Here is a 228,427-nt window from a genome sequence, read left to right as displayed (position 1 = left end):
TTGTCTCATATATGGTACATCTGCAGCATTGCAAAATAGGGTAATGTAGGCTTACAAAGAATTGTCAGGACAATTTCACATTTTATTGTTATCATGAGTATTTATAAACTTCAACTTCAGTATCAATTAGCCTCCATATTAATAGTATTACTACCTCAACGAGCAGTATTATTTAATCAGACTTTACAGATATAGTATTCTCAAGTAAAAAATGTTTGATTGTTTTCACCTTTTTCTCTTTTTACACATAGCACATTCTAACAAGTTTGTTTTGATTTAGATATTCATTTATAAGTCAACTAAAACTGTAATGTGTTGTTGTTGTTGTTTTAATATTTCATTTGTATCTGGATAGTATCCAAATATTATTTGCTTTGAAAGTTTATAGTAAAACTATTTGTTGTTTTATATTATGGCTCAAACATTTTAAAGCTCAGGTACAGGCATGAATTTTAAATATAATATCTGGTTAATTGTACATAAATCAAATATTTGTAACAGAAATAAAGATGAAAGAACATGAATTTCCCTTAATATGGTCAAATACAAAATTTGGCAAAATTCTGCCATAAAAACCAGGAAGACTATTTTTCAGTAGTTAGGTAGTTTAACCTAATGTAATAACATGTCTGGTGACTCCCTAGAAGGTGAAAAAAGATGGTGGATATATGGTGGATAATTTTTGCTATAGCATGAAAATAAAAACCTGAAGTTGAATAAAAATACCAGAAATGTAAAATTCAAGTTATATTACCTATATTTAGTCATCTGATAACATTTTTTACCACACCGTTTATTTTTCATAGCTATTTAAAATGCCTCTCTATTTACAAAATTTGTGTACAAAAGAATATAGATTTTACTGTGTAATTTGAACTATCCCCCCACTGATAAGAAAGTGCTTATTTTCAACAAGCTTGTGTAACACAAATAAAATCCCAAAAATTATGAAACATAGAGGAAACTATAGATCGATAATTATTGGAATGTATGATCAATAGAAATTTTGTGCCCGCACCTGGCCTTTAACACATCTACCTACTGTTCCAAAGTAAACTTTTATTCAATTTATCTCTCTCTCCTCCATCTTTCAATGTTGAAGGCGGTAGACTATAAACGGCAGCGCTTAAGTTTTGGTTTGGATACAGGAGTTATAGGTGGCGCACTGTACAAATTGATGTCATTTATTGGCAAATAGTAATTTCTATTCACGTCCTAATTTACAACCAATGTAAAAAATAGTAAATCTACGTGTTATCACGTGATGCTCTTTCATCCAATCTCTAGATGGTAAATGTTTGAGCCATGACATAATACTGTATGTATGTGATGCATGTGTTATATTGTATATCAATAATTTCTCAAAACTACTAATAACTAAACCCATTTTTTTAATAGGATGGAAATACACCTGTCTCTGTTTTAAAAAGTAACAGGTGGATAAAGGTGCAAAAAAAAAAAAAAATTTTAAACTTCTTAAAAGGTAAGTGAAGTTTTAATTATTGAAATTTTAGGATCAACTAGTTTCATTGCAAACGATAAAAATTTGACTTCTCGTCCCAAGTGAAGAAGAATGTCCAGATAAAAAAAATTAACATTTATGATATATCATTCACAGGTTTATTATAGATTAAATAATTCAGTGGGATAGTAGTAAACATGGAAGTTGTGATATGTTGCAAGATGTAAAAACCTAATTTTTTATGATTTGAAAATTGCAAATAAATTAGAAAAATTATTTTGCCATTAATACGATAAAAATAACACAAAAACGCAAACTTTAAAATTCCTTTGAAATAAAAATATTAAATAAATCATTTTTCAAATCAAATCAATCTCTTTATTCAATACATCAAAACAGTACACATAACAAAAATAAAGAGATTTTAATGATGATGATTTTAAGATGATGGGACCTTCAATAAACCTCAAGGGGCTTTTGATAGGAGGCTTTACTTTAAACTAGTTACAATAATCGGACGGGGGACATGCATTGTTAAGGAATATTTGAACTTTATTAATTGCACATAAATGTAAATGTATATTTTTTTTTTTTTTAATGTAATCTATTTTATATATAATGCTATGTACAATTGGTATTCGCATTCAAGGCAAACAATTTATGATAGCAGGAGATAAATATTGAATATAAAAATCTATATTTCTTGTTAAATCCCAGTTTTTGTTTCCACAATGGATGAATTTCCTTCACACATTTTAAAGCCTGCTTAAGAATACTATTTCTCTGTATGTAAAATTAAACATCATGCATAATGTATTTTACCTTCACTCTTACAATTGTATTATCTTATACCAGGGGCGGATCTAGTCATTTTTATTTGAACTTTATTAATTGCATATAAATGTAAATGTACATTATTATTTTTTTTTTAGATTGTCGATATGGTACAAACAATTTTTTTTTTTCTAGACACCCGGAGATAGCATCTGAAGCATTTTGGCTGGTCAATTCTCGTCATATAATTATCTAAATATATGTTGATATAAAGTTTGCGGTACACCATGTATATAAGTTCTGAAAAGAACTGTTGAGTTTCTCGACGTTTCGATCAATATTCTTTGATCGTCCTCAGGATAGAGAATGCAGAAAGTCCAGGAAACTGGAAATATAAGTGGAATATGGTATCTAAATATATTTGGTTTTAAAGCCTGTTTTCTTGTCGATGTAACGTTACAGCGAGTTTCGTTGATTTGCGTTGAATTTTCAAATTATTAAAGTTGAAAATCCGGATCGGTAATATTTACACATTTTTTCATAATCGTTCTTAGTTTCTTGAATCTCTCAAGCGTTAAAGTGACACGCGGACTTGAAGTGTTGTAGAACCCACGGCAGCCATGGGCGCGTGAAAATTGAAAAAGTTATGGGTTTTGATGCTTCAATCCAGCCTAGGACATGTTTTTGCTGATTAATCTAGGCTTTACACTAAAGACACAATAAATTAAATTGTTTTTATATTATAATTTAGTTTGACTTACACTTGTTGTTTTGAAATATCAGAAAATTTTACAAAAAAAGTGAAAAACATTGTTTCGTTGTAAAAATTCAAGAATTGTCAGCGCGTACATATTTTTTCACAAACTGTGATGACGTAATTTGTGAACTATTTGATTGGTTAGTTGAAGTTGAACTTGGTTCAATGATTAAAGATTTGTAACAATTTTTAACGTTTTTACCTCATTTTCCTGTAAAATCGTTGTATGTAAATGGGTGGCGCGTTAAAAGAATATATGACCCGCCTCACCAGCAAATAGCACAATGCAAAGCAATACATAACATTTGAAAAATTGAGCCAGAAAACAATAATACTATTGAGTACACACAGAATAATAGAATATTATACAGATATTGCCTGCTTAGAGGTAAAATATAAGATTTGACATCCCAGAAGGAATGATATTTTGTTCGAGGGAATATATTTCCCAAAGCACGTAGTGCTGAGGGAAATATATTCCATCGAACAAAGTATCATTCCTTCTGGGATGTCAAATCTTATATTTTACCGATATAAAAGGCGATATATCTGTTATATTATATAGCCAACAACAAGTTTAATATCTACTGGGTTGGGTAGCTAGGCCTCCTTTATGTAATAAGCCTGCCTAGGCCTAGTTAGGCGTTGCATTCACCTTACCTTGCGAAGAATAATAATAATTACTAATTAATTACAGATAATTACTAATTAATGATTCCTTGGCAATAAAATATTCACTTAGGCCTAGGTTGTTTAAATTAACAGAAGAATTTCCATCAATAAGCCTAAATTAATAATAATAATATTATTATTATCAGGTAGGCCGAATAAATAATAATTTGTCTTCTTCCAGGAGCTGAATCACCGGATTTTCAGCGCGCCGTGCGTACCAGGTTACTACCGTAAATGAGGGCGCTTAATTAAAAATTCTTAGTAGATATAGCTCTATATCTATTAGCCTTAAAAGTTATCCCCTTAATAGATATACAGTCTACTAAAAAACTACTAAAAATAGAGCTATTTCTACTTAAGTCTACTTAAATCTACTAATTTTTTTACTATGGGTAAAACCAATAGACAAATTCAAACTCCTCCATCTTTAATTGACCGCTGTCATGGCAACGAAGGCTAAAAATTAAAATGAATGTTGTAGATATGCTTTTTATTGATTGAAGTGTCTATTCATGGTAAAAATTTGAGAGAAATCTTTTATCAGAAATTTTTTACATTTGCCACCAAATCTTTGATTTTTACAGACAATGGCTCTGAATAGGCCACACTTTACTTCTTTTTTTTAGAAGGTCTTTTTTCCAATCAAATCAATCTACTTATTCATCAATACATCAAAACATTACACATAACAAAAATAAAGTGTATTAAATCTAATGAAGATGAAAGGGACCTCCAAGAAACCCCAAGGGGCATGTGATAGGAGGCTCACTAAAATAGTCACAATAATAAATAAACAATAAATAAATAAGTAAAATCCTGAAAAATAGGCCATGATAGGATCAACAGGGCATGCGCATTGTTAAAAAATATTAACTTTATTAATTGCATATAATTTTTTTTTTTTAAATGTACTGTAACCTATTTTATATATAATGCTATAAATATTAAAATTTGTATTCGCATTCGAGGCAAACAATTTACAATAGGAGGAGATAAATATTGAATATAAAAATAAAACATTTTCTTGTTAATCCCATTTTTCGTTTCCACAATGAATGAATTTTCTTCACACATTTTTAAGCCAGCTTAAGAATACTATTTTTCTGTATGTAAAATTAAGCATCATATATGTGTTATTCTAAACACCAAGTCCCACAAAGCATAACCAAGCTCTACCAAGTGTATAAAGAACAGTGCCCTTATTGTAGGCCTTTAAAAATGCAATTCAAGGTCTATATTGGCAAAATTCAGCCCAAACCATGGTGGGCTCAAGTTCAAGTTATCGTTATTGTGTTTTCACACAGGTATAAAAACAAAATTGGTTAATGGTCATAAAACAGAATATATATAAAAACATTTAAAAAGTTCAAGGCATATTAAAAACTTACGATAGGTGGTCAATAATTCCTACTGCCAAATTCTGAATCATACCAGTTATTCATTTCAGGATTACTTTATTTTCACTTTACACAGTGAAACCATCCTAATCAACTGTATGTTGCTAAGAAACGATTTAGATTCAGGAGCATAACGTCTATATGTTTGGATGAGTTTGAATTCCACACATTTTTTAGGACATAATTAATAACTGTAGTTGTTAACTGTATACATTTTAGTTTAAAAAATACATTATTATTATAGTATATCCAGAATGAATGAGGTTTACCATTTTCATGTATAGTCGATTGCTTGTACACAGTCACCCACAAGCTTTAATATAACCTTATACCATTGAAAAAGTTTAAAGATACCATATGACAATTCAAGAGTTTTGCCAAGCTGTGACTTTTAATATAGTGTTTTTTTATGAAAATATATAATATGTAATATTTTTGTTTTGGGTATTTTTTTAGATTTACCAAGTACTGTTGATGAGCAATTTCAAACACAATTTCAGAAACAGACAATTGACGAACAGAAAACAAAACTTCTTAAGCCAGAGAGTGGTGAGTTTAAGAATCATAAGAGCTGCTGTATGTTTTATGATTGTATCTAATATACAGTATAATTTACCAGAATTGTGATTAAAATGGGATTTCAGTAAATAGAGAATTAGACGCTATAAATAAAAAAAACAGTATATCTGAGCGGTACTGTAAAAAGTCGAAAAGTGTGCAACTGATAACAAATGGAGAGATTTTTTTTATCATAATTGAAACAATCAGTTGATTGTTTCCATCCAAAATACTGTAATAATGGAATGGAACTATTTTGTAAATTTATGTGGCATGCTTGCTAAATTTTTGCTTGATTGTTGATTTTTGTTGTTGACTTTAATTACTCCAGATGTTTTACAAATCTTAATTAATTTTCAGATTTTTCAACTGATATTGCTGCTCGTGAATTAGAGTATCAGGAAGCGTACAATGAAGCTTTGAAAGGAGGATCTGTCAAAGTCAACCTTGGAATGCTTAAGGTGATTGGACAGGAAGGAGTGGGTAAAACATGCCTCATAAATGCCTGTCTTGGAAAGATGTAAGTACTAGATGGACAGTAAAATTGACATTACAAAATACATGCAGGTACTACCTAATTACAAATTGTCTATAGAATAAAGTAATAAATTTTAACTTTGTAGTTTAAAAAAAAGATAATTTTAATTGTTGACTAAATAACTGATTTAAAATGTTAAAATTAAAAAGAGAAAATGGCATTTTACAGCACTTAAAAATGACTGACATTTCAAATTATTATATATATCTCAGGTTTGAGAAAGAACACAACATTACAAATGGAATAGCAGTGATAAGAACAGCAAGCACAACATGGAAAGAGGCTAAATCTGATAGTGGTAAACATGAATAAAAATTAGCAATTACTCTTCCCATCATCATAGGCTATGTAACAATATTTATCTCATTATCATAGACACAAACAGGCCGAATGGAATTTAGTAAATGCATACAACTTCAGTAAGTGTGGTGTCATATTTTCACATACGTACTTTACAATCCTTGTTATGATCCTTTAACGCAAGCTATTGTTTGTTGATGTACTGTAATTGTAATTTTACTTTAATTAATCAATCAATTATTGTCACCTATCAATGTATCTGCTGTAATAATATGTGCAAATGTCTTTTTTCTCTAGGTAATCCTTTAAAACAGTATACAAAAATGGTCACTGACAAATTGAGAAAAAAGAAAACTGTAAACGTATGTCAATAATAGTGTAATAACAACATAAAATGAATAAAGTAGCACCTACAGGACTATTGCAAACCAGTCACTTAGGCTTTCTTTCTAAATGAATTAATGAGGCATTATGAGCAGCTTTTTCATTTTTTTTTCTTTTTTAATCCAATTTACTTAAAAAAATAATTTGGTTTTTTGTTTGAGAGTAAATAATATTAGTTTTCTCTTATATTAAATTGTAAACAATACTGTATTTAACTTGAATAAACATTTATTTCTTTTTTATATCCATTTATTGTTTTTATTTTATGTGTAGATTGACATGAAACCACCTACAGATGATGATGATAATGATGAAAACAATGATGATTACAAAACTGATGACAACAATGATTACAAAAATGATGGTATGTAACTTTCTCTTAAATTTTATTTATTCTTACATTTTTGTAGTAAAAGCACTAATAAATAAGTCTTGCAATTATCAGTTTGCAATATCTGTCATATTAAGTTCATAGTTATGTGAATTAGATTATTAATTCGATTTTCCAGTTTAATGTAACTAAAGAAGTATACAATACAATTATGTTATCAGATTTATAACTTAGAGGCAACCTATTTGTGTAACAATTAGAGAAAACTTGGCGGCGGCCGTCCCCCTCATAGACATCATCCACAGACTCTGTACATGCAGGCTTGGTGGGCATGTTTGATAAGTTTCTTAATTAGCAATGTTAAAAAAAGATGAACTAATTAAAACCGTAAAAAGGGCTTTCAAACTTGCTTATTTTTTTTTTATGAATCTAGAAGAATCAAAGTGAATTCACAGTCTACACCCACTATATAATATACATAAATATATACTGGGCATATACAAAAGTGCAGATTAATATTTTGTATGTATTACCGTATCCTTTCATATCTACCGTCCCCTTTCGCTCACCATCCCGGTAAGAAAGCTCACTATGATGATAATGAAGACAACTATACTCATAGTAACTTTTTAACTGACTGATTAACTATGATAAATTAAAATATTAAAATAATGATGCTTGTGACGCCATTTTTGGAATGACCAAAACACTTGTTTCCACTACAGGTGCTGATGCAGCTACTCAAGCTATTCCATTTGATACAGATCAACAATTAGATAAGGATGTAATCAAGGAAGTTGAGGAAAATAAGGAGGAGGTTTTGGAAGAAACATTCTACATCTGGGACCATGGGGGACAATTAATCTACCATGGTCTACATCGGGTAAGTAGGTTTCTGTATAGACTAACATGATTGTATGGCCAAGGTATAGTTGGTCGTCTCCCGGTGTGCTGATCTGGTAGGCGCTTCACTGCTGGCTGCCGTTGGTCAGTGTCAGTGGTCAAGCTCACTTTTCAGTTAAGCTTGAGGAAAACTACTAATACCTTTACCTTTTACCTTTATGAAAGTCTTTATTATATTAATATGTATTGTCCCCTGAAAAAATAATTCTTAAAAATTTTTTGAATATTCCATTTTAAAGATGTATTGTCCCTTGAAATACAAAAAAATGAAGGTCAAAATATTCTAAATTTAAATTGGCCATATCAAAGTAATATTAAAGTTATTCACTTTAAGTCAAAAATTCGAGCCAAAAACAACAAGTTTACGTAATTAACAGGTAAATTAGTTTGATTACATTTCGTCTGGAAAATCATCGCGAGCGAAAGTAAACAAAGGTTTCAAACCATGAGTACGCATAATATGCATATGCTAATTAGGATTGTTTACAACTTGTCATGGTTGAGAAGGTATTTTCACACAGATTGTGAGGAAGTTTTATGATTATGCATACAGAGTAGCCAAACAAGCTCGTTTCATTATGGGATATGTTTTGATCGAAAACTTTGACTGGAAGTCAAAGTTATTTTTTTAACAAAAAAACGCATGTATTTCAGTTAAATGATTTTTTTTCCGACAAATTTTTGGTGATAGTTAATAACTACTATGATACTTCAAAATGACCCACCTTTTTTCGAAATCTTTTATTTTTTATTTTTTTGGAATTAGTCAAAGGGACAATACATCTTTAATGTAACATAATAGTTATCCACTTTGACCAAAAATTGGATCGAAAAAAAAAATTTATATACCTGAAAAAATGTAATTTAAAGCAAAAAATGGTCAAATTGGCTACCAGCCAATGGATTTTTATATTTTGTCATTTTATAAGTGAAAACATTATTTTTTTTCGTTTTTTTTTTCAATGGAAGTGATTAACTTTATTAAAACTACAAAATAAATATTCAAATTCTGATTTAATTAATCTTCATTTTTCATGTTTTTGGGGGACAATACATCTTTATTTCATTTCATTTATTCCACATTTATTTAGTCATCAATTACAGTACATCATAATTACAGTACAACTGACAACAGGGATCCTGCATAAAAAAGCTGTAGCTTCGTTTTTTTGTAGGACCCTTTTACATAAGAACAAGTATATAGAACTTAAATAAAACATGTTGTTAATCAGCATATAGTGATAAAAAGTATTTTTTGACCTGTTTTTTTATACATTTATTTTGTTTCTTTAAAATAACTGGTTTATTACCACCATTACAAGTGAATTCTTTCCACAATTTTGGTCCAGATATGTGTATAAACTGTTGACTGCAAGTTAGTCTTGTGAAGGGAATTTCGAATTCAGTTTCTGTTCTGAGGTTATGAGTAGGCCTAATACTGTCACAGTAATTAAAAATATTTAAAATGTGATGTGGTAATTCATTGAATTTTACGTTTGCCATAAATCCTATGACGTTTTAAGGTCCACATACAATTAAAAATAATATTTGTTCATATGTTGTCAAAAGGCCTTCAAGAATATTAATCAGTCAATATTTAAATATTTTTGCAGATGTTCATGACACTTCAAGCACTATATATTGTTGTGTTTGATCTCAGTAAACCCTTGGATGATCTTGCTACTTTCATTGATTCATCTGGAGTAAGTATTTCTAGAGCATGGCAGCAGTAAGGTATTGTGATTGAACAAGTCTTCTAATTTATAAGAACAGTTTTTAAAAACTAAGCATTTCAAGTTTAACTGTGGTTAATTGTTCTGTAATTCTTTTTCAGGGGAAATTTCAACATCATTGGACCAATCTCCAGTTCATATTATCTTACATCCTGTCAGTTTATTCTCATAGTCGTATTGTGGAAGAGAAAAGAATGAAGTTGACAAACCAACTATCCTTATTGTGGGTACACACAAGGGTAAGCTTGGTGAGACTGAAAAACAGCAAAAGGATGAGGTTAATACTTCTTTTGTTTCTATAATATTATAAATAGCCACAACCAAAGATACATTGCAGTTGTAACTGTTTTTAAATATTACTTTAAATAAATTACCAAATTGACACATTATTATTATGCGTAAACTGTTATTAAAATGATTTACAAACAGGCAGAAAAGGTGTTTAAAATTATTCAAGATGTGCTTAAAACTAAACCATATGGAAATCATGTCTACCACAACTATTTTGCCATTGAAAACAGTCAACCAACTACAGATAAGAGCTTTAGTGATCTCAAACAAGTTATTGATACACTTATGAAAGCTTTAGAACAGCCTTTTCCTTTAAAGTGGATGCGTTTTCGATGTGATCTACATGATCTAAGAGGAAAAAAACAGCCCTCCTTTTCTGTGTGTCCTTTAGAAGAGGTAAATGTTATTTGTTTTGTTTACATTTTTCGAAATATTAAGTTGCAAGTATCTATCAAGTATCTAAAAAAAAAGTAGCCTTTAATTAAAAAATGTCCATAGCCTAGCCAATTAGATTACAATATCCAAAATCAAATTTTCATCTCAGATATTTGCTGCCATTGTTTTATTTATAAATTGTGTGTTTGAAAATACTGAGGTAATTAGCCATTGAAATTCAATATTTCAAACAATTTTTTCATGTAATACCCATATTTTTTATTTAATTCTGAATAATACTAATTATTATTTCTTTTAGATCAAAATTCTGACAAGTAAGAATGGTATTGTTGAAGAAAAAAACAAATCAGTCCTGCTTAACTTCTTGTACGATCTTGGTGAAATTGTTTACATGCCTGACAACAAATTATTAAGGCATAAAGTCGTGCTAGATCCGATGAGGCTGGTTGAAATTGTCACCAAATTTGTAACTGTGGTTCCCCCAAAATATCCAGTAAGTAGACTCATAAATGTCTTGCATTGTAAAAACGTGTTACCGTAGTATAATTACTCCTGTTCTGTGTAATTTGTTATTCCTTAGCAAAGAATTTGTCGTTGATAATATTTGATAGAGATGCTTAACATTTTCTGTAGATAAAATAAAAGTATGCCGTAAGGCATCATTTGTAATTTACTGTAATTTTTTTACAAGTTTTAATTATTTCACGTTTAATATTCTGCTTTCAATCTATTATAATTGAAGCACTATAAAAGTGAATAGCAAACTAACTTGGAGTAATTTCACAGTTTAACCCTTTACTGCGTGTACCCAGTATTACCGGGTATAAACATGTCGTCCAACTGCATATAACCATCATTACCGGGTATGCCGGTATTAAACTATTTTCCTGCACTACATGCGACCTCTATATTTTTTAATATCGTCTTCTGTAATGATGTCATTAGTATGCAAATTACCATTTTTTAACTCCAAACCGTAGACCAACCTTTTATCCACCACAAAAATATTTACAAAATTATCTCATTTAGTAGATTTTTGCAATTTATTAAAAATCACCTATCTCTCATTGTTACGCACAGTGAAAGGGTTAAACCACAATACTGTATTATACCAAATACCAACACATGGTTCATCTCTATTCTAAATGCTATTTCCGTCATCCTCACAAAATACGATGCATGGTTGATAGTTGGTTTTTTTTTAGTCCGCTAAATTTAGAGAATCTTTTGATAAGCTGGACAAAGGCATACTGGAAGAAGACTTGTTGCGAAAATTATGGAAAGATAGTAAAGTTGACAACGGAAATTATTTTGAGTTCCTTGTAGCACTGATGATTCAATTAGGTTTCATTTGTGAGAGGGAGACAACCAGCAGCCAAGATGTGGCAAGTACATCTACAGTAGGTTTTGTTTCTTTAATCTTAAATTTTATGCATGTAAGATTTGGGATAAAAAGTATTATTTTAATAGTTTGGATGTTTAATGTTCAGACAAAGTTTAAATAAACTTTCTAATGAAAATGTCTACATGACAGAGTATCTTTAGTTTGCTTAAAATAGTTTAAATGGCATTGTTACAAATTAACAATTTCAGAAATCAGTTGGAAAACGATCCTTTTTTGTGCCACTGCGACTTGCTATCAAGACAAGACAAGTGAGACAATTACCTGATGATTCACAATCTATCAGCAGGCCTATCTATTACGACTTTGAGGGATATCTGCCAGACGTGTTGTTTCCGTATTTAATTATTGAATTCCTTAACAAATTTCAAAAGGAAGGAGTTGACCCAATACTCGCATGTAATTATGCAGAACTTTACCTCAACGAAAATCATCATGTGATTTTGTCTCTTGACAAATTTATTACTAAGAATGATGAGCGAAAGTTCTTGTTAAAGGTAATATATAATCTCTAATGTTCAATAAATATCACTAAATTATGAAAGTTAAATATTGTTGCTTAGTCTTTCCCTAATCTGTCATATCAGAATTTACTTTAAATGCATATAAAACTAAATTTAATTCTGATAACTAAACATCACATCTATTTTTACTTTCTAGATGGCTATTAAAAGAACAGATTCTTTTGATGAAACGAGTAATGAAGAACCTTCAGCTGAAGCATGTAAATTGGTATGTTATGTTACCAGTTATATTATATATCTATTTGGAGGTAGTTTATGAAAATACACGTAAAAAGTTTTCTCCTCAATTTTTTGTCAGGTTTTGCTTGATGTCTGAAAGTGTCCAAGAGAGCCAAGTTGAAAATAGAGCAGTCAATGAATAATATATTCTCTCCATTCAACGAATACAAAACATTCATTATTTGTTTTATAACACACCTATTGTTTATTATATTTATCCATCGTAAATCATTGACGAATGTTAGGCCCGGGAAGCTAGGTCATTAAAAAAGGCGGTGATCCAACTTTGGACACGTAGTAAACAGCGTAAACAAATTACATCCATGTTTTCTTTTATTTTTGTAATTGAATTGTAAGTAATTTTAATATGTATACTGCCTATTAAAAGATTTATTCCCAATCAAGTTCTCAGATTTACACCATAAATCTGAAAACATTGCCTGCCTCACATTACATAAAATGTCTTGCATTGTGAGCTACTGCATCATTGATGCTTTCATATTTGTTAAATTTATCAACATTAAATTTATATCTTTAGGTTTTGTCAACAGTTGAGAAGTCATTCGAGCAATCTAAAGATGGTGGTAGAAGGGGGATTTCATTCAAGAGATGCATTCCTTGTCAGTGTAGTGATCAATTAGACAAAAAGCATTTTCAAATTCTTAAAGATTTCCAATGCAGGAAGTTAACGTGTACAGAAACTGGCAAGTCTGTTACAATGGATGTCGCATGTTACAAGCGGCTGTTTGGATGTAAGAGTCATTTAATAAATTTATTTTTATTAAGTACATTTTCATTAATACACTACTTTCTTCATGAAGGACTCCCACTCATCCCTACAGCACAGGAAACTGAAAAACAAAAGGCTATTTCTGTTCTATAAACAATTTGTGACTTATTTCTGCAAAAAAGTGACATGTTTAAATAATTATAGAATAGAGAAAGAGGATACTTTATCTTATTTGAAAATAGACATATTTGATAATACTCTTCCAGTAGTAGTACAACATAATCATTGCTGTGATATCTTCATTCCTCTTACCAATAGTAGTACTATCAGAATCATTATTGATAATCTATACATTGTTACAACATGCTGCTATTAGCTGTGATATCTTCATTCCTCTTACCAGTAGTAGTACTATCATAATCATTATTGATAATCTATACATTGTTACAACTTGCTGCTATTAGCTGTGATATCTTCATTCCTCTTATACCAGTAGTAGTACTATCAGAATCATTATTGATAATCTATACATTGTTACAACATGCTGCTATTAGCTGTGATATCTTCATTCCTCTTACCAGTAGTAGTACTATCAGAATCATTATTGATAATCTATACATTGTTACAACATGCTGCTATTAGCTGTGATATCTTCATTCCTCTTACCAGTAGTAGTACTATCATAATCATTATTGATAATCTATACATTGTTACAACATGCTGCTATTAGCTGTGTTATCTTCATTCCTCTTATACCAGTAGTAGTACTATCAGAATCATTATTGAGAATCTATACATTGTTACAACATGCTGCTATTAGCTGTGATATCTTCATTCCTCTTACCAGTAGTAGTACTATCATAATCATTATTGATAATCTATACATTGTTACAACTTGCTGCTATTAGCTGTGATATCTTCATTCCTCTTATACCAGTAGTAGTACTATCAGAATCATTATTGATAATCTATATATTGTTACAACATGCTGCTATTAGCTGTGATATCTTCATTCCTCTTACCAGTAGTAGTACTATCAGAATCATTATTGATAATCTATACATTGTTACAACATGCTGCTATTAGCTGTGATATCTTCATTCCTCTTACCAGTAGTAGTACTATCAGAATCGTTATTGATAATCTATACATTGTTACAACATGCTGCTATTAGCTGTGTTATCTTCATTCCTCTTACCAGTAGTAATTACGCGAAAATTACTCAGTCAATATCATCGTACTCGAGGATATATACGATTTACGATCCGCGCAGCGGTAGTCATGTGATGCAGTTTCAACCAATCACATTCACGTATTTACATAGGCTATGTAATATAAATAAATATTTAGCCTTGCCTTGGTGGAACTGTTACTAGGACTAACTAAAAAGGGAACCATACCTGAATGTGAAAGTGAAAGTTGACAAACTTTTATAGGCTAAAACCAATCATATAACACTTAAGTCCAATTATGCGCAATTGCAGTTGAGTGTTACAAGTAGTGTTAAATACAATTCAACTTTAGTGGAAATAAAATGTACTGCACTTAAGTCAAATGTATTGCAGTTAAGTCAAATGTATTATACTTAGTTGAATACAATTGTACTTCAATGCAATGTATTTGTCTTAAGTTTAACTTGGAGGTAACTGATAAAATTGCTTGCCATAGCAGTGATGCTTCATCTTCGGTTTGCAGGGTGTGATTGTTATACTGAATTTTATGTGTATATTATAATAGATGTTTTCTAATTTTCAATTATGTATACAGTTCAAATATGAGTGGGATATTCTTGTTTTTGTGTACTGGTCCCCCTCCCACAATTACTTAACCCCTCTCAAATTTAGCGCTAGATGCGCCCCTGCTTTAATAGGATAAAATCCCCCTTGTCGTCCCTCTCCCCAATGATCTGTGTCATGAATATATAAAAGTGTTGCCAAGTTGACGTGACTTTTTATATAAAATTATATGTAATTGTTTTGTTTTTGGTAAATTTTCAGATTTACCAAGTCCTGTTCAAAAACAGAATGGTGAGTTACAGTGTGTTATATGCATATATATGATTACAGATTTAGAAAATGCAATGAAATAATAGGAATAAAGATTTCAAGTTATTTCCAAAATATTATAACATAAAACTAGTTTGTTAATAAATATAATTGCATATAAATACATTGTAAAGTAGTTCAGTCATGTGGAGAGTCATACGTCCTATTTAAACAATTTATCAATCTTATGAAATTAATATTTTACGTTCATCATATCTAGAAAGTAAAAAGTCTAAACATAATTTAAAAACACAGTGTAAATATCTACAATAGAATGAGTATTGTATATACTGTTCATATAATTATGAATAAGCTAGTGTAGTGTTGATCCACAACAGAAACTGGCCAAAATAAAAAAAAAAAAACCATGAAAAACTTTTTTGTTATGTAACACGTGTATGATACAACAGGTTGAAAGAATTTGCATTGTGTAATGAAGACAATTGTGGCAATGGCTATTTATCAAATACCATTAAGTAATATCTTACAGCAGATTTTTATTTTGCAGATCAAATTATGGAAGTAATTGTGGGATCTGCTGGTGAAACGCTTCATCTTAAGGATGAAGACATCAAGTTGGAGATACATTCTGAAGCAATTAAAGGGGAGAAAGTTAAAGTATCGCTAGAAAATTGTTTTGAGGAAACAGGCATGCCTGTATTTCATCCTCATGAATCAATAATATCACCTATTGTTAAATGTGGACCAGAAGGCACCAGCTTCAAAAAGTCCATTTCATTGTCATTTCCACACGATGCTGTAAATGAAGAGAATTGGGAATTCACTCTACTGGTTAAAGATCGCATTGAAGATGAATGGAAACAAATAGCATTGAAAAATAAGGAAAACGATGTACATTTTACTTTAAACAATGGTCGATGTTATGTAACTTTAAAACATTTCTGTTTGTTTGCACTAATGGGTCATCTAAGAAATTTGTTTGGTAAGAAAAATATGTTGTTAGGAGTTTTTGGAAAGATGCTTGCAAATGATGAATATCAACTCCTAACAAGATTTTGTAAGCCATCAGATAAAAAGGTAATTACTATAATTTGTTTTTAAACTGTATTTGAATAATGTACTAATAAATTGGATTATATAGCACTTCAATAAATTCCTGCTATTTTATTGGATGATTGTGGGTCACATGGTGTGCAATAGTACATAAATAATGGATGTTTATAAGTAGAAACAATGAGATTGAAAATATTGAATTTCAGCGTTTCTTCAATATCTCCAATCCTGAATCAAGGGCCCATTACACACAAGGTCACTTATATTTACGAATTGACACAATTTTTTGATGCAAGAGTGATAAAACTCTGGAACAAACTTCCCTCGACATATGGTTTCATGCACTACGTTCCATATTTATAAGAACACCTCTGCAAAGAGTGAAGTTACTGTTACTTTTCAGTTGATTAACATTACTATACTTATAGTTAAAATTATTTTAAAAATTAAGGTATTGATAAATCATGTAATTGAATTGATTTCTAATAATTATAAAATATGCTGTGAAGAAGTGATGATTGCCATGTACACTTCCCTCAGATAATTAAGAAACAAAAAACACAAATATATCTGTATACTACTACTACTATAAGTATATACATATTTCAGATGATTGAAGAAGACCACATAAAAATTGGCGAGCAGCCTTTAATAGCACCTGAAAATATACTTGTCATGTATAAGGACATGAAAATTACTGTAGCAGTATCAAAACAGGAATGGGAAGTTCAGAAGGATGAAGAAGTAAGAATATATTTGTTTTATAATTATATGAATAATCACAATATTTTTAGTACTGGAAGTTGCCATGGTAAAGAATATGCATTAAATTTGCAGTAATACCACTTGATCAATAATAAACAAAAATTCATTGCTATCCAATTAAGCATACTGGTCCATGATACTAAGTTCTTGGAATACAAAATTGTGATTAATTCTTTGGAGGATACGCACATATTTTTTTAGATTTCTTATTGAGAGAAAAAATGAAAGCATTACCAGTATAAAAAAATATTTTTAAAAACATAGAAATAAATAGTATAATATTTATTCACCACAGCAATCAATTTTACTACAGTGCCTTAGAGATGTAACTTTTTATCTGAGTATGATTTCATTGTTTTCCTAGAATGTCAAGGCTAACGACCTATGGCGTACAGGACCATCCAAGAAATTTCTTTTAAGAAGAGGTAATTCATCAGCAAAAGTCCTAAAGGCAACAATATCACTGAAACAAAAGTCAAATAATATTGATCCAGTGGAAGTGAATTGTAAGTATTTAAAATGCAAAACCAAGTTTAAATTTAGAATGATGATTGTAATAAATAAAATGTAGTATTCAAATGGTAATCAGACAATAACCACCCATTGTTAGGAACTTTTAGATTGAGTGAACATGCACACGGCAGTCACGTCCACATGGGTTGTAGTCGACTGTTTTTTTGACAGATATAAGAACTTTTAGATTATTGGCCATTTATGTTAATGTGCTAGTGAACGTATGATCTTGGGATCTGACCTTTTAATCTCTATAGTAGCACTCATCCATTGTCCTATTCCAGTGGAAGTACACAGGTTAGGCCAGGCTTAGTGTGCAGCTTAGGCCTAGCCAAGATTCTTAATTTTCTGAACAAAGGCTGGCGTCCAGTGATAAGACCCAGGCCATGTACCTGTATTTTGCATTTAAACATTTATTTTCTTTCAATGACAGAGTAACAAAATAAAAGGAGATACATATTATGACCAGGGAGTTGTAATTAACAACTCCCTGATATGACAAAGTAACATTGATCCCTATGAAGGAGGACTTGTGTTGGGCAAGCCTGAAGCATAAAATAAAGTGACATAGTAACAATTTTATGAAAAAATAGATAAGGTTAAGATATGTTTTGATTACATTACGGTATATGCAATAATAATATTTCATAAAAAAGTAAACAAAAAAAGGGGGAAAAAATTGATAAAGTGTATATAAATTAAGCAGAAATCGAGCACAGAAAGCAGCAAATAACAAAACAGGAACAACATTTTGTTAAATCTAGTAACTTGAAATTAAAAATGTTGTAAGTTTTAAAGTAAAATAATTACGAGAAATAGAGTTTAAGAGGTTTTGTGGTAATTTATTGAAGAATGTAGGTCCTGAATATAAAATATTGTGTTGGAAGTGATTTGTATTATTATTAGGTATATTTATTTTACAACGTCGAGTAGAATAGTTATGTAGTGAATGGTTTAGGATAAATATTTGGTTAAATTGAAAGGGTAGTGCTGTGTTTAAGGCTGAATATACAAATGAGCCTTGTTGGCACAAGTTTATATCTTCAAATTCGAGTAAATTTAAATTACGGAACAGGGGGGATAAATGTGAGCGGGGTGGGGTGGAGAGCCAGATATAATCCTGATAGCATTTTTTTTAAAAATGTTAAGTTTATGTAGAGTGGATGTGTATGTGTTTGCCCAAAACAGAACATGAATTCTAAACCACCCGGTGATATACTAAAATTTGATTAATTAATTTGAACAATAAAGATGAGGAAATCTGGAAGAATGAGAAAAAAATTAATTCGACCAAAATTTGAACCCGGAACCTTCTGCTTGATATGCAGCCTAACCATTAGACCACTGGGGCTTTCAAGGTATTGTTCAAATTCGATTAGATAGCTACTCTCTAATACTCTCGGCGTGGTACAGCAGAACAGCATTAGTCCCTCACTTGTACGCCCACGCATCACAGATCAAATTGATACGCCCTCATCTTTTAGTATTTTATTCATGAAGTGGGATCTCCTAAGAGAATCTATTATATATATAAATACATCAGGCACAGAACATGAATTCTAAACTGCCCGGCGATGTACTGAAATTTAATCAATTAATTGGAAACAATAAAGATGAGGAAATCTGTGAGAATGAGAAAAAGTCGCCCAAACCGACAATCGAACCCGGAACCTTCTGCTTGATATATATAGGCCTAAACGTATCATTTTGAAGACCTATTTGTAAATTGATATAACACAAGATGAGGAGCATCAAGGACACTGTCCAATACTGTACCATACAATTTCCAGTAGTCTAAGGGTAGTAGGATGTCTGCCTATCAAGCAGAAGATTCTTATGTTGAGTATTGGTTGGATTGTTTTTTTTTCTTATTCTCACTGATTTCCTCATCTTAATTTTTTTTATTTATTTAATTTCCAGTATAATATCACTGGTCAAGTTTTTCTATATCAAATTTTAAATTTTTTTATTGAAATAATAATTATATATTTTATTTGTTATAGGTGATGTTGAGACATCAAGACCAAATCTAGGTATGTTTTATTAATTATGGTAATGATGTAGATTAAGTCTGTTTTCACCTTGACCAGAGGAAAGGCATGAGCCAATATGTCTAAAGCAGATACTAGATGCAGGGGCTGCCAGCAGTCTGATTTTAAATGCTTGATGGAACCTCCCAGACGGTCTCCCATCCAAGCTCCAACCAGGTCCAACATTGCTTAACTTGGTGATCAGACAAGAAAACCGGTGTTTCAACATGATAATGCCGTATCATATCATGTAGTGCATGAACAAACAATAAACTGAATACAATTTGTAGAATTTAATTCACCACCATTTCTATGGAAAATTATACAATAAAGGGCGCCCTTAAGTACCATTTTGTCTTGCACTACTACTCGACCTTGGTTATATTCCTGCCCAATGTGAATAGTTATATGGTAAGCGCTGGCAATGTTGCAGGCATCTATACCAGCATCTATACCGGCATTTTTCCAGCACGCCTATGAGAAAGGGACTTTTAAACCAAGATACATTATAGCAAATAATTTTTAGCTTTAAGTATTTAATGTTTAATTTGTTTTATCACATGCCGGTACAGGTCCTTCCAGTATAGGTGTGTCTTCTGGTACAGGTGTATCAAACCGAGGCATTCGGCAAGGTAATATTCACTCTTTAGTTACAGTACTACTTACATTTAGAAAAATATATAGAATAAATTTATGCTTATTTTTAAAATAGGCACTGGAAATGTCTTGAATATGGGACCTACTATTCCCATGAACATAGACTGGAATTGTGTAAATTATATTGATCAATGTATCTGACTGACTGTAAATTGAACCCGAGATATGACTTACTTTGAGTTTTAGTTGATAGAAGATTGGAATATTTTGTTAGGAAAAGTTTTTTTATATCAGTGCTGTCATAGTTTTGTAAGATGTTTTTATCTATAGAAATCACCTGGTTTAATAAGATATATATAATATATTATATATAATAACATTAAAATGGATACATTTAAATATGTTTTGAACATACTTGTTGATGGTATTAATTTCTTGACTCAATTCTTAGTGATATGTTGAGTTAAAGGTTATGGTTACTCAATAATAGTATAATTGTTTGTTGCAGAAACAAAGAATCCATTGGAAGACAAACTCAACAAGTTAAATTATGATCTCAGTAAAGTATTTATGAAGTATCAGAAAAGAAATAATTTTTTGAGATGTTGTCTCTTTGAGCACATTGCATTACAGGTCCTTGGCAATAGAGATTGCATAGCAAATGATTATTTCAATGAACTCTCTGAGAAAGGATATATCAAACCAACTGATGTTGGTCTTCTGCTAGAGATTGCTAGGCTATCAGAACTTAAAGATGCTAAAGAGTTTGTAGAACAATATATGAGGGACAACAATGTTCAAAATACTGATAGACATAGGTTGACCCCATATAGGAAAAGATTGTGCAAGGCATTGACACAGTTTAACCCAAATGAAATCAATAAGATTAATGCTTTTTATAAGTTGGAATTATCAACCATTTGGGATGTCGCATTTGAGTTAGAGAGCAAAAACAAATTAGTAGATGAATCACAGAGAAAGGAGTTTGCTAACATTCTTGGACCAATTCCCAAGAAGATACTTGGTATGTACAATATTTTTTGTATTATGTAAACATGCTCTAAAATAATTGTCTATAGAGTAGGTGTTGTTAGTAAAAATATTAGTTTTTATGAAAAGGTTTTTCTGGTGGTCTTTATTTTACACTGACATACTGTATTGATAAGAAATACTAAAAGTACAGTACATTTTCTCACATCAGATCAGACCATATGTTTTAGTATGTGGCTGCCTTGAATGAAAACTTCAAAACTATTGCAGAGAAATTCATTTTTAATGCTAATTTATTTTTAAAAAAATAAACAACAGACAAAATAGCTAATAGTATTATTAAAGACACCTTCCCTACAATTTGTGACGTTTGTAAAAATAATACATACATATTACTTTAAAAACATTAAACCAGGTCATTCCTTGTCGTAAATGTACGTTTTATGGTAAATTATGATAAAAAGTGAGAAACAATGCACTACCTAAGTAGCTCGCGGCGATGACCTCTCGTGGACGGTCTTTAGGCCTAGCCTAGCTAGGCTTAGTTTTGTAGGCCTAGCTGGTAAACATCGGTAACGTACAAACATCGTACGCTAGCTATATACCTAGCCTGATGTTGTATAGTTACTGCATTAATTGTCTTTCTATTTTTGCCACACTCCGTTGATACAAATTGGGGAAAACCCGGTATTTTCGCTGAAAAGTTAGGAGTCTTCCATTTGTTTTGGCCTCACGATCGATCGAAAAGTGGGTGAATTACATACGAAAAACAAAAATATCAATCCGCGCGCAATGCATTTTGGGATTTATAGCGGGCCGCTATAATTATTAGAATTGGCTTATTTTTCACATTTTTAACCATTTAAAGACGAAAAAAGTTATCGCAATAGGACCATATAGTATTATTTTAACATTAAATATAGTTTGTGATCTTAAATTAGATCTAAAAATTGTAGGGAAGGTGTCTTTAATGTCACCAAGTTGATTTAATGATAGATGATACCACACATACTGACATGAAATTATTACAATATTAAAAAAAAATCTTATCTCTTCACAGATGAGCAAGACGATACAGCGACTACTACACAAGCCAGTGAACAAGGTATGATCCATTGATGATACAGTCAAGTGTATAAATACTAATTTACATTTTGTCAAACCAAAATTGAACTGTTCACCCCTGTTAAAAAACCAAGCATTATTATTATTAAACTATCTGTTTTTTTTAGCTTAACTCTTTCACTGCGTGTACCCGGTATTACTAAGTATAAACAAATGTCGTTGAACTGCGGTATACTCGGTATTACCGGGTATGAGAAAAATTATTATTTATTTGCATTTGCCTATAATATAGCACCCTCTATAGATTTTTGATAAACTTGAATATTTGCAATTCATTAAAACTAATTTTTAGCACAACATGTGCCCTCTATAGTTGTTAATATCGTCTTGAAATTTCTATTTCAGCTTGCGCCCTCTATCACATGTTATTATTATTATAACCTTGTAATTAAAATTATTTTAACCATGGAAAGTTATATTATTAACTACAATGACACATAAACATTCTCCAGTTACCAATTTACCCACCCCAATAGAATAATATCATGTTCATTCTGCAAAAAGAATTCTGAATTAGTCGTTAGTTTTTCTGTAACAAAAAATTTTATTTTTCTATGATTTTGACCAACAATTTTATGCCAAATTTTTTATAAAACGATAAAAATAATTCAAATTTGTTTGATATTTTTATTCGTTACACATATCTTCATCAATATCCAGTGGGAAAACCATATTCCATAAAAATTATAGAAAAAATAGTTTTTATAATAAATTGATAAAAAAACAGAAAATCCAAAATAGATGTAATGATGTCATTAATATGCAAATTAGCTTTTTTTTTTACTTCCAACCATAGACCAACCTTTTAAAATAATTTAAAAATTATGTCATTTATTCTTTTTTGCACATTTCTTAAATGCATATATGCACATAGCTGGGACTAATGCTGCGCAGTGAAAGTGTTAAATCAACAAAAACAATTTCAATGAAGTAAATGTTTGTGTATATTAAATAATTAATAATTTATTGCCATCTGCCACAACTTCCCATCTTATTAAAATAATACTAATGACAATGGCAGTAAAATAAGAAATAATTGATTATACATACTTCCAATTCCAAAAAAAACTACTTTTTCACAGATGTACAAGATGGTTCAGTGACCTCTGCATTACCACAGTCTGACATCCAAGGCAGTCAACAAGGTAGGATCCATTGGTTGATTCCAGAGGTTAATCATCTATTAGTGGTTACATTTTAAAATAAAACTAAATAGAAATGTTATAATAATAACTGTAGCACATTTTGAGTTATTCAAACTGTATACATTTTATGTTTAACTCATAAAAAATCAAAAGCTTTGTCATTTAAATGTGTAATGTATAAATAACTGTCTTTTCTGTATTTTTTTTAAACAGAAGTAACAAAACAATTAGATTCAGATTCACCAGTTACTGTTAATGAGGAATTTCAAAAACAAATAAAGAAAGTGATTGAAGAACAGGAAAGAAAACTTGACGCAGAGAGTGGTGAGTTAAGGATCATAAATGAATTTACTTTGTATTTTATTTCACCACCACACAAGTCAAGTCAGTTACGAAGTTGAACAATAGAAAATGATCAATAGACATTTATTTAAACATATATAACTCAATCAAAAATGTTCTAAAGCTATTCTTTAATATACTGTTCAATACATAATGTATACATAACTATATTCTTTATATTTGTCTTTATAACAGAAGTGACAAAGGAATTACCATCAGATTCACCAGGGACTGTTAATGAGGAATCTCGTACACAATTGGAACAGGAAATTAAATCTAAACCAGAAACTGGTGAGTTAAGTCTCATAGAATAATTTGTATATTATTATATGGTTAATTTGGCCTGAAGCTGGCCTTTAATATGCTGTTCAACGTATACTAACAATGACTGTCTTTTCTGGATGTTTTTATTGACCAGAAGTGACAAAGCAACTACCATCAGTTTCATCAGATACTCTTAGTGATGAATTTCAAACACAAGTAGTGGAACAGGAAACTAAACCTGAACAAGAGAGTGGTGAGTCTCATAAAATATTAGTTGTATTATTATATGGTTAAAATAACTTCGTAAGGTGATTTTATAATATGGATTTCAACTAAATTCTTCTTCATATCCTGTTTTTGTTTTATTTCAACATTGATTAAAATAGGAAAGTCAGAAATAGAAAAAAAATGCTAAATTCATACATTTAAATGATATAATAAGACAAGACAACTTTTCTATTTAACTAATCTTTAAAAAAGAACATTTCTTTTTAATATTATTAGTCAAGTGAATGAGAATAAAATTGATACAATATTACAATATCTTCATAATCTAAAATATTTTTAACATGTTGACGGTTTCAAAATGAAACGCGAGGTAGCAATTTCGGAAGGAAATTATCTCAGCAACAACATATTAACGTGTAGAAGAAATTTGAATACGTGAAATATTGATGTGCGCTCTTTTAAATGTAATGAACTATGATGCAAAAGATGAAAATACGACTTTTTTTATTTAACTGGCCATATGATGACGTCACAACATCCGATTGGCAAAATGTTCACATTATTTCGTATATACAATCCAATAGCTTCCAGAAAATGTTTTAATCGTGATTATCACATTTTATTCTTACGATCTATAACAGATTAAAATTTACTGTAAAGATGAAATTAATGACCCACGTAATTTAAATTTTTAGGTATGATGACGTCATCAAAAATTAAAATATTTTAACTCATGCGAAAGATAGTTGATTGACCTAGACAATATTAAAATCTCGGAGAAAATGGAATATGGATAAGCGTGATGCGCTCCATTGAATGTGATGAGCAATAACGAAAGAGACAAAAATCCTATATTTTACATTCGTGTGGCCATACAATGACGTCACAAAATCCGTGATGAAAAAATTCTGCATGAATTCATATCTACAACATATCTGCTTACATATTAAGTAAAAAAAATTATGGGTAACCGTTGATCCTGAGGAGCTATAATAGATTCAAAATAGGCATAATTTTGACAATATTTTGTTACTTTTTAAACTAAAACGCCTAAAACGTGCGCAAATGGTCTAAATCAACGTGTTCGTATGACGTCATATTAATTTGAAATGGTGTCAATGTTTCGCGCGCGTGGTAATTTTTGACATGCACAAAATGTCATGAATTGCATAGAAAGTTGATTAGAAATTAATTTTGCGCATTTTGAAATGTTAAATGCATGTGCGCGCATAACTTCTTGTAAAACATGCCATTTTTAGTGCACAAAAAGTTGACCCTTGATAAGAATTAACCTTTCGCCAAGTGTCAATAAAAAATGACTTTTATTTTTTATCCTATGATCAATCATTGAAATTCATACCTAGCATACTTTTTACATAGCAATATCAGCTTAGATAATTAAACTTTCCAAAATGTTATCACAAATGTTCGTTAAAGTTTATATGAAAATTTCTATGTAATAGTCAGCAGTTATCGTATAGCATACTTAAAATAACATTTTGTAGTTTTTTAATAATGTCGCATTGTAAGGTAATAATTTCACAACATTTCAAAAACTTTACTTTTCTACAGATGGGGAAGATGAAGATGAATCGCTCATCAAGCAACCAGGTATGATCCATCTGTACCCTTTTTATGTGTACAGATACACAAGTGTATAGATACTTACTTTTTTTTTTATGAATTGATGAAAACTATTGTTTAATGTCATTACGACCCTCTTGTTGGAAGGTAACGTTTATAATAAAATTTAAAATAGAAACTAGAATTTAATTCGTCACTTTGACGAATTATAGGTGATCATTTTTATCATTTTAATGAAATTAAAACTTTTTAAACATGCACGTACGTTAACATACGATCGTAAAAAGTTGATGTATGCCATTCTATGACATGATGCATACGCTTATAGTACTGAGTTGTGCATGCCATATACAATATGTACAGTATATACTGTATATCTATATACAGTGTAGCATAGGTGAAATTACGGGACACACATCATGTTCTAATTTTTTGGTATGATGGAATTATCAAAATAAACTCAAAGATGACAATTTCGAAAGATAATGAATTGAGCAAATAAATATAAGAATTGCAAGAGAATCTGGCATGTAGAAGCGCTGTGCGCGCTGTTTGAAATTTGTATAACTTTGACGAAAAAGATGAAAAAACTACTTTTTAACTTCATCTGGCCATATGTTAACGTCACAACATCCGATAGGCTTAGTTTTTATATGAATTCATATCTACATTTCATCAGCTTTCATAATAAATTATAATCATCAAGGTAACCTTCAATTCTGAAGAGCTGTAAGATATTCAAATTTACGGCAAAGGTGAAATTACACGACCTACGTTATTCAAGTTTTTACGCGTGATGACGTCATCAAAATGAAAACACTGACAACTTATGATAAAGATAAATAATTAAGCAAGCACACACTGAAATTTGTGCGAAAATCGAGCTCAAATAGCGGAGATGCGCTCTATTGAATGTGATAACCTACACAAAACGGAAAAAAATCCTAATTTTTTAATTCAAGTGGCCATTTGATGACGTAATACCATTTTGTACGTCTAATGTGTATATACATTTATATCTACAACTCAATGGCTTCCCGAATAAGTTAAAAAACTTAGGGGTCATCGTGCATTCTGAAGAATTATTTTCATTTTAAAAATGCCTTATTTTTCATCATTTTCAGCACTTTAATGCAATTAATGTGCGCATTTGTCATTTTTAACATGCTCGTATAGCGTTATTTTAAGTCGGAACGGACTCAAATTTGGTGAATGTACTAAGGATGGTGAGTAGAATGCGATTTCTACAAAAAATTCGTATTTTTACGCTTTTTAAGAATTGCGCGCGCAAAAACGCATTTTTGCGCAGTAATTTTTTGAAACACGCAAATAGTCTAATTCATGCTCTAAATTGATCAAAACTTAATTTTGAGCTTTTTAAATTTTTTACGCGCGATTTCACGCGTATGACCCTACGTGCGCGTGCCTTTTATTGGTTAATATATTTACCTTTTACCTGAAGTTTACGTATTGTGAATTTTATTGATATGTGATAAAGAGTTATGGCGATATGATTGATAATGTGATTTAACAAAATGGCGTATAAATGACGTCACGGTTGAGTGATCACGCTGAAAAGCTTATTAGGATTAAGTTACAGTATTTGAAAGATATTGTGAAAATTTTGTCATCTTCAACATTCAACTTTTTGAGATAATTGTTACACAAAATCTGTACAGAGAGAAATAAAGAATAAAGATTTCATACAATAACAATAGGTGATCATTTTATTCTAAATGATCACCTAATAATAGTGTATTAATTGGCGATTTGAAATTAGTTTATATAGATCAATTAAATATTAATTTTAATTGTGAGATTCAATTCAAATAAACATTTATTTCTTTCATTTTCAAATTAAAATTAATACATTATAAATTCTGAGATTTTCATTTTGAGAATTTTAATAAATCATAATGTATAAAAAGATGTTTAAATTATAACGAAAATGAGAGGGGCAAAAAATCCCAAGAAGTATGAATCCATTAAAAAAAATATAATCCAATTGAAAACTTTTTGGGAAGCCATGTATAATATTATATATAAATATAAATATAAACAGATACTGTCTTTTATATCATTCCTTGTAAATTTTATATCATTATATCTTTTGTATGTACATTTGATAAGGCCAACAGAGTAACATATTTAATAAATTAAATGAAATCCGTGCCTTCTGATTAAATCAACAAACATTCAAACTATTTATTCTTTATTTATTCAAATTTATTTAATTTTAACATACTATTAAATGTTTTAGGTTTAACTGTGTTCATACTTTGTTAAGGGTTAGGGTGTTTAATTGTTTAATTATTTTTTAATGAGCTTGCTTTGTTGTTATTTCAGGTATGCATCATGGCGGGTAAGTATTTTCCACATATGTACTGTTATTTGATCAAATTAAAATATAATTTGGTAATAAATTGGCACTTTGTGTGTGTGATTTACAGAATACATTAAACTTTTATTTTCATTTCATTTATTTTGCCATATAGAATGTATAAAAAACAATTAAAAGAAAACTAAATCAAAAAGAAAAAGATTAATCTCTGCCTCCCCACAAAGGCCGACAGGATTACCAAAGCATAAGTAAACACTGTCTAGTGGCTCTCGTCAAAGCCAATACAGGGCTGGTGCTAATCAACTAAAGCCTGTTTTCTAGTCTACGTTATTCGATTCAACACGATTGTTTGAACACAATCAAGTTGAAAGAAACAACAATTTTAATGTTAATACTTTATTAGAATTTGAATTATCTAATTGTACCTTGTTATTTCTAGTCGAAAGAAAAAGAGACGTTGCAAGTTGTTATAAGGTATAGTATTTAACTTTAAATTTGAATTTGTTTCTAATGTCATGCACTGTTTTTCTATTAAAAGACTAATGTAGTTTCAAAATGTAAGAAATCATTTGTCTTTTTTCCTATTACAAAACCTATAAAATGCTTTTTGTTGTAGTCATTTGCAGTATTTTAAAACAACTTTAAATGAAAACAAAATAGAAAGCAATATTTTTAAAAAGATGAGGATTTATGAAATATTTTCTCTTTTAGATTACTGGTTGGTAGTTACTGTATATATGATGGATTAACTGCTGTTGGTGGCTGTAGTATCTGGTGTGTACATAAGAAAGTGACCAAGTCTCTTACTCAGTCAAAAAATGCAACAGATGACAGTAGATTTCATACATTTTAAAGGCATTGTATGGATAATATTGAAGATAGATGTGAAATTATAAAGATGTGAAAGCCTAAGGGAGTTTTGACACAATGACAAATCACTAAAGATCTAGGGAGTTATTGCCATCTAAGTCAAATTCACAATCCGCTTCCACCACCCCTTTTTTATAAAAAACCAAATAAACAAAAAAAATATTTTCCCCTCAAAAAATTCAGCCATGCTTGTCAGATGAAATGACAACATTGATTTAAGGATTTTTGTAAAATACAGCTTTCTTAAAACAGAACTTTACAAATTTCAGTTTATTACCATTCCAAATTCTTTTATTGATTTTATAAAAAGAATCAAAAATGAAAATTAGACTTTTTAGTTTGCCTCAAGGAAATTGTGTAATTGACCAAAAAAGGACCAAAGAAAAAAGAAATCATTAAATGAAATAAAGTAGGTAATGCAATTCCAGTAGACAGACAATGCTGTAGTAGACAGTTGTCAACATATTGAAGCTGTAACTCAGTTGTCAATTGTGTACTCAATGCCGTAGTAGACAGTTGTCAACATATTGAAGCTGTAACTCAGTTGTCAATTGTGTACTCAGTGCTGTAGTAGACAGTTGTCAACATATTGAAGCTGTAACTCAGTTGTCAATTGTGTACTCAATGCTGTAGTAGACAGTTGTCAACATATTGAAGCTGTAACTCAGTTGTCAATTGTGTACTCATTTATTTGTCATTTCATATTGAAAACCAATTGCTCTTACTATTTGAAAATGGACAGACAGACATGCTTACTATTTTTATATGATTACAGTTTAGATATCTAAAGTTACATAATTAGCATACACATTTTGATGGGTAGGATATGGGAACAAAAAGTGGGGTTTTTTCAAATATTGATACAGTATTTAGTTAGATGGACAGTTAGAGATGCCCCTACAATCTTATTGTTTCAAAGTGTATATTGCAGCTATAAACATGTTAAAGATGTATTGTCCCCAAAAACATGAAAAATGAAGATTAATTAAATGTGGCGCAGTGTGAAGGGCGTGTGGCGCAGTGTGTTGGACGTTCGACTACTGACTGGAGATCGAGGTTCGAATCCAACTCTCGCTGCATTGCTTGTATCCTTAGGCAAGATACTTTACTTACGTTTGCCTCTCTCCATCCAGGTGTATAAATGGGAACCCGGTTAGATCAAGACGCAACTTTGCGCTGATTACTAGCTGCATTATGGGAGTATGTTTCCATACGTGTTTGATCCAAAAAATGACTGGGGTAATAAGGTTTCACAACATTAGGCGCTATATAAATCCAGGATATTATTATTATTATTAAATCAGACTTTGGATAGGTTTTTTTTTTTGAAGTTTTAATCAAGTTAATCACTTTCGTAGAAAAAAATATTTTTTCACGTATAAAATGACAAAATAAATGGTTAAATTCAACCAAAAACCCATTGGCTGGCAGCCAATTTGACTATTTTTTGCTTTAAATTACAGTTTCTTCAGGTAAATACATTTTTTCTATCCAATTTTTGGTCAAAATGGATAACTATTATGTGACATTAAAGTTGCATATTAAAAGAAAATTGTTAAGAATTATTTTTTTCAGGGGACAGTACGTCTTTAAAGTAAAATAATAATTTGATAAATGAAAAACATTTTTTTTAATCAAATTTATAAGGGGATGGGGTATGACAGCAGCAAATAGGTGTTTGATGGGGATAAAATGATACTGATGATAATAATGTTGCTATTTATTTGTATTAATAACTACGGTAGTTATGATTAATGATGCTAAGTTGTATTTTAAATCAAGAAATCATGTAATAATTAGACCATGACAATCTAAGTGTATTGTGACCAAGACAATAATATTTTCCACTCAACAACACAATTTGTTGTGGATAAATCCAAAAGCTGTAGGAATCACTGTATTTATGGTACAGGGATTTTAACAACACAATTTGTTGTGGATAAATCTAAAAGCTGTAGGAATCACTATATTTATAGTACAGGAATTTTTACCAAAAATGACCAAATTGATAATGATGTTATTATATTAATGATGTGCAATTGTCAGTCTGTGTTTTCATCCTTCATGCTGCATTTTAGTTAAAGTGTGGCCTACTGTACTTAATAAGCCTACAATAAATATAATAATTCAATTCACATTAATATTTTGTTCTCTTTTAGTTAAAGTGTGGCCTACTGTACTTAATAGGCCTACAATAAATATAATAATTCAATTCACATTAATATTTTGTTCTCTTTTAGTTAAAGTGTGGCCTACTGTACTTAATAGGCCTAACAATAAATAGAATAAGTCAATTCACATTAATATTTTGTTCTCTCTTAGTTAAAGTGTGGCCTACTGTACTTAATAGGCCTAACAATAAATATAATAATTCAATTCACATTAATATTTTGTTCTCTCTTTGTTAAAGTGTGGCCTACTGTACTTAATAGGCCTAACAATAAATATAATAATTCAATTCACATTAATATTTTGTTCTCTCTTAGTTAAAGTGTGGCCTACTGTACTTAATAGGCCTACAATAAATATAATAAGTCAATTCACATTAATATTTTGTTCTCTCTTAGTTAAAGTGTGACCTACTGTACTTAATAGGCCTAACAATAAATATAATAATTCAATTCACATTAATATTTTGTTCTTTCTTTTCTAAGTTAATTATATGTTTTTTTGTGCAGAATTACAAAAACAAAACATGACAAACACATAATGTGTTCTGTTTTGTTTTTTTGTAATTATTGCATATTATGCAAATGAGACCAGGTAAAAGGAAGTAAATAATTAAATCCTTGCACCCTCTAATCCTTCCCCTTACCACACTAGACATAGACACAACTTTGTTGAATCTCACTGTGCTACTAAACGCCACTTCTCTAGCCCTGTTCCATATTTTGATCCGGTTGTTAAACAAACAATGCTTAAATCTAAATTATTGTTTGATGAATTGTTTATAGTGTTACATTTTTTTGTACTAAATTATATTTTTTATGAATACATTTTATGATATCTGTTTGTTGAAATGATTTGAAAAGTGTTTTCACTTTTAATTAAATTTTGTAAATTAAAGCTCAATTCAGTGTTTATGCTGCTTGTAATGCTTATATATTTGTTTTTTTTTGTTTTTTTTTCTCTTTTGTGAGGATTTTACCCACTTTTATTCCTTATAAAAATTCATATTTTTGTAAATAATATTTATCTTTATATAATATGCATAATTTTCATTAATATTTGTTTCTCTACTCTACTCAATTAATACAGATGTAAGTTTTTCTTATACATACATTAAGATATAATAATAATTATAATTATAAAACAAAATTATATTTTCATAACTATATACAAGTATTTCAACTCAAATATCCATAACAAAATAATTATAATTTTTAATTAATACCAATTACCAATATGTTATACTTTAAACATGTTCATAGCATTTCTTTAACACTTTCTTTTCACATGAACATAATTATAATTTTCTTATGGTATTATATTTTATACACATTAAATTTAAGTATAAATTGTTAATATACACATATAATTCCTTTATGAATGTATATTTCTACTTTAATCATGCTTTGATTCTTATGTAACATTATCTTCTACATAAATTCATATAATAATTCACAGTTTTATCTAGTATAGTTTGTTGTTTGCAACATTATTTTATCTCATATTTGTTAATAAATACTAATGAATGAAAAACTTATTTGTTTATTTGTAAGGATAGTGTGTTTGTTTGGAAGGTGTAGATTTTAACATCGAGGAGATCATTATATCAAAATGTACGTGCTTAGCTATTAAAAAAAATTCATTGTATTATTATAGGAATAGGAATAATAATATCCATTTCACCAATCCAGAGAGTAATATTAATAAAGTTCTTCGATATTACACAGCGATAATGTGTTACGTACACAAATGGTGATTGCGCCCTCTATAAAAAATAAAGTTTAATCAAAGATCTTATAATCTAAAGATGTGACACTACCCGCGTTTACGCGTAACACTTTAGAAGCGTCAAATTATAGTGCGCCCCCTCGCTTAAACAAGTAACGAACTTTTGCGTGACGATCGCAATATTCTTTATAAAATGGGATTGAGAAGTCGCGCCAAAGTTTGTATGGTTAAGAAACACTGAATGAAAAGAGAAAAAGTGGAGGGATGTACTGTGCTGCAATTAATTGTAAAAGCAATTGAAAGGCCAACCCAGAACTTAAGTTTTACAATTTTTCCAAAGACAAGATCAGGTAAATTTATGTAATTAAATAGGCCTAAGTAGCCTAGTACATCTTAACATATGCTATGACTATGTAGGCATAGGGACTAGCCTAATCTTACTTTACTTTTTTTTACTATTCAATTTATACATAGGCTAGGCCTAGGCCTAGGCTATATTAATAAACTAGGCTAGTTAGGCCTATTATTAATAATTAAACGTATGAAATGATTATTATTATCATTATTAGGCTACTAGGCCTAGGCTAGGCCTACTAGGCTAGTACATTAGTTATATAACAGTGAAATTACACTAATTTCACTGTTCCCTGGTTATATTACTTATCCTCTAACATTTAGGCTAGGCCTAGTACCCTTAACAAACAATTTTTAAAACTTTCAATTCAAGAAACATTTATTGACCAAATATATATCATTACAATTGTTGGCATATAAGTAAAAATTTGGTCGAAAGACTACAAGAAGCCCAATTGGCATGTCGCTGTAGGCCTAGTCCCTCTTTTTACATTATACAAAAAATAATAATAATAATACTTAATATAAACAAATTGTGATCTTGATTATTTCATGCTTTCCGTCTCATGGTTAATATTTGCTTTCTGTCTCATGGTTATTTTATTTCGTTTAATTTAACTAGCCGTTTACATTACAGTATATTAACGCATGAAATAATTCATTATTAGGCTAGGACATTATGATTAGTTATAATATCAGTGAAATTACACTATTTTTATTGTTCCCTGGTTATATTACTTATCCGTTGAGTAGCCCTAACAAACAATTTTTAATTGAATCTTATACTTAATATTTATGAAATTCAACCGTTAGTTAGTTAGTGGTTTTAGGTTAGGCTTAAGTATTTGATTTTAAGCCCTAACCAATTTGAAAATCAATTAGCATGCACGTAGACGTCCTATAATTACGTAAACGTTAATTATGATAAAGCAAAAACTCACTAGACAATTATTAATTTACAGGTGCGCAAAATGGGCCCAGAACACACGACGCGCGGATTTGAGAAGGAAACCAAGTTCCTATTTACACGTAATTGCCACTTGTGCAATATTCATTTCGAAGAATCTCAAATACTGATTAATCAACAATCACGCCTTTAAGTTTATACTCACAGGCAGACTAAATCAAGATTGCCTTGAGAACTTATTTTCTATTGTCAGAGGGAGAGGGGGGTCATCGCTATTACCCGATGGCAGATGAATTTAGAGCCTCCCTGAAGGAAGTTATGTGCAACAGGATGTTAATTCCGTCAGGGAATTCGAATTGCCTAGAAGACACTGATCGACAGCAAATGGAATTGATGCAATAATGATGGCCCAATCATCATCATCATCGCATCATGTTGACAACGATGCTCTGACGACGACTGCTGCTTAGAAGACTTTGAGATGACTCAGCTAAATACTTTAGTATATGTAGCCGGTTACGTCGTCAAGAAAGCAAGTGTAATGCACAATTGCGATATCTGTAAACAGTGCGATGCGAGAAACCAATCGAAAACTGGAAGACCCAAAGCAGCTAGTTCCTATATGAAGTTGAATGTTTGTTCACCAGCAATTGAAACATTGCTAATTGAAACGTACGTAAACCTACGCATATTCTATGCTGTTAAATTCTTCAACAGAGACATAATCAATGATAAGAAGAAGAGTGAAAAATTAATTAAAGTATCACATTTATGAGGTATGCCATAAAGTTGTAGGAGGTCTGTACGGGCCTCAGTCTGTGCATTATCGGCTAGAAATGATGATCATTACGACGGTCTGGTATGATGATTGAATAATTATAAATATGATGATTTTATTTCAATGTTTCTACATTTTTTATATTTCCTCTGGGTGGCCCGTGCATCATTTTGCAATAGCTTTTGAGTTAATTTTAAACTGAGACTACTATAACATAACTAATTGCTATCTCAGGTTTTAAATAAATTATAATAACAAATAAATGTCATGGCGAATGATGGGTACATAATACAGTAGTCCTAGTATGAATTGTCTCAGAATTGACTATCATAATCTGTTTCATGTCATGACTGTAGGCTTAAGCCTATGATTGTTTATAAATATATTCCTACAAATTACTGCAATAAAATAGTCGAAGTAGTGATTTTCAAAAAGTGACTTCTTGTTCTTTTTTAATTGTTTATAACACACTATTTGACTACTATATTTTCCTAATCTATACTGTTTTGCTGCTGGATGAAAAGGAAGAACATATCAAGAACAAAAACGGAATACGATGCGCTTAGTGTTGTTAATACCAGAGGGACCGACTCGCATAAATAAGTAGTAGTGATGTGAGTGATGATTACTCCTAAATGATGATTTTGAGGATGATGATAAACATTCAATAATAACAACAATATTCAGTAATTAAAACAAATAGAGATATACAAAGTACAGGAAATAATTTATTATAATTTAATCGCACATTACCGCAATTATTGTGATGAAAAAAATTGAGTATTCAGTTACAATACAGTAGACATATCTGATCCATAAATCTACTTGTTTGAGCGAGAGGGCGCCCTATAAAATGAGCTCCATGTGTGTTACATAAATTGCACGTAAAATTCCGAGAGTGTCCTATCTTTAGTATATAAGATCTTTGGTTTAATCACCCCAACAAACAACCACTCGCATGTTATCGTCCTCGAAGAATGTCAAACTCAAGAAGTAAGTTTTTGTTTCATAATATTATCATACCATATCATATACGGAATTCTTTATACTGTGTTGGTTTAATGTCAGGTCTTTCTTCTTTTAATTTTTTGAATCTTATATTTGTATCCTAGGCTAGGCCTAGGCCTAACACTCTATATAATTGCTAGGGATTCCCATTGCTAGGCCTAGGCTAGGCCTAGTCTAGTAGGGCCTAGGTAGGGAGACATTGCCTAGTAGTAGTAGTAGCCTAGTAGGCCTAGGCCTACTAGCTGGGGCAGGCCCTACCTCTAGCCATGCTCTAGCTAACAAAGGCCGGCGCTAATGCAGTTTCGTACCCACCCCTTAAAATTACTCAAAATCTGCAGCCAACCAACTCACGAGTTGTCTGCATCATCTTGCATGCAATCATAAAATTGTAAAAAATCGATATTTTTTTAAAAATAACTATTTTTAATCAATTAATACTGAGCACCCTTCAGAAATACATCGCCAGCTTAGCTTCGCGAAAATCATCGCTAGGCCTGCCGATAAAAGTACGGGGGCCTTATAGGGCATCGATCTATAGCGGACGCTGTAATTTTTTATTCACCTTTGAAAATGAAAGACCTCTTTATTAAATACTTGGAAATAAGAAATGCAACAAAAACAGAAAGATATAATTTATTGAAATGTAATGTACAGGTGGTCGTCCATCCAGCCGAAGCTGATCATTAGGGACCCTCACAAAAATATAATTTGACAAAACAATAACACACAACACTCAAAATAAAAAGAATTTCTAAAAATTAACAACATAATTAAACACAAAATATTTCTTTATGAAAAAACTTCAAATTCGTTTCATGAGGAACATATAAAACATATTTGTTATAGCTATACATATTATAATAAGACCATTACATCGTCCGCTATAGATCGATGCCCTATAAGGCCTCCGTACTTTTTTCTGCATGCCTAGCGACGATTTTCGCGAAGCTAAGCTGGCGATGGATTTTTGAAGGGTGCTCAATTATTAATTGATTAACAATATTTATAAATACAAAATTATCGATATTTTACCATTTTATGCTTGCAGAATATTGTAGACAACTCGTGAGTAGGTTAGATAAAGTATTGAAACAATTTTGAGTAATTTTAAGAGGTGGGTACGAAACTGCATTAGCGCCCAAAGGCCTACTAGCCTTTTAACCCTAGGCCTACTACTATAGTAGGCCTAGTAGAGTAGTACTAGTAGGCAGGGAGGGAGGGAGTCTCCACAACTTGCTGTTGTTATTAATATATTAGTTAGAGAACAGACGTCAACTGCATTGGATCGGTCCCAAGCCCGTAGCCAGGGGGGTTCGTAGGGTTCGAACTAACCCCCTTTTCCTGAAGTGCCCTTTCAAACCAGAGAGCCTACTCTAGGCATAGGCCTAGCCTATATGATGATTTGTTGCCTTTTCTGTAGTATAGCCAGCAGGGAAATGTTACCTTTATTACTAAATAGCAAGATCGTATCATAAAATAGCTAATAATCCCGCCGTTTCCAGTGTATTTTCAAATTTATTTTACAAAGAAAATTCGTGATTTTACATCATTTGCCGACTCTGACTATGAATTATCCGGCCCCGCAGAAAAAAGTTAGTTCATTTTAGTTACACTGCGCATGTATTGCTTTCGTAGGGCCGGCCAGGGACGTTCGCCACGCGTGGTGTGTAGAGTGAAAGGCCAATTTACACAGACGAGCGGTAACGGTAAGCAGTAATTGTAAGCGAAAAACCGCGTGGCTTTTCCCATTTACACAGCGTGCAGAGTTCGCGAACAGAGTGGTGGAAAGTAGGTGCGTGTAGGCCTCGAGGCTAATGCATGTTATTACAGTCACTGCTGGCCTGGATGTGACTGACTGTCAGTAGGCCTAGCACACACAGACCTAAGTTTTAGAGGGACTTGTTGCCTAATAACGTACTAAAATGTATATTTTCTTTTCACTATCCTTATACGAACAATTAGTCACGTCGTAGGTGTTTGTATTTCTGAATAAAAAGAAGTTGCAAAACTAGGCTAGGGCTACTACGGCACTCGTATTTATTGTCGTCTTTGACTACTCGACGGACACAAAAAAAAGTTGTTGATAGATGACGTCATTTCAATCATGTCGTTGATTGGCCAGAATCCATAATTACAGCGCGGTATTTTCACAAAATCGAATCTGTTTCGATCCTGAGCGGATTTCCGCTCAACCACGATCGCGCTCCTAAAACCAGCAATTAGCGTCGCCAAGGGGGATTCCCCATTCCTTTCAAGCGCCAATTTACTTTCAGGCGCCAATTTACTTTCATTACCTCACAGTGTATCCAATGCGGTGTTACAGAAACACCTCTAGAGCAGGCAGACAAGTACCAACCAAATGGTTTCTTTTATTTAACAAAGCAATTTTTATGTAAAAAATATAGTTAATAAAAACAATATTTAATAGTGGGCCTAAATAATGTGTAACAATTGGAGAGAGAGATTCACTTCTGTTTTTGATGATTCTTTTCTCCGAAAAATGTCAACCATTTTGGTTACTAAAATACAGTAGAAAAACATGTGCTGTCATCCTTCCAGCTGCTGCTCTATCTTCTAGTATCATCGCGTGTGACAGCCCTGTGTAAACACAGCCAATTGACAATCAAATAACCCTTTTTATGGCACAATATTAACTTTAAAATGATACTTTGTAACTTATTATCAATGTTTTGTTGACTATTGCTTGTTAGATTTGTATTAGTGAAATATAGGTAAACAACTCCACATTTTCTGTCCGATTTTTTTTTCCCTAGCTTTAGGCTAGGCTGGCCCCTCCTACTCTAGCTAAGCCTAGATAGCCTAAAATAGTAGACTAGCCCAGCCAGGTTAAGTAGAACTAGTTGGCCAATGACTCTCAGCCAAGTTGGGACATGGCCTTATTTCTTGTTTTGTACGACTGTCTGTAGTACGTTTTTTTTACCATATTTAAAGAGGGTGATCCATCCAGCAATTGCTGATCATTAGGGACCCTCAGAGGTTCACAAGACAAACATATACACAAGATGTTCTACATAAACAAAGTCTTATTACAAGTCTTTGGTAGTGGAGTTCTAATTTTGTCCTTAGAAAATCCTGACATGTGACGGGACTTGAACCCAGGACCCTTGGAGTGGTAGCCAAGCATCATAACCACCAAGCCACAACTCCACTCCAAAACGACTGTTGGACTGTATCCTTCAGGATATCAACCCCCAGTTTTGGGCATTATTTCCTCGAAAACACAAGGAGAGCAAATTAGTGCTTTTTTGCCTTTTCCTTACGTGAGGGACTGAAACATGCAAGCTTGTTGGCTTTGGTGCGATGTTGATTTTGGTGCGATGTATAAGAGTTGGTTTTGGTGCGATGTGTAATATACAATATTTTCTACCAAACATAGCCTGATATTTTCAAAGTATAACACTAATTTCCAAGCATCTAGTGCTCTATCTTTTTCAATTTTTCTTACCTCAGCCTCAACCATGGTGGGGCCCAGGTCCTGGGCCAGGAAACTCTTAGAGGATGCGGTTGCTCTTATGGCTGGTGACCAACAGCATTGGTGTTTTGATATACGTTTGATATTAAATCTTCAATGGGTGGGGGAGATTAAACCGGAGGGTAATTCCTATAAGGGGGAGAAGTGCCTTTTTTTTTGGAAAAAAAGAACCCCCCTGTAAAAATCCTGGCTACGGACTTGGGTCCTCAGACGAACGTAAACACATGGATGATGAAGATGTTTTAACGTTCATGCTCGACTCATTGAGGAGATCAGGCTTAACATTTTTTTTAAAACCCACAAAAAAAGTAGAACAAAAAATTGACAAGCGTCGACCCTGCAGCCACTGCCTCTGGGGCTATACCCTCATCAATACACCGAGCCATCCATCTCGTTGGTCGAATCAGGTTTTACTTTGTATGAATGGAGAAAAAATATAAGCTTTTTAACCAACCAATCAGAACTGAGTGACGTTTCTATACTTGTGTCACCACATAACAAACAGGCCTTCCATGGGGCTTCTCTGATCTCACAACAAGCATTCAAACACAGCTTTGTGGCCTTTCATTTTCAAAAACCACAGTGTTGTGGTCTTTTATTTTCAGAAAACACAGTGTGGTGGTCTTTCATTTTCAGAAAACACAGCGTTGTGGTCTTTCATTTTCATGATGCATCAAATAACTACAATGCACTGTAAAGTTTGACGTGATGCATAAAAAACTACTGAACTTTTCTATTTAATACTGAAATTTATTTTAACAATTTGAGAACTTGCAATGCACATAGAGTATGATGATGGACCTATCTTATTTATAGGTCCATGGTATGATAAAGAAATTGGTACACTATTTAAAAAGTGTAATAAGGGATCATCTCACAGTGTGTTGATTGACTTGGTACTGTACACCATGCACTGTGGCTGCTGTGTACAATCTCACAGTGGGTTGATTGACTTGGTACTGTAGACCATGCACTGTGGCTGCTGTGTACAATCTCACAGTGGGTTGATTGACTTGGTACTGTACACCATGCACTGTGGCTGCTGTATACAATCTCACAGTGTGTTGATTGACTTGGTACTGTAGACCATGCACTGTGGCTGCTGTGTACAATCTCACAGTGTGTTGATTGACTTGGTACTGTACATCATGCACTGTGGCTGCTGTATACAATCTCACAGTGTGTTGATTGACTTGGTACTGTAGACCATGCACTGTGGCTGCTGTGTACAATCTCACAGTGTGTTGATTGACTTGGTACTGTACATCATGCACTGTGGCTGCTGTGTACAATCTCACAGTGTGTTGATTGACTTGGTACTGTAGACCATGCACTGTGGCTGCTGTGTACAATCTCACATTGTGTTGATTGACTTGGTACTGTACACCATGCACTGTGGCTGCTGTGTACAATCTCACAGTGTGTTGATTGACTTGGTACTGTACACCATGCACTGGCTACTGTGTACAATCTCACAGTGTGTTGATTGACTTGGTACTGTAGACCATGCACTGTGGCTGCTGTGTACAATCTCACAGTGTGTTGATTGACTTGGTACTGTAGACCATGCACTGTGGCTGCTGTGTACAATCTCACAGTGTGTTGATTGACTTGGTACTGTAGACCATGCACTGTGGCTGCTGTGTACAATCTCACAGTGTGTTGATTGACTTGGTACTGTAGACCATGCACTGTGGCTGCTGTGTACAATCTCACAGTGTGTTGATTGACTTGGTACTGTAGACCATGCACTGTGGCTGCTGTGTACAATCTCACAGTGTGTTGATTGACTTGGTACTGTAGACCATGCACTGTGGCTGCTGTGTACAATCTCACAGTGTGTTGATTGACTTGGTACTGTACACCATGCACTGTGGCTGCTGTGTACAATCTCACAGTGTGTTGATTGACTTGGTACTGTACACCATGCACTGTGGCTGCTGTGTACAATCTCACAGTGTGTTGATTGACTTGGTACTGTAGACCATGCACTGTGGCTGCTGTGTACAATCTCACAGTGTGTTGATTGACTTGGTACTGTACACCATGCACTGTGGCTGCTGTGTACAATCTCACAGTGTGTAGATTAACTTGGTACTGTACACCATGCACTGTGGCTGCCGTGAGTACAGTACATGCCATATCTGAATTTCCTCACTATAAATTTATGATACAGTATTTGTCACAATTGTGTGCATCAACTATTTTGGGAAGATTTGGGAATTGTGATAATGCCTTATGTGTACTGACAAGTATACTGTCATCTATTATCAGATATCAATTGTGTGGTAAAATTGTCAACTAGATGTTGTCTTATGATTACCTCATCCTTTGGAAGGAACATAAAGTTGTGAACAACATAAATACACATTTTGTATGTCGAGTAGGATATATTGTTTGAAAGTTTGCATGGCGAAATCAAATGTTGATATAAAGTTTGCGGTACACCACATAGAACTGTTGAGTTTCTCGACGTTTCGATCAATATGCTTTGGTCGTCCTCGGGAGTTAATATACATGGTGTACCGCAAACTTTATATCAACAATCAAGTAGGATAATTGTAGGTGCTGTATTATGGCTACTGTAAATCTGAATTCAGTTTCCAGTTACACCGTCAAAAATACTTTTTCTTTTTTGTTTTTGTTGACATTAATTTATTGTGCCTTAACAGTTTAGTTTGTTTATTAAAAGAATATTAGTATTTCTAATCTACAGTATACTACAAAGGATTGTGTTGTTGTTTTGTGTGTTAGATTGTGCACAAAGGCATGTGCATTGTTACCTCACAAAATAAAACTGATAGGAAATTTAATTTCATTATGCAAATTTTATCTTAATTAGTCCGTAACACATTTTTTCATGGCTTAGACTTAGAGCACTCTTCATACTAATGGAGATTTGGATGTATAAGTTTCATCCGATTAAAAAATGGTAACATGCATTGATAGTTGACAAACATATTGTGATTTTAATAAATAAAATAATTTATTATATAATATAAGGTAAATTAAACAGAAAAAAGTAATGTGATGATGTTTGTTTGCCCAGCCTTTGTTTACTGTGCACTTTCACCTTGGCTGGAAAACCCCACTGCCAGGGCAATTTAGAGTCATTGTTGTCTTTCAGGTTTAAACTTGCAAGTGATTATTAATTTCCAATAGACCATATCATAAAAACCTATCAAAAACTACGTTTGTGAGTTTGTTCTCTGTTGATATAAAATCTTTTATTTTCCATTGAATAGGTTGACATGCAAGACTGATTAGGAAGTCATGAGACATACAGAACGCGGCAAAGAGGGTGTTGGCATTTTGCATAACAATAAACACCTTGTAGGCTGGTAGCGTCCATTGATGTACAGTAGGGCTGTACAATCCCATTGTTGGACCAGTGGATGGAGGATTCTTTTACAGACAAATTACAACATTTTATGGTTACCTACAATTATTTATGAATTCATTAGTGTGATGTGAGTTATATATATATTTTTTAATTTCATTATAGTAATTTGGCTTTTAAACTAGTAGAGCTTGTTGTATGAAGGTTTAAACATGGAGCTATAAATAATAGCTCCATGGTTTAAAACTAGTCAGTAATAATACAACACAATGGTTCATACAACAAACAGTAGCCAAAACATTGGTTTATAATCCAGCAAAAATATGTTGTTTGAGAATAAATGCTATTTTAAATGTCTTATTAATTCTTATTAATTGTGGTTTGCTGTCTTTAAATTAGCTTTTGATTGCCATGTTTATACTGAGACTATCTTACCTATTGAACAAACAATATTATTTATGTAATTATTAGAATCAGGGACGTTTTGGATCAGTCATAGAGGAAACATTTAAATAGTTTTTTCCTCCATAGACCAAGATCCCACAGTTAGGAAAAAAATGGTTGGTAGTTTGCAATAGTTATACAATTTTAAAAGAATGATTTTTAAACTTAATAATCAAAGTATTTTATTATATGGTTTACATTTTTACAATTTGATTTTCTCATTGTGAAAAAAATTGGTCATACTGTGTGGCAATACTTACTTACAGTAGACAGATTAATTTAGAAAAATAAAAACTGCAGAATGATTTTTTAAAGACCCCTTCCCTGCAATTTTGGACGTTTTTTGGAAAATAATACATATATATCACTTTAAAAACATTAAACCATGTCATTCCTTGTCTTAAATGTACGTTTTATGGTAAATTATGATAAAAAGTGAGAAACAATGCACTACCTAAGTAGCTCGCGGCGATCGACCTCTCGTGGACGGTCTTAGGCCTAGCTAGGCTTAGTTTTGTAGGCCTAGCTGGTAAACATCGGTAACGTACGAACATCGTACGCTAGCTATATACCTAGCCTGACGTTGTATAGTTGCTGCATTAATTGTCTTTCTATTTTTGCCAGACTCCGTTGATACAAATTGGGGAAAACCCGGTATTTTCGCTGAAAAGTTAGGAGTCTTCCATTTGTTTTGGCCTCACGATCGATCGAAAAGTGGGCGAATTACAGGTGAAAAACAAAAATATCAATCCGCGCGCAATGCATTTTGGGATTTATAGCGGGCCGCTATAATTATTAGAATCGACTTATTTTTCACATTTTTAACCGTTTAAAGACGAAAAAAGTTATCGCAATAGGACCATTATTATAGTAATAGTATTATTTATTTGTGTGTGTCTTAATGCTGTTTGTGATTTAGGCTAATTTCACTACAAGCATGTGTATGCGAGTTTGGTGTAATGGTTGTAACAAGCCTTTCAATTAACAATAGCTTCAGTTGACTAACAGCAACGCGAAAATCAAACGAGTGAATTTGAAAAGAAATAGGTTTTTTAAACTACTCGCATCAAAAATCAAATTATGTTTTAAAATTACAAATCACCAATTATAACTCTTGCCTCCTGTACAAAAATAAAGTTTTTTGGACAAGTAGTTCTCGAGAAAATGCAATTTCAGTTTACTTATTACTTTTAGACTGCTCGCCGGCTTTTGAAAAATTCTGTCCTATCTTTTAACACTAGCAGGTCTGAAAAGTATACTAAAAAGTGGTTCAGAATTGGGACCATGGTCCCAAATGGTCCCAAAATTTAATGGAATGGTCCTTGACCACATATCTATCTGTATTTTCATTTTGGTAAAGATCTTGTAATTTCACCATAAGTGTGTGTCTTATGCTGTGTGATTTAGGCTAATTTCACTACAATCATGTGTATACGAGTTTGGTGTACAGGTTATGTAACCAGCCTTTCAACGAACAATAGCTTCAGTCGGCTAACAATAGAACAGCAACGCGAAAAACACACGGGTGAAATTGAAAAAAAAATAGGTTTTGTAAACTACTCGCATCAAAAAACCTCTATATTAAATCTAATTCAGTTTTAAAATTACAAATCACAAATTATAACTCTTGCCTCTTGTACAAAAATGAAGTTTTTTGGACAAGTAGTTCCCGAGAAAATGCAATTTAAGTTTACTTGTTAATTTAAGACTGCTCACCGGCTTTTGATAATTCTGTCCTATCCTTTAACACTAGCAGGTCTGAAAATAATTTTTAAAAGTGGTCCAGAATTGGAACCGTGGTCCGGATTTTAACCAAAATTGGGCAGTGTCGTCCTTGCACCAGGTGACATGTGTGGTAGTAATTTGGAGTCATTCGAATCAAAACTGTGAGCAAACAAACAAACACACACACACAAACCGCACCAATCAACATACTTGGCCAATTTTCAATTTGGCCAAGTAACAAACAGACAAACAAACACACGCGATCAATTACATATACCTCATTGGCGGAGGTAAACTAGATTTGAACTTGTCATGGTAATGAGTTAGGCTATTGCACAATGCATTTTAACACACACATGCTATTATATTAAGCTTCATCTATAGTAGGCTGCACTACGACAATTATACGAACATCATAGCCATAGGCCTAATCAAGTCATAGGCATTTCAGGCGATCAAAGGGGCTATTTCTACCGTTCAACAAGCGTCAACATTTGACCGTATTAGCATTGTAAACAGTTTAGTTGATAGTTAGTTTTTGTTTTACGCAACTTGCGTTTATTCAAATATTTGAATATGATGACTTTTTCAAAATGAAAAATAAATTCTGAAAGACACTTGTTTGAGTAATAACATATGGAAAATTGGAAGAAAACTGATTATACTTATAGTAAGGCAATAAGATGATATAGCTGCTCACAATTAAAATAGTGAGATAGATAGTAGTTTTTGTTTCATTATGCAATGATAAATAAAAAAATAAAATTAATGTGATGTGAAGTAGGATTGGCCTCCCCATGGATATATTTTTTCCTTCTTGATAATGATATACCTTACCAATAATTAACCAGTATATAGGCCAATAAATAATATTATAAATAATATTATTACAACATAAAATGGCATAGTAGCCTCTACTAAACAACCAGAGCCCCAATTAGCCTTAATAGTGAAAATTGTTTTTTATACCTAAACAATTCCTTCAAAATACACATTATTATCCTAAAGCACAACAATATTATTAATTTGCACTTTTTTTTATAAAGCTAACATTATATTATTATTGATAATTTGTGAATCTTTATTTTACAGTTGTAATTCTACATGTTATCCTATTTCTTATAGAATTACTTTACATTTACCTACTCAACGTGCAAGGCGTCCTTTAAATTGAGTAAATGGCTCAGCCCAGAGATATATAAAGAGTTACAACATTGAATGATTACATTTACCTACTCAACGTGCAAGACGTCCTTTAAATTGAGTAAATGGCTCTGCTCAGAGATATATAAAGAGTTACAACATTGAATGATTAGAAGCCATTTTTGTGTAAAAGAATTCGCACGCTGAATTATGATTATGAATTAAAAAATATCACATAGTTAGTTATGGGATGTTTTATTCCAAAATCAATAAATCAAACTTTATAATGTACTAGCGCACGCGCATGCAATTATTCTTTGCTACAAGTTATACTTCTGTACACTTTGCACATCAATAATTCACCGTCAAATATGCAAATACATTTTTAAAAATATAAGAAAACATTTAAAGTATTTTGTTGCTCCTATACTTTTAATGCGTTAATGGAGATAATTATGACATAATTTCATCTGTATATGACATGACTTAACCCAATGTCGTAACTCTTTAATTTTGTGGCTCTGGCTCCGCCCATAATGTCTCACGTTCGTTTGCGTTGGTCGAATAGGATTTATGATATCTTCCTAAAGTTTGCAAACGATAGATAGGTAAGCAAGACTTATATTTTCCATTAAATAGGCTACCATACAAGACTGATTAGGAAGTCATGTGACGCACAGAAGCAGTGACAATTATAAACACCTTATAGTCAAGTAGCGTCTGTTGATGTAGAGCTGTTCAGTCGGACTGACGGACCAGTGGATGGAAGAACATTTCCAGAGATGCGTAATCCTGCAGAGTAACTTTATGGTTACCGACAATTCTGTTGTTCAATAGTATTGTGAGTTTTTATGTTATTATTTATTTTTTTAATATTTCATAATAGGTGTACAGTAATTTGAGTTATAAAAATGGTAATTTGTTATGAGAATTACACCAGTAGCCAGCTAGTAACAATGTAAAACTTTGGTTTAGTGGTTTATTTCCAAATGGGGAAGGTCGGATTTTTGTCGAAGGGAAAAGTTATTCATATTTTAAGTAAAGTCTAGTTATTTTGATTTCATATGCTCAGACTACATATGCTAGCTACTAAGTGTATCCTTACCATTTGATTGGCTGTATTTCATATAACATGTTCATGCATTATTTGATCCAATTCCAATGACTATTGCATGATCAACTTTTGTTAAGTTAAATTTTTGGTGGTGTGCTAGACTTGTAAATGTTTTTTTTAAATATTTTTTTTAACATTTTGAGAATGTTGGGTGTTGTGCTAGACTTTTTTTAAAGCCTTTCTTTAACTAGGCTCTGCCTCATTGAATAGAACAGTCAAATATTCTCCCCATTCAACTTATAAACATTCCTTGTAGAATCAATCAGTCTAGGAGAGAACCATGTGCAAGATAAAACGTTCCGCTGTGGGTATTTGGGTCCAGCAATAAAACAAGAAATATTTCTTACAGACTAGACTACCAGTCATAGACTCTTTTCTCCCAGATGTGCTTTGAGGTTTGAGCATGCCCAGTCCAAGTTTCCAAATACCCATTTTTGAGCCGTTTTTAAACAATAGAAATTTAAAAACCGAGCTTGTAAGGGCATGTGATGTAGTGTGTTGAACGTTGGACTAACGAATCCAATGCTCGTCGCATTGCTTGTATCCTTAGGCAAGTTTGCCACTCCCCACCCAGGTGTACCTTCTAAGGTCAAGTCTGATGACTAGCTGCATTATAAGAGTATGTTTCCAAAATTAACTGGGGTAATAATATGTACAGCGCTTAGAGGTTTTACAACATTAGAAGCTTTATAAATATAATATCAGTGTAAACAAGAGCAATCAGAGATCACAAACCCCCACACCAAGGGCTGGCCTCCAAAATTAATAATGGTATTAATATTGTCTGATAATCTTAGAGGCAAAATCATTATTATGAATTGTGGGTTGTACTAATGTAAGGTTGGTGTGAAATTAAATGTTGTTTTTTTAACTTTCTACATTGTGAACTATGTTTTGGTGTAACATTAACATTTAGTGAATCATGATGTTGCTTATTTATAGTAATAATTTGTTATAAAATAGTCTGCAAATGTGCCCACAATGAAAGTGGAAAACAATCTTTAGTGAATATTATAACACACCTGATTGTATTCTCGCAATTTGTTAATGGGCTGCTTCCTGGCCTAGCAATTGTCAATGATTAAATTGAATAAAAGTACTGTAGGTGTGTTATAAAACAAATAATGAATGTTTTGTATTTCGCGTTAATAATAAAAGCTAACTCCAGCGATATGATATACATTCTTTTAAATGATGTTGTGCCCTTAAAGGCCAATTTACACAGACGAGCGGTAACAGTTAGCGGTAGAGGTAAGCGGAATTTACGAGCAGTGTTTATGGAAAATAGGTGCTTGTAGGCCTCGAGGCTAGTGCATGTTGCAGACACCGATGGCCTAGACTAGACATGTTATGACTCACTGTCATTAGGCCTAGAGCAGTAGCCTACCACAGGCCTAGGCCTGGTTTTAGAGGAACTTGTTGCATAATAACGTCCCAAATGTATCTTTTCTTTATACTATGATACTATCCTTATACAAACAATCAGTCACGTCATAGTTATTTGTATTTCTGAATAATAAGAAGTTGCGAAACTAGACTATGCCTACTACGTCTCTCATATTTATTGTCATCTGACCAAATGGCAACCTAAACAGATGTGGATAAACCAAAGAATTTCTAGGTCTAATAATGAAAAAGAACAGATTGTACAAAGCAGATCTCTGGACATTTAGAGCGACTTAATCATATTTCTATCGGCAATTGCATTAATTATCTCTGTAAAATTTGTTACCATAAGTTATATGACTTAAATGTTTTTTAATATGTGTCCGTAATATTTTTGTTGCCTTTGACAGATTTGTTTCACAATTCTGTTTTTTTTTTCTGTTTCTACTGTTTCTATTGAAATAAATGGTATGATATATGATATATAAACTACTGTCCTATAATTTTATTTGCAGGAAACACAATGGCTGGTTCTGAATCTTTGAACAGTTTCCAAGACCTAAAAGCTGGTCTCAGTAGGTGCTTTGATGGTGAAAGATACCATTGGCTGAGGTTCCTACTATTTGATCAATTGGATGTCAGTGCAATTACAAATTGCAATGGATATAACTTACTCAATGCACTTGAAAACAAAGGTTTCATCTCACCAACCAATGTTAACTTGCTGTTAGAGATTACAAATACATCTGAAATCCAACAGGCCAAAGATCTTGTATCTAAGTATATGAGAGACAACAACATTCAGAATAGATATACTGATGATATAACCAAGTTGTCACCTTACAGAAAGCGACTGTTCAAGGCCCTGAATCAAGTTGACCCAGATGCATTACTAAATGTTACTGCTTACTATGGCTTGACAGAATATAACTTATCAAATGTATGGGATGCAGTCCTCAGGCTTGAAATTCGTGGAGAATTAGCAAATGTTCCAGGCAAAATACAGAGGTTTGCAGATCTTCTCGGCACAATAGCAAGTAACACACTACTTGGTAAAGTACTATCCTGAAGTTAATTGTTGATGTTATGTCTTTTAACATTTAAAAAATACCACAACTTTTTACCTATCCACAGCATAGAAACTGAAAACAAGGATGTTGTGGTATACTATGACCAACAAGACTTCACTTACACTTAGTATATGTTTGTTGTTGGCAATTTCATTATGCATGTACAAAAAAAGTCGACCATAATTAGGCACAATTTGTTAAACAGTATTTAAAAACAAGTACAGGCCTTGATTTTTTAGTCTAAAACAAGCAAGAAATGCTTGCTTAAAATTTAAGAATGAACAAAATCAAATTTTAGACTAATTTAAAGTAATTTAAACCATTTAAAGCATTTGTTTTTCATGAATTATCAACATGCGTAATGTTCATTTTTACTTTGCAACTCTCATTGTTAATTTTGAAAATTAATTTAAGTTTACTAAAATAACAGATAAAAGTTTGTTTGTGTATTGTATGTATAGATAATGAAATGGTTTATTTTCTACTTTAAAAAAATTAAACAGCACTCAATATTTATGAATAAAACTAAAATACTTTTACAGTATTTTCCCACTTGCTAATATTACCAATTTTTTTTTTCACAATTTAATTTAATTTTTATTGAATGTTTGAATTGGTCTTAAATTCGTAGTGTTCCTCTCTTTTTTGTCCAGTTTTTGTTATTAATGTTAAAATATTACTATTACAGTATTCATTACAATAGAATTTTAGTTAATACTTTTTTTATGTTGATTCTTTTTTAATCTCATAGTGTAGTTTTACTTAGGCAACTCTCATAACTTAATAATAATAATAATAATGGAGTATTTATATATATATATATATTTATGCATGGTTTTGTAGATTTTTTTATTGAACTTTATTTAATCAATTCTGTTTTAAAATCTTATTCAATTTTCAGATATTCCATCTGATATTTCTGCTTGTGAATCAGATTTTCAGGAAGCGTACAATGAAGCTTTGAAAGGAGGATCCGTCGCCATCAATCTTGGAATGCTTAAGGTGATTGGACAGGAAGGAGTAGGTAAAACATGCCTCATAAATGCATGTCTTGGAAAAGAGTAAGTAGTAGTAGGACAGTGAAATTGACATTACAAAATAGATAATAATAATAATAATAATAGAGTCAACTAAGAATTACAAACCAGCCAACTTTTATTAATTTGTTTTTGATAAACTACTACATTCTAAATATTTTAGCAATAGATCTAACAATAGTTGAATAAAAACTTTTATAAATATATAAATCGGTTACTACAATAATCATAACACCATCAAATTTTCTTTCTTTTCTAGATTATAAAATTTACTTTTAGCCTTGTATTCTACAAAAAAAGATCATACGAATTGTTGAATAACTTGACTTCCTAAATGTATAATTAATGAATAATTATATTAAAATGGTTTTGAATTAAACAGAGAAAAGTGCATGTTTTACAGTACCTGTACTTAAAATGACTGAAGTTCATAGTTGGTTTCAAATATTTTTGCCAGGTTTGAGGAAAAGCATGTAGTTACAGATGGGATAGCAGTGATAAGAACAGCAAGCACAACATGGAAAGAGGCTAAAGCTGATAGTGGTAAACATGAATACAAATTAGCATATTACTCTTCCCATCATCATTGGCTATGTAACATTATTATCAATAATCTCATTATTAGACTTATTAAACACAAACAGGCCCACACTGAAATGAGATGTAGAATGGAATTCAATAAATGTATACAACCGTTGTATGGTGTCAACAGTCATATTTTCACATACATTACACTTTACAATTGTTACTCTATCCCTTTATAACATGCAAGTTACTGTATGTTACATATTTTGATGAAGTACTAGTAATTGTAATTTTACATTGACAGTGGTAAAATATCCAAAGTATAGTCACATATGAAAGTATGTGCTGAAATAATATGTACACACTTTCTCTTTCTCTACAGGTAATCCTTCAAAACAGTATACAAAAATCAGCACTGACAAATTGAGAGAAAAGAAAAATGTAAACGTATGTCAATAATAGTGTAATGAATAAAGTAGCACCTACAGGACTATTGCAAACCAGTCACTTAGGCTTTCTTTCTAAATGAATCAATGAGGCATTATTAGCAGCTATTTCATTTTTTTTTTGCTTCAATCCTTTTAAATTTACTCTAAAAAATAATTTGGTTTTGCTTTTGAGAGTAAATAATATTAGTTTTCTCTTATATTAAATTTTAAACAATACTGTATTTAACTTTGAATAACATTTATTTCTTTTTTCTATCCATTTATTGCTTTTGTGTCAGATTAACATGAAACCACCTATAGATGATGAAGAGAATGGTATTGTTGTTGACTACAATAACGATGACAACAATGATCGTATGTAACTTTCCCTTAAATTCTAATTATTCTTACATTTTTGTAGTAAAAGCACTAATAAATAAGTTGTAATTATCAGTTTGCAATTTCTGTCATATTAACGATCTATTGTCCCCAAAAACATGAAAAATAAAGATTATTAAAATCAGACTTTGAATAGATTATTTTGTAGTCAATCACTTCTGTAGAAAGAAAAGGAAACAATTAATGTTTACACTTATAAAATAACAAAATAAATGGTTAAATTCAAATAAAAACCCATTAGCTGGCAGTCAATTTGACTATTTGTTGCTTAAAATTACATATATAAATAGTACATTTTTTTTCAATCCAATTCTTTGTCAAAGTGGATTACTATTAAGTGACATTAAAATGGCATATTAAAAAAAATTGTAAGAATTATTTTTTCAGGGGGACAATACATATTTAAGTTCATAGTTATTTAAAATAATAAGATTATTAATTAGATTTTCCTATTTAATGTAACTAAAGAAGTATCAAATTATGTTATCAGATTTATAACTTAGAGGCAACCTATTTGTGTAACAATTATGGTGACGGTAATTTGGAGAAAACACGGTGGCAGCCATGCCACTCCTAGACATAGTCCACAGACGCTGTACACGCAGGGTTGGTGGGCATGTTTCTTAGTTAGCAAAGTTAAAAAAAGATGGATTAAAACACGTAATTGATGCATACCATCCCTGTGCGAAAGCTCATTATGATGGTGAAGAATGAACTATACTCATAGTAACGTTTTAACTGACTGAATACTACGATGACTTAAAATTTTAAAATAATGATGCTTGTTACGCCGTTTGTGGAATGACCAAAACACTTGTTTTCGCTACAGATACTGATACAGCTACTCAAGCTGTTCCATTTGATACTGATCAACAATTAGATAAGGATGTAATCAAGAAACTTGAGGAAAATAAGGAGGAGACTTTGGAAGAAACATTCAACATCTGGGACCATGGAGGACAGTTAATTTACCATGGTCTACATCGGGTAAGTAGGTTTCTGTATAGACTAAAATGATTGTATGGCCAAGGTATAGTTTGCCTTTTTCCCATTATGTAGTCACAAACCTCTTTCCATGGTACTGCATAGTAATATATATATTTATTATATAGATTGTCATTTCAATGGAGGATTGTGGGTCACATGATATTCAATAGACATATACTATTAAACGTCAGATTGCATATTCTTATGTTACACAGTGAGCAACCGAAATAATGGGATGCAAGAATAGACTGCGTGTTAAAATATCAATCCTTATTGTCACGTCTATAATTGTTCTACTCCACGTCCATTGCTGCCTTCTCGAATAGTTTAGGTCTTGGCCTAGCCTCTTGTTGATGTTTATGTATAATACACCTACTTTTAACAAGAGGCTAGGCCATTGAAAAGGCAAAACTCTAATTTTAGAGAGGAAGTAAAACAATTAGCAACATACAGCACACATTACAGGTTAATGAAATGTGATCAGTCAACAACAGCCTCTTGAAGAGTGTGTGGTTGTTTACTGTGTAAAATATGCGCAAAACAAAATTGCAGTACTCACACACATATAATGACATTGCACTCTTGATGACATCATTAGGAGAGTAATAGAACATTTATTTATGTGACCCATAATCTTCCAATCAAATAAAAAGAATCTTCTTTGGGGTGTTATAATATACAAATAATGAATGTTTATAAGTGCAATGTATGGGAAAATAATTTCATGTGATAAAAGATTTCATCTTTCACTTATATAATGAATTTTGTTTTTCATGAAATATTCATTATTTGTGTATTATCCATGCCTAATGTTAATATTAAAACTTTTCGCCGCATTATTATCAAAGAATTTGTATATGAAAGTCTTTATTATATATTAAGGTCCGCATACAATTTAAAATAATATTTGTGCATATGTTGTCAGAAGGCCTTAAAAAATATTAATCAGTCAATATTTAAATATTTTTGCAGATGTTCATGACACTTCAAGCACTATATATTGTTGTGTTTGATCTCAGTAAACCCTTGGATGATCTTGCTACTTTCATTGATTCAACTGGAGTAAGTATTTCTAGAGAATGGCAGCAGTAAGGTATTGTGATTGAACAATTCTTCTAATTTATAAGAACAGTTTTTAAAAACTAAGCATTTCAAGTTTAACTGTGGTTAATTGTCCTGTAATTCTTTTTCAGAGGAAATTTCAACATCATTGGACCAATCTCCAGTTTATATTATCTTACATCCTGCCAGTTTATTCTCATAGTCGTATTGTGGAAGAAGATGAAGAGAATGAAGTTGACAAACCAACTATCCTTATTGTGGGTACACATAAGGGTAAGCTTGGTGAGACTGAAGAACAACAAAATGATGAGGTTAATACTTCTTTTGTTTCTATATTATTATGTATTACTTAAAATAAATTACAAAATTCTTATTATGATATAGGTGTAATCTGTTATTAAAATTATTTATAAACAGGCAGAAAAGGCGTTTAAAATTATTCAAGATGTGCTTAAAACAAAACCATATGGAAATCATGTCTACCACAAATATTTTGCCATTGAAAACAGTCAACCAACTACAGATAAGAGCTTTAGTGATCTCAAACAAGTTATTGATACACTTATGGAAGCTTTAGAAAAGCCTGTTCCTTTAAAGTGGATGCGTTTTCGATGTGATCTACAACATCTGAGAGGAAAAAAACAGCCCTCTTTTTTATTGTGTCCTTTAGAAGAGGTAAATGTTACTTGTTTTGTTTTTGTTCTTTTTTTCAGAAAAGAACATTTTTGGAAATATTAAGTCGCAAGTATCTATCAAATATCTAAAAAAAAAAATTAACGTTTCCAAATATAAGTACCCTTTAATTAAAAAATATCCATAGCCAATTAGATTACAATATCCAAAATCATATTTTCATCATTTATATTTGCTGCCATTATTTTATTTATAAATTGTGTGTTTGAAAATAATAAGGTAATTAGCCATTGAAATTCAATATGTAAAACTATTTTTTCATGTAATACCCAAATGTTACAAAAACTGAATATGATTTCATATTTTTTTATTTAATTCTGAATAATATTAATTATTATTTCTTTTAGATCAAAATTCTGACAAGTAAGAATGGTATTGTTGAAGAAAAAAACAAATCAGTCCTGCTTAACTTGTACGATCTTGGTGAAATTGTTTACATGCCTGACAACAAATTATTAAGGGATAAAATCATGCTAGATCCGATGAGGCTGGTTGAAATTGTCACCAAATTTGTAACTGTGGTTCCCCCAAAACATCCCGTAAGTAGACTCATGTAATGTCTTGCATTGTAAAAACGTGTTACAGTAGTATAATTACTGTTCTGTGTAATTTATTATTCCTTAGCAAAGAATTTGTCGTTGATATTATTTGATAGAGATGCTCAACATTTTCTATAGATAAAATAAAAAGTATACTGTTTGGCATCATTTGTAATTTACTGTAATTTTTTTATAAGTTTTAATTATTTCACTTTTAATATTCTGCTTTCAATCTATCATAATTGAAGCACTATAAAAGTGAATAGCACAGCAGCAAATTCGCTTGGAGAATTTTCCAGTTTAACCCTTTCACTGCGTGTATTACCGGGTATAAACATGTCGTTGAACTGCATATAACCATCATTACCGGGTACACTATATTTTTGATAAAATTAATTATATTTGCAATGTTTTAAAACCATTTTCCTGCACTACATGCAACCTCTATATTTTTTAATATCATATCGTACCATTTTCTTACTCCAAACCAACCAACCTTTTACCCACCACAAAAATATTTACAAAATTATATCATTTAGTAGGTTTTTGCAATTTATTAAAAATCACCTGTCTTTCAATGTTACGCACAGTGAAAGGGTTAAACCACAATACTGTATTATACCGACACATGGTTCATCTATATTCTAAATGCTTACTGTATCTATTTCCGTCATCCTCACAACTGTTATAAACACAAAATACGATACATGGTTGATAGTTGGTGTTTTTTTTAGCCCGCTAAATTTAGAAGATCTTTTGATAAACTTGACAAAGGAATACTGGAAGAAGACTTGTTGCGAAAATTATGGAAAGATAGTAAAGTTGACAACGGAGAGAATTTTGAGTTCCTTGTAGCACTGATGATTCAATTAGGTTTCATTTGTGAGAGGACGACAACCAGCAGCCAAGATATGGCAAGTACATCTACAGTAGGTTTTGTTTCTTTAATCTTTCATTTTATGCATGTAAGATTTGGGATAAAAAGTATTATTTTAATAGTTTGGATTTTTAATGTTCAAAGTTTAAATAAACTTTCTAATGAAAATGTCTACATGACAGAGTATCTTTAGATTGCTTAAAATAATTTAAATGGCATTGTTGCAAATTAACAATTTCAGAAATCAGTTGGAAAACGATCCTTTTTTGTGCCACTGCGACTTGCTATCAAGACAAGACAAGTGAGACAATTACCTGATGATTCACAATCTATCAGCAGGCCTATCTATTACGACTTTGAGGGATATCTGCCAGACGTGTTGTTTCCGTATTTAATTATTGAATTCCTTAACAAATTTCAAAAGGAAGGAGTTGACCCAATACTCGCATGTAATTATGCAGAACTTTACCTCAACGAATATCATCATGTGATTTTGTCTCTTGACAAATTTATTACTAAGAATGATGAGCGAAAGTTCTTGTTAAAGGTAATAAATAATCTCTATAATGAATGTTCAATAAATATCACTAAATTATGAAAGTTAAATATTGTTGTCTTTCCCAGAATTTACTTTAAATGTATCTAAATTCTGATAGCAAAACATCACATCTATTTTTACTTTCTAGATGGCTATTAAAAGAACAGATTCTTTTGACGAAACGAGTAAAGAGGAACCTTCAGCTGAAGCATGCAAATTGGTATGTTATGTTACCAGTTATATTATATATATGTTTGGACGTACTTTATGAAAATACACATAGAACAATTAAGGAGAAATTTACACATGTTTCTTTAAACTATGCTTTTAGATCAGTGAATATGTTAAAAATCTGTAGCAAATTCTCCAACTGTGTCTCTGTAGATATATAGGTAGCATTTTCCTTAAAAGTTTCACAATGTATAGTGAGTGGTACCAAAGGATATCAAATTCTACTAGGAAAAATGTAAAATCATTTGAATTTCATTTACTGGATAACTTTTAATTTATAAAAAATTACATCTATGTTTTCTTTTCTTTTTTTAATTGAATTGAAAAAAATATAATCCCAATAAAGTTTTCAGATTTACACCATAAATCTGAAAACATTGCCTGCCTCACATTGTATAAAATGTCTTACATTGTGAGCTACTGCATCATTGATGCTTTCATATTTGTTGATATGATATGTCTTAAATTGATCAAAATTAAATTTATATCTTTAGGTTTTGTCAACAGTTGAGAAGTCATTTGAACAATCTAAAGATGGTGGTAGAAGGGGGATTCCATTCAAGAGATGCATTCCTTGTCAGTGTAGTGATCAATTAGACAAGAAGCATTTTCAAATTCTTGAAGATTTCAAATGCGAAAAGTTGATGTGCACCGAAACTGGCAAGTGTGTTACGATGGATGTCACATGTTACCAGCAGCTGTTTGGATGTAAGAGTCATTAAATTTATTTATTTTTATTAAGTACATTTTCATTAATACACTACTTTCTTCATGAAGGACTCCCACTCATCCCTACAGCACAGGAAACTGAAAAACAAAAGGCTATTTATGTTCTATAAACAATTTGTGACCTATTTCTGCAAAAAAAGTGACATGTTTAAATAATTATAGAATAGAGAAAGAGGATATTGTACCTTATTTGAAAATAGAAATATTTGATAATACTCTTCCAGTAGTAGTACAACATAATCATTGTTGATAATCTATACATTGTTACAACATGCTGCTATTAGCTGTGATATCTTCATTCCTCTTACCAGTAGTAGTACTATCAGAATCATTATTGATAATCTATACATTGTTACAACATGCTGCTATTATCTATGATATCTTCATTCCTCTTACCAGTAGTAGTACTGTCAGAATCATTATTGATAATCTATACATTGTTACAACATGCTGCTATTAGCTGTGATATCTTCATTCATTACAACAAATATTAACAATTTATTTGTTAATGTCAAGATAGTTAAAATTTAAAAATGTTAATGTTGGAGGTTCAATATTGTAAACCTATTTATTTTTATATTAGAGTATATAGAGTTTAATATGTTGGCTATTAAGTTTGAATCTCATTGGGATACAACACAAGAATGTAGGCACAACAAGTAATTTGACCAATGACAAGTGAATAAGCTCAGATGAGCTGTGCATTGCATCTTTGTGTGCATCCATGAGATACTTTACTTTAACCCAATGGTGTCCACTTACAGGAGGTTCAACTAATATTTTTATTTTATTTGCAGATGAAACAGAAAGAAAAAGAAGAAATTCAGATCAAGGTAATTGATTGAAATAATTAGATAATTTTGCAAAATAGACTTTTATGGACTCAATGATATTTAATTATAATAAAGTATTTGCCTTAATATTACTGCTGTGCTGCCCTCAATTGCGAGTGTTTGGATCTCTAGGATGCAACACAAGAACGTAGGCACAACAATAGTAATTTGACCAATGACAAGTGAAGGATTAGATAAGCTCAGATGAGCTGTCGCTTGTTGTAGATTACTCGCATAGCAATTTTATCTTTGTGTCTCAAGTGATTGTAGTTAAACATCGTATGCAGTGCTCCTCCCCTCCCTTAGCAAACACTCAATAGATACTACCAGCTGAATCTGTCATAAGTAGGCACTTTTATAAGCAGATACTTTTCTGGACCCAAGGATGTCCACTTACAGAAGGTTCAACTAGTGTAATATTTTTCATTTTATTTGCAGATGAAATTGGGCAAACAGGAAGAAAAATAGACCAAGGTGATTGAAATATTATATACAGTATCAGATTTTTAAAATTTAAATTGTACCTATGTTTTACTTTTATGGACTCAATGATAATTAACTAGTATTATAACATGGGTTCAAGGATGTACAGTAGCCAATCAGATGCGCTGAAATGAGTTACGTGTGCGCTCTTATTTTTTCACTATCATGCACTGGAGTGCAAAAAGTGCCCAGCAAAAAAGCATAACACCACTGCGTGTAAATCGTATGGCAGAGTATTACCGATCGCTCTAGGCATTGTACGATTTGCTAGGCTAGGCAGTGATTTGGTCGGCAAACAAAGTGGTGATTGCTGCGGTAGGCCTCATTTAAGTTATCCCTCTCAACTGGTACCATTCCCAATGACTGGATGAAGGCCAACGTGATTCCTCTCCATAAATGAAATTGGTATAGACAATTTTAAGTAGCAAATTTATGTTAGTGGCGGTTTTCATCACTGTTGGTTTTGATCGAATAAAAAATAAAATGATGAAGGAAATAACAGAATGTGATGATGATCTAAAACACTTCAATAGTTTATAAAATACATTGCTGCTTTTATTATAACAATTGAACATGCGATAATGTGCTGTCGTGCTGGCAATATAGGATTTGTATAGCATCCATTGAATTCATTATTGTATATTTTATTTGTTACAGATGATGTGGGGACAAGTTCAAATCAAGGTATGTTATATTAGACCTATGTGTCACTAATGTTAATGTGATGTGCCCACATATGGACATGATGATGTCATATCACTACCATATTTGGGCATATCACTTATATTTGGGCACATCACACAAGTTTGATAGTGTAAACAGAGCTTTAGTAATGCACTACTTTCTTAATGATCAAATCTCGATCATCCAGTGTAAAAGTGCCATGTATATAAACAGATCCTAACATACTTTAAACATATACTTCTCATTTTTATCATTTTTAGGCAGTAGTGATGAGGATGAAAGAGAAGGAACATCACAGAGTCACCAACACCAACAAAGTGAAGGTAAGATACTAGTAGATAGAGATAGTGATATTGCGATAATAACGATGATGAACAAGATGATTATAATTTGAAATTGAAATTTAAGTTGGTGATGATGATGATGATATACTCTATAAAATCTATAAACAAACACAAAGAATATAAGGTGGATTATTACGATAAAAATACAACTAGACTTGAAAGTGATTCGCGCAAACCCAAAAAAAATGTTTGTGAAAGTATGTTATGTTTGTGGTTATTTTTATATGTTAGAGTTTTTGGCGACGACAGCTTTCCATATATGATTGCATCAAAAGACGATAGTACTGTACTTACACCAAATGTATAATTGTTTATGGTCATCATTCACCTAGATGGCAAAGAAGATTGAAGTCATGCAACAGACGATCAGGCTAGGCTAGTCTGTAGCTAGTAATAGGGGTACCCATTCAGTAATACTAGTTAATAGAGTAGGACAGCAAGGCCTAGTCTGCGAGGGACACACAGTACAGATGTCCATTTATCATCACAGCCGCATGCAATTTAAATAAATTAATTCAATTCGGACCTGAACTAAATAAACTAGCATTACCAAAAACATATTTGAGAAATAGTTTGACAGTAATGCAATGTCTTTGTGGGGAATACATTGGGAAAAGCAAAACCAAAAACAAGCCTCCACCCGCCCGTGGCCTAAGTCCTTAATTTTAATTGTTTAATAAACCAAAACTTGCCACATATAGCCAAGTCTAGAATGACACACATGTGACTGTCAAATTTTTCAGAATTTACAATATCAAGTATTCCAAAGTTGACAGTAGTTTCATATTTGTATTGAACTTGACCCGAACCTGACATGATTCCACAATATTTTTATTTTGAAATAGTAGAGTGGAGAGTGAAAATAAAACAAATTTATTATTGACCTCAATTACTGTTTTACATTTTGTTGATATTCTATCAGTGGCGTATCCAGGATTTTGAAGTGGGCGGGAATTGCCAATTTGCCAACAAAATTGGTGTCATTATCTGCACATACACTTGATCAATACATGTTCTAGGATTGCATAGTCATATTGTCTTATATGGGATAACGATGCAAAATTAAAACCAAACCAACATTATCTGTTAGTATGTTGTATTCATATTACAATAAAGAAAGAATTAGGAAAATCTGACTTGTAGTTTTCGAAATATAGGGTCTAAAACATCGCCGAAAATGATCGTTTTTAGCCACGAAAGAAGTAAAACAATTTACGGCCTCAGTCGACAATTCTATTAACTATGCCATTTTTGGTTAAAATAATTACATATAATTATGTTTTTTAGTAATTTATTTTATATATCACCATTGGAAATATCAATAAAACATGTTATTAAATGCTTATAAAATATATAAAGTTGTTTACTTAACGGAATTCGGGCAAATTCATTGCTCTAACTTTGTGTAGTAACAATCAGAGAGATTCATGGTACACGCGCGAGAGAAAACATTCCGCTGCGGGTGATTCGCATCCACCAATCAAATCAGCCAGAATCCAAAATCATCCAACCGTGAGCAATGCCAATCACGAGAAAGCTCAGCTTTGATTGGCTTACGATGACATCATATCACAAAATGGTGGTTTTGTAGTTGAGCCTCACGGAAAATTCTGTTCCAAAAATGAAATACATGGATATTTTTTATGGTATGTGTGCTTTTTCTTTAAAAATTTTGAATAATAAAGGCCTCATATCGAGAAAAAAACGGGTTTTTGGCACTTATAATAAATATATCTTAGACAAAAAAGCACATGGCATGTGGAACTATATAATCTTAGCGTAGGAAGACATACAAATCCCAGGTCATGAGAGGCTCAACTGCAAAAACAAGGTTGAAAATAGGGTAAGGTTAAAGACTTTTGAGTAAACAATCTACCGCGTACGGCCGTACGTACGTGCTAGGTAGTACGATATTTTGACCACATTTTCTACGTGTTTCGTTAGATGTAATGAAAATAAAAAATAGTTGATCTGAAGCGATCAATGATATGATATGTAAATAAACAAACACTCAAAAGAATTATGTTTACAGTTCAATTATTGTCAGAATAATACAGTAGTTTATTTTTTTTCCCCGGCACCTTTGTTTGCCGACGGACGCGATGATCTGCCAACGGACACGAAATCAGGGGGGCCTGCCCCCCCCCCCCCCCCCCACTGGATACGCCACTGTATTCTATACTGATGATTAAGTAAAAATTTATTTTGATTTTGGAGTGGGTACAATAATGATCAAATGTCAAATGAATGTCCTGTCATTTTATTTGCAGACAATTTCCGAGACCTAAAAGCTGGTCTCAGTGGTTGCTTTGATGGCGAAAGATATCATTGGCTAAGGTTCCTACTATTTGATAAGTTGGATGTCGGCGAAATTACAAATCAAGATTTCAATGGACATGACTTACTTAATGTACTTGAAGCTAAAGGTTTAATCTTATCAACCAATGTTAATTTGCTGTTGGAGATTACAAAGTTATCAGATATCAAATATGCCAAAGATCTTGTATCAAAGTATATGAGAGACAACAACATTCAGAATAAACATACTGGTAAAACCAAGTTGTCGTCTTACAGAAAGCAACTGTTTAAAGCCCTGAAACAAGTTCACCCAAATGCATTACGTAATGTTATTTCTTTCTACGAGTTAAGAAGATATAGCTTCTCCAATATATGGGATGCAGTTCTCTATCTGGAGATCGAGCAAAAATTAGCAGATGATCCAGACAAAATAAATCGGTTTGCAGATCGTCTCGGCACAATAGCAAGTAACATTCTACTTGGTATGCATTTCTACTTTATATTATATTAAGTTATTTGTATTATTACCTCCGCCAAGGAGGTTATGTTTTCACCCCTGTATGTTTGTGTGTGTGTCTGTGAACAGCCTAGAGGCCACAGTTTTTATCCGATTCTCACCAAATTTGGCCACAATGATCTATGCCCCAAAAGCTTGGACGAGTTCGAATTTGAGGGGAAAAGGTCATAGGTCAAGGTCACAACTAACAAAAAACTATTTTACTGCCTAGAGACCACAGTTTTTATCCGATTCTCACCAAACTTAGCCACAATGATCAATGACTCATCATATAATTGTGGTTAAATTTTGAAGGTTCAGGGTCAAAGATCAAGGTCCACAAAAAAAAAAATAAAAAAAAAAAAAATAATACTAATAATAATAAAAAAAAAAAAAACCTCAGTGGGACTTGAACCAGCGATCTCAACTGTGAGAGGCTGGATACATAACCATTACACCAAACTCTCATCCACAACTTTTTAGTGTGCAGTTAGCCTATTTACACTTAGAACTAATAAACAAAAATGTAAAAAATATATATATATTTTCCGGGGACATTTTATGTAGGGGAATTTTACAGTAGGCGGAGGTTTGTACTCTCGGAGTACCCTCTAGTTATTGAATCTTTCATTTTTAAACAGTTTAAGTAATTGTAATCTGATTACAATTTAATATTAAATATCTGGTTTTTTAAGTCATCAACCACGTACAAGCTTTTAGCTTTTTGTTGATGGACCTTTTCATCTTTTAATGTATTTTATTCTATATTTTTAATGATATTTTTTATTTTCTCTTTGGATGAATAAATGAAATGAAATAGTTTAATTTTATTCATTAAAGTTGATTATTTACATTAAATGATTATTTATAGGCGATAGTGAGAAGAAATGAGATGGTATCATCAAGTCACCAATGTGAACCAAGTGAAGGTAAATTATTCATAAATATTATGCAAGATTGGGAGATAAACATAAAAATTACATGATTTTAGTATGATTATTGACAAGATGATAATGACCAAGAAGTAATGAGGATTACTATGAAATTTATGATTTAAAACACAAAGAATCTATTATGTAGATTATTAATATAGGAATAAGATAATTAGAGTGAGTAGTTGTGTTGTACTGTAGTTATTTCTAAAAGCTGCTTATAGATATAGAAAATCATTGAATTATAATTATTACATTATAATCATATTCAAACAATGATTATGATTATTAAGCAATAATTATAACAATGCTGAATTTTTATTCATAATCTTAAAACAGTAATTATGAAAAAATGCTATCTACTGAATTTATTACATAAAATTGGAAAGAATTTTGTGGTGTTTTTATAAATTTTTGTGATCATAGATATTGAAAATTATTGAATTATAATTATATTATAATCATATTCAAACAATGATTATGATTATTAAACAATAATTATAACAATGCTGAATTATTACTTGAAATTGGAAAGAATTTTGTGGTGTTTCATAAATTTTTATTCAAAATCCTTAAAACAGTACCGTAATTATGATAAGAATGCTATCTACTGAATTTATTTCCTGAAATTGGAAATGATTTTGTGTCATTTCATGAATTATACTGTGATCATATTCAAATAATGATTATGATTTCAACAATGATTATGATGCTAATCTACTGAATTTATTACATTGGAAAATATTGTGGTGTTTTATGAATTTATATTTATTATTCATAATCTTAAAACAACAATTACAATTTCTACAATAATCATGATAACTGTTATACTAAATTTACTGATACTGTTTTTCATTCGTATAGATCTCTCAGAGGATGATGAAGACTTAAGTCACAGACTTAGCCCAATGATGCAATAAACATGGACATTCTATTCATACAAATGTTAGACGGTGTTAAGTGTTAAAAACTGGTACCAGTACAATCTACCTGTTAACTCTTTTATCTGCCAATTGAGTAGTGATTTGGTTGCAATGTAATGTTAGCGTGTCATACCTCAATGTACAAAAGCGTAGATACCTTGGTATCGCAGAATTAAAACACGCTAGCCTAGTTATTGTCTGTGGTGTTTTCTTTCCAAAAAAAAAATTGCTGTCCCCTTATAATAGGATTAAATCAACCATTTGGCACTCTCAAACGTGTCCCTGTCGATTTAATGGGGTTGTCCCTTGATTAGGAGTTGGCTGTAGTGTTAAAACATATATTTCCCCTCGTTTTATGAGAAAGTGTCCCCTGAATAGGGTGTCCTAAAGAAGGGGTTTACTCCAGTAGTAAAGAGGAGGGGTGTGTCCCCTTAATAGGGGTGTGTCCCCTGAATAGGGGTGTCCTAAAGAAGGGGTTTACTCCAGTAGTAAAGAAGAGGGGTGTGTCCCCTGAATAGGGGTGTCCTAAAGAAGGGGTTTACTCCAGTAGTAAAGAGGAGGGGTGTGTCCCCTGAATAGGGGTGTCCTAAAGAAGGGGTTTACTCCAGTAGTAAAGAGGAGGGGTGTGTCCCCTGAATAGGGGTGTCCTAAAGAAGGGGTTTACTCCAGTAGTAAAGAGGAGAGGTGTGTCCCCTGAATAGGGGTGTGTCCCCTGAATAGGGGTGTCCGAAAGAAGAGGTTTACTCCAGTAGTAAAGAGGAGGGGTGTGTCCCCTGAATAGGGGTGTCCTAAAGAAGGGGTTTACTCCAGTAGTAAAGAGGAGGGGTTCTACTGTTGAAAGATTTATTATTAGATTTCAGTGTACTAAATGGTACATGAATGTTAGTAACAAAAGAAAGACAGCAAAACAAAATAACAATACTGGAATATTACAAAAAATAACAGTAGGCCTACAAAGATTTTTTATAAGATTTCAGTGTACTAAATGGTACATGAATGTTAGTAACAAAAAAAAGATGACAAAACAAAATAACAATACTGGAATATTACAAAAAATAACAGTAGGCCTACAAAGATTTATTATAAGATTTCAGTGTACTAAACGGTACATGAATGTTAGTAACAAAAAAAAGACAACAAAACAAAATAACAATACTGGAATATTACAAAAAATAACAGTAGGCCTACAAAGATTTATTATAAGATTTCAGTGTACTAAATAACAGTAGGCCTACAAGCATGTGGGTATAAAACATTGCTAATGTTCCTGTTGCAGGCATTACATATTGCTATATTTAGAGATAAGACCATTTTAACCGGTTTTATATTTTGTTGTGCGTTTATATTAGAGTATCTAGGTTGAGATTACAAGAAAATTATTTTTAAATAAGAATTGATTTAAGTAAGAAGAATATGTGCTACCCCAGACCATAAACAAATAATGGATTAATAAATGAGTTGTAGATTATAATTAGGATGTCTTGAGGAACAAAATATCTCAACTTAAATATTATATGACTATTTATTTTCTTACATTTTGGACATAAACTATCAATAGTATATTTGCATGAAAAAAAATTATCAAACAAGCCTTTATCATTTATTACATTCTCTCCAATTAAGAGATACAATTTTGTTTTAAATGTTTCTTCTGTTTTGAAAAATAATCCAAAGGTCAAAGTCACATTCCACTCTTGATTCCCTCTTTTATAAAAAAAAAAATTATTTCCCTTCAAGGAATTCAGCCTTGCTTGTCAAATGAAACAACAACATTGATTTCAGGATTTTTGTAAAATAAAGTCTTTCACAAATTTCAGTTTTTTTACCGTTCCAAATTCTATTATTGATTTTATAAAAAGAAAATTAGACTGTTTAGTTTGCCTCAATGCTTAAATCTAATGAATTGTTTATACTGTTACATTTTTCTGTACAGTACTAAATACATTTTTAAATTTTGAACATGAATGAATTTTATTAAATGAAATGTTTTATATTTTGATTTGTTTTCACTTTTAATTCAATTTTGTAAATTAAAGCTCAATTCAGTATGTTGCTATGTTTTCATGTTTTTCATATTTTTTAATAAATACTAACGAATGAAAAACATATTTGTTTATTTGTAAGGATAGTGTTTTTTGAAGGTTGAGATTTTAACATCGAAGAGATCATTATATCAAAATGTACGTGCTTAGCTATTGTTAAAAATTCATTGTAAATTAGAGGAATAATAATATATCCATTTCACCAATCCAGAGAGTAATAAAGTTCTTCGATATTATTACACAGCGATGATAAATGTTACGCAGACAAAAATGGTGATTGCGCCCTCTATATAAAAAATAAAGTTTAATCACCTCAACAAACAAACCACTCACATGTTTAATATATCCTTGTCCTTGAAGAATGTCAAACACAAGAAGTAAGTTTTTGTTTGTTTCATTATTATCATACCATATCATATACGGAATTCTTTATACTGTATTGTTTTAATGGCAGGTCTTTCTTTTTTTAATTCTTTGGATCTTATATTCGTATCCTAGGCTAGGCCCCTAGGCCTAATATTCGAGTCTAGTCTATTGCTAGTAGTAGGCCTAGCTAGGCTAGTAGTACTACTACTAGTTCTTTAGTAGTAGTAGTAGTAGTAGGCCTAACTAGGCGCAGCCTACTAGCTGGAGCAGCCCTACCTCTAGCCATGCTCTAGCTAACAAAGGCCTACTACTAGTCTAGGCTTTTAACCCTAGCTAGGCCTACTACTTCTATAGTACTATATTAGGCGTAGGCAGGGAGGGAGTCTCCGCAACTTTTACTTGCTGTTACTAGAAATAGAATAGAACAGACATCAACTGCAAAATTGTGATTGGTCCTCAGACGAACGTAAACACATGATGAGGATGTTTTAACGTTCATGCTCGACTCATTGAGGAGATCAGGGTTAACATTTTTTTTAAAACCTATACAAAAAAGTAGATTGACAAGCAGAGAGTCAACACTGCAACCCCTGCCTCTGGGGCTATACCCTCATCAATACACCAAGCCATCCAGCTCGTTGATCGAATCGGGTTTTACTTTGTATATGAATGGAGAAAAAATATATTATATGTAAGCTTTTTGACAAACCTATCAGAACTGAGTTGACGTCGTTTCTATACTTGTGTCACCACATAACAAACAGGCCTTCCTGGGGTTTCCCTGATCTCACAACAAGCATTCAAACACGTTGTGGTCTTTTATTTCCAGAAAACACAGTCTTTTGTTTTCATGATGCATCAAATAACTACACTGCACTGTAAAGTTTAACGTAATGCGTAAAAAAACTACTGAACTTTTCTATTTAATACTGAAATTTGAGAACTTGCAATGCACATGAGTATGACAGTAGACCTATCTAATTTATAGGTCCATGGTATGATAATGCACTTGTCAATTGTATGACCCACTATATGACCCCCGGGAGAGGTGTGTCATTTGTCCGATGTGCGTCATACCATTGAATACCATGACGCACCCGTGCGTCAAAAATGTGACTTACCTTTAGGTGACCATGACGCACCCATTTTGATTCACTGTGACCATGTTGTTTATGATATGGTGGGTGGTAAAGTGACGGACATCGACACACCTTGTTCATTGATGTGACGTACCATCTAGGATTTTTGACGCACCCCTGCGTCAGTAATTATTTGAAAATGACGCACCCATGACGCACCTCTCCCGGGGGTCGTATAGTGGGTCATACAATTGACAAGTGCATAAAGAAATTGGTACACTATTTAAAAAGTGTAATAAGGGATCATCTTTCTTGATTGACTTGGTACTGTACACCATGCACTGTAGCTGCCATGAGTACAGTACATGCCATATCTGAATTTCCTCAACTCAGAGGATGAATGCCACTATACATTTATGATACAGTATTTGTCACAATTGTGTGCATTAACTAAATTATTACATTATCAGATTTGTGATAGTATGTGTACTGACAAGTATCTGTCATCTATTATCAGGATACCAATTGTCTGGTAAAATTGTCAACTAGATGTTGTCTTATGATTACCTCATCCTTTGGAAGGAACATAAAGTTGTGAACAACCTAAATACACATTTTATATGTCAAGTAGGATAATTGTAGGTGCTGTATTATGGCTACTGTAAATCTAATTTCAGTTTCCACTGTTACACCGTCAAAAATACTTTTTCTTTTTTTTTTTTTTTATTTATTGTGCCTTAACAGTTTAATTTGTTTATTAAAAGAATATTAGTATTTCTAATCTACAGTATACTACAAAGGATTGTGTTGTTTTTTTGTGTTAGATTGTGCACATAAGGCATGTGCATAGTTACCTCACAAAATAAAACTGGCAGGAAATTCAATTTCATTATGCAATTATTTTATCTTAATTAGTCAGTAAAACATTTTTTCGTGGCTTAGACTTAGAGCACTCTTCATACTAAATGGAGATTTTGATTTATAAGTTTCATATAACAAATGGTAACATGCAATGACAGTTGACAAACATTTTGTGGTTTTAATAAATAAAATAATTAATTATATAATATAGGGTAAATTACACAGAAAAAGTAATGTGATGAAGTGTGTTTGCCTTTGTTTAAGGTGCACTTTCACCTTGACTGGAAAACCCCAGGGCAATTTTCAGTCATTGTTGTCTTTCAGGTTTAGACACGCAAGTGATTATTAATTTCCAATAGACCATATCATAAAAACCTATCAAAAACTGCGTTTGTGAGTTTGTTCTCTGTTAAATATAAAATCTTTTATTTTCCATTGAATAGACTGACATGCAAGACTGATTTAGGAAGTCAGTTGATGCACAGAACGCGGCAAAGAGGGTGTTGGCACTTTGCATAACAATAAACACCTTGTAGGCTGGTAGCGTCCGTTGATGTAGAGCTGTACAATCCCATTGCTGGACCAGTGGATGGAGGATTCATTTCCAGACAAATGATGTAATCCAAAAGTATAACTTTATGTTTACCAACAATTATTTATGAAATCATTAGTGTGAGTTGTATATATTTTTTTTCATTTCATTATAGTAATTTGACTTTTGAGCTAGTAGAGCCCTTTGTATGAAGGTTTGAACATGGAGCTTTATAAGTAATAGCTCCATCAGTGGTCTAGAGCTAGTAGTAATAATACAACACAATGCTTCATACAACAAACAGTAGCCAAAACATATTTTGGTTTAGAATCCAGCAGAAATATGTTGTGTGAGAATATATGCTGTTTTAAATGTCTTATTAATTCTTTTTAATTGTGGTTTGCTGTCTTTAAATTAACTTTTAAATGCCATGTTTATACTGAGACTATCTTACCTATTTATTGCTATGTTTATACTGAGACTATCTTACCTATTGAACAAACAATATTATTTATGTAATTATTAGAATCAGGGACGTTTCGGATCAGTCATAGAGGAAACATTTAAATATTTTTTTCCTCCATAGACCAAGATGTTTAATCCCACAATTAGGAAAATAAATGGTTAGTAGTTTGCAATAATTATACAATTTTAAAAGAATGATTTTTTAAACTTAACAATCAAAGTATTTTAGTATATGGTTTACAATTTTTATAAAAAATTTGATTTTCTCTTTGTGAAAAAAATTGGTCATACTGTGTTTGTTGGAAATTGCAGTGTAAGGCAATAATTGTCCTTTTAAGTGCTTATAACATCATGTAATTGTGCATTTTTTTTTTATGCTTACTATGGAATGACATATAATGCCTGCGTGTTAATAATTTTCATATTCATTAAATCAGCCATCATAAATAGGCTAAGTGTAGTTTCATTTACAACATAATAATGATATTTAAACCTATTTTAATGAAATATCCACTTTCGTAATATTTATTATTTTTCAAAAAATCTTAGATATCAATTTAAATATTCTATAATTTGTTATATTACATATAGCCTATGTAAATACATGAACCGCTACTACCGCTGCGAGGATCGTAAATCGTATATATCCTCGAGTACGATGATATTGACTGAGTAATTTTCGCATAATTATCGTGTCCCTGTCATTAAACATATAAAACCCAGCAAATTCTCGAGTACGATGATATTGACTGTGTAATTTTCGTGTGGCAACACTCGCGTCGGGCGATAAATAAACAAAAGTCATCTACTGGGTCTTGAACTCGCGATGAAATTGTCATTCCATCACAAGACAACGCCTCATGTACTGCGCCACGGAACTTGAAGAAATTAATCAACTAAACTATTTAAACTATGCATACATAGCGCCCTCATTTGTTATTAGTCCTCCCTAGATGTGATGAAAGACCGTTTGTGATTGGTTAATACTCACAGTAGTAACTCAGTATGCGCGCGATGCGGTGAACATCTGGTGATTCGGCACGAAGAAGACGAATTATTATTTATTCGACCTACCTGATTATAATATTAATGTAGGCTTATTGGTGGAAATTCTTCTGTTATTATTTAAACGACCTAGGCTATAGTGATTATTTTATTGCCAAGGAATCATCAGTAATTAGTAATTACTGTATCTGTATATTATTCTTCGCAAGGTAAGGTGTCTAGACAGCTTGTTTACATACAATAAAAAAAGGAGGCCTAGCCTAGCTACCAGACCCAGCAGATATTCTACTTGTTGGCTATGTAATATAACAGATATCGCCTTTTATATCGGTAAAATATAAGATTTGACATCCATCGGGAATGATATTATGTTCATGGGGATTATATATTTCCCTCAGCTGGCACTTCGGGAAATATATATTCCCTCGAACATAATATCATTCCCTCTTATATGTTACCTCTAAGCAGGCAATATCTGTATAATAATGAGTTACAAATTATATTATTATTATTGCTTTTAACTTGGATGAAACTGAAAAAAAAATGAAAATATTATGAGGATAATTACAGCATGACTGACAAAGCTAATACGCACACACACTTTTATTAATCATACTTTGACTTTTGACAAGATCGCCTACATTTTTAGTATTACTTTACAATACTTGGTGTTGTATATTCTGGAACAGCCGCTCCATAATCTTTTCTTCCTTATATCTTTTACTCTTATTTTAAAAGTTAATACTAACAAATTTAATTAAATGAATGTATCTAATGATCAAATAACTGTTTTCTCATCGTAATTTATATACAAAATTTAAAAAAACGCCAACAATTTTTAATAAACATAATGTACATTATACATCGTACATTCCTATCATAACAAACTATTCAAAACTTTCTATTATTAAAAAATCGAAGAAAGTCTGGTCTCAGATCCATCCTATATGTGTTTCTCGGAGACTTGGTTATCGGAGGGAAAGTCGGATGAACGTTTTGAGATTTGTGGGTTCCAGTTATTTCGAGGAATTCCCTGCTACAATTGTAAATAATAGTGCAATGATTTTGCACAATAATAAAGTTAAACAGCCTGATTAAATTGCACAAGAGAAGCTGTTGCACAATTTGATACCACAACAACCTAATGAGGAACATACATAGCCAATCGCATCACTCACTGCACAGCCGACTACTTTTCTTTCCAAAATTCTCCTCCACAATATTAGTTTGTGTGTGATTTGTATTTACTTCTTCTAGGTTGCATTTGCTTTGTATTATTTGTATGGCATTTGATGGAATAAATGTTTATTGAATTGAAGTCCTGAGTGGGCTATTGCACCATTGGTGACCTCTTAAAATCTAAAACTTCGGCATTTTTACTATACTAGTGGTACAGTAACTCACTGACAGACTTTAGTAATCTACAGTTTAAGTTCTGCAGACACAAGTTTGGACTGAAATATTGGAATCTAATAATGAGTAATCTAACCAGGCAGTTTTCTTGGGTGTTTTAAGTTGTATTAAAGTCCAGTAATTGTTGTTACAAATAACTACACATCAATATCAATCAATGTGTTATTACAAAATAGAAAGAATGTTGTAAACATTTTAAAACAAAGATTATAGATCCAGTATGTGCTTCTACATGTTCACAAGTATTCCTTGCATTGAGTACTTCAGTACACTTTGGACATTGACAATTTAATAATTATCATTGACTTTCCACCTGCATTGAGATTAATATTTTTTTTTCCTTTTTTCCAAGCAATTTCAGTTGTTCTATTTATTTTCTTTGTTGAACATTAGCATAAAATGTTAATATTAATTACTGTATCTGATAACAAATTATATAACAGGAACTCAATAAACAAAACCAATTAATATTTTTCAAACAATTTTTTCTGTATAAATGTTATAATGAACTATGAACTATTAATTGAGAATACCTATACAACACGTCATGTAACACACAAATTCACCCCTTTTTATGACTCTGTGTTTTTAACACAAACTGCGCCGCCAACTTTATTAAATTTCAGAGACTCATTCATTATTTCATTTGTAATAATTTTCCTTTATTATTTTAATATTGTTCATACCCTTTTCAGTATATTACCAAATATATCCACAACACTTATTTAGTCAGCAAAGCATCCATTATGAATTAAAAAATATTACATAGTTATATGATGTTTTGTTCCAAAATCAATAAATCTTATAATGTACTAGCGCAATTATTCTTTGCCGCAAGTACTTCTGTACACCTTGCACATCAATAATTCACCATCAAATATGCAATTACATTTTTTTTTAAATATAAGAAAAAGTATTTTGTTGCTCCAATCTATACTTTACATGGGTTAATGGAGATAATTTTGAAAAAGTTTGATCTGTATATCACATGACTTTGAAGTTTAACCCAATGTCGTAACTCTTTATATATATGGCTCTGGCTCCGCCCATAATTCGTTCGTTTACATTGGTTGAATAGGAATTATGATATGTTCCTAATATACTATCTTTGTTTATATGAAGTTTGCAAACTGTAGATAGGTAAACATGATTTATATTTTCTATTTATTAGGCTAGCATGCAAGACTGATTAGGAAGTCATGTGATGCACAAGGCAGTGACATTATAAACACCTTATAGTCAAGTAGCGTCTGTTGATGTAGAGCTGTTCAGTCAGAATGATTTACCAGTGGATGGAGGATTGTTTCCAGGGTAGGGTACCAACAATTCTGTTGTTCAGATTCAGTTGTAGTGTGAGTTTTTATATTATTTTAAAGGAATATTTAATTTGACAAGTACAGACTAATTGTGCTTTGTTTTATGACAATTACATGAATAGCAATACTTTGTTTGGAAATGTTGGTTTATGGAAACCAGTTGCATCCATTGAAGTGTTTCTCAACTATTTTATTTTTACAGCAAAAATTGCAATTCAATAAAATTAAAGATTTTAATTCGAAATTCAGAGGCTTGAAAGCTAATCTCGGTGAACACTACAAGGGTGATCACTATCTTTTGCTCAAATGCTGCCTAGGTTATCACTTACCTTTCATGCCTTTCATTTAATAGAACATGAATTGTTCAATAAACTTGAGTTAAAATGTTAATATCAAACCTACTAATGTCTGTTGTTGGAGATTACAAAGCTCACAGAAGTTAAACTGCTGAATCTTGTACTAAGTATATATTGAACAATGTCTTATGTGAAAATAAACAAGAAATATTTCTTATAAAAACGCTTATTGATGTAACAGTTTTAAAGATATTTTTTATTTCAAATTTGTTTTTAAATGTGTCATTTTATTGTCACATAATAGTTATTTTACCTGAAAAAATGTAATTTAAAGCAAAAAATACTTTTTGGGTTATAATTAAACGTTCCTTTTCTTTTTTTATACGTGAATAAATATTATTTTTGATATGTAACACAGGCTCAATTTCTGTCACTTTAGTTTATTTTATTGCTAAGGTCAAGTCTGGGGGTCACTTCATCATGCCTAGATACTTCAAGTGTGAAGTATCCTATTACAAACAAAAACTTTAATGGACTGTTTTGATAATAATTCAATGATTATCTGACAGCGAATTACAGTATTATATATATCGGTCTAGATTGACAGTCAAATGGGACTCATAAATACCAGAAATGCTTTGGGATTTGTAATTTTAGCATGACTGTCCTAATAGACTCTCTTTTCCCATAGTTTTTTGGGTCCAGCAGCTGGGATCTATAAATTATAGTTGAGTTTACAAATTAGCAAAAACGTCAGCCTCTAGTACTATAACTGCTGCTTTCTTTCAGCTTATAAATTCAATTCAATTCATTTATTTTCCAGAAGACATATAAAACATATAATACAATAAAAAATACAAACACAAGAAAACTAACACCAGTCTGGCGGATTGTAGAAAAGTGACAAGTCACTATGCGAGTACTCTCCTTCTGGTGCAAACAAAAACAAGTTAACAGCAAAATACATTAAATAAGGCAGGGAAAAACTTAGAGGAACCAAAAATGCACAAATCAGTCACTTCAATAGGGAGGGTATCCCACAACCTCGGAAAGAAAATAAAAACCATAAAATCTACGTAGAAACACTTAATAACAAATTTAACTTGAAGAAATTGAAGTCTATGGTACAACCGGGGTAGTTTGAGGAAGGTAAGTCGGGCTTCGTAAGATGAACGGAGGAAATGAGTCATCTCTTGTGACGTAGTGGGCTAGAGCAGCAGCGTGAAAAGGTGTTAGTATACCTTTGGTAGACCTACACCATAAATGTATCTATAAATTATGTTAGTACTTAAATTGAAATATTTTTTTTGAGATAAATGAGTCCACAATTTAATTTCAATAATAATAATACACCTTATAAACTAAAGTATTTTGTTTTTGTAGCAAAATAAAAATGAAATGAAATGGCAGATTTGAATACGAATTTCAGGGCCTTAAAAGCTAATCTGGGTGAACACTACAAGGGTGATCAGTATCATTTGCTCAAATTCTGCCTCTATGATCACCTATATTTTGGAGACTTCGAGGGGCAGGGTTTAATAGCACATGGTTTGTTCAATGAACTTAAGCTGAAAGGTTACATCTTACCTACTAATGTCAACCTGTTGTTGGAGATTGGGAAACTGACACAAATTAAGGCTGCTGAAGATCTTGTACTCAAGTATATTAAGACAAACAAAGTTGAGAATGCTGATATACAACCATTGTCACCATATCGAAAACGGCTGTTTGATGCCTTACAACATGTTCAGAAAGAGGATATGGCAAAAGTTATTGCTTACTACGAACTGAGACAATTTGACTTCCACAATATTTGGGATGTGGTATTCAATTTAGAGATTACAGGAGAATTAGAAGATGAACCAAGTAAAATAGAGAACTTTGCACTTCGTCTTAATCAACGTGCAAAGAATATACTACTTGATAGAGGTACTTTAATTAATTTTTTTTAATATTACTTTATTAAAGAAATAAATACTAATTTGTAAATATAAAATAACATTAATTTGTAACAAGCATACCAGAAAAGGGTTATCCTCTGCTATGTCATGTTTTGTTTGGTGACTTTTTATTGAATTGTTTTTTTTAATAAATTTATTTAATTAAATTATGCTTTCTTCAACTATAAAATAATAGATCAAATAACATTTATATTTGTTTATGGTATTGGTAGGGATAAAAAACAATAAGCCTAAAAATTACGAAAACGTCATTATTGTGATGATGATTTATTTATTAATTATTTACTTTATTCATCATATTTCAAGAGTGTGAGCTGATTATGGGCCATCAACAAGACAAAACGACAAACAAAAACAAAGAATTATAAAAATTAAAATATTATGAACTAGTGGGTACTCCGAGAGTACAAACCTCCGCCTAATGTAAAATTCCCCTACATAAAATGTCCCCAGAAAATATATATATTTTTTTATTAGTTCTAAGTGTAAATAGGCTAACTGCACACTACAAAGTTGTGGATGAGAGTTTGGTGTAATGGTTATGTATCCAGCCTCTCACAGTTCAAGTCCCATTTTTTTGTTGTTCATTATTGCATTGCGTATCGTTCTCACGCAGATAGGCTCAACACAGGCGTAGTAGTGCGTACTGCGTAGGGCATATCTGCTTGGTCGATTGCAGCCGCCATCTTGTTGATTCCCTCTCCATGGAGAATCACTTCTTGAACTGCTATAACACTATAGATTGCCATCCAGCCTTCGGCTATTACAAATCACTGGCTAAAACAAACATACAAGAAATGCATTCTTAAAATTTTAAGAATGAACAAAATTTAAGTTTTGAGCATTTGGTTTTCAAGAATTATCAGTGTGTTAATGCCTTATTGCTCTTGTTAATTTTTTCTTCCTAACAAAATTAATTTAAGTGTACTAAATAACTGATACAGTATATGTCTATAAGTGTACTATGTATAGATAATGAAATGGTTTAATTTCTACTTTTAAAAATTAAACAGCACTCAATATTTATATATGAAACTGAATCTTGATTTAGATTTTCAGAAAGCATACAATGAAGCCTTGAAAGAGGGTAAAGTGAAAGTCAATCTTGGAATGCTTAAAGTTATTGGACAGGAAGGAGTGGGTAAAACATGCCTGATCAATGCATGTCTTGGAAAAGAGTAAGTACTAGATTGATGATAATGGTGTACTTGTTATCTTTGGGAAGTGGGGAGGGGAGAGGTGGGGAGTGAATGGGTTTTATTAAATGTTATGTAGATTAAGTAAGATTACTTATGTATTTGTCTATTTTGTGCATTCATTTATTATATACTTTTGTTGGACACACCTTCAAAATGTGAAGTGTGCCACTGTTACAAAAGTGAAGTTCCCAATAAATTATTATAGACAGTGAAATGAACATTACAAAATATTTGTGAGTCAACTAAGAATTACAAACCAGCCAACTTGTATTGATTTGTTTTTGATAACTACTACTTTCTAAATGTTGCAGTGATAAATCTAACAACAGTTGAATTATAAAAACTTTTAGAAATATATAAATCAGTTACTTCCTAATTATAACACCATCAAATTTTCTATAGATTATAGAATTTAATTTTAATCTTGTATTCTAAAAAAAAAAGATCATATGAATTGTTGAATAACTTACTTTCTAAATGTATAATGAATTAATATATTAAAATGGTTTTGAATTAAAAGGAAAAAAATTGCATTTTTTACAGTACTTAAAATGACTGAAGTTCATAGTTAGTTTCAAATTATTGTATTTTTGCCAGATTTGAGGAAAAGCATGTAGTTACAGATGGAATAGCGGTGATAAGAACAGCAAGCACAACATGGACAGAGGCTAATGCTGATAGTGGTAAACATGAATAAAAATTAGCATATTACTCTTCCAATCATCATTGGTTATGTAACATTATTTATCATTAATCTCATTATCATAGACAAAAACAGGCGCACAATGAAATGGAGATGTAGAATGGAATTCAATAAATGTATACAACCGTAGTATGGTGTCAACGGTCTTATTTTCACATACATTATGCTAATACAATTGTTACTCTATGATCTCTTAACACGCAAGCTATGTTACAGTGTTTGATGATGTAATGTAATTGTAATTTTACATTAATTAATCAATAAGTTTGACAATTGTCCAAAGTAGAGTTTCGTATTAATGTATCTGCTAAAATAATATGTACACACTGTCTTTTTTTTTCCACAGGTAATCCTTCAAATCAGTATACAAAAATGGTCACTGACAAACTGAGAGCAAAGAAAACTGTAAGCGTATGTCAGTAATAGTGTAATAAAAACATAAACTTAATAAAATAAAAGTACCTACAGCACATTTCTACTATTGCAAACCAGTCACTTACAGAATGCAATGAGACATTATGAGCAGCTATTTTAATGTTTTAAATTTCTAATTATTGTTTTGAGAGTAAATATTACTTTTTATTTCTATTAAAGGTAGACAGTATTCAAGTTTTGATGAATAACATTTATAGTTTTTTTGGTTATTTTTTTTTTGTATGTGTCAGGTTAACATGAAACCATCTACAGATGATGATGATGGTATTGCTGTTAACTACAATATTGATGACAAAAATGATGATTACAAAAATGATGGTAACTTTTCTTTAAATTCTATCTTGGATTTTGTAGTAAAAACACTAATAAATAAGTCTTATATTATGAGTTTGCAATTTTTTATAGTTATTTGAAATAATTAAGATATATTTAATTAGATTTTCTAATTTAAAGTAACTAAATAACTATTATTAAAAGTATGTGTTTAGATTTGGAGGCAACCTATCTGTATAACAATTATGGTTACTGGCATAATTTTCTACTATGATAATGACAACTATAATTAACTATAACTTGGAGGTGAAATATTATCTGTGTAACAATTATGATTGACAGTCATACATTTCTACCTCTATGACAGTGAAAATTAAAGTTATAATGATGACATTAAAAATGAAAAACAATGATGAAAATAATAATGATAATGATGACGTGCTAGATATTAATTATGCATCAATGTGGTAGTGGTGACTTTAGCAATGATGATGATGATAATGAAAATTACAACAAAGAGGACAACTAAAACAATACTCATAGTATATAGTAATATACTGGGACTTAAATTTGTCATTAAAAATGAAATCATTTACATATGTTTTGATAGTAACCAAACAAGCTTGTTTCCACTACAGGTATTGATACTACAGCTACTAAAGCTATTCCAGTTGATACAGATCAGCAGTTAGATAAAGATGTAATCAAGAAAGTTGAGGAAAATAAGGAGGAGACTTTGGAAGAAACATTCAACATCTGGGATCATGGGGGACAATTGATATACCATGGTATTCATCGGGTAAGTTAAAAAATATGTAATTGCCTTGTAAGTTGATATTTTATTGTTTAAATACTTTCTACACATTTCTTTAATAAACTCCACGTCAGCCAGTTAAAAAGATAACATAATTGGTTTCATTCTAAGAGTGCTATATCAAATTTGTAATGTAATAATAACATAATTGTATGGCAAAGGTATAGTTTGCCTTTTTCCCATTCAGTAATTCTAATCCAATGGTAGTGCTTATATAAAATGTTGATATTACAAATTTTTTATTTTTATTAATTAAATAATTATTTTCTTCTGTTTTCAATCATAACTGATTTTAGCCACATTGTTTATGAATTTGTACTAGAGAAATGCTTTGATAAAAAGAGTATCAATAGTAAATGTATTTAAATAGTTTATCAAAGAATTTGTATATAATAGTCTGTATTTATATTAGAGACCACTACAGAATAAATGATACTCGTGCATTAGGCCTTTAAGAATATTAATCAATATTTGAATAACAAGCACATTATTTTTTCCAGATCTTCGTAACATCAGAAGCACTTTACATCGTAGTGTTTGATCTCAGTGTGAACCTCGAAGATCGTGCTATTGTCATTGACTCTAATGGCGTAAGTATTGTAAGACTAATTACGGTAGTGTAGTTGAAAAAGCATTTACTTTTTTTTAAAGTAATTTTGTTTTGATTTTGTTTTTTTTGGTTTTTTTCAGAAAAAGCATCAACATCATTGGACCAATCTCCAGTTCATATTATCTTACATCCTGTCAGTTTATTCTCATAGTCGTATTGTGAAAGAAGATGCAAAGAATGAAGTTAACAAACCAACTATCCTTATTGTGGGTACACATAAGGGGAAGCTTGGTAAGACTAAAGAACAACAAAAGGTTGAGGTAATACTATATCTATTTCTAGCCACAATCAAGGTATTACTGCTCCATTAATTTAAAGAAACTGAACTAGAATACTTTATTAAACAACTTTATCAGGCATATAATATAAACGGTTTTTAAATGATAAAAATATTATTTTAAATATATGACAGTATTTGACTAATGTGCTCATTACATAATATATATTTTCTACATTTTTATAAACTGTTTATAACCAGGCAAATATCATTTTTGAGAAGGTTCAAGATGCTCTTAGAGGGAAACTGTATGAAGAACATATATATAAATATTTTGCTATCGAGAACAGTGAAGAAACAACAGATGAGAGCTTTAGTGATCTCAAAGAGGTTATTGAGAAGCTTATGAAAGCTTTAGAAAAAGATAAACCTTTAAAGTGGATGCGTTTTCGATGTGATCTTCATGACCTCAGAAGAAAAAAACATTTTTCTTTGTGTCCTTTAGAAGAGGTAAACTTTATTTTGTAACCACATTAATAATCTTACTTTGAGCATTAGAACTTAATTAATACTTTCATTAACCATGTTCTGACCACTGAAATGGACCGATCCATTATTATTCGGAGGGATTATAAAAATACTTTATACCTTTTTATAAATATTTCATTGCAGTATTACTGTTATAAGTTAGGTTTTGGAACATTTTAATAATTTAATCATTTTTATCTGATCATAAAGTAATAATATTTCAAATAACCTATCCTCTGATTAATAATGGATTGGTCCATTTTAGTAGTCTATACATTCATCTCAAAAGTACAACAATAAAATAGACATGAGAAACAAACATTGCCACATGGTAAGCTGTAATATTACTCTTTCATATTGATAAATGGTATATAGTACTGATTAGATTTCTGTAAAGAGAGTCTAATTTGAATGGATATAGAAACAATTTAGGAATGGAGACTTGCATGAGAAAATGGTTTAACATCTATTTAGTGCATACTTCTTCTATATTATCTACACTGAATACCAAAAAGTGTTGTCCATGTAACATTTCATGCTAAAAATACAAAATTAACGTTGGTAATAAATATATCTCTACCATGTTATAAAAACTGAATATGATTTCCTATTTAATTATGTTTTAAAAATCTAGTATTATAACCATTATTTCTAGCTCAAAATACTGGCAACTAAGAATGGTATTGAAAAAGAACAATCAATCCTTCTTAACTTCCTGTATGATCTTGGTGAAATTGTTTACATGCCTGACAACAAATTATTAAGAGATAAAGCGGTGTTAGATCCAATGCAGCTGGTTGAAATTGTTACTGCTTTTGTAACAGTCATTCCACCAAAGTTTCCAGTAAGTACAGTAGGCCCATGTAATATTTCAAATTGTAAATATGTGTTTGTGCTGTCACCCCTATGCAAGTTCGGTGCAGTTCCTTGTTTCTTGTGAAAACATTATTTTTGATCATAGTACTTAGGAATTCTTTTTTGGTTTAGAAGCCTGCATTTAGGAGGGCTTTTAAAAAACTTGACAAGGGCATACTGGAAGAAAAGTTGTTGCGAAAATTATGGAAAGAGCGTAAAGTTGACGAAGGAAACAATTTTGAGTTCCTTGTGGCACTGATGATTCAATTAGGTTTTATTTGTGAGAGGACGACGACCAGCAGCCAAGATGTGGCAAGTACATCTATAGTAGGTTTTGTTCAGTTATCTTTTCTAACATGTTTGGCATGCAAGATTATGTAAAAAATAATTTTTTGGGGATGATACATGCTTGGTGAAATTTAACATAAAATTTTAAAATATTTGTAGGGTTATGACATATTTTGTTGAAGATGTTTTTAACATATACAGGAAATGATCTTCATTTTCTTATTAAAAGAAATCTAAATGACATTTTACAAATCAACAATTTCAGGAATCTCTTGAATCTGCAAAGCGATCATTCTTTGTGCCACTACGCCTTGCTTTCAAGACATCAAGTGAAGTGAAACCAGTGCCTGATGATTCACATTCTATCAGTATCTATTACGACTTTAAGGGATATCTGCCAGATGTATTGTTTCCATATATGATTATTGATTTCCTCAACAAATTTCAAAAGAAAGGTGTTGACCCAATACTCTTGTATAATCATGCTGAACTTTACTTCGACCAAGATCATGATGTAACTTTATCTCTTGTCAAAGTCATAACTAAGGAGAATGAGCGAAAGTTCTTGTTAAAGGTACTGTATCATTCAATATCTTGTGAATAAATCATAATTTAATCTATTCCTAAACTCAAATTAAAATATCAAAACATCACATTCCTTTTTTTCAGGTGACTATTAAAAGAACTCCTGCTCGTAATGAAACAAGTAATGAGGAACCCTCTTCTGAAGCATGTAAAGAGGTATGTTATCATTTCATATCAGTTTGGAGAACTATATATTTTTTTTATAGATGTTTTGGTTGATTGTTATAATACGATATAGTTTAAAATAATTCAAACATTTAAAATAATTTTTTTTTTTAGCTGTTTCATCGTCTTAATTTGTATTTGAAATTGTAATTTTGTAGATTCTTTAGTTTTCATAATAAAAACACCACCCTAAATATCAGAATTGAAAACTATTAACTATTGCTAAGATCTACCATTTATAAGGTTAAAACTTTATTGATTTAAGTTAACATTATTAATTATGATATAATATAATATGATTAATAATAATTGATATAAAAACATCTTTAAAAATTAAATTAAAAAATAATAAAATATTAATATAATATCAATTTAAGGTACAAGCAACTAAAAGTACATTTGCCAAACCTAGTTGGGATTTATTTTTTTTATTATATAACATAAATTAATAAAATTGATTTATAAAAATGTCTTTAAAAATTCACTTTAGATTTGTATTTTAGATATTTATTTATTTTTTATTGTTTTAATTTTCCCTTTTATTGTATTGTAAATTTTTAGTGAACAAAACATTTTAAGAATTTGTGCTGCTGATTCAAAGTTGCTACATAGTATGTGTTTAATTGTCATAGTGTTAATTCAATTTGTATCTTTAGGTTTTGCTAACGATTCAGAAGTCATTTGAACCTACTAAAGATGGTGGTAGAAGAGGCATTCAATATGAGAGATGCATACTTTGTGATGTATGTAGTGATACATCAGAAAAGAAGCACATTCAAAATCTTGAATATTTCCAGTATAGAAAGTTAAAATGCACCACAACTGGCACAACATTTTCAATAGATGTTACACGTTACCAGCGGCTATTTGGAGGTAAGAATTATATATATATACAAGTTTATTTTCATTTATTTATTTGACCAATAAACAATAAACTAAATGAACAATATGATTATTATGTAATTTAGTAAACACATACAAATTATTAAATATCTTCATTCCTCTATAACCAGTAGTAATACTATCAGAATCATTATTGATCAGGGATGTCGGCGGTGGACGGCCCCGTCCACCACTCGGAATTTCCGACCACCATTTTCATGACGCTGACCACCACTATATTTACGCATGTAGATCGTAATCTATTGTTCGTAACCTACTACTGCGATGTATTGTTATTATAATTTTCAACGCATCAATTGTAGGGTGGTTCGTAGAGTTAATAAACAACATTGTCATCGTCTTTAGAAAACGCATGGACAATGCAAATTAACAATGTACTGTTCATTAATTAAAATCGGCGCCGCCTAAAAATCCTACCTAGGCTAGTAGGAGACGACACATTTTGGTGGTTAGCCCATGGTTAGCCTAATTTAGCCGGACGAGACGACATCGGAGTGGGGTCTAGTTTCGGCGGCCTAGGCTTACGCTATTAAATTATTTAATCCTACCTTGGCTTAACGAATTATAAATACGCCGACATAAACAAAAAAATATATATGCAAAATCAATATATTCCATGTTAAGATTTAACATACATAGGTCTATTCAATTATTACGACATGTCACTGTGTAAAGAAAATGGCCCTAGGCTAGTATTCTGTAGCTACCCCAACTAGAATTAAATTTGAGTGAAAAAAAAAAACATGTGCTACTGTGGGTGGTGAGGGAGAACAGTTAATTTAGAGAGAGTATCACGTTTCATGTCATGTGACACAAAATCTAGGTAAACGTTCATCCCGTTTCCAGGCCTGCCATAGTATGACCCAAAAAAAATCTAGGTCTGTGCGCGATCATCGACGTTATGATACTACATTTAGAATGTTAATGATCTTTTGTTGTCGGCATCGTTTCTGGATCGACTGGACGTTTTATTTTTAGAAGTTGGCCTAGGCTAAGCCTATACTAGTTAATTGAGGTTCACCGTGTGGTGCCATCATGCCTCTACCGTGGGAAATTTCTATTTATTTATATATTCGCCGTCGAGTCGTGTAGATAAAAAACACCACGAAGAAAACGATTATGATTAATAATATTTATTAATAATGCTTCCGAGTAATTTACAACTTGGTCCTTCGTCAGTAAAAATTGACTCATTAATTTTGCACACCTTGTTACCTCACAAAAAACATCGTAGGGTTGTCTATAAAATGCATTTTTTCCGACCCTATCAATTTACTAATGTCAAGATATTTAGAATAAAAAAATGTTAATGTTATAAATATATATATATAATATTATAAACCTATTTTTTTTTATTTGAGAAGAGTTTAATTTGTTGGCTCACTAGGATGCAACACAAGAATGTAGGCACAACAAGTAATTTGACCAATGGCAAGTGAATAAGCTCAGATGAGCTGTGCATTGCATCTTTGTGTGCATCCATGAGATACTTTACTTTAACCCAATGGTGTCCACTTACAGGATGTTCAACTAATATTTTTTATTTTATTTGCAGATGAAACAGAAAGAAAAAGAAGAAATTCCGATCAAGGTAATTGATTGAAATAAGTAGATAAGTTTTGCAAAATGTTGTACTTTTTTTATGGACTCAATGATATTTAATTATAATAAAGTATTTGCCTTTGTTAATGCTGTGCTGCCCTCAATGACGATTATTTGTAACACAAGAACGTAAGCACAACAATAGTAATTTGACCAATGACAAGTGAAGGATTGCATAAGCTCAGATGAGTTGTCGCTTGTTGTAGATTACTCGCATGGCAATTTCATCTTTTTGTCTCAAGTGATTATAGTTAAACATTGTATGCAGTGCTCCTCCCCTCTTTTAACAAACACTTAATTGATACTATCAGCTGAATCTGTCATAAGTAGGCACTTTTATAAGCAGATACTTTTCTGGACCCAATGGTGTCCACTTACAGAAGGTTCAACTAGTGTAATATTTTTCATTTTATTTGCAGATGAAATTGGAAAGGGAAGAAAAAGAAGAAAAACAGACCAAGGTGATTGAAATATTATATATCAGATAAATAGATTATTTAAAAAAAAATTTAAATTGTAACTATGTTTTACTTTTATGGATGATAATTAACTAGTATTATAACATGGGTTCAAGGATGTACAGTAGCCAATCAGATGCGCTGAAATGAATCACATGGCGCTCTTTATTTTTTCACTATGATGCACTGAAGTGGAAAAAGTTCCCAGCAAAAAAGCATAACACCACTGCGTGTAAATCATATGGCAGAGTATTACCGATCGTGCTAGGCATTGTACCATTTTCTAGGCTAGGCGGTAATTTGGTTGGCAAGCAAAGTGGTGATAATAATTCATAGACCCATGTTGTAAAACAAATAACGCACAATTCTAAGTTTGTGCGTTACTGGAGATGCAACGCACTCTCTGGTTTTAAAAATGTTGTGCAACATACACCATTGTAAATACCCTCAAGTTTGCCGCATCTCCTCTAACGCACAACTTTAGACTTGTGTGTTATTTGTATAATAAATTATTTGTCTCTGTTAATATCAATGAATTTTATTTTAGCATAAGATGGGTACCATGATTTATTCAGTGCATACATGTTCTAGAAATGGATATGTGGATATGGCACGTCATTGTGAGAGTCTAACAAATACGCAGAGTATTTATATTATAATATCATGGACTTATAAAGCTCTGTATGTTGTGAAACCTCTCAAAGCGCTGATCATACAGTAGAAACTGAGGGAAAAAACTAAACCCAAACCAAAGAAAGGGATACGCCCTTACAAGGTGTGACTTGTCCCGTCATCCCCGACTCGAGCGCCTCCTACCCTAGTAAAAGAATATAACTACAGCAAGATATCAACCGGTACCATTCCCAATGACTGGATGAAGGCCAACATGATTCCTATCCATAAATGAAATTGGTATAGACAATTTTAAGTAGCAAATTTATGTCAAATTACAAATGTAGAATTGTTTATGGTCATCATTCACCTAGGTCTAGATGGCAAAGAAGATTGAACTCATGCAACGGACGATCGGGCTAGGCTAGTCTGTAGCTAGTAATAGGGGTACCCATTCAGTAATACTAGTTTACTAGAGTAGGACAGCAAGGCCTAGTCTGCGTGGGACACACAGTACAGATGTCCATGTATCATCACAGCCGCATGCAATTTAAATAAATTAATTCAATTCGGACCTGAACTAAATAAACTAGCATTACCAAAAACATATTTGAGAAATAGTTTGACAGTAATGCAATGTCTTTGTGGGGAACTCATTGGGAAAAGCAAAACCAAAAACAAGCCTCTACCCGCCCGTGGCCTAAGTCCTTAATTTTAATTGTTTAATAAACCGAAACTTGCTAGAATGACACACATGTGACTGTCAAATTTTTCAGAATTTACAATATCAAGTATTCCAAAGTTAACAGTAGTTTCATATTTGTATTGAACTTGACCCGAACCTGACATGATTCCACAATATTTTTATTTTGAAATAGTAGAGTGGAGAGAGAAAATAAAACAAATTTAATATTGACCTCAATTACTGTTTTACATTTTGTTGATATTCTATACTGATGATTAAATAAAAATTTATTTTGATTTTGGAGTGGGTACAATAATGATCACTGTCAAACGAATGTCCTGTAATTTTATTTGCAGACAATTTCCGAGACCTAAAAGCTGGTCTCAGTGGTTGCTTTGATGGCGAAAGATATCTTTGGCTAAGGTTCCTACTATTCGATAAGTTGGATGTCGGTGAAATTGCAAATCAAGATTTTAATGCAAATGACTTGCTCAATGAACTTGAAGACAAAGGTTTAATCTTGCCAACCAATGTTAACTTGCTGTTACAGGTCACAAAAACATCTGAAATAGCACAAGCCAAAGATCTTGTATCAAAGTATATGAGAGACAACAACGTTCAGTTTAGAAGTACTGATAAAACCGAGTTGTCATCTTACAGAAAGCGACTGTTCAAGGCCCTAAAACAAGTTGACCCACGTGCTTTAAATAATGTTATTGCTTTCTACAAGTTAAGAAGATATAGCTTCTCCAACGTATGGGATGCAGTTCTCTATCTTGAGATTGAACAATTATTAGCAGATGATCCAGACAAAATAAATTGGTTTTCAGATTGTCTCGGAACAATAGCAAGTAACACACTACTTGGTATGTATTTCTACTTTATATTACATATATTAAAGATGTATTGTACTTTTGACTAATTAAAAACAAATTTAAAAAAAAGATTTCAAAAAAGGTGGGTCATTTTGAAGTATCATAATAGTTATTAACTTTCACCAAAAATTTGTAGGAAAAAAAAATCATTTAACTGAAATACAGACGTTTTTTTTTTTTTTTAAATAACTTATAATTACATATCTCATAATGCAACGAGCTTGTTTGGCTACTCTGTATGCATAATCATAAAACTTCCTTGCGATCTGTGGGGAAACACCTTCTCAACCGTGATGAGTTGTAATCATCATCATGTATAATGCATACTCATGGTTTGAAATCTTTGATTACTTTCGCTCGCGACGATTTTCCAGACGAAATGTAATCAAATTAATTTACCTGTTAATTACGTAAACTTGTTTTTGGCTCGAATTTTCGACTTAAAGTGAATAACTTTAATATTACTTTGATATGGCCAATTAAAATGTAGAATATTTTTTTATTTTTTATTTTTTGTGTTTCAAGGGACAATACATCTTTAAGTATTTTGTAATATTATTGAATCTTTCATTTTTAAACAGTTTAAGTTATTGTAATTTGATTAAAATTTAATAATATCTGGTTTTTTAGGTCATCAACCACGTACAATCTTTTCATCTTTTAATGCATTTTATGCTATATTTTTAATAATATTTTTCATTTTCTCTTTGATGAATAAATGAAATGAAATAGTTTAGTTTTATTCATTGAAGTTGATTATTTACATTAAATGATTATTTATAGGCGATAGTGAGAAGAAATGAGATGGTATCATCAAGTCACCAATGTGAACAGAGTGAAGGTAAATTATTCATTAAAGTATTATACAAAATTGGGAGATAAACATAAAAAAGGAAGATCATATATGATGATATATGATATGATAATATGATTAAGATGATAAAAAGTTGGTGATATTGAGAATATTACTCTAAAATTTAGGATTTATAATACACAGAATAACAGAATTATTATAAAGGAATAAAATGTGAGTGAGTAGTTTTGTTTTACTGTAGTTGTTTCTAAAAACTGATTATAGATAAAAAATTATTGAATTATGATTATATTATAATCATATTCAAACAGTGATGATTATTAAACAATAATTATAACAATGCTGAATTATTTACTTGAAATTTGAAATGATTTTGTGGTCTTTCGTGAATTTTTATTCATAAATCTTAAAACAGTACGGTAATTATGATAAGAATGCTATCTACTGAATTTATTACATAAAATTTGAAAGAATTTTGTGGTGTTTCATAAATTTTTTTGATCATAGATATTGAAAATTATTGAATTATAATTATATTATAATCATATTCAAACAGTGATGATTATTAAACAATAATTATAACAATGCTGAATTATTACTTGAAATTGGAAAGAATTTTGTGGTGTTTCATAAATTTTTATTCAAAATCCTTAAAACAGTAATTATGATAAGAATGCTATCTACTGAATTTATTTCCTGAAATTGGAAATGATTTTGTGTAATTTCATGAATTATACTGTGATCATATTCAAATAATGATTATGATTTCAACAATGATTATGATGCTAATCTACTGAATTTATTACATTGGAAAATATTGTGGTGTTTTATGAATTTATATTTATTATTCATAATCTTAAAAAAACAATTACAATTTCCACAATAATCATGATAACTGTTATACTAAATTGATTGATACTGTTTTTCATTCTTTCATAGACGGCGTTAAAGTGTTGAAAACTGGTACCAGTACAATCTACCTGTGAACTCTTTTATCTGCCAATTGAGTAGTGATTTGGTTGCGATGTAATGTTAGCATGTCATACCTCAATGTACAATAGCATAGATACCCTGGTATCCCAGACTTCAAACACACTAGTTATTGTCTGTGGTGGTTTCTTTCCAAAAAAAAATTGCTGTCCCCTTATAATAGGATTAAATCAACCATTTGGCACTCTCAAATGTGTCCCTGTCCCTTTAATAGGGTTGTCCCCTAATTAGAAGTTGGCTGTAGTGCTAAAACATATATTTCCCCTCGTTTTATGAGAAAGTGTCCCCTGAATGGAGGTGTCCTAAAGAAGGGATTTACTCCAGTAGTAAAGAGGAGGGTGTGTCCCCTGAATAGGGGTGTGTCCCCTGAATAGGGTTGTCCTAAAGAAGGGGTTTACTCCAGTAGTAAAGAGGAGGGGTGTGTCCCCTGAATAGGGGTGTCCTAAAGAAGGGTTTTACTCCAGTAGTAAAGATGAGGGGTGTGTCCCCTGAATGGGGGTGTCCTAAAGAAGGGGTTTACTCCTGTAGTAAAGAGGAGGGGTGTGTCCCCTGAATAGGGGTGTCCTAAAGTAGGGGTTTACTACAGTAGTAAAGAGGAGGGGTGTGTCCCCTGAATAGTGGTGCCCTAAAGAAGGGGTTTACTCCAGTAGTAAAAAGGAGGGGTGTGTCCCCTGAATAGGGGTGTCCTAAAGAAGAGGTTTACTCCAGTAGTAAAGAGGAGGGGTGTGTCCCCTGAATAGGGGTGTCCTAAAGAAGGGCTTTACTCCAGTAGTAAAGAGGAGAGGTGTGTCCTCTGAATAGGGGTGTCCTAAAGAAGGGGTTTACTCCAGTAGTAAAAAGGAGGGGTGTGTCCCCTGAATAGGGGTGTCCTAAAGAAGAGGTTTACTCCAGTAGTAAAGAGGAGGTTCTACTGTTGAAAGATTTCAGTGTACTAAACGGTACATGAATGTTAGTAACAAAAAAAAGACAACAAAACAAAATAACAATACTGGAATATTACAAAAAATAACAGTAGGCCTACAAGGATTTATTATAAGATTTCAGTGTACTAAACAGTACATGAATGTTAGTAACAAAAAAAAGACGACAAAACAAAATAACAATACTGGAATATTACAAAAAATAACAGTAGGCCTATAAAGATTTATTATAAGATTTCAGTGTACTAAACGGTACATGAATATTAGTAACAAAAGAAAGACTACAAAACAAAATAACAATACTGGAATATTACAAAAAATAACAGTAGGCCTACAAGCATTGCTACTGTTCCTGCAGGCATTACCTATTGCTATATTTAGAGATAAGACCATTTTAACTGTTTTTATATTTTGTTGTGCATTTATATTAGAGTCTCTAGGTTGAGATTACAGGCAAAAATCAAATGACAAACATACATTTTTTAAATAAGTAATTGGTTTAAGTAAGAAGAATATGTGCTACCCCAGACCTCAATGCCATAAACGAATAATGGATTAATAAATGAATTGTAGATTATAATTAGGATGTATTGAGGAACAAAATATCTCAACTTAAATAAGATTTTTTTTTCTTACATTTTGAAATAAACTATGAATATTATTTTTCCATGAAAGAAATTTATCAAACAAGCCTTTATCTACTTCATTGATTACATTCTCTCCAATTAAGAGATCCAATTTTGTTTAAAATGTTTCTTCTGTTTTGAAAAATAATCCAAAGGTCAAAGTCCACTCTTGATTCCCCTTTTTATTAAAAACAAAAATGTTCCCCTGAAGGAATTCAACTGACAACATTATAGTACAGTACAGTAAATGGACAGAGTTTAAATATTAAAAATAAAGAGGAAAAAACACCTAGGAACTGGAAGTAGTTGAAATGTCTTCCAATTTTTTGTTTAACTTCAGAGAACCAGTTAATTATATAGTTTGTTAATTTATTTTTTTTATATGCAGAATTACAAAAACAAAACGGGACAAAAATATATGCAAATGAGACCAGGTAAACGGAAGAACAGAATCAGAGCCATATATATAAAGTCATAACTATATATATGGCTCTCAACAGAATTAAATCCTTGCGCCCTCTAATCCTTCCCCTTACCACACTAGACATAGACACAACTTTGTTGAATCCCACTGTGCTGCAAACGCCTCCTTCTCTGTTTCATATTTGATCTGATTGTTAAACAAACAATGCTTAAATCTAAATTAATGTTTGATAAATGATTGTTTATAGTGTTCAATTTTTTTGTACAGTAATTATATTTTTTATATGAATTAATTTTTAAATGTCTGTTTGGTAAATGAAATGTTTTATATTTTGATATTTTTTTACTTTCAATTCAATTTTGTAAATTAAAACTCAATTCAGTATTTATGCTGCTATGTTTTATTGTTATTCATATTTTTTAATAAATACTAAATTATGAATGAAAAACATATTTGTTTATTTGTAAGGATAGTGTTTTTTGAAGAGGGAGATTTTAACATCGAGGAGATCATTATATCAAATTGTACGTGCTAGCTATTGTTAAAAATGTATTGTTTATTATAGGAATAATATTATTCATTTCACCAACCCGCCACCAACCACATGAACTTGCTCTATTACTACATCATTGACGTCGTCGCCCGTTATTAAACGTCTGGATTCAACATTACTAGGTCTAGCCCCGGGGCTGAGTCACATAATCGGTGCACACATCCATGCAGCCTGGCGCCGCCGATAGACATTCTCTACAGACGCTATATGAAAAAAAATCCAAAGTCCTTATACAATGACGTCACACAAGTACCAGCACCCCATTGGCTGATTATGACGTAATGCAATTTTACCGCACCTTTAGTAAAGAGAAGTTAGGATACGGTACTGTATCTTTAGCCACGGCGTAGGTTTATATACCTCAATGATCTAAATAATATCCCTCTTAGTCATAGTCCCGGGCATGGACTAATTAGATGTAGGGTCGGTTAATGTTCTTTGAAAACCGTTCTTTGTGTGCGAAATTCGTGAATGGTGTGCGAGAAACACGTAAAATCATTAAAAAAAAAAGAAAAAAACTAAAGATTTATTTGTCACTTTTTATGTGATTCTTCTTCATAAAAGTACTTATGAGGCCCAATTCTAAGGTGTGGTATTCACAATAAGTTACTTAATAAATTTTTAGTCGAAATAAAACAGGTGCGAAACGGAACTAGCGCCGGCCTAGGCCCTAGAGGCCAGCTAGGGTCAGGCCTAACCTTCTATCTAGGCCTACTAATCTCTCTAGTCTCTTGTACTAGGCTAGACTAGTTAGGGGTGCAATAGACGGTTGATCGGGACCACAGACGATCAGGCCCAGGCGATCGGAGAGCCCAATAATGTTGTAAGACGATTGGGACAAGAGACGATCGGGCACAAAATAAAAATGTATGGTCTAAATGACTCTTACAACTCAAATCAATAAACAATTTTTGTGCTACCGAAGCCATCTTGCAGACAAACAGTCGTGACCAGCTGAGCGTAAAAACGGTGAATATATATATCACAAGAATGAGTAATCTGCGATTTTTGCATTAGAAATTTGTAACAGAGCATGGATGCCCGCGGATGTATAAAGACTAAAGAAGACTTGATTTGTCATATTAAATAGAATTATGATAATATTAATATATATAAATTTGATTTCTTTTAATTTAATTTATATTGCTACATCGTCATATTGTATTTTTGTGAGGGTCCCTAATGGTCAGCTTCGGCTGGATGGACCACCCTCATAAAATATTTTTGAAATAAAAATAAATAAATAAAACATTTAATAAAACATATTTAATAACAAACTAGTGTACATTCACTTATATTGGTTTAAGTGGATATCAGTCACCTTTAATTTTGGTATTCATATGGCGCTCCACAATCTATCTGCTATGCCATGCTTTTGATCATTTCGAACTAGGGTTAGGTAGTGGCATTGTTAACCCACTCACTATCATCCTATTCATTATCACTAGTAATAGTAGTGTACAATGACAGAGTATTGACATATTTCATTTTATTATCACTCTGTGTAAATAACCAAAATGGTAATACAGTAGTACCAAGTAAACAGCTGTGTGTTCTATTTATTATCTTTGTTGAACATTAGAATACAATGTTAATATTAAATCTATGGTTTAAGATTATCTATAACAAATTGTATAACAGGAACTCAATAACCAAAACAAACAAATCATTAATACATTTCTACCCTGGTTTTCTGCAGGGGCGGACGCAGGGGTGTTGCCCCAGTTGCCCGGGCAACACACTTAATTTCATACTAAATGTTTTTTTCTGCCACTAAATTAAAATTTATATCCCATTTCAATGATGCATATATATTAACCATTAATGTCGTTATAGAAGTTCAGGTTTGGAAGAGTCTATATGTAAATTGATTGACTGCAGAGTAAAATTAACCGTGCGCGCACAATTTAACGGCGGTCAGTGGATTTTTTTTTTTCGTTTCTCTACGTCCGTAAAATTAGGCCGCATTTCTGTAGTAATTATGAACGTTCCGAACTTTGAAATAACAGTTGTACAGTATAGTGGATAAATGAAAATGAATTTGGAAATTGTGGTTTTACTGACTTACTTAGCATTTATTTCAAAATAATACAATTCAATGTTTTGCTCAATATATTTATAGTAGCAGCTTCACATTTTTTATCTAACTTGTTTAAATTATTAATTTATAGGCCTAGTAATTATTTTGTATTAATTGATCATAATTGCTAGAATAATATTACCTTACTGGAAGTACCTTCGTCGGGGACTTCCTCTGATGTTCGTATTGAACGCAAAAAAAATGTTATCCTTAGTCGCATGTGTTTTACCGGCGAAAAAAAAAAAGATGATGAAAATGCTGATAGATATTAGAGTGTCATTTCCGGCGAAAACTAGAGGTGCCATTTTCTCATGAATTTTACGTGCGAGTGTACCATTTCCGGCCACCTAGAGGTGTCATTTAACAAAATTTGCTTCGTCACAGGCCCCATGGCGCAAATACTTAGTTTCTATTATGGCCCTGGACTCTTGGGCAACCCCCTTAAAATAGTCCTGCGACCGCCCCTGTTCTGTATATGTGTTATAATGAACTTTTTATCATAAGAACAAATTGTATAACAGGAACTCAATAAACAAAACAAACAAATCATTAATAACAATTTCTACCCTGGTTTTCTGTATAAATGTTATAATTAACTTTTTATCATATAAACTGTCCGACCAGAGCAATATGTACAAAAAATAAAAAAGATAATAAATGCTTGCTGAAGTCTTATGACTGTATATAGCCCCTGAACCAGACCAGATCAAATGTGAGATAACAAATTACTTATTAGAGGTCCCTGTAGCCCAAAAGAAGATTAACCAAAAATAAAATTTCAAATAAGACCAATTTTGACAAATATAGTGACCCATGAAACCCAAAAAAGAGAGCTCAATCAACCAGATCTAACATGGGATACCACATGACTAAATTAAGGTATTGGGAATACCTGTTTTAACACCCACTTAGCGTGTGAGGACTTGTATCAGAATGGATGACACAATTGCAGCAAATGCATAACATGTCATTAAAACCAATTAATTAATGACATGACTTTCAAATTAGAACTAGCTAGTCAACAGCAAAGTAAAAGATTAGGTCTGTTTTAGAATACAGTGTGTAGTACTATGTTTGGACACTAAAAAAAAACCAAAATTTGTATAGGAAATCTTTATAGCCTAAATACTTTTGGGGAAGTGAACCAAGCAAACTACACAAGTTTAGAAGAAAATAAAGTGCAAAAGGCTTTGCCACTGAGGCTACGTCAAAAAAAATCCTCATGACATTTTATTTAAAGAAATTTAATTTCTTCATTGTAGAAACAAACCCATTTTGAGTAAGAAATAGAAAATAGAAAAATGTGAAACTAGAGAACTAAAAAAGGATAAATTATGTTTTAATAATTTTTCTGTATATAACATACTCAATGTTTGACAATTTCATAGCTAAAACAATTTTTGTCAGAGATTTTTCTTATGGAAAAAGTACTGTAATTGTTCAGTAGGAGTTGATCAGGAATTGTGTTTTATCTCAGAATCTTTTTAGCCAGGATTGTTTTTGTACTTTGAGAAAAACAAGGGGCCTGATTATTGTTAATGACCGTTGTGTGTTTTACTGTTTGCCTGTTGCCCCTAGATACAGCCAAACAAATCCTATCAAAATCATTATCGTCAGTTTAATATTAACTTTGTATTTAAACAAAAGATAAAGTAAAAATCATCTGATTGTTTGAAACATTTTATTATCACTCTGTGTAAATAACCAAAATGGTAATACAGTAGTACCAAGTAAACAGCTGTGTGTTCTATTTATTATCTTTATTGAACATTAGAATACAATGTTAATATTAAATCTATGGTTTAAGATTATCTATAACAAATTGTATAACAGGAACTCAATAACCAAAACAAACAAATCATTAATACATTTCTACCCTGGTTTTCTGCAGGGGCGGACGCAGGGGTGTTGCCCCAGTTGCCCGGGCAACACACTTAATTTCATACTAAATGTTTTTTTCTGCCACTAAATTAAAATTTAGATCCCATTTCATCATATATATTAACCATTAATGTCGTTATAGAAGTCCAGGTTTGGAAGAGTCTATATGTAAATTGATTGACTGCAGAGTAAAATTAACCGTGCGCGCACAATTTAACGGCGGTCAGTGGATTTTATTTTTTCGTTTCTCTACGTCCGTAAAATTAGGCCGCATTTCTGTAGTAATTATGAACGTTCCGAACTTTGAAATAACAGTTGTACAGTATAGTGGATAAATGAAAATGAATTTGGAAATTGTGGTTTTACTGACTTACTTAGCATTTATTTCAAAATAATACAATTCAATGTTTTGCTCAATATATTTATAGTAGCAGCTTCACATTTTTTATCTAACTTGTTTAAATTATTAATTTATAGGCCTAGTAATTAATTTGTATTAATTGATCATAATTGCTAGAATAATATTACCTTACTGGAAGTACCTTCGTCGGGGACTTCCTCTGATGTTCGTATTGAACGCAAAAAAAATGTTATCCTTAGTCGCATGTGTTTTACCGGCGGAAAAAAAAAGATGATGAAAATGCTGATAGATATTAGAGTGTCATTTCCGGCGAAAACTAGAGGTGCCATTTTCTCATGAATTTTACGTGCGAGTGTACCATTTCCGGCCACCTAGAGGTGTCATTTAACAAAATTCGCTTCGTCACAGGCCCCATGGCGCAAATACTTAGTTTCTATTATGGCCCTGGACTCTTGGGCAACCCCCTTAAAATAGTCCTGCGACCGCCCCTGTTCTGTATATGTGTTATAATGAACTTTTTATCATAAGAACAAATTGTATAACAGGAACTCAATAAACAAAACAAACAAATCATTAATAACAATTTCTACCCTGGTTTTCTGTATAAATGTTATAATTAACTTTTTATCATATAAACTGTCCGACCAGAGCAATATGTACAAAAAATAAAAAAGATAATAAATGCTTGCTGAAGTCTTATGACTGTATATAGCCCCTGAACCAGACCAGATCAAATGTGAGATAACAAATTACTTATTAGAGGTCCCTGTAGCCCAAAAGAAGATTAACCAAAAATAAAATTTCAAATAAGACCAATTTTGACAAATATAGTGACCCATGAAACCCAAAAAAGAGAGCTCAATCAACCAGATCTAACATGGGATACCACATGACTAAATTAAGGTATTGGGAATACCTGTTTTAACACCCACTTAGCGTGTGAGGACTTGTATCAGAATGGATGACACAATTGCAGCAAATGCATAAAATGTCATTAAAACCAATTAATTAATGACATGACTTTCAAATTAGAACTAGCTAGTCAACAGCAAAGTAAAAGATTAGGTCTGTTTTAGAATACAGTGTGTAGTACTATGTTTGGACACTAAAAAAAAACCAAAATTTGTATAGGAAATCTTTATAGCCTAAATACTTTTGGGGAAGTGAACCAAGCAAACTACACAAGTTTAGAAGAAAATAAAGTGCAAAAGGCTTTGCCACTGAGGCTACGTCAAAAAAAATCCTCATGACATTTTATTTAAAGAAATTTAATTTCTTCATTGTAGAAACAAACCCATTTTGAGTAAGAAATAGAAAATAGAAAAATGTGAAACTAGAGAACTAAAAGAGGATAAATTATGTTTTAATAATTTTTCTGTATATAACATACTCAATGTTTGACAATTTCATAGCTAAAACAATTTTTGTCAGAGATTTTTCTTATGAAAAAAAGTACTGTAATTGTTCAGTAGGAGTTGATCAGGAATTGTGTTTTATCTCAGAATCTTTTTAGCCAGGATTGTTTTTGTACTTTGAGAAAAACAAGGGGCCTGATTATTGTTAATGACCGTTGTGTGTTTGTGTTTTACTGTTTGCCTGTTGCCCCTACAGGGGTGAGGGAATTTCAATTTCTTTCACTTGTCCCAGGACAAGTACCTGCACGGAATTCACTTGCCCGGGAAAAAAATTTACTTGTCCCTCTTTATTGCTCAATAGGCGTAAAATTGCGCAATAGGCGTAAAATTACACAAGTGTCAACAAATGTCACGCAAGTGTTTATTGTCTATTTAAAATTCAGCAGTTTATAGGCCTAGCCTAGACTTTTTTAGCCCGCTCAATATTTTGATAAAAATAACGGTCATTTTTAGGTTTTATTTTATTAACAAAACAGTGTGAGTACTGTAGGCCTAATTAATAAATAGTAGTTAAATAAAAAATAAAAGAATTGAATTACCAAAAAAACTGTGGTGTCTATTAGTATTAATAAATACAAACGTATCGTAGCCTAGTCATACATGTGAACTGATCTTTAGTACTGCAGCTATGCCGGCTAGCTAGGTATTTTTTTTTTTTAATAATTTCAATTTTGTCCAGGCATAATTAATTAACAAAATAATACCTAATTAATGTAGGGCTGGCTAGGCCCAATACTAATTAAAGCTTAGGCCTAGACCGTCACCATGGAGAGAGAGAAAAATACCTCCTCTTCAGGCCCCAGGAGGCCATCCATACTCTAGAAGTTAGGCCTCCTACTCTACAACTTCTGTACGGAGAGAGGATGTTTTTGTTATTATCCAATTCACTAAATAAAATGGCTTGTTGCATTTCACAGGTAAATTTATAAAAAACACTCTTTTTCCTATGAAACCACTTTATCAATTGTCCGTTCCATGCACGATGTACAGAGAAAAATGAAAATACTGGGCCTACCACCTCCTCGCGTGTGTACAGCCTCCATGTTGATGCATGGTATTTTTCATCAACAATACCTGGTAGAGTCCATTAATTACGGGGGTTCTTTTTAACTGGGCATTTTTTAATTACCCAGTTAACCTATGTCTCAACCACTGCATGGTCCAAAAATGTTTTAATTACCTCCCCAAATAGAAAATCGTGTAATCTATAATGATGTGACTCAGGTCATTGACCAATCAGTGATGTATTAAATGCACTGGGTTTAATGTGCTTTGAAGAAGCTTGCTATTTTTGTTAATGCACATGGCTAAGTGTTGGCACATGGTTTTCTGTGCTCTTAGTTTTAATTTCCTGAATTTCAAAAGTGCTTGTCCTGGGACAAGAGGATACGTCAAATGTGGTTGTCCGACCGTAAAAAACACTTGTCCCGGGCGTCGGGCAAGTGGGTTCGCTCAGCCCTGCCCTAGATACAGCCAAACAAATCATTAACGTCAGTTTAATATTAACTTTGTATTTAAACAAAAGATAAAGTAAAAATCATCTGATCTGATGTACAAAGGTTATAGAAATGTTTGGTTATTACTTTATGATCCATATATTAATAGACTAAAATGCACTGCTTCCCCAGGGCTGTTAGACAGGGTATTTGTGTGGGGTATTGTACTACCTTACTTTATGATCCATTTATTAATAGACTAAAATGCACTGCTTCCCCAGGGCTGTTAGTCAGGGTATTTGTGTGGGGTATTGTACTACCTTACTTTATGATCCATTTATTAATAATAGACTAAAATGCACTGCTTCCCCAGGGCTGTTAGACAGGGTATTTGTGTGGGGTATTGTACTACCTTACTTTATGATTCATTTATTAATAGACTAAAATGCACTGCTTCCCCAGGGCTGTTAGACAGGGTATTTGTGTGGGGTATTGTACTACCTTACTTTATGATCCATTTATTAATAGACTAAAATACACTGCTTCCCCAGGGCTGTTAGTCAGGGTATTTGTGTGGGATATTGTACTACCTTACTTTATGATCCATTTATTAATAGACTAAAATGCACTGCTTCCCCAGGGCTGTTGAGTGTTAGTCAGGGTATTTGTGTGGAGTATAATACGGTAGTTTAGTTCTGTAGTTATAATGCTTTATATTTCACATGACAGAAGATTGTAAAAATCTGTTGTTCAAATCAGTAAGTTTGTCTAATAACTGCATAAACATAATGTCACACTCATTTTGGTAGAAATACACCAGGAGTAGATCCAGGATTTAGAGGGGACGAGGGCTAATAATAGACTGGGGAAAGAAGCCTAGTCCCCATGGTTCTAATCAAAATTTTAAAATGTCCTTTTTCGCCCAGGCTTTTATAAAGTCTCCCACCATTTAATTTTTCCGATTTCGGACCTCCACATACTAAAACGGCAGTGCAAAAGTACTCTTTTGGTTTTTAATAAAATATGAACAATAAATGATATAATTATTAAATAAAGAATTGTTTATCTCATATAAATATATTTAATTTAAAATAAAGTTCAGTTCTTATTGTAATATCCATTTTTTTTTATCCATAATTGTTATTTTTTTAATATTTTGTATAAAACTGGTAGACTGCTCACAATAAATACATTTAGTGGTTTTTGTTTCATTATGATATTATGATTTTTTGAATTAATAATTTATAATTAGGTGATACATTTAATGTAGCTTAAACCATTCTCCATACCAATTTATGATAAATATAGTATAAGTTATATTAATGTGATGTGAAGTAAGATAGGCCTCCCCACGGATATCCTTTTTCAATAATTAATCAGTATCAGTAGGCCTATAAATAATATTATCAATACTATTATCACAACATAAAATGGCATAAGCTATAGGCCTCTATTAAACAAACAGAGCCTCCTAATTAGCCTTATAGTACAAATTGTGTTTTATACCTAAACAATTCCTGGTAATCAAAATACAAATTATTACCCTAAAACATAAAATATTATGAATTTGCACTTTTTTTTATAAAGCTAACATTATATTATATGATTAATTTTTGTGTTCACCTTTATTTTACAGTTGTAATTCTACATGTTATCCTATTACTTTACCTACTCAATGTGCAAGGTGTCCTTTAAATTGAGTAAATGGCTCAGCCCAGAGATATAAAGAGTTGAACATTGAATGATTAGAAGCCATTTTGTGTCAAAGATTGCACGCTGCATGCGTGCTCGTTTATTTTGTATAGCGTTTTCCCGTAGTTCATGCATTATTTTTATCTATGAAATAATGCTTAGATTCCGTTTTTATTTTAGTAATTTGTTTTATTAATGGTCTTGATTCGGTAGCCTATATATATTTTTTTATAATTAACAAAATAAATGCTACATGCAAGTTGGGATAAATCAAAGCTATAACACACATATTCATCCTTCTTTATGGCTCTGTGTTTTTGACACAAAGTGCGCCGCCAACTTGATTACATTTTAAAGACTCATTCATCATTTCATTTGTAATAATTTGCCTTTATTATTTTAATATTGTTCATACACTTTTCAGTTTATTAACAAATATATCCACGACACTATTATTTTATTTAGTCAGCAGAGCATGCATTATGAATTAAAAAATATTACATAGTTATATTACATAGCCTATGTAAATACGTGAACGTGATTGGTTGAAACTGCATCACATGACAACCACTGCGAGGATCGTAAATCGTATATATCCTCGAGAACGATGATATTGACCGAGTAATTTTCGCGTAATTATCGTGTCCCTGTCATTAATCATATAAATTCTCGAGTTTGATGATATTGACTGTGTAATTTTCGTGTGGCAACACTCGCGTTAAACAAAAGTCATCTACTGGATCTTGAACCTGCGATGGAATGCGGTGGAATTGTCACCTCCATCAACGCTTCACGCACTGCGCCACGGAACTTGCTTGAAGAAATTAATCAACTAAACTATTTAAACTATGCATACATAGCGCCCTCATTTGTTATTAGTCCTTCCTAGATGTGATGAAAGACCATTTGTGATTGGTTAATACTCACAGTAGTAACCGGTACGCGCGCGACGCACGATACTCGCAACTGAACATCCGGTGATTCGCCTCGAAGGAAGAAGACGAATTGTTATTTTTATTCGGCCTATGATAATATTATTATTATTAATGTAGGCTTATTGATGGAAATTCTTCTGTTATTATTTAAACGACCTAGGCTAGTGAATATTTTATTGCCAAGGAATCATTAATTAGTAATTATCTGTATATTATTCTTCACAAGGTAAGGTGTCTAGGCAGCTTGTTTACATACAATACAAAAAGGAGGCCTAGCCTAGCCTAGCTTCACCCGACCCAGACTTGTTCTTGGCTATGTAATATAACAGATATCGCCTTTTATATCGGTAAAATATAAGATTTAACATCCCCTCGGGATGATATTATGTTCTCGGGGAATTATATATATCCCTCAGCTGCCGCTTCGGGATATATATATTCCCTCGAACATAATATCATTCCCTCGGGGATGTCAAATCTTATATTTCACCTCTAAGCAGGCAATATCTGTATAATACTGTATATATATATTCTGTTGTTACAAAATAAATGACCGGTACGTCTAGTACCGCGAATTATTCAAAATCAATCAATCTTATAATGTACTAGCGCAAGCGCACATGCAATTATTCTTTGTCGCAAGTACTTCTGTACACTTTGCACATCCAGTGGCGTATCCAGTGGGGGGGTGGGGGCGGTGTGGTGGGGCGGGCCTCCCCTGTGCCGGAGAAAAAAAATAAAGTTAGGCAAATAAGAATAAACTATTATTCTGACAATAATTGAACTGTAAACATAATTCTTTTGAATGTTTGTTTATTTACATATAATATCATTCCCTTCAGATCAACTATTTTTTATTTTCATTACATCCAACCAAACACGTAAAAAATGTGGTTAAAATATCTTATCATCTACGTGCTAGATTGTTTACTCAAAAGTCTTTGAACGGTCCGGTGACCTTACCCTATTCAACCTTGTTTTTGCAGTTGAGCCTCTCATGACTTGGGATTTGTATGTCTTCCTACGCTAAGATTATATAGTTCCACATGCCATGTGCTTTTTTCTCTAAGATATTGTTATTATAAGTGCCAAAAACCCGAAAACACATACCATAAAAAATATCCATGTATTTCATTTTTGGAACAGAATATTCCGTGAGACTCAACTACAAAACCACCATTTTGTGATATGATGTCATCGTAAGCCAATCAAATCTGAGCTTTCTTGTGATTGGCATTGTTCACGGTTGAATGATTTTGGATTCTGGCTGATTTGATTGGTGGATGCGAATCACCCGCAGCGGAATGTTTTCTCTCACGCGTGTACCATGAAGTCATCTCTCTGATCATTACTACACAAAGTTAGAGCAATGAATTTGTCCGAATTCCGTTAAGTAAACAACTTTATATATTTTATAAGCATTTGATAACATGTTTACTTGATATTTCCAATGGTGATATATAAAATAAAGTATTAAAAAACGTAATTATATGTAATTATTGTAACCAAAAATGGCGTAGTTAATAGAAATGTCGACTGAGGCCGAAAATTGTTTTACTTTCATGGCTAAAAACGATCATTTTCGGCGATGTTTTAGACCCTATATTTCGAAAACTACAAGTCAGATTTTCGTAATTCTTTCTTTATTGTTTATTAATACAACTGACTAACAGATGTTTAATTTGGTTTTAATTTTGCATCGTTATCCCTATAAGACAACATGACTATGCAATCCTAGAACATATATTGATCAAGTGTATACAGGTAATGACACTAATTTTGTCGGCAAATTGGCAATTCCCGGCCCCCCCAACTTCAAAATCCTGGATACGCCACTGTGCACATCAATAATTCACCGTCAAAAAATTCAATTACATTTTTAAAAATATAAGAAAACGTTTAAAGTATTTGTTGTTCCTAATCTATACTTTACATGCGTTAATGGAGATAATTTTGACACAATTCGATCTGTATATCATTATCACATGACTTTTAAGTTTAACCCAATGTCGTAACTCTTTATATATATGACTCTGGCTCCGCCCATAATTCGTTCGTTTACATTGGTTGAATAGGAATTATGATATCTTCCTAACACTATCTTGTTAGGTGATCATTTAGAATAAAATGATCACCTATTGTTATTGTACAAAATCTTTATTATTATTGTTATTATTATTATTATTATTCTTCTTCTTTCTGTACACTTTTGTTTAACAATTATCTCAAAAAGTTGAATAACAATGATCACAAAAATTTCACAATGTCTTTCAAATACTTTAACTTAGCCATAATAAGCTTTTCAGCGTGATCACTCAACCGTGACGTCATTAATACGCGATTTTGTGAAATCACACTATCAATCATATCTCCATAACTCTTTATCACATATCAATAAAATTCACTATACGTAAACTTCAGGTGAAGGATAAAAATATTAACAAGTAAAAACTTACATTTTTCAAGGTCATGCACGTGAAATTGCGCGTTAAAAATTTAAAAAGCTCCAAATTAAGTTTTGATCAATTTAGAGCATGAGTTAGGCCATTTGCGTGTTTCAAAAAATTACTGCGCAAAAATGCGTTTTTGCGTGCGCAATTCTTAAAATGCGTAAAAAATATGAATTTTTTTTACAAATCGTATTCTACTCACCATCCTTAGTATATTCACCAAATTTGAGTCTGTTCCGACTTAAAATAACGCTATACGAGCAGGTTAAAAATGACAAAATGCGCACATTAATTGTACAAAAGTGCTAAAAATAGTAAAAAATAAGGCCTTTTTAAAATTAATATAACTCTTCAGAATGCATGATGACCCCAATTTTTTTTAACTTATTCTGGAAGCCAATGAGTTGTAGATATAAATGTATATACACATTAGACGTACAAAATGGTATGACGTCATCATTTGGCCACATGAATTTTTAAAATAGGGTTTTTTCCCCTTTTGTAATGGACCACCATATTCAACAGAGCGCAACTCGCTTATCTGTGATCGATTTTCTTTAAATTTTTAATATATTCTACCTCAACCAATTATGTTACTTATGAGTTGCCAATATTTTCATTTGGATGATGTCATCACGTCTTAAAATTTAAATAACGGTGGTTACGTAATTTCACCTACAAGGTATACTTGAATACCTTACAGCTCTTCTGAATTAAAGTTGACCTTGATGTTTATAACTTATTATGAGAGCTGGTGAAATGTAGATATGAATTATTATAGAAATTAAGCCTATCGGATGTTGTGACGTTATCATATGGCCAGTTGAAGTTAAAAAGTAGTTTTTTCATCTCTTTCGTCGAAGTTATACAATTTTTAAAGAGCGCGCACCGCCCTTCTACGTGCCAAATTTTCTTCCAATTGTTATATTTTATTGCTCAATTCATTATCTTTCGATATTGTAATCCACAAGTTTATTTTGATAATGTCATCAGTGCCGAAAAATTAGAACATGATGTGTGTCCGTAATTTCACCAATGCTACACTGTATATAGATATACAGTATATACTGTACATAATGTATATGGCATATAATAGGCACAGCACTATAGTATAACCGTATAATAGGATGGCATACATCAACATTTTCTGATTGTATTTTAAAATACGTGCATGTTTAAAAAATATTAATGTCAATAAAATAATAAAAATGATCACCTATAATTCGTCAAAGTGACGAATTAAATTCTAGTGTGAAATTGTTTTTATATATAAAAAAAATTTTTCTTCACAATTTCTTTCTGTACAGATTTTGTTTAACAAATATCTCAAAAAGTTGAATAGCAATGATAACAAAAATTTCACAATGTCTTTGAAATACTCTAACTTAGTTCTAATAAGCTTTTGAGCGTGATCACTCATCCGTGACGTCATTTATACGCCATTTTGTGAAATCGCATTATCAATCATGTCTCCATAATTCATTATCACATATTAATGAAATTCACTACACGTAAACTTTAGGCCAAGGGTAAAAATATTAGCAAATAAAAACGCACGCGCTCGTAGGATCATGCGCGTGAAATCGCGCGTTAAAAATTAAAAAAGCTCAAAATTACGTTTTGATCAATTTAGAGCATGAATTAGGCCATTTGCGTGTTTTAAAAAATTACTGCGCAAAAACACGTTTTTGCGCGTGCGTACATAGAAAGCGTAACAAATACAATTTTTTTGTACAAACTGCATTCTACTCATCTTCCTTGGTACATCCACCAAATTTGAGTCCATTTCGACTTAAAATAGTGCTATACGAGCACGTTAAAAATGACAAAATGCGCACATTAATTGTACAAAAGTGCTAAAAATGGTAAAAAATAAGGAATTTTTAAAATAAAAATAATTCTTCAGAATGCACGGTGACCCCCAATTTTGTTAACTTATTATGGAAGCCAATGAGTTGTAGATATAAATGTATATACACATTAGACGTACAAAATGGTATGACGTCATCATTTGGCCACATGAATTTTTAAAATAGGAGATTTTCCCCTTTTGTCATAGACCACCATATTCAACAGAGCGCAACTCGCTTATCTGTGATCGATTTTCCTTTAATTTTTAATATATTCTACCTCAACCAATTATGTTACTCATGAGTTGCCAATATTTTCATTTTGATGACGTCATCATGTCTTAAAATTTGATTAACTGTGGTTACATAATTTCACCTACAACGTATATTTGGATACCTTACAGCTCTTCTGAATTAAAGTTGACCTTGATGTTTATAACTTATTATGAGAGCTGGTTAAATGTAGATATGAATTAATATAAAAATTAGGCCTATCGGATCTTGTGACGTTATCATATGGCCAGTTTAAATTAAAAAGCAATTTTTTCATCTCTTTCGTCAAAGTTATACAAATTTTAAAGAGCGCGCACCGCGCTTCTACGTGCCAAATTTTCTTCCAATTGTTATATTTCATTGCTCAATTCTTTATCTTTCGATATTGTTATCCACAAGTTTATTTTGATAATGTCATCAGTGCCAAAAAATTAGAACATGATGTGTGTTCGTAGTTTCACTAATGCTACACTGTATATAGATATACAGTATATACTGTACATAATGTATATATATGGCATATAATAGGCACAACTCAGTACTATAGCGTATAATAGGATGGCATACATCAACATTTTCCGATTGTATGTTAACATACGTGCATGTTTAAAAAATATTAATGTCAATAAAATGATAAAAATGATCACCTATAATTCGTCAAAGTGACGAATTAAATTCTAGTTTATATTAAGTTTGCAAACGATAGATAGGTAAACAAGACTTATATTTTCTATTATAGGCTAGCATGCAAGACTGATTAGGAAGTCATGTGACGCACAGAAGCAGTGACAATTATAAACACCTTATAGTCAAGTAGCGTCTGTTGATGTAGATCTGTTCAGTCAGACTGATTTACCAGTGGATGGAGGATTGGTTCCAGGGTAGGGTACCAACAATTCTGTTGTTCAGATTCAGTTGTAGTGTGAGTTTTGATATTATTTTAAAAGGATATTTAATTTGACTTACACTTACAGAATTGTGCTTTGTTTTATGACATTTACACAAATAGCAATACTTTGTTTGGAAATGTTGGTTTATGGCAACCAATTGCATCTATCCATTTAATTTTTTACAGCAAAAATTGCAATACAATAAAATTACAGATTATAATTCAAAATTCAGAGGCTTAAAAGCTAATCTTGGTGAACACTACGAGGGTGATCACTATCTTTTACTCAAATTCTGCCTATGTCATCACTGGTACTAAGACATTTCGGCAACAGACTGTTTGCCGACAGACATTTAACCGACCAGACATTTAGCCGACAGGATATTTGGTCGACAGGAAATTTCGGCGAGAGGATATTTTGCCGACAAGACATTTTGCCGACAACTATTTCGCCGACAGACAATTGGCCGACAGACAACTGGCCGACAAGACATTTTGCCAACAACTATTTCGTCGACATATTGCCGAATTGACATGACGAATTATTAACACTTACGTCTATAAAACAAATAGGCCTATGTTTTTCTTTTTTATTTTGTTGGGAATTCGTTGATCTGCCACTGAGACGGTAAGGTATGAAAAATTATAGCGTAGCCTATTTATTCGAATAAACGCCCTGATCGTTTATTGTTCGGGAGTTGTTCATTCGAAGGAGGCCTTGATATGATAGACCTATAATACGATAACATATATAATCACAATAATTTCTCTAGATATAAAAAAAGTACAACACAAATCTCAAGAAGATATAAAAGGTTTATTACATGTGTCAGTAATTGTTTATATTTATTTTTTATTCTCTATTGACAGTATAGTAACACACACTTTAGATTGGGTCTATTGTTTCGCTAAATTAATGTACTCTTCAATGATTTACAATAGCAAATGTAGGTTAAAAACCAAGAGGTCGACTATTATCTTCAATATAGACATTCATCATAAATGGATTATTATTTTCTAATTCTACTATGTATAATGTGTTTCACTGAACTTGCGCAATGACCGTAATGCAAACGTTTTAAATTCAATTCGAAACTCGTACATAAAAAATATCAGCGGTATCCTGTTGTCAAAGTGTCTTTTCGGCCAATAGTCTGTCAGCCAAATGTCTGTCGGCTAATTGTCTGTCGGCTAAATGGTTTTCGGCAAAATGTCATGTCGGCGAAATGTCACGTCACCTTCATCACTTACCTTTCAGGTCTTTTGTTTAATAGAACATGAATTGTTCAATAAACTTGAGTTAAAAGGTCATTTCAAACCTACTAATGTCTGTTGTTGGAGATTACAAAGGTCACAGAAGTTAGGCTGCTGAATATCTTGCTAGTTCGAGCTATTATTTCAAATTTGATTCATAAAACAAGTAGTCAAAGTTTGCAGTTTGACTTAGGGAGCCCACCATATGAAAACAATCCCAATTCCAGTAGACAACATGAAGGGATTTAGATATGTTTACTACGCATACCAGTGCGCGAAGGAGGACTATTCCATTTTTTCTGCTGGTAGAAATGCTGATTGAAATTAATACATTTAGAAAATTAAAGCAACGGAAGTGTACAGTCCGATAAGAGCCGGCCCAACGCACATTGTGTTTATGGTGCCAGGCAGGACTTAACAATCAGACGTGACTTTTAAATATTGAACTCAATTGTTAGTTGGTCGTCCGTTGATATCGCTGTAATAAATACAGTGGTAGGCATAGTGAAAAAAAATACATTAGCACCGATTGGGTTCAGTCATAGTTTTACAGAAAAATTAATAAAAGGGAAAAGAATATTAATTGATTGTATGTACTTTGGTCTATACGATCTTCTGTCAGCCTGAATCCGTTGCTGGTGAGACTGACCGAGCTACGCAATCCAATGGAGTGAAATAAAAAAAACATGCAAGATGTTAATGTGGGAAGGTGGTATTGTGTTTCATGACATGTGACCCAAAAAATCTAGGTAAACTTTGTAATATGATCTTCTGTCGGCAGCCCTTCTGCGATCAACTGAACGTTGTACAGGCAGTGTATTGATGACCTTGTTGTTGTGTCCTTTCATTGACAGACTGAACGTTTTGAGTTCACTCGATCTTGCTTCTTCTACTGACTGTGTACGTACTTTGTGAGAATTTCTATTTATAAAAAGGGGTTTACTTTTCACGTTTTACTGTCAGTGGTGGTGCTATGCTGATCAGAGGTCCCAAGTTCCCAGAAAACCGACTTTTAATGCAGATCCCCGCCTCCCCGAAAATTGGTTATTTCCCCCTGAAAATCTGGTCGATTTTGACCTAAGCAAGCTAAGGCCTAGCCTAGAGATTTTTCATATAAAATAACTGAAATTAAACATTTTCCCAAGACAAACATGTTATTTCACTATTAACACTCTTGGTACTGTTTATAATGACGCAAAGTATTTAATCAAAAGCATTTCTTAGGCATTTGTTTTCACGAATTAACAGCTATCTATCAACTGACAAGCCAATCACACATGTGACATTGTATTGTTGTATTGATATGTCGCATCAACAATTGTGTCAATAGATTCGGGCGGTGCCCACCTTACCCACGAGGTGAAAAAGGACTTTAAAACGATTTTTTACATGCAAATGTCAGAAACACTTGTTTATTGGAGAAAAAGTCTACTTTACAGTATCTATATATAAATTTACGTAAGGGCAAAATTCAGTAAATCGCGCGTTACTTCTAGAATTTTACTCGATGGTATATAAAGTTGGTTCATATGTTCGGTACTGATTTTAACCACCTAACATAACCTTGTTTATTAATTATGTTTAGTTAGATAATTAGTTATTGAAGATTTAAATGAATTTAGTTTCAACGATTTGCCCCAAATTAAAGGGTGTTTTCCGATCATGGTATACACTGTCTAATGGATGTCAATGCTGAAAAATACCCGCACACAATAATACGAGGCTGCTTCGCATGTACCTATCTCCTTCTACGATAAATGTTTTTTAAAGCTGAAAACCGGTCAAACAGCTCGAGTACAGCACCATAATGTTGAAGACAAACCAAGTTTATTAAAAAAATACTATTTGTATTATGGAACTGTATGAAAATTTTAAACTATCAGATGAGATATAGACGCAATTATAAAGTTTAAACAAATATTTTAACATCCATTATAGTATAACTTAAAATTGAAAACAATCAAAAATTCCTAATTTTAATAAATTTAAAGACTAATAGTTATCAGGAGAAATTAATATTACCATTTACCTTTTTTATATTTCAGAAGGGAAATCTAATTTGGCTTTACACTATCGACATGAATGATTGCTATATGAAGATGCTGTATTTTATTTAATGGATAGGTATGTGGTTTTTTTATTATTTTCAAATATTATTTGGTATAGAGATAACTATTTCAAAAATTCAAATTTTTTAGCCAGATCTTAAAATTTAATAAAAGTGAAAAATCTATTTTGAAAAAATTTCGATCCAAGTCGGCCCTAAACCGTCTCGGCCAAAGTCAAGTCGGCCCCAATAGTCTACTGAATATAGCATAAAACATAAATGTAAGCAAAGGTTTTTTGGTTTTAAATGAGTGTACATATGGTCCTGGTCACACACAGAAAATCAACCCTCTGAAATCTGATGCCTTCATATGCAAATTAGCATTAGCATAAATATGCAAATTAGGTGCAAACATCCTATCTACTACTAGGCCTATTTCAGCGATTTTAGTTTTAAACTACTCAGAAGACCCATATTCATATTCACTATTATGGAAACATTTGACCAAAAATTACCGGAAACCATTATTTTGACCTTTGACCCATCATCTTGACCGAATTCATATCTCAGTAAAAGGCAGGTCATATACAGTAAAGTCATGGTTGGTCTTAAATTACTCAGAGCATGCATATTTATATTTCCATTTTTAATTCAATTCACATTTATTTACTCATCGTTTATGAATACAATTTCATAATATAAAAGCATTGAGCAATTTGCATAATTAGCATAAACAAAATGGCCACTATTTTTTATAAAACATGCTATATCTCTGGAAATACTGGACGTAGTGAGATAATTCTGGTGTCAAATTGTTCGCAATGTATACATTTATATTAGCTCTAACAGAAATTTCTTTGTAAAATTGACTGGAAATCCCATTTTTAGCAATTTTGACCTTTTTTTTTGAGTTTTTGTTTTTGAGTAACGGCAGGTCGGAGAGAATTAAAAATAGGAGCAAATTGTTCCCAAGATATACATTTATTTTCAGTTTAACAGATGATATTGCTTGATAATGACCGGAAGTTTAGTTATTGACCTTCGACATAATTTAATACGTTTATTCTATATTAATAACATAAATTAATATATATGTTTATACTTGTCATAATGGTGGGTGGGGGTGGGGAGGGGATATTGATTGTAACACTTTGGTACTGTATGAAGAGCCCACATTGAAAATAATTATGTACAGGAAAGGGTGCCTTCTCCATATGAAGGAACCTACAGTATAAAGTTTTCCCAAATAATCTCACATGCCATATGGGCCATACTGGCTCTGTAATGGAAATGGGTAAAATATTTGGTCCCAATAGGTTGGCCCATACAGGAAAGAGTTGCCTGTACACAAAGGATTCTAAAATAACCCATTTGTCCGAATGAACCCTCTAAGGACCCTTTTGGAATCTCTATGTGGTGTGGTACATAAGGCCATGTATTAGAAATTAATATGGGGTAAATAGTTCATAGATGAACTATGGAATAAAACTAAATGTGCACCCCCAATCTTTAAATAACATTTATGGATATGCCCAGATAAACCCAAGGGCCGATCCTTCATGGACCTTTCGGCGTTCTCTATGTGGGGCTACAAGAGACCCTATATTGGAAATACTGTATGTGGGGTGAAAATGTGGGTTCATAGAGATATAATAAATATCCCTGTGCACCCAATTAAACCAAGGGCCGGCCGCGGAATTTTTTTTACTCGTCATATAAGGCCGATTCAGCAGAAGTCAATAGAGGGCGCGCTCCATCGCTCATGAATATTTATTAGAAAGTGCTACTCGCATGCATTAAAACTTTCGCGCTAGCTAGCTGTCAATACGCGATATGATGATACGATCGCCTTCCACTTGCTTCCACCATCTCTCTCTCTTCGCAGGCCGCTTAAGTAGGAGGAGGCCTTTCCTCTTCAAGTTTATTAATCGTATGCATCAGGTCATCGGATTATCAACATTTTGCGATCGTATTTTACGTACATGCATCGTTTTTAAAAATCAGATGTCATTAAAATTATAAAAATGATCACCTATAATTCGTCAAAGTGACGAATTAAATTCTAGTTAATTTTATTGTTAGCATCGACATACTCTCTCTTCAGTGCATCATCAATATCGCTACAGTTATGGACATCACAAGCTGTGATATCCATGGCTAGAGAATTAGTGCAAGGGTGCGGTCGCACCCCCACCCCCTCCCCCCTAATTTTTAATTATAGAAGAAAGAAAAAACACCCGGAAATATAACTAATATGCCACGACCATGGTGGGACTGAGGCATATTGCACCCCTTTAAAGAAATACTGCATCCGCAGGCGACAGTCATCATGGACCGAAAATATCAGAGAAGGCGTGATTACAATACAGTTTCAAATTGTTAAATAATGGATTAGTTGAAGACATTCTTGTTGTGCCGAAAGAAGAAATGTCCAAATGCTTAACTAAAATGTACAGATTGGTATGATGTAGGCCTACTGTAAAAGGGTAAAATCAATGTTAAAACCTCCTTGGTAAAAGTGCGAAAACCTTTTTGGGTGTTACAGTATCATCATAAATATAATTTTATTATACCACCATATACCTATTTGAGTATTAATTAAATGTAATTATTGCACGAATTGCTTTCATTGTATGCCTATTTATCAGCAGTCAAAAAAGAACATTACAGTAGTAGTAGGTAGCTGACATGACAGTGAGTAAAAATTGGGAAAGCAATTCCCTGCTCTGCTTGCTTGACCGCTGACTGTCTCAGCGTGCAGCAGCAGCCTGGCTGTTGTAATTTAAATATTCATGAGCGATGGAGCGCGCCCTCTATTGATTTCTGCTGAATCGGCCTTATATGACGAGTAAAAAAAATTTCGCGGGCCGGCCGGTCCTCCATGGATGGACATTAAGCCCCATAATGGAAATATAATGGGCGACACTGTGTGTTCATATAGACAGGCGGGGCCCATGGAATAAAGCTGCCTGTGAACTCTCGATCCTTAAGGAACATTTATGGATTTGCCCAAATTAACCCAAGGGCCGGTCCTCCATGGACATTAAGCCCCATAATGGAAATATAAGGGGTGACAATGAGGGTTTATATAGACAGGCATATGGAATAAAGCTGCCTGTGCACTCTCTATCCTTAAGGAACCCATATGGATTTTGCATAAAATGAAACATTATTATTATTATTATTAGTTATCCGCATTCAGCGGATAACTCCTTGTAACTGTCCTGTTTCATCATCTTTTTTTTAGTTATCCGCACTATGGCGGATAACTCCTTGTAACTGTCTTGTTTCATCATCTTTTTTTTTTTTGTTTTTTTCTGTATTATTAGTTATCCGCACTATGGCGGATAACTCCTTGTAACTGTCCTGTTTCATCATCTTATTTTTTTTTTGGTTATCCGCAACTTAGTTGCGGATAACCTATGTGATTGTAAATATCTTTTTTTTTCATCTTCTTTGTTATTCTTCTTTCTTTCCCGGATTTTTGTCTACAGCATATCCCCTATTGCTTGTGAACATAACTTTGTATAACTTGGTAAAAAGATTGACATTGAAGTGTAGATGTGCAGCCAAGCTTTTCGATGATGTCAGATCCGCGTTGCGTAAGTTACGCGCGATTTTATGAATTTCTATAACTGATCATAACTTTAGAACCAACAAATATTCTTTCATGAAACTTAATAAAATTATAATTCATATCATGGGTCAACTTTCTATGGATTAAAAATGGCATGTTTCACAAGAAGTTACGCGCGCACGCGCATTTAAAATTTCAAAATGCGCAAAATATATTTCTAATCAACTTTCTACGCTGATCATGACATTTTGAGCATGTCAAAAATTCCCACGCGCGCGAAAAAAATTACGCGTAAGGTGCGCGCGGAGCATGAAAATCATGTGTTTTTCTCTTGAATTATGATTTTACAACCTATCATATTCATTTTAAAAAAGATTGACATCATTTCAAATTAAAATGACGTCATACGAACACGTTGATTTAGACAATTTGCGCGCGTTTTAGTTGCAAAAGTGACAACATATTGTCAAAATTATGCCTATTTTTAATCTATTACAGCTCCTCAGGATCATCCATGACCCCCAATTTTTTTAATTTAATATGTTAGCAGATATGTTGTAGATATGAATTCATGCAGAATCTTTACCCCTTGGATGTTATGACGTCATCGTATGGCCACACGAAAGTAAAATATAGGATTTTTTACTCTTTCGTTATTGCTCATCACATTAAATAGAGCGCATCTCGCTTATACGTATTCCATTTCCTCAGATATTTTATACTATCTAGGTCAATCAACTATCTTTCGCATGAGTTAAAAATATTTTGATTTTTATAACGTCATCATGCCTAAAAATTTAAATTACGTGGGTCATTAATTTTATCTTTACAGTAAATTTTAATCTGTTATAGCTCGTAAGAATAAAATGTGATAATCACGATTAAAACGTTTTCTGGAAGCTATTGGATTGTAGATACGAATTCATGTGAACATTTTGCCAATCAGATGTAGTGACGTCATCATATGGCCAGTTGAATAAAAAAAGTCGTATTTTCATATTTTGCGTCATAGTTCATCACATTTAAAAGAGCGCGCATCTATATTTTACGTATCCAAATTTCTTCTACACGCTAATATGTTGTTGCTGAGATAATATCCTTCCGGAATTGTTATTTTAGTGTTTCATTTTGATACCGTCGCCATGTTAAAAAATGGAATAAATGGCGGGTCCCGTAATTTCACCTATTCTACACTGTATGTAATATGTATACAGATTATACTGTTTATACTGTATATACTATATGACACAAAATTGACAGAATTCAGCACTAACAACATATCATATTCTTTAGATCAGGTCATAATGCCATAATCTTTTTCTGTGTGCAAAATTCCAACGTATGACGTGCATGTGGCGTTTGACGAGTTTCATGTCTAGTTCTTGGATCCTTCCTTCCTTTTTGTGAGTCGCGTTTCTCTAAAATGTGTAAACATAACATTTCATAACTTTGACAACATATGGGCATTTACGTGAAGTTGTGCACCTCCTATTTTTGAATGACGTCATAGTTGCGTAACGTGACTTACGCGCAATTATATGAATTTCAATGATTGATTATAGATTAAAAACCAAAAGTCATTTAGTATTGACACTTTGACAAAATTTAAGTCATATCAGGGGCAAACTTTCTACGGATTAAAAATGGCATGTTTCACAAGAAGTTACGCGCGCACGCGCATTTAAAATTTCAAAATGCGCAAAATTAATTTCTAATCAATTTTTTATGCGTTTCTTGTCATTTTGAGCATGTCAAAAATTCCCACGGGCGCGCAATTTTTTACGCACGCGGTGCGCACGTAGCGTTAAAAACATATTTTTTTCTCTTGAATTATATTTTTCAAGTCTTTCCTAGTAATTTTGAAAACAATTTAGACCTTTTCCAGTTTAAATAACGCCATACGAACACGTTGAATTAGACAATTCGTGCGCGTTTTTTATGAAAAAGCTTAAAAAATCGTCAAAATTATGTCTTTTTTTAAACAGTCATAGTTTCTAAAGTAAACCGTGAACCGTTTATTTTTATTACAAAATCTAGAAGTTGATGAGTTGTAGATATCGGATCATGCATCGATAAGGCTAAAAAAACATTGTGACGAATGTAAAATATAGGATTTTTGTCTCTTTCGTTATTGCTCATCACATTCAATGGAGCGCATCACGCTTATCTGTATTCCTTTTTCTCCTAAATTTATATATTGTGTAGGTCAATCAACTTTCTTTAGCATGAGATAAAAATATTTTAATTTTTATGACGTCATCATGCCTAAAAATTTTAATTACGTGGGTCATTAATTTCATCTTTACAGTAAATTTTAATCTGTAATAGCTCGTAAGAATAAAATGTGATAATCACGATTAAAACGTTTTCTGGAAGCTATTGGATTGTAGATACGAATTCATGTAAACATTTTGCCAATCGGATGTTGTCACGTCATCATATGGCCAGTTGAATAAAAAAAGTCGTATTTTCATATTTTGCGTAATAGTTCATCACATTTAAAAGGGTGCGCATCTATATTTTACGTATTCAAATTTCTTCTACACGTTAATATGTTGTTCCTGAGATAATTTCCTCCAGAAATTGCTATTTAAGTGTTTCATTTTGATACCGTCGCCATGTTAAAAATTGGAATAAATGGCGGGTCCCGTAATTTCACCTATTCTACACTGTATGTAATATGTATACAGATTATACTCTTTGCATGTATATACTATATGACACAAATTGACAGAATTCAGCACTAACAGCATATCATATTCTTCAGTTCTTGTCATAATGCCATAATCTTTATCTGTGTGCAATATTCCAACGTATGACGTGCACGTGGCGTTTGTCGTTGTGCGGATAACTAACTCGTCAAAGTGACGAGTTTCATGTCTAGTTTTTTCTGTATTATTAGTTATCCGCATTCAGCGGATAACTCCTTGGAACTGTCCTGTTTCATCTTTTTTTTTTCTGTATTCTTCTTTCTTTCCGTCATTTTTGTGCAGAGCGTATCTTTTAAACGTGTACAGTTAACATTTCATAACTTTGTCAACATATGGGCATTCACGTGAAGTTGTGCACCTCTTATTGTGAATGACGTCAGAGTTGCGCAACGTGACTTACGCGCGTTTTTACGTTTTTCGCGTATTTAACATAGATCGAAAACAATATAACAATTTCAAATGAAACTTAGCAAAAGTTTAATTTATATCATGCGCTAACTTTCTGTGGACAAAAAATGACATGTTTCACACAAAGTTACGCGCGCCCGGGCGTTTAAAATTTCAAAATGCGAAAAATCAATTACTAATCAACTTTCTACGCGTTTCATTTCATTTTAAGCATGTCAAAAATTCCCAGGCGCGCGCAATTTTTTTACGCATGCGTGCGCACGTAGCGCAAAAAAACTTTTTTTTTTGCGTGATTTATGTTTTTCCAGCCTTTTCTAGTAATTTTACAAACTTTTAAACAATTTCGACTTAAAATCACGTCATACGGGCACTTAGATTTGGATAATTTTCGCGAGTTTTTGATGAAAAAGTTAAAAAATTCGTCAAAATTTGTCAAAATTATGCCTTTTTTTAAACAGTCGTAATTTCTAAACTGGACGGTCAACTTTTTGTGGATGACATATTCTTGAAGTTGATGAGTTGTAGATATCGGATCATGTATTAATATGGTTAATCGGACATTGTGACGTCATCGTATGGCCACGCGAATATAAAATTTAGGATTTTTGTATCTTTCGTCATAGCTCATCACATTTAATAGAGCGCATCTCTACTTATCCGTTTTCCATTTTCACCCCGATTTTGATAGTGTCTAGGTCAATCAACTATCTTTCGCATAAGTTAAAAATATTTTAATTTTTATTACGTCATTATGTCTAAAAACGTCAATAACGTGGGTCACTTATTTTCATCTTTACAGTAAATTTCAATCTGTTATAGCTCGTCAGAATAAAAAGTGATAATCATGATTAAAACGTTTCCTGGAAGCTATTGGATTGTAGATACGAATTCATGTGAACATTTTTCCAATCCGACGTTGTGACGTCATTACATGGCCAGTTTAATGAAAACAGTCGTATTTTCATATTTTGCGTCATAGTTCATCACATTTAAAAGAGCGCGCATCTATATTTTACGTATCCAAATTTCTTCTTCACGTTAACATGTTGTTGCTGAGATAATATCCTTCCGAAATTGCTATCTTAGTTTTTCATTTTGATACCGTCGCCATGTTAAAAATTGGAATAAATGGCGGGTCCCGTAATTTCACCTATTCTACACTGTATGTAATATATGTATAAAGATTTTACTGGTTATACTCACTGTAACGGAATGGTATAGCCCAAATCATTTATTTCCTACCTATTTCTATAATGTAGCAGGCCAAATAAGACTAGGTTCTGATTGGCTATTTTACTATTCGTGTAAAAACTACTCACTAATTTTTGGTAAACAACTTATCCAGGGACCTAGTAGGTCCCTGGCACTCTTCGTTTTGATATAAGGTAATAAATGCCATGATCTTTTTCTGTGTGCAATATTCCAACGTATGACGTGCGCGTGGCGCTTGTCGTGCGGATAACTAACTCGTCAAAGTGACGAGTTACATGTCTAGTTAGTTATCCGCATTCAGCGGATAACTCCTTGTAACTGTCCTGTTTCATCATCTTTTTTTCTTCATCTTTCTTTCTGTCATTTTTGTGCAGAGCGTATCTCTAAAACGTGTAAAGTTAACATTTCATAACTTTGTCAACATATGGGCATTCACGTGAAGTTGTGCTTTTCTATTTTTGAATGATGTCAGAGTTGCGCAACATGACTTACGCGTGTTTTTATGAATTTCGCATATTTAACATAGATCGAAAACCATATAACAATTTATATTGAAACTTAGCAAAAGTTTAATTTATGTTTTGCGCTAACTTTTTGTGCCAAAAAAATGTCATGTTTTACAAAAAGTTACGCGCGCACGCGCGTTTAAAATTTTAATATGCGAAAAAAAAATTTCTAATCAACTTTCTACGCGTTTCATGTCATTTTGAGCATGTCAAAAATTCCCACGTGCGCGCAATTTTTTACGCACGCGGTGCGCACGTAGCGTTAAAAACATAATTTTTTCGAATGATTTATGTTTTTCCAGCCTTTTCTAGTAATATTACCAAGTTTTAAACAATTTCGACTTAAAATTACGTCATACGAGCACGTAGAATTGGACAATTTTCGCACATTTTTGATGAAAAAGTTCAAAAATTCGTAAAAAGTATGCCTTTTTTTAAACAGTCGTAATTTCTAAACTGGACGGTCAACTTTTTGTGGATGACATATTCTTGAAGTTGATGAGTTGTAGATATCGGATCATGTATTAATATGGTTAACCGGACATTGTGACGTCATCGTATGGCCACGCGAATATAAAATATATGATTTTTGTATCTTTCGTCATAGCTCATCACATTTAATAGAGCGCATCTACACTTATCCGTTTTCCATTTTCACCCCGATTTTGATAGTGTCTAGGTCAATCAACTATCTTTCGCATGAGTTAAAAATATTTTAATTTTTATTACGTCATTATGTCTAAAAACGTCAATAACGTGGGTCACTTATTTTCATCTTTACAGTAAATTTCAATCTGTTATAGCTCGTCAGAATAAAAAGTGATAATCATGATTAAAACGTTTCCTGGAAGCTATTGGATTGTAGATACGAATTCATGTGAACATTTTTCCAATCCGACGTTGTGACGTCATTACATGGCCAGTTTAATAAAAAAGTCGTATTTTCATATTTTGTGTCATAGTTCATCACATTTAAAAGAGCGCGCATCTATATTTTACGTATCCAAATTTCTTCTTCACGTTAACATGTTGTTGCTGAGATAATATCCTTCCGAAATTGCTATCTTAGTTTTTCATTTTGATACCGTCGCCATGTTAAAAATTGGAATAAATGGCGGGTCCCGTAATTTCACCTATTCTACACTGTATGTAATATATGTATAAAGATTTTACTGGTTATACTGACTGTAACGGAATGGTATAGCCCAAATCATTTATTTCCTACCTATTTCTATAATGTAGCAGGCCAAATAAGACTAGGTTCTGATTGGCTATTTTACTATTCGTGTAAAAACTACTCACTAAATTTTGGTAAACAACTTATCCAGGGACCAAGTAGGTCTCTGGCACTCTTCGTTTTGATATAAGGTAATAAATGCCATGATCTTTTTCTGTGTGCAATATTCCAACGTATGACGTGCGCGTGGCGCTTGTCGTGCGGATAACTAACTCGTCAAAGTGACGAGTTACATGTCTAGTTCTTCTTTCCTTCTGTCATTTTTGTGCAGAGCGTATCTCTAAAACGTGTAAAGTTAACATTTTATAACTTTGTCAACATATGGGCAATCACGTGAAGTTGTGCTTTCCTATAATTGAATGACGTCAGAGTTGCGCAACATGACTTACGCGCGTTTTTATGAATTTCGCGTATTTAACATAGATCGAAAACCATATAACAATTTAAATTGAAACTTAGCAAAAGTCTAATTTATATCGTGCGCTAACTTTTTGTGCACTAAAAATGGCATGTTTTACACGAAGTTACGCGCGCACACGCGTTTAAAATTTTACAATGCGAAAAATCAATTTCTAATCAACTTTCTACGCGTTTCATGTCATTTTGAGCATGTCAGAAATTCCCACACGTGCGCAAATTTTTACGCGCGTGGTGCACACGTAGCGTTAAAAACGTCATTTTTTCGAGTGATTTATGTTTTTCCAGCCTTTTCTAGTAATTTTACCAACTTTTAAACAATTTCGACTTTAAATTACGTCAAACGAGCACGTAGAATATGATAATTTGCGCGCTTTTTTGATAAAAAAACTTCAAAAATTCGTCAAAATTAAGCCTTTTTTTAAACAATCGTAGTTTTTAAACTAAACGGTAAAAAATTATTTTTATTAAACATTCTGGAAGTTGATGAGTTGTAGATATCAGATCATGCATTAATTTGGCTAACTGGACATTGTGACGTCATCGTATGGCCACGCGAATATGAAATTTAGGATTTTTGTATCTTTCGTCATAACTCCTCACATTTAATAGAGCGCATCTCCACTTATCCGTTTTCCATTTTCACCCCGATTTTGATATTGTCTAGGTCAATGAACTATCTTTAGCATGAGTTAAAAATATTTTAATTTTTATGACGTCATCATGCCTAAAAATTTAAGTTACGTGTGGCATTAATTTCATCTTTACAGTAAATTTCAATCTGTTATAGCTCGTAAGAATAAAATGTGATAATCACGATTAAAACGTTTTCTTGAAGCTATTGGATTGTAGATACAAAATCATGTGAAAATTTTGCCAATCGGATGTGGTGACGTCATCATATGGCCAGTTAAATAAAAAAAGTCATATTTTCATATTTTACGTCATAGTTCATCACATTTAAAAGAGCGCGCATCTATATTTTATGTATCCAAATTTCTTCTACACGCTAATATGTTGTTGCTGAGATAATATCCTTCCGAAATTATTATTTTAGTGTTTCATTTTGATACCGTCGCCATGTTAAAAAATGGAATAAATGGCGGGTCCCGTAATTTCACCTATTCCACACTGTATGTAATATGTATACAGATTATACTGTTTATACTGTACTGTACTATATGACACAAAATTGACAGAATTCAGCACTAACAACATATCATATTCTTCAGATCAGGTCATATGCCATAATTTTTTTCTGTGTGCAAAATTCTAACGTATGACGTGCACGTGGCGTTTGTCGTGCGGATAACTAACTCGTCAAAGTGACGAGTTTCATGTCTAGTTCTTCTTTCTTTCTGTCATTTTTGTGCAGAGCGTATCTCTAAAACGTGTAAAGTTAACATTTTATAACTTTGTCAACATATGGGCAATTACGTGAAGTTGTGCTTTCCTATAATTGAATGACGTCAGAGTTGCGCAACATGACTTACGCGCGTTTTTATGAATTTCGCGTATTTAACATAGATCGGAAACCATATAACAATTTAAATTGAAACTTAGCAAAAGTCTAATTTATATCGTGCGCTAACTTTTTGTGGACTAAAAATGGCACGTTTTACACGAAGTTATGCGCGCACGCGCGTTTAAAATTTTACAATGCGAAAAATCAATTTCTAATCAACTTTCTACGCGTTTCATGTCATTTTGAGCATGTCCAAAATTCCCACACGTGCGCAAATTTTTACGCGCGTGGTGCACACGTAGCGTTAAAAACGTCATTTTTTCGAGTGATTTATGTTTTTCCAGCCTTTTCTATTAATTTTACCAACTTTTAAACAATTTCGACTTCAAATTACGTCATACGCGCACGTAGAATATGAGAAGGTTGGCGCTGTGCAACACGGCGACACAGCTCGTCTCATTGTCTCACTATTGTTACTCATTTTTTGACGTTATTTTCGTATATTTGGACTGTATTGTATTGTGGAAGAAGTCATTTGATTTATACATTATGTTGTATGTGAAAGTTTTGAAATTTCTGTATTTTTTGCTGATATTTTGGCTGTTCTTACTGTGTGGATTGAGTAAGCCGGGCGGTGGAATTGTGTACACGTCATCTGATTTGCATTCCATGGGCGAGAGGTCGACCTCACCGCTACCGGCACACGTTGAATTACCATCTGAGATACAACGTCGCAGGCTTCGGAAAAGGGGCAAGGCTGGTGGGGTCAGAAAGCGACTACAACAAAGGAAATGTAAGCCTTTTATACCATCTTTAATATTTGGAAATGTAAGATCTTTGAATAACAAAGTCGATTTACTCAGAGCAAACGTCGAACACTTCAGCGATTTTAGGAATGCCAGCTTACTTGCATTCACGGAAACCCACCTGAGCGATAAGCATAGCGATCAACATATTCAAGTAGTTGGCTTTAAATCTGTTCGTGGGGATCGTACAGCCGAAGCGAACAAAGATGGCGGTGGTGGTCTTTGCCTCTACATTAATGAGAAATACTGTCATCCAAATAACTCTACGCTTAAGCTTCATAAATGTTCGCCACACTCGGAAGTGCTGGTTGTTGGTATTCGCCCCTACTATCTTCCGAGAGAGTTCTCGCATGTTATCAATGTTATGGTATACATACCTAACAAAAAGCTTGAAAAGCCTGCTATAAATGAGATCGCAGAAATTATCGAAGGTATTGAGTGTAGTCACCCTGAGGCGCTTGTAATTATCAATGGCGATTTCAACAGATGCAAGCTCAAGAAAACAACGGCCACTTATTATCAGCATGTTACATGTAAAACGAGGGACAACGCGATTCTTGATTTATGCTACTCTAGTGTGAAGGATGCCTATATTTCGACCCCACTACCGAACTTGGGCAAATCTGATCATAATTTGATTTTACTCAGTCCTAAATATCGCCCGTTAAATAAGACATGCCAACCAAAAATTATTAATGTACGTAAATGGTCTCCTGAAGCCGAGGAAGCCCTGATAGCGGAATTTGAATCTACCGATTGGGATATTTTTACGGAGGATGAAGATTTGAACAGTATTACTTATGCAGTGAGCTCGTACATAAACTTTTGTATTGATAAATGCGTTCCAGTTAAAAAAGTGAAAATCTACCCTAACAACAAGCCATGGATCACGAAAGGCGTTAAATTACTGTTGTGTGAGAAACGTAAAGCCTTTAAGATGGGCGACTCTAATCGTATGAAAATATTGAGAGATTAAATCTGAAATAATGAAACAGAAGAACATTTATAGGAAAAAAGTTGAACATAACTTCAGGTCTAATAATATGAAACAAGTTTGGCAGGGAATGAAACTTATGAGTGGTTACACAAACGGTGGTAATACACCCACCTCGATTCCGAATGTTACTGTGCAATATGTTAATGAGTTAAATGAATTTTATAACCGTTTTAATGTTCATGATTTTAAAAAAGAAAGAGAGGCTCTATTTAGCTTGTGTCGGGTGACTGAAGATGATCCCAAATTTAGTATAAGCATTTCTGATGTACATAACGAATTCATGAAACTCAATTCATCGAAGGCTGCTGGGCCGGATAGAATCCCACCACGAGTACTTAAGGTCTGCTCTCCTCACCTTGATGGTATATTTACATTTATTTTCAATATGTGTCTTTCTTATCATGCGTTCCCGGATATTTGGAAACTTCATGCATAATACCGGTACCTCCCTTTGCAAAAAAGCCGTATACGATCCGTATACGGATCGTATACGATTTCACTGTTTACATTATTTCCACTCTGTTGCTCCACAAAGAGTTGGCATCGTATACGTTTAGCATACGTAACGTATACGTTGTTTATTCATGATAAGAATATCGTATACGGGACATATACGAATCATATACGAACAAACTAGGCCATTTTATAAATTATAATAGTAGTAATGAGTAGAATAGAGCTAAATAAAACATTACAACAAATACGTACGTACGTAGGCTGGCTCTCTGGCCTATAGCTAGCACCAGCCACTAGTCTAGTACAGTATTATTAGTATAGCCTAGTAGTATTAGGAGCTAGGACATAAGACCATATTTATTTCTATTTATTAGATAGCCTAGGCTACCGATAAAATTCAAACAACGTTTTTCGCAAGTCAATAAAATACGCTAAACAGGTATACTACTACTAGGTAGGCCTAGAAAGGACAAGACAAGGGGCCATTTTCACGATGTTGTTTGCAGTTTTCCTTTATAAAATATGGCAGAGGTCAGTAAGTTCAGCCGCCGACGACGACTGAGCGTCGCTCGGTTGCCTACAATTGCAACTCGTGGTTGACTCGGCTCTCTGGTGGCCAATCATGCATATCATCGGGTACGTCGTTCAATCTTCTCAATTCGTCACACCACGTGCGAGCTTTGGGTGGTCAAATTACATCGTTTATGTTAAGCGATATTATTCCGCGACATGTGTTGTAGTATAGCATGGAGATGGAGTAACAATAATTTGGCAAATAATGCCGAAGAGGAAAACCATGATCCAAAACAGAAGTGGGATGTGTTGATATGTACATTAACATTATATAATAATAATAATAATTATCTAACGATGAATACAATCGGATTTTGAATAAGTTGATCACTTCCGTAGAAAAAAATTAAAAAACAAAATTAGTGGTTATAGTAAATACAATTATATCGAATTTCAATTTTTTCCCGGTTAAGCGAATAGATTGAATTGCTTTCATTTATCTCAGCGATATTTCTGCTTGGTGATTAAGAAATCATAAAACATGTCTTTAAAAAATAACCACCCTCAACTGTAAATAACAAATTAAATAAGTCTACTAAACATTGTTGATTTCCCATGGACCCAACAATACCCCAACTATTTCATTCATAATTGTTTATTTGTAACAGTTTATTTGAAATCCTTGTCCTTTGTTAATTCAATTGTGTGACAATTAAATTAGATTGTACATGCTGATGCTGTATATTATGTAAAAAGATGAGTCATGTTTATCAGATTCTTGAAAAAGATCAAAACTTTGAATTCTCAAAATGTGTTCTATATCTGTATTTGGCGTTAGACTCGTACTACATTCATTAAAATGATAAACAAATATCCAGCAGCCCGCAGCCGTGTGTACAGAGGGGGGGCACAACAAAACTATTAGCTATTAATATATATTATAATATATAATAATATTTTAATTATTGCATGGTATCGCCCACCTAATTCATGTACTGATACATTTGATGAATTTGAAAAAATTCTTAAACAAATTGAAAGAGATAATACTGATAATGAAATTATTTTAATTGGGGACATAAACTGTGACCTTCTATCATCAACTCCATCTTACTATACTTTAAAATTAAAGAATTAACAAATAACTATCACTTAACACAATTAATTTCTGAAGCTACGCGAATTACAGATCACTCTAGTACTTTAATTGATCATATTTATGTTTCATCGGCAGAAAAAATAACTAACAGTGGTGTACTCCATACTGGTCTTAGTGACCACTCCGCTATCTACATCAAATTTGGAAAAGCATACAAAACCATAGATTTAAAACAAATAGGAACTATAAACATTTTGATGAAAATAAATTTAAAACTGACTTACTTAATACAAATTGGGCTGAAATTAAGAATTATACTGATGTTGATGATGCTGTTGATTTCTTTCAAAAAACCTTTCTTAATATTGCAAATAAAAATGCACCCATTAAACGTAAAAGAGTTCGCCAAAAAAACAGTCCATGGCTAACTAAAAATGTAATACTTCTCATCAGAAAAAGAGATGCATTAAAAAGACGAATAAATAAGAAAAATAGGCTTCAGCTTTGGCCTGAATATAGAAAATTAAGAAATCAAGTAAATTATGAACTTCGAAAAAGTAAGAAGAACTATTTTTCTGAACAACTCAATACTAAAGATCAGAAAAAGATATGGGAAAATATTAAATTAATTATTCCTGGCAAAACTAAAAGCATGAATATAACAAGTATTAAAACCACAAATGATGAAGAAAATGATGAAGTAACTAATTCTAAAGATATTGCAAATGTATTAAATAAATATTTTGCCAATGTGGGTCCAACATTAGCTCAAAGTATTCAATCTACTAATCAACTTTCTAACTTTACTAATGATTTAAATAATACTAACGACAAATTAACTTTTAAATATGTTAATAAACAAGACATACATAAAATTCTTAACTCACTTTCATCAAAAAAAGCAACTGGAACTGATGAAATACCAGCTAATCTTCTAAAAATTGCTATTGATGAAATTGTTTACCCAATAACATATATAATTAATTTATCTTTAAAAAATTTAACTTTTCCAAAACAATGGAAAAGGGCCAAGATCTGCCCTCTTCATAAAGGTGGAAATAAAAATGAATGTAATAATTATAGGCCAATTTCAATTCTCCCAATATTATCTAAAGTTCTTGAAAAAGTTGTATTTGAACAAGTTTATGATTTCCTAAATCTAAACAAAATGCTATATGAAAATCAGTCTGGGTTTAGACCAGGCTACTCAACTACGACTGCATTGCTTAATATCACAGAGACCTGGCTAGAAGCCATTGACAAAGGAAATTATATTGGGTTAGTAATGATAGACTTGAAAAAGGCTTTTGATACAGTAAATCACAGTATTCTTATCAATAAACTAAGATCTTTCAATTTTCATTCAAATGTTATTCAGTGGTTTGAAAACTACCTGCATAATCGTGTACATATAACCAATGTAAATGGTGATTCTTCTGATGAAAGTCACAGTATATGTGGAATTCCTCAGGGGTCCATCCTTGGACCATTAATGTTTCTCCTTTATGTTAATGACTTGCCTAATGCTGTAAATAAATGCTCTGTTTCTATGTATGCTGATGACACTGCCATATACTACACTTCCAATAATATTAATAACCTTACTGAAACAATAAATTCTGACTTATTGTGTCTTAAAAGATGGCTCATATGCAACAAACTTAGCCTAAATGTTAAAAAAACTGAATTTATGTTAATTGGAACGAGTCAGAGGTTAAGTAAACTATCTGACTTACAAGTCAACATTAACATAGATGGAGAACCAATCTCTCGTGTAAATAAATGTAAACACCTTGGTGTGATAATAGATAATAATCTTTCTTGGTGCTCACAAATCGATAATGTAAAATCTAAGGTTTTGCAGAGCTTGTACTACTTAAAAAAGACTAATAATATATTTCCAAAAGAAATTCAATGCAAACTATACAAATCACTTATGGCTCTTCATCTTGAGTATTGCCATGTTGTTTGGGGACGTTCAAATATAACTCAAAGTAAAACACTACAAGTTCTTCAAAATCGCGCAGCAAAAGTTATTACAAACAAATCTCAAACCGACTCTAGTACTCAAGCTCTACAAAGTCTAAATTGAATGAACTTAGATGAAAGATTATATATAAATGAAGCTATTGTTATGTTTAAGATTATGAACAACCTTGCACCTCCATATTCATTAAATAAGTTCAATATCAAAAACAATTACTATGATATTAGAACTAAGCCAAATTACATTGTACCAAAACCAAACACAAACTACAAAAAACGTAGCTTATCATATAGAGGTGCCAAGGTTTGGAATGAGCTACATGAAGATATTAAAAATGTGAACTCTGTCTCTCTTTTTAAGAAACTGTTAACTGCTAATTTCATGTAGCTTTATTTAAATGTAGTGTATTATTTAATTTTATAGTTAGTAAGTGTATCCTTGTTTTATTTTATTGTAATTGTTTTATTATCTGCTTTTGTTTTTTTGCTTCTGTAATTGTTTTATTATTTGATTTGTTGATATTTGCTTTTTACATTTATTTTTGTTGGTGTTTTCCTTTGAGCACGGTCTTACTGAAAAACAACTTTTAGTTGAGTTAAGTATCCGTGATTAAATAAAGCTTATTATTATTATATTGTACACAATTTATTACATCCTTTTTTAAGTAACACATATTCAATATTACAGTAAAACGTCTATACGTCAATACGTAGTTACGAGGCGGTATCCTCGCAACTTGGCTCATAGTTGTTTACCACTCCAACACATATGATATGAATAAAGCCTATCTTATTAAATAGTATCTCGCGCCCGCGCATATACAACAAAAAGTTACAAAGGTTCACATATTTATATTAACGATTTTTTTAATTATTGAAGTCAAGATGCTCCTGCCATCGTAAACGTATGCTATCGTCGTCTTGTAAAAAGAGGGACAGTCCCTCTTCGGTTTGTAATATGATGCAGTTTGTATATACGCGTACTCGTATCGTATACGGATCGTATACGGATCGTATAATTAGGAAATTGTTTATAAATGATCGTATACGGTTCGTATATGTTTATTATGCGGGCAGGAACTTCCGAAATGACGTATACGTTTCGTATACGAAATGGACTTCCTATACGAAACATATACGAAACGTATGTAAATCGTATACGTTCGTATACGGCTTTTTTGCAAAGGGCTAAGAAACCTAAGATTAACAGCATGAATGATTTGAGACCCGTTGCACTCACGTCTGTCGCGATGAAAATATTGGAACGTATTATTTTAAAAATTATGCAACCTTATGCTGAAAAAGTGTTAGACCCGTTGCAATTTGCTTACCGATCACTCCGTAGTACCAGTGATGCGATTTATTTTAAATTACATAAATTGTATTCACATCTAGATAATGTAAAGAAAGGCCACTCGGCACGTATTATGTATTTTGATTTTCAATCTGCGTTTAATACCATACAACCCCATATCTTAGCAGACAAAATGTTGAATATGGAGTTTCCCCGTCCGATTGTTCGTTTAGTTTTAAATTTCATTTGTGATAGAAAACAATTTGTTAATATTAATGGTGTTAAGTCAGAAATCGTAACCTCTGACACCGGTGTTCCTCAGGGTACTGTCAACGCACCTAAATTATATTCCTTGTATACGGCGGATTACAGATCTTTAAATGATGAGCTCTGCCCCGTTGTTAAATTCGCTGATGACACTAGTACTATTGGTCTCATAGTTTCAAACAATGATGAAAATTATCGTAGCGAAATACAAAGATTTGTTAAATTTTGTGACGATAATTATCTCCAAATAAATGCATCAAAAACAAAGGAGATGATCATTGATTTTAGGACTAAACATAAATTTAATTTTCAACCAATCACTATCAAAGGTAAAGAAATTGAAATTGTTGACCAGTACAAGTATCTAGGAATTGTTTTCAATGATAAACTGAGTTGGGGAGACCATATAGACTTCATCAGCAAAAAATTAAGTCCCAGAATGTATTGTATGAGAACTTTATATAAATTTAACTCCTGTGATTTGATGTTACTTTCGTTCTATAGATCCGTTATATGTAGTGTTTGGACGTATTGCCTCTCCTGTTGGGCTGGTAATGTTACCGGAGGGAATAAAGGACGCCTTGAAACTTTCATCCGTCGGGCTGGTAAAATGATTGGTCTGGAACTGCCTTCCTTTACCGATGTGCACCTAGAACACCTCCAGAAAGATTTCGAACGCATTGAGTTGGATGCCTCTCATCCTCTCCACAAAGTGATAATAGACCAACTTAATCCAAGTGGTAGATTGAGGCTCCTCGGTGTGAAAACAAATCGATTTGCTAAATCCTTTATTCCCTCCGGTATCATCCAGTACAACAGGAAGTCAAGAAGATAATTTTATATTGTAAATTTTTAGATGTTTTTATATGAATGGTTTTATGCTATATTTGTTTTTATAGTGTTTTCTTTGTTAATATGACGAGCAATGAATTTCCTTTTTGAGGATCAATAAAAGTTATCTTATCTTATCTTATCTTATCTTATAATTTGCGCGCTTTTTTGATGAAAAACTTCAAAAATTCGTCAAAATTAAGCCTTTTTTTAAACAATCGTAGTTTCTAAACTAAACGGTAAAAATTAATTTTATTACATATTCTGGAAGTTGATGAGTTGTAGATATCAGATCATGCATTAATATGGCTAACCGGACATTGTGACGTCATCGTATGGCCACGCGAATATGAAATTTAGGATTTTTGTATCGTTCGTCATAACTCCTCACATTTAATAGAGCGCATCTCCACTTATCCGTTTTCCATTTTCACCCTGAATTTGATATTGTCTAGGTCAATCAACTATATTTAGCATGAGTTAAAAATATTTTAATTTTTATGACGTCATCATGCCTAAACATTTAAATGACGTGTGGCATTAATTTCATCTTTACAGTAAATTTCAATCTGTTATAGCTCGTAAAAATAAAATGTGATAATCACGATTAAAACGTTTTCTTGAAGCTATTGGATTGTAGATACAAAATCATGTGAAAATTTTGCCAATCGGATGTGGTGACGTCATCATATGGCCAGTTAAATAAAAAAAAGTCGTATTTTCATATTTTGCGTCATAGTTCATTACATTTAAAAGAGCGCTCATTAATATTTCACGTATTCAAATTTCTTCTACACGTTAATATGTTGTTGCTGAGATAATTTCCTTCCAAAATTGCTACCTTCGCGTTTCATTTTAAAACCATCAACATGTTAAAAATTGCAATAAATAGCGGGTCCCGTAATTTCCCCTATTCTACACTGTATGTGATATGTATACAGATTACACTGTGTATACTATATATGAATCAAAATAATAGAATTCAGCAATAACAACATATCATAGTCTTCAGTTCAGGTCATAATTCCATAATCTTTTTCCGTGTGCAATATTCCAACGTATGGCGTGGACGTGGCGTTTGTCGTGCGGATAACTAACTCGTCAAAGTGACGAGTTTCTTTGTTTTTTCCGCAACGAAGTTGCAGGAAAACCTCTTGTGATTGTACGAAATCATCATCTTTTTTGTCATCTTCTTTCTTTCTGTATGATTTTTGTGTAACGCTTTTCTCTAAAACTTGCAAACATAACATTTCGGTAACTATCTTAACATATTGACATTTACGTAACGTCATCAAGCGAAGCTTTTCATGACGTTTACAATTGCGCAACGTGACTTACGCGCGATTTAACGATTTTCTCGTATTTAACATAGGTTGAAAACCAAATAACATTTCAAATTGAAACTGTGCAAAAGTTTAATTTATATCATGCGCTAACTTTCTGTAGAAAAAAAATTGCGTGTTTTACACAAAGTTACGCGTGCACGCGCATTTAAAATTTCAAAATGCGCAAAATTAATTTCTAATCAACTTTCTACGCGTTTCATGTCGTTTTGAGCATGTAAAAAATTCCCACGCGTGCGCAAATGTTTACGTGTGCGGTGCGCAAAATTTTTTTCGCATGATTTATTTTTTTTTCAGCCTTTTCTAGTAATGTTACCAACTTTTAAACAATTTCGACTTAAAGTAACGTCATACGAGCACGTCGAATTGGCCAATTTGCGCGTGTTTTTTATGAAAAAGTTAAAAAAATCGTCAAAATTATGCCTTTTTTTAAACAGTCGTAATTTCTAAACTGCACGGTCAACTTTTTGTGGATGACATTTTCTGGAAGTTGATGAGTTGTAGATATCGGATCATGTATTAATATGGCTAACCGGACATTGTGACGTCATCGTATGGCCACGCGAATATAACATTTAGGATTTTTGTATCTTTCGTCATAGCTCATCATATTTAATAGAGCGCATCTCCACTTATCCGTTTTCTATTTTCACCCTGATTTTGATATTGTCTAGGTCAATCAACTATCTTTCGCATGAGTTAAAAATGTTTTAATTTTTATGACGTCATCATGCCTAAAAATTTAAATTACGTGTGGCATTAATTTCATCTTTACAGTAAATTTTAATTTGTTATAGCTCGTAAGAATAAAATGTGATAATCATAATTAAAACGTTTTCTGGAAGCTATTGGATTGTAGATACGAAATCATGTGAAAATTTTGCCAATCGGATGTTGTGACGTCATCATATGGCCAGTTAAATGAAAAAAGTCGTATATTCATCTTTTGCGTCATAATTCATTACATTTAAAAGAGCGCGCATCAATATTTCACGTATTCAAATTTCTTCTACACGTTAATATGTTGTTGCTGAGATAATTCCCTTCCGAAATTGTTACCTTCGCGTTTCATTTTAAAACCGTCAACATGTTAAAAATTGCAATAAATAGCGGGTCCCGTAATTTCACCTATTCTACACTGTATGTGATATGGATACAGATTATACTGTGTATACTATATATGAATCAAAATAATAGAATTCAGCAATAAAAACATATCATATTCTTCAGTTCAGGTCATAATGCCAACGTGAACACTTCCTTTTGTCCTCAACCTATCCCCTTAATGTTAAAAGGTACTTCGTTACACGTTCATGTTGCACCACTTGCGCGGCGGATAACCAAACTCGTCAAAGTGACGAGTTACATGTCTAGTTTTTTTTTTTTTTCTGTATTATTTTTGTGCAGAGCGTATCTCTAAAACGTGTAAAGTTAACATTTCATAACTTTGTCAACATGTGGGCATTCACGTGAAGTTGTGCACCTGCTATTGTGAATGACGTCAGAGTTGCGCAACATGACTTACGCGCGTTTTTACGAATTCCGCGTATTTAATATATAGATCAAAAACCATATAACAATTTAAATTGAAACTTAACAAAAGTTTAAGTTATATCTTGCGCTAACTGGCTGTGTAAAAAAAATGGCATGTTTCACACAAAGTTACGCGCGCACGCGCGTTTAAAATTTCATAACGCAAAAAATCAATTTCTAATCAACTTTCTACGCGTTTCATGTCATTTTGAGCAGGTAAAAAATTCCCACGCGCGCGCATTTTTTTACGCGCGCCGTGCGCACGTAACGTTGACAACAATTTTTTTCGCTTGATTTATGTTTTTCCAGCCTTTTCTAGTAATTTTACCAACTTTTAAACGATTTCGACTTAAAATTACGTCATACGGGCACGTCGAATTGGATAATTTACGTGCGTTTTTGATGAAAAAGTTCAAAAATTTGTCAAAATTTGTCAAAATTATGCCTTTTTTTAAACAGTCGTAGTTTCTAAACTAAACGGTAAAAGTTATTTTTATTACGTATTCTGGAAGTTGATGAGTTGTAGATATTGGATCATGTTCATGATCATTATATGGCCAGTTGAATAAAAAAAGTCGTATTTTCATCTTTTGCGTCATAGTTCATCACATTTAAAATATCGCGCATCTATATTTTACGTATTCAAATTTCTTCTACACGTTAACATGTTGTTGCTGAGATAATGTACTTCCGAAATTGCTATCTTAGTGTTTCATTTTGATACCGTCGCCATGTTAAAAATTCACCTATTCTACACTGTATGTATACGTATACAGATTATACTGTTTATACTGTATATACTATATGAGACAAAATTGACAGAATTCAGCACTAACAGCATATGATATTCTTCAGTTCAGGTCATAATGCCATAATCTTTTTCCGTGTGGAAAATTCCAACGTATGACGTGCGCGTGGCGTTTGTCGTGCGGATAACTAACTCGTCAAAGTGACGAGTTCAAATCTAGTTACTATTTAGACCCTTCTGCAGTTCTCTACTGTATGTTCAGTTCTACATTTGGCCCCTGTATCGGATCAATGCATTTGACTACATAAGGCACTGTGTTAGAAATATATTTGGTAACTAAAACTGTGGGTTCCAAGATTAAGCCATGGAAAAAGCCTGTCTGTGCACCCTCAATCCTTAAGGAACCCATATGGATTTGCCAAAATGAACCAAGGGTAACTTCTGGATTCTCTATGAGCCGTACATTCCGTTTAATTAGAGATGCATGGATACCTGAATGAAATTGCTCAAATTTTTCTGAAAGACATTGTACAGTAGTATTCCCCTTCCACACCTCTTTGAATTAAATCCACCCTGATAGGCTCTTATGTACAGGACTTCAAAGCAATAATCACACTTGTATTTTTCAAACAGTATAATCTATTAGATTGAATAAAAATATCTATTATAAACAATTTGCCATTAGAAATCTCTATGCCATGTCGTTATTTAGATGAGAAAAACAGGTCAAAGGTTAAAATTACAGAAAAATAGGTGTTTCAGTCACTTTTTGAAAAAATTTTGCATTATGGCAAGTATAAACATATATATTGTGAACAATTTGACACCAAAATTGGCTCCCTACGACAAAAATGTATTATTTTATGTTATAATATAGAATAACCTTATTCAATTATGTCAAAGGTCAATAACCACACTTCCGGTCATTTTCAAGCAATATCAACTTTTTAGAGAGCTCACTACAACACCTTTTATGACATTAATATATGCATATTCATTAATAGAGATTAGTTGGACTGTTGAATATACATCAGTTTAAATGAATGCATTAATTATAATCATGAAAAATATTATTGTAATAATATAAATAACTAATATAAATAAATGAAAAACCAACATTTTGCACCTAATTTGCATATTAAGCATGTCATAATTTACATATTCACCTGTTATGAACAGTTTATGATAATTTTTATGTTTGTATGGCTATCCTGTGTGTAAAACATGCATTTAGAAACAAACCCCATCACAAATGAATAATTAGTTCAGGAGTTATAGCGGAAATATGAATTTTATACCTAATTTGCATATTTATGCTAATTTGCATAATATGAAGGCATCGAATTTCAGAGGGTTGATTTTCTGTGTGTGATCAGGACAACATGGCCATTCAATTAAAACCAAAAAACCTTTGCTTACATTTTTGTTCAAGTTTTCCATATTTATTGATTAAATGCAGTAGCCTACAAGTCAAATCGGCCCCAAAGTCAAGTCGGCCCCAAATCAAGTCGGCCCCAAGTCAAGTCAGCCTCAAGTCAACTCGGCCTCATGTCAACTCGACCCTGTTAAAGTATGGATTGATAAAATAATTTTCTTCACATTTTTTTACCTATGAATAATTCTGAAAAAAAAAAAAAATGATTTCACCAACTTTCCTTTATTACGTTTAATAAAATTTCAAATTGTTCAAATTGCGCATTGTGATGTTATGTCTTTGTTTGTACACAACAATATAATATATAAATAAACGAAGACGTTAGTTTGGTTTGGTAGATGTTTATTGTAGCTCAGCAATATAGCAAGTGGTTATGAAACATTAGTTATCATTACTAATACGTCTGGTATGTGGTTGTCATGGCTATGAGGATAGCTAACCTAGGGCCTGTTTCTGCTGCATACAAAATAACCGGTTAAAATCGGTGTGAATAAATTAAAATTGGTGTGAATAAATTAACTCCATTTTCTTGGCAGCAGAAACAGGACAAATTTGTGGTAACCGGTTAAAAGGCAGCGCAAAATAACCGGTTAAAAACACCAATTTAAATCGGTGTTAGAACGCCGTTTAACCGGTTATCGCTGAGCAATTCTTAGCTGCAACACGAAATAACGGTTATTTGATTGACAGTTGTGACCCCGGGTCAGATACCGTCGCGAACCATGTGTGTTTTCCTCGTGGTTTTGACAGTCGAACGAAGAAGTGAACATGCATGTGGATGAATGAAATCACAAGATATATGTTATTCAGTTGTGGGGGGAAGAGAAAGTACGGGGAAGGATGGCAGGCAATAGAAAAGATTCACAAATATATAAGAGCATTTTTGCGAAAGTAAAAGAGGAATTCGGGGTGGAGTTCCGAACTACCCAAGCTAAACAATTTGAGGCGTTAATACACGCTCGCGAAGGGTATGGTCCTATAAACAAAAGGGACTCAGAATGTTGCAAATACCTACCAAACGAGAATAGATAATGGTTAATTAATTATGAAAACCCAAATTTTATAGCAAAAATCGTCCGAATTTATGTTAAAAACGATGAATTTAGCAACAAAAACTGATACCAAACGAGCGTATTTATGGCACGCCCTTAGTGCCTTTAATAGGAGAACAATGAACAATCTTACTTTGATCGTTTTACATAATATCATTTTTTAGAAAAACATCACATCGACCGAAAAGGTTATCAGAGCCTTTGATAATATATTAAATATGATTTTATTAAGCATAGAAATGTGTTATTATTTATGCTAGTACATAAATATACGAAATAATGTTAAATATTCATTATTCTATTAAAGGCACTATGTGCGTGCGATATTATATGACTTGGATACTCTCGTTTGATTTAAGTTTTTGTGGCTAAACTCATCGTTTTTAACATAAATTCGGACGATTTTTGCTATATAAGTTGGGTTTTCATAATTAATTAACAATTATCTACTCTCGTTTGGTAGGTATTGCAACATTCTGAGTCTCGTTTTTGTTTCCGTTTGGCGTTTAGTAGGACCGCGCTCGCGAAAGACAACAGTCGTTCACGTGGGAAGGGCCGTGTGACATCGCCTTTTTGAGGAATTAGGCTAGATAATAATTATCCTAGGCGATCGGGCGCTGTACAACCCTCCCCATGTTATTGAAGGTGCCATGAGAATTAATTTTATTAGCGATGTTAAGTAGGCTTTACAAAAAACAAAACTTGTAGACCTGGTCGGAGACAACATGATATCACACACATGTGTACTGACGTCGATGTAAACAAACAGCCAACTTACTACTTCCGTCTGAGTGTATTGCATTTTGGGTAATGATGACGTTTTGCTCGACGACCACCCATAGATTTAACCGGTTATTTCGGAGCACAAATTGAGCAGAAACGCGGTCTTGTTATTGTTATCTATTTTTAATCTATTTTAAAATAAACGGTTAAATTGCGTTATGCAGCAGAAACAGACCCATAGATACCAGTAAGGTGTGTGGACCTGTTGAACCTGTAAGTTCAGTCACTTGTAATGTAATATCATTACATCTTCCCTCTTTTGAAAGTTAAAATATTCTTTTAAATCCGTTATTTATGTATCCATAGTTCATGCATAAGATTTCAAGAGTATTATACTTATATTTTTTTTTTTTTTTTTTAATATTTTTATCTTGTTATTTAAATTTATTTATGTACATGCTAGCATTATTCATAAATCGTTGCATAATTATCTATATACATTATATTTTGTCTGTAACATAGTCGTCTAAGTATGCTGGATTTTTCGATGCCCAAGTGTCCAGTATGAATTTGCTTAAACATGTCCTTTGCCATTTTAGCAGGTATTACGATTCGATCACCTTTGAATACGAGATCGCCTTTTATTGATAGCTCATCACGATAATTCCAGTAATTTCGTGTTACTGGGTGGCATTTGTTTCGCTTGTTAGGCCATCCTTGTTGAATTGTGCGATTCAGTTCTCTTATCGCTTCATCGTTGCCTGACTCAACTTCAATTTTCTTGAGTTTTTTGTCAGTAGTAGGTAGCGCTGCAATTATTGATTGTACATACATATCAATGTCATCATTAAATTGTTGCTCTGACGACAGTTGGACGGTATGTCGCGTCAACTGCTCGTGAAAGAGTATCCGCTGTTTGGAGTGATTTTCCAGGTATATAGATTATCTTTATGTCGTACTTTTGCAGACGCAATCGCATTCTTTGGAGACGCAGAGGTCCATCAGCTAGCGGTTTCGAGAAAATTGATACAAGTGGCTTGTGATCAGTCTCGCATATAACTGATTGTCCATAAAGAAATTGGTGGAATCTTTTTTTCAATTTGTGCGTACCTTGTTTCTGCTGAGGTCATTGCTCTTGAGGCATATGCTATTGTTGCCCATCTATCATTGTGCTGTTGGAGTAGAACAGCTCCGATGCCATCCTTTGATGCATCCGCACTGACTTTGCATTGCTTGTTTGGATCATAGAATTGCAAAACTGGCGCAGTTGTCAACAGCTTGTTAACTTCTCTACAAGCAATATCTTGGGATGTTTGCCATACCCAGACTACGTTATCTTTCATCAACTCTCTTAGCGGAGCAGTTATATTTGATAAGTCTGGTACGAACTTTGCTAGGTATGTGACCATGCCTAAGTATCGTTGCATCTCGAGCTTGGTTTAGGGTTGTGGCATATTTGTTATTGCCTTAATTTTCTCTGGATCTGGCTTTATGCCTTTATCTGTCAGTAAATCACCAAGGAATACAACTTGCTTGACACAGAACTCACATTTTCGTTTGTTTAGCTTTATGCCGTTCTTCTCTATGATGTCAAGTACTTGGCTTAATTTGTCTCTATGTTCTTCAATTGTTTTAGAGGATATTATGATGTCATCTTGCATTGAGTTTACTCGTGGTATGTTTTCCAACAAGTTGCTAATTGCCACTTGGAACCCTTCGCTTGCGCAGTTAATTCCAAATGGTAAACGTTTGAAGATGTAACGTCCCACAGGTGTAATAAAGCATGTTATTTGAGCACTTTCGTCATCAAGAGGTTGCTGCCAATATCCTGATGTGAAATCTAGTTTATAAAAAATTTAGCATCAGCGAATTCGGCCATAATTTCTTCCCTCGACGGTAGCTTGAAGTGTTCACGCTTTATGGCTTTTTGAGATTTCTAGGGTCAAGGCATAGGCGAATGTCACCATTCCGTTTGTTCACAGTAACGATGTTGCTTACCCATTCAGTTGGTTCCTGAATTTTTTCTATCACACCAAGCTGTTCCATGCGATCAAGTTCCACTTTAACTTTACTTTTACTTTAAATGTTCCTTTACGATCCTTACTGTACGCTATGTCCAAGTTGCATTTCCCTAAAATTGGGATAGCACCATCAGAGTAGCTTTTGACTGGCGTACTTACGGGAATGAGGAGTGGTTTGCTGTTCAGTTTGCTGTATTCCGTGTATGGCAATATGTTAACTTTTGCCCCACTGTCAAGTAGAAATACAACTTTGTTGTTGTTTATGTCAAGTTGACAGAAAAATCCATGGGAGGGTTTTGGAATGGCGTTACACTCTATTTCAATTGTGCTCAATAGAAAATTTTCCTCCTCGGATTCAGATTCCGATGCTACAACCACATTCGCTCTTTTAAAGCTTTTTCTGTGATATTGGCGTTTATCATCTTTTGCGTGTTTCTTTGCGTAGCTTGTTTTCGTTGTGCAGCATTTTCCGAAGTGATTGCGCCCGTTGCATTTGTTACATATTTTACCAAATGCTGGACATGATTTTGGTCCATGTTTTGTGGCGCACCTTCTGCAGTCAAAGTGTTTAGTAGTGCTCTTTTTTTAGTTCCTTTGATTATTCATGCTCAATGCATTTAGTTGACTTGGCGATGCTTGCAACGTGTCATCACAAACTTCTTGATTTTGTGCAATGCTGATTGCCTTGTCCAGGGTGAGATTGTCCCCTTCATTCATACACTTTTCCTTGACTCTGGGATGAATGGCTCTCAGTACAATAGCATCGCGCAACATCCTTTCCTCTAGATCGCCATAGTCGCACAATTTTACAAGAATTCTAATGTCCGTCAAAAAGTCATTAAAATTTTCACTTTTGTGCTGGCATCTTTTGTGGAAGTCTATTGTTGCCTTGATCACGTTTCGCTTGGGTTTTAGGTAATTTTCAAACTTATTTAAAACCCCACTCAGCATCTCGTTTTCTGCAGGTATTGCTGCTTGGTCACCATTTTCGGGCTGAGCTGCGGCCCATACAAATGTGCCATATATTTCTCGTCCACGGTCCCCAATATAAGTATAATATAATAGTTAACTTTTTGTATTTCCGTCTTTGCGTCTAAAGGACCATCAAACGTGAATTGACAGTGTTGTTTGAACCGTTTAAATTCTCTCAACAAATCTGGTGATGCCCAGTCCATTGCTGGTTTATTCTTGTCGGCCATTGTCAATGTGTTATAAAATAAAGTTACTCACAGACCTTGATATTATCCACTGAAGCAAGAAGTCCAAAGATCCGAAGAAAACAGAGGTCTAACTTCAATATGCCAATGAAAAAAATGAATCCAATGATAACATAAAATATATCCACATTAAATTGGTTCGAATTTCTGACACCATGTGATGTTATGTCTTTGTTTGTACACAACAATATAATATATGTGATGTTATGTCTTTGTTTGTACACAACAATATAATATATAAATGAACGAAGACGTTAGTTTGGTTTGGTAGATGTTTATTGTAGCTCAGCCATGTAGCAAGTGGTTATGAGACATTAGTTATCATTACTAATACGTCTGGTATGTGGTTGTCATGGCTATGAGGATAGCTAACCTAGATACCAGTAAGGTGTGTGGACCTGTTGAACCTGGAAGTTCAGTCACTTGTAATGTGATATCATTACAACAATATGGTAACTATACTTATGATGTCATGTTTAATAAACGATAATATTTGGTTATCCGCACTTGGCGGAAAACCCCTTTTTTTTTTTTTTTTTTTTTTTTTTTCTTTATTCTTCTTTCTTTCCTGGAATTTTGTTCGCAGCGTATCTCTAATACTTGTCAACATAAGATTATATAACTTTGTCAGAAGATTGACCTCTAACTGTAGATGTGCAAGAAACTTCGTTTTATGATTTTAGAGTTGCGCAACGTGACTTACGCGCGATTTTATGAATTTCAATGATTGATCATAGATAAAAAACCAAATATCATTTTTTATTGAAACTTGGTGAAAATTTAAGTTATATCAAGCGCAAACTTTCTATGGATTCAAAATGGCATGTTTCACATAAAGTAACGCGCGCACGCGCGTTTAAAATTTCAAAATGCGTAAAATCAATTTCTAATCAATTTTCTACGCGTTTCATGTCATTTTGAGCATTTAAAAAATTCCCACACTCGCGCGCATTTTTGCGCGCGCGGTGCGCACGTAGCACTAAAATGACATTTTTATGCGTGATTTATGTTTTTCCAGCCTTTTCCAGTAATTTTACCAACTTTTTAAACAATTTCGACTTACAATCACGTCATACGAGCACGTCGAATTGGATAATTTTGATGAAAAAGTTCAAAAAGTCGTCAAAATTATGCCTTTTTTTAAACAGTCATAGATTCTAAACTACATGATAAACTTTTCTTTTTTTTACATATTCTGGAAGTTGATGAGTTGTAGATATCGGATCATGAATCAATATGGCTAACCGGACATTGTGACGTCATCGTAGGGCCACTCGAATATAAAATATTGAATTTTTGTCTCTTTCTTCATAGCTCATCACATTTAATAGAGCGCATCTCCACTTATCCGTATTCCATTTCCCTCCTTTTTTTTATATTGTCTAGGTCAATCAATTATCTTTCGCATGATTTACCATTTTTAAGATTTTTATGTCGTCATCATTTTCAAAAGCGTCAATAACTTTGGTCACTTATTTTCACCTACTATTCTGCACTGTATGTAGTACGTATACAGTATATAGTGTAATACTGTATATACTTAGACGTGACACAAAATAGAGAGCGCACTAACATTTTTTCAATGGCATAATCGTTTTTCTGTGCGCAATATTCTAACGCATGACGTGCACGTGGCCTTTGCGCTGCGGATAACCTAACTCGTCCGTAGTGACGAGTTCAAATCTAGTTTAACTTAGAATGTGATGTCATTTTTGTTTCACAATGTCTGTAACACTTAACTTAAAGTCATTAAGAAATTGACAATATATATTGTTTGAACCAAACATAACCGAAGCCATATGCACAGATATCTAACTTGCATGGCCCAACATGGATTTTACGAATAATGATTGGTATATCAGCGCACATCGATATCGATTACCACGCACTTTCTACTTTTTTTGTATGAAGAATTTGGATCTCTTTAAAATAATAGTGCGTAAAACTAACATTAATAATAAACATTTCATATTTCACAAGAAGTTACGCGTGCACGCGCATTTAAAGTTTCTAAATTAATTTCTAATCAACTTTCTACGCTGATCATGACATTTTGAGCATGTCAAAAATTGCCACGTGCACGAAAAATTTTACGCGTAAGGTGCGCACGAACATGAAAATCATGTGTTTTTCTCTTGAATTATGATTTTACAGTCTTTCCTAGTCATTTTAAAAAAGATTTACATCATTTCAAATTAAATGACGTCATACGAACATGTTGATTTAGACCATTTGCGCGTTTTAGTTGAAAACGTTATAAAATATTGTCAAAATAATGCCATTTTTTTAATCTATTATAACTCTTCAGGATCAAAGGTGACCCCAAATTTTAAACTTATTAATATTATGTAAGAAGATAAATTGTAAATATGAATTCATGCAGAATTTTTACATCTCTGATGTTATGACGCCATCGTATGGCCACACGAATGTAAAATATAGGATTTTTGTCTCTTTCGTTATTGCTCATCACATTCAACAGAGCGCATCTCGATTATACGTATTCCATTTCCCCTGAGATTTTAATATTGTCTACGTCAATCATCTATCTTTCGCATGAGTTAAAAATATTTTAATTTTTATGACGTCATCATGTCTAAAAATGTAAATAACGTGGGTCACTTATTTTCATCTTTACAATAAATTTCAATCTGTTATAGCTCGTCAGAATAAAAAGTGATAATCATGATTAAAACGTTTTCTGGAAGTTATTGGATTGTAGATACGAATTCATGTGAATGTTTTGCCAACCAAATGTTATCATATGGCCAGTTGAATAAAAAAAAGTCATATTTTCATTTCTGTATTTTATGTATTCAAATTTCTTCTACACGTTAATATGTTGTTGCTGAGATAATTTCCTTCCGAAATTGCTATCTAAGTGTTTCATTTTGATACTTTCGCCATTTTAAAAATTGGAATAAATGGCGGGTCCCGTAAATTCACCTACAGTATTCTACACTGTATGTAATATGTATACACATTATACTCTGTATACTGTATACTATATGACACATAGACAGAATTCAGCACTAACAACATGTCATATTCTTTATTTCAGGTCATAATGCCATAATCCTTTTCTGTGTGCAATATTCCAACCTATGACGTGCACGTGGCGTTTGTCGCGCGGATAACCCGAAATCGTCAAAGTTTTATTTTAAGCTTATATTTTGCATATTATAGGCCTATGCATAATTATATAACGTTTATAGTTCAACATTTTTTTCGAGTATTTATTCCTTCCTACTAGCATCATTATACTATTATCATTACAATTTTAATTTTACATTGTTTCATCCACACAAGTGTACTTGGAAACATGGAAACTGGAATTAGAATGCTGAGATCATGGTGATGGTAATCACTGAAATATTCGTCAAAAAAATGTAATGTTGTTTAGTTTATTACACCAACAATATAAGAACCTTACTCATGAATATAAATACTTGCATCACACAGTGTGCCTTGCTTTTGTGTTTACACTCTTATTGACTGAACCAACTAAAAAATATCCAGATGCAATTGTGTAGTAAAATGACTTTATATGCTCTAGTTAACATGTTCTTTACAAAAGGTTTTGTTAATATGAAGTATATAGAAACTGAATAACAAAGTTTACATTTTCTATTAAATATGCTATTGGCTTGCAGAACTGTGGAAGTCGTTTGACACAGAGAACACGGCAAAGTGGGTGTTGACACTTGGCATAACAATAAACACCTTATAGGTAGAGCTTTGATGTAGAGCTGTACAATGTTTTTTTAGTTTTGTTTGAAACTGATCAATTCCATGCATAACCTACAACTAATTTGTATGGATAACAACAAATCTGTTGTTCAGATTCAGTGTGAGTGTTTATATATATTTTTTTTTTATTTCATAATACATTACATTTACTTATAAAACTAGATGGTACGCTTGCTTTGCTTAACGGTGTTATCAGGTGTTCCTCAAGGGTCCGTATTGGGGGCCCTTGTTATTTAATGTATACGTGAACGACCTACACTTGCATTTACAGACGCAGCCATACCAATATGCTGAGGACACTTAAATTTATAAATGTATACAATCTAATGATGACTTGATATTGATACTATTCTATGATGGTCTGCTATGAATTCGCTTACTCTTAATGCTAAATAGTGCCAAGTGCTAACATGGTCGAGAAGGCAAGTTCCTTCTACCCCATCATATTTACTTGATGAAAATTTGCTTTCAAATGTTAAGGATATTACTTTACTTGGAGTTGTAATATCTCATGATTTGTCTTGGTCACATCAAGTGAACAAGGTTACATTAAAATGCAATAAGATGCTGGGTTTTATTCAATCAATTGCAACCGGATGTTCTACTTCAGTCCTGCTGCAACTTTATAAATCTCTTGTTTTTGCCTCATGTCCAATACTGTACTCCAATCTGGTATCCTTACCGACAATGTCACATAGATAAGATAGAGAAGATTCAAAGAAGAGCTAGCAGATTTGGAAACAGTCTTATGCAGACAGATTACTTTCACTTAAATTAAACACCACTGAATCTAAAAGCATTTATTCACTTTTATTTTTGTTTTAAATATTTTATACAAGCTACAGAATTGTTTGATTTTTAATACACTGATTATTAACAGCAGGCATTTGAATGTCATCATAATGAAACATATAGATAGCAATTTTGGAAGGGCATTATCTGAGTAACAACATATTAACGTGTTGAAGAAAATTGGATACATAGAATTGGATGCGGGCTATTTTAAATGTCATGAAATATGACTTTTATAATTCAACTGGCTATATGATGTCACAACATCCGATACGCAACATTTTTACATGAATTCGTATCTACAATTCAACAGCTTCCAGAAAACATTTTAACCATGAGTATCACTTTTCATTCTGAGGAGCTATAAAATATTTAAATTTAATGGAATTATGAAAATAAGTGACCCAAGTTGTTTACACTTTTGAACATGATGACGTCATCACAATTTAAAAAATGGTAGATCATGCAAAAGATAATTGATTGACCTAGACAATATAAAAAAATGGGGGAAAATGGAATACGGATAAGTGGATACTAAATGTGATGATGATCTATGACGAAAGAAACAAAAATCCTATATTTTATATTCGAGTGGCCATACACAGTCACAATGTCCGGTGAGCCATATTGATGAATGATCCGATATCTACACTCAGGCCAAAAAAAAAAAATTATTGTGTTGGCCACGCCCGACCGACCCTAAACTGCCGAAAATGAAGGTCGGCTTTTTTTTTTTTTTTTTTTGTTTTTTTTTGTTGAGCCAAACGGCAATTTTGAAACAAAATGGTGAAAAAATATTGTCTTATTTGCCAAATTGGCGAACATATTTCACCTCCGCCGGACGTGTAATAAAAAAGAAGCGTGCAACCAACCGTGAATCAATCACGTGATAACCGGAATACGCGATTATTAATTTTTGGGGGATCCAGGTTTAAATTAAATAAACACTTTGATTACACAGTGGTTGAGACTGGTTTTTAATAGTTATCACATTTTTAAACACCCTCATAATTAATGGACTCTACCAATGTTGATCTGCAGCAAAAGAACAACAGATCGTACATCGCACGAGGTTGTTGATGCGGTGTTTTTTGGTTTTATTGTAAAGTACTACGATCCGATTACGGACTTGTTAAATGATTTAAAAGGCATGGATTCGCCAAGCAAGTAGGCCTATATACGTTTAATAAAAATGTACCTAAGATTGTCGTAAGCTCTTTTGTTCAAACTTGTTATTTGTATAGCGATAATCCATCCGTTCCGGCATGCACACTAGGCTTCTAGCCGGACCTCTAGCCTCGATCGATCGATGTCGCTGGTGGGGAATTTCCCCGCGATAAGAAATCGGCGAAATATGGCTCATAAAACGGCCTACATTTTAATGTTATATCTTTAATGCCAGTGTAATTACGTATGGATAAAACAATATAAAACTCAATATTTTTCATCTAGAATAATATGTTAACTTGCGTAATGTAGCATTAACACGGAAATAGTTTATTTCGATCTTAATTGTTTTTGTTGTTGGCTTTAAAAATGGTAGCTAGGGCTAGCCTAGGCATTTTTGCCTCAAAAAGCTAGGCCTACGTTTATTTAATAAACCTTTTTTAAACTTTTGTTGAAACAATTATAGCTAGCGTGAGCCTTGGATGCTATGAAAAGTGTTTAAAAGTCTTTTTGTATCAACTGTGTAAATTGTTTATTATTTTGCCGGCAACACATATTTGGTCTGGAAAAAAAAAAAAAAAAAAAAAAAAAAAACTTTTCCTACCGACCTACCCATTTTTAGGATTTACCCAAAACGTGGCCAACACAATAATTTTTTTTTTTTGGCCTCATTTACTTCCAGAATGTGTAATAAAAAAAAAATAAAAAATTCACCGTGTACTGTTTCAATAAAGGCATAATTTTGACGAATTTTTGAACTTTTTCATAAAAAACGCGTGCAAATTGTCCAAATCGAAGTGCTCGTATGACGTGATTTTAAGTCGAAATTGTTTAAAAGTTGGTAAAATTACTAGAAAAGGCTGAAAAAACATAATTCATGCGAAAAAAGATGTTTTTAGCGCTATTTGCGCACGCCTCGAAATGTTTACATGCTTAAAATGACATGAAACGCATAGAAAGTTGATTAGAAATTGATTTTTTGCATTTTGAAATTTTAAACGTGTATCTATATATAAATTATGCTTAATTCTGACGTAGGCGAGCACAATGGACTTCCGGACAAATCTCTGCCTTTGATACTTACCTCATCTATCTGAGATATTTTAAAGGGTTTTATAACAAAATTTCTGAATTCATTTTTAGATTAAAATTTGTATTCCAACATTAAAATTGCATATAATACTATATCAAAATAAATTAAAATATATTACAATATCAGTAAAAATCGTCAATACATAGCAAAATCTTAAAATATATTTTAAGCTTATTTATAAAAGTCTTAATACCTGTATTTAAAATTAATGAATCCCTTATTTCTACCGGTAGTTCCTCCCATGCACGGGGAAATATGTGGAAAATTGAGTATTTTAAAGAATTTGTCCGGGCAAAAGGGTGTACAAATATGAGATGATCACCGTGACGAGGGATGATTGAAATATGGTTTAAAATATCCACATTATATATGCCGTAAAGACATTTGACAATAAATGACATGGATAAGAGTTGGAAACGTTTTTCAAGTGAACTTAATCCTAAAACATTAAGACGTCGTTCATAGGAAATATCGTCCTCATATAAACAAATTTTAGTCATTCGGCGTTGGACTTGTTCCAATGAGTAGAGATGTCCTTTTTGGTAAGGTAACCAAGCAGGTATACCATATTCAATAATCGGACGTACAATAGCACAGAATAATTTTGGAATTACAATAGTGTCCCTGCAACAAACAATGCGCTTAATAAAACCCATTAATTTCGAAGCTTTTGATCTTGTCTGAGACACATGTAATCCCCAATCTAATTTTGAAGTAAAAGTTACCCCAATGTACTTGTATGAGGTAACCTGGCTCAAGGTGTCAACCCCTATTTTATAATTATTACCAAGTTTACTTAACCTAGATGACCTTGTTATGCGCATACATTTACATTTTGTTGAATTCAGAAGCATTTTATTGGTATGCTCCATTGAAGAATACAGGTTAAATCATTCTGAAGTGACTGATGGTCTTCAGGAGATCTAATAGCTCTATATACAACTGTATCATCTGCATATTGCAATATATGAGATGAGATAACAGCTGGCATATCAAAAACAAAGATATTAAATAACATGGGACCTAAAACTGATCCCTGAGGAACGCCAGACTGAACATTACAGGTATTGGAAGCAGTTCCTCGAAATAATACTTGCTGCGATCTACCCTTCAAATATGAAACAAACCATTGTAACACTGAACCTCGTAATCCATAGTCATGTAGCTTTTTAAGTAAAATAGGATGACTTATGCGATCGAAAGCTTTGTTCCAATCCAAAAAAAAATTACATCAATTGGAGGAGGGGTTCTCTCATCTAAAACTTTAGCCCAGTAATAGTAAGTGGTGCTAAGTATTGTTTGATTAGACCTTCCAGCTACAAAACCATGTTGACAGGTTGACAATAGTTTGTGAGAACTTAAATGATCGAACAAGTGCCTACTGACCACTCTTTCTAATAACTTGCCAACTGTTGAACAAAGGGAAACCGGTCTATAATTGGTGATATCATTGGTTGCACCAGTCTTGTGTATAGGAATTACATTTGCCATTTTCCATTCCGAGGGGAAAACACCTATGGAGAGTGACAAATTAAATATTTTGGCCAGAGCCTCACAAATCTATGCAGCTGCTAACTTAAGCATTGTAGATGTGATGCCATCTGGGCCAGGTGCTTTACCTTTTTGTAATTTGTCAGCTGGTGTCGTTTGAATATTAGGAAGAGGACGTAGGCCATTGAGATTACTACAATCATTAATATCAATATCAAATAAGGTTACACAGTCTTGGGTAAAATTTGTTTCAAAATAATCACTAAATGATTGAGAGATTAAAACAGGATTCTTAACTAATACATTATTTATTTTAAAGTTTTGAGCACTTGGTTTTGCTCTTGATTTGCGTACAAATGACCAAAAAGCCTTACCGCTATCATCAGATTTCAGAGCCAAGTTTCTAACATAATGGTGGTAGGATTTATTTATACATGACTTTAAATTGTTTCGACAACGTTTATAAAGTGACCAGTTATGTGGATCATGCAAAGATTTTGCTTTTTTATACAGACGGTTCTTCTTTCTAGAAAGTTTGATTATTTCCTCAGTAATCCATGGTAGTTTAGGCTTTCTCTTAGCTTTGCGCTTAGGAACAAGAGAATAGATCGTTTGGAGAAACTCACATTTAAACTTCTCCCATGTTAAATTTATATCATCAGAAAGGAAACAAGGTTCCCAGTTGATTTCCGAAAACGTTTTTATAAAATTTGCCACATCTATCTTGGAATACTGAAGGAAATGACCAGCAGGAAGAGCATTATTTGGAAAAGTAAAGTTAAAATTAATAAATATACCATCATGGTCACTACCTGCAATACCTGGGTGAGGTGATATTGAGTCAATGATATCAGATTTGTTAACATATACAGGGTCAATTATGGTACCATCATTACTTGTTTCATTATGTCTTCTGGTTATAAAAGGGACAACTTGAGTAAAATTTAAAATATCAAAAATTGAAGTAAGTTTCTTAAGTAAATTACATGAGTTAAAATAATTGTTTGTATATTTGATATTAAAATCACCAGCAAGTATTACGCTATAATACAGATGCACATCAGCAAGTACAGCATCCATACACTTTTCGAGTTTATCAAAAAATGTCTTGTCAGAGCTTGGGTGTCGGTATAAGCAGCCTGTTAAAATCTTGCCTTTTTTTGTATATACTATTGACCATACTATTTCAATTCCATTAATATTGTATTGATGTGCTGGAACTGGATGCAGGTCGTTGTGAGCGGCGATAAGAACTCCACCTCTATGACGATTTCTGTCACTGCGAAATATAGCATATTGAACTGGTACCAGTTCAGAATCCAAAATAGTGCTGTCTAGCCAAGTTTCGGTTATAAACATTAAGCTAGGAGCTTCATTGGCTATTGTAACTTGAAGTTCGCTTAGTTTATTTACAACACTACGGGCGTTAAAATATAGCATGCTGGGTCTCAATCCAATTTTGCTATTGTCACCGTTTAAAACAGGACCGGGATTAGGGTGAACATCCCCAGACATTTCTATATATCTATCAAATGTAGCGGTATGGTTGCTGTAATATAATGTTGGAGCCAAGGATTTAAAATATTCTTTCCTGTTTCGACATCTACGTTGGCTTAGCCTGGAAATATTAAAAGTTAACTGCTTACCGTGGTAATCTTGCATGTCATTATCATCGCCATACTTGTAGTAGTATACACATGCCAACCATACCAGCCCACCCTTTGCAAAAAAGCCGTATACGATCCGTATACGCTGAAAACGTATACGACGTATACGGATCGTATACGATTTCACTGTTTACATTATTTCCACTCTGTTGCTCCACAAAGAGTTGGCGTCGTATACGTTTAGCATACGTAACGTATACGTTGTTTATTCATGATAAGAATATCGTATACGGGACGTATACGAATCATATACGAACAAACTAGGCCATTTTATAAATTATAATAGTAGTAATGAGTAGAATAGAGCTAAATAAAACATTTAAATTGTCATTACAACAAATACGTACGTAGGCTGGCTCTCTGGTCTAGCTAGCACCAGCCACTAGTCTAGTAGTATTATTAGTATAGTAGTAGTAGGAGCTAGGACATAAGACCATATTTATTTCTATTTATTAGATAGCCTAGGCTACCGATAAAATTCAAACAACGTTTTTCGCAAGTCAATAAAATACGCTAAACAGGTATACTACTACTAGGTAGGCCTAGAAAGGACAAGACAAGGGGCCATTTTCACGATGTTGTTTGCAGTTTTCCTTTATAAAATATGACAGAGGTCAGTAAGTTCAGCCGCCGACGACCACCGAGCGTCGCTCGGTTGCCTACAGTTGCAACTCGTGGTCGACTCGGCTCTCTGGTGGCCAATCATGCATATCATCGGGTACGTCGCGTCGTTCGATCTTCTCAATTCGTCACACCACGTGCGAGCTTTGGGTGGTCAAATTACATCGTTTATGTTAAGCGATATTATTCCGCGACATGTGTTGTAGAGTATAGCATGGAGATGGAGTAACAATAAGAGGAAAACCATGATCCAAAACAGAAGTGGGATGTGTTGATATGTACATTAACATTATATAATAATAATTATTATTATTTAACGATGAATACAATCGGATTTTGAATATGAAGTTGATCACTTCCGTAGAAAAAAATAAAAAAACAAAATTAGTGGTTATAGTAAATACAATTATATCGAATTTCAATTTTTTCCCGGTTAAGCGAACAGATTGAATTGCTTTCATTTATCTCAGCGGTATTTCTGCTTGGTGATTAAGAAATCATAAAACATGTCTTTAAAAAATAACCACCCTCAACTGTAAATAACAAATTAAATAAGTCTACTAAACATTGTTGATTTCCCATGGAACCAACAATACCCCAACTATTTCATTCATAATTGTTTATTTGTAACAGTTTATTTGAAATACTTGTCCTTTGTTAATTCAATTGTGTGACAATTAAATTAGATTGTACATGCTGATGCTGTATATTATGTAAAAAGATGAGTCATGTTTATCAGATTCTTGAAAAAGATCAAAACTTTGAATTCTCAAAATGTGTTCTAGTTATATCTTTATTTGGAGTTAGACTCGTACTACATTCATTAAAATGATAAACAAATATCCAGCAGCCGTGTGTACAGAGGGGCACAAAAAAACTATTAGCTACTAATATTGTACACAATTTATTACATGTAACACATATTCAATATTATAGTAAAACGTCTATACGTAGTTACGAGGCGATATCCTCGCAACTAGGCTCATAGTTGTTTACCACTCCAACATATGATATGAATAAAGCCTATCTTATTAAGTATCTCGCGCCCGCGCATATACAACAAAAAGTTACAAAGGTTCACTTATTATATTAACGATTTTTTTTTAAATTTACGAATTAAATAAATAAAAATATAATTAAATACCGCTTGGCCTGTCAGCGTTTACCAGGGAGATGTAAAATAAGTATTTAACATTTACCTGGTTTTTCTACGTTCGCGTACAATTTATCATTTGGATTTTGGAAGTAGGCTAGTCAATCTAGCAAAAAAAACAGCTCAAAGTGAAACAAATTGCAAACAGAGATTTTTTTTTTTTAAACGGTCATATATGATGAGGAGATGAAAATTTGAGCATCACACCTCTGTCACTCATCCCGAAGGTATGCAAATTAGCTTAAATATGCAAATTAGGGTGAAATTACAGGGTAACCATATCTCAAAAACTACTAGTCCGAGAGAGTTGATTTTTTCACTGATTTATTCAAAATGTATATATTTATATTTACTCTAATGCAACATTTTACGATAAAATGACCGGAAGTACAACATTTGACCTTCGACCCCATTTCTCAATGTTTGCATATACAATGTGACTAAAATGTCTGTAGAGACTTTATTTTGCCCTCAAATGACCCAGACATAGGTTCCTAATAGCCAGCATAGGACCACATTGTAATTCCCAAAATTACACCTTTGTCACACACCTCAAAAGTATGCAAATTAGTAGTACAATTTAAATAAAATATGCAAATAAGGGAAAAAAATTACAGTTGTCCTATATCTCGAAAACCACTAATGCTAAAGAGTTGATTTTTTCACAGCCGTATTCAGAATGTACATATTTCTATTTGCTCCAATGAAACATTTTACAAAAAATTGACCGGAAGTATGACATTTGACCCTCGACCCCATTTCTCAATATTGCATATATAATGAAACTAAAATGTCTGTAGAGACTTTGTTTTGCCCTCAAATGACTCAGATACAGGTTTATAATAGCCAACATAGAACTGTTTAGTAAATCTCAAAATCACACCTGTATCACTCACCTCCAAAGTATGCAAATTATTAGTACAAGTTACATAAAATATGCAAATTAGGGGGTGAAATTACAGGTTCCTATATATCGAAAACTACTAAGGCTAGAGAGTTGATTTTTTCAATAACTTGTTTAAAATGTACATATTTATATTCGCTCTAATAAAACATTTTACGAAAAAATGACTGGAAATACAACAATTGACCCTCGACCCCATTTATCAATGTTTGCATACATAATGCAACTAAAATGTCTGTAGAGACTTTGTTTTGGACTCAAATAACTCTGATACATGTTTCCTATAGTCAGCATAGGACCGCTTTGTAATTCCCAAAATCACGCCTTCGTCATGCACCTCAAAATTATGCTAATTAGTAGTACAAATTACATGAAATATGCAAATAAGGGGGTGAATAAATAAATAAATAAATTACAGTCTTCCCATATCTCAGCGACGAAGGCGTATCTCTATACTTCGGTTTGGTTTTTTTTTGGCATGGTTGGAATTCCCTTTTTTCGTATTAGTTTATGTACAGCGCTTAGAGGTTTCACAACATTAGGCGCTATATAAATCCAGGACGTATCCGGATATTCACCCCCTGGACATTTACCCCCGGGAAACTATCCCCCGGACAACCACCACCTAGACAACTACCCCCTTAGGACAACTACCCCTTTAGGACAACTACCCCTTTAGGACAACTACCCCCCGGACAAATACCCCCCGGACAACTACCCCCTAAGGACAACAACCCACTTAGGACAACTACCCCCTGGACAACTGCCCCCCGGACAATTACCCCCTAGGAACAACCTGACTCTGCAACAGTGTATAATAGGTAGTTGACCGGGGGTAGTTGTCCTAAGGGGGTAGTTGTCCTAAGGGGGTAGTTGTCCTAAGGGGGTAGTTGTCCTAAGGGGGTAGTTGTCCGGGGAGTAGTTGTCCTAAGGGGATAGTTGTCCGGGTGGTAAACATCCGGGGGATAACTGTCTAGGGGGTAGGTGTCCTAGAACCATCCAGGATATTAATATTATAATTATTATTATTATTTCTCAATATTTGCATATAATGCAACTAAAATGTATGTACAGACTTTGTTTTGGCCTCAAATGACTCGGATACAGGTTTTATATAGCCAGTATAAGTCAAGCACCCCGAAAGTATGCAAATTAGTAGTACAAGCTATATGAAATACGCAAATTACAGTGAATTGCCTTATGTATGTCGAAAACGCTAATGACCGATAGAGATATGGCAACTTTCTTGTACTATTAATTTGCATACTCATATAGGTGTGATTTTGAGAATTACTAAACAGTTCTATGCTGGCTATAGAAAACCTGTATCTGCGTCATTTGAGGCCAAAACAAAGTCTGTACAGACATTTTAGTTGCATTATATGAAAATATTGAGAAATAGATTTGAGGGTCAAATGTCATAATTCCGACAATTTTTGCGTAAAATGTTTCATTAGAGCGAATATAAATATGTACATTCTGAATCAACTCTGAATTCAAATCAACTCTCTAGCATTAATGGTTTTCGAGATATGGGAAGACTGTAATTTCACCCCTAATTTGCATATTTCATGTAACTTGTACTAATAATTTGCATACTTTCAAGGTGTGTGACAAAATTGTGATTTTGGGAATTACAAAGCGGTCCTATGCTGACGATAGGAAAACTGTATCCGAGTCATTTGAGTCAAAAAAAATTATCTACAGACATTTTAGTCGCATTATGTATACAAACATTGATAAATAGGGTCAAGGGTCAATTGTTGTATTTCCGGTCATTTTTTCGTAAAATGTTTTATTAGAGCGAATATAAATATGTACATTTTGAACAAGTTATTGAAAAAATCAACTCTCTAGCCTTAGTAGTTTTCGATATATAGGAACCTGTAATTTCACCCCCTAATTTGCATATTTTATGTAACTTGTACTAATAATTTGCATACTTTGGAGGTGAGTGATACAGGTGTGATTTTGAGATTTACTAAACAGTTCTATGTTGGCTATTATAAATCTGTATCTGAGCAAAACAAAGTCTCTACAGACATTTTAGTTTCATTATATATGCAATATTGAGAAATGGGGTCGAGGGTCAAATGTCATACTTCCGGTCAATTTTTTGTAAAATGTTTCATTGGAGTAAATATAAATATACATATTTTAAATATTTTAGTGAAAAAATCAACACTCTAGCATTAGCGGTTTTCGAGATATGGCAACGCTGTAATTTCACTCCCTAATTTGCATATTTAATATTACTTGTACTACTAATTTGCATACTTTCGAGGTGCGTGACGAAGGTGTGATTTTGGGAATTATAATACAGTTCTATGGTGGGTATTGAAAAACAATATCCAAGTCATTGAGTCCAAAAAAAAAGTCTCTACAGACATTTTAATCACATATTTATGTAAATATTGAGAAATGGGGTCAAGGGTCAAAATCTGGTACTTCCGGTCATTTTTTTGTAAAATGTCTCATTAGAGCAAATATAAATATATATATTCTGAACCAGACTGTGCAAAAACGAACTCTCTAGGATTAGTAGTTTTGAAGATATGGTAACCCTGTAATTTCACCCTAATTTGCATATTTAAGCTAATTTGCATACCTTCGGGATGAGTGTCAGAGGTGTGATGCTCAAAAAATAATCACCTTATCATATGTAACCATTTAAAAAAAAAAAATCTCTGTTTGCAATTTGTTTCACTCAAAATGCTAGATTGACTAGCCTAAAGTTACATGTAGGTTATGTTAAATTGTATTCATCAGTGACAACTCTAGGAAATTTACAGCAATTAGTTCTGATGCCTAAAATAGTAAAATGCTTTAAAACGTCGGAGCTTCTTTTTTGTATTTTTGGCTGTTGATGTTTTGTTGGCACCCCCTAACTTTGCAACGATGATATCCATAATGCATCGTATTTTCACTTCACCGTTGTTGATTTACTACTAGCTAGAGTAGGTTATTAAAATAATACAATATAACCAAATCTAATATATAGGGGAAAGCTAGCTAACTTATTTTCACAATGAGTGTACCACAGACTCTTTTCCTTGGCGTATTTTTCTGGCCTAGTTACTCTTAGTTTACTAGAGCTGCTGCAGTAGCTAGTTACTGCTTCGATCTATACAATTACAATATGCCTATAGCCTAGCTAGCTAGAAGTCATCGAATTTACTATCTACTTTGGCCCACTGTAACTAGGCCTACATCCCATTTTTTATTTTTTTTTATGGCGAGTTAAAACCCGTAGCAAAAAAATCCTGTTGGACAACAACACATGATTGAAAATGAATGAAATCTGATCCATCCATGTGATGCATGCATGCAGCACACACAACACATGCACGTTTTGGGCGAATTTATTTGGATCATTCCATATATATAATAGGGAGCCACATGTATTCTACATTTTTATTACATCGTAATTTATGGATTTTACTTACTCGTTTTAAATTTAATATACTGCGGGCCCAATTTAATATTTATTTATTTATTTCCAAGTACATTATTATTAATTAAAGCACTTTCAAATTAATAACAGCACATTTTGTATGATTCACTTATTAATGGAACGTACCAAAGGTAAAGAAATAGCAGAGGGGATAAACAAGACGGAACAGCCTGGGTGGGTTTTTATGCTTGATAGAAAAATAACGTCTTGTAAAATACAGCACCAATTTTTTTCATTAGCGAAAAATATGAACTAAATCATCATAGGGAATTTAATGTACATATACCGACTGAAAGAAAAACAAACAAATTGTACACTAATTACTGAAGTCAAGATGCTCCTGCCATCGTAACGTATGCTATCGTCGTCTTGTAAAAAGAGGGACAGTCCCTTTTCGCTTGGTAATATGAAGCAGTTTGTATACACGCGTCGTATCGTATACGGATCGTATAATTAGGAAATTGTTTATAAATGATCGTATACGGTTCGTATATGTTTATTATGCGGGCAGGAACTTCCGAATTGGCGTATACGTTTCGTATACGAAATGGACTTCCTATACGAAACATATACGAAACGTATGTAAATCGTATACGTTCGTATACGGCTTTTTTGCAAAGGGCAGTGGCGGATCTAGGGGGGTGAATAGGGTGACTAGCCACCCCACTTAATTCTCAAAAAAAAAAAAAAAAGCAACCGTCGCTAGACGTGGATTCGACGCACCTGACTTTTTTTAAGAAGAGTAGGCCTAGAGCTAGGGTTAGCATTAGTTGTGTAAATAGGCTTACATAGTGAAAGAGCTAAGAGTTTATATTTATGAATTCAAGAGTTCAGAAAGAAAACGCGATTTAAAATCTTCGGAAAATACCCACAACTGAGTTATTTTTAAAACACACGCACTCCTACAGTACTACTACCAGCAGCGTCACGTTGTCTACTGTAGCTCGCGCCTCGTGTGAATGCTGACGTCATCACGCTCCAAAAATACACCATTTTCCATTTCAGTTTTAATTACCGCCTATTGGCCCTCTGTATGTGCAAGCGTTAGCGTGATATATTAACACCCCTCAGTAGAGTGTAATATCAGGAACTTTTTTCTCGCGCATGAAGGTTTTTTATATAATAATGGTATGCTACGGTGGCTGATTTCCGCCAAAGAAAAAAAATGTTATAATAATACGCCGTATTAGGGCGTTATAACACCGTATTAGGGCGTTATAACGCCTTAATACGGCGTTATAACGACCTAATTATACAATCCGTTCACACATACATAACGCCGTATAGGGCGTTATAACGCCCTAATTTAGGGTGTTATAACGCCGTAAATACGGCATTATAACGCCGTATTAGGGCGTTATAACGCCGTATTAGGGCGTTATAACGCCCTATCTATACAATCCGTTCACACGTACATGCGCATGCGTAGTACATCAACAAACCCAGAGCCATAAAGAGCTGCGACTTTGAATGGATTGAATCAATTTGTTAAAAGGTTTTTGTTAAAACAATAATAACATTATTTTGATGATTTTAAACCAAAAAAAATAGCTTTAATCCATTTAATTTAACGACTCTGGCTGGCTCTACGCGTTTATTTTGTACAGCGATTCTCTATAGTAATGCATTGTTTTTACATTTTGTTGTTTAAAATCATCTTCGCAGTAACGTTATGGTTGCGTTATCTTAACAAAAACCTTTAAACAAATTGATTGTTTTGATATTTAAAACCTTGTGAATGTTATACATTTTTTAAGCACATGACTCGACTCCATACACTACATAGGCATAGTTGGACACATAGATGGCCAGTAATGTACCACGTGACTTTCTAAAATTTGTGAATGCGCCGAGAGGTTTGTTGATGTACTACGCATGTACGTGTGAACAGATTGTATATTTAGTTATAACGCCGTATTATTATAAAATAACTTTTTTCTTTGGCGGAAATCAGCCACCGTAGTATGCAGTATAAACGATAAAAATAAACAAGATACATGGTGTTATTTTATTATGTCATAGGCCTAAAATAAACATGAAATGTCTTGTATGTACATGGCCGAAAAAAAGTGTGTGGCGTATTTGGCGTTTTATTGATTTGTGTTATAGACACGGCAATTACTGCAAACATTGTATACTAAATTACATTGAGTTATTCACCCGACTGTAGGGTATATATCTGAGGTTAACAGACCACCAAATCACAACACAACATGCTCTATCGAGGCAATTTCGGAGTACGGCATTACCAAATGTTCATTTCGTTTAAAGTGTTTTTCGATCAAAGTTTATTATTAGTTCGTCGAAAAAGATCCGTACAGTATTTAGGAAGGATTTATTTAAATTTACATTACATAAAATTTGTTATTAAATGTGATGGAAACAGTTGCTCTAGCCTATCTATTAAAGATGTATTGTCCCCCTGAAAAAATAATTCTTAAATTTTTTGTTGAATATTCTATTTTAATGTAACATAATAGTTATCCACTTTGACCAAAAATTGGATCGAAAAAAAATGTAATTTAAAGCAAAAAATGGTCAAATTGGCTGCCAGCCAATGTATTTTTGGTTGAATTTAACCATTTATTTTGTCATTTTATAAGTGAAAACATGATTTTTTTTTCGTTTCTTTTTCTATGGAAGTGATTAACTTTATTAAAACTACAAAATAACATATTCAAAGTCTGATTTAATTAATCTTCATTTTTCATGTTTTTGGGGGACAATACATCTTTAAACAGTGTGTAAGCATCTATTTTTTCAAAAATTTTCTGAGGCTCCCAAACCCTCCCCCACTCAGTGCTACACACCTCGTTCGGCACTTTCGTGGCCACCCCCCCTCGTGGGATCCTAGATCCGCCACTGCAGCCATAGCGTACACAAGGAGTTATTGAAACCAAACATCGTACAACAGCAAAATATAGTTAGAATCTGCATCCACTTGTATACGCAATGTGTTAAAATCTGTATTAAAAACTGTGGAATCCAATCTAAATCAAACGTAAAAACAAATCCAACTAATTGTTAGGCTCAAGGTGTGCCCGTGAGAGACATGCACTAAAGGTAGTCAAACCCCTTTAGACCGGGGTGGCGTGTCAAATGCTCAAATTGAAAAGGCCGGGCTAGCGAGCATCAGTGTAACACGTCCTCACTTCACCAAGGCAGAGTCAAAAGTCCTCTAAGACACTTTGAAACAGGTTAAGGTTGGTAGTAGGTTTAGTTTCACGAATATCAAGCGTTTTCAATAATGGTAACCTACCGAAAACGTCCAGGCCAAAACGTCCTTCTAAAACCTTTTTAGCCGAGTCATTATTTATCATTACAAAAAACATCGTCTACACGAAGCGTGCTCACCTTTTAGTACATTTAAATTGAATTACAAGAATTTTAACTATGTGGATTGTCAGAGATGGTTTTGTTTGTGGCTTTCGCTGTAGATTAATCGCGTTCACTGTATAAGTGAGGGCTTGCTCAAACCATAAAATCCCCCCAGGCTACTGGCCTGTATCAGGAGAGATTAATGTTTACAGGTTACCTTTTTTATATTTTCAGAAGGGAAATTTTTGGCCTAATTTGTGTTTACACTATCAGCATGAATGATTGGTAAATGAAGATGCTTTTCCTTTTTTTATGCATAGGTATGTGTTTTTGGGTGAGTTTTTTTAAAAATAAAATGTTGATACCTTTGACTATTACTAAAAGTCAATTTTTTAACCAGATCTTAAAATGTAATACAAATGAGAAAACTCATTTTTTTAAATGATTTACTAACTTTCTTCAAATTATGAAAATCATGAATATAATTTCCATCAATGGTCATTTTCATAAACACACAAATAGTGATGCATTATTTCATACATTTTGACAGAAAGAATTTGGAATGAGCTTTGGACAGAAATGATTTACAAACAATTTGCAGTATACAACCAGACCATCTGAAAACTAACAATGAGGTATTGAAAAAAATATGTTTTTATAATATTTATTGGCTGACAAGAACCATATAATGTACTGTATTTCCCTCCGGCCTCAACACATTAACTACCCACCCACCCATTTTTGGAATTTAGGCAAATGTACTCAACACAATTTTTTTGTTTTGACCTTATTAAAAACCTTGTTTAAGATAAATAGCCTTGGAAAGTGATAAAAAGGACATAGATTTTACTTTAAACAACGGTCATTGTTATGTAACTTTAAATCATTTCAGTTGGTATGCACTAAATGGTCATCTAAGAAATGTCTTACATGGTAGGAAAAGAAAGTTGTTAGGAGTTTTTGGAAAGATGCTTGCAAATGATGAATATCAACTTCACATTTCAATTTTTAAGCCGTCAGATAAAAAGGTAATTACTATAATCTGTTATTTAAACTGTATTTAAATGATGTACTGTATTTGTAATTTCTATTTAAATGTTTAAAATACATTAAATAATTGTATTTTCTTGATAATTCTGATTCAGTTGATTAACATAGAGAATCTTGTATAAATTGGTAGATAACAATAATATTAAGCTAGATTTAATTCATCACTATGACGAATTATAGGTTATATGCATTGATTTAAATAAAGATAATTGATTTTTAAAAGATATATTGATTGATTTTCTCAGAATCTTTAATTATTTTAATATATTGAGGATCTTGCTAACAGGAATACTTACTTTTTATAGATTTCATTATAAATTATGTGTATAAAACTATAAATCTATACACTAAAAAATAAAATTGAACAAACAATACGGATAATAAAACAAAATCTTATTTCGTTTCCCAAGGTGAGACTTGATCTTGTTACTTTGAGTGCCATAGACACGCGCACAGACCACCAAGCCATACACAACTGACTAAAAGTTGTAGAAAGATTCCTCTGTGTATTTTATGCAGTAACCACTTTGGTGCAGATAGTTCCCAAGCATTCTGACGATCTATTTTAATTTTAATATTTCCACCATTTTGTCAACTTGCACGTGCGTAGCCTGTCACTTTTGAAAAGTGGATAAAATATGATGATATTATTAAAGAAAAGTTGTACAACAGAAATCGGACAAAAATAGTGCGCGTCAACATTTAAAAAATCTGCACACTCATGGCAACGCTTAGAATTGCCTGAAACGTACTCTAATTTCATCGAAAATAAATTTTGAAAATTTTAAGCGCGCGTACGCAAGCGTTACATGCGCTACGCACGTAATTGTATTGCCATATGTTGAAATATAACCTGAAATTTAAGAGTACAAAATTTTGTTTAAAAGTGATTCACCCACAAACGTGATTTCGTTAAATCGCGCGTAGAAAGAAAAGAAGAAATAAATAAAGAAATCAATAAATAAAGATAGATCCTGACAGAATCAATAGGTTATATGCATTATTATTATATTAATTAGTCATTACCTGTAAAATCACCTAAAGGGATATTTTAAACTTAAACCTTTATTTTGGATTAATTTTAACCAAAAGACATTTTTAGTTCGTTTGACCAAATTGGTTTACATGCTGCGCAACAATTTTTTTTGGCTATTTTATGCAAAACATTTAAATTACCATATATCGATAACATTTGTACCGATTTTGCTAATATTGGTATCTGTTTTTTTTAAAATTATTTTAAATCTATCTAAGTCATCCATTTATTTTCATACAGTACTATGGTATTACCTGATTTATTACCTTTGAACTTGGATGCCATCTTGTGGGACACAAGATAAAAAGGTTACATTTTGTTAAAATTATCCCCTACATTAAGCTTCATTCCCACAGCATAGCGTACACACAATGCAAGTGAGCAACAGTTGGGATGAATGATCCATTGTGTCATGATTAGTAAAATTACTTGGCTTGCGCTTACGCCACATGCTTATGAGTAAAAAAAAGTTAGGATATATATTTTACTAAATATAAAAATACTTTTTGATAGTGAAATCCATACTAAATTTAGCTGAATATTAAACTGTCTATATTTTCAGAGTTTTTATTAGTTTTCATGGTCCAGATAAATAATTATTACTCCTCTTCACCCAGTGGTGGTTAGCCCAGATATATAGACATTTCATTGTATCAGTACAAAAACATGTTTTTTTTGGTTATCCGCACTTGGCGGATAACCCCTTGTTAATGTCAGGATCTTTTTTTTTTTTTTTTTGGTTATCCGCACTTTGGCGGATAACCCCTTGTTATTGTCAGGATCTTTTTTTTTTTTTTTTTCTTTTTTTTCTTTTTTCTTCTTTCTTTCCCAGAATTTTGTTGCGCGTGTATCTCAAAATCTTCTTAACATAACATTGTATAACTTTATCAGAAGATTGACCTCTATCTGAAGATGTCGTAATAAGGTTTTCGGTCCAGTCCGAGTTGCGCAGCGTAAGTTACGCGCGATTTTATGAATTTCAATGATTGATCATAGATTAAAAACCAAAAGTAATTTTGTATTGACACTTGGTGAAAATTTAAGTCATATCATGCGCAAACTTTCTATGGATTAAAAATGGCAGGTTGCGCAGAAAGTTACGCGCGCACGCGCGTTTAAAATTTCAAAATGCAAAAAATCAACTTCTAATCAACTTTCTACGCGTTTCATGTCATTTTGAGCATTTCAAAAATTTCCACACGTGCGCAATTTTTTTACGCGCGCGTGCGTACGTAGCGCAAAAACATCATTTTTTTGCTTGATTTTTGTTTTTCCTGTCTTTTTTTAGTAGATTTACTAACTTTCAAACAATTTCGACTTAAAATCACGTCATACGAGCACGTAGAATTAAAAAATTTGCGCGCGTTTTTGATGAAAAAGTTCAAAAATTCGTGAAAATTATGCCTTTTTTAAAAAAGTCATAGATTATAAACTACGTGGTGAACTTTTTTTAAATTACAGATTCTGGAAGTAGATGAGTTGTAGATATCAAATCATCCATGAATTTGGCTAACCGGACATTGTGACGTCATTGTATGGCCACTCGAATATAAAATATAGGATTTTTGTTTCTTTCGTCATAGCGCATCATATTTAATAGAGCGCATCTCTACTTATCCGTATTCCATTTCCACCATTTCTTTATATTATCTAGGTCAATCAATTATCTTTCACATGATTTACCATTTTTAAAATTGTGATGGCGTCATCATGGTCAAAAGCGTCATTAACTTTGGTCACTTAGTTTCACCTATTCTGAACTGTATGTAGTACGTATACAGTACATAGTGTTATACCGTATATATTTAGACGTGACACAAAATAGAGAGCGCACTAACATTTTTTCATTGGCATAATCGTTTTTCTGCACGCAATATTCTACGTATGACGTGCACGTGGCTTTTGCGCTGCGGATAACCTAACTCGTCCGTAGTGACGAGTTCAAATCTAGTTTTTTTTTTTTTTTTTTTTTTTTATTCTTCTTTCTTTCCCAAAATTTTGTTGCGCATGTATCTCTAAATCTTCTCAACATAACATTGTATAACTTAATCACAAGATTGACCTCTATCTGAAGATGTCGTAATAAGGTTTTCGGCCCCGTCCGAGTTACGCAGCGTAAGTTACGCGCGATTTTATGAATTTCGCGTATTTAATTTAGATCAAAAACCATTAAACCATTTAAATTGAAACTTGGCAAAAGTTTAATTTATATCATGCGCTAACTTTCTATGGAGAGAAAATGGCATGTTTCACAGAAAGTTACGCGCGCATGCGCGTTTAAAATTTTAAAATGCGAAAAATCAATTTCTAGTCAACTTTCTATGCGTTTCATGTCATTTTGAGCATGTCAAAAATTCCCACGCGCGCGCATATTTTTACGCGCGCGTACGCATATAGCGTTAAAAACATACTTTTTTCGCGTGATTTATGTTTTTCCAGCCTTTTCTAGTAATTTTACCAACTTTTAAACAATTTCGACTCAAAATCACGTCATACGAGCACGTGGAATTGGATAATTTGCGCGAGTTTTTGATGAAAAAGTTCAAAAATTTGTCAAAATTATGCCTTTTTTTTAACGGTCATAGTTTCTAAACTACATGGTGTAGTTTATTGTTATTACATAATATGGAAGTAGATGAGTTGTAGATATCGGTTCTAGCATCAATATGGCTAACTGGACATTGTGACGTCATCGTATGGCCACTCGAATATAAAATATAGGATTTTTGTCTCTTTCGTCTTAGCTCATCACATTTAATAGAGCGCATCTCTACTTATCCGTATTCCATTTCCCCCCATTTTTTTATATTGTCTAGGTCAATCAATTATCTTTCGCCTGATTTACCATTTTTAAAATTGTGATGACGTCATCATGTACAAAAGCGTCAATAACTGTGGTCACTTATTTTCACCTATTCTGCACTGTATGTAGTATGTATACAGTATATAGTGTATATAGTTAGACGTGACACAAAATAGAGAGCACACTAACATTTTGTCAATGGCATAATCGTTTTTCTGTGCGCAATATTCTAACGTATGACGTGCACGTGCAGTTTGCGTGGCGGATAACCCGAATTCGTCAAAGTGACGAGTTCAAATCTAGTTTTTTTTTTTTTTTCTTTTTTTTTTTTTTGGTTATCCGCAACTTAGTTGCGGATAACCCTTGTGATTGTAAATATCTTTTTTTTTCATCTTCATCATCTTCTTTGTTATTCTTCTTTCTTTCCCGGAATTTTGTTCGCAGCGTATCTCTAATTATGGTCAACATAAGATTGCATAACTTTGTCATAAGATTTACCTGTAGCTGTAGATGTGCAAGAAATTTCGTTATATGACGTTAGAGTCGCGCAGCGTAAGTTACGTGCGATTTTATGAATTTTAATGATTGATCATAGATTATAAACCAAAAGTCATTTTGTATTGACACTTGGTGAAAATTTAAGTCACATTAAGGGCAAACTTTCTATGGCATGTTTCACAAGAAGTTACGTGCGCACGCGCATTTAAAATTTCAAAATGCGCAAAATTAATTTCTAATCAACTTTCTACGCTGATCATGACATTTTGAGCATGTCAAAAATTCCCACGCGCGCGAAAAAAATTATGCGTAAGGTGCGCACGGAGCATAAAAATCATGTGTTTTTCTCTTGAATTATGATTTTACAGCCTTTCTTAGTCATTTTTAAAAAGATTTACATCATTTCAAATTAAAATGACGTCATACGAACACGTTGATTTAGACCATTTGCGCGCGTTTTAGTTGCAAAAGTGACAAAATATTGTCAAAATTATGCCTATTTTTAATCTATTATAGCTCCTCAGGATCATCCACCACCCCCAATTTTTTAAATTTAATATGTAAGCAGATATGTTGTAGATATGAATTCATGCAGAATCTTTACCCCTCGGATGTTATGACGTCATCGTATGGCCACACGAATGTAAAATATAGGATTTTTTACTTTTTCGTTATTGCTCATCACATTAAATAGAGCGCATCTCGCTTATACGTATTCCATTTCCTCAGATATTTTAATACTGTCTAGGTCAATCAACTATCTTTCGCATGACTTAAAAATATTTTATTTTTTTATGACATTATCATGTCTAAAAATGTAAATAACGTGGGTCACCTATTTTCATCTTTACAGTAAATTTCAATCTGTTATAGCTCGTCAGAATAAAAAGTGATAATCATGATTAAAACGTTTTCTGGAAGCTATTGGATTGTAGATACAAATTCATGTGAATATTTTGCCAATCAGATGTTGTGACGTCATCATATGGCCAGTTGAATTCAAAAAGTCATATTTTCATCTCTTGCGTAAAAGCGAGAGCGCATCTCACTTTTACGTGTCCAAAATTCTTCAAATTTGTTTTAATGTAATTATTTAGATAATTATCTTCTAAAATTGTTATCTTTATATGTCAATTTGATGACGTCATCGTGTTAATAATTAGATTTAAACGATGGGTCTCGTAATTTTGTCTATGCTACACTGTATATAACATATACAGTTTATTCTGTAAAATACTGTAATATGATGTATGCTACATAATAGGTACAATTCAGCACTGTAAACATATTTATTTCATGTCATAGGATGGCATAATAATTGTCGGCGTTCATATATTTTTAACGTATGTGCATGTTGCGTTTGCGCGGATAACCCGAACTCGTCAAAGTGACGAGTTCAAATCTAGTTGGTTATCCGCAACTTAGAAGTTGCGGATAACCCTTGTGATTGTAAATATCTTTTTTTTTTTTCATCTTCTTTGTTCTTCTTTCTTTCCCGGAATTTTGTTGCATGCATATCTCTCATCCTTGTCAACATAACATTGTATAACTTTGTCAAAAGATTGACCTGTAGCTGTAGATGTGCAAGAAACTTCGTTATATGACGTTAGAGTCGCGCAGCATAAGTTACGCGCAATTTTATGAATTTCAATTATTGATCATAGATTATAAACCAAAAGTCATTTTGTATTGACACTTGGTGAAAATTTAAGTCATATCATGGGAAAACTTTCTATGGATTAAAAATAGCATGTTTCACAAGAAGTTACGCGCGCACGCGCATTTAAAATTTCAAAATGCGCAAAATTAATTTCTAATCAACTTTCTACGCTGATCATGACATTTTGAACATGTCAAAAATTCCCACGCGCGCGAAAAAAATTACGCGTAAGGTGCGCACGGAGCATGAAAATCATGTGTTTTTTTCTTGAATTATGATTTTACAGCCTTTCTTAGTCATTTTAAAAAAGATTTACATCATTTCAAATTAAAATGACGTCATACGAACACGTTGATTTAGACCATTTGCGCGCGTTTTAGTTGCAAAAGTGACAACATATTGTCAAAATTAAGCCTATTTTTAATCTATTATAGCTCCTCAGGATCAACCGTTACCCCCAATTTTTTTAATTTAATATAGAAGCAGATATGTTGTAGATATGAATTCATGCAGAATCTTTACCCCTCGGATGTTATGACATCATCGTATGGCCACACGAATGTAAAATATTGGATTTTTGACTGTTTCGTTATTGCTCATTACATTAAATAGAGCGCCTCTCGCTTATACGTATTCCATTTCCTCATATATTTTAATACTGTCTAGGTCAATCAACTATCTTTCGCATGAGTTAAAAATATTTTAATTTTTATGACGTCATCATGTCTAAAAATGTAAATAACGTGGGTCACCTATTTTCATCTTTACAGTAAATTTCAATCTGTTATAACTCGTCAGAATAAAAGTGATAATCATGATTAAAACGTTTTCTGGAAGCTATTGGATTGTAGATACAAATTCATGTGAATATTTTGCCAAACAGATGTTGTGACGTCATCATATGGCCAGTTGAATTCAAAAAGTCATATTTTCATCTCTTGCGTAAAAGTTCATTGCATTTAAACGAGAGCGCATCTCACTTTTACGTGCTCAAAATTCTTCAAATTTGTATTAATGTAATTATTTAGATAATTATCTTCAAAAATTGTTATCTTTATATGTCAATTTGATGACGTCATCTTGTTAATAATTGGATTTAAAAGATGGGTCTCGAAATTTCGTCTATGCTGCACTGTATATAACATACAATGTATTCTGTAAATACTGTAATATGCTGTATGCTACAAAATAGGTACAATTCAGCACTGTAAACATATTTAATTCATGTCATAGGATGGCATAATAATTGTCGGCGTTCATATATTTTAAACGTATGTGCATGTTGCGTTTGCGCGGATAACCCGAACTCGTCAAAGTGACGAGTTCAAATCTAGTTTTTTCATCATCTTTGTTCTTCTTTCTTTCCCGGAATTTTGTTGCACGCATATCTCTCACCCTTGTCAACATAAGATTGTATAACTTTGTCATAAGATTGATCTGTAGATGTGCAGGAAACTTCGTTATATGACGTTAGAGTCGCGTAGCGTAAGTTACGCGCGATTTTATGAATTTCAATGTTTGGTCATAGATTATAAACCAAAAGTCATTTTGTATTGACACTTGGTGAAAATTTAAGTCATATCAAGGGCAAACTTTCTATGGATTAAAAATGGCATGTTTAACAAGAAGTTACGCGCGCACACGCATTTAAAGTTTCAAAATGCGCAAAATTAATTTCTAATCAACTTTCTACGCTGATCATGATATTTTGAGCATGTCAAAAATTCCCGCGCGCGCGAAAAAGTTTACGCGTATGGTGCGCACGGAGCATGAAAATCATGTTTTTTCACTTGAATTATGATTTTCCAGCCTTTCCTAGTCATTTTAAAAAAGATTGACATCATTTCAAATTAAAATGACGTCATACGAACACGTTGATTTATACCATTTGCGCGCGTTTTAGTTGCAAAAGTGACAAAATATTGTCAAAATTTTGCCTATTTTTAATCTATTATAGCTCCTCAGGATCATCCACGACCCCCAATTTTTTTAATTTAATATGTAAGCAGATATGTTGTAGATATAAATTCATGCAGAATCTTTACCACTCGGATGTTATGACGTCATCGTATGGCCACACGAATGTAAAATATAGAATTTTTTACTCTTTGTTATTGCTCATCACATTAAATAGCGCGCATCTCGCTTATACGTACTCCATTTCCTCAGATATTTTAATACTGTCTAGGTCAATCAACTATCTTTCGCATGAGTTAAAAATATTTTAATTTTTATGACGTCATCGTGCCTAAAAATGTAAATAACGTGGGTCACCTATTTTCATCTTTACAGTAAATTTCAATCTGTTATAGCTCGTCAGAATAAAAAGTGATAATCATGATTAAAACGTTTTCTGGAAGCTATTGGATTGTAGATACGAATTCATGGAAATATTTTGCCAATCAGATGTTGTGACGTCATCATATGACCAGTTGAATTCAAAAAGTCACATTTACATCTCTTGCGTAAAAGTTCATTGCGTTTAAACGAGAGCGCATCTCACTTTTACATGCCCAAAATTCTTCAAATTTGTTTTAATGTAATTATTTAGATAATTATCTTCTAAAATTGTTATCTTTATATGTCAATTTGATGATGTCATCGTGTTAATAATTGGATTTAAAAGATGGGTCTCGTAATTTTGTCTATGCTACAACATATACAGTTTATTCTGTAAAATACTGTAATATGGTGTATGCTATAGTGCTACATAATAGGTACAATTCAGCACTGTAAACATATTTATTTCATGTCATAGGATGGCATAATAATTGTCGAGGTTCATATAGTTAAGTATGTGCATGTTGCGTTTGCGCGGATAACCCGAACTCGTCAAAGTGACGAGTTCAAATCTAGTTGGTTATCCGCAACTAAGTTGCGGATAACCCTTGTGATTGTAAATATCTTTTTTTTTTTCATCTTTATTCTTCTTTCTTTCCCGGAATTTTGTTGCAGCTATATCTCAAATATTTGTAGACATAACTTTTTATAACTTTGTCATAAGATTGACCTGTAGCTGTAGATGTGCAGGAAACTTCGTTATAAGACGTTAGAGTCGCGCAGCGTAAGTTACGCGCGATTTTATGAATTTCAATGATTGATCGTAGATTATAAACCAAATGTCATTTTGTATTGACACTTAGTGAAAATTTAAGTCATATCAAGGGCAAACTTTCTATGGATTAAAAATGGCATGTTTCACAAAAAGTTACGCGCGCACGCGCATTTAAAATTTCAAAATGCGCAAAATTAATTTCTAATCAACTTTCTACGCTGATCATGAAATTTTGAGCATGTCAAAAATTCCCACGCGCACGAAAAAAATTACGCATAAGGTGCGCACGGAGCATGAAAATCATGTGTTTTTCTCTTGAATTATGATTTTACAGCCTTACCTAGTCATTTTAAAAAAGATTGACATCATTTCAAATTAAAATGACGTCATACGAACACGTTGATTTAGACCATTTGCGCGCATTTTAGTTGGAAAAGTGGCAAAATATTGTCAAAATTATGTCTATTTTGAATCTATTATAGCTCTTCAGGATCATCCATGACCCCCAATTTTTTTAATTTAATATGTAAGCAGATATGTTGTAGATATGAATTCATGCAGAATCTTTACCCCTCGGATGTTATGACGTCATCGTATGGCCACACGAATGTAAAATATAGGATTTTTTACTCTTTCGTTATTGCTCATCACATTATACGTATTCCATTTCCTCCGGTATTTTAATACTGACTAGGTCAATCAACTATCTTTTGTATGAGTTAAAAATATTTTAATTTTTATAACGTCATCATGTCTAAAAATGTAAATAACGTGGGTCACTTAATTTCATCTTTACAGTAAATTTCAATCTGTTATAGCTCGTCAGAATAAAAAGTGATAATCATGATTAAAACGTTTTCTGAAAGCTATTGGATTGTAGATACGAATTCATGTGAATATTTTACCAATCAGATGTCATGACGACGTCATAAGGCCAGTTGAATTCAAAAAGTCATATTTTCATATCTTGCGTCAAAGTTCATTGCGTTTAAACGAGAGCGCATCTCACTTTTACGTGCCCAAAATTCTTCAAATTTTATTAATGTAATTAATTAGATAATTATCTTCTAAAATTGTTATTTTATATGTTAATTTGATGATGTCATCGTGTTAATAATTGGATTTAAAAGATGGGTCTCGTAATTTCGTCTATGCTACACTGTATATAACATATACAGTGTATTCTGTAAATACTGTAATATGATGTATGCTACAAAATAGGTACAATTCAGCACTGTAAACATATTTATTTCATGTCATAGGATGGCATAATAATTGTCGAGGTTCATATAGTTTAAAGTATGTGCATGTTGCGTTTGCGCGGATAACCCGAACTCGTCAAAGTGACGAGTTCAAATCTAGTTTTTCTATATTCTTCTTTCTTTCCACGAATTTTGTTGCACGCATATCTCTAATTCTGGCCAACATTAGATTGTATAACTTTGTCATAAGATTGACCTGTAGCTGTAAATGTGCAAGAAACTTTGTTTTATGAATTTCGAGTCGCGCAGCGCAAGTTACGCGCGATTTTATGAATTTCAATGATTGATCATAGATTAAAAACCAAAAGTCATTTTGTATTGAAACTTTGTGAAAATTTAAGTCATACCATGCGCAAACTTTCTATGGATTAAAAATGGCATGTTTCACAGAAAGTTACGCGCGCACGCGCGTTTAAAATTTCAAAATGCGAAAAATCAATTTCTAATCAACTTTCTACGCGTTTCATGTCATTTTGAGCATTTCAAAAATTCAGACGCGTGCGCAATTTTTTACGCGCGCGTGCGCACGTAGCGCAACATCATTTTTTTTTGCTTGATTTTTGTTTTTTCAACCTTTTCTAGTAATTTTACCAACTTTCAAACAATTTTGACTTAAAATCACGTCATACGAGCACGTTAAATTGAACAATTTGCGCGCGTTTTTGATGAAAAAGTTCAAAAATTTGTCAAATTATGCCTTTTTTTAAAATGTCATAGATTTCAAACTACGTGGTGACATTTTTTAAAATTACAGATTCTGGAAGTTGATGAGTTGTAGATATCAAATCATGAATCAATATGGCTAACCGGACATTGTGACGTCATCGTATGGCCACTTGAATATAAAATATATGATTTTTGTATCTTTCGTCATAGCTTATCACATTTAATAGAGCGCATCTCCACTTATCCGTATTCCATTTCCCCATTTTTTTTTATATTGTCTAGGTCAATCAATTACCATTCGCATGATTCACCATTTTTAAAATTGTGATGACGTCATCATGTTCAAAAGCGTAAATAACTTTGATCACTTATTTTTACCTATACGGCACTGTATGTAGTATGTATACAGTATATAGTGTATACTGTATATACTTAGACGTGACACAAAATAGAGAGCACACTGAAATTGTTTTAATGGCATAATCGTTTTTCTGTTTGCAATATTCTAACGTATGACGTGGCCTTTGCGCTGCGGATAACCTAACTCGTCCGTAGTGACGAGTTCAAATCTAGTTATTGTCTTTAAATTGATGATTAAATTGAATTGATTCCTGATCATTTACAAAAGAAAGAAACATGGGTTATGATTGCATTGTATAAGTTACTCTTCCCTTATAAAATAAAGAAATGTGTACACAAATAGTATATTAAATATAAATATGTGTTTCAGATGATAGAAGCAAAGTTGAGCTAATATATAACATTAAGTAAAATTTATGGCGGAAAATTCAAAAATTTCCCTAAACTATTTACAGTTTTTTTTGCTATTATTTTAAAAATTAGGTATTGAGAAGTGAACATGATGAATGCCCTGTACTCTTCCCTCAGATATTTAAGAAATAAATATGTACACAGTCACAAATAACATTAAGTAAATATGTATTTCAGATGGTAAAAGAAGCTCACATAAAAATCGGTGAGCAGCCTTTAATAGCACCTGTAGGTATACCATTTATGCATAAGGACATGAAAATTACTGTAACAGCATCAAAACAAGAATGGAAAGTTCAAAAGGAAGAACAAGTAAGAATAATTGTTTTATATACAGTATGTATGTTATATACGTATTATCACAATATTTTTAGTAGGATGGCATAGTAAAGAATATGCATTAAACATGTTTTTGCAGGAATACCACATAACATGAGAATTCATAAACTTGATCAATAAATAACAAAATCTCTATTGCTATCCAATTGAGCATACTGGATCATATACTGAGTTAAGATGTTTACACTATCAAAAAAAGTGTGATATGCCCAAATATGGTAGTGATATGATGTCATTGTGTCCATATATGGGCACATCACATTTCTTTTTCACATAAAGTTTGATAATGTAGACAGAGCTTAGACTAAAAATTCTGTCTTTTCATTAGTCGCTTAGAGGATGCACACTTTTATTTGCAGTATAGCCATTTTTTGGTGTCAGGTCAGTCAAACCATCTGGACTGCTATCGGTCAAGCTGTATTACGATACAACCTGTATCAGCTACAATATTACCATAGGTCTAGTTGTCATCAAGTCTGAAAGCTATACTGGCAGGGACAATTGTCCCTAGCAGGCTCTTCAGGCCTATAGTAGTATGAGTTAGTTAGCTCTCTCATAAAGAGCAGCCCTTAAACCATAGAAATATCCAGGTAGTGTCTTAGAGGGTTTAGTTTTCTCACTCGGAGCTGAAGTCCCGTAAGGCAGTTTAGTGAACTTTGTTCTACTTTTCTGGCAACTTCTGCAGCAGATCTAGTACCAGTCGTATTGGTTTCTATTCCACTGGACACTACTAGTAATGCCGAGAGGGGATTCCTGATAATTGAGCAGCTCAGGATTCCATATATTATGCCCTGGCGTACTTGAAGAGGCCACTCCAACTTTGTTTGTACAAAGGATCAACACAGGGATCGTCAGTTACCGGTTATAAGTCTGTTGTCCGATTGGCGTAGGACTAGACGCCAGGGGTCGATCTCGACAGTGGGAGGGATTATTTAATTCCATTGAACAGCTACCGCCTGCCTTAAGCTGGGCAGCCCCAGTCAGTTAGGTGCTATTCCGCCACCGACTGCTTGTCTCACTGGGTGCGTGGGACTTATGGTTTTAATTAGCCTGACAGGCAGTTAGATTGAATGTACCCAAGACAAAACGGAAAATTAGAAATAGAAATAATTATAAAACAAAGCTTCATTTAAAACTTGGTACATGGAATATTCGTACTCTTAGAACTGGATTAAATAATGATCTGCAGAAAATAGATGATGCACGTAAAACAGCAGTCATCGACTCTGAGCTCTTACGTCTTGACCTCGATATTGTTGCTCTTCAAGAAACACGCTTGCTAGAATTTGGTTCACTGCAGGAAAGTAACTATACTTTTATATGGAAAGGGAATAATACTGGCTGTGTGCGGCAACATGGAGTTGGTTTTGCCATCAAGAATAACTTGTTCAGAGATGTTGTAGTATTAGAAGGCAGTAATGAGAGGTTGCTTGCAATTAGGCTTTCAAACTCTATTGAGTCACCTGTCATCTTGAGTTTGTATGCACCAACACTTACGAGTTCCGACGAGGTTAAAGATCAGTTTTATCAATATCTGCATTCTTTTATTAAAGGGGGATTCTGGGTTTAAAATTGCTTTTAAATATCGTTTATTTATTAAATAAAAAATATTATAACAATATAGACATGTCAGAATGAAGAAGTAATAACGAGAAATTAAAAAAATTAAATTTCATATACATTTTAGGGTAAATTCATGGAAAGTCTGTTTTTCAGCAGCTTATGGGAAGCTCATTAATATTCATGAGATATTCATAAAATCACGTCATCAGTGGATTCCAAACTCGCGACGTCATTTACGTTGTACGTTATGGAACGCTTCCTCTGCCTTCAGTTCACATTTATCATGCAGTACACACCAATCGTCATGCAGTACACACCAATCATCATGCAGTACACACCAATCGTCATGCAGTACACACCAATGGTCATGCAGTACACACCAATCGTCATGCAGTACACACCAAACATCATGCAGTACACACCAATCGTCATGCAGTACACACCAAACATCATGCAGTACACACCAATCGTCATGCAGTACACACCAATCGTCATGCAGTACACACCAATTGTCATGCAGTACACACCAATGGTCATGCAGTACACACCAATCGCTATAATATCTCTATGGCAATACTTATGTTTACAAATATTCCAACTCTCTCATTCGAGCTATATAATATTATCTATACCATTCCGGTAGGTCGAGTCGACCTTCAATCAAATACTGTACATCATTCATGTTGTGATAATAGACGGGGTATACTCGACCCGACTAGTTTGGTATTGTATACTGCATCTGTTTATCACGTGACGATGCCAGGCATGGGCAAAGACCACGTGTATCGTCGTCTTGCTCCTCAGCAGGAATGTACAGTATACGTTACGCTTCATTGATTTTGAAGGCTTTTCCCTAAGTCAGTGCGAAAATCGGCAAACGTAAACTGAATCTCCAAATGATTTTACACATTTGTGATGAATTTTCATAGAAAATTGACTTTATAAATGGGAAGACCGACTAAAATTACATCAGATAAGTATAATTTTAAAACGAACAGCTCTGTTAGCTTACAAGACTCACGCTACACGGCATAATCTTGCTTCTCTACGTTTAGCAAGGGCTGATGTTCAACGAGCTGTGCGCCAGTGCACTAACAAGTACTGGGAGGAACTTAGTGCTCAGATACAACAAGATGCTGATACAGGGCATTTGAAGGGAATGTATGAAGGAATCCGAAAAGCCATTGGGCCAGTGCAAAAGAAAACAGCACAAATTAAAGACCGAAATGGTAATGTGATAATCGATCAAAAGAAACAGATGGACCGATGGGTAGAACATTACTCAGAAGCCCGGGGGGGGGGGTCACTTGTATATAAATCAAACAGGTGGGTGCCGCAGCCACTTCAAAATATGAAGCACTTGCGCTACCTGTTTTACTGAAAAATACTACGGACTTGAACTACCATTTACTGTTACCAAAATTGAGTGTGCTCTAAAAAGACTGCAGAAAGAAGGCCACGCCAGAGAGGGTGCAATATTTGTACTGGTTTCCGGCATGATCTGCGCATGGCTGGCCAAAGAGACCACCGTTCTGTACATACAAATTTTGACAAGTTTATCGCGTGTCCGCGGTGTGCAGCATGATCCACTGAATATGATCAAGAGTGGTCACAGTTGAATGATTTTGTCCTTGGCTGGCCGCCTACAGTATGTTTCGTGTTCTGCTGATGCGAAAAACTCTATTCAAAGGTATTTAGTGATGGGCCCCGCGATGGGCTTATATAGCCGGGCTTATAGCATCCAGTATGCTAAAATCCCTGCAAAATTTGGCGATAAATCGTGACATTTTGACACGGGTGAGCGGGCCAGGGACTTAAACTACTAATTTCACCCTGTCATTTCCCACCAACTTTGCTACCAACTCTCCATATTTTGCCACACTTGTGCTACCAGGCCCTCGAAAATATACCCGTAAATGCGGCACCCCCCCGTATGGAAATATTTAAGAGTGACACCCCCCGGGCTCAGAAGTTTACCAAACTAAGATTCCTGTATCCCAGGAGGAACTCAGAAATGTTCAAAATTTACCAACTAAGTTGGAACTTGATGCCTACCCAACTATGGATGAAGTACGATCAGCAGTAAAGCAAATGTTTTCAGGCAAGGCTCCTGGGGATGATGGTATACCAACTGAAATTTTTAAAGCAGGTGGCCTGACTCTAATACATCATCTGCATGAGCTTATTAGTCTCTGTTGGTCTCTTGGTAAAGTTCCACAGGATTTCAAGAATGCATCCATTGTCACTCTGTACAAGAATAAAGGTGGTAGTGGTTGCTGTGATAATTATCGCGGCATTTCTCTGCTCAATATCTGTAGAAAAGTATTTGGAAAAGTAGTTCTACAACGTCTGCTGCCTTTAGCGGAAAGGGTTTATCCAGAGTTTCAGTGTGGTTTTCGCTCTGGAAGATCTACCATTGATATGATTTTCTCTATTAGACAACTGCAGGAAAAATGTGTTCAGCAAAAACAGCAACTCTACCTGGCATTTATCGATCTCACTAATAGGCTTTTGACCTTATTAATAGAAACTGTCTATTTGAAATCCTAAGAAAAATTGGATGTCCACCTACTCTGTTAAATATTATCCGATCCTTCCATCAAGGAATGCAAGCTACTGTCAAGTACAATGGAGCAGTGTCTGACCCATTTGATGTCGAGAATGGGACAAAACAAGGAGATGTTCTTGCCCTTCTTCTTTTTGGGATTTACTTTGCAGTCGTCCACAAAAAAATATTTAGAACCTAATCTTATGGAAGGAGTTTTATTGCATTGTAGATCTACTGGCAAGCTGTACAACCCGGCCAGACTTAAAGCTAAGACAAAAATATTTAAGGTTCTTCTTCGTGATTTTCTTTATGCAGATGATGCCTGTTTCTGCAGCCATTCTCCTAATGGTTTACAACTTCTACTTGATAAATTTTCATGTGCCTGTGAACACTTTGGTCTCACCACAAGTGTAAAGAAAACAAAAATGTTACCATTTAAAACAACTGGTCAAAACAATTTTACTGTCAACAATTTTTTACTTGAAAATGTTAGTAAATTTTCTTACCTTGTTTCAGTTATAACTTATAACAACTCTCTTGATTGTGAACTAAACATTCAATTCGGAAGAGCTTCTCTTCTATTATACTCTCAGTCAGTTGTCTGTACATGTTGGGGAAAACAAAAATATTAGCTGTGAGATCAAAGTGTATATGGCATGTTAATTAGTGTCCTCTTGTATGGAGCTGAATCGTGGACAATCTATGCTAGACAAGAAAAGAAACTAAATGTATTTCACCTCCGCTGTCTACGGACTATCTTAAATATCAGATGGCAGGACAGGGTAACAAACAACAGTATCCTTGATAGATGTGGCATTCCTTCCATGTTTACATTAATTCGACAGCGAAGACTACGATGGCTTGGTCATGTCAGAAGAATGGATGATACAAGAATGCCAAAGGTTATGTTGTACGGTAAGCTAGCGAATTGTAAAAGATCCAAAGGACGTCCACTTTTGCGTTTCAAAGATGCATGTAAAAGAGACTTGAAGGCAATGGACATCAATGTTAACACCTGGGAAAAAAAGGCTGATGACCGAAAAGCATGGAAAGACTGTATTAAGGCAGGACTTGTACACAGCAAAGAAGGATATCGTATGGAAAATGAAGAGAGGTATCTGAAAAGAAAATCTAGATCAGCTACTGGAACTCACACAGACTCACTGAATTACTGATGAAATTCTCTCCAATGTTGTGTCCATAGTCAATTTTGACTGAAGGATGCCTGATTGATTGATAGCCATTTTTATATTTCTCATTGGAAGAAAAACATGAATGAAAGCATTACCAGTATACAAAAAAATTAAATAATTGTATAATATTTAATCATCACAGCAATCAATTTTACTACAGTGCCTTAGAGCTGTAACTTTTTATCTGAGTATGGCTTCTTTTTTTTCTAGACAGTCAAGGCTAACGACCTATGGTGTACAGAACCATACAAGACATTTCTTTTAAAAAGACGTAATTCATCAGTAAAAATCTTAAAGGCAACAGTATCACTGTCAAATGATATTGAATCAGTGGAAGTGAATTGTAAGTTTTTAAAATGCAAATACAAGTCTAAATTTAGAATGATGATTGTAATAAATAAATTTAGTATTAAAAAAATGGTAATCAGACATTAACCATCCATGACAATAACTAGCCATTATTGACTGTACCATTGTTAGAGTATGGGGTGGAAACAATGTACTGTAGGTGTTGGCTTGTTTGTTTTATCTAGCACTACAATACACTTTAGTTACATTGCTAGTTACTAAAACACTTTAATTCTTCCCATATCAAGCGAAACATTCTTATTTTGAATATCAGTTGGGTGGGGGTTTTTTTTTTCATTCTCACAGATTTTCTCATTTAAATTTTTTTTGTATTACTTAATTTCCAGGATAATATCACTGGTTGAGTTTTTCTATACATATATATATATATATTACATAGCCTATGTAAATACGTGAACGTGATTGGTTGAAACTGCGTCACATGACTACCGCTGCGAGGATCGTAAATCGTATATATCCTCGAGAACGATGATATTGACCGATTAATTTTCGCGTAATTATCGTGTCCCCTGTCATTAAACATATACATTCTCGAGTTCGATGATATTGACTGTGTGATTTTCGTGTGGCAACACTCGCGTTTGCCGATAAATAAACAAAAGTCATCTACTGGATTTGAACTCGGGTGGAATTGTCACTCCATCGCAAGACAACGCTTCCACCGTTGCGCCACGCAGCTTGCTTGAAGAAATTATTCATCTAAACTATTTAAACTATGCATACATAGCGCCCTCATTTGTTATTAGTCCTCCCTAAATGTGATGAAACACCGTTTGTGATTGGTCAATACTCACGGTAGTAACCTAGTAACTAGTACGCGCTGAACATCCGGTGATTCGGCTAGCTCTCTCATCGAAGAGAAGACGATGAATTGTTTATTCGGCCTACCTGATTATAATATTATTATTAATAGGCTTATTGATGGAAATTCTTCTGTTAATTTAAACGACCTAGGCCTAAGTGAATATTTTATTGCCAAGGAATCATTAATTAGTAATTATCTGTATATTATTCTTCGCAAGGTAAGGTGTCTAGGCAGGAGGCTTGTTTACATACAATACAAATACTACTATAGAATAGGAGGCCTAGCCTAGCTTCACCCAACCCAGCAGACTTGTTCTTGGCTATATAATATAACAGATATCGCCTTTTATATCGGTAAAATATAAGATTTAACATCCCCTCGGGATGATATTATGTTCTCGGGGAATTATATATCCCTCAGCTGCCGCTTCGGGATATATATATTCCCTCGAACATAATATCATTCCCTCGGGGATGTCAAATCTTATATTTCACCTCTAAGCAGGCAATATCTGTATAATATAGATCTGGTTTCTTTTTTTATTGAAATAATGATTATATTTTTCAGTTGTTATAGACGATGTTGAGACATCAAGACCAAATCTAGGTATGTTATATTAATGATGGTAGATTAACTCCGTTTTCACCTTGACCAGAGGCAGATACTAGATGCAGCGGCTGCCATAAGGGTCAGCCCCTGTGTTGATTTCAATGCCTGATGGAACCCCAGCTTCATATATACAGAACTGATATTGCTAAATGGTCTCCTATTCAAGCTCCAACCAGGTCCAACATTGCTTAACTTTGGTGATCAGACAAGAAAACCAGTGTTTCAACGTGACAAGGTCATATTATATGTGGTGAACAAACATAAACAGACTACAATTTTTTGAATTTAATTAATAAAGGTTATATTCTGGCCAATGTGAAAAGTTTTATAATAAGTTCCGGCAAAGTTGCAGGCATTTATAACTACACTTTGCCAGCACGCCAATGAGAAAAGGACTTTTAAATCATGATACTTGATAGCAAATATATTTACTGTACTTTATAGCTAATTTGTTTCATCCCATGCCGGTACAGGTGTTCCTTCCAGTGCAGGTGTGTCTTCTAGTGCAGGTGTGTCTTCTGGTGCAGGTGTGTCTTCTGGTACAGGTGCATGGAACAGAGGTATTAGGCAAGGTAATAATACTAGTACTACTTACATTTAGAAAATATATATAATACATTTATGCTTTTTTAATACAGATACAATGCATCATTTTCACCGGAAATGTCTTGAATATGTGACCTACTATTCCCTACTATTCTACTCATAGACTGGAATCGTCATGGTCAATAAAAACAATAACATCGTTATATTGTCACGATATTATTGCTCTTACTGACCATGATGTCATTTGATGGCATGTGTGAAAATTTTATTTTCATCAAAGGCAGCATATATGGTTATCCTATAGTTCTAGTATTAAAACTTTTTAGATTTTCTTTGTTTTATGTATAAAAAATGTACATTTACCTAATTATCGTCGATTGTTATCGTCTTAGTGTAAATGGGCCTTTATTTCGAGTTTTAGTTGATAGAAGATTTTTTTTTATCATTGTCAGTGCTGTCATAGTTTTGCACAATATATATTTTAAATCAAACTCATTTTGATTGGAAACAGTGAAAATAATAATCATTGTCAAAATAATGGCCAGTAATTTTATTTGCAGATTCTAAAACTTACAACAATTTCCGAATTCTAAAAGCTAATCTTGGTAAATGCTTTGTCGGTGAAAGATACCGTTGGCTAAGGTTCCTACTATTTGATAAGTTGGATGCCAGTGAAATTACAAATATAAATTTCAATGGACATGACTTACTCAATCACCTTGAACACAAAGGTTTAATCTCACCAACCAATGTTAACTTGCTGTTAGAGATTACAAAAACATCTGAAATGACACAAGCCAAAGAATTTGTATCAAAGTATATGACAGACAACAAGGTTGAGAATAAACATACAAATAACAAATTCAAGTTGTCGCCTTACAGAAAGGAACTGTTTAAGACCTTGAATCAACTTGACTCAGATGCATTACATAATGTTACTGCTTACTATGATTTGACAAAATATAGCTTCTCCAATGTTTGGGATGCAGTTCTCCATGTGGAGAAAGAGGAAGAATTAGCAGATGATCCAGGCAAAATACAAATATTTGCAGATCGTCTTGGAGGAAAAGCAAGAAAAATACTGTTGGAGTATAATGTTGTTACAGAATTCGAAGGTAATTGTAATGTAACTATTCACATCTTTCATTTGTTTTAAAATTTTACATGATGTTAATTTAGTTTTTTAAAACAAACATGAAAAATATTCCAATTGAACAGTCAAATGAGTTTGAATACTAAATACTAAATTGAATTAAAATATTATCTAATGTGCGAAAACCTGATTGTTCTTGATAAATAATGTTATTGTTTTCAGTATGGTTAGTTATTCTAGTGTTAAGGATGTTTAAAAATATTTTGCCAAGAATTGGAATTAGAGAAATGCCCCTATATTAAATACTAGGCTAAGCCATGGAGGAACCCTCCATGGCTAGGCTTACCGAATATTTATTTTGTTTTCAAATTTAGCACCAGCTGAACCACTGTTTCAATAGAAAAAAAAAATAGTCCTTGGCTGTACTGCTTATAACTAATTGTACTGTATATTCAGTACATTGGGTGGGGTTCTAAACACCAAGCCCTTCCAAGTCCAACAAAGTATAACTAAGCTCTACCAATGTATAAAGTGTATATTTTACAAAATATTTATATTATACAAGCATGCAGAGTGTTAATTGCATTTTAATCAATAAATACATTTAGAGCAATTATGACACATTGTACATTCTAGGCTGATGGGTTATTTAATTTTTTTTATTATTATTATTTTACAAAAGTGATTAGATTTCACATCTGCAGTTTCTGCCCTGTGTTGATGCGTTTAGCATACACACATAATGGGGAACTAACTAATTAGCATGTTTTAGTAGGATCAGAAAAGTGCCCTTATTGTAAGCCTTTAAAGGTGCAATTCCAGGTCTATATTGGCAAAATTGTTGTACATCAGCCTAAACCATGGTGGGGCTCAAGTTAAAGTTATCTTTACTGTGTTTTGACAAACAGGTAAAAAAAAAAAAATTGGTTACTGGTCATAAAACAGAATATAAACAAAAACATTTAAAAAGTTCAAAGCATATTGAAAACTTATGATAGATGTTTTTAATCGCATTTCCTACTGCCAAATTCTGAATCATACCAGTTAATCACTTCAGGATTACTTTATTATTACTTTATTTTCACTTTACCCTGTGAAACCATCCTAATCAACCATGTTGCTAGAATTTCAACGATTTAGATTCAGGGTCACTGTCAAAAAACGTTGCATAACGTCTATATGTTTGGATGAGTTTTAGTTCCACAATTTTTTTTACAAAATATACATTATTATTATTATAGTATATCCAGACTGAATGAGGTTTACCATTTTTATAATGTACAGCCAATTGCTTGTACACAGTCACCCACAAGCGTTTGTAAAGCTTTGTATCACACAGAGCCTTTATATAACCTTATACCATTGAACATTTATGAAAATATATAATATGTAATATTTTTGTTTTGGGTATTTTTTTAGATTTACCAAGTACTGTTGATGAGCAATTTCAAACACAATTTCAGAAACAGACAAGTGAGGAACATATAATTTAACATAATTGTGATTAAAATGGGATTTCAGTAAAGAGAGAATTAGACGCTAATGTTATTAAAAAAAAAAATCCGAGCGGTACTGTAAAAAGGCGAAAAGTGTGCAACTGATAACAAATGGAGAGATTTTATTTATCATAAATAAAACAAACAGTTGATTGTTTCCATCCAAATTACTATAATAATGGAATGGAGCTAGTTTGCAGATTTATGTGGCATGCTTGCTTGATTGTTGATTTTTTTTTTTTTTTACTTTATTTACTCTAGATGTTGTAAAAATCTATTAAAATCTTGATTCAATTTTCAGATATTCCATCTGATATTACTGCACGTGAAATAGATTTTCAGAAATCATACAATGAAGCCTTGAAAGATGGATCCGTTCTAGTCAATCTTGGAATGCTTAAAGTGATTGGACAGGAAGGAGTGGGTAAAACATGCCTCATCAATGCATGTCTTGGAAAAGAGTAAGTAGTAGTAGTAGGACAGTGAAATGAACATTACAAAATATTTGTGAGTCAACTAAGAATTACAGACCAGCCAACTTTTATTGATTTGTTTTTGATAAACTACTACTTTCTAAGGGCCTGTTTCTGCTGCAACTGCTCAAAATACGATATAAAAATACGGTATATTTTATACCATATTTTTTAGTACCCCGTTTCTGCTAACAATACTTCTTGGGTGGTCGTGTTAAGTTTCATCCTTTTTACCCAAATTGCCATTCATTTATTTGGTCGATAATTAAAAGTCGCAATAAAGGAAGTTTGACACCTCACTTTCAACAGCCTAGCCCTAGTGATAGAGATGTTGTGAGAGCACAGAAAACATCGTAATGGGGACAAGTAATTCATTCCCCCCCCCCCCCCCCCCGAGTTATTGTCTTTTGCAATGTTGTACTGCTTTCGCAGGCTCTTCAGCTTTGAGTCTACTTGCTTTGGAGACAAGTCTATTCCGTACTCCTACTTTATTTTTTTAGAAATGTCTTTTATAAATGTGGTTGTCCCTTTTATTACCTTATAGTTGGCCGGACATTTTAGCTTCCTTCCCCACAGATTTATATAGTAAATACTGTGACGTCTTCGCTCCACATTTTCGCCGAATATATCTATACACGTGTGTAAAACAGCTGACAGCGACAGAAAATAAAAACACGATGTTGACCTCATGTCGCAGGTCAAACAAAATACAGTATTTTTTATTGGCAGCAGAAAAGGGTACAAAAAATACGTTATAAATTTGTAAATACCATATTTTATCCACAAATTTTGTGGTGAAAATACGGTATACAAAATACGGTATTTTTTTATGAGCGCAGTTTCTGCTGCCAAAAAAATACGGTATAAATACGGTATTCAAAAAATACCGTATAAAATATGGTATTTTCTTGGCAGCAGAAACAGGGCCTATAACAATAGTTGAATAAAAACGTCTATAAATATATAAATCAGTTAATACAATAATCATAACACCATCAAATCGTTTTTAGATTGTAGAATTTAATTTTAACTTTGTAATTTTAATAACAATCCTCAGAATTGTTGCATTAATATTATACTTATTTCAGATTTGAGGTAGCCCATAACATTACAGATGGGATAGCAGTGATAAGGACAGCAAGTACAACATGGCAAGAGGCTAAAGCTGATAGTGGTAAACATGAATACATTTTGTTCTTCTTCCCATTATCATGTAACATTATTATCATTAATCTCATCACCATAGACACAAACAGTCCCACAATGAAATGGAATTACAGGTAGAGACGTGGAATGGAATTCAATAAATGCAACTGTAACAGTCTATTTTCACATAGATTACGATATACAATTTTTACTCTATAATCTCTTAACACGCAAACTTTATTACAGTATTTGATGATGTACTGTAATTTTAATTATATTAATTAACTAGAATAGCACTCCAAGAGTGCATACCTCCGCCTACTGTAAAATTCTCCTACATAAGATTTCAATGGAAAAAAATATACATTTTTTATTTTTGTGTCTTAATAATGCTGTGTGTGATTAGGCCAATTTCACTACAACCATGTGTATGCGAATTTGGTGTAATGATTATGTAACCAGCCTTTAAACTAGTTTCACTTAACTAACAATAGAACAGCTTTGCCAAAAACAAGCGGGTGAATTTGAAAAGAATTAGCTTTTTTAAAACTACTCATATAAAAAAACCTATACATTAAATCCAATTATGTGTTAACAAATTTCAAAGGAAAAATTATAACTTTTGCCTCTTATATAAAAAAAAAGTTTTTTGGACAAGTAGTTCTCGAGAAAATACAATTTCAGTTTACTTGTTAATTTAAAACTGCTAGCTTGTTTTGAAAATTGTCTCCTTTAACACCAGGTCTAAAAATAATACTAAAAAGTTGTCCAGAATTGGGACCCTGGTCCGGGTTGCCTCCAAAATTTAATGGAGTGGTCCTTAACCACATATCTATCTGTATATTCATTTTGGTAAAGATCTTGTAATTACTTTTTGAGTAATCCTGCTAGCTAACAAACAAACACACGCAATCAACTACATATACCTCCTTGGCGGAGGTAAATCAAGTTTGACAATTGTAAAATGTCCCAAGTATAGTCACATATCAATATATGTACTGAAATAATATGTACACACTGTCTTTATTTTTCTACAGGTAATCCTTCAAAACAGTATACAAAAATAATCACTGACAAATTAAGAGAAAAGAAAACTATAAACGTATGTCAATAATAGTGTAATAACAACATAAAATGAATAAAGTAATTATGGCAAGCCTCAGCTGTCTGAAGTATTCGAAATATTATATTATTATATCATTTGTTATTATATTATATATTGTATTGTAATGAATTATAAGTTTTGCATTATATTACTTGGTTTTAGCATTATATTATACAAATGAATGTATCAAAATACATTATATTATATCTATTTGTAATATATTATGTGAAAAATGTAACAAATTATAGACGTTTTGTATTATATTACTTGGTTTTAGCATTATATTATGAACATTTACTATTATATTATTAATAAAATTCATTATATTATAATATAATTGTATTATATAACGCATTTACCTTACTTTACAGCATACAACATTATTATATTATACGTATTCGTTAGTTATATTATTATTTTGTATGATGTTATTATTATTCCTGTTCGAAAGGATACTTATACATCACGGCTTATTTCACTTCTTCTAACTCTTTCTCTCCCTCCCCCTGTTCACTAGCAAGCAGCGGCAGAATCTGAATTGTGTGGCTATTGAAGAATAACTAATTATCTTTACTACGTACTACTAGGCTAGGTAACTAATTAGACAATGGTGACCAAGGACCACCGGACAGGCCGCAATAGCTACTACTAATACTACAATACAATAATACTACGACAATAACTACTACTGCTACTACAACTAGGCCTAGTAGAGTACTAGGCCTAGCTAGGCTCTAGGGCGTATGTATATATCCCTCGATTTTAAAATCTAGTTAGCTAAGTTAGCAGGGGGAGGGAGAAAAATTTGTTACATTTTTTACACAATATATTAGAAATAGATATAATTTAATGTATTTTGACAATTTAATGGTTATGATTATATTTTTTACATAATATATTAGAAATAGATATAATATAATTAATTTGTATAATATAATACTAAAACCAAGTAGTATAGTGCAAAACGTATAATTCATTACAATACAATATATAATATAATAAAAAATGATATAATAATATAATATTTTGAATACTTCAGACAGCTGAGGCTTGCCATAAGTAGTACCTACAGGACCTTTATATTATTGCAAACCAGTCACTTACAGGATGCTTCTTTTCTATAAATCGATGAGGCATGAGCGGCTATTTTATTTAGTTCTAATATGTATCTTTTTCTTTTTAAATCCTTTTATAATAAAAATTATTCTAAAAAAAATAATGTCAGTATTTGATTTTTGATAAACCACATTTATTTCTTTTATATCCATTTTCTGTTTTTTTCAGGTTGACATGGAACCAGATGATGATGATAATGATGTTGACAGCAATGATGATGACAACAATGATGATGACAAAAATGATGGTATCATCATTGCCCTTAATTTATAATCTATTTTATTTAATAATAAGTCTTACATTTATCAGTTAGTTAAAATATTGAAATTATGTAATCAGAGTCAGAGAGAATTTTGAGGCAACCAATTATGGTGTCAGTCATACTTTTCTACCTCTTAATATGACAATGACAACTAAAACTATAATGATGACACCAAAAATGATACAACTAAAAAAGGATGAAAATTACAACAATGATGATAATGACTGATGATTAACTGTGATAATTAAACTACTAAATTAATGATGCTTGTTATTCTGTTTGTGAAGTCACTAAAAAGCTTGTTTCCACTACAGGTACTGATACAGCTACTCAAGCTATAATTCCAATTGATACAGAACAGCAGTTTGATAAAGATGTAATCAAGAAAGTTGTGGAAAATAAAGAGGAGAATTTAGAAGAAACATTCAACATCTATGATCATGGGGGACAATTAATATACCATGGTATTCATCGGGTAAGTTACAAAAGATGTATTTGCCTTATAAGTTGATACTTTATTGACATTGTTTAAATACTTTCTACAAGAGTTTTATTACAATATATTTAAAGTAGGGTTCCAGGTTTAAAATTACTATTTAAAATTATAAAATATAATTGTTTGTCTCTCGGACGGTAAAAGTCTCACTTATTATAAGAGACCGGTGAAGCAGAACGGAGTATGTGAATGCAGCTATGCTAATATGTTTCGATGATTCGTACTCACTAAATATATAAATTACTTGTATTTTTAGTAATTCTTTCCATTTATCTTCAAAAATCTAAAAAATTTATGAAAATACATAAACAATGTGTAAAATGAGATACGTTTGCACTTTCCCTTTGACAATTCTCGCACTTGCTTAGGGTAGACTTCAAAATCAATAAAGCGTAACGTATACAGACCTGCTGGGCGAGACTAACATGTGCTCTGCAAGCAATGAGCAGATACAACATACCAAACTGGTCTAGGCAAGCACAATGTCTTTGATTTGAAGGTGTTTCCACCTACTGGAATGGTATAGATAATATTGATTGAATCGTACAGTTTTGAAATTGTATTTTTTTTATTACTTTATTATTTTGTCATGTTTATATTGTAGACAATAATAGTTTTTATGTAGTAAATAAATGATATTTAAAAGCAATTTTAAACCCCATTTTTAAATGCCTCAGTCTAAAGGAAATGTTTCTGTAAATGTATATAACATGATTGCATGGCCAAGGTCATTGCCAACATTTTTCCGTGGTACTGATATCAAATTTTATTTTTAAATTTGTTTGGAGGATTGTGGGTCACATGATATTTAATAGACATTTACTATTAAACTTTTATGTCAGATTGCATATTCTTATGTAATACTCAGTGACGATAGGCTTTTTACTGTGCATTCGAAAATCAACTGTATTGTCACACTGTCTATAATTCTACTCCACTTCCATTGCTGCCTTCTGAAATAGTTTAGGCCTTTATGTTTATCATAATATATGAATGTTTATGAGTGGAATGGTACAAATAATTACATGGGGTGAAATATGAAGGACTATATAAAAAAAAAAATAGAACAACATTTTGATCTTTCAACGAATTAAATTATTTGTTCTACTGCACGAATATAAAATTTCATTGTTTGTCTGACTGCACACCTACTTTTAACAAGAGGCTATGCCATTGAAAGGGCAGAACTCTAATTTTAGACAGGGGTAAAACAATTTTAGGCAGTGCACAATATAGGTTAATGAAACTTGATCAACAACAGGCTCTTGACGTGGTTGTTCACCGTGTAACAAAAATGAAATTGCAGTACTCTCGCACATATAACCACTTTGCACTCTTGATGACTTCATTAGGAGAGCAATAGAACATTAAAACAATTATTTTTTACATGCGTTTCCAGGACTTTTTTTAGGACAGTCAAAATAGAGTACAACACATGTAGTTGGTTCTGCATCAGGCTATACTAAATTTTATTCTCATATAATACCTTCACAATGTAGAACAGGAGTTTTAAACAATTTCAAGTTCATCTACTTTGTGTGTATCAATCTATACAAAGTTGTTACACTGGAAAGTCAAAATCCAGTTACCTAACTTTTCCTTTATTTGTTATTTTCTGTTTTCAATCATCACTGATTTTCACCACCATATTATCAAAGAATTTTTATATGAAAGCCTTTATTATATATGAGGGTCCATATACAGTTTTAAATAATATTTGTTCATATGTTGTCAGAAGGCCTTTAAGAATATTAATCGGTCATTATTTAAATATTTTTGCAGATTTTCATGACACTACAAGCACTATACATTGTTGTGTTTGATCTCAGTAAACCCTTGGATGATCTTGCTACTTTCATTGATTCAACTAGAGTAAGTATTTCTAGAGCATGGCAGCAGTAAGGCATTGTGATTGAACAAGTCTTCTAATTTATAAAAACAGTTTGACTATTATAAAAGATTTCATACCTTCCAGATAAGGTTTTTAAAAACTAAGCATTTCAAGTTTAACTGTGGTTAATTGTTCTGTAATTCTTTTTCAGAGGAAATGTCAACATCATTGGACCAATCTCCAGTTCATATTATCTTACATCCTGTCAGTTTATTCTCATAGTCGTATTGTGGAAGAAGATGAAGAGAATGAAGTTGACAAACCAACTATCCTTATTGTGGGTACACACAAGGGTAAGCTTGGTGAGACTGAAAAACAGCAAAATGATAAGGTTAATACTTCTTTTGTTTCTATATTATTATAAATAGCCACAACCAAAGATACATTGCAGTTGTAAATATTTTTAAATATTACTTAAAATAAATTACAAAATTTATAGGTGTAAACTGTTTCATTAAAATTATTTACAAACAGGCAGAAAAGGCGTTTAAAATTATTCAAGATGTGCTTAAAACAAAACCATATGGAAATCATGTCTACCACAAGTATTTTGCCATTGAAAACAGTCAACCAACTACAGATAAGAGCTTTAGTGATCTCAAACAAGTTATTGATACACTTATGAAAGCTTTAGAACAGTCTTTTCCTTTAAAGTGGATGCGTTTTCGATGTGATTTACATGATCTAAGAGGGAAAAAACAGCCCTCCTTTTCTTTGTGTCCTTTAGAAGAGGTAAATGTTATTTGTTTTTTTTTTGTTTTTTTTCAGAAAAAAACATTTTTGAAAATATTAAGTTGCAAAAAAAAAACATTAACGTTTCTAAATATAAGTACCCTTTAATTAAAAAAAAATGTCATAGCCAATTAGATTACAATATCCAAAATCATGTTTTCATCTTTTGTATTTGCTGCCATTGTTTTATTTATAAATTGTGTGTTTAAAAAGAAGGTTCCAACTATTTTTTCATGGAATACCCACATGTTACAAAAACTGAATATGATTTCATATTTTTTTATTTAATTCTGAATAATACTAATTATTATTTCTTTTAGATCAAAATTTTGACAAGAAAGAATGGTATTGTTGAAGAAAAAAACAAATCAGTCCTGCTTAACTTCTTGTACGATCTTGGTGAAATTGTTTACATGCCTGACAACAAATTATTAAGGGATAAAGTCGTGCTAGATCCGATGAGGCTGGTTGAAATTGTCACCAAATTTGTAACTGTGGTTCCCCCAAAATATCCCGTGAGTAGACTCATGTAATGTCTTGTATTGTAAAAACGTGTTACCGTATAGTATAATTACTCCTGTTCTGTGTAATTTATTATTCCTTAGCAAAGAATTTGTTGTTGATATTATTTGATAGAGATGCTTAACATTTTCTATAGATAAAATAAAAAGTATGCTGTAAGGCATCATTTGTAATTTACTGTAATTTTTTTATAAGTTTTAATTATTTCACTTTTAATATTCTGTTTTCAATCTATTATAATTGAAGCACTATAAAAGTGAATAGCAAACTAGCTTGGAGTAATTTCACAGTTTAACCCTTTCACTGCGTGTACCCAGTAATATACGATACATGGTTGATAGTTGGTGTTTTTTTTAGTCCGCTAAATTTAGAAGTTCTTTTGATAAGCTTGACAAAGGCATACTGGAAGAAGACTTGTTGCGAAAAATATGGAAAGATAGTAAAGTTGATGAAGGAAAGAATTTTGAGTTCCTTGTAGAACTGATGATTCAATTAGGTTTTATTTGTGAGAGGGAGACAGCCAGCAGCCAAGATGTGGCAAGTACATCTACTGTAGGTTTTGTTTCTTTAATCTTTCATTTTATGCATGTAAGATTTGGGATAAAAAGTATTATTTTAATAGTTTGGATATTTAATGTTCAGACAAAGTTTGAATCAACTTTCTAATGAAAATGTCTACATGACAGAGTATCTTTAGTTTGCTTAAAATAATTTAAATGGCATTGTGGCAATTTCAGAAATCAGTTGGAAAACGATCCTTTTTTGTGCCACTGCGACTTGCTATCAAGACAAGTCAAGTAAGACAAGTACCTGATGATTCACAATCTATCAGCAGGCCAATCTATTACGACTTTGAGGGATATCTGCCAGATGTGTTGTTTCCGTATTTAATTATTGAATTCCTTAACAAATTTCAAAAAGAAGGAGTTGACCCAATACTCGCATGTAATTATGCAGAACTTTACCTCAACGAAAATCATCATGTGATTTTGTCTCTTGACAAATTTATTACAAAGAAGGATGAGCGAAAGTTCTTGTTAAAGGTAATAAATAATCTCTATAATGAATGTTCAATAAATATCACTAAATTATGAAAGTTAAATATTGTTGCTTAGTCTTTCCCAGAATTTACTTTTAAAGCATCTAAATTTGGATAACAAAACATCACATCTATTTTTACTTTCTAGATGGCTATTAAAAGAACAGATTCTTTTGACGAAACGAGTAAAGAGGAACCTTCAGCTGAAGCATGTAAATTGGTATGTTATGTTACCAGTTATATTATATATCTGTTTGGAGGTAGTTTATGAAAATACACGTAGAAAGTTTTCTCCTCAATTTTTTGTCAGGTTTGCTTGATGTCTGAAAATGTCTGCATATATACAATGAATACTGATTTATCAAACCAATTACAAATTACTTTCCAACATTGCCTTGTATAGTATAGTGATGAATGTTTACGAGTTGGATGGTAAGAATATTTCATGAGTTGAAAAATTGACTGCACTATATTTAACGAAAAAGAGAGCCAAGTTGAAAATAGAGCAGTCAATGAATATTCATAATTATTCTCTCCATTCAACGAAAACAAAACATTCATTATGTGTTTTATAACACACCTATTGTTTATTAAATTTATGAATAGTAAATAATTAACGAATGTTAGGCCCGGGAAGCTAGGTCATTAAAAAAGGCGGTGATCCAAATTACATCCATGTTTTCTTTATTTTTGTAATTGAATTGTAAGTAATTTTAATGTGTACTGCCTATTAAAAGATTTATTCCCAATAAAGTTCTCAGATTTACACCATAAATCTGAAAACATTGCCTGCCTCAAATTACATAAAATGTCTTACATTGTGAGCTACTGCATCATTGATGCTTTCATATTTGTTGATGTATGTCTTAAATTTATCAACATTAAATTTATATCTTTAGGTTTTGTCAACAGTTGAGAAGTCATTCGAGCAATCTAAAGATGGCGGTAGAAGGGGGATTCCATTCAAGAGATGCATTCCTTGTCGGTGTAGTGATCAATTAGACAAGAAGCATTTTCAAATTCTTGAAGATTTCAAATGCAGGAAGTTAACGTGCACAAAAACTGGCAAGTCTGTTACGATGGATGTCGCATGTTACAAGCGGCTGTTTGGATGTAAGAGTCATTAAATTTATTTATTTTTATTAAGTACATTTTCATTAATACACTACTTTCTACATGAAGGACTCTCACTCATCCCTACAGCACAGGAAACTGAAAAACAAAAGGCTATTTCTGTTCTATAAACAATGTGTGACCTATTTCTGCAAAAAAGTGACATGTTTAAATAATTATAGAATAGAGAAAGAGGATACTTTATCTTATTTGAAAATAGACATATTTGATAATACTCTTCCAGTAGTAGTACAATATAATCATTATTGATAATCTATACATTGTTACAACATGCAGCTATTAGCTGTGATATCTTCATTCTTTTACCAGTAGTAGTACTATCAGAATCATTATTGATAATCTATACATTGTTACAACATGCTGTTATTAGCTGTGATATCTTCATTCCTCTTACCAGTAGTAGTACTATCAGAATCATTATTGATACTCTATACATTGTTACAACATGCTGCTATTAGCTGTGATATCTTCATTCCTCTTACCAGTAGTAGTACTATCAGAATCATTATTGATAATCTATACATTGTTACAACATGCTGCTATTAGCTGTGATATCTTCATTCCTCTTACCAGTAGTAGTAGTACTATCAGAATCATTATTGATAATCTATACATTGTTACAACATGCTGCTATTAGCTGTGATATCTTCATTCCTCTTACCAGTAGTAGTACTATCAGAATCATTATTGATAATCTATACATTGTTACAACATGCTGCTATTAGCTGTGATATCTTCATTCCTCTTCCAGTAGTAGTACTATCAGAATCATTATTGATAATCTATACATTGCTACAACATGCTGCTATTAGCTGTGATATCTTCATTCCTCTTACCAGTAGTAGTACTATCAGAATCATTAATGATAATCTATACATTGTTACAACATGCTGCTATTAGCTGTGATATCTTCATTCCTCTTACCAGTAGTAGTACTATCAGAATCATTAAAGATAATCTATACATTGTTACAACATGCTGCTATTAGCTGTGATATCTTCATTCCTCTTCCAGTAGTAGTACTATCAGAATCATTATTGATAATCTATACATTGTTACAACATGCTGCTATTAGCTGTGATATCTTCATTCCTCTTACCAGTAGTAGTACTATCAGAATCATTATTGATAATCTATACATTGTTACAACATGCTGCTATTAGCTGTGATATCTTCATTCCTCTTACCAGTAGTAGTAGTACTATCAGAATCATTATTGATAATCTATACATTGTTACAACACGCTGCTATTAGCTGTGATATCTTCATTCCTCTTACCAGTAGTTATAGTACTATCAGAATCATTATTGATAATCTCTACATTGTTACAACATGCTGCTATTAGTTGTGATATCTTCATTCCTCTTACCAGTAGTAGTACTATTAGAATCATTATTGATAATCTATACATTGTTACAACATGCTGCTATTAGTTGTGATATCTTCATTCCTCTTACCAGTAGTAGTACTATTAGAATCATTATTGATAATCTATACATTGTTACAACATGCTGCTATTAGCTGTGATATCTTCATTCCTCTTACCAGTAGTAGTACTATTAGAATCATTATTGATAATCTATACATTGTTACAAAATGCTGCTATTAGCTGTGATATCTTCATTCCTCTTACCAGTAGTAGTAGTACTATCAGAATCATTATTGATAATCTATACATTGTTACAACATGCTGCTATTAGCTGTGATATCTTCATTCCTCTTACCAGTAGTAGTAGTACTATCAGAATCATTATTGATAATCTATACATTGTTACAACATGCTGCTATTAGCTGTGATATCTTCATTCCTCTTACCAGTAGTAGTACTATCAGAATCATTATTGATAATCTATACATTGTTACAACATGCTGCTATTAGCTGTGATATCTTCATTCCTCTTCCAGTAGTAGTACTATCAGAATCATTATTGATAATCTATACATTGTTACAACATGCTGCTATTAGCTGTGATATCTTCATTCCTCTTACCAGTAGTAGTACTATCAGAATCATTAATGATAATCTATACATTGTTACAACATGCTGCTATTAGCTGTGATATCTTCATTCCTCTTACCAGTAGTAGTACTATCAGAATCATTAAAGATAATCTATACATTGTTACAACATGCTGCTATTAGCTGTGATATCTTCATTCCTCTTCCAGTAGTAGTACTATCAGAATCATTAAAGATAATCTATACATTGTTACAACATGCTGCTATTAGCTGTGATATCTTCATTCCTCTTACCAGTAGTAGTACTATCAGAATCATTATTGATAATCTATACATTGTTACAACATGCTGCTATTAGCTGTGATATCTTCATTCCTCTTACCAGTAGTAGTACTATCATTATCATTATTGATAATCTATACATTGTTACAACATGCTGCTATTAGCTGTGATATCTTCATTCCTCTTACCAGTAGTACAGTACTATCAGAATCATTATTGATAATCTATACATTATTACAACATGCTGCTATTAGCTGTGATTTCTTCATTCCTCTTACCAGTAGTAGTACTAGCAGAATCATTATTGATAATTTCATAGATTGTTAAAATATTAACAATCTATTTGCTAATATCAAGATAGTTAAAATTTAAAAAATGTTAATGTTGGAGGTTTAATATTGTAAACCTATTTATTTGTGTTGGCTGTTAGGTTTGTATCTCACTAGGATGCAACACAACAATATAGGCACAACATACTGTAATTAATTTGACAAGTGAATAAGCTCAGATGAGCTGTGCATTGCATCTTTGTGTGCATCCATGAGATACTTTACTGAACCCAATGGTGTCCACTTACAGGAGGTTTAACTAATATTTTTTATTTTATTTGCAGATGAAACAGAAAGAAAAAGAAGAAATTCCGATCAAGGTAATTGATTGAAATAAGTAGATAAGTTTTGCAAAATGTTGTACTTTTATGGACTTAATGATATTTAATTATAATAAAGTATTTGCCTTTGTTAATGCTGTGCTGCCCTCAATAGCGAGTGTTTGGATCTCTAGGATGCAACACAAGAACATTGGCACAACAATAGTAATTTGACCAATGACAAGTGAAGGATTGGATAAGCTCAGATGAGCTGTCGCTTGTTGTAGATTACTTGCATAGCAATTTTATCTTTGTGTCTCAAGTGATTATAGTTAAACATGGTATGCAGTGCTCCTCCCCTCCCTTAATAAACACTCAATTGATACTATCAGCTGAATCTGTCATAAGTAGGCACTTTTATAAGCAGATACTTTTCTGGACCCAATGGTGTCCACTTACAGAAGGTTCAACTAGTGTAATATTTTTCATTTTATTTGCAGATGAAATTGGAAAGGGAAGAAAAAGAAGAAAAAGAGACCAAGGTGATTGAAATATTATATATCAGATAAATAGATTATTTAAAAAAAAATTTAAATTGTAAAAACTATGTTTTACTTTTATGAATGATAATTAACTAGTATTATAACATGGGTTCAAAGATGTATAGTAGCCAATCAGATGCGCTGAAATGAATCACATGGCGCTCTTTATTTTTTCACTATCATGCGATCACTGAAGTGGAAAAAAAGCATAACACCACTGCGTGTAAATCATATGGCAGATTATTACCGATCATGCTAGGCATTGTACCATTTTCTAGGCTAGACGGTGATTTGGTCGGCAAGCAAAGTGGTGATTGCTGCTCCTTAGGCCTTGTCGGTGATTTGGTCGCCGAGCAGAGTGGTGATAATAATTCATAGACCCATGTTGTAAAACAAATAACGCACAATTCTAAGTTTGTGCGTTACTGGAGATGCAACGCACTCTCTGGTATTAAAAATGTTGTGCAACATACACCATTGTAAATACCCTCAAGTTTGCCGCATCTCCTCTAACGCACAAATTTAGACTTGTGCGTTTATTTGTATAATAAATTATTTGTCTTTGTTAATATCAATGAATTTTATTTTAGCATAAGATGGGTACCATGATTTATTCAGTGCATACATGTTCTAGAAATGGATATGTGTATATGGCACGTCATTGTGAGAGTCTAACAAATACGCAGAGTATTTATATTATAATATCATGGACTTATAAAGCTCTGTATGTTGTGAAACCTCTCAAACAGTAGAAAATTGAGGAAAAAAACTAAACCCAAACCTAAGTATGTGATATGCCCTTGCAATGTGTGACTTGGCCCGTCATCCCCGACTCGAGTGCTTCCTACCCTAGTAAACAGAATATAACTATAACAAGATATCAAATTTATATTCATGAAAGTGTTTTGGTATTGCGACTCGTAAACAAGCTTAAATTTGGTAAATCACAAGGTCAAGATGGTATAACTTCTACTATGCTCAAGATAACTGCTACATTTATTGCTGAGCCGCTTTCAAAATTGTTTAATTTATCCCTCTCAACCGGTACCATTTCCAATGACTGGATGAAGGTCAACGTAATTCCTTTCCATAAATGAATTGTTATAGACAATTTTAAGTAGCAAATTTATATTAATGGTGGTTTTCATCGCTGTTGGTTTTGATCGAATAATAAAAATTAAAATGATGAAGGAAATAACAGAATGTGATGATGATCTAAAACACTTCAATGGTTTATAAAATACTTTGCTGCTTTTATTATAACATTTGAACATGTGATAATGTGCTGTTGTGTTGGCAATATAGAATTTGTATAGCATCCATTGAATTCATTTCATTTCATTCATTTTTTTCATCAAAAAAAAAAAATTATAAAACATGTAAAGATAAAATGCATAAAAGATGAAAAGGATCAACAACAAAAAGCTAAAAGCTTGTACAGGGTTGAAGACCTAAAACAGCTAATAATATAATAGGAAATATACAATATATTAAAATATATATATATATATAAAGTAACATTATTTCATTATTGTATATTTTATTTGTTACAGATGATGTGGGGACAAGTTCAAATCAAGGTATGTTATATTAGGCCTATGTGTCGCTAATGTGATGTGCCCACATATGGACATGATGATGTCATATCACTACCATATTTGGGTATATCACTCATATTTGGGCACATCACACTTTTTTGTCAAATTTGTTTGATAGTGTAGACAGAGAGCTTTCAAGTTCAATATTGAATATCGAAACGTAGCAGGCTATAGGTGCTTGACCTTTGACAAGATCGCCTAACATTTATAAATTAAACTTACGATACTTATTATTGTATATTCAGGAATAGCCGCTCCATAATCTCTTTGCTTTTCTTCTTTATATCTATATTTTATATTTTTAAATTTTTTAATTTATACTAACAAATATATTTTTATTAATATTATAATCATAACAATAAATATTTTTTAAAATATATATAAAATATTATTTATCGCATAATATACAGTCTAGGATAATTATTTGATATACAAAATCATTACACCCAACTACTATCTTCATCTCCTATATACGGAACATCATTTGGATAATAGAACAAATCACATATCTACACATAATCAAACATCGTATACTCTATCTCTAACAATATTTCAATCTTCTATCGACTAAAGCTGAAGTATAGTTGTTATCTCGGGACCGTTCTATGGTCACCACCAGGTAGGCTTACTTCATCAAGGCTTCTATGAATGGATGTACTGGTTGGGAGCAGAAAAGCTAGTAGACCATACCCGGTACCGTTTTGATTACGATCAATCGGGAAATTACCTCACGACATCACACTTTTTATGTCAAACAAGTTTGATAGTGTATTAGTAATGCACTACTTTCTTAATGATCAAATCTCGATCATCCAGTGTAAAAGTGCCATGTATATAAACAAATCCTAACATACTTTAAACATATACTTCTCATTTTTATCATTTTTAGGTAGTAGTGATGAGGATGAAAGAGAAGGAACATCACAGAGTCACCAACAAAGTGAAGGTAAGATACTAGTAGATAAAGATAGTGATATTGTGGAACAATCTTCCTGATCCTATTAAAAATGCATCCACTATCTATTTCAAAACCCATCTTTTTTCTTTGTAATTTCTTTCTGTTTCTTCTGTCAGCGCTTTGGGACAATCTTTTGATTGTATAAGCGCTTTATAAATCGAACAACACACACACACACACACATAATGATGATGAACAAGATTATAATATTTTTAAATTAAAAAATTTAAGTTGGTTATAATGATGATGATGATAATATACTCTCCCTAAAATTTATGATCATATTATTATAGCACCAAGAATATAATGTTGATTATTAAGTTTAAAACTAGACTTGAAAGTGATTTGTGCAAACCCAAAAAAAAAATGTTTGTGAAAATTTGTCATGTTCAAGATTTGTGGTTATTTTTTACCTGTTGGAGTTTTTGCGACGATAGCTTTCCATATATGATTGCATCAAATGACGATAGTACTGTACTTACACCAAATTTAGAATTGTTTATGGTCATCATGGTCTAGATGGCAAAGACAATTAGACTCATGTAACAGATGATCGGGTCTAGGCTAGCCTATAGCTAGTAACAGGGGTACCCATTCAGTAATACTAGTACTATACTAGTTTACTACAGTAGTACTAGCAAGGCCTATCCTGCATGGGACACATAGTATCATCACAGACGCATTTAATTCGAACCTGAACTAAATAAACTAGCATTAACACAAACGCATAAAATCAACAGTTCAATTGAGAAATAGTTTTACAGCAATGCATTAATCTTTGTTGGGAACACATTGGGAAAGCAAAACCAAGGACATGCCTCTACCCGCCCGTGGCTTACGTACCAGCCTAGCTATGGCTGCCTTCAGCCAACTACTGTCAAGTCCTTAATTTTAATTGTTTAATATACCAAAACTTGCCACATATAGCCAAGTCTAGAATGACACACATGTGACTGTCAATTTTTCCAGAATTTACAATATCAAATTTTCCAAAGTTTACCGTAGTTTGATATTTATTATTGAACTTGATCTGAACCTGACATAATTCCACAATATTTTTATTTTGAAATAGTAGAGTGGAGAGAGAACATAACACAAATTTAACATTTACCTCAATTACTTTTTAATTTGTTTAATTTTTTTATGCTTTTACATTTTGTTGATATTCTATACTTATAATTAAACAAACAAATTATTTTCATTTTGGAAACAATAATAAAAAATAATAATAAATGTGCTATAATTTTATTTGCAGACAGGAACACAATTGCAGAATCGAAAACTTGCGACAATTTCCAAGATCTAAAAGCTGGTCTCAGTGGATGCTTTGACGGTGAAAAATACTGTTGGCTAAGATTCCTACTATTTTCTCACTTGAGTGTCAGTGAAATTAAAAATCCACATTGCAATGGACATGAATTGCTCAATGCACTTGAAGACAAAGGTTTAATCTCACCAACCAATATTAACTTGCTGTTAGAGGTTACGAAAACATCTGAAATGGCACAGGCCAAAGATCTTGTGTCAAAGTATATGGCAGACAACAACATTCTGAATAGACATACTGGTAAAGCTAAGTTGTCATCTTACAGAAAGCGACTGTTCAAGGCCCTGAATCAAGTTGACCCAGATGCATTACATAATGTTACTGCTTACTATAAATTGACAAAATATAACTTCTCCAATGTATGGGATGCAGTTCTCCGTCTGGAGATTGAGCAAGAATTATCTGATGATTTAGACAAAATACAGATGTTTGCAGGTCGTCTTAGCAAAATAGCAAGTAACATACTACTTGGTAATGGTATGCATATATTCTTTGTTTTGTATTAAGTTATTTGTAAAGTTATTGAATCTTTCATTCTTAAACAGTTTCAGTAATTGTAATTTGATTCAAATTAATAATATCTGGTTTTTTTTTTATTTAATAAAGTTGATTATTTACATTAAATGATTATTTGTAGGCGATAGTGAGAAGAAGTGAGGCAGCATCATCAAGTCACCAATTTGAACAAAGTGAAGGTAAATTATAAATATTATACAAGAATGGGAGAAAAACATAAAAAAGTTTAAAAAAAGAAAGATTATATGAATATAATGACATAGAAGTTGGTGATATTGAGGATGATATAACTCTAAAATTTAGGATTTATAAAACAAAGAATATAATGTAACTTATTATTATAGGAATAAAATAATTAGAGTGAGTAGTTTTTTGTAGTTGTTTCTAAAAGCTGATTATAGATATAGAAAATTGTTGAATTGAATTAATATTATAATCATATTCAAGCAATGATTATTATTATTAAACAATAACAATGCTGAATTTATTACTTTTATTACTAAATGATTTTGTGGTTTTTCATGAATTTTTATTCATAATCTTAAAATTGTGATTATGATAAGAATGCTATCTACTGAATTTATTACAAGAAATTGAAAATGATTTTGTTGCGTTTCATGAATTATACTGCAATCTTATTCAAATAATGATTATGATTTCAACAATAACTATGATGCTAATCTACTGAATTTATTACATTGGAAAATATTGCTGGTGTTTTATGAATTTATATTCATTATTCATAATCTTAAAAAACAATTACAATTTCCACAATAATCATAACTGTTATACTAAATTTATTGATACTGTTTTTCATCCGTATAGATCTCTCAGAGGATGATGAAGACTTAAGTCACAGACTTAGCCCAATGATGCAATAAACACGAACATTCTATTCATACAAGTATTAGACAGCGTTAAAGTGTTGAAAACTGGTACCAGTACAATCTACCTGTTAACTCTTTTATCTGCGAATTGAGTAGCGATTTGGTTGCGATGTAATGTTAGCGTGTCATACTTCAATGTACAAACATATATTTCCCCTCGTTTTATGGGGAAGTATCCCCTGAATAGGGGTGTCCTAAAGAAGGGATTTACTCCAGTAGTAAAGAGGAGGGATGTGTCCCCTGAATAGGGGTGTCCTAAAGAAGGGGTTTACTCCAGTAGTAAAGCGTAGGGGTGTGTCCCCTGAATAGGGGTGTGTCCCCTTAATAGGGGTGTCCTAAAGAAGGGGTTTACTCCAGTAGTAAAGAGGAGGGGTGTGTCCCCTGAATAGGGGTGTGTCCCCTGAATAGGGGTGTCCTAAAGAAGGGGTTTACTCCAGTAGTAAAGCGTAGGGGTGTGTCCCCTGAATAGGGGTGTGTCCCCTTAATAGGGGTGTCCTAAAGAAGGGGTTTACTCCAGTAGTAAAGAGGAGGGGTGTGTCCCCTGAATAGGGATGTGTCCCCTAAATAGGGGTGTGTCCCCTGAATAGGGGTGTCCTAAAGAAGGGATTTACTCCAGTAGTAAGGAGGAGGTTCTACTGTTGAAAGATTTATTATAAGATTTCAGTGTACTAAACGGATGGTACATGAATGTTAGTAACAAAAGAAAGACAGCAAAACAAAATAACAATACTGGAATATTACAAAAATTAAAGATGTATTGTCCCTTTGACTAATTCCACAAAAATAAAAAATAAAATATTTCGAAAAAAAGTGTGTCATTTTGAAGTATCATAATAGTTATTAACTTTCACCAAAAATTAGTCCAAAAAAAAATCATTTAACTGAAATACAGACGTTTTTTTGTTCAAAAAATAACTTTGACTTCCAGTCAAAGTTTTCGATCAAAACATATCTCATAATGAAACGCGCTTGTTTGGCTACTCTGTATGCATAATCATAAAACTTCCTCGCGATCTGTGTGAAAACACCTTCTCAACCGTGACGAATTAAAAAAATTCTTAATTAGCATCATGCATAATGCATACCCGTGGTTTGAGATCTTTGTTTACATTCGCTCGCGACGATTTTCCAGACGAAATGTAATCAAATTAATTTACCTGTTAATTACGTAAATTTGTTTTTTTTTGCTCGAATTTCCGACTTAATGTGAATAACTTTAATATTACTTTGATATGGCCAATTTAAATTTAGAATATTTTGACCTTCATTTTTTTGTGTTTCAAGGGACAATACATCTTTAACAGTATAAGGCCTACAAAGATTTATTATAAGATTTCAGTGTACTAAACAGTACATGAATGTTAGTAACAAAAAAAAGATGACAAAACAAAATAACAATACTGGAATATTACAAAAAATAACAGTATAAGGCCTACAAAGATTTATTATAAGATTTCAGTGTACTAAACAGTACATGAATGTTAGTAACAAAAAAAAGATGACAAAACAAAATAACAATACTGGAATATTACAAAAAATAACAGTAGGCCTACAAAGATTTATTATAAGATTTCAGTGTACTAAATGGTACATGAATGTTAGTAACAAAAGAAAGACAAAAAAACAAAATAACAATACTGGAATATTACAAAAAATAACAGTAGGCCTATAAAGATTTATTATAAGATTACAGTGTACTAAATGGTACATGAATGTTAGTAACAAAAGAAAGACGACAAAACAAAATAACAATACTGGAATATTACAAAAAATAACAGTAGGCCTATAAAGATTTATTATAAGATTACAGTGTACTAAATGGTACATGAATGTTAGTAACAAAAGAAAGACGACAAAACAAAATAACAATACTGGAATATTTACAAAAAAATAACAGTAGGCCTACAAAGATTTATTATAAGATTTCAGTGTACTAAACGGTACATGAATGTTAGTAACAAAAAAAAGATGACAAAACAAAATAACAATACTGGAATATTACAAAAAATAACAGTAGGCCTACAAAGATTTATTATAAGATTTCAGTGTACTAAATGGTACATGAATGTTAGTAACAAAAGAAAGACGACAAAACAAAATAACAATACTGGAATATTACAAAAAATAACAGTAGGCCTATAAAGATTTATTATAAGATTACAGTGTACTAAACGGTACATGAATGTTAGTAACAAAAAAAAGATGACAAAACAAAATAACAATACTGGAATATTACAAAAAATAACAGTAGGCCTACAAAGATTTATTATAAGATTTCAGTGTACTAAATGGTACATGAATGTTAGTAACAAAAGAAAGACGACAAAACAAAATAACAATACTGGAATATTACAAAAAATAACAGTAGGCCTATAAAGATTTATTATAAGATTACAGTGTACTAAATGGTACATGAATGTTAGTAACAAAAGAAAGACGACAAAACAAAATAACAATACTGGAATATTTACAAAAAATAACAGTAGGCCTTTATTATAAGATTTCAGTGTACTAAACGGTACATGAATGTTAGTAACAAAAAAAAGATGACAAAACAAATAACAATACTGGAATATTACAAAAAATAACAGTAGGCCTACAAGCATGTGAGTAAAAAACGTTGCTAATGTTCCTGTTGCAGGCATTACCTATTGCTATATTTAGAAATAAGACCATTTTAACTGTTTTTATATTTTGTTGTGCATTTATATTAGAGTCTCTATGTTGAGATTACAGGCAAAAATCAAACGACAAACATACATTTTTTGAATAAGAATTGAGTTAAGTAAGAAGAATATGTGCTACCTCAGACCTCAATGCCATAAACGAATAATGGATTAATAAATGAGTTGTAGATTATAATTAGGATGTATTGAGGAACAAAATATCTCAACTTAAATAATATGCCTATTTTTTTTTCTTACATTTTGAAATAAACTATGAATATTATTTTTCCATGAAAGAAATTGATCAAACAAGCCTTTATCAACTTCATTTATTACATTCTGTCCAATATACCCCAATATAATTTTGTTTAAACTGTTTTGAAAAATAATCCAAAGGTCAAAGTCCACTCTTGATTCCCCTTTTTATTAAAATCAAAAATGTTCCCCTGAAGAAATTCAACCTTGCTTGTCAAATGAACGCACCCTCTAATCCTTCCCCTTACCATACTAGACATAGACACAACTTTGTTGAATCTCACTGTGCTACTAAACGCCACTTCTCTAGCCCTGTTCTATATTTGATCCGATTGTTAAACAAACAATGCTTAAATCTAAATTAATGTTTGATGAATTGTTTATACAGTAGTGTTCAATTTTTTTGTACAGTACAGTTATGAATGCATTTTATAATGTCTATTTGTTGAATGAATATATTTTGATGTTTTTCACTTTTAATTCAATTTTAATTAAACTCAATTTAGTATGCTGCTATGTTTTAATGTTATTCATATGTTTTAATAAATACTAATGAATGAAAAACTTATTTGTTTGTAAGGATAGTGTTTTTTTTTGAAGGGGTAGATTTTAATATCAAATTGTACGTGCTAGCTATTGTTAAAAATGTATTGTATATTATAGGAGATCGAGTAATAAAGTTCTTCGATAATATTGCAGATAAAATGTAGACAAATTGTGATTGCGCCCTCTATAAAAAATAAAGTTTATCACCCCACCAGAAGAATGTCAGAAACAAGAAGTAAGTTTTGTTTCATTATTATCATACCATATCATATACGGAATTCTTTATACTGTATTGTTTTAATAGCAGGTCTTTATTTGGATCTTATATTCGTATCCTAGGCTATAGGGCCTAGCTAGCTAACAAACTATGCTAGGCCTAGGCTAGCCTAGGCATAGCCATCTACGTACTGTACTACACTACTACTATTAGGGGCCTACTAGCCTAGGGGCGCTAGTTCCGTTTCGCACCTGTCTTTTATTTTGACTCCAAATGTGTTAAGGAACTTTATCCTGAATACTACACCTTAGAATGAGACCTCATAAGTACTTTTAGTTTTACGATGGAGAATCACAGAAAAAGTAACAAATAAATCCTTTAAATTGATGAATTTAATTTCTTGCACATGGTTTGTGAATTTCACATACATAGGCCTAGGCTACTCCATGTTCAATATTGACGTTTCTATGGAGCGCCAAAAGAGCAACTATAATAGAGGGCTAAAAAGGCATTGGAATGCACATATTTAATGCATCTATTGGTGAAAATTACGTTCAATTTCAATATATTTTGTCAATGTTAATAGTAATACAACTAAAATGTTACTGTTGAAACTGTACATGGTTTTCGTTGACTTTTAAGAATAATAAATCGACAAATTCATCATCATAAGATGTACTGTAGGTTTATCGCCGTGGCTAAAGATACGGTACCATATCCTAACTTCCGTTTGCTAAAGGTACGGTAAAATTACATTACGTCATAATCAGCCAATGGGGTGCTGGTACGTGTGTGACGTCATTTTATAAGGACTTTGAATTTTTTTTCATATCGCGAAAACAGTGATCAACTGCATTTTCTTTATGCTTCATTTATCGCTATTATCGCCGTCGTGTGATGACAAAAACTAAATGTAGCCTACGTCTGTTATTATTGAAAAGCCAAAACATGTTGATTTTAATTCTAGAATACAGAAAACCGTTTCAAAAGAGGCCTATGCCTACTTACTATACCTCATTATGCGAGTTTGTGTAGGGAAAGCGGTGCCAGACTGGGGCCATGGAAGCTGCATGTGTTCGCTGATTTCTGTGACTCAGCCCTTGGGCTACTGTCTAAATTAAGTATTTGAGGGCCCCTTTATTGTCCGCATTTGCTTGTTGTTTATGGTCATTATCTGTAAACAAAGTAATTTGGCTATCAACATATCGGTTGTATAATGAAATAATATTTGAGATTGAGTGCATGTTTTAAACGCTTTATCCACCAACCACATGAAATTGCTCTATTACTACAGCATCGACGTATGTGTGGGACTTGCTGGATTTAAATCAATTGATCAAGATCATTGAGCGTGGTATCATTGGAATAACACAAATTAATGATTTCATCAGAGCTTGCAAATCTAGTTGATGAGTTTGAAAGCCAACATTTAAAGAGAGATGATATCCCGATTAATGAAGAATGCTGCAATTCGCACAAAGGTGTTTGTTGGTCATGGCATGATGAAATTGGACAGAAAATGTTTGAGGCATTGGTAAAAGTCTTGTAGAAGGCAAACAGTCTATATGGGATCCTAAGAAAAATACGAATATTGGCAAAAAATATATATGACGGTGAATACAGGTGACAAACTTATCAAAGTAAAAGAGGACTCCTATAGAGATTATTTGGCGGTGAAATGAGGTATTGCAGTACTTTTGCCAATTTGTTTTTGAACAAGCTTGTTGGGATCGCAGATCAGTCTGTGGAAGTTTGATGGATACAGTAGTAAAAAACGAAGGAAGGCTAACTCACTGTATCGCATTCAAGATTAGAAATATTTCATTGAAGGACTTTGGCAGAGTTAGTTGTTTATGAGATGTTTTAATATGAAGAAGTGTACTGTCAGTACTATAGACCTCCTGATGGTCAACATTTTGTGTTAATCACCATGTTGTTGTCTTAAGCATATCATTTTGTGTATTTCAATCTAATTTTATTTAACTTACATACGTTTTAATAAGAAATTTAACACATTTTTAAAAAATGGTGGCCATTTTGTGTTAATCACCAATGTTGTTGTCATAGGCATATCATGTTATGTGATTTCAATCAACGTCATAACTTGCACATGTTTTAATAAGAAAATTTAATCCATTTTTAAAAAATGGCGACCATTTTGAAATTCAAAATGGCAGACTAATGAATATAGGTTTATAATAATTCTTATATAGCAGAGAACCCATATGGACTTAAAAAATATTATTCATAATGGGTGTTACTTTGTCCAATATGGTACATTTATTGGATATTTTACGTATTGGCGGCCATCTTGGATTTGACACCTTTAAGCTTTTTTAAAAAAATGGCAACATATTTTTTTCATTACTTTGCATCCTAAAGACACTAAATCAGCTGGAATTTTGCTTTTAACAAAAAAATGACACGAAATTACATAGTGGCTACATTATATTGTACTGTTACAAATTTATATGATAAAAAATCTAATACAAAAACTGTATTTCACAATTATCTCACAACATGGGTAATCTCCGTTAACAACGTACGCAACATGAGTTTGGAATCAACTTGATCTCATGAATATTAATGACTAAAGCCAGTGAGCTTCCCTAAGCTGCTAAAAAAGAAATTCCATGAATTTACCCTGAATTGTATATGAAATTGTATTTTTTTTATTTCTTGTTATTACTTTATCATTTTGACATGTTTATATTGTAGACAATAATAGTTTTTTTGTAGTAATTAAATGATATTTAAAAGCAATTTAAAACCCCAAATCCCCCTTTTTAAATGCCTCGTCAGCCAATCTAAAGGAAATGTTTCTGTATAAAATGTATACAACATGATTGCATGGCCAAGGTCATCGGCAAAATTTTTGTGGTACTGATATCAAATTTTATTATTAAAATGTTTGGAGGATTGTGGGGTCAAATGATATTCAATTAAACTTTCAGATTGCATATTCTTATGAGGATAGGCTGTTAAATGTGATTCGAAAATCAACTGTTGTCACGCCGTCTTTAATTGCTGCCTTCTGAAATAGTTTAGGCCTTTATGTTTGTCATAATATATGAATGTTTATGAGTGGAATGGTACAAATAATTACATGGGGTGAAAGATGGAGGACTATATAAAAAAAAATAGAACAACATTTTGATCTTTCAACGAATTAAATTATTTGTTCTACTGCACAAAAATAAAACTTTCATTGTTTGACAACACACCTATCTTTAACAAGAGGCTATGACATTAAAAAGGCAGCACTCTAATTTTAAACAGGGAGTAAAACAATTATAGACAGTGCACACTACAGGTTAATGAAACGTGATCAACAAGAGCGTCAATTGTGTGATTGTTCACTATGTAACAAAAATGAATGCACAAAAATGAAATTGCAGTACTCGCACACATATAGCCACATTGCACTCTTGATGACTTCATTAGGAGAGCAATAGAACATTAGAACATTTATTTTTTACATGTGTTTCCAGGACTTTTTTAGGACAGTTATGAATAAGTAAAAATAAAGTACAACACATATGTAGTTGGTTCTGCATCAGACTATTTAAAGACCCATTCCCTACAATTTTTGACGTTTTGTAAAAATAATGCATATATATTACTTTAAAAACATTAAACTAGGTTATTCCTTGTGTTAGATGTACATTTATGGTAATTTATGATAAAATGAGATATAACATGCACTACCTAAGTAGGTTGCGGTGAATGTCCTCTTGTGGACGGACTTTAGGCCTAGCCTAGCTAGACTTAGTTTTTGTAGGCCTAGTTGGTAAACAGCAGTAACGTACAAACATTGTACGCTAGCTATATACCTAGCCTGACGTCTAGTTGTTGCTACGCACGTGTAGGCTAAAATATAATGAAAATATGCTTATTTTTCAAATTAATATAGATCATCAGAATGCCCGGTGAACCTATTTTTCATTTCATTTTCTGTGTAGTGTATGTATCATATTTATGATTTATTATGAAACAAAGAGAAAGAAAGTTGATTAAGTCATCAGTAATTGCATATTAAATTTACAAAAATTAATTTCGACAATTAAACAATGACATTTTCTTGGGCCGAAGCAACAAACTAATCATTAACATTCTTTTTTAAAATGTTCATATATTAAAGATTTATAAAAAAATATTTAAAGATGTCATTGCGATATGTAATAATCGATCTGCACCAAAGTGGTTCTGCATCAAAGTGGTTCTGCATAGTAAATACACAGAGGAATCTTTCTTCAAATTTAATGTAGTTGTGCATGGCTTGGTGGTCTGCGGACGTGTCTAAAGCATTCACGATACCGAGATCGAGTCTCACCTTTGAAAATGAAACCAAACAAGATTATTTTGTTATTTTCCGTATTATTTGTTAATTTTATTTCTTAGTGTATAAATTATACACCTGATTTATAATGAAATCTATAGAAATTATGCTTTATTATGTAACAAGGGAGGTTTGTGACATATACGGATCTTTGTTTTTATGCAAGAGGCTCGATGTGCAGTGATGATACCGGCTATTGTGCTCGTGCAACCAATATCCTATCTTTCATATATTATAAATAGACCTAATTAAAGATCATGACAAAATCAATATATCTTTTAAAAATCAATTATTATTTAAATCAATGCATATAACTTATAATTTATCATAGTGATGAATTAAATCTAATCATATTTTTAACCATTCAAAGACGAAAAAAGTTATGCACACTGAATAATCACACGTAAAGCCACACGCGTCAAGCGTCAAATCGAAGCGAGTCGCGTGAAGCTTGAAAAAGTTGGACCTTTGCGAACAAAGTGTCGCAATCTTAGTATGTTCGCGTCACGCATAATTTCCGCCATTTCCCGTTCGATCTGGGCGTATAGCTATCTAGCTAGTAGGCATAGGCCTAGAGGTATTAACAAAAAAGCTAGTTAGGCCTAGCCTATGAGTATTTACAAATCTCCAATTCACTTGTATTTTCCAGTACACGTATTACAATATATCCACTGAAAAGGCATTTGGTTTGGTGATTTTTATTTTCAAGTACACCTTTTGTCATAAAAAGACAAGAATACTTGTGAATTATGGGCACAAAATTTACGTTGCTGACACAATATTCATGAACAAATTATTTTCATCTGACTGATGACATCACATATAGTCCTACAATCCTTGTGATTTGATTGGTCAAATTGAAGCAAATTTGCAAGCGAAAGCGAAAAAGTTGCCCATGGAGCAACTCTAGCGAATTCACGCGCGGAGCCTTCGCTAGGTTGAGAATCGAATGACGCCTACAAGTTTGATTTGATGTTCACACTGAAATCGTCCATCACGACAATATTGCGGTTCGATTTGCGTGTAAATTGTTCAGTGTGCAACGACCTTTAATAATATCTAAAAAATTGTAGAGAATAGGACTTTAATCTTACTAAATCTTATTCCTATATAATACATTCACAATATACAACAAAAGTTTTAAACTATTTCAAGTTCATCTACTTTGTGTGTATCAATCTATACAAAGTTGTTACACTGGAAAAAAAAAAATCCAGTAACCTTACTTTTCCTGTATTTGTCATCACTGATTTTCACCACAATATTATCAAAGAATTTTTTTATGAAAGGTCAACGTATAATTTAAAATAATATTTGTTCATATTTTGTCAGAAGGCTTTAATATTAATTAGATTAACAAAATTATTTTTGCAGATCTTCATGACATCACGATCACTTTACATTGTTGTGTTTGATCTCAGTAAACCCTTGGATGATCTTGCTACTTTCATTGATTCCACTGGAGTAAGTATTTCTAGAACATGGCGGCAGTAAGGCATTGTGATTGAAAAATTCTTCTAATTGATAAGAGCATGCATTTTATGCATTAAAAACAGTTTGACTATTTTACAATATTTTATTTCATACCTTCCAAATAAGATGTAATAATGAATGTTTTTAAAAACTAAACATTTTAAGTTTAACTTTGATCAAGTGTTCTTATATATTTTTTTTACAGAAAAAGTGTAAACATCATTGGACCAATCTCCAGTTCATATTATCTTACATCCTGTCAGTTTATTCTCATAGTCGTATTGTGGAAGAAGATAAAGGGAAGGGAGTTCACAAACCAACTATCCTTATTGTGGGTACACATAAGGGTAAGCTTGGTTGGACAAAAAAAAACCAAAATTCTGAGGTAAATACTCAATGCAACCAAGAATACATTGCAGGTCTATAATAAGCAAATGAGGAAATCTGTAGTGTATCAATAATTAATTTGATTACTTAAGTCTAGTCAATTACTAGAGTAAGCCCATGTATCTATCATATCATATCATATCATATCATTTATTTCGCCAATATACAGAACAGTACAAAAAAAAAAAACAATACAAAAGTAAGTCAATGAGGCCGGATAACCTAAAAGTTTTAAATAAAAATAACCGTTGAGAGGCTTTCCACATCGAAATACTTACATAAAATGAATAATACATGGATTCCATTAAAATTGAGATAAAAATATAAAATTCAGAAATGAATTTTTATAAAAAATTGTTAATTTAAAAAGATAGAATTAAGAAAATCTTTAAAATATACATAAATATATATGTTCAGTTTCAAACAGATTGGTAAAATATTTCTTAAGGCTATGCTTAAAACAGTTTATATTAATTAATAGTTGGTCACAGAGATCATAAAGAATTTGTTAATATTAATTTATGAATTTTTTATTATTAGGCAAAAAAGGTATTTGAAAAGCTTCGAAAAGCAATTAAAGAGAAACTGTATGAAGTACATGTGCATAATCATTATTTTACCATCGAAAACAGTAAAGAAACAACAGATGAGAGCTTTAGTGAACTCAAAAAGGTTATTGATGGGTTTATGTCAGATTTAGAAAAGGAGGTTCCTTTAAAGTGGATGCGTTTTCGATGTGGCATAAATCTAAAGAGAGAAAAATACTTTTCTTTGTGTCCTGTTGATGAGGTAAATTTATGTTTTTTCAGAATAAAAATGTATTTAAAATAATGATATCGAAAAAAGTATAAACAAAAGAATCTTCCCATTATTAAAATTATTAGTAAATATAATAATGTTGATTGGTAATATGGCCCTAACGATGTCAGAAAGAATCATGAGCCAGACAACTTGACAACCTACAGTAGTAATATTACATGGAATATTCTCCGCAATGTTGCCATTCTGTAAGAACAATTGTATAAAAAATGTCTATTCCTCAGTGAGAGTAATGCTGTCTTTCAGATCCAACATTTTCAAGTAAATGACAAAAGTAACAGTATTCACGCAAAACTTTTTTATATGGTAATTGTACCTCAAAAGATTTTAAAATTAATAATGTTATAAATATATACCTACCAATGATTTCATATTTTATTTAAATTTGAATAGTAATAATATTTTTCTTTAGCTTAAAATGCTTGCAAGTGAGAATGGTATTGCAGATGAATCAATCCTCCTTAACTTCCTGTATGATCTTGGTGAAATTATTTACATGCCTGACAAGGAATTATTAAGAGATAAAGCAGTGTTAGATCCGATGCAGCTGGTTAAAATTGTTACTGCTTTTGTAACAGTCATTTCACCAAAATCTCCAGTAAGTAGGTTCATAAAAATGTTAATGCAGTGTTCCTTGGGGAAATAATAGGCACATGTGAATTCCAATAGGCACATGTGAATTCCTATAGGCACTGTAGTATCAAAAGCAATATCTGACAGTTACATTATAGTTTAACATTGTGTGGTATATTGTACATATCAGATGTGAAAGTATTTATTTATTTTTATTTTAGTATTTTATAAGTATTTATCTATATTCTTCTAACATTATTCCTGTATCCCCTTCAGATTCTAAATTGTTTGATAACTTAATAAACACAAAATTGTAAGTATGGCTAATTAGTTTTTTTTTTTTTTTTTTAGCTTCCCATGTTTAGGAAAGCTTTTGATAATCTTGACAAGGGCATACTTGAGGAAGACTTGTTGCGAGAATTATGGAAAAAGCGTGAAGTTGACGACGGAAAGAATTTTGAGTTTCTTGTAGCACTGATGATTCAATTAGGTTTCATTTGTGAGAGGACGACGTCCAGCAGACACGATGTGACAAGTACATCTACAGTAGGTTTTGTTCAGTTATATTTTCTAACATATTTTGCATACAAGATTGTGTAAAAAAAATTTGTTGGTGAAATTTTACATCAAATTTCAAAATATTTGTAGGGTTATGACATATTTAGATTAAACTTTCTGCTGAAGATGTTTTAACATGTACAGGTAATGATCTTCATTTTCTTATTAAAAGAAATGGCATTTTACAAATCAACAATTTCAGGGATCTGTTGAAAAGCGGTCATTTTATGTGCCGCTACGCCTTGCTTTCAAGACATCCAGTGAAGTGACACCAGTGCCTGATGATTCACAATCTATCAGTGTCTATTATGACTTTAAGGGATATCTGCCAGATGTATTGTTTCCATACATGATTATTGATTTCCTCAACAAATTTCAAAAGAAAGGAGTTGACCCAATACTCTTGTATAATCATGCTGCACTTTACTTCGACCAAGATCATCATGTGACCTTATCTCTTGTCAAATTTGTGACTACGGACGATGAAAGAAAGTTCTTGTTAAAGGTACTGTATCATATAATTTGTTGTGAATAAGTCATAATTTAATCTAAACATAAACTCAAATTAGATATCAAAACATCACGTTTCTTCTTTTTTTTTCAGGTGACTATTAAAAGAACAAATGCTCCTAATGAAATAAGTAATGAGGAACCCTCTTCTGAAGCATGTAAAGAGGTTTGTTATCATTTCATATATCAGTTTGGAGAACTATATGATTTTTGATAGATATTTTGTTGATATCTAGATTTTTGTAACATGACATAGTTTAAATTTGAGGTTTAATTTTGACTTTGGTGTTTTCAATAATAAAACACAGCCATCTAATCTATAATATTGCTAAAATTAAAATCTACCACTTGTAGAATTAAACTTGATGTGGAATATAATTTTTAATTTTTATTGACTTCAATTAACATTATTAATTAAATATGATTTATTATTGACAATTGGTTTATATAAAATTACATCTTTAAAAACTTAATGATATAATCTTCATATGATATAAATTTAAAGTACAAGCAACTTAAAGTACAGTTGTCAAAACTAGTTGTAATTCATTTTTCACTAAAATAGCTGCCAATCAATAGCATGCCTACACACTATGAATTGTTATTACTTTGAGACCAAATTATAAATTTGCAATTAAAACTTTAAAAATTCAATAAGGTCTTTGGTTAAGGACAAGAACCATATTTTGACAACGTATTAGGGATGTACATATGATTTCAGAACAATTGCGAGATTTATGATATCAGCATGCGCACGCTTGCAAGTGTGCTTAGAAAAATCACTGTTGTTAACATACAAGAGATAGTTACCTGTCATTTCAATTGCTAATTTGATCTGCATTAGGCTAAAATTTACCAAAATGTTTAGTCTGTTATTTGAAGAAACAAAAAATTCAACATTTATATATTTTTTTTACGATTTATTTAAAAAGTGTGTTTACTAGAAATGTTTGTTCTTTGCTGTATATTATAGCCAAATACAAATAAATAATTGTTTTTCCTATACCTGGTAATACCGAGTATGCGCAGTTCAGTTTGTTATATTGGTCAATTGCGGTTAACTGCTTGTTCTTGGAAATCAACATTTAATTTGTATTTTTAGGTTTTGTTAACAATCCAGAAGTCATTTGAACCTTCTAAAGATGGTGGTAGAAGAGGGATTCAATATGAGAGATGCATACTTTGTGATGTATGTAGTGATGGATCAGAAAAGAAGCACATTCAAAATCTTGATGACTTCCAGTACGAGAAATTGACATGCTCCAAAACTGGCATGTCTGTTACGATGGATGTTAAACGTTACAAGCAGCTTTTTGTAGGTAAGAGTAATAACAGACAAGTTTATTTTCATTTATTTATTTGACCAATAAATAACAACAGTGTATAAACAAATAGACTGAGTCAGCAATTGCTAAACAAGATTATGATAACTTCTAGAGTCAGCAGTCCCATCGTCTTAAAATTAAATATATCTATAATAATAATAGTCAAATGACAATGTGTAAATTATCAAAATGATTGACACAGTACTCATATTCAAAACATGATCTCATTATCGCGTCGAGCATAGCTCATCAACGAAAGTTACATATTTTTTAGTTGTATGAAAAAATGTCTCTGGCAGCTTCAGCAACTTCTTTCTTACGGGGCAAATATCATACTGTTAGACCACAGACACCCTCACAATCAGTGGAGACTAACTCATGGCAGTCTTAATAAATATTCTAGGATTGGCATTATTATATCTATACTCTCACAAGAGAATTGTTAGAGGTTAGGAATTGGACTAGAATGTGAGAGGCATGGGTTTGTATACTAGGCAACATGCTTTAGTCTCATTCTATAATCCTTTAGACGGGATATAAAGCTGTTGGTCCTGTGTACATAAATGTAAATGTCTACTATAAAAATCATGGTACACTTTTTAAAAGGCACAAGGACATTGTTCAGATGGATTCATTCATATATGTAATATTTTGAACAATGCATCAATAGATAGAAGTTCTAAAGATTTTCACACCTATAACATTTCTAAAAGCGGGAAACAAAACACACACACACAAAATGTATGTATAGACATAAGGATACAGACAATTTGGAAGGCACAAACACACACACACAAAATGTATGTATACACATCTGAAAGGATACAGACAATTTCCAAAAGTAGTTTAGCTTTTCAATTTTTAGTAATGTAAGTTTTATTTCTATTGAAAGAGTAAGTGCTTATTTTAAGAATAAAATATTTCCGTATATTTTATATACTTTCAGTTGTAGTCTAAAAATAAAAGAAAAAAAACCCCTTTTTTAAACATTTTTGTTTTAAATTGTAGTGAACAAAATTGAACTATACAATCATGACATCTCTCAAACTAACAAAAGCTATGACATTTTAAAAACATTTTTGTTTTATTTCAGAGAACTGGTACAAAGTTATAACAGTGTTTAGTTTTCTAATTGGAGTTTTTGCGGTCTTCATAAATATACTTGATGGACCAGCAAGAATAGCAACTTGCATTGGTGTTTTTGTATTAACTCTGGTTGGATTCTGGTGTCTACATCATCAATTGTCCAAGTCCTGTACTCAGGAAGGTTATAAATCAATGGATGTTAAACGTTACAAGAGGCTATTTGGAGGTAAAAATAATGAGACAAGAAGATTACTTAATTTGTCATATTTTACACAAAAAAAAAACCAATAAGTACAGTAACAACATTACAAAACAAATGAATTATTGATAATCTATATAATCTATTACAACATGCTGCTATTAGCTGTGATATCTTCATTCCTCTTACCAGTAGTAGTACTATCAGAATCATTATTGATAATCTATACATTGTTACAACATGCTGCTGTTAGCTGTGATATCTTCATTCCTCTTACCAGTAGTAGTACTAGTAGAATCATTATTGATAGTCTATACATTGTTACAACATGCTGCTATTAGCTGTGATATCTTCATTCCTCTTCCAGTAGTAGTACTATCACAATCATTATTGATAATCTATACATTGTTACAACATGCTGCTATTAGCTGGGATATCTTGTAAAGCAAATAAACATTTGTATTTTATTTGCAGGCAAAAGTGGACCAAAAGAAATAAAAGGAATTGAAACAGATCAAGGTAATTGATTGAAATATATGTTGAGTGAAAAGTAGAGTGAAGAGAGAAAATAAAAACAATTTAAATATTTCAAACTAGTTTTGATCAAAATTGGGGGAAACAATAATGATCATCGTCAAACTAATTTTCTGTCATTTTATTTGCAGGAAACACAATGGCAGATTCTGAATCTTTGAACAGATTTCGAGACCTTAAATCTGATCTTAATAGATGCTTTGATGGTGAAAGATACCATATGATAAGATTCCTCTTATTTGATGACTTAAGATTAAGTTATGTTACAAATCTAGATTTTATTGGACATGACTTACTCAATGCACTTTACGACAAAGGTGTAATCTCACCAACTAAGGTTAGCATTCTTTTGGAGATTACAAAGCTATCGGAAATCAAGAAAGCTGAAGATATTGTAATACAATATATGAAAGACACCAAAGTTCAGGACAGGTCTGATACAAAGTTGTCATCTTACAGAAAGCGACTGTTTACAGCTATGTTAGATATCCACCCAGATGCATTCCAAAGAATTATTTCACACTATGAATTGAGAAAACATAACTTCTCCAATGTTTGGGATGCAGTTCTCCATCTGGAGATTGAGGCAGAATTAGCAGATGATCCAGACAAAATAAAAAGTTTTGCTCGTCATCTAAGCAAAAAAGCAAGAGACATACTACTTGGTAATGATATGTTAATAACATTACTAACTTTACTCTTATTTAAGAACTGTAATAAAATATATTGTTATTGACTCGTTCATTCTTTAACCAGTTTACATTATAATTTAACCAAAATTAAATTTGGTTAAATTTTAATCATTAAAATTAGTAATGTCATTAACTGATTATTTACAGGCAATAATGAGAAGAAATAAGACAGCATCATCAAGTCACCAATGTGAACCAAGTGAAGGTAAATTATTCATAAATATTATGCAAGATTGGGAGATAAACATAAAAATTACATGATTTTAGTATGATTATTGACAAGATGATAATGACCAAGTAGTAATGAGGATTACTATGAAATTTATGATTTAAAACACAAAGAATATATTATGTAGAATATTAATATAGGAATAAAAAAATAAGAGTGAGTAGTTTTGTTTTATACTATAGTTGTTTCTAAAAGCTGATTATAGATAGGAAATCATTGAATTATAATTATTATGTTATATCATCATATTCAAACAATGATTATGATTATTAAACAATAATTATAAAAATGCTGAATTTGTTACTTAAAATTGGAAATGATTTTGTGTTTTTTCGTGAATTTTTATTCATAAATCTTATCTACTTAATTTATTTCCTGAAATTGGAAATGATTTTGTGGTGTTTCATGAATTATACTGCAATCATATTCAAATAATGATTATGATTTCAACAATGATTATGATGCTAATCTATTGAATTTATTACATTGGAAAATATTGTGGTGTTTTATGAATTTATATTTATTATTCATATTCTTAAAAAAACAATTACAATTTCCACAATAATTATGATAACTGTTATACTAAATTTATTGATACTGTTTTTCATTCGTATAGATCTCTCAGAGGATGATGATGAAGACTTAAGTCACCGACTTAGCCCAATGATGCAATAAACATGGACATTCTATTCATACAAATGTTAGATGGCGTTAAAGTGTTGAAAACTGGTACCAGTACAATCTACCTGTGAACTCTTTTATCTGCCAATTGAGTAGTGATTTGGTTGCAATGTAATGTTAGCGTGTCATACCTCAATGTACAAAAGCATACTGTAGATTCCCTGATATCCCAGGATTAAAACACACTAGTTATTGTCTGTGGTGTTTTCTTTCCAAAAACAAATTGCTGTCCCCTTATAATAGGATTAAATCAACCATTTGGCACTCTCAAACGTGTCCCTTTAATAGGGTTGTCCCCTGATTAGGAGTTGGCTGTAGTGTTGAAACATATATTTCCCCTCGTTTTATGAGAAAGTGTCCCCTGAATAGGGGTGTCCTAAAGAAGGGGTTTACTCCAGTAGTAAAGAGGAGGGGTGTGTCCCCTGAATAGGGGTGTGTCCCCTGAATAGGGGTGTCCTAAAGAAGAGGTTTACTCCAGTAGTAAAGAGGAGGCGTTCTACTGTTGAAAGATTTATTATAAGATTTCAGTGTACTAAACGGTACATGAATGTTAGTAACAAAAATAAGATGACAAAACAAAATAACAATACTGGAATATTACAGAAAATAACAGTAGGCCTACAAGCATGTGGGTATAGAACATTGCTACTGTTCCTGCAGGCATTACATATTGCTATATTTAGAGATAAGTCCATTTTAACTGTTTTTATATTTTGTTGTGCATTTATATTAGAGTCTCTAGGTTGAGATTACAGGCAAATCTTTTATTTTTGATTTATGTAAGTGATATTGTAAATAATATTTCTTCTTCACTTTTTCAATTTGCTGATGATCACACATTATCACGTCCTATTTATAACAATAATGATTGTAAATTGCTTCAAAAGGATTTAGATTTAATTGCTAAATGGGCAAATGTAAACAAACTTCCCTTAAATCCTGTCAAATGCGCCGTAATGCATGTTACAAGATGTAAAGAGATAGTTAACTGGGATTATACCATAGAATCAGACAATATTCCTAAAGTTACAGAATTCAAATTTCTAGGTGTTTATGTAAATAGTTCGTTGTCTTGTCATACACAAGTTAATTATATATGTTGTAAAGCAAGCAGATTGCTTGGTTTCATTTCAAAATGTAGTAAAAATATGTCCTGGTTAGCTATGTTGAACTTATACAAAGCTCTATTACTTCCAGTGGTTACCTACTGTTGTTCAATGTGGGCACCATTTGAGAAATCATATATTAATAGAATAGAAAGTATACAAAGGAAAGCAACAAGGATAATAATGTTTAGAAAGGAAGGTTCCTGGGACACATCTTATTTTCATAGGTTGAAAGTGCTTGAATTATTATCTATTGATGACTTGTTTAAATTACATAGACTTTCATTAGGATTTAAGGTGTTGAAAGGTTACTGTCCCCATTCTTTCAATGAGTATATTAAAACTAGTGAAAGATGTCCGGGTAGGCTTTTACGTTGGAATTCGAAAGGCAATACTTTTCACAATTCTGTATTTGTTTCCTTTCCTAGACTATGGGAGCAAATACCAAATGACATAAAAGATTCACAAACAATTTCAATATTTAAGGCGGCTCTAACAAAACACTATATTTCATGTTATGTATAATTTATTTGTATTTTTCTTGTATATGGTTTTATCTTTAACTGATTGTATTGTATGGAGTGAGTGCAGAATCTGTTTGGGCTTTAGCCTATTCTCATTCCTGGTTATTTTTACATTGATGACCGAATAAATATTATTATTATTATTATTATTAAATCAAACGACAAACATACATTTTTTGAATAAGAATTGAGTTAGGTAAGAAGAATATGTGCTACCTCAGACCTCAATGCCATAAAAGAATAATGGATTAATAAATGAGTTGTAGATTATAATTAGGATGTCTTGAGGAACAAAATATCTCAAATTAAATAATATGCCTATTTTTTTTTCTTACATTTTGAAATAAACTATGAATATTATTTTTCCATGAAAGAAATTTATCAAACAAGCCTTTATCTACTATCCAATTAAGAGATCCAATTTTGTTTAAAATGTTTCTTCTGTTTTGAAAAATAATCCAAAGGTCAAAGTCCACTCTTGATTCCCCTTTTTATTAAAAACAAAAATGTTCCCCTAAAGAAATTCAACCGACAACATTATAGTACAGTACAGTAAATGGACAGAGTTTAAATATTAAAAATAAAGAGGAAAAAACACCTAGGAACTGGAAGTAGTCGGAATGTCTTCCAATTTTTTTTTTTAACTTCAGAGAACCAGTTAATTATATAGTTTGTTAATTTATTTTTTTATATACAGAATTACAAAAACAAAACGAACAAAAACATATGCAAATGAGACCAGGTAAACGGCGGAACAGAATCAGAGCCATATATATATAAAGTCGTAACTATATATATGGCTCTGAACAGAATTAAATCCTTGCACCCTCTAATCCTTACCATACTAGACACAATTGTTGAATCCCACTGTGCTACAAACGCCTCCTTCTCTGTTTCATATTTGATCCGATTGTTAAACAAACAATGCTTAAATCTAAATTAATGTTTGATGAATGAATTGTTTATAGTGTTCAATTTTTTTTTACATTACTAAATTATATTATTATATGAATAAATTTTATAATGTCTATTTGTTGAATGAAATGTTTTATATTTTGATGTTTTTTCACTTTTAATTCAATTTTGTAAATTAAAACTCAATTCAGTATGCTGCTATGTTTTAATGTTATTCATATATTTTTTAATAAATACTAATGAATGAAAAACAATCATATTTGTTTATTTGTAAGGATAGTGTTTTTTTGAAGGGGGAGATTTTAACATCGAGGAGATCATTATATCAAATTGTACGTGCTAGCTATTGTTAAAAATGTATTGTTTATTATAGGAATAATATTATTCATTTCACCAACCCGCCGCCGGAGATCGAGTAATAAAGTTCTTCGATAATAATATTGCAGCGATAAAATGTAGACAATTGTGATTGCGCCCTCTATAAAAAATAAAGTTTATCACCCACACCACACGGTTTATACAAAAGAATGTCAAAAGCAAGAAGTAAGTTTTGTTTCATTATTATCATACCATATCATATACGGAATTCTTTATACTCTATTGTTTTAATAGCAGGTCTTTTTTTGGATCTTATATTCGTATCCTAGGCTATAGGCCCTACCTAGCCTAGCTAGCTAACAAACTGTATGCTAGGCCAGGTCTCTAATAAGGCCTCTAGGCCTACTAGGCCTAGCGCGCCTATAGGCTAGTCTAATCTGGGGGGAACAGACGATCGGGACCACGGACGATCGGGCCCAAGACGACCGTGCCCACATTTTGCGGGCCCGATCGTCTTACCAGTTGGTCCCGATCGTCCAGTATTTTCAGAACCACGTTTGTCCCGATCGTCTTACCAGTTGGTCCGATAGTCTTTTGTGTTATACAAAATAATGTCCCACATTTCATTCCTAGAGCTTAGGTGTCAACATGCTTTTCTTGCGTAAATTAAGATTTTAATTAAAAAGGTTAATTAGATTTTTCTGATTTTATCAAAATTTTCCCCTAATTAACACTACTGCTAGGGATAACGATGTAAAATTAAAAGTTAATATTTTTCAAACAAATTATACATTGCCTGTTAGTATTTTGTATCAATATTATAATAAAGAAAGAATTATGAAAATATGACTTGTAGTTTTCAAAATATAGGGTTTAAAACATCGTCGAAAATGATCGTTTTTAGCCACGAACGATGTAAACAAATTGCGCCCACAGTCGACAATTGTATGAAATAGTCATTTTTCGTAAAAATAATTAAATAAAATCACGGTTTTAAGTAATATAATTTGTATATCAACATTGTAAAATTCAATAAAATATGATATTACTTATTTATTATATAAAAAAAAGTGTTAATTTAACCTCATTCGAAGAATTTCAATGCATTATTTTCACGTGTAATTGGACAGGCCTTAGACCATGTGACTTCACGGCGCTCGCGAGAAAATGATTCCGCTGTGTGTTGATTCGCGTCAACCAAACAAAGGGCGAGAATCCAAAATCGTTCAACCGTGAGACCTGCGGAGCGGTCTAATGCAGAGGTTTGATTGGCTTGCAATGACATCATACCACAAAATGGCGTTTTTGTAGTTGAGCCCCTCGGAATTTTCCAAAAATTATTTTAAAAATGGACAAAACGGATATTTTTCATGGTATATGGGTTGTTACTATGAAATATTCGAATCATAAAGGCCTCATATCGGGATAAAACTGTTTTTTTAGCACTTAAAATTAATATTTTTCTTAGTAACAAGCACATGGTATGTGGAACTATATTAACTTGGTGTAGGAATAAAAAACATTTTGAGGTCATAAGAGGCTCAACTACAAAAATAAGGTTGAAAATGGTAGGTCATTGAGTCTTCCGAGGGTTTCGTAGTAAACAAAAGCTATACGCACTAGGCGATAACGATCTTTTAACCACTCTATTCACATTTTTGGTTGAATGAAATAGAAATAAAAAATACTTGATCTTATAGAATAATAGGTAAATAAATATTTACTCAAAAAGATATTTTCATGAATAATTTATTTTCAGAATAATTACCTAATGAAAAAGTGTTTACCAAAGTAAAAAAACACCGCGTCAATGACATTGCGCGCATAGTAACGTGCGCACTGTTTAATCGTGGTAATGAAAATGGAGTCAGCTCTCGGTATCCCTACTACTGCTGGTTTTAAGAATTTCTTACCAAATAATCTCGATTTATGAATAAATTAAATGTGATTGATTTTAATTGTTATTATTGTGTTGTATGTATTCCCGTATTTAATTTTTGCTCTATACAGTGTGATATAACTTGACTTCTCTCTCGCGACAAAATTAGTAGCACATGCGTGAAACCTGATTCGGTAATACATATTTTTCTGACTTCAAATCGAATAATGATTTTTTAAAATTTTCCGAGAATGTTTTGGGCCCGATCGTCTTATTCATTGGGCCCGATCGTCTGGGCCGGATCGTCTCTGGTCCCGATCGTCTTTCACTCTTGATGGGCCCGATCTGGGCACGATCGTCTCACGATTTGGGCCCGATCGTCTTGAAGTGGGCCCGATCGTCTGATAACCGTCTAATTTAGGCTTAGCCATCTACGTACTACACTACTAGGCCTAGAGGGACGCTAGTTCCGTTTCGCACCTGTCTTTTATTTCGACTCCAAATGTGTTAAGAAACTTTATCCTGAATACCACACCTTAGAATTAGACCTCATAAGTACTTTTAGTTTTACGATGGAGAATCACAGAAAAAGTAACAAATAAATACTTTAAATTGATGAATTTACAGACGTGTTTCTTGCACACGGTTTGTGAATTTCGCATACTACATGTTCAATATTGACGTTTCTATGGAGTGCCAAAAGAGCAACTATAATAGAGGGCTAAAAAGGCAGTGGAATGCGCATATTTAATGCATCTATTGGTGAAAATTACGTTCAATTTAAATATATTTTGAAAATGTTAATACAACTAAAATGTTACTGTTGATACTGTACATGGTTTTCGACAAATCTACAAATTCATCATCATAAGATGTACTGTAGGTTATATACCTCAATGATCTAAATAATATCCCTCTTTATAGTCCTGGGCATAGACCAATTAGATGCTGATTTAGGGTCGTTTAATGTTCTTTGAAAACAGCACATTATCGGCAGTAACATGTAACAACATTTTTATTGACAAAAAAATTGTGAATTAAAACGTGTATTTCATAAATAGATGCATTAAAAGTAGACGCATTCCACTGAATTTTTAACCCTCTATTGTTGCTCTTTTGGCGCTCCATAGAAATGAAAAAAATGAACTTTGTGTATGCGAAATTCGCGAACGGTGTGCAAGAAACACGTCTGTACAATCGTCAATTTAAAGGATTTATTTGTTACTTTTTATGTGATTCTTCTTCATACAAGTACTTATGAGGCCCCAATTCTAAGGTGTGGTATTCAAAATAAGTTTGGAGTCGAAATAAAACAGCTAGGGCCAGGCCTGGCCTAGGCGATCGGGGAGCCCAATAATGTTGTAAGACGATTGGGACAAGAGACGATCGGGCACAAAATAAAAATGTAGGGTCTCACAACTAAATGACAACTCAAACAAATTTTTGTGCTCCCGCAGCCATTTTGCAGAGATGACCAGCTGAGAAAAAAAACGGAGAATATATCACAAGAATGAGTAATCTGCAATTTTTGCATTAGAAATTTGTAACAGAGCGTGGATGCCCACCCTCATGAGAGCGGATTTATACAGACTAAAGAAGACTTGATTTGACAGATATTATGTCATTTTAAATAGAATTATGGTAATACAGTAGAACCTTCATTTTACGTACGGACGGTACACGTGAGACCAAAAGACATACGTAAAACATGGGATTCGTAAAATCCAGGTTGACCTTAAATTGACCCCAAATACGTAGATTATAGCTAAAAAGGCTGCCATGTTTGCCTACAGTACTTTACTGCACAGCATGCAGGTGGTCACTAGCTAGGCCTTGCCTAGACTAATCTACGCCAGGCTAGCAGGCCTAGCAAGATGTGAGGCCTAACTAGAAAAGTACAGTATATACAGGCTGTGCGATGTTTAAATAAAGTGTTATAAATAAAATATCAATGTTCTTGTATTTTCAATAAAAACAACACTGCTTTAGGTGGAATGCACATGTGTAGCTTGTCTCTCACACAGCAGAGTTCCTCACACAGCCATGGCTTTGTGCTTGTTTTTAAATTGCGCCCTCAATGTAAGAAAATGATGATGTCATCGGTCATTTTAAGCGTACATAAAATTCAGGGAACGTAAAACAGAGGTTCTACTGTATATTTAAATTTGATTTCTTTTAATTTAATTTATATTGTTAAATGTTTATGTCTCGTCATATTGTATTTTTGTGAGGGTCCCTAATGGTCAGCTTCGGCTGGATGGACCACCCTCCTAAAATATTGTTGAAATAAAAATAAATAAATAAAACATTTTATAAAACATATTTAATAACAAACTATGGGTACATTCACTTCTACAAAAAATTATTAAATTAGTTCACAAAGAAAGACCGAACCACAACAACAAACACCTACCCAGCGTTACTCAGCATGGTCTATTCTTTGCTGCGTAATAATCTATGCCCGGTAAGTAATTTATTTATGATATAAATGTTACATTTGATTAATATTTATTTTTTCTACTAGAAACAAGTTAAATAGATATATTATTAAACTATCCTTCGTGAAAACAAGTCAACAACAATCTATCTGCTATGCCATGCTTTTGATCATTTTGAACTAGGGTTAGGTAGTGGCATTGTTAACCCACTCACTATAATTCATCCTATTCATTATCACTTTGGTAATAGAAGTGTACAATGACAGAGTATTGAATAAGTTCATTTTATTATCACTCTGTGTAACACTAAATATAACCAAAATGGTAATAGTACAGAGAGTTATAAACTGCTGTGTGTTCTATTTATTATCTTTGTTTAACATTAGAATACAATGTTAATATTAAATCTATGGTTTAAGATTATCTGATAACAAATTGTATAACAGGAACTCAATAAACAAACAAATCATTAATAACAATTTCTACCCAAGTGTTATAATGAACTTTTTATGATATAAACTGTCCAACCAGAGCAATATGTACAAAAAATATATTTAGATTATAAAGATACTAAATGTTTGCTGAAGTCTTATGACTGTGTATATCTATCAGAGGTCCCTGTAGCCCAAAAGAAGATTAACCAAAAATAAAATTTCAAATATGTCCAATTTTGACAAATATAGTGACCCATGAAACCCAAAGAAGAGAGCTTATCAACCAGATCTAACATGGGATACCACATAAGACTAAATTAAGGTATTGTGAATACCTGTTTTAACGCCCACTTAGTGTGTGAGGACTTGTATCAGAATGGATGACACAATTGCAGCAAATGCATAAAATGTCATCCAAACCAATTAATGATATGACTGGAAACCTACTTAAACAAATTAATTTGAAAAAATAAAAGTTACAGAGTTATTTGGCTAAAAAATATAATTGTTTATAAACTAGAAATCTAGCTAGTCAACAGAAAAGTAAAAGATTATGTCTCTTTTAGAATACAGTGTGTGGCGACACCACCAGATACCACCAGATACAAACTAGAGCAATAAATCCTACCACCAGAGAGCAGCCACCTGTTTGGAATTGATTATTAAGGGTGTACTGGTTGCTGTTTGCGTGTAGCCTAGCGTTTCAAGTCGAGTCGTAAAGCGCGTCAGCGGTAACGCAATTTTCACCAGTCAGTTCAACTCGTCGAAACAAAATAAAGGTCAGAGCGATGGTTCCCAAACTTTATTCCAACGTGTAAACTATAAAGGAATACAATAAACATTCTAAATAATAAAATGCAATAAATCCAGCAATATCATCAATAAATCATTCGATCAACGTTATCATTATTAGTTGAAATGCCTAATTGAACCTACTTTACTTTAAACCTTATAATAGCCTCAAAGATTAGGTGAGGTTTAAATCAATATATATAAAATCTCTAATCTACAATTATAATACTGAAACTACAAGTAACTAAAGTTAAACTAGAATTTAATTCGTCACTTTGACGAATTATAGGTGATCATTTTTATCATTTTACTGAAATTAATTTTTTTAAACATGCACGTACGTTAACATACGATCGGAAAATGTTGATGTATGCCATCCTATTATATGCTTATAGTGCTGAGTTGTGCCTATATGCCATATACTATGTACAGTATATACTGTATATCTATATACAGTGTACAAGCATAGGTGAAATTACGGGACACACATGTTCTAATTTTTTGGCATGATGACGTTATCAAACTAAACTTTAAGATGACAATTTCGAAAGATAATTAATTGAGCAAAAAAATATAAGATTTGGAAAAAAATTTGGCACGTAGAAGCGCTGTGCGCGCTCTTTGAATTGTGTATAACTTTGACGAAAAATATGAAAAAACTACTTTTTCACTTCAACTGGCCATATGTTAACGTCACAACATCCGATAGGCTTAATTTTTATATGAATTAATATCTACATTTCATCAGCTTTCATAATAAATTATAATCATCAAAGTA

At 32.5% G+C, this 228,427-nt stretch overlaps 6 protein-coding genes and 1 long non-coding RNA gene across 8 annotated transcripts; all 7 read left to right on the top strand.

Annotated features, from left to right (window-relative positions):
* Positions 1-10,161: 10,161 nt before the first annotated feature.
* On the top strand, positions 10,162-20,536 carry LOC144837139 (uncharacterized). Its single transcript, XM_078692150.1, has 12 exons — positions 10,162-10,496; positions 10,795-10,989; positions 11,702-11,896; positions 12,090-12,395; positions 12,559-12,630; positions 13,180-13,426; positions 15,369-15,398; positions 15,925-16,454; positions 17,040-17,174; positions 17,560-17,701; positions 19,712-19,741; positions 20,451-20,536. Exons 1-12 carry the CDS (start codon positions 10,224-10,226, stop codon positions 20,534-20,536), a joined length of 2,241 nt encoding a protein of 746 aa, XP_078548276.1. The 5' UTR covers positions 10,162-10,223.
* A 661-nt stretch (positions 20,537-21,197) lies between these two features.
* LOC144836841 (uncharacterized) lies at positions 21,198-23,907 on the top strand. Its single transcript, XR_013611394.1, has 4 exons — positions 21,198-21,359; positions 22,386-22,430; positions 23,533-23,595; positions 23,809-23,907. It is a non-coding gene; the product is annotated as an uncharacterized LOC144836841 (long non-coding RNA).
* Positions 23,908-23,937: 30 nt separating this feature from the next.
* On the top strand, positions 23,938-30,166 carry LOC144837137 (uncharacterized). The gene is made up of 7 exons (XM_078692148.1): positions 23,938-23,974; positions 24,133-24,228; positions 24,356-24,454; positions 26,002-26,040; positions 28,360-28,375; positions 28,794-28,828; positions 29,066-30,166. The coding sequence occupies exons 1-6, from the start codon at positions 23,938-23,940 to the stop codon at positions 28,825-28,827; spliced, it is 321 nt and encodes a 106-aa protein (XP_078548274.1). The 3' UTR covers position 28,828; positions 29,066-30,166.
* A 19,166-nt stretch (positions 30,167-49,332) lies between these two features.
* On the top strand, positions 49,333-92,174 carry LOC144837852 (uncharacterized). 2 transcript variants are annotated; one of them, XM_078693139.1, is made up of 22 exons: positions 49,333-49,865; positions 50,785-50,944; positions 51,378-51,463; positions 51,828-51,892; positions 52,173-52,248; positions 53,102-53,259; positions 54,232-54,321; positions 54,453-54,632; positions 54,739-54,996; positions 55,362-55,553; positions 56,288-56,482; positions 56,672-56,977; positions 57,117-57,188; positions 57,694-57,907; positions 58,726-58,761; positions 59,200-59,235; positions 59,902-59,928; positions 60,189-60,251; positions 62,543-63,052; positions 63,938-63,995; positions 64,863-65,746; positions 90,150-92,174. In XM_078693139.1, exons 1-20 carry the CDS (start codon positions 49,337-49,339, stop codon positions 63,955-63,957), a joined length of 3,273 nt encoding a protein of 1,090 aa, XP_078549265.1. In that variant the 5' UTR covers positions 49,333-49,336; the 3' UTR covers positions 63,958-63,995; positions 64,863-65,746; positions 90,150-92,174. The 2 variants fall into 2 exon arrangements, with proteins under 2 accessions (XP_078549265.1, XP_078549264.1); XM_078693138.1 differs by lacking the exons at positions 63,938-63,995; positions 64,863-65,746; positions 90,150-92,174 and having other exon boundaries at positions 62,543-63,091.
* On the top strand, positions 75,360-201,446 carry LOC144837853 (uncharacterized). The gene is made up of 18 exons (XM_078693140.1): positions 75,360-76,225; positions 77,309-77,435; positions 78,054-78,139; positions 78,506-78,564; positions 78,825-78,912; positions 79,506-79,666; positions 80,182-80,271; positions 80,372-80,551; positions 80,770-81,018; positions 81,692-81,880; positions 82,024-82,218; positions 82,445-82,753; positions 82,849-82,920; positions 193,262-193,475; positions 198,422-198,448; positions 199,356-199,412; positions 200,680-201,222; positions 201,389-201,446. Exons 1-18 carry the CDS (start codon positions 75,700-75,702, stop codon positions 201,406-201,408), a joined length of 3,192 nt encoding a protein of 1,063 aa, XP_078549266.1. The 5' UTR covers positions 75,360-75,699; the 3' UTR covers positions 201,409-201,446.
* Positions 201,447-211,530: 10,084 nt separating this feature from the next.
* Positions 211,531-216,213, top strand: LOC144837136 (uncharacterized). The gene is made up of 9 exons (XM_078692147.1): positions 211,531-211,641; positions 211,856-212,035; positions 212,578-212,826; positions 213,269-213,454; positions 213,781-213,975; positions 214,190-214,492; positions 214,592-214,663; positions 215,600-215,816; positions 216,122-216,213. The coding sequence occupies exons 1-9, from the start codon at positions 211,558-211,560 to the stop codon at positions 216,211-216,213; spliced, it is 1,578 nt and encodes a 525-aa protein (XP_078548273.1). The 5' UTR covers positions 211,531-211,557.
* A 733-nt stretch (positions 216,214-216,946) lies between these two features.
* Positions 216,947-219,298, top strand: LOC144838536 (uncharacterized). Its single transcript, XM_078693937.1, has 5 exons — positions 216,947-217,134; positions 217,582-217,626; positions 217,773-218,306; positions 218,481-218,538; positions 219,179-219,298. The coding sequence occupies exons 1-4, from the start codon at positions 217,101-217,103 to the stop codon at positions 218,498-218,500; spliced, it is 633 nt and encodes a 210-aa protein (XP_078550063.1). The 5' UTR covers positions 216,947-217,100; the 3' UTR covers positions 218,501-218,538; positions 219,179-219,298.
* The last annotated feature ends 9,129 nt before the right edge of the window (positions 219,299-228,427 follow it).

Source organism: Antedon bifida, chromosome 3, assembly GCF_963402885.1.
Source record: "Antedon bifida chromosome 3, ecAntBifi1.1, whole genome shotgun sequence".
NCBI classification, from domain to species: domain Eukaryota; kingdom Metazoa; phylum Echinodermata; class Crinoidea; order Comatulida; family Antedonidae; genus Antedon; species Antedon bifida.
The sequence above is the reverse complement of the archived record's forward strand: the minus strand, read 5'-3'. Positions and strand labels throughout refer to the sequence as shown.

Excerpts from the sequence above, each read along its gene's own strand:
- LOC144837139 (XM_078692150.1), top strand. The coding sequence starts at position 10,224 with ATGATTTACAAACAGGCAGAAAAGGTGTTTAAAATTATTCAAGATGTG. Across the intron at positions 10,497-10,794 it reads CTGTGTGTCCTTTAGAAGAG|ATCAAAATTCTGACAAGTAA; the intron begins GTAAATGTTATT and ends TATTTCTTTTAG. Across the intron at positions 16,455-17,039 it reads GTAAGCCATCAGATAAAAAG|ATGATTGAAGAAGACCACAT; the intron begins GTAATTACTATA and ends TACATATTTCAG.
- LOC144837137 (XM_078692148.1), top strand. The coding sequence starts at position 23,938 with ATGAATTTACTTTGTATTTTATTTCACCACCACACAA. Across the intron at positions 24,229-24,355 it reads TAAATCTAAACCAGAAACTG|AAGTGACAAAGCAACTACCA; the intron begins GTGAGTTAAGTC and ends TTTATTGACCAG. Across the intron at positions 24,455-26,001 it reads TAAACCTGAACAAGAGAGTG|ATGGGGAAGATGAAGATGAA; the intron begins GTGAGTCTCATA and ends ACTTTTCTACAG.
- LOC144837852 (XM_078693138.1), top strand. The coding sequence starts at position 49,337 with ATGGCTGGTTCTGAATCTTTGAACAGTTTCCAAGACCTAAAAGCTGGT. Across the intron at positions 54,322-54,452 it reads CTTTCATTGATTCAACTGGA|AGGAAATTTCAACATCATTG; the intron begins GTAAGTATTTCT and ends ATTCTTTTTCAG. Across the intron at positions 59,929-60,188 it reads GGGGACAAGTTCAAATCAAG|GCAGTAGTGATGAGGATGAA; the intron begins GTATGTTATATT and ends TATCATTTTTAG.
- LOC144837853 (XM_078693140.1), top strand. The coding sequence starts at position 75,700 with ATGGCAGATTTGAATACGAATTTCAGGGCCTTAAAAGCTAATCTGGGT. Across the intron at positions 79,667-80,181 it reads TATACCATGGTATTCATCGG|ATCTTCGTAACATCAGAAGC; the intron begins GTAAGTTAAAAA and ends TATTTTTTCCAG. Across the intron at positions 81,019-81,691 it reads CTTTGTGTCCTTTAGAAGAG|CTCAAAATACTGGCAACTAA; the intron begins GTAAACTTTATT and ends CATTATTTCTAG.
- LOC144837136 (XM_078692147.1), top strand. The coding sequence starts at position 211,558 with ATGACATCACGATCACTTTACATTGTTGTGTTTGATCTCAGTAAACCC. Across the intron at positions 213,976-214,189 it reads ATGTGACAAGTACATCTACA|GGATCTGTTGAAAAGCGGTC; the intron begins GTAGGTTTTGTT and ends CAACAATTTCAG. Across the intron at positions 214,493-214,591 it reads AAAGAAAGTTCTTGTTAAAG|GTGACTATTAAAAGAACAAA; the intron begins GTACTGTATCAT and ends TTTTTTTTTCAG.
- LOC144838536 (XM_078693937.1), top strand. The coding sequence starts at position 217,101 with ATGGATGTTAAACGTTACAAGAGGCTATTTGGAG. Across the intron at positions 217,135-217,581 it reads TTACAAGAGGCTATTTGGAG|GCAAAAGTGGACCAAAAGAA; the intron begins GTAAAAATAATG and ends TTTTATTTGCAG. Across the intron at positions 218,307-218,480 it reads AGCAAGAGACATACTACTTG|GCAATAATGAGAAGAAATAA; the intron begins GTAATGATATGT and ends GATTATTTACAG.